Here is a 288,358-nt window from a genome sequence, read left to right as displayed (position 1 = left end):
TACATCTCGGCTCGCCCTCGTACACTTCCTTTATCGCGCACAGCTAACGGCGCAGGATAGGTTCTTATCGCACTTGACTTTATACGTAAGTTCACGCCAACACCGACAGATATATTTCGGCGGTTGTGTCCATATAATTACTATCGCAAAATTCGCAATGAATAGAATATTTTACTAACGACCAACCACGCTGCTTCTCCATGTCGTGATAGAGCGGTGAACGATAGTTCTAGAAAATGTGTTACTAAATCTCCGCCAAATGACTACGCTCGCATTTGGTGACAGCGGCACACAGTCGCAAGAACTTGTGGAGGAAATACTGGAGTTCTGGCAGCTTCAGGTGCACTAGATCATTGAGTAACATAGGCGGCTTTGTAGTTGTACCTTACATCAGAGCAAACTGCACTCGACAGAAATCAAGGGCAGCCGCACCGTTATAGCTAAGCAAATTAAGGACAATGAAGCCGCGTCTTCACACTTCGAGCACGCTCCGACAGCCCAGCGATAGATATTTCAAACACAACCACACTCGGACGAGCAAATTTTGCTTCTGCCAAGTGAACGTAGCGGGTATTTCAAGACGCGTGTTAAATTCATGGCTGTTTCATTCGTGAACATTACTTAAGTGACGTAAAATTATCAGTGAGCAAAACAGTTTTTCTTTCAACGCAAGGAAACAAAACCGAAACTAGCGCAACTGTTTTGCTCAGTTGTGCGGATACAAATGATTCAAAGCTGAAGCCGCGGCTGAAGCCGTCAATAGCATGACGCCATTTTGAAGTTGCGCTGCATCACGCGAGAGTACGTCGTCGTTGAGTAGTTCTGAAATCGCTGCGTTAAGGGCGACTGCAACCAGGCGTTGCGGCAAGTTATGGTGGGAGCTGCTGTCCGTGCTGTAGATTGCGACGAGGGGGACCGCCGCCAGGAGCAGCGTGTCGCCGATTTCGCTTTTGCCGACATCGAGCAAGTGCAGCTCGCCGGACCGTCACAAGCGCCCGAAGTGCTGCGGTTTGCACTGCATCTTTCATTGTGATATGGGAGATCGCAACGGACAGAGACGACCAGATGCATACGAACGACTACCAGCGGGGAGTGACCTGTGCCATATTTCTCTTAACGTCTCAGGTAAGCATATCAGCTTTTGTTCCGAGTTTACAAACGGCGCGTACTCGGCCCTTCCGGTATGGCTACATTTTGCGCCACGTTTCTCTTGGCAGTTCACAGACGTTTCTTAGGCATGCGTGCGAGTATGTATGCGAAAATACTGCTGACAGACGGAAGCCTCAGGAGAGCATCTGAAATTATTGCAAAGCTGTACTGCCAGGAGAAACACCGTTCATAACGACTCAAGTGACGAGTGGCCTGTCGCATCGAAAAATCCGTAGAATATCAAGTACTGCGTAACTTGAAGTGTAGATACAATACTAGCACCAGTGTGACTTTCGCATGGCGAAGACAGGTAGTCGAAAAGGCAGCTTGTGTATTCTGAAGATTTACTAGCGCTTTAGGTATATTACCGCGAATAATAAAAGCGCTACAACGCTGTATGGCAGTGTCAGGCGATGTGGCAGCACATATATTTTAAGAGCGGTAAAGCGGCTGCCTGCACAAGCGAACAGACACAGCGCTTTAAAAGGGCTGAAAGAGAACAAATTTTTTTTGCATTTGGCTGTAAGTAGAAAACACATTAGCTCACAATCTAAGTCTCTATATAATGTATTATTTTTACGTAATCTTTGTTTTCACGGTTGTAAATATTTAAAAGCATGAATATGCTGCAATATTTATATAGTAAATCCTACTAAGCTTACAAAACCTGGCTGTGTTATGTGGTGAAATTGTAATACTGCTACTGGATTTTTTTATATTGAGTCCGGTGGTTGTATGAAAAAAAAAGGTCCTTTTATGTGTAGATTATGTTAGTGCATATATTTGCCAAGCAGAAATGAGTTGATTGCAAAGTTGTACCTTCCAGTGAGCTGCATATGAACCCAAGTTTATCCTGTCTTGGCTATTGTAATGTGCATACAACAATTTTAAGTATATACAGCTGTAGTTGGCTTAGTTGCTGCAGCATATTTTGTAAAAGTAGAAGGCCATTTATTATTTTGCTGCTTCCATGCAGAAATACCTTTTTTCTTGTAGCAAGAAACGCTGACAGTATTGAATGAAATGAAGTGTGTTGTATTTTTGTACTAACTTAATAAACTTAATAAAGGAAATTTCGTCTGCCGTGTATCGGAGATTAGTTTACCTTCTTGTACTAAACAATGCCTTATGTCCTCGGCTACTGCTGTTGTCCTGTGTATTTTTATAATTTTGAAATGTATTTTATTTTAGGTATTCAAGAAATGGCAACAGCCAGAAGTCACCATCTTATCCTGCACGTTATGGGTGAGACAAATCGTAGCAGGCACTTTTGCATATCTTATTAGCATATGATGCTATTTTTTGTAATTTTTGTGTCCAGTTTCCTGTCTTTATGCATTTTACGAGCGGCGGAACTGAACATGCACCTGAGCCTGCATAAAGCGGAAGATCCCAGACTGAGATGAAGTGTTTCAGCCAACAGTCTGGGTACCCACATTCCCTTCCCTCCTAATCCCCATCAGCGGCCTAGAGCCGTCCCCTTCCTTAAAATAAAGGCTTTATTCATTCATTCATGCATTTTACTATTATTGTGCAAAGGGTAACAGTTTTACATTGAGACAGAGTAATCGCCCAAAGGGGAGACATGGCTGGAGGAGACAACACACACACGCCTCCTTTGTCCGTATCTCTATATTGCGCAGTTACTCTGTCGTTATCTACCAACAAGCCCAAGTTCCTCATCAGCTACATTTACTAATGATCCGTTATTACAGTTTCATTGACATAACATTGAAAGTACAGAGGTACACAGGAAGACAGAGACTTGAACTGATGAAGTGTCGTAGAACAAGGATCGCTGGAGCCAATATTTCGACAAAGAGAAGGAGATTTTTTCTTCTCAAAACGTTGGCTCCGATGAATTTTCTTGTTCCATCACTATTTACGGTTAAAAAAAAGCATTATTGCTCTTGCTGAAGTATTATGCATTATGGCATAAAAATTAGCAGGGTGTATTCTATATTCCAGTGCTAGAGCGAAAGCCAGGAAAACATGATGTAGAGAACCACATTGTTATTTTTCACTGCCCACTTTGGCCAGCTTCATTCCGAGCTTGCACTTTGTTGCATTAACGACCACTGGAATTCGTTAATTGAATTAGCTTGGTGATTTGCTTATATTAAGAGATTTTGAACTTGTATTAATGCAGCTTAACATAATGCATGTAAAAATAATTTACAATGACATATTAAGGTGGCAGGCTTGCAGTTGACTAGCAGATCACTTGATGGTATGAGCTCAGGTTTCAATCGAGCTTCCATGCTCAAAGCGGTTACACATTTTTTGTTTCATTGTTTGGATTTTCATAAACATAAGTACCGTTTGTTTTTTGTCGGGCTTCTAGTTGTGTCGTAGGACCTAACTGTTTACCTTTATTTGTATTGGTAGCCATGTTACACAGACAGCTCAATTTTTATTGTAAATTGTGACATGGTAGGACTAAGAACATTTGTGCAAATTTGTTGCAGGTACACTCTGGCGGCTCCTACCCCTGTGTCCTACCACCACACTGTCCTGACTACATCCACTAGGTAGTTGGGAGCCTTTGGCGGCTTCTTCCACTGCATCCTGCCGCCACCATGTCCCGACTACATCCACTAGGGAGTTGGCAGCCTTAGTGATGATGCCAGCAGGCTGACAGCCGACAGAAAGATTCAGGTAAATACCTGTAATTAAGCGGCGTCTTTGTGAGTGAAATGGCTTGTAGTCACTCAGCAATGAAAGAAGTAACTTCGAAGCAGGTTAGACTCCCTGCTATCTGTGCAGGGATGCTCATGTCCATGCATTTTGTCTTAGCCGCCAAGAGGCTATGTGTATTAGACGAAATGCGATGCAAATTTTGAAACTACAAGAGACCACTTGTACAATTTTTTTCTTGCTTAACACAAAAACTACTTTGATAAAGCTTTACCAATTTAAAAACAATACAATGTACTCTCATACATGGTATTTGGCATAAATTTACTAGGGCTGCCTCAATGGTAAGTAGGCCGATAACCGTACGCCAAAACTGACTTCTTTTCCAAGTTCATCCTCCTCTCTGCACTGCTGCATAATGTATCTTTCTGATACCATTCTTGCACACAGCACAAGTCCTAAACACATGGATTGCATAAATTTGCAGCTTTTGCTGTACCGTATTTACACGATTGTAAGTCAACCCCCCCATATCGCTTGACCGAAAAAAAAAAAAATGAGGGCGCATTCGATAACGAAAATTTATTAGTAGCTGACATGGTCACTGGACTGCTCGTCTTCACTAGTGCTGCCATGGTCATCGTTGCTGCGGTCCCACAGCGCGTCGTGGTCTAGTGAAATTTCAAATTTGGCAAACGACCGCACCAGGACATCTTGCAGAACAACAGCCCACGCCAAATGCACCCAACCACACGCAGCCGTCAGGGAGGCTCTTTTGACAGGTCCGGTTGGCGTAATTTCGCAGTCTTCTGCCGCCAGCCACTCGTACTCACGGCGCAGCAGAACCTTAAAATTAAGGAGAAGGGCCGCGCTTGTTTCATGACCACGTCGCACTTCAATGGCAGGGACCGATCACGCATTTCAGCGACGTACGCCGCAAGCTTAGCCTACAGCTCCGGAAAGCGTCCAGACTTCGGCACGTGGAAATTTCGCACTTGCCGCCACAGGGTGAAAATTTCGCTTCGCTGCAGTCGCCACTCTCGCACCACCCGGTTAGAAACATCGAAATTGCGGCCCGCTGCGCAGGGATTTGTTTCTTGGGCGTAAAGGATGGCAGCCCTCTTGAACGCTGCTGTGAACGAGTGCCGAACGATTAGTGGGCCTGCAGCACTCATGACGACTGGGGAAGCATAGAAGTACCACGTAGCCGGCAGTCAAGGGGAGCGCGTCAAAAAGTTGGTCAAACCAATACTAATGCCTTTAAACAGAGAAAGAGAAACCCGCGAGCGGTGTCTGCTCTTCCATAAACTACCGATACTCCCCGCAAGCGCCGCCATTCTGAGGGTGCCGCCGCAAATTGGAACAGCGGCGCTTCTATCAACTATCGACACCCCCCATGAGTGTTGCATGCACTGTAAGACTCTCAAAAATGTTGAAAAACCCTTCCGAAAAGCGAATAAACACGCGGGATAGCGAAAAGATATGGGTAGAGCCATAGAGCAAACATAAAATTGTAACTAGGTTGTAGCTCTCGTTGGTATCGCTTTTTTTGGCGGGGCCCTGTTTTGGTTTTGATTGTAAGTCGACCCCCCAACTTCAGACTTTCAAATTTTAAAGAAGGGGTCGACTTACAATCGTGTAAATACGGTAGGTCACTTCTGTGAAAATAAATTTAATAAGCCATTTTGTCCATTTTTAATCAGCCATAATAAACTGAGCAGTGGCTAATAAGCAGTTAAGTTTTTGGCGTAAGGCCTCTCTTCATTGTCGTTAAAAATTTGGCCCTCTTAATGAAGGAACCAAATGTTTGGCTATGCCATTTTATGATGCATACTTTGGTGCGTTACACAAAATTTGCCATAATGTTTATGCCAGTAAAAAATTTTTTTTGCTTTAAGTATTGCGTGAAATTGAGATTTGTTCTATATTGAAGGGCCCTCAGTTAAAGAAATTACAAGTGGTCGTGTGCCAGGTTGGAACAGCTTGCATGGAATAGCCTACTTACACAAATAGGGACGGTCATGTACACTTGACTTTATGTTAAGATACTATTATTGATCCACAAAAGACAAAATGAAGGATTCCATCCTATAAGCAGCTCTTCACATTCATTTCCACTTTTGCACATTTATATACCTTGAGTCTGGTGACTTGTGTCTGTTTTCATCATCTGCTATGTGCAGATGGTAAACTTCAGATTTGCCCTATGATACAGAATATTTTGGTGCTAAATATATTTATCTGTGTTTTCCAGGTTGCCTCGAAATTTTACCCAAGCCATGCCGCACACTCGGGCCAGGCCTCTTGCGAACGACGTATAACCAGGCTCATCGCATCAGGGTCGAGGGAGTCCGGAGATCAAGGCAACCAGCGTGCAACCTTTGGTGACCCCTCTACATGTGCTACCTATTTCACAGCTGTGCCTCACCTCCCATCTATCCAAACAGCATCACCGGCTGTGATCACTTATCGAACCATGGATGAATGTTGGGGTGGAGTGATTTTAACAGACATTCTATTTGTCTCTTCAAATTCTTTGCAAATATTTCTGTTATTATAATTCATATGTGTCTTTAGTATATAGTTCTTAATAGTTCCTTTCTCTTAGAATTCTCACCATCAGCTCCTGCTATTCTAATGTGTACCTGCCATTAAGCCCCGTTTCTCGTAGTTCTTTTGTACTTGTGGATGTAATTGATAGGTTCTTATTTCTTGTTGTACAGAAGGCTAAAATGCGAACTTACGGCATTTTTTCTTCCTTTGATAATCTACAGCACTGCAATGTGTTCAAGAAATGTAACATAACACGGGCTCCGGTGCAGGATAAATTTAAGAGCACTATAGAGTACTTATTTCAAGCACCCGTTATTTTTGAAAAACTCAAAGATATAGGAGCACAAGAAAGAATATATTGAACTAAACATGGGTTCCCCTCATAAGTCTGGTAATAATGTGACTTCCTTTCACTGCAAAGATACTGGTACTCGCATACAAGGTTTGAGACATGAAAGCTATGATACCCTTGGCATTTCTCGGTGCTTATTTGCCACACTGACGAATGTCAAAGGCAGCGTAGGTTTTATGCACACATTGGTTGTATTACACCTTTTGAGTATTGCATTTCTCAAACACATGGGTTTGCAGCAGTGCTTTAAATAGCAGATGTATTTCCTAATTTTCAGAATTTGTTAGTGCAAGAGTAACGTTACAGATCATGTAAAAATAATTTTACAGACTATATGTCCATGGATGCATGCTTCTTCTGATGATGTAGCAGTGCCATGTGGTCGGAGGATGAATGTCTATTTCAGATTTAAATATTGGCTTCCAGGCCTGGGTTAGTCTCCTACACTGAGTATTCTAGGTCAGAGCCCAGTTACTAGAGGAAAGTGAATTAAACTAGGAATTATAAACATCAAAAGATCTTGTTCGGGACACTAATGTAACAATCAGCAAGGTTCTTTGTGCATTCATTTCCAGATTTGCGAGATTATATTTTGACTGGTTTCATTAATGCGAGAACAAATATTTGTTTATTCTCATGCTAGAGTTGGCTGCCCCCATTCGCATACAACCCCTTTACAGGCTAAAAATTAAGTGTTTTTTGGTTTTGCACCCTCGGTGTTAAGGGATGCAAACCGTGACATACAACAGAATGCAGCAAAATGTCTAAGGAATGCAAGCAGGGCATGGGGCTTTTTAGGCAGATGCGTGCGTGTGCTATTTATAAAACTCCCTATGGTATGCCTCAAGGCATTTTTGTAATCCTTTGGTAGAAACACTGACACCCACTATTAAGGGGAAATGCTCCTCGAAACAACTTTTTTAAATTATTTGTACTAGAAATTTGGATGTACTGCCATTCATAGGGAGTTTTATGTAGATTTGAATTGTCATTGGTTTTTGTGTAGATGGTGTTCTTTAGTTATGTCCTACATAGTGGCAATATATTTTTATGGGCACTTGTGTATAAAAGCTTCGCAAATAGTTTCATGCTGTATCTTATTTAGCTAGTTGTATACCGCAAAGTGGCGATATCTATCCGAACAGCTTGTACAATTACTGGAACTACGCAAAAAAATATTAGGCCACTTTAAATAATTTTCTCCAGATTGCAATTTCAATTAGATATTGGTATTTTGCTTATCCTGAAGAGTATGTATGCCAAATTTAATTTGTATAGGACAATTATAAGTGCACAAGGTCATTCTCATGCTATTGTGAGAAAAAAATTATTGAAGTATTCTCAATAATTTTTTTTCAGGGTACATGAGAGGTATGCAAGATTAGTAGGCAGGCCTGCCTGCCTGCCTACTAATCTTGCATACTTCTAGTAACTTTACGTGCTGTTTGAATAGATATCGGCACCTTGCAGTCTACAGGGAGCTGAGTTAGGTGCAGCACACTGCTTTTTGTGAAAATTTAATACACAAAAAAGGGCCCGCAAATATCACTATGTATTTTGCCATTGTGTAGGACATAACTCAAGAAGCAGCTAAACAAAAAACTAATGGAACATATGAAATCTGCATGAAGAACTCTACAATTGGGTCTCTTTTCAAACCTCTAGTACAAATAATAAAAAATATTTCAAGTAATATTCAATCAGCAGAACGTTCCCCTTGCTACAGTGACCTACAACATAGCGACGCAAAGCTTAAGGCAAGTCCTCTTATCGAAGCGAATCTGGGCTGTCTTCCCAAGGGCTTCAGTTAAAGACGATGAATTTTCCTGCATTTGCCAGAAGTGCAATAGTAAAACGTTTGTGAATGTGCAATTGGTATTGTCACACTAACAGAAAAAAAGACAGCTCTGTGAAATGTAGACTTGAGACGTGACTTTGTTGGACATTTAAATTTTGACTCCATATATTTATTTTGTGTTTTGTACTGAGTGTTTCAGCGGTGACTGCCACTAATTATTGAACATAACTGCTTCATGACAGTGCGACAATTTTCACTAACAGAAATTTATAGCAGTGGCAGGCATTAGAATTACAGTACTCAATAACGTCTACTTTGTAAGGACTCAGACTAGCACCAGTTCTGAAATACATACCGGGTGTCCCAGCTAACTTGAACCAAGGGTTTAAAAATGAAATATTGGAGTCAGGAGAGTGAAACTAACTGCATATTGGTGATAGGCATTTGGCGCACCACGGGAAATTTTTTGTATCGCAATTACTTAACTAGTAATTAAGATAATTTTTTTAAATTTTTTAATATTGACTTTAGACACTAAATGTGATTCGCAAAGTTGGAGAGCACTTTCAGAAACCCGCATTCCATTATTCGCCATAAAGAAAACCTTACGTGTACCTCTTTTTCCGAGCTCGAAAGAAAGCCCGCGAAATACAAAAAAAATCACGTGACGAGCACATTTGCGCGTCGCGATCGTGCTGCTCTCAACCGTGCTTTCAGTGAACGAAATCGGCTCCGGCCTTTATTCGACGGCCCCGTTGCAGCGGCAGGCCGATATCTTGGCGGGGGTTTTTCGTCCGCGTCAGCTAGTTGGCACCCGGCGACGACGACTTAGTCCCAATCTGATAAGATACTGAGATGGCGAGTCTGCTTTGTCACTCAGAAGCAAAAGAGAAATACAGGGAATAATGTTTCGCCGCGAGGTGTTGGCGGCTGTGTGTTGCAGTTTCCTAATGAGGATTTTGAAAGCTGGAAGCAGCGGTGAAGCACAGTTTGTCGTGTGCTCTTCTTATGCCACTCTCATGCGAGACTGAATCTTTGGTGTAGTGATTACTAGCACTGCAGACATGCCGTTTACAAATGAAGAGAAAGCAGACATGGTTCTGGCTCTAGGTGCATGTCATGGGAACAGAAGGCGCGCTGCAGACCTTATGCAACAATGGCACCCAGGCAGGCGGCCAAGTTCAGTAACGATCCTGCGTGCCTTCGAGACGCTGCGACGGATGGGCAGTTTTACGTCCACACGACACAGAGCACCTGTTTTTGACGAGGACTTCGAGACGCATATTTTATCGCTGTTCGCTCTGGAACCCCAAGCAAGCGTGCGCAGCGTGAGCGAGGATACCGGAGTCTCCAGGTCATCAGTTTGGCGAATACTGCGCAAACACCGCCTGCATCCGTACCACGTACAGCTTCATCAAAATCTGTTGCCACGGGACTTCCAAAACAGGACCGATTTTGCTAATTGGATTCTGATAAAGATGCAGGACGACCCGGATTTTTTGAAGAAAGTGATATGGAGTGACGAAGCTAGTTTTTCGCGCAATTCACAGGTGAACCTGCACAATGCTCATTACTGGAGCGATTCAAATCCCTACTGGGTTTTACAGACGCAGCACCAGTACCAGTGGTCATTTAGTGTTTGGTGTGGACTTTTCGACTGTAGTTTGATCGGGCCTGTGTTTTTCGACCAGACGCTGACAGCAGATCGCTACACCAATGATATCCTCAGAGGACCCGTTGACGACTTCCTTTCGGATCTACCGCTCGCCAGGGCCACAAATGTGTGGTTTCAACACGATGGCGCCCCCGCGCACAGCAGCGCCAAGGCTCGGACCTGGCTCGACGCAGCGTTCCCGCAGAAATGGATAGGACGACTAGGTCCCGTGAACTGGCCAGCCAGGTCTCCTGATATGACACCTCTGGACTACTTTTTGTGGGGTCATATCAAGGACAAGGTGTACAGCACACCAACTTCCACACCGCAAGACCTTAAAGACAAAATAACGGAAGTCTGTTTAAACATGCCTGAGGCTGTCATACGAAATGCAACGGCTGATTTGGTTACAAGATGCCATAGCTGTATCGTCGCACAAGGTGACCTATTCGAGCACTTTTTATAATTGGTAAGAAACCGAAATGAAATGGAGTCAGGACAACCGCATGCCACGGCTGTCATCGCCGCACAGCCAAGCCATAAACCGCCACTTTTATTTTCTTTGCAACTGGCAAATAAAACTCCTCTCATTTGAAAACTTCGAGCTTGGCAGTCTTTATCGCGACTGCAACGCGCAGCGCACTCGCTGCAATTTACACCGTCACGCGCGAACTGGCTGACACGGCCGAAGAAACCACCACCAAGATATCGGCCTGCCTCTGAAACGGGGCCGCCGAATGAATACCGGAGCTGATTTCGTTCACTGAAAGCACGGTTGAGAGCAGCACGATCGCGGCGCGCGAATGCGCTCGTCACGTGGTTTTTTTTGTATTTCGCGGGCTTTCTTTCGAGCTCGAAAAAAGAGGTACACGTAAGGTTTTCTTTATGGCGAATAATGGAATGGGGGTTTCTGAAAGTGCTCTCCAACTTTGCGAATCACACTTAGTGTCTAAAGTCAATATTAAAAATTTTAAAAAAATTATTTTAATTACTAGTTAAGTAATTGCAATACAAAAAATTTCCTGTGGTGCGCCAAATGCCTGTCACCAATATGCAGGTAGTTTCACTCTCCTGACCCCAATATTTCATTTTTAAACCCTTGGTTCAAGTTAGCTGGGACACCCGGTATACCCACAAAGTAATGATCAAATAGATTTCTCTTCCACACAGAATTATCCCACAAGGCTTACAGAAGGCTTTTTGGCAAAGTAATATCTGAAAGAGCAAAGCATGTTCCACCAAGTATGGTGACAAATATTTCAGAGCTGCCACTCTGAGGACTCCTACAAACTAACAATACCTTCAGCACTGACTAGTTTCAATAATGGGATGTCAGCATTCTGCTGAAATTAATGAAACTTCAATTATTATGATCTTGTTTAAGAAGACATTTGAAATTCACATACAGTTCTAATGTCTCTCACTTTTGTAAACATTTCCCAATTATTTTTTCAGGCTACAATTTTGGTAATAATGGTATTCATTGCAGAAAGAGCTAGTACATGGCATTTAATAAAAAAAGGTACTGGTCATTGTAGATTTTCTGTCTTCAGCATTTGTTCTGTTCCACAGCTGTTTTTCGAAATCTGAAATGATGTACCCATCTCTTTGTTAGCGATAAACAGGGAAATCTGTCAGTATGTGTTGTTTAAAATGGAGCTGATCAACACAATAGTTAGGCTATTTGCTAATTATAAATTACAACGGTAATAGTACTGGACCATAAAAACAGACTGATGCTTAATAACAGCTGTGCCCAGCTACATCCACGCAGCTGTGCCACACAGTGTGCATGTGTTCAAAAGAGCCAAATGCCCCAGAGAGAAAGCAACAGTAACTCATAGTTCGTCATCTTGTACAAGCAGATTATGCGCTAGATGTAATTTATGCTCAGTAAATACATGTCAGTCATGTGAGGTGTCTCACTTTAGGTTGCAAGTTGGAACTTCTTGCAATCTTGCTTGTTTTTATTTTGTTTCCTTTGTGAGCATGAGTGACTTAGTTGCCTTGGCACATATTGTCAAAACTGTTTCATCACTGGGAATCACAAAATTTCAATTACACATAAAATTCCCAGTTACTGATATGGTAGACTTCGAGCTTAATTCTCTTATCTTTCATATGTTTATTTACCAAGTAGTTTTATCATTCATTGAAACATATCCATGCAATGCACAGTGGCAACCCAAAGTATAAATATCTGTTCTTGCTTTCTACCCAGCTCTACAACATTATGAAGATACAAAGCAAAACTATAAGTTTGCAATTGTCCCCCATAGCCAGAGTTTCGCTTAGAAATTGAAAAACAAAATTGACATACTGCTACGGTGTGAGAGTTGCTTTGGGCACCAAGTGAACTGCATAGCACCTGTGCTAGAGTACACAACTAAGCAGAAAATCGCACCAGATTGGAATGGCAGTGGTAAGTTAAGAACAGATGTTTTATTTCACGCACCATTAATGTGGCTTATTATCTGCTCCTGTTTTGTTTTGTGGGAACGCATACATTGGGAAGACAATTTTTTGCACCAATCTTGCCTTAGCGGGACACCAGAGAAAGGTAGAAATCAAGAATGGGTATTCACACTTCGTTGCCCACAGTGTATTATCTGGATGTGTTTCACTCTACAAAAGACTACTGTGGTAGATAATCATAAAGACAAAAACAAAAGAATTAAAAGAGGTATGTGTCGGTCATCCTTGCATGACCTCGAATGTTTATAGAAACACTTCTTTCTGAATATGTGCCAAGCTGTAGGGAGGCTTTACGTAACTCAGTCATGCTTTCCAAGTTAAAAATAGGAATAAGGACAATCACAAGAACATTGTATGAGTGATTTGTAAATGTGGCACCTAATGTAACTTATTTACGTATGTGCTGAGGGTAGATTACAGCCACTGCATAATCTGCTATTACAGGATAGCTTGTGATGAGTAAAAGAAGCCTTCCTCACATCTTCCTCTTTGTTTCTTTTGGACCTTGGTGCACCATGTGTATTGTTACAGCTGCATGCATGCAGCTGGGTATAGTTTGTTTATGTGTTCTGCTTCCTCCATTGTCCGCATTATTCATGTGCTATCGTTGCCGTAAGAAAATACAGCTATGTGTGCTACATATTTTGTCAGCGTGTTTGCATTATGGCAAGTTTTGTATTAGTGGTTATTGCAATCTGTGAAATTGTCTGTGTCAGCTATTATACTTCGTCTTGGAAAAGTATGTTTGTCAACATAAATAAACAATTAGTATAACTTTTGCTGTATTTATTTTTGTAATATCTGTTGTGAAGCTTTTACACACTGTTGCACGTTGTATGACAATAAAATTGATGCACAACTTTTTAATGTGGTATTTTTCAGATCAATTTTCAACTGACTCTAACACGCACAAGTTGTGGGGGAAAAAGTGACAACAAGAGTACCATAAGGTAAGACAGCTGTTCTTACTGTTAGATTGGATTATCGATCGCCAACCAGTTGTTTTCAGCAAGCATAGTATAACGCATAGATTATGTAATCTAAGTTAGAATATTGTTGTTATTGCACTTGATTATCTGGGTCTCCTTTTTACATAAGTGCGGCCTTTTTTATTTGTTATGTGTAGCTTACTTGCTTAAAATGTTAAGTCGTAAGTTCTAAATAAAAACACGTCTCGAAGAACAGTGAAATAGTTTTAACTTATAAATGTTTTGACATTAGAGACTTGTGCAGTGCTGACTTGAACTTCTACATGAGTTACATAATATTTTGGGGTCTCATTATGGTTCCGAGTTGCATTGCAGTGTCATGCATATGCACCTGCAGGCTACATATTGGATGTTTATTTAAGACTGTTTTGCTTGGTTGGCTATTGATTCCAGTTTAATAGTAATGAGAACTGTCTTGCTTTCATGGTGATTCTGTGCTGACTAATACATTTGAATTTTCCAGAAGACAACAAAGGGTGATGAAATGTTAACTTTTTGTTGCTAACCTGCCACGTCCTTTTTGGAAAGTTTGTTATGGGTTCTTTCTTATATGTTGTCTTTGCACAGTAGTCATCTTGAGAACTAGCCATAGTCGTGTGTACTTACAGCAAAAGTTGGTGACACATTTTGAACAGCGGCTCGACACTGCCATCTGAGAGTCAAACGACTTACATGGATTAGTTATTTTATCTATTTGCAAGAGTCCTGCACCACGCACTAAGGGTAACTTGACACACACTGCTGGAGTCATCAGACTCATCAAGAATAGTTACCCGAATCCTTCAGCAGTGGTCATGTGACCCTTTATCTTGAGTCTGACTCATGCAGAATAGTTAACGGACTCCCTCAGCAGTAGTCGTGTAACCCTTTTGAGAAGGTTAGGAGACTACTACAAGAGAGTGTGCATGACTACTGTGTGTGGAGTCACGTAACCACCTTGTATCGAGCACAGATAGTCTCGGGACTCTCTGCCGAAAGAGAGTTCGGGTGTCTCCCGCAAAGTGTGTCGTATACTTGGCGAGTCCAGACTCTCCGAAAAGAGTAAGAGATACTCTTTTTTTTCTTAGTGTGCATTTGTATTTTACAAGCCAAGATGCGCTTTCACTCCACCGCGTCAACTGCCGCATCTCTAGAAGAGCAAAAGTATTGTTACCATCGATAGGTATATCGTGGAGTGCTAGAACATTGATTTTGCCTGTACGATATCCATATTGAATAAGAAATTCAGAAATAGACAGCGGTGACCGGGGACATTGTTAGGGTCGTTACTGCTAATTTCGAGAGTTGTCTCTCACTCTTTACACTTTTGAGCGTGCATATAATTCATGTGTTCAATGCAAAATAGCTACGTAAACACTCGTGGATGAGTCTTCATTCTGACAACATACTGGCTTCTCACGGCAGCGCTGTACCAGATTAATGAGACCCGAGAGAAGCAGCTTTGTGTAATATTTCTGGGAAATTACTTGTGCCAGTGTAATCGCACATGTAAGTCCACAGGCCTGTGTGCCACATCTTACCAAATAAAACAAAACGGACACGCAGCCATTCCCGGAGATGGTATGATTTTGATCAGCGGCCGATTTTGAGGAGGCCAGTAGGGCGTTGTTGGTGCTGCGTCGTCGCGGCATAATTAAAGCAATTGGCCACGGCGACTTCAATGCCGGTGTCGGCGCTGTCAGCATTGCCGGCTACAGAGAAGCACGATTGAATACCGCGCAAGAGAAAAGTACAGTGTATACCACCGATGCGAAATAGAGATACAATATTAAAGGGCCGCGACGGAAAGCGCTTCTGTTGGGACTTCAGAACTCTTGGCCGTCGCGACCGAATGTTTCTGTTGTGACGTGAGAATTCATGTCGTAAACTCAGAGTCGCTGTAACGATGAAAAGCTGTTGTTCCGACTTCAGAACTGTTGTTGTCACGACAGAACGTTTCTGTTGCGACTTCAGAACTCTTGGTCTTCGTGACAGAATGCTTCTGTTGCGACATCAGAATTTCTGTCGTAACGTCAGAAATGTCTGTCGCAACTACAGAAACGTCGGGAACTTCGGTCGTACAACATAAATTTCTGTAGTTGCGACAGGAATTCCTGTTGTCTTTTTCAACTGGGCACTACAGAAGCTTGTCGCATCCCATAATTTCAGTGCACTTCTGTTGTCATCATAGGGTACACGTTGCGACGATAGCTTTCTGTCGTATAACAACCTTTTTTCTGCAGTACAACAGAAGTTGGTCGCATTACTTCAGGAACACTTCTGTTGTGACAATTGGGGGCCTGTTGCCACAATAGGTTTCCGTAGTATTTCAACAGCTTTCTCTAGCACTACTGAAGATTGTCGGGTTACTTCAGGAACATTTCTGTAGGTACAACAGAGTGCCTGTTGTGATGACAAAGTTTTCTTTAGTACTACGAAAATCTGTTGTAGAGCTGCGGCTTTCTGTTCTAAATACAGACATACGACAGAGTGTACTTCTGTAGTCACCACAAGAAATGTCTAATGTACATCAGAAAAGTCTGTTGCTCCATCCGGAATCTGTAGTTACTACAGAAAAATCGCGTTGTACAATAAATTTCTGTAGTACTGAGGGCAAGCTCTGTTGTCATTTTCAACTGGGGTTAGTTTGGGTTTAATGGCGCAAAGACTACTCAGGTAATGCTGCGCCAGTCACAACAATGTAGAAAACGCAACGATAAAACAGATAGACGAGCCTTACATTATTATTTTATGTATATAACGAGTTGTCTCTAAAAAGTAAAACAAGTTAGTAAATGGCAGTAGCGGCTCTTCTGCCAGTAATAAGACAGGGTGTAAAGGTATATGTAAATTATATAAGTTGAGTAAAAGCTTCCGTCTGTGTGTTTCAAACTATGGACATGTCATAAGGATGTGAATCACTGAAAAAGGTTCATGGCATTTTTTCGCAAGTCCACGGGCTTTCTTTTCGAAGGAAAAAATTGTGTGTAAGATGTGTGTGTCCAATCCAAAGTCGACACAAGATCACCTCATACAACCATTGTTGGTGACTGCACGACTTCCACTCGCCAATTAGTGGTTTAGTAAGACGTAGCTCGTTGCTTATACAATGGTCCCATTCGTGTTGCCATTTTGACCTCTGGGCCTTCCTAATCGCAGTGATACTATCTATACACGGAAACGTTGTGTTCGTTGTCTTTGTACGCTGCCATTGATGCGCATCTATCCGCTGCTCCATTCCCCTGTATGCCAACATGGCTTAGTACTCAGCAAAACCTAATTGATCTGCCGTATTTGTTTGTAGTCACTATGTTTAAAATATCCCCTAACAGGGGTTCACATACGGATTTCACATCTACAGTCTTCAGTGTGCTTAACGAATTAGTGTATATGACTGTGTTTTCGTGTTTGCCAGCGATGATCTTTTTAACTACAGAAGATATTACGTAGACTTCGGCTGTGTAGACAGAGGCATGCTGTGGTAATCGAATACTTTTTTCATAATGTTCCGTTACAGCATCCACACCAGCGTATTATTCTTTCGTTTTGGAGGCATCAGCGTATAATTCCATGTAATTTTGACATTTGTCCTGATGAGCGCGGAATTCTTATATGATATGTTCGAGCGGGGTGTCATTTTTCTTTGGAGGTACCGATGCCCCAGCCTTTATATGTATGAATTCGCACTACGGTGGTAGTCGTCGTGGCCTTTTAGCAACCTTAAGGAGCACATGAGGAATGTCATAGACTTGACAGTATTCATCCTATCGCAGAAGAAGAGTTCTGGTTTGTGTAGTGTAAGCGTTAGCTGCACTGTGCGAAGAGGTTGTAGCGTATATGTTTTGGTGAGTACTGCATTTTGAGAATGTAGGAAAAAGTAGCGCTCTGCGATGCTGTAAAGGAGGTTCATTAAATTAAACGGATAAGCTCTGGGCATATGATGTTCTGTAAGCACCACTTGCCAGTCGTATTCCTAGGTTATGAACTGGATCGAGTGGTCGGATGTAAGACCGTCAGGCGCGTCGCTATGCCGCTATGTCGCTATGCCGAACCTTAGGCTTAGCTGACCATGCAGCACATCGAACACTTCAAAGTCTAAGAACCGTGGGCAAACGAGGGCCCACCTTGGAAAAGTTGACATCCTCGGTGTCCGTTCGTCGAGTGCTGTTGATTCCCGCTAGAAGCCAAGACCGTCGAATCCAACTTGTGCTCGAGCGGCCGTAGTCGACGGAGCCCTTCGTCCGCACTTCTGCTCGCGCTTTCTCGCTCCTTTGGCGTATGCCGCTCTTCGTGACGCCAACATTTTGACAGCGAGTGTCCGCGGTCAACGAGTGAGATGTGTTCATGTTTCCCTGTGCGCGCATAAAAGCATCCTTGTGAATTAAGTCAATACGCGAATGTTTACAAGTTTACTGCCGATAAAAGTACTATCCTACCTCCGTATAGCGGCCTATAGTAATTTGCTATCGCAATCGATGCTTCGCCTCGTGCGTAACTGCCAGATTTCTTTTTACTCGGCAACTACACCAGTAATTTCGATGCGGTTTGTTGAATTTCAAAGAAAAAGGTAATATCAATTTTGTGAGATATTATCAAAATACAACAAAGCCAAGCGACATGTTTACAACTCTGGAATTCTGCAATGACAGACAATATTACCAATCACTAAACTACACCCAATAATACGGCTAGAGCACATAAACGTGATCTATGACACACCTTTCTGAACTGTACTACTATTTTTTACGATGACTTTCGCAACACACTTGTAAGCATTGTAACAATTTCACGTAGACTGTGATCTCACACATACCGTTTGCCCGCTTTATGTGCCTGAGAGATGCGCTTAATAGAAGTGTGTTGTCTGTTTTTGCTGGAGAATTAGCGGTTCTTATCAATCATTTCTAGAAATATGCACAGCCATAATTTGACAATTGCGCTTCCTGAACAAGATAGCCTGTAACTTTATCTACTAAATGCCACAAATTTTGCCCAAATCTGTACAGCGGTTGTCTCATAAAAGTATTTCAGCGTTTTACATGTCTTTCAATATGCAAATCCGAATATTCAACATGCGCGCCCATTGTATCGCCCCCCTACACTTTTTTTTTTCTGGCGGCCGGTTTTGACACACTCTTAATTCAGCTGATTTCAGTCACCGCTAGAGCTCGCGAGTAGGCCAAAATACAGCCTATTAGACTAAAAGTGCAATGACTCGCTAAAGGTTTAGGAATGGAAGAGAGGAAAAAGAAGAACGACACGGAGGCGACTCTCTCGCGCGCTGGCACGCGAGGCCCACGCGACAAAGGAAAATCTCTCGCGCGCTTTCGAACACGCAGTTAATCGTGGCGGACGCACTTAGAACCATCGCAGGAAGGAACGGCATCGTCCTACTACCTGTCATGGGGATCGGTGTACCTGGCGGCATCGAAATTCACCGTCTCCTCCGAGACTGCCTGTCAACCATGTGGGAAGAGACGCCATCCCGCAAAACACCTTCCTCGATTTCACTCGACGCTCTTGGAGATGGGGCCAAGGATGACGTGTCTTACGCGTTCAGTAACCTGGCCATCCAGGACGTCCTCCCAGACAATCGGAACCTTGTGGTCAAGCCGTGGTCCAAGGTCGATGAACGCACTTGCGGCAGCCACACAGGACATCCCAGCAGGCTGTTCCCGAGGGCCGAGTGGTACCCACCGAATGACATGGGCGTCAAGGACATCGTGGCTCAGTGTAACACCATGCAAGTACCATGGACCGCGCATGGAGCCTGGCAAAAGACGGTGGTACCCTCGACGTTCACCGTGCTCCAACTCATGCAGAGGTAACGATCAATTCGGTGTTATCTAAATCAAATATCAGGACCGCTGCGAATCTCTCAGTCGACAGACAAATTTTATTTCTGTACTGTCGTGAAAATCCCGCGGACGGCTTGTTGTGCCACCTAAAGAAAAGAAAGACAGTGTGTAACGTTTTGAGTAGTAGAGAGTAGTACAAATCAGGAATACCTGTCATATAGCAATTGGCCATGTAGCGCATTATTCAACTGGTATTGCGCAATAACACGATCGATGGGCGAGATTGTATACGTTGTAACACGTTAAACTAACAGACGGTTTTTATATGGTTGGAATGAATTCACTTTCATAGCAATACGCTTAATATTAGAACATTTACGATATTTAAAGAAATGAAATGCGTCGGCAGCCGCGAACATTGCACGCTTACGTTCATATTCCAGCGGAGCGCAATGTTTAGATGTCCTGATGATTATTAAGCGAATTCATTATATGCCACCTTAAGTTAGTCTCTCGCATGACTAGCCGACACATCTATGTGCGGTTATTCAGCATCTGCAACTATGCGTTTATCGTGCTCAATTACCGAGGAAGAGTATGCAACTTCCACGAATGTTGCTGCTTTGACACGTCTGTTGTTGATTAGCCGTAACGTTGACGTGCGTTCTATCCTCGGCGCTTTCACCAGCCGTGGTTGCTTATTGACTTTGGTGTTGTGCTTTAAGCACGAGGTAGTGGAATCAAATCCCGGACGCGGCAGCCGAATTTCAGTGGGGGCGAAATGAAGAAACACCCGTGTACTGTGCATTGGGCGCTCGGCGAAAATCTCCAGGTGGTTTAAGTTAATCTGTAGACTGTAGAATTCATCTGTAGATCTGTAGTTTTTTGCACTACGGCGTGCCTTATAATCAGATCGCAATTATGGCACGTGAAAGCGCAGAATTTCGTTTATCCTCGATGCATTGCCGCTGGCAAAACGTCATATGCCTCGCAAACTTAACGACGATGCGTAGCTGCTTCATGTCACCTTGCTTTATATAATTCGAGGTGTCTACGCTATTGTCCCTGCAGAAATCCTCCATTCCGTTAGAGTAAGTTTAACTAGAGGAGAACCAAGCGAAATTCAATGGAACGGAGAATATATTTTGCTTTGCATGCAATATACCGAATTTAATGTTTGTTGCGTTTTATTGAAAAACATTTGAATCTCCGGACTCTCTGAGGAGGATTCTTCCTTTAAGTAGTTAATGGTAAATTCAGAAAAATCAATTACAAGTCTAACTCCAAAAAAACAAAAGAACGACATCGCCGAACGTGAAAGTTACGTAAACGCTGATAAACATAAAGCGCATAAAAGATTATATTTTAATATAATAATAATATTTGGGGTTTTACATGCCAAAACCACTTTGATTATGAGGCACGCCGTAGTGCAGGACTCCGGAAATTTGGACCACCTGGGGTTCTTTAAGGTGCACCTAAATCTAAGCACACGGGTGTTTTCGCATTTCGCCCCCTTCGAAATGCCGCCGCCGTGGCCGGGATTCGATCCCGCGACCTCGTGCTCAGCAGCCCAACACCTTAGCAAGATTATATTTTATAAACCGCTCTGTAAAACACCGCTAATTTGTGAGTTGGACTAATGCAAACCAATCGTAAATACTGTAACAACTTAACATACGCTACAAATTCACAGGGCATATTTATCCGTTTCAGGTACCCGTGCTAACAGGAACAGCATACAAAAAAGCAAGAAATTTTTTGCTGCAGAGACAATTCGTAAACTTTGTGCTAAACATATTAATGAACGCATTTGAAATAGTTTTTAAACTCATTTATCCTTCAAATGAACATGTGGTCTAACTCAGTCGGTCGTATTCCGCTATATGCCGTAAATACAACGAATTTCATCGCTTAATCTTCAGGTCCCAAGCCAGAGCAAAGGCATCGAATGGATTTTTGCGAATTCGGCAATGTCTCGTATCGGCACTAGTCTGGCAGAAGGAAGATAAAGCCCGCCGAAAGGGCAATTATTGCTATTCTTTTACAAAAAACCTGGAGAAGGAGAGAAGAACACTAATGCGCCAACGAGAACCCGTCCGCAAATTGGGAAGCTCGTATAATGTACACCTGAATATAGCGTCTATCATTTTTACGTATCCATTCGTTCCTGCGTAGTTTAGGTTTACCAGCTGATTTAAACTCTCCTCACAGCTAGACATCACTTCGTTGGATAGTATTGATTCAGGAACGGTTCCAGCCTATGGGCCCAGAACTTAGCAAGGTTGCAAACAACAACAACAACAACAACAACAACAACAACAACAACAACAACAACAACAACAACAACAACAACAACAACAACAACAACAACAACAACAATAATAATAATAATAATAATAATAATAATAATAATAATAATAATAATAATTATAATTATAATTATAATAGCCACGAGAATAACATATACAACAACATTTTTGGGTACGTGCTAATTTAGAGCTCCTGTGTATATACGATGCCGCTGTCTGTTACAATACAAACTGCGTAAGAATGAAAAAAGCAAATAAACAAGTAATAAACGTGCATTGAGACATTTTTCGTCAAAAGGGGTAGCTTTTCCGACACCACACTGTGTCCCATAGACAAAGGCTGGGTATGAAAGGATGAAGTTCAGGCTTCTGCCCCTTTATGAAAAAATTCCAAAGTTTAACACACAACAACGACAGGAAAAACTGACAGTAAAGCCAGTGGTGCATGGAGGTAGTGATCTCAGTGCACCTGGGAAGTATTGTGTTAGGACACTTTTTTATTTTTTGTACATTTCTTTATTGATTGGAATGAAGTCGTGTCTCAAAAACTAAAATCGTATAGAAAAACGCTAACCTTGAGTACAGCTCCTTGAGCACTTTTCGGTCGCGCATTAAGAACAAGTTTTCAACACAAGGCAAAATAGCAATTGTTTGAACTCGCAGAATTATACTTTGGCAATCCATAAAACCTTTTCGGTAAGGTTGGGATGAGTCTGAATAAGTTTTGCTGTATCTTAATACATGGCAGTTGCATTTCCATAACCAACATTACTATGTGTATTGAGCACAATTTTTGCTGCTTCCCGGATGGGTGATGACATCGTTAGTGTTTCGATTCGGAAGGCGCTGGTTACTTAGAATAATGCAGGACACGTTTTGTGAGACGAGCTGCAGCGTTCCTCGGAGCCTTGCTTGACGAAAGTGTAGTTCAACATCAGTGTTCATTGTCGTCATGTGTTGCCCACGCAGTGCGCGAGATCCGAGTATGCCTGGAGCTGAAGCTCCCGCGACCATGAGTGGCCCGTTCATCGAGTGCGACCACGTGCCTTCTGTCGAGTACAGCCTCGACGTCTTCGGCTGCAGGCTACGCATCCACCCACGTGACACGCTGCCGTGCACGTCGACGATGCTGAACGCCTTCAAGACTGAGAGCATCGGCGACACGCACGACGTGGCTAGACCGAGCAGCTGCCTTTGGAGGCTACACGCGAGGTAAGCAAAACACCAGTCCAGCTAAAGCACCGCAGTCAATGTGCGGCCGCTTTTATTACTATTACATTTACGCCATCTTATCTCGTAAGAGTCACCGTGATTCTAGGTCACATATATGCTCCTCTAAGCCAACGTGTCAAGATGAAGTAGTGCCTCGGCTTGTTTGAGGTAATCATGTAGCGTAATTTTTCAACGTTAGATATACGTTCAGCGAAGGCATTGTTGCAGTTTCGTCAAAAACCGATGCCGGAGCTTGTTGAGGGGCATGCAACCTGTTCGTTAGCACCCAGATCTGGGCAATTTGGCCTTACAGTCAAAGCTTTGAGGAGATAGAGAGAGAATGCATAAATATACAGACTGTGAAGAGCAAAATTCTGGTTCACATAATCAGCCTTTTCTCCCAGTCACGTAAAACTTGAAAGCTTAGAAAGAAAAGATACAAAATAAAAAGCTGCACCAAGTCAAGAAGTTCGTAGCTGAGTAATATATGAACGATATATTTCTGAAATCTGCATGTATTGAGTCATAAAAATGACAGCACCACTGGTAATATTTGTAAATGCGAAGGCGAAAATGAAAGCAAGAGGCTGCGGACTTGTTTACGGTTTGACTTCTCTATTGACACCTGACCCATATACACCTACCATGAAAAAGACGCAATATCACAGGAGTAAAAGATGCGATAAAATTAGTACGAAACCACGTGTTACCGATAAAAGCGTGCAGGATGAGAAAAAGAATTAGGATACACTCGCCTTAATTGCTTAGTGGCTACGGTGTTGGGCTGCTAAGCATGAGGTTGCGGGTTCGAAACCCACCCACGGCGGACGCATTTCGACGGGGGCGGAATTCGAAAACACCCGTGTACTTAGATTTAGGTGCACGTTAAAGAAACCCACGCGGTCCAAATTTCCGGAGTGCTCCACTAGGGCGTGACTCATAATCAAATCGTTGTTTGGGCACGTAAAGCGTCATAGTTATTTTTTATTTTAGAAATACCATAATCATACAACTGATATGTAAATACTTCGAAAGGAAAACGAACGAGCACACCAACTTAAGAATGAAGCCACGGAGAAAGTGTTGCAGCGCGTTGTCGGTCTACCGTGGATATAATACGCGAAAACCCTAAGTCGCTGTAGCCACTTTTGCCTCGCAATCTGTAGTCTTCCGTGAGAGTAGTCGCTAGACGATATGGCGGTCAAGCATGGTCTTGCAGTAAAAGTACCGCCTTGTGGTAGCCACGAGCCACTGTCATTGTGTCCTCGAAGGAGCGAAAGAAAAGCAAAGTTGTTAGCCACCAGACTGTACAAGGAAGCGATAAAGGAAACCCGTACGTGTTTCTCAGCCTAGGCGACGTGCCTTGGCTCACATCGCCTTGTCAACAGCCTCATGCACAGCGTATCCTGTTGGCGCATTGGATACAGCAGAAAGTGGAAGAAAACGCGCCCCCGAGGAGAACGCCACTCAGAGTTATTTGGGTGTCATAGCAGGTATACTAAATATTGCGCAACTGATTTTCCCGTTCATTAGTCTTGAGAGAAATCAAGAAACTCAGCTGAGACACCAGTCCCTCGTGCAGATGTATACATCTGGATGCCGATGGAAAACGGAGCCCTGACTCCCACTCCGTATCGCCCGAAGCGTCGAGGTCGCTTCGTAACTAAAGTATTCAAAACCACGTGACACTCTATGTCCCGTTTACAGCCCAGCCGCAATCAAGTTTCAACTTGGCTAGGTTGATTCTAATTGAGTAGCATCAGGCTATGATAGCAGTGTTGGAAATGATTGACCGGTAATTGTCTGCGTTGTTTTTTTTCTATAAGAGCCCCCAAGTGGCATTTAAGGTGACGGCGTATGCCGCAAATCCAAAAGCACGGCCTGCGATACTTCAGTTGTTCCCGCGTGATGCCTAAACTCTCAGATTTTGCCAAAGGGTCAAGTGAGCTCATCTTCAGTGATTTGAGGTCTGCTTCATTTCAGTGAGTGAGAGTCGTTTTTGTCGGTTTCGGTGTATAAAACGCCTACTTGTATTTCAAATGTAATATTTTGCACGAAGGTTGCTCTTACCCGCGCTTTTTTTAAAAAAACACATTTTCACGACCAGAAGTGTCCATGCGGTTCTTTTTTAAATGAAATGGCATATTGTTTAGGCGGTAAGGCGCAAAAATGTAATGCCCACCTAAGAGAGAGCGATCTCTCTTACAAGTACGACGAGTCCTTTTTAGATAGGAATGCCTAGCACCCATTTGTCATTTTTTTCGCTTTGCTTGCCTTCGCTTCATTTGGCCCTGACCGGGCCAAACATGCGGGGGCGCAATAACGCCACACTTCCAAATTATTCTATTACATTCCTGCAATCAGGCCTCCACGATTGGTCAGATTTTTGGGGGGGCCACCACCCCCCCTTCGTTTGTCTGACACGTGACGTCAGGAAAACTTTTCAACTCATATGACGTATTATGATTGATTAAACCGAACAAAAGAAAAATGCCGATTTCAGATTCTGCGCTTCTTCATCATCAGCCGTCCGCTATGGCTTCAATGTGTTTGGGCTGTGCCCACTTTGCCTGCTAGTCACGGAATCTCACAAAACCACGATAATTCGCCACTGCGAAGTGACGTAACAAAATTAATTTTTCTTCGAAATACCTGGAGACTCCTCCGTTCCGAAATGAATAGATGATGGTTGCCCGCCGATACCTACGGCACTGGATCCTCGGAGCTGCAGTGGGGAATGGATAATAAGATATCTTGAGTGGCAGATGATGCTTTCGAGCTCTTTCGGCACCCACACCCGTGACTAAAATTATACGGAAAAGGGATTACCGATAAAACTCATTTCTTCCTGTGTCTGTGAATGCAGAATGAAGTTAAAGACTGCTGTCCAAAGTTGGCATTACGAGTTTTCTAGTGCACTCATTAGTTTCCGTTTACGCGTGTTAATTACGAAGAAATTCGGTTTTGTTGGCGACCCTGTGATCCGCATGCTTTTTTTCACGGGTGCGCGACATTGCTCTACCACCTTTGTTATCCTTAGTGTTCGTTTGAGCGGCATTTTTACCCTTCCGTAGCATGTTCCCACGCTCTTCTACCACAAAGCGAATGCTAAGCAAAACGAAGCGGGCCAATCGCCGACGACGGCTCTGCCACCTCGTCCGGTTGTATACTATCACGGCGCTAGCTCGGACCCACTGAAACGCTCTCCACTTCTACGTACTCCTCGCCTCCAGTCCGCTAATTAGACAAGAAAAATGTGTCATGGTAGGCAATGGTATTCGCTTCAGAAGCAAACCAATGTGACCGCCTATAACTACGAGAGCTTTCCATTGACCTCTGTAAACAACGCCATAGGTCACCGAACAGTGCTTACGTCGACGGTTACGTAAATATGACGTCAGGAGATTGGAGCAAGAACACATTGGAGTAGATTTACTTTATTGGGCCCCCGTTTGCTATTTCACTTCTCTGCAGCAATTATAGAGGCCTGCATAAGCAGCGTTCGAGCAACGTGTGTTGCTTGCTCCCAGTGGGTGGGCCACAGTGTTCGTTTTAGGTGCATTTCGCGCATGAAATGGCAACGTGGCTTTTCTTCGTCTTTATTTTTTTACATACGTAGCACAAAGACGCATGTATGTACCTAGGTATGTTGTCGAAGGAATACAGTCTTACTATGAACGCGAATAATTATTAAATGTGCAACAGATTGCTACGACTTTTTCAAAGCAATATACTAAACGATATTTCAACAGCAACTCTGTAAAAAAATAATCGAACTGAGGTTTGAGTTTTTGTTTCCGTCCTCTGGTGGGAGACTGTAGAACTAAGTCATGTCTGACTGTTTATTTTTTACAGAGTTCTACAATGAAGGAATAGCTTAAGTGTAGCAAGTAATGGGGGCGACGTCGCCCATTATACAACTGCTTTTCCGTAGTAACACGATTGATGGCCGAGTTTGTACATGTTGTAACGCATTAGGCTATAAGAAGGTATTTTTATGATTGGATTGAAATAACTGTTACAACAATACATTCATTATTTTCGCGATTTTGTTAAAATAAAGAAATCCGCCGAGAACTCGCATCGCACAGAAGTGTTGGGCTAGTTGGTCTACCTTTCCTCTTCTCCTACCAGGTTCGCCCAGCCCAGAGCAGACGGCAGTTCGGCGGCGCACGCGAGCAACGGCTCAAATGACGACCGAGGATTCACTCGTCGTCGGTTGCAGCCGCCACACTTCCATCTTCTGGGCAGCACCCTGTCCAGGCTGTCGCTGCAGAACAATTCAAGGATCTCTAGGCGGCCTTAATGAGACCTCAGCTGTGTTTGTCTTAAGCTGAAGAGGTCACCGGTACGGTCACTGCTTGCCCCGTGACAGGCGACTTACACGTGGACTCCCCTCTGCTGGTACAGTGGAAAGTCTGTTAACGTTGGGTTTGAAATATGGCTGTGACGGTTGGATAGTTGTGAATGTCCGTGTTCATGCAAAATCACGTTCAACTAGTAATTTTTTCATATTCTGTGTTATTGTGGACGCCACCAAGAAGACAGGCTGGATCGGATTGTGGTGTAAAAAGAACGAGTGGCCATCATTGTCCAAGAGCCGGTTCAGGCAGCCATATGGCATTGCCTGAATCACTATGCATTCTCGGATGCCATCTTTCTCGCAGAGCGGCTTTATGCAGAAGTGCACACGGAAGAAAGCCTGCATCTTTTAGCTACATGCCACTACCGGGCAGGGAACAAGGTCTCGGCATACATGCTGCTGCGGTCACGTGGCTGCCGCTCGCCCCAAAGCCGCTTCCTCCTGGCACGCTGCTGCGTCGACCTACGCAAGTTTGCCGAGGCAGAGTCGGCCCTCGATGCTGATGTCGGCTTGGCATCGCTCTGCTCAGCCAAGGGAGGCCTGGATGAGACGGTCACAACATTCGGGGATTCTGCGTCCTTTGCCCTAGCTCTGCTTGGACAACTGTGTTCGAAAACAGAGCGCGTCAGCCGTGCAACAGAAGCCTTCAAGAAAAGCCTGAAGCTCAACCCATTCCTCTGGTCCTCATATGAGTCTCTCATAAACCTAGGAGAATCGCCAAATCCTACAGATATATTTAATGTCTCATCTCTTGAAAACTTCAGTTTATGTCAAGGAAGCAATCCTCTTGTCAACTTTGTTAATAAAACCAACATTGACAGCATTACGGATGACATAAAGGTGTTGGGTGGCCAGGGTGGAGGTCCTGGCGGACAAGTTGCGGGCAAGGTGTCTGTGCTGCCGCTGTCAGCAGGTTCAACGCCACCATCACAGGCACCACTGCTGGTCATGCGGTCAACGGTGACGACAAGTACGCCCCAGCAGTCCTGCCCAGACACTACCCCTCTTGGCATTATGACCAGCACCCCGGAGCTGCTGGCTCCCGAGAGCATCACTAGCCTCTGCCTGGGCAGCAAAAGTAGCAAGCAGATGCAACCACTTTCGGCTGTCAAGGAAGCACGCAGCATTTTCGCGGGAGGACCTGGGGCCCTGAGTCCACTGTCAGCACCGTTTGGTGTGCTACCTTTGTCAAACTCCACGCCTGGCACCGTGCCCCCAACAGCCATTAGTGGCATGCTCGCCTATGTCACACCCACTTCACAGGGCATTTTGGACACCATCTCCAAGGAAGCCTGCCCTCCAGTCAAAAAGAACCTTGCAAGGAAGCCTCAGGGACTGAACACGCCAAAGATACAAATATTCAGCCAGTCGAGTAACAACAACTTGCTGCAGACGCCGCCTGTTCCAACCAGCTTTCCACCCAGTGGCCTGAGCAGCGTGCGGCGCAGCTCGCGCCTCTTCAGCAGCTCCAACTCGGTCAAGGAGAACAACAAGGGCAGCTCGTCACCCAAGACCATCCGGGGTCTGTGCTGGTAGAGTGGGTTCACTAGCCATGCAGAAGCGGATTGAGGGCCCCGCTACGTTTCAGTTTCCAGTCTGTTTGGGCAAGGCTCGCCGGGGAAATCCGCAGTAAACGCGGCGAGCTAGTCTCCGTGTCGCCATCTGCGGGACGATCGTGCAGCGAAACGGAAACGCCACTGACGACGAGCGCCGGCATTATTCTTCTATAAATTTCTTTACTCCTTCAATTTATTTCTGTGAATGTAGTAGTGTTAAATGGGTTTGAAATATAGTATGTTGTGATTGAAGTGTGTTGCCGAGTGTATTCAGTGAGCACCGTTTTATTGGGCGATGGTAATGCACAAAATTAGATGAGGCCTGTACTCCAATTTATTTCCCACTGGTATTCTCGTAACAGCAGCTGCGAGGGCCTCACCAATTTAAAGGCAGCAACGTGATGTTGACAATACTACGTCATGAGGTACCTGCCAAGTTAGACACGTAGCTTTGTTCGAGTGCTCGGCTACAATATACTAATATAGAAGCTAATTCACACTAGCATTGAGTCCGCTGGTATTTCACTAAAGCGTTGTTCGCAAAAACGTTTTCGGGGCAAGTGCAGCCTCGCATACTTTAACAAAAGAACAAACAAAAACATCCCAGGAGCACCAACCCTAACTTGACACATTTGTAAGCGATAACTTCGTAAGCGGCCCTCGGCCTACCGTATTATGCAGTAACGGAGGCATAGACACATATAGGTATATTATGTATTTACATATGCAAAGTTTATTGTCTTTCGGAACAGTTTCATTTAAATGTTAACACCTTATTTTCTTCCTATTCTGATTTTCTCGTAATCGATCTTCAATCCAACGTGAGGCGTGAGTACTCATCCCGCAATTTATTTTTATAAGATGCGTGCGCTTAATTTTGTCTGCGTTAATTGCTGCCATGCGACGCGCCCGACGCGCAGATTAAGCGCTATTTTTATTCAGCATTAACCTTTTCAGCCTAGAATTTTTTAACGAGCGGAAATTAGTATTCTTAATCTCGTATTGAGTTACTATCACCTGAAAAAAAACTATTCATTCTATTCGAGTACTCCGTCAGTATAAATAACGGCGTCATGTCTTAGCATAGGACCCCAGGGCTTAGTGGCTGTAGAGCACAATACGAAATATTTTGAAGTTGCAGATTATCATCGGGTGTTGAACATATTTATATGTTGGAAAACTTGCATCATAGCCATCAGATAGTGGCTATTGTGAGTGAGAGGTCATGAAACAATTCTGTGTGCTCCTTATACACAACACGTGATGACACCTGAATAGCCTCTATTTAATTGATGATCCGTTCGTCGGATTTATTTTGCTCATAGACAGGGAGGATACTTCATCTATAATGGGCAGCAATTACAGTTCCGCACACCACCGCTCTGCTCCGAACAGGCCGAAGTGCCTACAGGCACTCCGGCCTGTTCAGTTAACTTTGGATCAGCAACCACTACACTGGGCTTCAACTCTCCGTGTACTCGGTCTTGAAATGAATTCCTCCGGATCTGGGGGACCATGGGTCAAGAATGCAAAGTTCCAAGTTCATACGGTATGCTATCCGGTCCTGCAGGTGCCTTGCGTGGCTTCGACAGGTCTAGTGCCGCTAAAAATTCCGCCATAGTGAAGACAGCTTCTATACCTTCGATGTCGGAGAGCGTAGGCAGCGTGCCTGCGTTTGCGGGAAGGCAGTTTTGAAGAAGGAAAGGAGGCGGTGCTGTGTGCAAAGCCGGAAAAAAAGTGTGGGCGACAGTTCCTGCGAATTCTGCTGGTGTCTGGCCCGATGCAAACAGGGCGCAGGCTGCGGGTTCTGGAGGGCGCCGACCACGTTCCATTACTCGGAAGGTGTGCAAAATAGAAGCATTGGACGACGAATGTCTGAGAGAAGAGCACCAGTTCATCCAGCGGCCACGTTCAAAGCGGTGTCCATGGCACCGAGCTCTTGCAATAAGACGTTTGGCCGCTAACCGATGAGTATTTGTTGCAGGGTCACGTTCTGATGCAAGTTCTGCTGGGTGGCGCGACGCCAGAGTCGCAGAAGCTGTAAATCAGGAGCGGTTCGCGAATCATCAACCCACGACGTACATGTCGCCTGAACTAATGCCGCCTTAAGACATGTGACGGGTCCCGCATGGAGTTGGATACATTGCTTTCTCGTACCGCCCTGTATCGATCCCAGTCCACCACTCGACATAGTCGGCGGAAGCGGCCTGTTCCGCCCGAAGATAAGCCAAGGTGAATCGGATGAAGGTCGCTACCCCAGCAGTCGGCTTCACATGACCACGAGACGGTCGTCCTTCCTAGCCACCAAGAGAAGTCCGGTGAGTGTGGCGGCGCACGAGGGTGGTCACGCCGACGAGTAGGCACTGACACATTATTAAGGAGAGTGAATTGGGTGTCCATAAATGTGTCCAGCACACACGTACCACGCGCACTGGAAATGGCGCATCCCCATGTGATTTGGGGCGCGTTGAAATGTCCTGCAATCATAATGGGGCAACCAGGATGTTTCTGTCGTAGGTGCGCCAACCAGCCTTAGACACAACCGAGCCGCACGACCGCTGTAGGGGCGGGCATAGAACGAAACGATGATAACGTCCGTGCGTTCGAGACGAATCAAACGGCCACGACTTCTTGCCATAAATTACACCACCGTGATGGATCAACGCGGGTCTGATGAAGAGTGCATCTCACGTAAGCTGTAGCCTTTCCTGGGGGACATCGGGTGTAGCACCCCTACAATCCAAAATTGAAGGCGATGAGTATGCCACAAATGCTGAAATGGGTGGCAGGCCATAGTTTTCTTGAAGCAGTTCAGCCCAAACACGCAGTTTCCCATATCTGAGACGCTGACGCAGCTATCCGGCCTTCCCCGCGATGCCGCGACAGTTGCACTGTAAGATGCCTTCTGGCTCACTTGAAGACGTAGCAGATTAGTCACTTCAATGCGAAATAATCGCTGGAACCGCCAACAATAACTGGGCTATACTGGTGGGCATCGCTTGGTATTTTTCCGCTGCCGACTCACAGTGAACGATCGCAATGAGAAGTACAGACACCATTTAAAACGTATCAGCCGCTGCAACGTTATTTCGATATTTAATAAGGCGAAAGTTTTACACGGCTCATGGGCGGAAAATTCTTATGTCCGGCGTTAGGCGGTCCGTCGTTTGACACCAAAATTCATGGGGAGTCGAACTCACTACCTATGGTGGTAATTAAGACGAATTTGATTAAGACTCACTACTTTTCGTCTTAATTACGGCGAATTAAGCCATCAGTTTCTTTATAACAAAGCGTGAAGACTAGGCGGAAAAGAAGCGTCAGCAAAACCTGTGGTGTTAATTAAGGCAAAGTAAATTAGGTCCAACTTGAACTCACGGTGTTTCGTAGAAGTCAAACCCATGACCGTTTTTGTTAATTATGGTGAATTAGGCCGTCAGTTTCCTTTATAACAAAGAGCGAAGACTAGGCGGAGAGGAAGCGTCAGCACAACGTGTGGTGAATATATATACATATTTCTGGGGAAAGGAGTCGTCTTGATTACCTCTTTTGTGCTATCTTTTAGTTCTACTGTGCCTTCACCTGAAATTTTGAATTCGGTTGGGCACCATCCTACCTCTTCTAGTATTGCTCTACCTGGCCTTGTTCCAGAGAGCCTCTCTCTGTGGGCAATTTGCTGAGCTTCAATTATCTCGGCTATTGTGTTGTGGAGTCCCAGTGTCATTAATTTGTTATCCGGAGTGTTAATCGGTAACCCCACTCTTGTTTTGACTAGCCTTTTAATTATACTGTTCAACTTGTTTATCTCTGTCTGTGTCCAAGTGAGCATCCCAGCTACATATGAGAAGTGACACAAGGCGAAAGCGTGGACCAGTCTCATGGCGCTCACCTCTCCTAGCCCTCTGTGTCCGTTAGTGATTCTCCTTAGCAGTCTTATTACCTCCACAGTCTTGCTTGTGATGTGTCGTATTGTTCTTCCATTTGCCCTGTTTGCCTCCCGGAATAACCCTAAGACTCTAATGGATTCTACTTGCTTAATAGATTCGCCTGCCTTCGTGGTTACTACTAACCTGGGTTCTTCCTCGGGAACGTATCCCCTCGGTTTTCTACCCCTTCTTCTGTTCTTGAGTACAAGGAGTTCAGACTTACTAGCAGAGCATTTGAGTTCCATGCCTTCTAAAATAGACCCTACCTCATAAATGCTCTTCTGAAGTCTCCTTTCCGCATGTCCCATGCTTCCTTCAGCGGTCCATATAGTTACATCGTCTGCATAAATGGTAAAGTGAATGCCCTCTATCCCTTTTAGTCCCTTTGCCACTTTTGATATGGCCAGGTTGAAAAGCACAGGTGACAAGACCGACCCTTGAGGCGTCCCTCTGTCACCGAAGTCCATCTTCTTTGATTTAATATCCCCGAATCTAAGGTGAGCGGAACGATTGCCAAGAAAGGTTTTGACCACTTCATAGAGTTTTCTCCCCAATCCCAGTTCGGAAATCACTTCAAGTATTGCTCTATGCCTAATTCTGTCAAAAGCTTTTTCGACATCCAACCCCAAGAGACCTCGAGTGTTTTTTGATTTAGCTAATAGCAGTTCATACAGTTCATACAGATCATACAGTGCCGTGCGTACCTCACTTTCGGTGAATTCCTGTTCCATATATTTGCATTCTACCCCTAAGTAATCGGGATAACTCACATCCTGATCTTCTTTCCTGAGAGGCAAGTATTTAGTAGCCAATCGCTCCATTATGCTCTCTGCGCTTGCAGTCTGACTTTCCTGGTGTACCAGTTTTGCCACTGCCGTACGTCTATTCGATTTAGTGCCTCAGGTAACGCATGCATTAAGCGACATTGATTCCCTTCGTGGCTCTGTCACACACGATCACAGCTTTCCACTTCAACCAGGTTTGCCCCACCCCGAGTAGCCAAAATTATGGTGGTGTACTTGCGGAACGGCGCACAATGACGACAGGATGCGCCCGTCGTTTCCTGCAGCGCCGCACGTGTGCCACACTGTCTTCTCGGCTTCACCCTGCCTCGGCTGTTGCGGCCGAACCGTTCCAGGCTCAGCAGGCGCCCGTATATTGTCACCGCAGCCGCATTCATCTAAGCTGAGGAGCTGACGGTGCGGTCGTTGTTGACTACGTGACCGGCGACTTTCGTGTGATCTCACTTTACTGGTACCGTGGGTTCACTGGACGTATGCAGGCGAATTTAGGGCCTCGCTTCGGCGAAGTGCTGGTCTGTTGGTGAAGGCTCACATTGGAAGTCCCCGGCAGACGCTGCGAGTTGGACTCCGCGTTGCGATCGTGCAGCGAAAGAGTGGCAGAGCGCTTGCGGCAAGCGCCAACGTTTTTCTTCCGTAAATTTTTTGATTCGTTCATGTATTTTTCTGAACGTAGTAGTGTTATCCTTGTGTTAAATACAGTTTACCGTGATTAAAGCGTGTTGCGGCTTGAGTCATTTCAATGAGCGCGCTTTTAGCGGATGACGGTAATGGGTAAACTTAAATGAGCCATTTACTCAAATTTTTTCTCACTTTCATTATTTGTTTTGTTTCCCTTAAATTACAGATAGCCGCAGTTACGACAGCCTGTAGAGTATAAAGGCAAAATTGTGATCTTGACAATACTGCGCGATCACGTGCATGCCAGGCCAGACAAGTGGCTTTGTTCAAGTGCTCTGCTCTAATATACTCAAATGGAATTACTTCAAGCTAGCATATACGTTTCTCTGGAATTCCACAAAGGCTTTCCTTGGGAAGAAGTCATCCTGAAATTGCCAAGATTCAACCTTCTTGTTTAAGGACCCTCCGTGGCAAGTGCAGCTAAATACAAACACATTCTTGCATAAAAAAAAAAAAAATGTGTGCGCCTTTCATAACTATAAGAGAGTCCTGAGGACTTCTCTTTAAGTGCACACCAAAGCAATTGCAGCTGAGGTACAGAGTTCCGTTAAAAAAGTCGGTATTATGTCAATGAAAATTAGTTTGCAGGTATTCACTATATTGTTTCTATCGCTAAGGCTCTTTTCTATGAGACGTCATGATATTACGCATCGGAGCCAACAAATGTTCCTCAAAACTGGCATCAGAAGGTCTCGCACATGCCCATCATTACTCGAGAAACTCTTGTAGACCGATCAATTGCGAAATACTAACAGCAGTACTACCTCGTGATGCAGCCGTTGCTCTCTGGAATTTAATTAACGAGGGAGACAAACCATAAGTGACGGCAAGGAAATTAAGCCAAGCCGATGCTGCAACTGAAAAATATAAATAGTTGTAATGTATTATATTTTACTATTGTCCCAGTTGGGACCTAGATAGTACACAACCAAAACAATGACCTATTGATTTTGCCAAGGCATTTGATCGCGTTATACCACTGCAGGTTACTTACTAAACATATATCCATTGGTATTACCGACAAAATAGTTTCATGGCTAGTGAGCTAGTTGTCAAGTCGATGTCAATTCACAAGAGTGAATGAGGCAGACTCGGATCACCTGAGAGTATTTTTGGGAGTTTCACAAGAGTCAGTATTGAGATCTTTGCTTTCTTTTATATATGTATATGTAAATTATGTTTTCTTGTGCGTTGAACCTGGCATAACAGTTCGATTGTTCGCCGATGATTGTGTTACTTAAACGGGCGTGCGTGGAACAGATGACCAAGGTAAGCTGGATACATATTTACTTAATAATAACGTAAAACTATTCCAAACTTTTCTATTGCAATTCTGCAATCATCCATCCGCGATTGGTCAAAAACTTTCTTGAAGCACCCCCACTTCACCTGTCTATCACGCGACGTCACGAAAACCGCGATAGCTCCCCATCTGATATGACGTGTACAGACTGATTAGGCATAATTTGACCAAACAAAAGAAAAATAGTTATTTCTCATTCGACTCATTCTCAAAAATAGTTATTTCTAATACGACTAACCGCGGCGGGAAAGGCGGCGCGGGAAAATCCCGATCCCGATCCCGCTCTCGCAACCGGGCACAGACGCCGAGAAGCACGTCGATGACGCGCGGTGGCGCCGGTCCGGGCACCGCAGCTGTCGGCCACATCAATCAACAAAGTCAGCTGGAGCAGCCGTGGCAGCAGCGACAAGGTCACAGGAGCCCGGGCCAACAGGTGAGCTGGGCGGCTGTCGCCGCTTCTCCCGGCGGCGGAGGCGCTCCGGCGGGCCGCCCTGGCGGGCCCGCCGTCGGCGGCGGCGGTGGGAACGAGTTCGAGCGAACGATAGAGCGAGTACTACGACCACGCCTAGAACCATTAGAATCGATGATTGCCGAGCTTAAACGAGAAAATGTGCTCCTTAGAGAGGATAATTTCAAATTGAAAGGCGAGGCTCCACAGCCGCAGCAACCATAGCAACGTCAAACGACGATGCGGCCGTCCTCGGCGCCTTGATCACCGACTCCATCACGGATTGAGCCGGCCGGGATGGACACAGATGATGAGGGCAGCTCGGTGGAGACGGCGGATGAAGGCGATAATCGTCCAGTTACCGCGAAAAGGATCGCACTAGATCCCGCAAGACCCGACACCAAACAGCGATGCGGCCGTTACAAGAAGCTACAGAAACGAGTAGGCAGCATCGAGAAGAGCCTCGAGGAACGTTTTACAAAACAGACGGCACATTTGAACGAAATGTTCAATAATGCGGTAGCTAAGCTCTCTTAGCAAATAACACAAATGTTCGTGCTCACTTGGCGCGCATAGACGACATACAAGCGAGGCTGCCGCCAGCTGCAGGCACACCAATCAGAACGATGAGCAAGCCGTACACTATATAGACAGCAACAACACAATCTGAAGCAGCAAAGCACGCTCACAGACGTACAGGCGCAACCGCAGCTGCAACCGCAGCAGCAACCAATTCGCCTCGATGGTGACGGGTTAAACTAAACACAAGCATCACTATGGCTACACACGCAACGAACGACACTAACACTGGGAAACAACAATACGCAATCTGGCAGTGGAACTGCCGGGGCTACAGGAGGAAGCGAGGTAATCTCCAGCAATTCATAAGCAGCCGGAGACGAAACCGGACGTGATCCTTTAACCATCCGGTTAAACTAGCTGGCTACACAGCCATAGACGTGACCGCGACGGAGAACAGGCAAAGAAGGAGACGGGCTACACCCCGACTGGCGGGTGGCTCGGGGCTGGGGGCGATGGTGGCGCGCCGGCTATCGCCTCCGCCACGCCCGTCGCCAGTCGCCGCGGTGCTCATTCGACGTAACGTCACTGTGTCGCAGCGAGGACTTGCCTCCGTAAAGATACATCACGTGTTCGTAAAATTAATTCCTAAGAGCGGCCGAGGACTCTTCGTCCTTAACGTGTATAGTAAACCCACGCTGCAGCACCGATTCGAGGACCTGCTGCGGGGCGCGTCCGTGGCTTCCGGCGGCGAGCCTCTACTTCGGGCGACTTTAACGCGCCCCACGGAGCCTGGCGCTACACCCGAGAAGCACCCAAGGGCAAACACCTTCGGGAAGACTCGCAAGGCCAAAGGCTTGAACTGATCACGAATCCCGCCGATCCTACACGCAGAGGGAACATCGTGAGTGTCGATACGCTACCAGACCTTGCGTTCGTTTCGAATGTAACCACAGTGCACTGGCAAAATACGCAGGAAGATTTGGGGAGTGACCACGCGCTGATCGAGATCACGATAGGCACGGGTCCGAGCGGTCGTGGGACTAACCCTGAAGGCAAAGGCCGTAAGCTCAAACTCGCGAAGTAGGACACGTTCCGCAAGAAACGAGAAGAAGCAGGGCGAGGCGACGAGCCGATTGCGGGCATAGACGAGTGGACCGAGACTCTCAGAAGGGACGCAGCCACGAGCGACGTTCCGCCCGAGGCGAACCTCGAAATAATTGACAGCAGGCTCCTACACATGTGGGAAGCAAAGCGAGCCCTCTTACAGGGATGGAAATGCCAAAGACATAATAAGGCGTTGCGCAAAAGCATATCACAATTAGACAGAGACATCGAAGAACACGCACTCCAGGTATGCAGGGCACAATGGGAAGACACGTGCAACGGCTTCGAAAGGCAGATGACCGGAGCGAGCGCTTGGCGCCTCTTTCGACACCAATTAAATACGGAGGAGACTGGGGCCGCTCCAGACCACTAAGACTCGTGGACGATTAAGAGATTACAAAGGCGATAACTTCCTCCACGCAATACGGGACCGTTACTTGAAGAAGGCCGAAAGCATCCAGCACGCCAAAAACGACGGCGTCGCAAACGCGAAACTGGACGCGGAATTTAGCGAATCAGAAATTTGGATAGTCCTGTTCGAACTAAACACCCGATCGGCGAACGGCCCGGACCGTGTTACCAACGAGACTCTCCGCAACCTAGACGACGAGTCAATCTCCCGACTCGTGGCTTATGCCAACGAGTGCTGGCGAGGGGGTTCCCTTCCCGAAGCGTGGAAACAGGCCCGCGTTATCATTATTCCTAAACCTGGCAAGCAAGTTACGCTCGATAACCTAAGACCGATTTCGCTTACGTCTTGCGTCGGCAAAGTCATGGAACACGCAGTTCTCACCCGCGTGACCGACTTTCTCGAAGACCATGACGCGTTCCCGCACACCATGCTAGGATTCCGCCGGAACCTCTTCGCACAGGACGTATTGCTTCAGCTTAAACACCCAGATCGTAGACGACACTACCAGCTCCACTAAAGCAATTCTAGGCCTAGATATTAAAAAGGCATTTGACAGAGTTAAACACGAAGCCATCTTAAAAACAATTAGAAGATTAGGACTAGGCCAAAGAATATATAATTACGTTAGCGATTTCCTCGCGTCCAGGCGCGGATGCGTCGTCGTCGGCGATCAGGAATCGCCGGAATTTGAGACGGGTCCGTGCGGTATGCCGCAAGGATCCGTAATATCACCGTTACTCTTTAATTTAGTTCTACTCGGTCTACCCGAGAAATTAACAGAAGTAGAAGGATTGAATCATAGTCGCTACGCGAATGACATCACCCTCTGGGTTCCAGGGGGAGGATGTGACGGTCACGTCGAGCGAACGCTGCAGGCAGGAGTAGATGCGGTTCAAAATTACTTGCGTTGAACGGACCTCGAGTGCTCGGCTACCAAGTCCGAACTCTTACTCTACAAACCCACAAGGAGAGGTCGTAAAACGCTGCGCGACGAGGAACGGGAGTACTCCAAAATACGCATTATATTGGCAGATAGTACTCCCGTACCGCACATAGGCAAAATTAGAATCCTGGGGTTCCACCTGCATGCAAATGGCCATAACGGAGAGACGGTGCGAAGACTTCGTCGTTCGGTAGATGATACCATCAGACTCTTGCGTCGCATCACGAATAGACACAATGGTATGTGTGATGAGTGCGCGATCCGTCTCGTGCAGGCGTACGCGATAAGCCGCATAACGTATGTTGCCCCCTACCTGAAGTGGATCGTGTCAAAAAAACAAAAACAAATTCGAATGCATGATACGAAAGGTTTTCAAGAGAGCGGTCGGCGTTCCACTCAACGCGAGCACCGACAAGTTTCTAGAGCTCGGACTTCACAACTCCCTTGACGAGCTAATCGAGGCGTACGACGTCGCGCAATACGAACGATTATCGAAGTCAAAGACAGGTCGATGCATCCTCGAGTCGCTCGGCATCACGTACCACACTCAGCATGGAGAAAAGACGGCGGTTCCGGCCTCTGTCCGCGACCGCCTGATCATCCCGCCGCTTCCCAAGAACATGCACCCGACGCACCACGCCGGGAGACGCAACAAACGAGCAAGCGACCTTCATAAGAAGTTTGGTAACCGCAACGAGGCAGTGTACGTAGAAGCTGCGCGATATGGAGGAGGAAGAAGCGCACACGCTATCGCGGTTGTAGACCACACGGGTGATGCCTCGCGAGCGCCACCGTGATCACGGTACACACGGAGGCGGCCGAAGAAGCCGCGATAGCCCTAGCACTCGCCGCGGTGCCGAGCGCTGCGATCGTGATCAGCGACTCGCAGGGGCAGGCAATACGCGGCTTCACACGCGGTTGCGTCTCGCGGGAAGCGGCCCGCATACTCCGAATTTCTGACGACGTTGACTCATCATCGCCCTCGCAACCCCAAAATTCTACGGTCTTCCTTCTCTGGACCCCGGCACACACCGATGTTCCGCTAGCGGGCAACGAGGCGGCCCACGCCATGGCTCGAGGTCTCACACGCCGAGCCGCCGCTGATTATGTGGCCGCCGCCTCCGCCCCCGGATTGGGACACCACGACAGAAATGCAGCAACAAGAAACACAGTGGGCGTGGGGCGATCGCCTAACCACGTTCAGAGACCTCACCCAACACTACAGACTCGAAAGACGCACATGGCCGCCACCGCACGATAAATTGAACAGGAACGAGGCCATAACTTTACGCTTGCTCCCCAGACACACCTACCCTAGCCGCGCCATCTTACACCACTTCTACCCGCGTTTGTATCCAACAGACGCGTGCAAAACTTCCGGACAGAGAGCAACGCTACGACACATGCTCTGGGAAAGGGCCGGCAACAACGGTAATCAAACGAGCTCCGTTCGCGACGCGTCCATAATCGCGTCCGTTGCCAGAGTACGAGAAGGCTCGAGCTCGCTTCTTCCCGACGCCGCCCCGATGCGGGAGCCGCCAGGGACCTTCTCCGTCGGCGTCGCGACCGCTGGGAGGCGGCTCTCAAAACTTCAGAGCAGACCAGCTCTGGGCCGTCCGGCAAGCCGATGATGCCGCCTGAGTCCAAGGACTTCGAGCCGCCACCTGAGGCCACCACAACAAAAACTGCCGGACTAGTGTTTAATAAAGTTTCTTCTTCTTCTCATTGGACGCCTTTTCGCCATTACCCTCGGCTATTGGTCAAAAGCTTTGGGCTGCGCCCACTTCACATGCCTGTCACGCGACGTCACAAAACCGCAGAAACTCACGACGTCAAAGTGACGTGTACGCGTTAAAGATGCATTAATATGCCGAACAAAACCGAATTTTCTTCTGAATAGCCGCAGGCTGCCCCGTTCCGAAAGGAATAAAATATGGCTGCCTCAGATCGCTCAGGCACTGGCGACTCGAACCGGCCAGAGAGCATGGGTTTATTTGCGTGTAATAAAACATTTCGCATGGCCGTGTAACGTTTTCGAGACCTTTCGGCGCGTTTGCGAACTCGTTCTGCCAACTCTTCTTTGCTGAAGATCCGTTTTAGCGTCATTCTTAAGCTTCCGTTGCATGCTGCCCCGATTTTCGACCAGCCACCGCAAGCTAAGTAAGGCCAACCGGACCAACCGCAGAGGCTGGCACCACCCTCTTGATCCGGTTATGGATATTCAGCGCAGTGGCTCGACCCTGTCGAATCCTTCTCCACTTGAACGTGATCCTCGCGCCTTGTGAGTGACTTAGATAAGACAAGCCGCTCAGTGTAGGAAATGTTATTCGTTTTTCAAGCAAACAAAAGTGACCTGCTGTGAACGAAGGGAGCGTTTGATTGATTTGTTCAGACAACCCTGCTGGTGACCGCCCGATGCTTGCGTCGGCGGTTACGCAAATTTGACGTCAGAAGATTGAAATAAAAACATCGTGGAGTAGTTTTCCGTTACTGGTGTGACACTTGTGGTATGGCAATGAATAATAAAAATACAACTATGTGTATGACTGTGATTTGAAAAAAAGATGAACCATTTGTTGTGCAGTACAGACTCAATGAGGCTCTACTGAAAAACAGCACGGCGAGTGTAAAATATCTCGCGCTAACATTTTCTGCGGCGGAAGTTAGCTATCGCTTCTTGTCACGTTATGTTCGCAACATCAAATTGTTGGTCCAGCCTAGATTAGAACATAAAAGCATTTTTGGAGTCCCTATTAACATTATCTGATTGATAACATATCAAAAATAAAAGTGGTACTGCTCTTAGACTATAAGCCGAAATACCCTCCCTGTGTGCTAGCCCACATATTGATTTTATGAAGTTCTTCTATTTGTTCTGTGGTGAATTACAAAAATTAACAAATCCAAGCACCTCGAGGCACCGCTTACAACGCAACCAGAATCAATCATAAGTGCATACGACCCCGTTTTGTTCATTGCACTACTTCTAAATATTCAAATTTACGTTGCTAAATATTCAAAATAATAATTTAAAAAAATAAATGTTCATGAGGTCCGTGGAGAAATAGAATGGCTTGCAAGAAAATACTGTTGATTCTTAGGCTGTGATAACTGTTCATGAAAAATTATGAGAAATTCATGAGAAATGTAACTGCTCATGAAAAATTTGTCTGTTTGCCTCATGGCTGGAGAGAGAATATGCGACTCAGCCCGGCTCTCTAGTCGCACTCCCAGGTCAGTCTGCGTGAGTTTTAAAGGAGAAGAAATGGGGTTAACCGAGGAACCCGATGTTTGTTAGTCATATCATAAGAAGCCAACAAAAACTGACACCGAGGACAACATAGGGGAAATTACTTTTGCCTAATAAATGAAATAAAGAAAAGATAAATGATTGGAAATGAAAGTGGATGAAAAAAAACAACTTGCCGCAGGTGGGGAACAATCCCACAACTTTCGCATTTCGCCTGCGATGCTCCCCCAATTAAGCTATCGCGGCGCCGTTTCCCCATCCACTTTCTAGGGTATTTATGCTTCCTTGTAGAACTCTGGGAGTGTTATCCAGCGCCACCACTTTATTGCATTTATTAGGCACAACCAATTTCCTGTATGTCGTCCTCGGTGTCACTGTTGGCTTCTTCTGCTATATTTATAATTCTGTAATTCAGCAATCAAAAACAATATTACGAATCTCTAAACTACACCTACTAGTATGCCTAAGGCGGAGAAATGGGATATATGACACACCTTTCTGAAGTATACCACTATTTTTTATTATGACCTTTGCAAGACACTTGCAAACATTGTAACAGTTTCAGACTATGATCTCATATATAAGGTTTGCCCGCTTTTCGTGCTCTATCAGATGCACTTTGGAGAACTGCGTTATCCGTTTTTGGTGTAGAGTTACAGATTTGTAAAATTTGTGTATACGCGTACATATTTTTTGGACTTACCCGTTTTATAACCTTTTCTATAAAAATGCCCAGCCATATATTGATAATGTGCTTCCCGAACTAGATAACGTCTAACTTTATTTATAAAATGCAACACTTGTTGCCCAAATCTGTACAGTGGTTGTCTCATGAAAATATTTCAGCGTTTCACGTCTTTCAATAGGAAGGTCCGAATGGACCAAGTACGCGCTCTTGTAGACTTTTTTATTATTATTGACTGACGCTTTTACACGCTCCATAGTAGATTAATTCAACGACCGCTAGAGCTGGCGAGCACGCCAAAGTATGGCCTATTAACGAAGCGCCATAACTCGCTACACAAGGTTTAGAAATGGAAGAGAGGAAAAAGAAGAACGACACGGAGGCCATGCCCTCGCGCTCTGGCACGCGAAGCCCACGCGACAAACGAGAATCTGTCTCGCGCTTTCGAGCCTGCAGCTAATCGTGGCGGAAGCACTTAGAACCATGGCAGAAAGGAACGGCATCATCCTATTACCAGTCATGGGGATCGCTGTACCTGGCGGCATCGAAATTCACCGTCTCCTCCAAGGCAGCCTGTCAATCATCTCGGAAGAGACGCCATCCCGCAAGACGCCTTCCTTGATTGCACTCGCCGAAATTTCAGATGGGGCCAAGGATGACGTGTCCTACGCGTTCAGCAACTTGGCCATCGAGGACGTCCTCCCCGACAATCGGGACCTCGTGCTCAAGCCGTGGTACAAGGTCGATGAACGCGCTTGCGGCAGTCACACAGGACAACCCAGGAGGCTGTTCCCAAGGACCGAGTGGTACCCGCTCCTTCGCTTGGGCGTCAAGGACACCGTGGCTCAGTGTAACTCCCTGCTAGTACCATGGACCGTGCAAGGAGCCTGGCACCAGACGGTGGTAGCCTCGAGGTTCACCGTGCGCCTACTCATACAGAGGTAACGATCAATTCGGTATTTTCTGTTTCATTTATCAGGACCACTGCGAACATCCTCAGTGGGCAGCCCAATTTTATTTTATTTCTATACTGGGGAAAAAATCTCATTGACGGGTTGTTTATTCTCGCTAAGAAAAGAAAACCAACGTGTCTCTTGTTGAGTAGTACAGAGTAGTACAAATCAGGAATAACTGTGTTATATAGCAATCAGTGACCATGTAGCGGATTATTCTGGTGGTATTGCGGAATGGCACGATTGATGGGCAATATTGAACACGTTGTAACACGTTAAGCTAGCAGATGGTTTTTGTATGGTTGGAATGAATTCACGTTCATAACAGTACGCTGAATATTAGAACGTTTAAGATATTTAAAAGAAAGAAGTGCGTCGGCAGTCGCACGCATTGCTCACTTGCGTTCACATTCCAGCCGAGCGAAATATTTAAATGCCCAGATTATTGTTAAACGAATTCTTTAAATGCCACTTTAAATTATTCCCTCGCATGAGTAGCCGGCGCGTTGATGTGCGGTTATCCAGCTTCTGAAACTCTGCTTAAATTGTTATCAATTTCGGAGGAAAAGTATGCAACTTCTGCGCATGTTGCGGCTATACACGTCTATTGCTTATTAACAGTAACTTTGACGTTCGTCCCATGCTCTGCGCTTGCGCCTCCTGTCGTTGGTTAGTGGCTTTGGCGTTGTTCTTCTAAGCACGAGGTAGTGGAATCAAATCCCGGACGCAGCTCCCGCAATTCAGTGGGGGCGAAATACAAAAATGCCCGTGTACTTTGCATTGGGCGCTAGGTAAAGATCGCCAGGTGGTTGAAATTAATCCATACACGGTAGAATTAATATGTAGACCTGTAGTTTGTTGCACTGCGGTGTACCCTATAAGCAGATCGGAGTATTGGCACGTAAAACCGCAGAATTTCATTTTATCCTAGAAGCATTGCTGCTGGTAAAACGTCATATACCTCGCAAACTTCACGACAATGCGCAGCTGCTTCCGATTCCTTGCTTAATGTAATTCGAAGGGTCCACACTATGGTCCATGCTTAAATCCTCTATTTCGTATGAGTAAGGTTAAGATTGGTCTCTGATATTCATGTCAGACGTGCGTGGTTGGATTGCTAGCTACGCCAAGAAATGTCAGTGTTTTGCAGCCTTGTTATGAAATGATGTGCTGAACCTCAGAAGATCCTATCTAAATTCATTGAAACGGAGACATAGTTTTGCTTTGCATGGAATGGACCAAATGAGATGTTTGTTGCTTTTCAATGAGAAACGTTAGGATATCCGGACTCTCTGAGGAGGATTTTTCATTTAAGTAACTAATGTTAAATACAGGAAAATCGCAACTCCAAACCCAAAAAAGAAAGCGACATCAAAGTTCAAACAAACTACGTAAACGATTATAAACCTGAAGCGGGTAAAGATTATGTTTTCTAAACCACTCCGTAAAACACCACTAAGCTGTAAGTTAGACTACTACAAACCCATCTTAAATACTGGAACAACTTAACATAAGCTATAAATTGACAGAGCACATTTATCCGTTTCAGGTACGCGTCCTAACAAAAACAGCATGCAAAAACAGGGAGAAATCTTCTTGCTGCAGAGTCGAGAATTCGTAAACGTTGTGCTAAACATTTTATGAACGCATTTTAAATAGCTGTTAAACTCGTTTACGCCTCAAATGATCTTGTGGGCACACTCAGTCGGTCGCATTCCGCTATGTGCCGTAAATACAACGAAATTCATCGCTTAATCCTCACGTCCCAAGGCGAAGCAAGGAGTTACGATTAAGGGTATCGAATGCACTTGTGCGAATTCTACAATGTCTCATATCGGCACTAGTCTGGCAGAAGCAAGATAAAGCCTGCCGAAAGGGCAATTATTGCAATTCTTTTAGAAAAAGACTGGAGAAGGAGCGAAGAACACGATGTTTCAAAGAGAAACCGCCCGCAAATTGGGAGGTTTGTATCATGTACGCGTGTATATAGCGTCCATCATTTTTATTTATCCATTCGTTCCTTCATAGTTTTCGTTTCCCAGCAGATTTCGACTCTCCTTACAGCTAGGCAACATCACTTTATTCAATAGTATTGCTTCAGGAAGGGTTCCAGCCCATGATTCAGTGTTATTGTATTGATACATCCTCGTGTGCGAACACAGGTATAAAAAAATGGGTGCATCCGAAAATAATAATAATAATAATAATAATAATAATAATAATAATAATAATAATAATAATAATAATAATAATAATAATAATAATATTATTATTATTATTAAGAAGAATTACAACAACAAGAACAACATATTTGGGTACGTGCTAAATTTGCGCTCCTGCGGTGCATAAACGATGCCGCTGTCTGCTGCCATACAATACAAACAGGCAAATAAACAATCCAAAACACGTGCATTGAGACACTTTTTTGCCCCAAAGGGCACCTTTTCCGACACCACGCTAAGTCACATTGGAAGAAGCGGGGTATCAAAGGATGCACTTCAGGCTTTTGCCCCTTTACGAAAAAAAGAATGCCAATATAGCTTCAAAGTGCTTCAAACTGTGGCAGGAAAAACTCACAATAAAGTGAGTGGCACATGGTGTAGTGACACCAGTGCACGTGGCAAGTATTGTGTTAGGACACTTTTTTAGTTACGTTTCTTTATTGGTTCGAATGAAGTCGTGTCTGAATAAATAAAATCAAAGAGAAAAATTCTAACAGCAGTGTTCATTGTATTCACGTATTGTCAACGCAGTGCGCGAGATCGGAGTACGCGTGGAGTGGAAGCGGCCGGCACCATGAGTGGCCACTTCGTCGAGTGCGACCACGTGACTTCTGCCGAGTACAGCCTCAACGTCTTCGGCTGCAGGCTACGCATCCACCCACGTGACACGTTGCCGTGCGCGTTGACGGTGCTGAAATCCACCATGGCTGAGAACAACGGCGACACGGACGGCGTGGCTACTCTGAGCAGCTGCATTTGGAGGCTACACGCGAGGTAAGCCAAACACCAGTCCAGCTGAAACAATGCAGTCATTGTTCGGCCTCTTTTATTACTACTCCATTTTCGCCATGGTATCTCCTAAGAGACACTGTGGTTGTAGGCCAGCTATTTGCTCGTGTATGCCAACGTGTCACCCAGTAATAGGGAATTTGGCTTTACTGTCGGAGCTGTTAGGAGACAGAGAATGTATAAATGTATGGACTGTTAAGAGCATATTTCTGGTTCACATATTCCGTCTTTTCTTTCAGTCACATACAACTTGAAATCTTAGAAAAAGAAGATACAAGTAAAAAAGCTGCACCAAGTTTACAGCTTTGTAACTGAGTAATATGGAAACGATATGTAGGCTTATGTACAGAGTTAAAGAGCGGAGAGTACCATTGGCAACTTTTCGTAAATTTGAAGTCGAAAAGGAAAGCAAGAGGCTGCGGCTTTCTTTACTGTTTCACATTCCTATGGAGACCTGAACCATACATACAGCCACCATGTATAAAAGATACATTATACCTGGAGTAATTGATGGGAGAAGAATATTTGTACGAAAATACATGTTATCGATGTAAGAGTACAGAATGAGAAATAGAAATACGACAAGCATACAACTGGTATGCAAATGTTTAGAAAAAAAAAACAAGCGTGCCAACATAACAATGAAGCGATGGAGAAAATGTGTTGCTGCGCGTTGTCAGTCCTCCGTGGATATAATACGCGAAAGCCCAAAGTCGCTGTTGTCACTTTTGCCTCGCAATCTGTAGTCTTCCATTAGACCACTCGCTAGACCATATGGTGGTCAAGCATGTTCTTAGCGAAAATATACCGCCTTGTGCAAGCTACGAGTCACTGTCATTGTGTCCTCAAAGGAGCAAAAGAAAGGCAATGTTCTTAGCCACCCGACTGTAGAACGAAGCGATAAAGGAAAGCCATACGTGTTTCTCAGCCTAGGCGATGTGCCTTGGTTCATATCGCTTTCGCCATGTCAACAGCAACATGCGCAGCGTTTCCTGTGGCCGCACTGAAGATAGTAGAAAGTGGAAGAAAACTCGCCACCCAGGAGAATGCGACACAAAGTGTTATTTTGTTCTCTTAGGAGGCATGTTAAATATTGTGTAGCTGAGTTTCCCCTTCATTCGTCGTGAGAAAAATCCCAAAACGCAGCTGAGTGGTCAGTGCCCTCACGCATATATATACACCTGGATGCGTGTGGCAAACTTCAGGCGCATGCGCGAATTAGAAAGCCCTGACTCGCACTCCATACGGTCAGAAGGGTCGAGGTCGCGTCGAAACTAAAGTATTCATTACCTATGGCCATGTGTGTCCCGTTTAAAGTCCAGCCGCACCGAAGTTTCAACTTGAATAGGTTGATTCCAAATGTGTTTCCATCGTCATCATCAGACTGTCTTATGTCCATTGCAGGACGAAGGCCTCGGCCTGCGATCTGCAATTACCCCTCTCCTGCGCCAACCGATTCCAACTAGCGCCCGCAAATTTCCTGATTTCGTCGCTCCACCATAGTCTTCTGCCATCTGCGACTGCATTTCTCTTCTCTTGGTACCCATTCTGTAACCCTAACGGCCCAACGGTTGTCTAACCGGCGCATTACATGACCTACCCCACTGCATTTTTTTCTCTTGATGTCAATTACAATATCGTCCACGCCCGTTTGCTCACTGAACCAAACCGCTCTCTTTCTATCTCTTAACGTTATGTCTAGCAACCTTCGTTCCATCGCTCTTTGCGCGGTCCTCAACTTGTTCTCAAGCTTCTTTGTCAGTCTCCAAGTATCTGCCCCATATGTCAGCACTGGTAAAAAGCACTGATTGTACACCTTCCTTTTAATTGATAATGGCAAGCTTCCAGTCAGGATATGAGCAAGATTACTAAATCTTTTTCAAAGCAATATTTGATAACAATGCTTCAGCAGCAACACTGTAAAAATCATCGAAACTAAGGCTATAGTTGTTGTTTCCGTCCTCTGGTGGGAGACTGTAGAAAGTCGTGTGAGGCGGAAAAAAAATAAATACCTCGAAAGTCAAGCACTACCCATTTAACATGCAGCCATAGGAGCATGCGATTAAACCACTTGGTCACTGCTTGCTACGGTGAACAATGATACCATTTCGATTATCAAAGTGTCATGGGCATGTGCACGACTGTGTTTCGAAAATCGCTTTCGAGAACAGTACTACGCTGATTGCGGAAAGTCGAGACAGGCATCAATGGAAAGATGTTTTCGACTAACATATAATTTACCGGCTATATCAACAGCTGTGCTAGTTGTATTACAGTGACAGTTCTTGCCTCGAAAATCAAGACAAACGTTTCGTCATTTCCATAGGCTTCCAAAGCTGCATCTTTAACATCTGTGGGGACAAAATTCCAGCTTTCCACAGTGTAATCACATCTGTCTCGTGTGTCTTGTTTTGTAGAACATCTCTGTCACCTGCCTTTTCCAATATTCCCCCTGTACCTTCAGGTATTCGTGACAAATCCGCTCGTTCTAGTGAGAACGCGCAAGCTTCGCCCAGCGGCCGGTTGGGGCGCTAGCTGCTACGTGTCCAGATGAGCTGCCTATAAAAGGAAAGCTTCGGAATTCAAGAAAAATTCGTCCAGGTTCGCGGATCAAAGCCAGTACCAACGCCTTTCCGGGCTGGTCTTTCCACCATCAGAGATAACCAGGAGTCTAGTTTAAGTGCACACAGCACGAAGGCTAATCAATCGACAAATCAAAACACATGGATTAGAATTTTCCCTTTCATGAACCTTCCTCCACCTTGCGCGCTTCAGTAGAACTGATTTCCGATGTTCAGTCTCCACGTGCTTGGATATGTCGATTAATTCAACTTCTTGCTGCGATCTGCTAACCTCGTGGTCAAGTCAAATGGTACAAAGACCACCAATGAAAAGCGTTGGTTCCGAGATCCATCTCTACGGACAAGGACGAACCTTTCGTCAGCTGGGATGCTTTGTTTCTGAGAAACTGTGAACAGTTTCTTTTAAAGCTTCATACTACAGTCGGGTGGATGAAAATTTTCTCTTTCCAACCCGCCGTGGTTGCTCAGTGGCTATGATGTTGGGCTGCTGAGCACGAGGTCGCGGGATCGAATCCCGGCCACGGTGGCCTCATTTCGATGGGGGCGAAAGCACCCGTGTGCTTAGATTTAGGTGCACGTTAAAGAACCCCAGGTGGTCAAAATTTCCGGAGTCCTCCACTACGGCGTGCCTCATAATCAGATAGTGGTTTTGGCACGTAGTACCCCAAATATTATTATTAATTTTTTCTTTCATCAACCTTCCTTGCGTGTTCCGTACAGCTGATTTTCCGTGTCCGCGAAGCTCTACAAGACCTATTTCTTTTCCACTGCAAATGCGTATACATACCATAGAAAGCATTAGACATTGCGTTTTATTTCACCGCTTATGGTTAAATGAGAGAGTGCTTGAAGTAATTCCAATATTATACGTACTCATCCATGTTCGCGTATGCTGCTGTTGTGCACTGCAAGCCCCACCTCTTGTTTTACAGTTGTGCTCTCTAAAGCTTCTTCGGTACATAACTGTTCCTACGGCAGAACTCCTTCATATAGACAAACCTTCTTTCGTAGAAGAGTAAAGTAAAGTTAAAATTATCTTTCACTCATTCTAAAGACATTGAAATTATCATAGGTAGTTCGAAGTATATTTGATTAACTGCACAGAACGCATCATTAGCAGTTCAAACAAGCTCAAACCATCATAAGGTTGTTTACTGCGATTTAGTGCGTTCACCTGATCAAACATTTTTTTTTTTAATTTTCCCATTTGGGAAAGAGAGCATTGACTCTCCTCGTGGCTGAGTCACACACAATCGCATCTTTTTCCTTCTTCCATCAGGTTCTTCCCGCACAGCATAGACGGCAGGACGGCGGTGTGTGCGCCTGCAACGGCGCACAATGACGACAGGAGTCACGTGTCGTCTCGTGCATCGCCGCACGTGTGGCTGCCACCTGCTCAGCTGCACCTCGTCACAGCTGCAACGGCACAACGGCGCCAAGCCCTGCACGCGGCCTTACCGCCACCTCACCTGCGCTTATCCATGCTGAGTCGTTGACCGTACGTTCCCTGCTGACCACGTGACCGGCGACTTAAAAGTGCACTCGGATCGCAAGCACGACGGACACACCAGACGTATGGGAGCTAACTGGGGTCTCCCCTACGTTCAAGCGCTTGCGTACCTGCGCAGGGTTTGGCGAGGCCGTCCCCAGCAACCGCTGCGAGCTAGTCGCCGTGTCGCCGTCGCCTTGACGATAGTGCAGCTATCCTGTGGCACCGCATGCGGCGAGTGCGGCCGTTTTACTTTCGTAATTTTCTTTATTTTTTCAATGTATTGGTGTGAACGTAGTGTTGATATATGTGTTTAAAATAAAGTTTTTTGCGATCGAAATATGTTGCTATGCTAGATTCCTGGAGCATGGTATTTGTGGGCGATGGTAACGGGTGAAATCGAATGAGCCCTGCACTCTATTTCTTGCTGTAATTCTTTTTTTTTACATAACTATTCCGTTTCCAAGCGACGACGTGATCTCGGCAAACTTGCCTCGCGACTTGGGGGCCAGGCCAGAGAAATGGTTCTGTTCGTGTGCTCGGCTGTAATATCCTGCAATGTAGTGTAATCCACGGACGCACAGGGTTGGCTGGAATTTCACGCCGCGTTGTTCGAAACCAAGTCCCAATAAAGCTACCAGGATTCTGCCTTCCTTTTTAAGGATCGTTCAGAGGACAGTCGCAAATTCGAGCACATTGTTACATATGCATCCTTACATCCTTACGCATCCTTCATCCTTACATACGCAAGGATGAAGTAGAAGCACAAGAAAATGATTACCCGGATTATTATTATTATTATTATTATTATTATTATTATTATTATTATTATTATTATTATTATTATTATTATTATTATTATTATTATTGTTGTTGTTGTTGTTGTTGTTGTTATTATTATTATTATTATTATTATTATTATTATTATTATTAATGCAAGTTCGACCCCTCCTTAAGTGTTCCTTTAACTCTGGTAGCTCACAAACACAGTACCCGTTCCGGTAACAACACGAAGCGCAGCGTTAACTTTTCCCTCGGTGACTATACGTAGGCTAGTACCAGTATCTTGAAAACATTTACTGGTCGTTCGTAGATGGGGTAGCTGACGATTTAATTGGCTTACGAAGGTCATGAAAGTTGACTTGCGCATATTCCTACCTACATATAGCTCAATATTCCTCACTGGTTTTTTTAATGTACTAGAAACGACAATAAATCTGAAAGACCGCGCACACAGAAAAACGGATCAAGCAGGTCTAGATATCAAGAAACTTGAATTTAGCTGCTGTCATTACCTTTGCAATTGTAACATTGATCACTTAATCTGCATTGCGCATGTTGAAGCCCGCAAGGGATGTAAATAAATTTCTGCAGCTACGTGTGCTCTCACTGTTGTATAAAGAGCGCCAAAGATGTATGTATCGATGATGAAAATGGCGATTCCTCAAACACTGCTGATGCCTTTGCAAAACATGTCTGTTCTGTATTTGGTCTAAATATGCTTTTACCTCAAGTAAGTTTCATTCTCACACTGGTACCGTGCGTTTGTGTGTAAAGGATGTTACCTGCATGTAACATAGTTCTGCTCGACACAGGCTAATACTTTCGCTAGGCGTCATTCTTTGGTACCGGTTAAATACTCTGAGAACAACATATTATTCAAGACAGTTCGGGTCAATCCTGATGAAAAAAGATTTTGACAATACTCCTCCTGTACTGCAGAGAAGGAACACGATATGATCTTGTGGTATTTAGAGCGTATCCACTTAGAGCACAGACGATTATCCTAAATGAATGTGGAACACACGCACCTAGAATTTTGCGTGGTGCTTTGCCCGATTGTAGGGAACACAACACTTCTTAAGTATGCCGATGGTAATATAACGCCATTAAAAAAATGCCGATCTTTTTGAAATCGTATGGGGAGATGGGCCGTTACGCAATTTTGGAGAGCACGAGAAATTGCAGACAACTTCATTCAGTAAACGAATTGACTGAACTAACGCGGGAGGGCGACTACAGGCACATTTCAACGCGCACATCAATCAACAAGATTGACTGGGCGCACTGTTTACCGAGCCACAACAATATAGATCCGCGATAGCGATGGCAAGGAAACACAATGTTCCTCTTCCAGGGCGCACCGTTTGACAAGCCTGACGGCCAAGGCAAAGTGCGTTATTTGGATCGGCTCCATTCGACGACGTCAGGCAGTGCTTCGACGTTAACTTCTTCCACGTGGCGCGGCAAAGCCGAAATAAAGTACTGTGGCATCAAGGCGAAAGTACGGAAACGGTCGCATGTGAAATCGACACTGCTGTGCCGCCTCCGCAGCTGTTCACCGTGGCATTGCTGCAGGTCGGGGATTCCATCCCAGCCGTGGCATCCGCATTTGTACAGGGGTGATATACAAAAACGCTCGCGCATTCAGATTTAAGGGTACATTGAAGACTCTAGGGGGTGCTATACGGTACGCCACTGAGGATTGCCTCATAATCAGATTATGGTTTTCGCACGTACAGCCTCATAAATCAAATAAAATTTAACCCTTCTGCCACGATGCTATTTTCCGTGTGAGGCAATGTCCTTGCTAGACTTCTTGGAGGTTACGAACAATGGCGCATAACAACGCCTCAAGCAAACACCTCTCCATGCGTGTTTTGTGCACTACGCAGACAAACAGCACTGGGGCCCATAAGGTAACGTTTAACATCAACTCACCGCTCTCGTGTTAGACTAAACGTTGAAGAAATTACGCTTAACCGTAAAGATTACCGCTAATTATCGTCAATCCCAGCATCCAGCACGGAAAGGTTCGCTCACATCCACTCCCACAGTGCGTGCGATCTGGACAATTTTTTTAACTTGTGCTAAACTGTGCCTGCAGGTGTGCTCAATACCGTTTCTTCACTTTACGAAACCTTGTGCATAGCTCGGAGCATGCATCCACTGCAGCGACCTCTTTTCTGAAACACTGTTCGGATTCCGGCCCCACCTTTCTACCCACGACATCCTTCTTCAGCTGAAGGAACAAGTCCTTGAACACACCTCACCGCACAACACCGGAGCGATTTTAGCACTCTATCTCAAAGGCGCTTTCGACAATGTGGCTCACCATACCATCCTTACAAACCTAAGCCTCACGAACTGTGGTCGTAATACTTACAATTATATACGCGCCTTTCTAAGCAACCGCACTGCCACAATAGCCATTGGCTCACTCAGAACCCCGACGTTACCTACCCGCAACACAGGAACCCCACAAGGTGCTGTTCTATCACCCACCCTTTTCAATATTGCTATGATGAAATTACCTGACAAACTCAACGCAATACCAGGAATCAGGCATGTAATATACGCCGATGACATCACTATCTGGACCACCGCTGGTTCCGAAGGAAAGAAACAAGACGCCCTTCAACAAGCGACCGACGTCGTCCAGCAATATGCAAGAACAAGTGGTCTCCAGTGCTCCCCCGAGAAGTCAGAACTATTAGTCGTTCGACAGAAATCCCGAAGAAAACTTAATGAACTACTAAACATCACACTCACCCTCGACGACAAAGAAATACCCACAGTAAACCGCGTCCGTATTCTCGGACTCCACATGCAACAGGACGGCGGAGGCGCATACACCATCCAACGTCTCAAGCAGACCACCTTCCAGATCATGCGAATGGTCAGTCGTATCACCACCAAACAATACGGACTGAAGGAAGACGACATAATACAGCTCGTCCAGGCCCTGATAATCAGCCGCATTGCCTACGCTGCCCCGTACTTGCCCCTCACTCCCAAGGAGATAGATCAATTAGACGTACTTCTTCGGAAAGCCTACAAGCAAGCGCTCGGCCAACCCCCGGGAACAGCGACACTCAAGCTTGAAGCCCTAGGAGTCCATAATACTATAGGAGAAATTATAGACGCCCACCTCACAAGCCAACGAGAACGACTAGCCCTCAAACCAACAGGAGGAACAGTCCTAGCGCGCCTAGGCTACCCCAAACAGTGCTAAGGCCACGAACAAGCAATCCATCTGGCCCCCAACTTCCGGGAGCACATCAAGATAGCCCCTATCCCCAGAAGCATGCACCCGGAACATCATGCCGGTCGTCGCCTAGCTCGCGCAAGAACTCTACAGACAAAATATGGCAGTCTCCCCACCACACTATACACAGATGCCGCGCAGTACCCCCGAAAAGCAGCCATGACAGCCAGCGTTGTCGGCTATAACCTACAAGAGGTGGTCTCGATGACGGTCCGCACTGCCAGCGCCCTCGTTGCGGAGGAGACAGCCACCGCCTTGGCCATCACTTCTAGTCTGACCAACGAGTACATCACAATTATTACCGAATTCCATGCAGCTTGCCGTAGCTACGTCACACAACACCACAGATTGAACAGACGACAATACCCACCTCCACAGAAGACCCTCTCACGTGAAGACGCCGTAACATGGAGACAACTACAAACCAATACATACCCACATTTAAGCAGACTACACGCAATCCACCCTACACTATATTCATACAAATGTCACCTTTGTAATGATTACGCCTCCCTATATCACACCACATGGGCGTGCCCCAACGTGAAGGCGGCCCCGCAAATACCCAACCCCACACCCGAGAAGTGGGACGCCGTGCTGACTAGTTCGGACCCTCGTAACCAGCAGCAACTGGTGCGGCGGGCACGTTTCTACTTAAGGTCCCCATCGATAAAACAAAACTTGTTTGAAAATCGGAAAGTGTTGCCTCTCATTTGCGCGTAGCCCGAAAGCGCGCCGCGATGACTGTCCTAAATATAGGCCACCAGGCGCCTGTAGTTGCCATGGGCTCTGCCGGTGTTGAATGTTGGTTGAGGGCGCCATTCCTTGTGAAAGCTTCCGATTTCTCGTTTTACTTTTCTATAGACGAAAAATCAACCAGTATTGCTGTACTTAATGGTAAGGGGGCTTTTATAGCGAAATGTTCGTTCATCAAGGACACGGATATGTTTGCTGCACTACCAGAACGGTGCGTGTCGGAGGTAGAAGGCGATGGCGATGAAGTGCAAGATGGACAGCTAGCTTTGCTGCCTAGTATAGATGAAGTATCTTCCCCGTCTATGAGCAAAATAAATCCGACGAAGGGATCATCAATTAGATAGAGGCCATTCAGCTGTCATCACGAGTTGTGTATAACGAGCACACAGAATTGCTTTCACACCTCTCACTCAGAATAGCTACTGTCTGATTGCTACGATGCAAGTTTTCCAACATTTGAATGTGTGAAACACTCGATGATAGTCTGCAACTTCGAAATATTTTGTATTGGTCTTTACAACCACTAAGCCTTGAGTTCCTATACTAAGACATGACGCCATTATTTATACTGACGGAGTACTAGAATATAATCAATAGTTCTTTTTTCAGGCGATAGTAACTCAATACGAGATTAAGAATTCGAATTTCCGGTCGTTAAAAAAATTCTAGGCTGAAAAGGTTAATCCTGAGCAAAAATGCCCCTTACTCTGCGCGTCGGGCGCGTCGCAAAGCAGCAATTTACGCATAAAAATTGAGCGCACGCACCTTATCGCTGTCGACGAAGGAAAAATAAGTTGCGGGATGAGTACTCACGTCTCACGTTGGATTGAAGATCGATTACGAGAAAATCAGAATAGGAAGAAAAGAAGCTATGAACATTTGATTGAAACGGTTGCGAAAGACAATACACTTTGGATATGTAAATATATATAATATACGTATATGTGTCTATGTGTCTGTTGTACCGGTAAAATAACTGATTAATTACCCCTATTGACTTCATCATACCAGTTCCCAGCGGGTCTCATTGAGGAATTGCTTGTTTTATATTTCATTTGATATCCGTAACCTTGCAAGTGTGTAAAACCAAGAGAACTAAGCATAGTGCGTTAGCGGCCAGTAATCACCATAGTTACTATAGTTCTAAAAATTAGCTGTATTGTGTAATTGGATTGTTAATTGCTCATTAATTGAGTGTAACTACTGATTAGGTTTCATATGTTAGGCTAGTATGAAACGTTTATATTGATAAATACCAAAAAAAAAACATTTTACCATGCGCAAAAATTTGAGGAAAAATAGCGTGCGTAGCTGGGCTTAATGCTTGAATGCCATACCATAGAGCCATTCAGTCCGCTGTTTCTTCCAGTATCTGAGTGTCATCGTTCATTACACATCTGAGTACGAATGTGCCTACTACTTTACAGTCGAGTCTATGAATTTTACCATTATCGACGAACCCTTTCTCTTCAGTGCAACAACGGATGAATCTTCTGCCCCTGTGGTGCTGCTTCGCCAAGTACCATCCAAACAAAAGTGCCCAAGCAAACATAAAATACCGCAAGCGTAATAAAATCAAACTGGCTCTAAATATAGAGGGAGACCTAGAGTATTTGCCACTAGAGTGCAATTGGTCCAGGAGTTATCGCTGCGCTGCAATCAGCATTTAAAAAATTTCCGCATGCGCTTCAAACGAGTCTACAAAAGTGTCCCAGGGAAAAAACCCATCCAGTGAAATTAGACTAGACGCCAGAGATAGCGTGAGAACATTGTCAGAATGAAGTGCCTAAAGTGCAATTTGGCAAAAATTCCTCAGCAATCAAATTTTTAAAAAATGTGACCCATTGAGTTACGCATACCACTTAGCCCCAGGGCTGTTTTGCCGCAGTAGTCGATGTCCTGGATTCCTGGAGATGCGATGTAGCCTTGCCGACAATGGCAAGTCGCCCACGTCACTGCAGCCGTTCTTGAAAGTATTGCTGGCCTTGTGACAGCGCCGTGCCAACTAGCCCGGCGTAAAAATGTTAGTCCTCCCGCCTTTTTTCGTAAGTCGGCATGGAGGTGCATCTGGGATCTTGATGTCAAGCAGGATGTTGGCTGCAGGTGTACCTAGCCTTTCTGGAATTGTCTGCGATTGCTTCGTGCAAGCGCCATTTTCCAGCAGAGTTTAAGAGAATTAAAATCCTTCAGTACGTCGTTCAGTGCCTCGTGATTCAAAGCGAAACAAAATGCAAGTGGTGAGCCATCGCGAGCTCGATGCCGTCATCGCCCTCCCACCCCCACGACACAACGTCCCGAAGTGAGTCAGGTAAACGTTTTGCATGTTAGTTGCACTTGCATTTCCGCTCGCAAGTGCTGCAGGTCAGAGACCGTTGTAATGTCCATAAGGTTTATGTGAAACATTTTCCTCATTTTCGTACGAATAATTCATATGTCTTAGGACCACTTTTCTTGTTTGAAATACTGTATCCTAGTTTTTAAATGACGGCGCTGCTATTACGCTGCCGTCATATACGTATGCTTCTGGAGCGGCAGCCAACCAGCAACAATGCTCATATCAGAGCATTCTACACCTCTTCCCCGCGTTCCACTATTACTAAACAAAGATTGCCAGTAGACGGAACTCTGTTGAAGGCCTTTCCTTTGTTTCCCTCTCGTGAGTGTGTTGCAGCGGCTTTCCTTTCGGACCTTATAATTATTTTACTCTATCCTGGATAGATATTTATTTGACTTCTCTCTTCCAACAGCGTAGGGTAACAAGCTCGGCTCTTCAGTGGTTAACATAACTGCCTGGCTTTTATCTTTCCATCTATATCTGAAATAATTTTGTAACACCTGGGAACGTTTGGGTTTAGGTATTGTCATGGTCTCCAACGATGTCAATAGTGGCGAAATGCTCTGACAGTTGAACTGTCCCAGTCGTAGCCTCCATTTGGGTAAATACAGATGCCATATAATGCAATATGTGAAGAACCTGGTTTTTGGCTTTCTCCAAAACGGAAGGGCAAAGTAGAAGCTGCGTTTCACTGCCGGCCACCCACGATATTTTTAATTTATGCAAATTACCTGCAGCGCCTAATGAAAGACATTATTGCAGGGAGGGGTACAACGAATATTAACTCTCCAGAAGCCGTGTTGATGCATGCATAAACCGAAAACAATGATGAACAATACGAAATGCGGTCTAATCTTCAAAGTGAAGCTAATGAAGTAAAAAAAGAAGCAAAGTTTACGACAGGTTCAACAAGAATGAGTGGAACGCCTGCTCAGACACTAATTTTTCAGTACCTTTGGGCCGCTTGTTCCACTCCACCAGTGTGTGGGGAGAAGGAGTCCTGAAATGCACCCGTGCGGCTTATGACTTGCGTTATTTTCAATGCGTGGTCGTGACACTCGGATATACAAAAATCTTCGATACAAAACTCGTGCGCGCTCGAAGTTAGAATAAGCCGCTGCAATCTAGAACCGTCATCCCACAAATTAAATTAGGTCTCTAGAAATATTTCAGAATAACGGTGCGCGTTTCATTGTTTCTAATTACTATTGCGCAACAAGTGTAACAGCAATGAAACAAGCTATATCACTGGCATTTCTGTCACTGCGTCGTAAGCGATTCCGCCTTTGCCTCTTTCATAAGGTCTTGCATCATTCGTCCCTACGTACCGAGCTTATCACGCAACCCGCTTATTGCTCATCACGGATTCACCATAAACACAAAGTTAAAGGCATTTTTTGTAACACAAACGCATTTTTTTTCCTTCATACCGCACACGTCAAAGGATCGGAACCACCTACCTGACGATATTGTTTCCATTTCTGAATATTCTGCATTTTCCCATTCTTTATCTGCGCACCAGCATTGTGATAAGCCTGCTTAATCATTTCGTGTATCTCTCCTCCTCACTCCTTTCTTTTTCTTTCCACATGTGCCGCCATCTCTGCAACTTCATTTGCTTTTTCACGTTCTTTTTCTTTCTCCTGTTTTTTTTTACCTTTCCCAAATTTTTCTTACGCTCACATTTGCCACTAGTATTGCATAACATGGTGTGTTTATTTCTGTTCAGTTTAGTTATATTTATTTTAGTACCATCCTGTTATATTTTATTTCAGATTTACAATTTGTCGCTAATACTGTATAACGCTGCGCGTTTCATTCTCTTTTTTCTTTGTTTATATGTTGTCACGCACACCCCTCTGCAATGCCTCGGCGATTGAGGGTATAGAAAATAAATAAATAAATAAATAAATAGATAAATAAATAAATAAATAAAACATAAATGAATATTGTGTGCGGATCTAAAAATATTGCGTCTTAATTATCTTACACGTATTAAAGTAAATGCGGTAAAGAAACTCTAGACTTATATTTAACCTGCTTTGTGAAAAAAACTAACCAACTTATGCTTCGCTTCGTAGCTGTAAGACTGTTGCCGAATGCGTAGTTATTTGTTGCAACACGTACGGCTCGGCGTTGTACATGCTCTAGAGAAAGATGATGTACTTGAACGCGGATCCCATGCCGCACAAGCGTACTCAACGATTCGTCTAAAATTTTTCAAGTATAAGGCTTTCTTAACCTTAGTTAGCTGTTTGAGTGAAATTCTGGCAAGAAATAGATAACAAGGTATTTGTAATCGCATACTTACTTTGCAGGAGCGCTTTAAGTGACATTAGTGGGCATAACAAGAAAACCCTTACGTGTAAACGAAACAAACTGGCGCTGTTGAGGATTCAGATGGATTTTCCATTTTTTCGCACCAGCGCTGTGTACGGTCCAAGTAATGTTAGAGGAGAGAACAGATACATTGTTAACGTTGCTATAGACGACAAAGTCACCTGCGTACAATCGGACTGCTCTTTGAATTTCATGGACTATGTCATTGATATAAACTGAATATAATACATGTCCCAAAACTGACTGGGGTATCGCAGATGATGCATTCACGCCATAAGACAAAAAAAAAACTATTTATTAGTACACGTTGAGTTCGCCCAATAGGTAGTCATGGATCCAACATGCTCTTGAGGAGTGTATTCCAAGAAAGGCTAACTTGTGTAGTAAGGGTGTGTTTGCGACCAAGTCGATAGCTTTCCTTAAATTTCGAATATGCCGCAAATACGGCTCAGTGAATACGCTCACTGAGGTCAAAAGGATAAAACAGGTCATTGCTGAATTCAACTAAACAGTTGTGTCACGCAGGATATGCCGGCTTTGAAGTCGTGTTGGACGTTCTCAAAGTAATATTTTTGTTCTAGATAATTCATTACCACGCTGTGAACAATGCGTTCCAGTGATATGCACCATACAGGAGCGAGTGATATCGGACGACAGTTAGCGTGTGAGTTTTTGGGTCCATCTTTGTCAACCGGAATATTGTCAGCCTCTTTCCATTCTATAGGCAATGAACCAATCTCTAATCTTATGTTGGATAAAATAAATAAAGAACGGCTATTACGGCACAACATGGTTACAAAATAAACGTAGGTATGTGGTTAGGCGGGCACGCAGGCTTTATTATTAGCCTTCTAATTGATCTTACGGCAACATATAAGCCATGTGGACTTCAGAAATAAGTTCCAGAATTAATTCCGTGTATTCCTTTTAGCCGTCTGAGTGATTTTACGGCACCATTATACTCCATATGGACTTCATGCATATGTTCCAGAATCAATTCCGTGTAATCCTGTAGTTCGACATTGCAGGCGCGTGTGAAAATAGACTGAAAATAACGATTGAATCAGCAGGCCTTTTTATTGCAGACTGCTACTGTAGCAACATCTATCTCCAAACTCGCAATGTATACATGCTCCTGGCCACTAGATTTCAAAAATTTTCCCAACTCCTTCGAGCTGTGTTGTAGATTTGAGCCAAGTTAATCAAAAAAGCATCGTTGAAGGAACCTTAACTTTGTCTCAATCTCCTCACCAAGAGCTGTCCTTATTTCATACACCCGCGGGTTCTGACTGTTCCTGAAGGAAAGAACAAGGTGACGTTTTTTTTTTAATTAGCTTTCTAGGCTCGTTATTCATCCGGTGTTTGCCTTGACGCCTTCTCGAATCTTGACTTTAGAAGGCACAAAATCATTTATAAGCTTTATCAATTTAGTTTTAAAGACATCGACGTGTCATCGTTATCGTCGTAGTAGCTTGTATTTAAAAACTGAGGCAAATATGATGTGACTTCATGTGTTAATGACGCATATCCTCCTTTACCATAAAAATGAGCAACTTCACCACAGATGACCTTCAACATGTACGGACAGCTTTTTGTCCTGAGCTTTCAGCGCGTGACTGTTACCAGTTGTCAACTAAATTAATTTAGAATATATTGCTAAACCTGGAGACATTTAAGTATGGTGGTACATATGATGCTCCCAGCGCATTCCTGAAACGCTAGGCGTAGTCCACATTTCCAAGTAATTGTTTTTAATTTTGTGTTTCAGACATCTGTCTGTTCTGGTGCAGTTTCTCGCAATCGAACAATTAGCAAGGTAAATTGTTTTAAAGAATTGTGATGCTCAGCTACTGACCAAATGCATTACTGTATACATTTTGAATCGATTGAATATCGGTTGAAAATTGAACCGACTTCGGCTTTATCATAGTATCAATACACTTTTCGGCGTTGTTTTTCTACAGTTACATGGCTAGCCGAAATTCTACATGAAATATTCGTTGTGCCAGATCAAAAAGGGTAACTAGAGATTATGTTTTTAGGCCTCCAGAAATCATTCAATTGAGCTCATCACCAATACCTGACACGAAGTAATATGTTCGCTGGCTTGCGCTACATGGAGCTATAAGGAGGCAGACAGCAGCGCGTGTTGGTAGCGTCGTTGTTAGTGTGGCCGGACAGGGTAAACATACTTGAATATCTATAACCCAATAGAGAAAGTGGAAGTTTTGGTATTATTTATTTTTTTAACATGTACACAGCCACTTTCGTATACGCTTAACAGGGTGAAGGCGAAAGCTGTCCCGCTCACGACGCATTCATTACATTACCGTAAATTATATTATAATGCGTTGTCACTTCTAACCATTTGCTTTGTGCCACGAAAGGTCGCGAGTTCGACGCCAACCAAAGGTCGCGGGTTGAAGTTCCTCCATTAACTATACCTCAACACCAAAGAGAGTGTATTCGGCTCCCGAACTCCACGATGTGATGTGCAATCAAACTTAGAGATGTGGCCGGTTCGCCTATATCTCCGTGTTGGGTCGTGGGTTCAAGTGCCTTAATCAACATTGCCTTAATTAACACCGAAGTCGCGGGTTCGGCACCCGCCAGACGTCATGGGCTCGACTACCGTCCTTAACGGTGTGAATTGGAATCCAACTTGATGATACGGCCAGTTCGCCCATATTTTTTAGTGGATTCGACTCCTACTAGAGGTCGTAGGTTCTAGTGGCTTAATTAACTCTATCTTACTGGGTCTTAATTTGACCTTAATTTGCACTAACTAGCACCGCAGGTCATGTTGACGCTTACTTGTCCGGCTTTGCGCTTTCTTATAATGAAATTGATAGCCTAATTCACCTTAATTAACATCAAATGTCTTGGATTCAACTCCTACAAAGGCCGTGAGTTGGAGTGCTTGAATTACCTCTCTTTTACGGCGTTTTGATTTGAACTTTATTAACTATGCCCTAATTAACACTACAGGTTGTGCTGACGCTTCTTTTACGGCTAGTCTTCGCACATTCTTATATAGAAACTGAAGGCCTAATTCGCCCTAATTAACACCAAAGCTCGTGGGTCCTTCTTAAATTAGTCTTAATTACCACCACAAGTAGTTAGTTCGACTGCCTATTAATTTTGGTGCCACAACGACAGACCGCCCAACGCCGGACATTAGATTTTTTTCCCCATGAGCCGGATAAAGCCTTCGCCTTATTGTATATCCAAATAACGTTCCAGCGGCTCATACGTTTTAAAACGTGTCCGTACTTCTGATTGCGATCATTCACTGTGAGTCGGCAGAGCAAAAATACCGAGCGATGCCCATCAGTATAGCCCGGCTATTGTTGCCGGTTCCAGCTATTGTTTCGCATAGAAGTGACTAATCTTAAGACGGTGTCACTGCCCTGAACCATAGCACAGAAGCTCGATGCTTGACTATTAACCCACGTAAGCCGGTTTAATTTTTTTCGTTATTACGCTGGAGCAGAATTTTCAGAAAGACAACCACTGCAGAAATTAAGCGTGACGGAAACAGTCAAAGGTCATGCGAGCACGCGCAGGCGTCCAACAAAGACATCCAGTCCGACGGTGTTTCTTGCGCAGTGTACACACTACGCGCACATGCAGCAGATTTCCCCGAAAAGATAAACGGCCGAGTGCTTCACGGTGGTTCAGCGTACCCGTCGCTCCTTTTAGAGATGCCTTTGACCCACCATATGAAATGTTCATGTCACTTGCCCTGCATAGCCATTAAATCACGGACGAATTCCTGAAGTGGCGGAATAAAGTCGGGCACATCAGCGCCTGACGCGCTTGTCGCATTGTACCCTCGCACACCAACATTTTACTTACAAAAAGTGAGCGCGCGCATATCATGGCTCACCATGATATGCGCTATCGATAAAACAAAACTTGTTTGAAAATCGGAAAGTGTTGGCTCTCATTTGCGCGCAGCCCGAAAGCGCGCCACGATGACTGTCCTAAATATAGGCCACCAGGCCTCTATAGTTGCCACGTGCTCTGCCCGTGTTGAATGTTGGTTGAGGGCGCCGTTGCTTGTGTCAGCTTCCGATTTCTCGTTTCATTTTAGAGCGCAGCTCTTTGGCGTCCGTTCCTGGGTTTCGCGTCGTCGTCGGCGTTGTCGTCGGCCTCGTAACCAGCTCCGCCCCCCTTTCATCCCCCCAGCGCTAGCAGCGACCGACTGATACCGCTGGATGCCGGTGACGCCGCTAGAGAGTCAAGATAACGTGACTGCATAGAACACCGTCGCCGCCATGCAGAAAGAGTATCAGTCAAAGGCATCAGTCAGTCGCTGCTATCTCTTCCCTCCTCTCTTTATCGTGTTGTCCGCTTGCTGCGCGCGCTTCTGCCCCCATCGTTTCCCGCTGGGTGTACACGCCGCCCCCCTCCGCTTCCGCTTACTGCTGGTTGCTCTCGACGGCGGCGATGAGCCTCCGCTTCGGCGGCGCGAACTGCAGGGTCTTCTCGGCGGCGGCGATGAGCTTCTGCTTCAGCCTTGCTTACTGCTGGTTGCTCTCGACGGCGGCAATGAGCCTCCGCTTCGGCGGCGCGAACGGCAGGGTCTTCTCGGCGGCGGCGCTTAGCCTCTGCTTCCCCCACGGCTGTGACAACCTCGCGAGGCACTTGTATAGATCTCGTCTTTGAGAATCAAGCATTGGTGTACCAAGTCGAACATATATCAGTCTATTTCTCCGACCACAAAGCTTCCTTCATGACTGTCAAGAACTGTTAGTGGAGTCTTTGTTAAAGGAATACGTGTGAAAAATAAAAAAAAAATTCAGTGATAGCGCATACATGTGTTGCTCGATTTCTTTGCCTCAATCTATCCAAAAGGTGAAACAGCTTATTTGCTGCGCTCAAATTTCGCATTAGGAAGTAACGTAATCGTCGGTAATTTTTTTTTTCTATAGACGAAAAATCAACCAGTGTTGCTGTACTCAATGGCAAGGGGGCTTTTATAGCGAAATGTTCGTGCATCAAGGACTCGGATATGTTTGCTGCACTACCAGAACGGTGCGTGTCGGAGGTAGAAGGCGATGGCGATGAAGTGCAAGATCGACAGCCAGCTTTTTCAGGTGTCTCGAACGGTAATTGCTGCCTAGTTTAGATGAAGTATCGTCCCCGTCTATGAGCAAAATAAATCCGACGAAGGGATCATCAATTACATAGAGGACATTCGGGTGCCATCACCAGTTGTATATAACGAGCACACAGAATTGTTTTCATACCTCTCACTCAGAACTTCATCTCATGTATTCATAGTTTATTTTACATCTTGGATTATTTGTTTTCCTTTCTATTTGCGTGTTACTTATTAACCAATTTATTTTATTTTATTTATTGAGTCATATTACCACCCGATTCGTGGCCTATCCCCCTCAGTGGGTTTGTGCCATTACCTGAGGCTTCCTCATCATCATCATCATAGCCACTGCCTGATTGCTACGATGCAAGTTTTCCAACATTTAAATGTGTGATACACTCGATGATATACTGCAGCTTCGAAATATTTTGTATTGTTCTTTACAACCACTAAGCCGTGTTGTCCTATAGTAAGACATGACGCCATTATTTATACTGACGGAGTACTCGAATATAATCAAGTTTTTTTTTCAGGCAATAGTAACTGAATACGAGATTGAGAATACGAATTTCCGCTCGTTAAAAAAATACTAGGCAGAAAAAATTCCTGAGTAAAAATGCCGCTTACTCTGCGCGTCGGGCGCGTCGCATGGCAGCAATTTACGCATACAAAATTGAGCGCACGCATCTTAACGCTGTCGACGAAGGAAAAATAAGTTGCGGGACGAGTACCCAAGCCTAACGTTGAAGATCGATTACGAGAAGATCAGAATAGGAAGAAAAGAACCTGTGAGCATTTGATTGAAACTGTTGCGAAAGACTATGCACTTTTCATATGTAAATATATAATATACGTATATGTGTCTATGTCTGCGTTACTGCATAATACGGTAGGCCAATGGCCGCTTACGAAGTTATCGCTGGAAATGTTTTTGTTTGTTCTTTTCTTTAAGTATGCGAGGCTCCACTTGCCCCGGAAACGTTTTTCCGAAGAACGCTTTAGTGAAATATCAGTGGACCCAATCCTAGTGTGAATTAGCTTCCATATAAGTATATTAGCCGAGCACTCGAGCCAAGTTACGTTTCTGACTTGGCATGTACCTCATGACGTACTATTGCCAACATCACGTTGTTGCCTTTAAATTGGTTAGGCCCTCGCAGCTGCTGTTACGAGAGTGCCAGTGGGAAAGAAATTAGAGTAGAGGCCTCATTTAATTATGTCCATTACCATCGCCAACTAAATGGTGCTCATGGAATACACTCAGCAACACACTTCAATTACAATATACTATATTTGAAAGCCATTTAAGAATGCTACATACACACAAATAAATTGAAAAAGTCCAAAAGTCTGGGCCAAGGACACAGGCAGTGGCTCAGGATTGTTCATCTCGTTTAGCTCCCCTTCGGTGATGCCACCCGTGTTGTTTGAGCCAGAGGTGGGCGTGTTGGTGCGCAGGGCCCCCCGGGAGGGCTTGCTCTTTTTGGACGAGGGCAGCCGGGCGGCCAGGCCCCGGATGGTCTTGGGTGACGAGCTGCCCTTGTTGTTCTCCTTGACCGAGTTGGAGCTGCTGAAGAGGCGCGAGCTGCGCCGCACGCTGCTCAGGCCACCGGGTGGAAAGCTGGTTGGAACAGGCGGCGTCTGCAGCAAGTTGTTGTTACTCGACTGGCTGAATATTTGTATCTTTGGCGTGTTCAGTCCCTGAGGCTTCCTTGCAAGGTTCTTTTTGACTGGAGGGCAGGCTTACTTGGAGATGGTGTCCCAAATGCCCTGTGAAGTGGGTGTGACATAGGCGAGCATGCCACTAATGGCTGTTGGGGGCACGGTGCCAGGCGTGGAGTTTGACAAAGGTAGCACACCAAACGATGCTGACAGTGGACTCAGGGCCCCAGGTCCTCCCGCGAAAATGCTGCGTGCTCCCTTGACAGCCGAAAGTGGTTGCATCTGCTTGCTACTTTTGCTGCCCAGGCAGAGGCTAGTGATGCTCTCGGGAGCCAGCAGCTCCGGGGTGCTGGTCATAATGCCAAGAGGGGTAGTGTCTGGGCAGGACTGCTGGGGCGTACTTGTCGTCACCGTTGACCGCATGACCAGCAGTGGTGCCTGTGATGGTGGCGTTGAACCTGCTGACAGCGGCAGCACAGACACCTTGCCCGCAACTTGTCCGCCAGGACCTCCACCCTGGCCACCCAACACCTTTATGTCATCCGTAATGCTGTCAATGGTGGTTTTATTAACAAAGTTGACAAGAGGATTGCTTCCTTGACATAAACTGAAGTTTTCAAGAGATGAGACATTAAATATATCTGTAGGATTTGGCGATTCTTCTAGGTTTATGAGAGACTCATATGAGGACCAGAGGAATGGGTTGAGCTTCAGGCTTTTCTTGAAGGCTTCTGTTGCACGGCTGACGCGCTCTGTTTTCGAACACAGTTGTCCAAGCAGAGCTAGGGCAAAGGACGCAGAATCCCCGAATGTTGTGACCGTCTCATCCAGGCCTCCCTTGGCTGAGCAGCGCGATGCCAAGCCGACATCAGCATCGAGGGCCGACTCTGCCTCGGCAAACTTGCGTAGGTCGACGCAGCAGCCGTCTGCTCTGGGCTGGGCGAACCTGGTAGCAGAAGAGAAAAGTTGCGGTTGTATGTGACTGAGTCACGAAGAGAATCAGTCTCCCTATCTGCACCCGTTATCTCTGGCCGACACAGGAAATCGAGAATGGAAAAGTGAACACAGGAAAAGTGAATCTACGAAAGAAGGTTTTTTGAAGGAAGAAGTTTTGCCCTAGGAATAGTGAGGGTGATGAAGTAACATTAGATAACGTCATTCAATAGACGATGGCTCTTGTAATAGACAAGAGCAGCATATTTGAATCGCTGTCAGTGCGTGTACCCCTCTAATTACTTCGAACAAGCTCGTGTCAGAACGTGAGCGGTGAATTAACACGCTATAACTAATACTTTTAGCGTGCTGTTGCGCATATTAAGAGGAAGGCAATTAGGAGCTGCTGTGCGTTGGTGACATGGCAAATCAGTTCTTCGGAGGACCTTAAGGTGGAGAAAGGTTTTTGAGAGGGAAAAATGTCATCCACCAGACTGTAGAACCAAGTTACCAGGGTCCACGCTCTTCGGCTTGCCGATTAGTTCGCCCTCGTGCACCGATTTGATGGCCTTCTAGTTAGCTAATATGGTAGAGCGACCGCCACGGAAAAGAGTTGGTCTCTGTGTCGATCCTCGGACCAGGACGAACTTTTCTTCGATTTAGAAAATTTCTTTCTCAGAAGCTCATGTTGATTTCTTTTGCATAGCTTCGTGCTACAGTGCGGAGGAATTTGCCTTTCCTACTCAGCATTGTGGACAGACAGCGACTCGTAATTTTCACAAGATGGTAACATCTCCTTAGGGACATCGTTGTGTACCTATGCTGAAGCGACTGGGCTCGCGCAAAACTATTAGCCCCGAGGACGAACTAGAGGGGCGCTGTGAGCGCCGCTCGCGTGACGTCAGGGCACACACTCGCGGCTGTCGTCTGCTGAAGGTTGGGGCGGTGTCCGGGCACCTTCCGCAGCGGTTTCGTTTGTTCGCTCTCGTTCCCTCTGCTTGTATACTTATGACGGTCGTTTCCAATATATCATTAAGACATCTTCGTTCGCGAAAATTTATTCAAAGAGCTTATTTCTTAAGCGACAATAGAGTTCTCAAAGGCAACGTACAGCGCCTCCCGAAGGAGCGCACGCCAGCCCATTGCGGGTTTTTCATGTGCAGATGGATAACTGCAAGAACATAGCATATAATATAATGATGCCACACTATAATATAACATAATATAATATAATATAATATAATGATACCATACCGGCCGCGGTTCGAGAAGTATGTCGCACACGCTGCCTATATATGAATTTTACAAGAGGGACGTTGATTTTAAACTGCTAAAACAGGTTTCCTGACGACGAATAGTTCATGGCATAATATCAAATTTTTGCATTCCTTCCCAGAAACGCTCAGTAGTAACACGAGCTCTTAACACTGCAGTTTAGATTGTACCAGAAGTACTTGCTTCTTTAACTGCTTCTCAAAATTAGGCGGTTCCTCATGCGTTTATCATAAGTGGCGGTAATTTGAAGTAAAGCTAATTGAGGCTTGCAGCTCACTGCACAATACCAAAAGGAATGCGCCAATATATATTCCATTTTCCTTGCTACACGTTCAACTCACTTGAGCAATTTACTAGTGTTTGTTGCTCGAGTAATATGCATGATGAATCTGTTTGGCAACCTGGTAGAGGCTGCTCGGCTCAAATTTTTTTGTGATATATGCCTTATGGGCCGCATGGCTGCAGCCAGAAAGAAGCCCAAGCGTCATTCATTAGTAGAATTGTATTGTGGATATCAAAATTCACTGCTGGAGGGCAAAAAATCAAGTGAAATATGTAAGACTTGTAGTGTCTTCGTGATGAAGGTTCGCGAGGTTCTCCTTCATGTAGTGACAAAGCGAATGGTTCTCTGTTTGAATAATTAAACAATGCTGGATCGAGAAATGGTATTGCTGAAGGTGCTTGAGCTTTCCTTTTCGAGGAACCTTAAGCTGAGCTGTAGTACCTCGAGTATACTTTAGGCATTGCAATTAGCGCTGTAAAAAACTTTTCATTGTATGAATTCGAAGTTGTAGAGAACTGATGGGTTTCGCGAACAATGCGTGTCTCACCATACCGATAGTCGACTGCTACCGTTGCGTGAGGGGTGTGCCACATTTTCGATAAAGCCTACTGAGGGCCACCACGAGAAATTACACCGCTTGCAATTGATTGGCTCTCGAGCTTAACCGCAAAGGTTTTCTTTCAGCTCATTGCTACCACGGAATTTATCAATTCACTATATATGTAAGTACTCTATATATGATGCACCGTCGTGTTAGCAGCCATGAGATATTCGTTTTATGGGGGCCTGTTCCAGAAAAAGGCGAAAGTAGCAGCGAACTTTTTCACACGAAATGCGAGCCTAACTGGGTGTGATGGCGCATTCGCTCGCCTCGCGCACGCCGTCGTTTGGTTTGTTCTGCCGAAGAGCAGGCTGCGTTGCAGGAACGGTAGCGGGAGCGGCCGACCGGTCGTAGCGCGTCCGGCCGAATAGGCGGCGTTCGGTGAACGCCGCCGGGAACTCACTCGAGAAAGGGCTCCTCCTCGACGTGCCGACCTCGCCGAGACAAAGCGCGATGCCGAAGCGTTACGACTACGAAGAGCCGCGCATCCCGAGCTTCGCTTGGACCTCTCTTCACAGTAGTGAAAGGGCGGTCGATTTTTTTAGGCAGCCTCGCTGGTTTTATTTCCTTTTCAATATATCTGCAAAATAGTTGTATGCCTATTTTGTTCGCCTATTTGAAGTTGTATGGGACTGAATGAAAACCTGCCTGACCCCAATCGGAAGTTTGCTTCTTAATGTTGGTAGATGTACACATTCTCTTCCTTCTGTACATTATATTTTCACCCAGGGATTGGACGCTTATACACCAGCCTACAGCGGTCTCCACAGGTCAATATCTTGTGTTGAATTTGGGGAAGCATCCGGAGCCTCTATTCTGACGGAATAGCACACTCCGACTTACGCTGCTCATCCTGACGCGTTCGGAGTACACATAAATACCCGGACTCAGTTCACAGTGTCTCTTTCCACAGCAGTCGTACAAAATGAAATGTTATTTAATATGGCAACAGAAAGTCTTCCGTGTTTATGTTGCAAAGAAGTTAGTCTTACCTCGCGTGTAGCCTCCAAAGGCAGCTGCTTCGAGTTGCCACGCCGCTCGTGTCACTGTTGCCCTCAGCCTTGACGGAGTTCGGCATCCTCAACACACACGGCAGCGTGTCACACAGGTGGATGTGCGGGTTCCAGCCCAAGACGCCGACGCTGTGCTTGGGAGAGGCCACTCTGCCATGCTCGACAACCTCGCAAATCCTGCCCGCGCAGGCTTGCACGCCATGTGTAATCGCCTCCTCCGACCTGAATGGACGACACATGAAGATAATGAATACTCTTTTTGCAACGGACATTCGTCAAGCAAGGCTTCGCTGAACGCTGCAGCTATTTTGGTGAAAGTGTTCCTGCTTTAGTCCAATAAATAGTGTCTACTTAATCACAACACTGATGTCACAATCCTTTCGAGAAAGACGAAAAATAGATCCTAGAGTTCTCAGCTGCTGAGTTTTCGTTGCTCACCATACAAACATTTAAGAAATCACGAAGTGCAGAAATTAGTCATCGTTGTTCTTCAAGTGCAGCGGTCACATAGTAAGATCTGAATAAGAAAAGAAGATGTTGTGCTTTATAGATAGCTAAGAAATCTGTGCGAAAAATAACTATTTTCCATTCTGCTACGAGCTTCATGTTATGTTGCGACCGCAATGTGCTCAGGCAGCCACCATTATACTTCATGATTATTTTCTTCAATTCTCTTCATTCAAGCACGACTTTATTTAAGTCGATGAATAAAAGGCATAAACATACATAAAGGTACAATAAATGATACGTCCCTAGTGAACTGTGATCGTTACGTCGCACTCCACCTGCTTTTTTTTCGCTTCCTGGACACTTTCTTGTGCCACAGTATGCACGCCTTCAGTAATGTGTCCTAATTGGCATTCTTTCAAAAAAAAAGTTTTTATGCCTTGAAGGATCTGCTCCAGGCAATGGGGATATTCTAAAATATTCATTAAAATGACACAAGCCTCAAAGTCGGTCCATGGTATACAAATCAAAACACTTTCTTCGTTTACATGTATTTCAGTAGGACCTATTGAGATGAAACTGTACTAGAAGGAAACGGGTAATTTAAGCAGAGATAGAGCGCAGTCACCTCGAAAATAATGAAGCGAAAGAGCATCGAGAAACTAGACATCGTCGTAATATTCGAGAAGCAGATGACTCAACCAGTCGCAAAGCGTCAACGATAAAATGCACAACATTGTTAAGGTTAAAAAACAAGTAAACGTGGCAAAAGCCGCAACATGCGCATAAGTTGCGTACACATTCATGGAACACTATAACAATGAACGCAGAGTTTGATGCTTATTGTTAACCCCACCTGGATGCACTGGCGAAGGCTTAAATGGAAATGGCTTAAATGGAGAATATGGGACATTCGCTTAATCGGCGGTAGAATATGAACGCCACTGCGCAATATGGTAAATTCCAAATACAGCGCGAAAAACGCAAATACACACGAGTGAAGACACGAAAGGAGCCGACAAGTGCTTGTCCACGTATTTCGTGTCTTCTTCATGTGTATGTGTAATTTTGGCGCTTTATTTGCAATTTACAATGTTAGACTAACTAGCTCAACAGTTCTGCACAATGGTGGTTGTCAACGGAATTCCTTATTTAAAAAAAAACCACTGAGAAAATGTTGAATGTACTGCAGTAATGGGTAATTCAATCCAATCATGTAAATACTTTCTTATAGCCTAATGGGTTACAACATGTACAAACTCAGCCATCAATCGTGTTACCACGGCAAACCAGTTGTATAATGAGCTACATTGCTCCCTATTGCCTGCTACACTGAAGCTATTCCTTCATAGTAAAACTGCGTAAAAAATAAATAAAAAGCATTCTTTTTCTTCGTGAGACAAACAAGCCGTAACTGTGATTCGTCTTAAGTATAAAATAACACATTGAGCCTTTCCACTGAGTGTTCCCAACACAACAGCTGTATCATCACAAAACAACAAAATCAACTGTACCTATATATCTGCCGGTGCCCATTGCCCCTCGATGAGGCTACCGTCTGGTTTTTGGCTGGTTGCACGGTGCATAATGCTTGCTTGATGTTGCGTTCAGGCAAGGTGTCTTTCACGCGCTTCTCAGCGAGCAGGTCGAACTCGGCCCTCGGGAACTGTCTCCTAGGACGCCATACGCAGCTGCTGCCAGCCCGTTCGTTCCCCTTGGTCCACGGCTTGACCTCAAGGTCCCGGTGGTTTGGGAGGACGTCCTTCACGGTCAGGTTCCTGGACACGTAGAACTCGTCGTCCTCGGCCTCCTCTGGATGCGCGAGGAGCAAAATCGTCGAAGGCGTCTTGTGGGATGGCGACCCTTCCGAGGTGGTGGATGCGCAGCCAAGAAGGAGCCCTCGAACTTCGATGGATCTGGGTAAATCGATGAACATGGCTGGAACTGTGCTTATGCCGTTCTTTTCCGCGATGTTGCTAATTGGGTCCGCTGCGGTTAGCTACGTGTTCTAAAGCACGTGCAGGATGGTCAATGCCACGTGAGCCTCTTGCGGCAGCACGTGAGGGCATGGCATCTGTGTCATTTCTCTTCTTCTACTCCATTTTAAGCTTGCTTAAAGGGACACTAAAGGCAAATACTAAGTCGGCGTGGACTGTTTGAATACCATTTCAGAAACCTGGAAACGTTTGTTTAGTGCCAAGAAGAGACTTCGTTTACGAGGAAATTGTATCTGAAGGGTCCGAATACCTTTTTCGAAATTCACATCTCCCGCCACTCAACCGGGAGAGTTGTAACGTTGCATACGCCGTTGCCGCCCTTTGCTGCCGTCGGTGAGTAAAACGGCGCCCGACAGACGGCGGCACCGAGCCAAGACAGAGCGGGGGATTCGCAGCTGCAGCTGCTTTTTGGTCAAGTGGCGTAGACCGTTCGGGCATCCCGCGACATCACATCCAAGTTGAATTCTCGGATACTTGCAGTTCCTGGGAGTTTCGCGAGCCAGCAAAACCAGCGCAGCACTGCGTGTTCGGGAATGTACTGAAACGCGAAAGCGTGGGCGGCGCAGAGTCGAGGGAAAACGAAACCTTTCGACCGCCCACTGCGTTGTTAACGGCAATTTCAACGAGATCCTTTTTTTTTTAAGCATGAAATGGAACTGGACAAGTAGCGCATTATTTCATCTTTTAATACAAAACACGCATGTTTTTTGCAACTACCAGTTGAGTACTAGTGACAGAATTGAACTGAGAAGTGCTTTCGGCATTGGGCAAGTGCTTGAATGCCCTGGGGGAGTCTCTAATCATGTACTGTATTTACCTCGATTTCTCGATCATTAAAGCTCTGTTCGCTATAATATTCACGAATTAGAGATTCCCGAGCAGTAATCTATCACTTTATTTAGACTTTGTATTTTCCTTTAGTGCCCGTTAAGTGACGCCTTCCAATTTAATTAGGGGTCTTACGTTAAAAAACTTTGACGCTAAGTGAACGACGCGGCCTTGGCGTCACCTCCAGAAGTCCCACTCAGAAGCCCCCATTTATTTGCCGCGGTAATTAAATGTACCCAGCCTTGGTTCCTGAACATATTACGTATAGTTGCCGCGGTATTTCGTCGCTGTTTTCAATAAAGTGACATTTGTCAAATCAGAGACCTAGTTAACAATCGATTTGCAGTTATGGTGGTGGTATATGATAGGTATCCAACCTCACATGCGATAACCTCGCATTTCGGTCTCTCATATTGCATTTCTTTCTTCCATTCAGTTAATGAAACCTAAAAACATGCTTTACATTTTGAAGGTCGCGCACTCAGCGATGTGAATGCCACACTTCCAGCTGCATAAATTTAGAAATAATTTTGCATATTTCTGTTTATGCTGTATTATTACATAATAACACATGGTGAGGCCACATCTTACACTACCTACAATAATTTCTTGCTTAATAAAAAGTGCGCTTCTTTACGCGATAAATCTGCTTCGCGGTTCCAACGCTTTTCCTAGTTTTCTTTCTCTCTGGCTTTCTTTTGTGATAATAATGACTAAGAACTGAGACTACGGAGAACTTGCGATTGGTATCGATTGTGGTAGGAGAAGAAACCGCTGTGATCGGCTTAGTTGTGGCAGCAGCTTTATAGGAAAACAAGTTCGGGATTTCTGGTCGCCCCGGATTGAAATATGCACCAATTTCAGATAATGGCGTTCGTTCATGACCTCGCTGAAGCAGAGCTTTTAGAAAGACTGAGGAACAAGAACGTGATTAATATCCAACGGATAAAAATGAGGGACAAAATCAAAGATATTCCCACCAAACATCTCGTACTAACATTCGGACCCATGGAGTGTTCTGCGCGAAAGCATTCAGGCAGGATACATAAAGACACGCGTTAGGCCATACGCCCCGAGCCCTCGCAAGGGCCTCAGGTGTCAGCTTTATGGCCACGGTTGACGCAGAAAGCTGCCGAGAAACTTGTTCGAGGAGTGGTGACCATGATCACGCTTCATACAATTGTGATGGCACACTACATTACATACACTGCGGCGGCGACCACAGAGCTTACTGCCGAATGGGCAAGAAAAAAAGAAATCATAACTCTAAACGTAAAAGAAAGCATCTTCAATAAAGCGCCAAGAGGTTCCATATTCGCCCTAGTGCAGGGTACGCTGACGCCGCGCGTAGTAGTGCTGCCCTAGCAGACTCCGGCTTCAGCCCGGCTAACAAAGAGTGTGGGGCCACGGTTGTGGCACCAGCCCCCTCAACTGGAGCAGCCAGCGCTGCTCTACCATCGAAGGAGGGTCCAGCAACCTCTGGGTTGGTGGCTTGAAGGGTCTCGTCTGTCGAGGAGAGCCCTTCCAGGCGAACGCACCGCTCGCATGAGCGGGATTCCAGCCCCACGTCTGAGGCGATGGCCACAACTCCCAGTCAAACGGCGCTGACATTACCTAAAGAGTGGCGATAGTCTCTCGAGCGCTCAAAAAAAAAAAAAAAAAAACAGGAACCCCGCATAACAGTGTCTGAATATAACTCTGCATGTTAGGTTAGCTTTCCTATAAAAGACATACAGCACTAACGTCTTCTGCAGCATGGACATGCATATGTTGCACTGGAAGGTTACGGGACTTCTACGCAAACTATAGCTGATGTCAAATAACTGTGTCCATTAAATTTAAAGGCGCTATGTGTACAGGAAACATTCCTAAAATATACATCGGAATACTGTTATTGGACAATATGCCATCTTTCGGAAACACCTCGGAGGTGCGCTGGCCTTGTCGGTTGGTGTGTCCATATATAAATTGTAGATAAAGTTGTTGCCCGCCAGCAATTACCACTCTGAACGCCTCCAGGCCGTGCCGGCGCACGCGGTGGACGACGTCGGTGCGGCCGAGGCCAACCGCGTGAGTCGGAACTGAACGTAAACAGAACGCGCGTTTCTGACAATGACCTCCCATCACGCCCCTGGGATGATGTGGGTGCTCTCGGTATTGATGATGCAGTGGCAAACCTAACCATTTATAAACCGGTTATAATTGCTGCCGGCTCACTATGTATTGCACAAACTACAAGCTCGGCTTGGAAAAGACTGATTCCCGAGTGGGATGGGGAATGTAAGGAAGCACAAATACGTGGCAAAATAAGTGATGTCTCCTGCGTGACTCTCCAACGCCAGAGAACCTCACAAGCTTTAAGCATATAAAATCATAAGGAACGCCAACATGACGTACTTGCTAGATAGAGTACTTAGCGAAAGTACATCTCAGGCACTATTTCATTCAGGCAAGAAACAAATGTATGGACGAGGGCAACGAAATTGGTCTGTCGGCCTTGGGCGCTATAACGTAAAGCTATCCCAGGCTGTTCTATACTCCATGGGCGCTGTAACGTAAACCTATTTCAAACTTTTCTATTCAAATTCTGCAATCAGCCCTCGGCGATTGCTCAAAAAGTTTTTGGACCACCCCCACTTCGCCTGTCTGTCACGCGATGTCACAGAAACTGCGATAGCTCCCCATGTGATATGACATGACCACACTGAATATGCATGATTGCAAAGACCAAAAGAAAATAGTTATTTTTGATTCGACCCCTTTTCGCCATTAGCCCTCGTATATTGCTGAAAAGGTTTCGGTTGGCGCCCATTTCATCTACCTGTCACACGTCAAAGGTATGTGCACGCGTAAAAGTTGCATTAATATGCCGAACAAAACTGAATTTTATTTCGAATACGGGCAGGCTGCCCCGTTCCGAAAGGAATAAAAGATGACAGCTGCCGATCGCTCAGGTACTGGCAACTCGCACCTGCCAGACAGCATGGGTTTATTTGCATACAATAAAGCTTTTTGCGTGGCCGTGTAATGTTTTCGAGCACATTCGGCACGTTCACGACCTCGTTCTACCAACTGTTATTTACTGCGGATTCGTTTTAGCGCCATCAGCGACCTTCCGTTGCATGCCGTCGCGATTTTCTACCAGCTGCAGCAAGCTAAGTAAGGGAAAGCGGACCAATCAGAGACGCCGGCACCACCCTCTTCATCCGATTATCGATTTTTAGTGCACTGGCACGTCCCATTGAATCCCTCTCCACTTGAGCGAGCTCCTCGCCTCTTGTCAGGCAATTAGATGACAGGGCACTCGTTGTAGGCGATGTTATTCGTTTATCAAACTAACAAAGGTGACCGCCAATGAACGAGGAGAGCGTTTCATTTGTCTTTTGAGACAACACTGAGGTTGACCGCCAGATGCTTACGTCGGCGGTTACGCAAATTTGACGTATGGAGATTGGAATAAAAACATATTAAAACACTTTTACGTTATATGGCCCCAATTCTGCATAGAGCCCTGCATGATTGGTCAAATAATTTTCGGGCCACCCCCGCCTCACCTGTTTCTCACGCGACGTCAACGAAACCCGCGTGCACGTGAAATGTGCACACTGATTATCCATGATTACACCATACAAACGAAAAATAATTATTTATCATTCGACCTCTTTTTGAGGCCTAATCCATTGCCATTGATCAAACGTTTTCGGGCTACGCCCACTTCGCATGTCTTTCACGCGACTTAACAAAACTGCAAAAACTCATAGTGTCAAAATGACGTGGACGCCTTAAAGACGCATTAATATGCCGAACAAAACTGAACTTTATTTCAGAGCAGCCGGAGGGTGGGGGGGTGGGGGGGGAGGGCAATCATTGCTTTGGCACTAGCTACTGGGAGCGGCCGCGGAGCATGCATTTATTTGCGTATAATAAACATTTTTCCGTGGCACTATAACGTTATCGAACCGCTTCAGCACGTATGCGACAACACTTTGCCAAGTCTTCTTTGCTGAGAATCCGTGCTGGCGGCATTTATTAAGGTTGCCTCCCACGCCGCTGTGTTTTTCGACCAGCCACCGCCAGCTAAGTAAGGGGAAGTGGATCAATCCCAAACGTCGACACTTGGCCGGTTATCTACTCTCACTGAGCTGGCTCGACCCCATCGAATCCTCTCCACTTGAGCGTGCTCCTCGCCTCTTGTCAGCCAATTCGATAAGGAAAGCTGCTCAATGTAGGGAATGCTATACGACTTGAACGCAACATAAGTCACGTTCTATAATATAGGAGCGCGTTTAATTGGACTATTCAAACAACGCCACGGGTTATCGCCCAGTGCTTTCGTCAGTGGTTACGTAAATCTGACCTCAGCAGATTGAAATAAAAACATATTGGAATACGTTTACGGTATAGGGCCCCTTGTCACCATTAGCCGTTGGTTGATGATCCAAGCAATAGTCTTGAAGGCCAGGCCAATGCCCTTGGAGAGCATTTCAAGCGTTTTTCTAGTTCAGTACATTACTCCGAAGCTTATCTGAAGCAAAAGAATATTCCAGGAAGTAAGGCATCTAAGCACCAGTGCTGTGGAAGTGAACCCTACGACCATACTTTTGGCGTAGCCGAGCTCGAAGCTGCTTTGAATACCCGTGAGAAGTCTGCTCCGGGGCCTGATATAGTTATGTACGTCATGATAAAACACCTTCACCCTGATACACATCACTCGAGTTACTGTGTTGTCCTTCTTCAACACTATCTAGGTAACAGGATATATTCCATTAGCGTGGAAAGCTGCTCTTGTAATCCTTATTTTGAAACAGGGTAAGAATCCATCTTCTATGGCAAGTTACTGACCTATGGCGCTGACAAGCTGCCTCTGTGAGCTAATTGAAAAGACTTTTCTATTAAACTTCCTCCTACACTTCCTCGAATCAGACAAATTACTTGACCCTCATAAATATGGGCTTAGAGAAGGCCGATGCGCAACTGACCACCTCGAGCGAGCTTAAGCATGCATTTGTAAAGCTTTTGTTCATAAACAATTGTTGCTGTCAGTGTTTCTTGATATAGAAAAGGCCCATAACCCCAATGACGACGTCCACGTATCAAAACACCTGTTGTACCGGTAAAACAACTGATTAATTACCCCTATTGACTTCATCATACCAGTTCCCAGCGGGTCTCATTGAGGAATTGCTTGTTTTATATTTCATTTGATATCCGTAACCTTGCAAGTGTGTAAAACCAAGAGAACTAAGCATAGTGCGTTAGCGACCAGTAATCACCATAGTTACTATAGTTCTAAAAATTAACTGTATTGTGTAATTGAATTGTTAATTGCTCCTTAATTGAGTGTAACTACTGATTAGGTTTCATATGTTAGGCTAGTATGAAACGTTTATATTGATAAATACCAAAAAAAACATTTTACCATGCGCAAAAATTTGAGGAAAAATAGCGTACGTAGCAGGCCTTAATGCTTGAATGCCATACCATAGAGCCATTCAGTCCGCTGTTTCTTCCAGTATCTGAGTGTCATCGTTCATTACACATCTGAGTACGAATGTGCCTACTACTCTACAGTCGAGTCTATGAATTTTACCATTATCGACGAACCCTTTCTCTTCAGTGCAACAACGGATGAATCTTCTGCCCCTGTGGTGCTGCTTCGCCAAGTACCATCCAAACAAAAGTGCCCAAGCAAACATAAAATACCGCAAGCGTAATAAAATCAAACTGGCTCTAAATATAGAGGGAGACCTAGAGTATTTGCCACTAGAGTGCAATTGGTCCAGGAGTTATCGCTGCGCTGCAATCAGCATTTAAAAAATTTCCGCATGCACTTCAAACGAGTCTACAAAAGTGTCCCAGGGAAAAAACCCATCCAGAGAAATTAGACTAGACGCCAGAGATAGCGTGAGAACATTGTCAGAATCAAGTGCCTAAAGTGCAATTTGCCAAAAATTCCTCAGCAATCAAGTTTTTAAAAAATGTGTCCCATTGAGTTACGCATACCACTTAGCCCCAGGGCTGTTTTGCCGCAGTAGTCGATGTCCTGGATTCCTGGAGATGCGATGTAGCCTTGCCGACAATGGCAAGTCGCCCACGTCACTGCAGCCGTTCTTGAAAGTATTGCTGGCCTTGTGACAGCGCCGTGCCAACTAGCCCGGCGTAAAAATGTTAGTCCTCCCGCCTTTTTTCGTAAGTCGGCATGGAGGTGCATCTGGGATCTTGATGTCAAGCAGGATGTTGGCTGCAGGTGTACCTAGCCTTTCTGGAATTGTCTGCGATTGCTTCGTGCAAGCGCCATTTTCCAGCAGAGTTTAAGAGAATTAAAATCCTTCAGTACGTCGTTCAGTGCCTCGTGATTCAAAGCGAAACAAAATGCAAGTGGTGAGCCATCGCGAGCTCGATGCCGTCATCGCCCTCCCACCCCCACGACACAACGTCCCGAAGTGAGTCAGGTAAACGTTTTGCATGTTAGTTGCACTTGCATTTCCGCTCGCAAGTGCTGCAGGTCAGAGACCGTTGTAATGTCCATAAGGTTTATGTGAAACATTTTCCTCATTTTTGTACGAATAATTCATATGTCTTAGGACCAGTTTTCTTGTTTGAAATACTGTATCCTAGTTTTTAAATGACGGCGCTGCTATTATGCTGCCGTCATATACGTATGCTTCTGGAGCGGCAGCCAACCAGCAACAATGCTCATATCAGAGCATTCTACACCTCTTCCCCGCGTTCCAATATTACTAAACAAAGATTGCCAGTAGATGGAACCCTGTTGAAGGCCTTTCCTTTGTTTCCCTCTCGTGAGTGTGTTGCAGCGGCTTTCCTTTCGGACCTTATAATTATTTTACTCCATCCTGAATAGATATTTATTTGACTTCTCTCTTCCAACAGCGTAGGGTAACAAGCTCGGCTCTTCAGTGGTTAACATAACTGCCTGGCTTTTATCTTTCCATCTCTATCTGAAATAATTTTGTAACACCTGGGAACGTTTGGGTTTAGGTATTGTCATGGTCTCCAACGATGTCAATAGTGGCGAAATGCTCTGACAGTTGAACTGTCCCAGTCGTAGCCTCCATTTGGGTAAATACAGATGCCATATAATGCAATATGTGAAGAACCTGGTTTTTGGCTTTCTCCAAAACGGAAGGGCAAAGTAGAAGCTGCGTTTCACTGCCGGCCATCCACGATATTTTTAATTTATGCAAATTACCTGCAGCGCCTAATGAAAGACATTATTGCAGGGAGGGGTACAACGAATATTAACTCTCCAGAAGCCGTGTTGATGCATGCATAAACCGAAAACAATGATGAACAATACGAAATGCGGTCTAATCTTCAAAGTGAAGCTAATGAAGTAAAAAAAGAAGCAAAGTTTACGACAGGTTCAACAAGAATGAGTGGAACGCCTGCTCAGACACTAATTTTTCAGTACCTTTGGGCCGCTTGTTCCACTCCACCAGTGTGTGGGGAGAAGGAGTCCTGAAATGCACCCGTGCGGCTTATGACTTGCGTTATTTTCAATGCGTGGTCGTGACACTCGGATATACAAAAATCTTCGATACAAAACTCGTGCGCGCTCGAAGTTAGAATAAGCCGCTGCAATCTAGAACCGTCATCCCACAAATTAAATTAGGTCTCTAGAAATATTTCAGATTAACGCTGCGCGTTTCATTCTTTCTAATTACTATTGCGCAACAAGTGTAACAGCAATGAAACAAGCTATATTACTGGCATTTCTGTCACTACGTCGTAAGCGATTCCGCCTTTGCCTCTTTCATAAGGTCTGGCATCATTCGTCCCTACGTACCGAGCTTATCACGCAACCCGCTTATTGCTCATCACGGATTCACCATAAACACAAAGTTAAAGGCATTTTTTGTAACACAAACGCATTTTTTTTTCCTTCATACCGCACACGTCAAAGGATTGGAACCACCTACCTGACGATATTGTTTCCATTTCTGAATATTCTGCATTTTCCCATTCTTTATCTGCGCACCAGCATTGTGATAAGCCTGCTTAATCATGTCGTGTATCTCTCCTCCTCACTCCTTTCTTTTTCTTTCTACATGTGCCGCCATCTCTGCAACTTGATTTGCTTTTTCGCGTTCTTTTTCTTTCTCCTGTTTTTTTTTCTACCTTTCCCAAATTTTTCTTACGCTCACATTTGCCACTAGTATTGCATAACATGGTGTGTTTATTTCTGTTCAGTTTAGTTATATTTATTTTAGTACCATCCTGTTATATTTTATTTCAGATTTACAATTTGTCGCTAATACTGTATAACGCTGCGCGTTTCATTCTCTTTTTTCTTTGTTTATATGTTGTCACGCACACCCCTCTGCAATGCCTCGGCGATTGAGGGTATAGAAAATAAATAAATAAATAAATAGATAAATAAATAAATAAATAAAACATAAATGAATATTGTGTGCGGATCTAAAAATATTGCGTCCTAATTATCTTACACGTATTAAAGTAAATGCGGTAAAGAAACTCTAGACTTATATTTAACCTGCTTTGTGAAAAAAACTAACCAACTTATGCTTCGCTTCGTAGCTGTAAGACTGTTGCCGAATGCGTAGTTATTTGTTGCAACACGTACGGCTCGGCGTTGTACATGCTCTAGAGAAAGATGATGTACTTGAACGCGGATCCCATACCGCACAAGCGTACTCAACGATTCGTCTAAAATTTTTCAAGTATAAGACTTTCTTAACCTTAGTTAGCTGTTTGAGTGAAATTCTGGCAAGAAATAGATAACAAGGTATTTGTAATCGCATACTTTCTTTGCAGGAGCGCTTTAAGTGACATTAGTGGGCATAACAAGAAAACCCTTTTCCATTTCCATTTTTTCGCACCAGCGCTGTGTAAGGTCCAAGTAATGTTAGAGGAGAGAACAGATACATTGTTAACGTTGCTATAGACGACAAAGTCACCTGCGTACAATCGGACTGCGCTTTGAATTTCGTGTGCTATGTCATTGACATAAACTGAGAATAATACATGTCCTAAAACTGGCTGGGGTATCGCAGATGATGCACTGACGCCATAAGACAAAACACCATTTACTAGTATACGTTGAGTTCGCCCCAATAGGTAGTCATGGACCCAACATGCTCTTGAGGAGTGTATTCCAAGAAAGGCTAAGTTGTGTAGTAAGAGTGTGTTTGCGACCAAGTCGATAGCTTTCCTGAAATAATCGAATATGCCGCAAATACGGCTGAGTGAATATGCTCAACGAGGTCAAAAGAAAAAAAAAACAGGTCATTGCTGAATTCAACTAAGCAGTTGTGTCACGCAGGATATGTCGGCTTTGAAGTCGTGTTGGACGTTCTCAAAGTAAACTTTAGAAGGCACAAAATCATTTATAAGCTTTATCAATTTAGTTTTAAAGACATCGACGTGTCATCGTTATCGTCGTAGTAGCTTGTATTTAAAAACTGAGGCAAATATGATGTGACTTCATGTGTTAATGACGCATATCCTCCTTTACCATAAAAATGAGCAACTTCACCACAGATGACCTTCAACATGTACGGACACCTTTTTGTCCTGAGCTTTCAGCGCGTGACTGTTACCAGTTGTCAACTAAATTAATTTAGAATATATTGCTAAACCTGGAGACATTTAAGTATGGTGGTACATATGATGCTCCCAGCGCATTCCTGAAACGCTAGGCGTAGTCCACATTTCCAAGTAATTGTTTTTAATTTTGTGTTTCAGACATCTGTCTGTTCTGGTGCAGTTTCTCGCAATCGAACAATTAGCAAGGTAAATTGTTTTAAAGAATTGTGATGCTCAGCTACTGACCAAATGCATTACTGTATACATTTTGAATCGATTGAATATCGGTTGAAAATTGAACCGACTTCGGCTTTATCATAGTATCAATACACTTTTCGGCGTTGTTTTTCTACAGTTACATGGCTAGCCGAAATTCTACATGAAATATTCGTTGTGCCAGATCAAAAAGGGTAACTCGGGATTATGTTTTTAGGCCTCCAGAAATCATTCAATTGAGCTCATCACCAATACCTGACACGAAGTAATATGTTCGCTGGCTTGCGCTACATGGAGCTATAAGGAGGCAGACAGCAGCGCGTGTTGGTAGCGTCGTTGTTAGTGTGGCCGGACAGGGTAAACATACTTGAATATCTATAACCCAATAGAGAAAGTGGAAGTTTTGGTATTATTTATTTTTTTTAAATGTACACAGCCACTTTCGTATACGCTTAACAGGGTGAAGGCGAAAGCTGTCCCGCTCACGACGCATTCATTACATTACCTTAAATTATAATATAATGCGTTGTCACTTCTAACCATTTGCTTTGTCCCACGAAAGGTCGCGAGTTCGACGCCAACCAAAGGTCGCGGGTTGAAGTTCCTCCATTAACTATACCTCAACACCAAAGAGAGTGTATTCGGCTCCCGTCCTCCACGACGTGATGTGCAATCAAACTTAGAGATGTGGCCGGTTCGCCTGTATCTCCGTTTTGGGTCGTGGGTTCAAGTGCCTTAATCAACATTGCCTTAATTAACACCGAAGTCGCGGGTTCGGCACCCGCCAGACGTCATGGGCTCGACTACCGTCCTTAACGGTGTGAATTGGAATCCAACTTGATGATACGGCCAGTTCGCCCATATTTTTTAGTGGATTCGACTCCTACTAGAGGTCGTAGGTTCTAGTGGCTTAATTAACTCTATCTTACTGGGTCTTAATTTGACCTTAATTTGCACTAACTAGCACCGCAGGTCATGTTGACGCTTACTTGTCCGGCTTTGCGCTTTCTTATAATGAAATTGATAGCCTAATTCACCTTAATTAACATCAAATGTCTTGGATTCAACTCCTACAAAGGCCGTGAGTTGGAGTGCTTGAATTACCTCTCTTTTACGGCGTTTTGATTTGAACTTTATTAACTATGCCCTAATTAACACTGCAGGTTGTGCTGACGCTTCTTTTACGGCTAGTCTTCGCACATTCTTATATAGAAACTGAAGGCCTAATTCGCCCTAATTAACACCAAAGTTCGTGGGTCCTTATTAAATTAGTCTTAATTACCACCACAAGTCGTTAGTTCGACTGCCTATTAATTTTGGTGCCACAACGACAGACCGCCTAACGCCGGACATTAGATTTTTTTCCCCATGAGCCGGATAAAGCCTTCGCCTTATTGAATATCCAAATAACGTTCCAGCGGCTCATACGTTTTAAAACGTGTCCGTACTTCTGATTGCGATCATTCACTGTGAGTCGGCAGAGCAAAAATACCGAGCGATGCCCATCAGTATAGCCCGGCTATCGTTGCCGGTTCCAGCTATTGTTTCGCATAGAAGTGACTAATCTTAAGACGGTGTCACTGCCCTGAACCATAGCACAGAAGCTCGATGCTTGACTATTAACCCACGTAAGCCTGTTTAATTTTTTTGTTATTACGCTGGAGCAGAATTTTCAGAAAGACAACCACTGCAGAAATTAAGCGTGACGGAAACAGTCAAAGGTCATGCGAGCACGCGCAGGCGTCCAACAAAGACATCCAGTCCGACGGTGTTTCTTGCGCAGTGTACACACTACGCGCACATGCAGCAGATTTCCCCGAAAAGATAAACGGCCGAGTGCTTCACGGTGGTTCAGCGTACCCGTCGCTCCTTTTAGAGATGCCTTTGACCCCCCATATGAAATGTTCATGTCACTTGCCCTGCATAGCCATTAAATCACGGACGAATTCCTGAAGTGGCGGAATAAAGTCGGGCACATCAGCGCCTGACGCGCTTGTCGCATTGTACCCTCGCACACCAACATTTTACTTACAAAAAGTGAGCGCGCGCATATCATGGCTCACCATGATATGCGCTATCGATAAAACAAAACTTGTTTGAAAATCGGAAAGTGTTGGCTCTCATTTGCGCGCAGCCCGAAAGCGCGCCACGATGACTGTCCTAAATATAGGCCACCAGGCCTCTATAGTAGCCACGGGCTCTGCCGGTGTTGAATGTTGGTTGAGGGCGCCGTTGCTTGGGACAGCTTCCGATTTCTCGTTTTATTTTTCTATAGACGAAAAATCAACCAGTGTTGCTGTACTCAATGGCAAGGGGGCTTTTATAGCGAAATGTTCGTGCATCAAGGACACGGATATGTTTGCTGCACTACCAGAACGGTGCGTGTGGGAGGTAGAAGGCGATGGCGATGAAGTGCAAGATCGACAGCCAGCTTTTTCAGGTGTCTCGAACGGTAATTGCTGCCTAGTTTAGATGAAGTATCGTCCCCGTCTATGAGCAAAATAAATCCGACGAAGGGATCATCAATTAGATAGAGGACATTCAGGTGCCATCACGAGTTGTGTATAACGAGCACACAGAATTGTTTTCATACCTCCCACTCAGAACTTCATCTCATGTATTCATAGTTTATTTTACATCTTGGATTATTTGTTTTCCTTTCTTTTTGCGTGTTATTTATTAACCAATTTATTTTATTTTATTTATTGAGTCATATTACCACCCGATTCGTGGCCTATCCCCCTCAGTGGGTTTGTGCCATTACCTGAGGCTTCCTCATCATCATCATCATAGCCACTGCCTGATTGCTACGATGCAAGTTTTCCAACATTTAAATATGTGATACACTCGATGATATACTGCAGCTTCGAAATATTTTGTATTGTTCTTTACAACCACTAAGCCGTGTTGTCCTATAGTAAGACATGACGCCATTATTTATACTGACGGAGTACTCGAATATAATCAAGTTTTTTTTTCAGGCAATAGTAACTGAATACGAGATTAAGAATACGAATTTCCGCTCGTTAAAAAAATACTAGGCAGAAAAAGTTCCTGACTAAAAATGCCGCTTACTCTGCGCGTCGGGTGCGTCGCATGGCAGCAATTTACGCATACAAAATTGAGCGCACGCATCTTAACGCTGTCGACGAAGGAAAAATAAGTTGCGGGACGAGTACCCAAGCCTAACGTTGAAGATCGATTACGAGAAGATCAGAATAGGAAGAAAAGAACCTGTGAGCATTTGATTGAAACTGTTGCGAAAGACTATGCACTTTTCATGTGTAAATATATAATATACGTATATGTGTCTATGTCTGCGTTACTGCATAATACGGTAGGCCAATGGCCGCTTACGAAGTTATCGCTGGAAATGTTTTTGTTTGTTCTTTTCTTTAAGTATGCGAGGCTGCACTTGCCCCGGAAACGTTTTTCCGAAGAGCGCTTTAGCGAAATATCAGTGGACCCAATCCTAGTGTGAATTAGCTTCCATATAAGTATATTAGCCGAGCACTCGAGCCAAGTTACGTTTCTGACTTGGCATGTACCTCATGACGTACTATTGCCAACATCACGTTGTTGCCTTTAAATTGGTTAGGCCCTCGCAGCTGCTGTTACGAGAGTGCCAGTGGGAAAGAAATTAGAGTAGAGGCCTCATTTAATTATGTCCATTACCATCGCCAACTAAATGGTGCTCATGGAATACACTCAGCAACACACTTCAATTACAATATACTATATTTGAAAGCCATTTAAGAATGCTACATACACACAAATAAATTGAAAAAGTCCAAAAGTCTGGGCCAAGGACACAGGCAGTGGCTCAGGATTGTTCATCTCGTTTAGCTCCCCTTCGGTGATGCCACCCGTGTTGTTTGAGCCAGAGGTGGGCGTGTTGGTGCGCAGGGCCCCCCGGGAGGGCTTGCTCTTTTTGGACGAGGGCAGCCGGGCGGCCAGGCCCCGGATGGTCTTGGGTGACGAGCTGCCCTTGTTGTTCTCCTTGACCGAGTTGGAGCTGCTGAAGAGGCGCGAGCTGCGCCGCACGCTGCTCAGGCCACTGGGTGGAAAGCTGGTTGGAACAGGCGGCGTCTGCAGCAAGTTGTTGTTACTCGACTGGCTGAATATTTGTATCTTTGGCGTGTTCAGTCCCTGAGGCTTCCTTGCAAGGTTCTTTTTGACTGGATGGCAGGCTTCCTTGGAGATGGTGTCCAAAATGCCCTGTGAAGTGGGTGTGACATAGGCGAGCATGCCACTAATGGCTGTTGGGGGCACGGTGCCAGGCGTGGAGTTTGACAAAGGTAGCACACCAAACGATGCTGACAGTGGACTCAGGGTCCCAGGTCCTCCCGCGAAAATGCTGCGTGCTCCCTTGACAGCCGAAAGTGGTTGCATCTGCTTGCTACTTTTGCTGCCCAGGCAGAGGCTAGTGATGCTCTCGGGAGCCAGCAGCTCCGGGGTGCTGGTCATAATGCCAAGAGGGGTAGTGTCTGGGCAGGACTGCTGGGGCGTACTTGTCGTCACCGTTGACCGCATGACCAGCAGTGGTGCCTGTGATGGTGGCGTTGAACCTGCTGACAGCGGCAGCACAGACACCTTGCCCGCAGCTTGTCCGCCAGGACCTCCACACTGGCCACCCAACACCTTTATGTCATCCGTAATGCTGTCAATGTTGGTTTTATTAACAAAGTTGACAAGAGGATTGCTTCCTTGACATAAACTGAAGTTTTCAAGAGATGAGACATTAAATATATCTGTAGGATTTGGCGGTTCTCCTAGGTTTATGAGAGATTCATATGAGGACCAGAGGAATGGGTTGAGCTTCAGGCTTTACTTGAAGGCTTCTGTTGCACGGCTGACGCGCTCTGTTTTCGAACACAGTTGTCCAAGCAGAGCTAGGGCAAAGGACGCAGAATCCCCGAATGTTGTGACCGTCTCATCCAGGCCTCCCTTGGCTGAGCAGAGCGATGCCAAGCCGACATCAGCATCGAGGGCCGACTCTGCCTCGGCAAACTTGCGTAGGTCGACGCAGCAGCGTGCCAGGAGGAAGCGGCTTTGGGGCGAGCGGCAGCCACGTGACCGCAGCAGCATGTATGCCGAGACCTTGTTCCCTGCCCGGTAGTGGCATGTAGCTAAAAGATGCAGGCTTTCTTCCGTGTGCACTTCTGCATAAAGCCGCTCTGCGAGAAAGATGGCATCCGAGAATGCATAGTGATTCAGGCAATGCCATATCGCTGCCTGAACCGGCTCTTGGACTATCATGGCCACTCGTTCTTTTTACACCACAATCCGATCCAGCCTGTCTTCTTGGTCGCGTCCACAATCACACAGAATATGAAAAAATTACTAGTTGAACGTGATTTTGCATGAACACGGACATTCACCCGCCGAAATGCCGTCTGCTTTGGGCTGGACGAACCTGGTAGCAGAAGAGGAAAGATACGGTTGCGTGTTACTGAGTCACGACGAGATTCAGTGTCCCTAACTGCACGTGTTATCTCTGGCCGATACAGGAAATCGAGAAATTCTTACACCAGATCCAAAACATTCTATGGTAGTGAACTACTTATTGAGGGTTCCGGCTTTACTGAAGCTACTGACGACGTGTTCAGCACAGTTAATCGAATACAACTCAGAGTGCCCATAATGCTTTACATTACTTTAAAATCAGTAAAGTGAAAAAAGTGAAAGTGAATCTAGGAAAGAAAGTTTTTTAAGGAAGTAGTTTTGCCTTAGGAATAGTAAGCTGATGACGAAACATTAGGCGGTGTAATTCTAGAAGAGACGGGTCTTGTAATGCACAAGGGCAGCGTACTTGACACCGGTCCGTGCGTGTACTTCTAGTTACTTCGAACAATCTCGCATCAGAACCTGAACGGTGAATTGAAACGCTGTAACTAATGCTTTCAGCTAGCTGCAACGCATTTTATGAGGTAGGCAATTAGGAGTTGTTGAGCGTTGTGTATATGGCAAATCAGCTCTGCGGACCCCGGTAGGAAGCAGAAAGGTTTACGAGAGGAGAAAATGTCGTACACCAGACTGTAGGGCGAAGCTACAAGCTTTCCATGTTCTTCGACTTGCCGATTACTTCGTCCTCGTGCTGCGGTTTGATGGCCTTCTAGTATAAATAGCTCTTATGCTAGAGCGACCGCCACGGAAACGAGTTGGACTCGAGGTCGATCTTCGGACCAGGACGAATTTTTCTTCTATTTCGAGAATTTCTTTCTCAGAAGCTCATGTGCGTTTCTTTCGCATAGCTTCGTGCTAAAGTGCGGAGGATTTTCCCTTTCCTACTAAAGCTTTGCCGACAGAAGCGACTCTTTATTATCATAAGATCGTAATAGTTCTGTAAGAACATCATTGACTGCCTTATGGTCAAGGGACTGGGCTCGCGCAAGAATGCGGAAGCAAGGTCGCTATTGTGACTTTGGGTTGGCACACATCAGGATAATGTAGAGCTGAGCGTTCCCAACTTGCACCAGCAGGGTGTCTGTTACTTCTGCGTATTTCTTAAAGCGAAGCTTCAATTGCGTCACTGGTGTCAGCGTCTGTGTGGGTGTTATCGTACGAAAAGACCCAAGCGGCACGAAAATATAGATTGGTTGTGGTACTGCGGATTCGAACTACCCACCTCCGGGTTGCGAGAACACTACGCTAGCCGATTTAGTCACTGTCGGTTCATCATACGCGACATTTAAAGCGGGGTTTTATATGCGTGAAGAAATAGACGCAGTGCAAGGCGCGAGTCAATCATAGGCGCCCCCCTCCTTCCGGAGATGGGAAAGCGTGTGAGTCAGATGGGGAGGCCGCGTTTGATTCGTTCTGCCGAAGAGCAGGCTGGGTTGCAGGAACACCAGTGGGAGCGGGCCGCTTGTCGTGGGTTCGGCCGAAGAACAGGCGGCGTTCTATGAACGCCGCCGGGAACTTATTTGAGGAAGGGCACCTCGTTGACGTGCCGACCTCGCCGAGAAGGAGTGCGAAGCCGCAACGTTACGACAACGAAGAGCCGCGGATTCAGAGCTTCACTTGCACCCCTCTTCACAATAGTGATAGGTCGGTCAATCTTTTTTTTTTAGGTAGTCTGCCTTATTTTATTTCCTTTTCTGAATATTTGCAAAATAGTTGTACGCCTATTTTGTTCGCCTATCTGAAGTTGTATGGGACTTAAGGAAAACCTGCCGTACACGAACCAGAAGTTTGCTTCTTAATGTTGGTAGATTTACACGCTCTCTTTCTTTTGTGCATTATATTTTCAGCCAGGGATTGGACGCTTATACACCAGCCTACAGCGGTGATAAGTAACGTTGGATTCGCCGCTGCAACTGCCCTTGGCCAAGTTCCGCGGACCGTTCGTGCAACCCTACGACATCACATGGACGTGGCATTCTCGCAGCTTGTTCTAAATGCAAGTTTCGCGAGCCAGCAAAATCAGTGCAGCATGACGCGATAAAGAAACAACTGAAACTCCAAAGCGCGTGCGGCGCAAAGTCGAGCGCGCAGAGTCGAGCGAAATCAAAACCTTTCGATCACCCATACTATTCAAGGGTAACGTCAAAATGTTATTTTTTCTTAGAATCGAATAGAAGTTGACAAGTAGCATTTTCTTCCGTCTTATAATCTAATGACATTATCTTTTTAATACGAGTAGTTGAGTGCTGGTGACATAAATTATGATGAGGAGTGCTTTCGTCATCGGGCTAGTACCGGAATGTCGCTGGGGGGTCTCAAATTGTGTCATGCATTTACCTCAATTTCTCGGTTACTAAAGCTCTGTTTGCGATTATATTGACGCCTTTGACGTTCTAGAGCATTGGTTTATCACTTTAACTTGACTTTCTGGTAACCTTTAGTGTCCCTTTAAGCGAAAGAGCATGGAGAAGCTACACATTATCGTAAAGTTGGCGCGGCCGATGACTCAAAGAGGGGCAAATGGTCAACGTTAAAATGCACAACAATGTGAAGGTTAAAAAACCAGCACACGTGGCAAAAGCCGCAACATGCGCGTAAGTTGCAGACAAATTACCTTAGAACACTGTAACGATGAATGCAGAATATCACAAGCTTGTTAACCCCACCTGGATGCACCGGCAAACGCATGTGTCAGAATGGCTTAAATGGAGCATATGAGACATTCCCCTTGCCAGCGGTAGAATATGAATTCAACTCTGCAATGTGGTAAATTCCAAATACAGCGCAAAAGACGCACATACACATAAAGAAGATACGAAAGACGCCGACAAGCGCTTGTCCGCGGCTTTCGTGGCTTCTTCATGTGTATGTGTATTTTTTCGCTTTATTTGCAATTTACTATGTTATACCAACTGGTGCAACAGTTATGTGGGATGTGGGTTTAAAAATTATTACAGCACTAACACATGCATCCACAAAGAAACAAGGATGAGACGCAAGCGCTGCCCTTGTTCTTTGTGGATGCGTGTGTTAGCGCTGTTATAATTTTCAAATCAATTATGCACCAACTTGCCCGGAAAGAAGTTTTAATGAGCAATGTGGGTTGTTGACGGATTTGTTTATTTAAAGAAGAATCACTGAGAAAATAATGAATGTACTGCTATAACAGTTAATTCAATCCGATCATGTAAATACCTTCTCTTAGTCTAATGCGTTACAACATGTACAAACTCGGCCACCAATCGTGTTACATGGGAAAACTAGTTGTATAATGACCTACAGTGCCCCCCATTGCCTGCTACACTTAAGCTATTCCTTCATTGTAGAACTCTGTAAAAAAAAAATTAAAGAGCATTTTTTTTGTTCATGGGACAAAACAAGCCGTAAAGGTGATTTCTCTTTAGTATAAAATAACATATTCGGCCTTTCCACTGAGTGTTTCCAACGCAACAGCTGTATCATCACAAAACAACAAAAATCAACTGCACCTGTATATCTGGCGGTTTCCATTGCCCCTCCATCCGGCTACCGTCTGGTGCTTGACTCGTTGCACGGTGCATAATGCTTGCTTGGTGTTGCACTGAGGCACGGTGTCTTTGATTCGCATCTCAGCGAGCAGGTCCAACTCGGCCTTCGGGAACAGTCTCCCACAACGCCATGCGCAGCTGTTGCCAGCGCGTTCGTCGCCCTTGGTCCACGGCTTGACCTCAAGGTCCCGGTGGTTTGGGAGGACGTCCTCTATGGCCAGGTTGCTGGACATGTAGAACAGGTCGTCTTTGGCGACCTGTTCTTTTCCGCGATGTTCCTAAATGGCTCCGCTACGGTTAGCTACGTGTTCTAAAGCACGAGCAGGGTGGTCAATGCCACGTGAGCCTCTTGCGCTAGCACGTGAGGGCATGGCATCAGTGTCGTTTCTCTTCTTCCTCTACTCCATTTTAAGCTTTCTTTAGTGACGCTATCCGATGTCTTCCCGGGCCTTACGTTAAAACTCTTTGACGCTATGTGAATGACAGGGCGTTGGCGTCAGCTCCAGGATTCCCATTCTGAGGGGCCCAAATTAGTTGCCATGGTAATTAAAAGTACCCGGCCTCGGCCCCTGAACGTGTTACCTTTAGTTGCCGTGGTCTTTAGTCGCTATTTTCCATATCGTGACATTTGTTGAATCAGAGACGTGGTTAACGCTCGATTTGCAATTATGGTGGTGGTACATGATGGGTCTCTGACTTCACATGTGATGGTCTAGCGTATTGTATTTCATTCTTTTCATTCTGGTAATGAACCCCAAGAGCATGCATTACATATTGAAGGTGACCACCCAGCGATGTGACTGCTCAAGTTCCAGCTGCATAAATTTCGAAATAATTTTTGAATGTTTTCTTTATGTTGTAATGTTAAATAGCACATGGGTGAGGTCATATTTTACACTTCCTACAAGAATTTTTTGCTCAATATAAAGTGCGCTTCTTTACGCGGGAAATTTGCTTCGCAGTTCAAACAGCTTCTTGTTTTCTTTCTCTCTGGCTGTCTCTTATGATAATAATGACTAAGAACTGAGACGGCGGAGAACTTGCCATTGATATCGATTGTGGTAGGAGAAGAAACCACTGTGATCGGCTTAGTTGTGGCACCAGCTTTACAGGAAAACAAGTTGGGGATTTCTTGTCGCCCTGGATTGCAATATGCACTACCTTCAGATAGTAGCTTTCATGAACTGAGGCAGGACTTCTAGAAAGACGGAAAGACGAGAACGTGATTATTACCCAATAAATATAATGAGGACAAAATCAAAGATATTCCAACAAAACATATACTACTAACATTCGCACCCAGCTTTCTGTGCGAGAGTATTGGGGCAGCATGCATATAGATACGCGTCAGGTCATACTTCTGGACCCCTCGCCACGCTCTGAAATGCCAACTTTATGGCAAGGGTTCAGGCACAAAGCCATCCAGAAACTTGCCCGATGCGTGCTGACCATGATAACCCTTCAGACAATTGCAATGGCACATACTGCATAGCACGAACTGCGGCGGCGACCAGGCAGCTTACTCCCCAATGGGCAAGAGAAAAAAATCTCAGTGCCCTTCCACTCAGTGAAGAAGGATCACCAGCGAAGCTGTGCATGTGGGCCCCTAATGGCGAACTGCACCTCCGACGTGGGTCATTGCACAATCTTTGGGATCGGCCCACGCCTGGGGAGTGCTTAACGCCTGCTTCTCCTCCGCCTTGGGTCGGCCCGGCATTGCGCTATATTCGGGATCGGCCCACGTATGGGGAGCGCTTAATGCCTGATTCACCTCTGCCGCTCGGTCGGCCCGGCATTGCACTATATTCGGTATCGCCCACGTATAGGGAGGGCTTAATGCTTGCTCACCTCCGCCTTGGATCGGCCCACGTATGGGGAGTGCTTAAAGGGGCCCTGAACCACCCCTCGGGCTTGGTGAAATAACATAGTCCGCGTGTAGCCTACGCTGTTGTGAACATGTCAGCCTAGTTCTGCTGTCGTACGCGGTCCGTGGAGCTCGCAAGCGGAGCGTGAAGCCACCTTTCTCTCAAACGCTCTCGTTTCAAAAAAACCATAATCCTCGCTCTTTTCTGTGCGCTTTATTTCGTCATAAACCACACTCCAATACGTGGCTGTTATTGGTCGCTGCACTCGGCTACAACGCGGCCGCCGCGAGGTGCCGCCACGAGTCCAGTAGCTAAGCGCACTGCGGCCACCTGAGGACAGCCGCATTTGGCTTAAGTTTAGCGCGGCATAGGCACAAAATCGGAAATTTGAACTGCGAGCCCCACTGACGTCTCCGCCGTAGCTACAGCCTTCGCAGTGCAAGGCATTGGAGGAGGAAGGGGAGCAGAGCTTAGGCCGTGTTTGATTGCCGATAACTCAGTTTCTGTTGAACGCATCGAAGAATTTTTGCGGCAGAGTGGTTCTGGAATAGCCTATCTTCACTTCAAATGTGTTTCTTCACTTGGATTGAAAAGGGGTTCAGGGCCGCTTTAACGCCTGCTTCACCTCCACCGAAGGTCGGGCCGGTATTGAACTATCTTCGGGACCGGCCCACGTATGGGAAATGCTTAACGCCTGCTGCACCTCTGACGTAGGTCGAGTCGGCATTGAATTATATTCGGGATTGGCCCACGTATGGGGAGCGCTTAATGCCTGCTTCACCTCCCTCGCGGATCGGCCCGGCATTGCACTATATTCGGTATCGGCCCACGAATGGGGAGCGCTTAATGCCTGATTCGCCTCCGCCGCTGGGTCGGCCGGCATTGCACTATATTCGTTATCGGCCCACGTATAGAGAGCGCTTAACGCCTGCTCACCTCCGCCTTGGTTCGGCCCGGTATTGCACTTTCTTCGGGATCGGCCCGCGTATGGGGAGCGCTTAACGCCTTCTTCGACGCTGTTTCCCATACGAGTGGGTCAAGTTTGATCCGTGACAAGAGTAAGACCTAGATTCTGTCCATCAAGCCATAGTTGTCTTCCCTTTCGGTGGTCCACTGGGTATCCCCATGCCACCGCAGGGGCGTTTAGGTCCCCTATGATAAGCAGGGGGGCTCCCCTGGCTACTTGATCCGCTTTGGTGAAAAGTCGTAGAAACCTATGTTGTGGTTTGGGGCTGCTGTACACATTGAGCATGAAGAGGCTCTGTTGCGTGCGCCTTGCAGATGGGATGATCTCCAGGAGAATGTGGGCTGCTGTATCAATGCCTGTGTGATGCTGTATAACCAGAATGCTTCGCTTAACCAGTGTGGTTACTTGGGGCCTGCGGTTATCATCACAAACTGCGGTGTATGCCGCATATCCCGACAGCTTAGCCGGTTCTCCAGTCTCTTGTAATGCGATAACATCGGGGGAAGTTTGTGGTACGAGAGAGGTAATGTATTGCTCTAAGTTGTGGGGATGCGTGACTCTCACGCCTCCCCTGAGATCTAGTTTTCCCGCATGGCTCGTCTCCTGCAGGGCGGCTTCGCCCCCCGCGTGGCCTGGCGCCCGCGGCGGTCGGGTGGTACAAGCGCGGTGCGAGAGATGGCGCGAGCGTCGCGCCGCTGCGGGGTTACTCGGGCGTCGGGAGACAAGGCGCTCAGGTTGTTGGGTTCGAGACAGGAAGCGGGACGGTCGTGCCGCACGTGCAGCGACGCTCTTCCCCGGCGGGTCGGCGCGCGGCGGGGACGTATCCCGCGTGCTCGCCGACCCATGCTTCTGCGAGACCGCCTCGCGTGGCCGCCCTCGAACGCGCCACGATTCGCTTGACCATACACGCGAACGACCAGGCCTTGGGATCCAGCATGGGGCGAACATATTCGCTCGCTTCCGGTCGCGGTGAGTCGGACTTCTAGATTTGTCGCGCGCCCATCGGCATGTTTTGCGGATAGCAACTCGGCTAGCAGGCACTGAGCTATGAAAGGTGCAATAAATGCCCTTGTGATTGTTTGCACTACTGTGTTGTCGTTCCTTTGTCCCAAGAGAACGGGTGTGAGAGAACCCCAGCATCTGGCTGCCCAACGTGGACCTCTTGGGGCATCGGACGATAGTTTTAACAGTTTGCTTCGTTCGAGACCTTTGTTTGAACCGAAGCGTAGGCCTAGCGTGAATTTTGATCGCTAGCGTCGGCGGCGTGCTTTCTTGAGCGAGGTGATGGTGGCTGTAGTGTGTTTGAACATGTCAACATGCTAAGCCTTTTTGCAAGTGTTTTTTTAAATGGCATTCGTCGGTACGAGAGCCACGTGGTCTGCATCCTGGGAGAACGAGGCTGAGCGCCCGCAGAGCGGTGGCAAGCCTGAAGCGAGTGAGTACGGAAGCCTCGTGGGTGGTCCGAATTTCTCATGTAAATAGCTTCTCCTATCTCTTTGACTCTGATGAAGTCGCGGCTCTGGGAGCCGGGTGGCCGCGGGCCACGGGTGCCACTACGGGCTGACTGGTATTGCGGCCTGGCACCGGGCGCTCCGACACCGTCTGGGACGGTGGGCGCCGTCAACTCGGATGCTTTGTGCACCGAGCGGAGTAGGACCACCTCACAGAGCTAACGTCTCCTCGCGGCTGCCTGTTTTGCGCCCATTTTGGGTGTTGTTTTTGGATGCCGGTTGTTGTCAGGGTAGCGACGCTTTAGGCCTAAGGCTTTACGAAGCTGCCTGTCGCACGTGGAGGGACACAACCTGGTGGACCGTGGCGTTGAGGTGTTGCAATTCGCTTCCCTCATTCTATTTAGCCTCGCACGAACTGAAATTACTCGTTCGACTCAAGAAAGCGAGCTTCGTTCACGTGAACTTAGCATCTGAGTAGCTGCCCGATCTTTTTCTAGCCGAGTTGAACATCGTACCACGTGGGCGATGCGCATGCATAATTCCTCTCCCTTGCACTACTTTAGTGTTTGCCGAGTGTGTTGAGTTTACGCAGCGTGATTGGAGTCACCCCTGGTTTGCCGTCACCTGCACATCGTCTGCTGCTGCCCCGGACTACGATCGAGCCACCCCGGGCGATGGTGATGCTGTGGCCAGTTCGGCGCGGCGACTTCGGCGGCCTCCTGCATCCAGCTCACAACCCTCGGTGGCGGACAAAAGAGCCGGCGGTCACCGACAGCTACGGCGGCTCTTCCCAGCAGGGCGCGGCGGCGCGAGCGACGCTTGTTCGTACCGACTACTGCGTCGTCGTCTCCGGAGTCCTGGCCTGGCATCGTGCCGTCGAGTCTGCAAAGCTGCCGCTGTGACCGGCGGACGCCAGCGGTGCACCCAAGGACAATGTCGGCTCGCATGTTATGGACAGCGTGCGGACATTTCTTCGGCGCGACCACTGTTTAATGTTCTACCTTGTTTGCGAAGCACAGTTTGATGTTAGACCGTGTCACATGTCTCGCCGGAATATGTAGTGATTTAAGGTTGGGGGGATGTGGGGATGCGTGACTCTCACGCCTCCCCTGAGATCTAGTTTTCCCGCATGGCTCGTCTCCTGCAGGGCGGCTTCGCCCGCGGCGGTTGGAGTGGTACAAGCGCGGTGCGAGAGATGGCGCGAGCGTCGCGCCGCTGCGGGGTTACTCGGGCGTCGGGAGACAAGGCGCTCGGGGCGGTTGGGTTCGAGACACCAAGCGGGACGGTCGTGCCGCACGTGCAGCGACCCTCTTGCCCGGCGGTCGGCGCGCGGCGGGGGACGTCCCGCGCGCGCGCGCGGCGACCCATGCTTCTGCGAGACCGCCGCGCGTGGCCGCCCTCGAACGCGCCACGATTCGCGTGACCATACACGCGAACGACCAGGCCTTGGGATCCAGCATGGGGCGAACATATTCGCTCGCTTCCGGTCGCGGTGAGTCAGACTTCTAGATTTGTCGCGCGCCCATCGGCATGTTTTGTGGATAGCAACTCGGCTAGCAGGCATTGATTTATGAAAGGTGCAATAAATGCCCTTGTGATTGTTTGCACTACTGTGTTGTCGTTCCTTTGTCCCAAGAGCACGGGTGTGAGAGACCCCACAAAGTGCGCTTGTTTTTGCCGGAAGCCCCGGCTGTTCCACTGCCGAATGCAGTAGATAACTCGTTCGGGATCACTCGCAATCATCTTTGTCGTGAGGCGAGTACGGCTTCTTTAGGGGACCTGCTTTGGGACGGAGTAGGGTGCTTTCCAATTCTGTCAAACGGGTGTTGTGATTTTCAGCCAGAGGCGCGACCATGTCTTGAAGCATTTTGCGCATGTCGTCCAATTTTTCCGGTCGCTGTTATTCTCTTGCCGCAAAGGCTTGCTCAATTCTGGGCAGTAGTAGCGTTTCGAGTTTCCCAGTAAGGAGGGTGTCCATTGCGTGTTCGAGAGCCTTTGCAATGGAGGCGTCGAGCAATGTGGCAAGCTTACAGTCTAATGCTTCGCAGAGGTTGCGTTCTATCCGTTGTTGCAGCTGAGTGAGGGCCTCACAGCTTACATTTCCTTCTTAAGTGCATGCTGGTGTTGCTGTTTTTGAGATTGGTTCGAGGGCTTTGCGTTTGTGCGGAGTTGGTTGTTTGGTGCTTTGCGGGCAATCTATTGCAGGGACAGGAAGGATGTCTGCATTTGATGGTAAGTGTCTGGGTTGAGTGTCTGCACAAGTTGTGATTTCAGCTTAGCGTTTTCTGTCTTGAGGTCTTGTACCTCAGCACGTAAGGATCGGAGCTCCTGTATGAAGCTATGCATGGTAGCGTCACTAACCGTGTTGACTGGTGTTTCTATAGGTTGGGTGGTGTGACCTGTGTGGGAGACAATACTAGCCCAGCTTACCTTGGGAAGTGCGTCTTGCACTTTAACTGTGGTCGTTCTAAGGCTGGCATTCCCTTGCTGCTGCCTCGGTTTTGAATCCGGTCCGCTCCGGGAGTGGCTGCGTCCCCGTGACTGACTGCGACCCCGGGAGCGGCTGCGTCCACGAGACCGACTGCGTACTCGTGAGTTGCTGCGTTCGGGAGTTTGCGCTTGTGGCGTCGACTTCAGTGTTGGCAGAGCTGAGTCTTCATTTGCAGAAGTCGATGGCCCCGTCTCCTGGTCCGCTCCTTGCTGTCCCAGTCGTAGGCGTTCCCATCGTCGTTGGAGTAGGAGGTGTGGTGTCTGGAAGTGGCAATGGTAGGACTTATCACCAGTCGGGTGGTCTTTGCCGCAGAGCGCGCAGCAAGGATGACAGGGGTGATCATCCGGCGGATTTACAGTGTCACAGCTCTTGTATTTCTTCTGGGTTGGAGTGGGGCATACATGGGCCCTGTGGCCGACGGTCCCGCAGATGTCGCAGACCTCGATGCGCTTCTTATATAGATAGCATCTGTATTCTGCCCCGCGGTAGTAGACATGGTACGGTACTTGCTTTCCGTCGAATACGATGAGCACTGAATTAGTATTGCCCATGCGTCGGGCCTGCAGAATCGTAGAGTTCCTGTAAACGAGACTGTTGGTAATGTCTACTTCCGTGTCATCAGAAGGGATGTTATATATAACTCCTTTGGCTGTGTCCTCCGGCTGTGTGGCGTATGCCGTGGCCGCGTAGCGGACTGCTCCGATGGGGAGACTGCGGATGCGGCAGTATTTTTCGGCGTTAGACATGATTGGCGTGCTAACTCCAATGACGTTATTATCTGTGCATGATCGGTAAATGTCGTCCTCTGCCTCTTTGGTTGCAATACCCGTGATCTGTAGTAATGAGTCGCGTATCTGGGCATCTCGTAGTTTGGATACGTTGAAACCGTCCCTTGGACGAATTACAATCTCGATATCGTTCTTCGGAAGTCGTGGTTGCCGTCGTGCGCGTGGGCGTAGTGCGGACTGCTGGGTACTCTCGGTGCGTGCGCTTGCTGTTGCACGGAAGGATTCGTGTATGAGTAGGGATGATGCCTGCGTAGTCTGTCGTTGCTTACGCTGGCAGACAAGCTTGCTTGCGGTGGCTAACCTGCACGTGCTTCTTTTCATTGTACGGTGGTCACTATGCTTCCACGTTCCAACAACTACGTATATCACTGCCAGTTAGATATACACAGCTTCCGATGGGAGCAAAATGCTAGAACGCCCGTGCACCGCGGGTTGGGTGCACGTTGAAGAATACCCGGTGCTCAAAATTTAACCGCCTCTTACAGTCACTGTGGCGTGCCTCATAATGAGAACGTGCTTAAGGCTGATAGGACCCTGGAATTTATTTTAATTTCATATTCGAAAGCTTATCTTTTAACGAGGACAGAAAATGCCTGTGGCTAACAACGTGCCTAGTATTTCTACATATACATTATTCTTGAAACCGGTAGCCGTGTCCTAGAAGACGATGTGCGGTTCAATTTAACCCTTTATGGTGTGGTAGCCCATCCCACCGCTTAATTTTGCAGTGAAGCTATACAAAGGATTTCCACCAGCGTCTTCATGTGGCGATGGTGAAAGGTGAAGGCGTCAGGGGCCGTGCTGAATACCAAAGGTCAAATATCAAATGAAACAATTTATGATAACTCAAAGGGAAGCTCATTGCTTTTCGTGGCGAGGTCAGGATGCCTTAGAAGATGTACCTATAAAGCGAGATATAAGAAGGAAGAATAAGCATGCGCTTGGCCTCGGTAAAGCTAGGGAAACGATGGGGCATGTTTTATTAGATTGTGAAAACGTCTTCGCAGAGGTCGATTTAGGCGCCACTCGCCTCCTTGAAGCTCTTGCAGAGCAGGGGAAAATTAAATATGTCCGCAATAGAGATTAGTAAGAGGAGAGTGGAAGTTTGGTGGAAGAAAAGTAGGGAAACGACCAGAAACGGAGACGTACGAAAGCAAAGTTCGCAATACGGGGTCAGAAAATGGGGTTGTGAGAGTTCATAGTGTCTTTTTTTCTTTTTTTTTCTTTTTTAACTTGGGTAAGACATTAGGCAGTATAATGTACCCAACACCACCTTTAACATCGGTGTTGGGCTACAGCAATTGAAACGTTTTCCAATCCATCTCCGATTACTTCTGCGAAAGGGGATTTCTTTGTTATTGTGTTGCTATTTTATGCTCTCCCTACCATATTTCCTCGATTTATTTCTCTTGAACATAGATATGCAGATTGAAAGAGACAGATTTCAACAATTTTACGCAATTACAATATTTAGAATCTGCCTCTTTGAATATACCGGCAGAAATGATTCCCGTAGTTACATTAATATCGAGGTCCAAAGAATTTTCCAGCTCGCATAACCAATGACACCAGACATAATCATTGTATGGACCAGCGAACACGAATCTTGTCACGGTAACCATCGCGTACACGATGTAGCTAGAACACATGGTGCCGAGGACCGTAAAAGAAGAGCCCGCTGCAATAACAATGGAACCTACATTCCCCCAATAAAACACTACTATACGGGAATACCGCCTCTCAGGGCAAATTTATTTCCGCCTTCAGAATATCTCACACAAGAGGAGACCTACCCGCCGTGGTTGCTTAGTGGCTACGGTGTCGGGCTGCTAAGCACGAGGTCACGGGATCGAATCTAGGCCACGGCGGCCGATCTTATATGGGGCTGAAATGCGAAAACACCCGTGTACTTAGATTTAGGTGCACGTTAAAGAACCCCAAGTGGTCGAAATTTTTGGAATCCCCAACTATGGCGACCCTTATAATTAGAAAGTAGGTCTGCCAGGTAAAACCCCATAATTCAATTAATTTTTTCAAGAAGTGATCGTCCCTTGGCGACATTTATGAACCCTTTTCCCTGTGTAATCCTCTTTCAGACAATTCCTCCCACCCGGAACTCCTACAAATGTCCACATTACGACGCTTACTCAGTCCTTTAATGACACAACCGTGGATTTCTTAAGCACACACTCACTCGGCCCCCGGCTCCCCCGCTTTCTTCCCCTATCACAAACTCCCTACTCGTATAGTGGCACCCACGTGACCAAAGTGAGCTCGTGTGGCGGTTGCGGGAGAAGACAGAGCCGCGGGAGTCGTGGACTGAAGACCGCACACTCCTCAACACACGCTCTTCATTTCGGACCACGAGCTATCGGCGTTCGTTCCGGGCCAACTCCAAGGAGATGCGCTATTTTGGGTAGGGTGCGAAAAAACAAGCGGTAGCTGATATATTTCTTTTTTTCTTACGCCGAAGATATTAGCCTCTAGTTCTTCGGGATTTTTCGCGACAGTGTACTCACGCGAAAAAAATTTCACCGATGATTACGATACTCCCTAATGCAAAATTTGAGCGCAGCTGTATACATGAAATAAGTATGCTTGTGAATATTTTGTATTATAAATATATAGGTACAGCGATTATATTAGCAATATAACGCTGTGGGTAGCGTGGCTGGCGTGTAAAGTCGGTCTCAAGCGGCACATTGCAAACGGAGCGAAGTGTGGCGAGACTGCGACGCTAATCGGGAGATCACGAGAGGCAGCGCGTGGTTAACGGGTGGGCGCGAGTCACAGCAGTCGCCGCAGACGGACCTCCGCTCATGCAGTGCTTTGCTTCCATATATGGTATTTGTGGGCGCGCTCGCCTTATGCCTTCTCGATGACGTCGTAGGTGACCAGTCAACGGCGCGCTACTCCGGCGCGATAACCTAGCGGTCGTCGCAGATGAGCCCGTCGTGGGCGGCACTACGATTTTCTTCTCACGCTCTCGCCATACCCTCCTCCACCTCTTTCCGCTTCGTGGCTTAGCTGCACCTCCTCCTGCGCTTTCCTCCTCGCGCTCTATGCACTATTGCCGTCTTTCATCCCCCTGCTGCGGTTAGGACGAGCACGCCGACACTCAACGCAGGAACAGGCACCTTAAGCCCCAACCACACGTACGCGTTGGAACACGTCCGCACGCGCAGCGCTCACTTGACGTCGCGTCGCGCCCGGCGGAGGGAGGGCGCGCACCCAAACGATGCAAGTTGCCGCGCGCCCGTCGCCGCGTTTCGTCGCGGCGATTCAAGGCAGCCCAGCCTACGCTTAACGGTCACGTTAAGCAATGTGATAATGATGGCAATAACGCGTAATAAGTTTTAACTTAAAATTTGTTTTTATATTTTAAAAAATTACCGACGATTACGTTACTTCCTAATGCGAAATTTGAGCGCAGCAAATAAGCTGTTTCACCTTTTCGATAGATTGAGGCAAAGAAATCGAGCAACACATGTATGCGCTATCACAGAATTTTTTTTTATTTTTCACACGTATTCCTTTAACAAAGACTCCACTAGGTAAGCTTCTGCTTCGGCGGCACGCACCTCTGGATTCTGACGGCGACGCCGCTGGGCCTCTGCTCTGGCAGCTCGTTTAGCAGCAGCAGCAGCAGCAGACGGAGGACTTCCATCGGTCGTCTCGCTCATGGCTCAGAAAGAACTGGCAGATAATTTCGCAGTGGCGAACGGCAGCGGCAATTTCGGCTCGGGCGGTGCACATATACAGATCCGCCGCCACCGATCTGGCTCTCTGATTGCCACCGCACAGGGGTTGCATTGGAGGAGGAGCGAAGAAAGGAATTAAGTTCGAGCCGGCGCTTTGACAACCGGAGACTCGCAGGAAGAGGGGGGAGGGGGGCGGCGTGTACACCCAGCGGCAGAAGCGGCAGATGGGGGCAGAAGCGCGCGCAGCAAGCGGACAACACGATAAAGGGAGGAGGGAAGAGATAGCAGCGACTGACTGATGCCGCTGACGCCGATAGTGAGTCAACCCCAGCTGCGGAGTTGGTTTCAGGGACAACGCCGCCGATGCCGACACAAACAATATGATACCCTCGCTTCCGCAGCGCTAAGAACCAGGTCTAGCCGTGGGAAGGTGGTCACGTATTCGTCGACGTGCCGGGGCCTACGTGAAATAACCGGCGCGTCGGCAACTGAAGAGCACCTATCCGCCACACAAGAACAGGGGGGGGGGACCCTTTCCTCCTCTTTCTGCATGGCGGCGACGGTGTTCTATGCAGTCACGTTATCTTGACTCTCTAGCGGCGTCAGCGGCATCCAGCGGTATCAGTCGGTCGCTGCTAGCGCTGGGGGGATGAAAGGGGGGCGGAGCTGGTTACGAGGCCGACGACAACGCCGACGACGACGCGAAACCCAGGAACGGACGCCAAAGAGCTGCGCTCTAAAATGATATTGCAGGACTTCTAGTGGTTCAGTCGGCTCAACTGTCAGTATTGTGAACTCGGTGAAACCTGCAGTAGCGTCGGCATAGCATCAGTCGCGTGCTCTGTGCCTTACGTCTTCCGCACTCCGTGTCAGGTCCCGAACTTCGGCGGTGAACATTTCGTTAATAATGCACCTGTTACGGCTGAAGAGTTCAGCGGCTGCCATCCTAAAATACCAAAGCCCGCGCGGAACTCCGATCACAACGCACGTAGCTTGCCCGAGCTTGCCGGCACGCAGCGCGAAGAATCGTTCCGGCGGTCACGTTGGTTCGCCGTCGTCACATGAGGCGCGTCAGGCGGGTGACGCAAGCGGCAGCTTCCGGTGCGGGCGCAAGAAACCTAGCAGTGCAAGGTCTCCACGCCACCGCGCGGCAACATGCAATGCAGCCTCCGCGCCTGACGCCGTACGCGTTCAGACGCGGCGCTGCGCTTGCGGCCGCGTACCAGCTCGTACGTCTGGTTGGGGTTTTAGAGCTGCGCTCTAAAGAAACCTTCAGCGACTGAAGCGAGAAGTGCATACAAGCTTTAATATCACGCATACGACATGCAACGCAGCATTCGTTTCGGAAAAGAACTACCCCAAAAGAAGCATCTAAACGCCGTAATTGATGATAAGGCGCTCCTACTAACAATGCGAAGAACGTAGCGCTCCACGCATATTTTTCCCGGTAAAGGGTACTCTTGCGCAAGCTGCCGCAACGAGGGTAGCTTGCGACGGGGGGTGTGACATCACTATCCTTACATGTATAGAAGAACCAGACTTGCAACTGATTTCATTGTTGTCGCACAACCGCTATGGGTAGGCAATGGATAGTTAGGACTCACGATGAGCAGCGTGAATACGCGGAGCGCCGAAGGGAAAAGTAACAGCAATACGAGCAGCGGCGGCCTGCTGCCGCTCGTATTGCCCCTGTGGCTGAATAATGCGCCGGAGGATTAACTCAGAAACCAAGCAGTGCTCACCCTCCTCAGAATTTGCAGTTGTGCTGGTTTTTAATAGCTCCACTGGATTTCCATTTTCGCAGGGCCGGCATGGAGAGTGAATTCTTTTTGTTGTTGCGATAGGAATTATATGTGGTTGCTCCAGTCGCATTTCGTCTCCGCCTTGATCTTCTGCGTAAAGTCCAAGTGCGACAAGAATAAGTGGTCGCAGTGCCGCGACATATGCGGCGAGGGCATGGCTGCGGGTGCGAGGGCAAGTTCGCGAATGTGAGGTGAGATGGATGGTGGCTTGATGTTCGCAGCCTTCCTGCGCGCCATATTTCGAAGTCACATGGCAGAGCGCTGCCATAGGGGAGGAGAGCATCGTAGTCCGCGCGAGCTTCTCTATTTAGCACACACGCGTCCTGCGCGCCGTGTGTTACAAGTGATTACAGCGGGTAGTTCCAAAGGGCGAGCCGAAATTGTTCTAGCGTTGGAGGTCCCGTAATCTAGGCTTACGAGACGGGGTGGAGCCAGAGGCCGCAGGAAGCGTTCGCTCGCCACTACCGGCGCACCTTAGCACGCCGTCGTTGTGGCAGAGTGTGCTGCGACTACGCTCGCGTGTTCAGGAGCGTGACTATCATCGGCTTGTGTTTGTCTCTGTGCGCGTCCCACCGTGATTGTTTCGTTAGTTAGAAAATGATTCGTGTAGTTTATATTGTCTATAAAACTACGAACCTTAATTCGTAGAATTATTGTTTATATATCGCTAGCGATCCTTCGCCTAAGCTGCGGCTTCTCATGAGTAATATTTAAACTGAAAGGTATAACTAAATGGACATGACGCGCTTCACCTTCAAAACTGCTCAAGATATAACGCAGGGTCACAGATAAAAATTACCCATGCACTCAACAGGATTCGAACCTCTGCAGGGAGACCCCAATGGATTTCTAGTCCATCACCTTAACCGCTCGGGCACGACTGCATTTATTTATATTACGTGGAAGCAAAGATTATAGAAAACCAAATCGCTACAGATAGTTGAGGAATTCCACACACATTCAGCTGTCAGGCAAGCACGTCCAAGCGTCCAATAAAAACATCCAAGCACTCAGTCATTCATTCGGTATTATGCTGTTTACGTTCGTAGTGTGTGCGCTTCAAAAGGAACATCACCCATGACTGCCACTGTCAGTTATCAGCTACGCTGTTGTCAATGTTCAGTACGAAATCAGTTGCTGATTGACGTTGTTCTTTTGCTTTCGAGGGTTGACAGCGCAAGTTCGATCATGGCTTGGCATCACCTGATACTCCAAACCTTCTTTGTGGATAAAATTCGCAACAAAAATTCTTGGGTTCTACATGCTTATACGGCGATCTTATTATGAAGCACACCGCAGTACGTGAGTTCAGATTAATTTGCATCGCATGATATTATTTAACGTGCACCTAAATCTAAGGACACGAGCGACTTTGCGGTAAAAATGAACGGATCTCATCGAATGTGGTCTATATGCATGCGGTGGGTGAGTGAGACTTTGCTTGTTTAGTTATTGAGCAAATATTTACCGCAGTTTATATGGATCATTAGAGAAAGGGAGACACTTTAGGCACATCCAAGAGATGATAGCCTGGCCTATCATCTGGCATGCTTCTCCAGGTGCTGAATGATAATTACGATATACACAGTGATCACACATACAACCAAGCAGAGCATACAGTCCCAAGCACAAACTTAAATTCAATAAAGATGTGTACAGCGTTTTGTGAACACTTGTGCGGCTCCAGCAGACCAGCAGAGCTTTCATGGCGCGTAACGCGCATCTAGTGCGTTGCCAAGGACCGCGAATGTGCTGCAGTTCCAAACTCAAGTGCCATCGCAGGTGTCCAGTGCCGCCTTCAAAGACGGTCGCTCTGATAAGTCAAACCACTCCGGCAGCGAACAAAACTAACGTTTCCCTAAGTGCACCGGTTGCGCTTGTGCGCGACGAAGTATGATAAACATCCTCCTTGAGTATCTTAAGTATTCCTGCTTGAGCAGGCGGGTGCAGTACCGACGCCTGCAAAACGGTGCCAACGAGGCTGTCCTTCAGCTGCTTAGGCAAGTGCCGTGTCGGTGCGATGGAGAATAAAAAGCTGCCAAACCCCGCAGCCATCGGCCAGCGCTCACATACTACGACACTCAGGTCGCTTGTTGGTGATGACAACGCCACTACATGCAAATGATAGTCAATACGGGAGGCGATGTTACTCCCCGCGTTTGTATAGCCTTCTAGCAAGACGCACACCTTGCAGCAGTTGCGGCTCCGGTTCGCGTTCTGCTGAACGGCGACCTGCTGCCGAGCGGTCACGTCCACGCTGGCGAAGGCGAATGGCTGCTGGCACCAGTGGTCCGTCCCCCAAGGCACGGATAGAAAGTCTTGGATCCATACAGTCTCTCAGTCGTGGTGGAAGTGAGGCGTGATCAAGTTGACAACTTAAACGGCACCCGTGATCGAGTGCGTGCAGAGGAATGACGTCCGCGACAGCGCCGCTTCCGGACGTGGCGCAGTTCAATCAATGATGACCATCATGATGATCATTTCATTAATATCGCACATGCCCACCCCGGGGGATTGGTCAATTAGCGGCTCATACATTTAAAATAATATAAGAACATGTCAAGGCAATATAAGTGTTAAAGAATGGAAATAGCGGCGCCTTGGGACGTTCTTTTCGTCCTCATCGTTTAATTACGAATAGCGGATGCGAAGAGTTTGGCTACGTCTCAGCTATTGGCCATGAAACGGCTTGAATTATTTAAATGATGATTTCAAGATATATTTAAAGTAATTATGTGGGTTCCGTTGTTTAAGCACTGCTTTGCATGGTCTTCATTGAAATCTATTCTCTATTGAAATTCTCGCCGATAAGCCTATGTGTAATCTGTATACGAAGAAAACGAAATGTCCATACATTTCGGCGCCAAAAGACGAAAGGTACAGTGCTAGGTATTCCATGCTTTCTAGTACTTCTGGCAGAGTTATCTAATTTATCAAATACTAAATTTATTTGGGTTTCTTTGGGAGAGCTTGCAACATGAAAAGCTATTTGGGTTCCTTGTTTCTTTTTGTTGTCATTCTTTGAGTAACTTCGTTTTCAGTATTCCTGTTGCTCCTGTCCAATTACAGCTTCTCGTTGAAAAACAACTCGTTTGCTTTATTCTAAAAGACAATGACTTGTTGCTTGTTATCATCATTATAAAGGGATTAGAGCGTGTTCAGCGCCCATTTCTAGCTGGGGGGACGAAGAATTCCGAAAGAGGTTTCCTGCAAGGCTGGCACCACATCTAAGGCGATCACAGCGGTTCCGTTTTCGTTCGTCTACACGTTCTCTTCACTTTGATGTTGTCTTTGTATTCTTTTTATGACTCCTTCATGTATCAGGCACAAGACCAGCTGACTAATTTCATCCAAAACCAACGTGCTTCCTCACTTCGCTTGCCCCCGTTACATACCAAGTGTGAAATTAGTAAACAGAGATAACGTGATCTCTGGAGTTCATTGTCCTTACTAGTGCGAAAAAGCATATTCTCTGCTTGTACACCTATGTCAAGGAAAAGACGTGTTTGACGAACTTTCATGGAGCTACGATTGAACCAAAAGAAGAAAGGGCCTAAGCACTCCGTGTGCGTATTCACAAACAAACAAAACTGTGTTTATATTGACGTTAGCAGTTCACTGGCCGCTTTGCATTATTTCTAGCTGTTGTTCACCTGAGTGTATGTAGCACATGCCCTCCTTCCCTCGCTTGCCTCCCCACTTTCCTCCATAAATGGCGCGCGAGATTGAGCCGCGATCGTCAGTTGTGGTCTTGCGCGCGGTCGCGAAATGCTCACGCGCTGTCGGAGCACAACGCCGCCCGCCCCCCTCCCTCCCTCCCTCCCATCCCCTCACGGCCTTTACGCGACGGAAGACAGCGCGTTTGCTCTCCGCTTTCTGTCTTCGCGCGAACGTCGTCGAGCGACGACCGCCGGCTTCCGTCGCGTGCTTTCACTCACACATGTAGCACACGACGCGCGGCGACGGTGTTACCGCCCTTGCACTTCATACCGACCATCGCGGTAACGGCAACGGGGACGCCGACGGAAAAGGGTGCAACTGGAGTGTCCATATAATTCGCGTCGCAATAAAAGAATATCCTAGAAAAAGAGAAAAAGAATGACACAAGCGCCCACGACGATCTTTCCATAAACAGAGCAGTTTCGTCGTCTACGCTTTAAATAGCGCCAACAATTTCTCTTCATCCATACGAGCCTCGGTAGTTTTCGGTAGACATTGACTCCGGAGTTGAATTCAAACCCCATTCTAGCAAGATCATAGTTTGTTGGACGGTAATTATAGACGAGTGGTTCCAGGCTATCATTTAGCGTTAGTTAAAGCATGCGTCTTCCAATTTGCAGCATGCTCGTTCCAGTATGTACACAGGTGAGAAAAAATGTTTGGAAAACTTAGTACAATAATATAGAACAAGGAAAAAAGAAAGATTCCTAATGCGTGCGCAAATACTGCTCCTGTGCATACGATGCGGGTGAATCCTGCTGCCATGTGAATGGCGTAAGAATAACAGCGGTAAAAAATAAAATGAAGGAGTATTAAGAGCATTTTTTTCCAACACGGCGCTTTTTCCGACAGAGCAGTGAGTCTTAACAGTGGCGTATGAAAGGGTGAGTTTAAGACTATTGCCCCTTTGACAAAGAATGCCAAAATTGAACCCAAAACAGAAGTTCTGGAGACGGTGGTTGACGCAAGTGTCAAGAATGCGAAGAAAGCGCGTGGCATTCGATATACTTATCACATTGTACTTGAGATGTATTATGTTCGCAATTTTGTAAATGTATTTTGTACTTTCTTTCGTTGGTTAGAATAAAGTCGACCATGACTGAAGAAATTCGAAGAAAACAACCATAACATGCAATCGCTATAGAGCACTTTGCGGTCACGGCTTAACATCAAGTTTGTAACAGAACGTAACATATGTACTTTTGACACACACGAACTATCTTTTTCGAAAATTTCTTCATATTTCAGTGCATTTGCTTTATCATAATTTGTTACACGGCGGTTGCATTTGCAGAACTAAGATTACTACATTCTGCACGTCTTCATTTCTTAACATATTTGCACGTTAGAACACAACAATACAGCAGCGACAACTGCAGGATTTATTTTTCGTTTCACCGGCCAGAACGAATGATGATATCGCCAGTACTTTGACTCGGAAGGCGCTCTGAGGATAAAGCAGGGAACGTTTCACCTGAACAGCTGCAGCGTACCACGAATCCTCGCTTGACGAATGTGCGGTTCAAAGGCAGCGTTTATTATCGTCATGTGTTGTTAACGCACTTCATAGGTGCCGATTACACATGGCGTGGAAGCTAGCGCGAGCTTGAATCCCCCGATTGTGGAGTCAGGCGCTGGGTCTTCGTCCGAGTACAGCCTCCGCGTCTGGGGCTGCAACTCGCACATGAACCAGCGTGACACGCTCGCGCGTTCGTTGGCGATGCCAAACTCCATCAAGGCTGAGGACAACAGTGACACAGACTGCGTGGCCGGACCAAGCAGCTGGCTTTATAGGCTGCACGCGAGGTAAGAGGGACCCCTTTACAGCAAAAACAAGGAAGGCCAGCATTGCCTCATTCAATGACATTTCATTTTGTGGGATCGCTGTCGAAAGAGAGACTATGTAATGAATCCCGGTATTTATTCGCACTACATACACATCGGGATCAGGAGAGTAAGCCGGAGTGTCATATTCTTTCAGCAGAGAGGCTCTGGATGCTACCCCAAATTCACTAACAAAGTTCAGACTTGCGGAGAGCGTTGTAGGATGCGTTTTAGCGTCCAATCCGTGCGTACTTAGGCTTTACAGCAAAAGCTGCTAAGGGAATGTCAGTGTATGAATCTACCGCCACTAAACAGCGAATGTCTGTTCCATTATTCGGAATTTTCTTTCGCTCGCATACAGCTTGAATTTTAAAAGAGAAAAGAAAAAAATGCGCATCAAGCTTGAGACACTGTACTGAGTAATATACTACAAACGACAAATTTCTATAACCTACCTAAATATCGGGTGATAAGATAGGGACAGCAACATCGATAATTTATCGTAAATACAGAGTCGCAAAGTAAAAAAAAAAAGGCGCGGGCTTCTTAACTGTTCCCTTTTCTACGGGCACCTGAAGTATGCAGTCATGGAAAAGACACAAAATGAGTTATTAGTAAGTTAGTTAGTTAGTTAGTTAGTTGTTCAGTCATTCAGTCAGTTAGTCAGTCAGTTAGTTAGTTAGCTGGTTAGTTAATTAGTTAGTTGGTTAGGTCCACTTGAAGAACACAACAGGAAATTTTCAGTCTGTCGTATTTTAGGACGTTGTTTCTTTCGTTCTGTCGTCTGACGTTCTGCTGTCTTTATACTATAGTGTGACGTCCTGCAGTCGAAAGTTCTGTAGTTCCTGATCAATGTTTAATTAAAAATTTACATGGACCTTTTTAACGATATGTAAATTTATTAGTACAAAAAAAGAAAAATATAAAACTACCCGCCCTTGATTCGAACTTGGGCCCGGAGGATTCCGAGCCCAGCATCTTACCGCTGCACCACGCCAAGCTTTCTTTTGCTTTATTGCATAGAATTATCGGCACTGTCAAACCAATGCAGTTACTTTACATATGAACATACATGAGAAACAAATTCACAGATAGTATACAGTTCAATGGCAGTTCAAAATTCTGGCAAACACAAGCGTCCAGACGCGAAATACATTCAGGGATGGGATCATATGTAGCCACCACACTACGGACTTGAGCCATCTCTTCTGGGAAGATAGACCTTGTCGAGCGAGGTGGCTTGGCATGTCTGTCGATCATTCGACTTTTCCATAATGAATAAAGTCTTAATAACACAAACAAATCATATGGTGTATTACTGGCTGTCTTTTTGAAAGGAAGGAACCGGATACCATAATATGTGGAGGAAAGTCTTTTTTGATAGTTCTTTGTAAAATGTCCCAAAAATGAAATGCGTCACGACAAAGTATAAAGCAATGTTCTATTGCCTCGGGTTGATTGCAAAGTCTACAATTTGTATTCCAGGGTACGTACCGTCCTTTTTCCTGAAACCACGTTTTAACTGGCAGTGGGGAGGTTTGCAGCTTAAAGAAAAACGTTTTCGCTGCTGACGCAATGCACATTCTACGGACACGGCAAAGGACATCTTGAACAAATAGAGACAGATACGGCTTTCGGTACAGAGGTTCAGGGAAAAGGTTATCTATAAGTGCTACGTTTAGCGACGTGCGATTAACGGTAAACAAATATTCAAGTGTGAATCTGGCGTTTAAGAATGAAATAGGGTCGACAAGTTCCTTTAGGAAGCCCCATAACGGTAGTTCTTGAGCAAAGTTTGTCGTGACAAAAAGAAAAGGGAGGTGTAACGCAAGACGTACTCGATCACCTGCGAGAAGGAATAGATGACGGACATTTTTAAGGTAAAATAAGCGCATGACTGATTGTCGCGCAAACAAATGACCCATCGCACCCATCGGAAATTATCTCCAAGACAGAGTGAGAGTGCCGCCAGACCGGGCTAGAGCAACGGCCAGAGGAGAAGCGTGCTAAACCAGCGCCTCCTTTCCCCGGCTTGCGCTCGTTTTATCACGTGACCACCTATAGATACTTGGGGCACCCATCCAGTCACTATACATCTCGGCTCGCCCTCGTACACTTCCTTTATCGCGCACAGCTAACGGCGCAGGATAGGTTCTTATCGCACTTGACTTTATACGTAAGTTCACGCCAACACCGACAGATATATTTCGGCGGTTGTGTCCATATAATTACTATCGCAAAATTCGCAATGAATAGAATATTTTACTAACGACCAACCACGCTGCTTCTCCATGTCGTGATAGAGCGGTGAACGATAGTTCTAGAAAATGTGTTACTAAATCTCCGCCAAATGACTACGCTCGCATTTGGTGACAGCGGCACACAGTCGCAAGAACTTGTGGAGGAAATACTGGAGTTCTGGCAGCTTCAGGTGCACTAGATCATTGAGTAACATAGGCGGCTTTGTAGTTGTACCTTACATCAGAGCAAACTGCACTCGACAGAAATCAAGGGCAGCCGCACCGTTATAGCTAAGCAAATTAAGGACAATGAAGCCGCGTCTTCACACTTCGAGCACGCTCCGACAGCCCAGCGATAGATATTTCAAACACAACCACACTCGGACGAGCAAATTTTGCTTCTGCCAAGTGAACGTAGCGGGTATTTCAAGACGCGTGTTAAATTCATGGCTGTTTCATTCGTGAACATTACTTAAGTGACGTAAAATTATCAGTGAGCAAAACAGTTTTTCTTTCAACGCAAGGAAACAAAACCGAAACTAGCGCAACTGTTTTGCTCAGTTGTGCGGATACAAATGATTCAAAGCTGAAGCCGCGGCTGAAGCCGTCAATAGCATGACGCCATTTTGAAGTTGCGCTGCATCACGCGAGAGTACGTCGTCGTTGAGTAGTTCTGAAATCGCTGCGTTAAGGGCGACTGCAACCAGGCGTTGCGGCAAGTTATGGTGGGAGCTGCTGTCCGTGCTGTAGATTGCGACGAGGGGGACCGCCGCCAGGAGCAGCGTGTCGCCGATTTCGCTTTTGCCGACATCGAGCAAGTGCAGCTCGCCGGACCGTCACAAGCGCCCGAAGTGCTGCGGTTTGCACTGCATCTTTCATTGTGATATGGGAGATCGCAACGGACAGAGACGACCAGATGCATACGAACGACTACCAGCGGGGAGTGACCTGTGCCATATTTCTCTTAACGTCTCAGGTAAGCATATCAGCTTTTGTTCCGAGTTTACAAACGGCGCGTACTCGGCCCTTCCGGTATGGCTACATTTTGCGCCACGTTTCTCTTGGCAGTTCACAGACGTTTCTTAGGCATGCGTGCGAGTATGTATGCGAAAATACTGCTGACAGACGGAAGCCTCAGGAGAGCATCTGAAATTATTGCAAAGCTGTACTGCCAGGAGAAACACCGTTCATAACGACTCAAGTGACGAGTGGCCTGTCGCATCGAAAAATCCGTAGAATATCAAGTACTGCGTAACTTGAAGTGTAGATACAATACTAGCACCAGTGTGACTTTCGCATGGCGAAGACAGGTAGTCGAAAAGGCAGCTTGTGTATTCTGAAGATTTACTAGCGCTTTAGGTATATTACCGCGAATAATAAAAGCGCTACAACGCTGTATGGCAGTGTCAGGCGATGTGGCAGCACATATATTTTAAGAGCGGTAAAGCGGCTGCCTGCACAAGCGAACAGACACAGCGCTTTAAAAGGGCTGAAAGAGAACAAATTTTTTTTGCATTTGCCTGTAAGTAGAAAACACATTAGCTCACAATCTAAGTCTCTATATAATGTATTATTTTTACGTAATCTTTGTTTTCACGGTTGTAAATATTTAAAAGCATGAATATGCTGCAATATTTATATAGTAAATCCTACTAAGCTTACAAAACCTGGCTGTGTTATGTGGTGAAATTGTAATACTGCTACTGGATTTTTTTATATTGAGTCCGGTGGTTGTATGAAAAAAAAAGGTCCTTTTATGTGTAGATTATGTTAGTGCATATATTTGCCAAGCAGAAATGAGTTGATTGCAAAGTTGTACCTTCCAGTGAGCTGCATATGAACCCAAGTTTATCCTGTCTTGGCTATTGTAATGTGCATACAACAATTTTAAGTATATACAGCTGTAGTTGGCTTAGTTGCTGCAGCATATTTTGTAAAAGTAGAAGGCCATTTATTATTTTGCTGCTTCCATGCAGAAATACCTTTTTTCTTGTAGCAAGAAACGCAGACAGTATTGAATGAAATGAAGTGTGTTGTATTTTTGTACTAACTTAATAAACTTAATAAAGGAAATTTCGTCTGCCGTGTATCGGAGATTAGTTTACCTTCTTGTACTAAACAATGCATTATGTCCTCGGCTACTGCTGTTGTCCTGTGTATTTTTATAATTTTGAAATGTATTTTATTTTAGGTATTCAAGAAATGGCAACAGCCAGAAGTCACCATCTTATCCTGCACGTTATGGGTGAGACAAATCGTAGCAGGCACTTTTGCATATCTTATTAGCATATGATGTTATTTTTTGTAATTTTTGTGTCCAGTTTCCTGTCTTTATGCATTTTACGAGCGGCGGAACTGAACATGCACCTGAGCCTGCATAAAGCGGAAGATCCCAGACTGAGATGAAGTGTTTCAGCCAACAGTCTGGGTACCCACATTCCCTTCCCTCCTAATCCCCATCAGCGGCCTAGAGCCGTCCCCTTCCTTAAAATAAAGGCTTTATTCATTCATTCATGCATTTTACTATTATTGTGCAAAGGGTAACAGTTTTACATTGAGACAGAGTAATCGCCCAAAGGGGAGACATGGCTGGAGGAGACAACACACACACGCCTCCTTTGTCCGTATCTCTATTGCGCAGTTACTCTGTCGTTATCTACCAACAAGCCCAAGTTCCTCATCAGCTACATTTACTAATGATCCGTTATTACAGTTTCATTGACATAACATTGAAAGTACAGAGGTACACAGGAAGACAGAGACTTGAACTGATGAAGTGTCGTAGAACAAGGATCGCTGGAGCCAATATTTCGACAAAGAGAAGGAGATTTTTTCTTCTCAAAACGTTGGCTCCGATGAATTCTCTTGTTCCATCACTATTTACGGTTAAAAAAAAGCATTATTGCTCTTGCTGAAGTATTATGCATTATGGCATAAAAATTAGCAGGGTGTATTCTATATTCCAGTGCTAGAGCGAAAGCCAGGAAAACATGATGTAGAGAACCACATTGTTATTTTTCACTGCCCACTTTGGCCAGCTTCATTCCGAGCTTGCACTTTGTTGCATTAACGACCACTGGAATTCGTTAATTGAATTAGCTTGGTGATTTGCTTATATTAAGAGATTTTGAACTTGTATTAATGCAGCTTAACATAATGCATGTAAAAATAATTTACAATGACATATTAAGGTGGCAGGCTTGCAGTTGACTAGCAGATCACTTGATGGTATGAGCTCAGGTTTCAATCGAGCTTCCATGCTCAAAGCGGTTACACATTTTTTGTTTCATTGTTTGGATTTTCATAAACATAAGTACCGTTTGTTTTTTGTCGGGCTTCTAGTTGTGTCGTAGGACCTAACTGTTTACCTTTATTTGTATTGGTAGCCATGTTACACAGACAGCTCAATTTTTATTGTAAATTGTGACATGGTAGGACTAAGAACATTTGTGCAAATTTGTTGCAGGTACACTCTGGCGGCTCCTACCCCTGTGTCCTACCACCACACTGTCCTGACTACATCCACTAGGTAGTTGGGAGCCTTTGGCGGCTTCTTCCACTGCATCCTGCCGCCACCATGTCCCGACTACATCCACTAGGGAGTTGGCAGCCTTAGTGATGATGCCAGCAGGCTGACAGCCGACAGAAAGATTCAGGTAAATACCTGTAATTAAGCGGCGTCTTTGTGAGTGAAATGGCTTGTAGTCACTCAGCAATGAAAGAAGTAACTTCGAAGCAGGTTAGACTCCCTGCTATCTGTGCAGGGATGCTCATGTCCATGCATTTTGTCTTAGCCGCCAAGAGGCTATGTGTATTAGACGAAATGCGATGCAAATTTTGAAACTACAAGAGACCACTTGTACAATTTTTTTCTTGCTTAACACAAAAACTACTTTGATAAAGCTTTACCAATTTAAAAACAATACAATGTACTCTCATACATGGTATTTGGCATAAATTTACTAGGGCTGCCTCAATGGTAAGTAGGCCGATAACCGTACGCCAAAACTGACTTCTTTTCCAAGTTCATCCTCCTCTCTGCACTGCTGCATAATGTATCTTTCTGATACCATTCTTGCACACAGCACAAGTCCTAAACACATGGATTGCATAAATTTGCAGCTTTTGCTGTACCGTATTTACACGATTGTAAGTCAACCCCCCCATATCGCTTGACCGAAAAAAAAAAAAAATGAGGGCGCATTCGATAACGAAAATTTATTAGTAGCTGACATGGTCACTGGACTGCTCGTCTTCACTAGTGCTGCCATGGTCATCGTTGCTGCGGTCCCACAGCGCGTCGTGGTCTAGTGAAATTTCAAATTTGGCAAACGACCGCACCAGGACATCTTGCAGAACAACAGCCCACGCCAAATGCACCCAACCACACGCAGCCGTCAGGGAGGCTCTTTTGACAGGTCCGGTTGGCGTAATTTCGCAGTCTTCTGCCGCCAGCCACTCGTACTCACGGCGCAGCAGAACCTTAAAATTAAGGAGAAGGGCCGCGCTTGTTTCATGACCACGTCGCACTTCAATGGCAGGGACCGATCACGCATTTCAGCGACGTACGCCGCAAGCTTAGCCTACAGCTCCGGAAAGCGTCCAGACTTCGGCACGTGGAAATTTCGCACTTGCCGCCACAGGGTGAAAATTTCGCTTCGCTGCAGTCGCCACTCTCGCACCACCCGGTTAGAAACATCGAAATTGCGGCCCGCTGCGCAGTGATTTGTTTCTTGGGCGTAAAGGATGGCAGCCCTCTTGAACGCTGCTGTGAACGAGTGCCGAACGATTAGTGGGCCTGCAGCACTCATGACGACTGGGGAAGCATAGAAGTACCACGTAGCCGGCAGTCAAGGGGAGCGCGTCAAAAAGTTGGTCAAACCAATACTAATGCCTTTAAACAGAGAAAGAGAAACCCGCGAGCGGTGTCTGCTCTTCCATAAACTACCGATACTCCCCGCAAGCGCCGCCATTCTGAGGGTGCCGCCGCAAATTGGAACAGCGGCGCTTCTATCAACTATCGACACCCCCCATGAGTGTTGCATGCACTGTAAGACTCTCAAAAATGTTGAAAAACCCTTCCGAAAAGCGAATAAACACGCGGGATAGCGAAAAGATATGGGTAGAGCCATAGAGCAAACATAAAATTGTAACTAGGTTGTAGCTCTCGTTGGTATCGCTTTTTTTGGCGGGGCCCTGTTTTGGTTTTGATTGTAAGTCGACCCCCCAACTTCAGACTTTCAAATTTTAAAGAAGGGGTCGACTTACAATCGTGTAAATACGGTAGGTCACTTCTGTGAAAATAAATTTAATAAGCCATTTTGTCCATTTTTAATCAGCCATAATAAACTGAGCAGTGGCTAATAAGCAGTTAAGTTTTTGGCGTAAGGCCTCTCTTCATTGTCGTTAAAAATTTGGCCCTCTTAATGAAGGAACCAAATGTTTGGCTATGCCATTTTATGATGCATACTTTGGTGCGTTACACAAAATTTGCCATAATGTTTATGCCAGTAAAAAATTTTTTTTGCTTTAAGTATTGCGTGAAATTGAGATTTGTTCTATATTGAAGGGCCCTCAGTTAAAGAAATTACAAGTGGTCGTGTGCCAGGTTGGAACAGCTTGCATGGAATAGCCTACTTACACAAATAGGGACGGTCATGTACACTTGACTTTATGTTAAGATACTATTATTGATCCACAAAAGACAAAATGAAGGATTCCATCCTATAAGCAGCTCTTCACATTCATTTCCACTTTTGCACATTTATATACCTTGAGTCTGGTGACTTGTGTCTGTTTTCATCATCTGCTATGTGCAGATGGTAAACTTCAGATTTGCCCTATGATACAGAATATTTTGGTGCTAAATATATTTATCTGTGTTTTCCAGGTTGCCTCGAAATTTTACCCAAGCCATGCCGCACACTCGGGCCAGGCCTCTTGCGAACGACGTATAACCAGGCTCATCGCATCAGGGTCGAGGGAGTCCGGAGATCAAGGCAACCAGCGTGCAACCTTTCGTGACCCCTCTACATGTGCTACCTATTTCACAGCTGTGCCTCACCTCCCATCTATCCAAACAGCATCACCGGCTGTGATCACTTATCGAACCATGGATGAATGTTGGGGTGGAGTGATTTTAACAGACATTCTATTTGTCTCTTCAAATTCTTTGCAAATATTTCTGTTATTATAATTCATATGTGTCTTTAGTATATAGTTCTTAATAGTTCCTTTCTCTTAGAATTCTCACCATCAGCTCCTGCTATTCTAATGTGTACCTGCCATTAAGCCCCGTTTCTCGTAGTTCTTTTGTACTTGTGGATGTAATTGATAGGTTCTTATTTCTTGTTGTACAGAAGGCTAAAATGCGAACTTACGGCATTTTTTCTTCCTTTGATAATCTACAGCACTGCAATGTGTTCAAGAAATGTAACATAACACGGGCTCCGGTGCAGGATAAATTTAAGAGCACTATAGAGTACTTATTTCAAGCACCCGTTATTTTTGAAAAACTCAAAGATATAGGAGCACAAGAAAGAATATATTGAACTAAACATGGGTTCCCCTCATAAGTCTGGTAATAATGTGACTTCCTTTCACTGCAAAGATACTGGTACTCGCATACAAGGTTTGAGACATGAAAGCTATGATACCCTTGGCATTTCTCGGTGCTTATTTGCCACACTGACGAATGTCAAAGGCAGCGTAGGTTTTATGCACACATTGGTTGTATTACACCTTTTGAGTATTGCATTTCTCAAACACATGGGTTTGCAGCAGTGCTTTAAATAGCAGATGTATTTCCTAATTTTCAGAATTTGTTAGTGCAAGAGTAACGTTACAGATCATGTAAAAATAATTTTACAGACTATATGTCCATGGATGCATGCTTCTTCTGATGATGTAGCAGTGCCATGTGGTCGGAGGATGAATGTCTATTTCAGATTTAAATATTGGCTTCCAGGCCTGGGTTAGTCTCCTACACTGAGTATTCTAGGTCAGAGCCCAGTTACTAGAGGAAAGTGAATTAAACTAGGAATTATAAACATCAAAAGATCTTGTTCGGGACACTAATGTAACAATCAGCAAGGTTCTTTGTGCATTCATTTCCAGATTTGCGAGATTATATTTTGACTGGTTTCATTAATGCGAGAACAAATATTTGTTTATTCTCATGCTAGAGTTGGCTGCCCCCATTCGCATACAACCCCTTTACAGGCTAAAAATTAAGTGTTTTTTGGTTTTGCACCCTCGGTGTTAAGGGATGCAAACCGTGACATACAACAGAATGCAGCAAAATGTCTAAGGAATGCAAGCAGGGCATGGGGCTTTTTAGGCAGATGCGTGCGTGTGCTATTTATAAAACTCCCTATGGTATGCCTCAAGGCATTTTTGTAATCCTTTGGTAGAAACACTGACACCCACTATTAAGGGGAAATGCTCCTCGAAACAACTTTTTTAAATTATTTGTACTAGAAATTTGGATGTACTGCCATTCATAGGGAGTTTTATGTAGATTTGAATTGTCATTGGTTTTTGTGTAGATGGTGTTCTTTAGTTATGTCCTACATAGTGGCAATATATTTTTATGGGCACTTGTGTATAAAAGCTTCGCAAATAGTTTCATGCTGTATCTTATTTAGCTAGTTGTATACCGCAAAGTGGCGATATCTATCCGAACAGCTTGTACAATTACTGGAACTACGCAAAAAAATATTAGGCCACTTTAAATAATTTTCTCCAGATTGCAATTTCAATTAGATATTGGTATTTTGCTTATCCTGAAGAGTATGTATGCCAAATTTAATTTGTATAGGACAATTATAAGTGCACAAGGTCATTCTCATGCTATTGTGAGAAAAAAATTATGGAAGTATTCTCAATAATTTTTTTTCAGGGTACATGAGAGGTATGCAAGATTAGTAGGCAGGCCTGCCTGCCTGCCTACTAATCTTGCATACTTCTAGTAACTTTACGTGCTGTTTGAATAGATATCGGCACCTTGCAGTCTACAGGGAGCTGAGTTAGGTGCAGCACACTGCTTTTTGTGAAAATTTAATACACAAAAAAGGGCCCGCAAATATCACTATGTATTTTGCCATTGTGTAGGACATAACTCAAGAAGCAGCTAAACAAAAAACTAATGGAACATATGAAATCTGCATGAAGAACTCTACAATTGGGTCTCTTTTCAAACCTCTAGTACAAATAATAAAAAATATTTCAAGTAATATTCAATCAGCAGAACGTTCCCCTTGCTACAGTGACCTACAACATAGCGACGCAAAGCTTAAGGCAAGTCCTCTTATCGAAGCGAATCTGGGCTGTCTTCCCAAGGGCTTCAGTTAAAGACGATGAATTTTCCTGCATTTGCCAGAAGTGCAATAGTAAAACGTTTGTGAATGTGCAATTGGTATTGTCACACTAACAGAAAAAAAGACAGCTCTGTGAAATGTAGACTTGAGACGTGACTTTGTTGGACATTTAAATTTTGACTCCATATATTTATTTTGTGTTTTGTACTGAGTGTTTCAGCGGTGACTGCCACTAATTATTGAACATAACTGCTTCATGACAGTGCGACAATTTTCACTAACAGAAATTTATAGCAGTGGCAGGCATTAGAATTACAGTACTCAATAACGTCTACTTTGTAAGAACTCAGACTAGCACCAGTTCTGAAATACATATACCCACAAAGTAATGATCAAATAGATTTCTCTTCCACACAGAATTATCCCACAAGGCTTACAGAAGGCTTTTTGGCAAAGTAATATCTGAAAGAGCAAAGCATGTTCCACCAAGTATGGTGACAAATATTTCAGAGCTGCCACTCTGAGGACTCCTACAAACTAACAATACCTTCAGCACTGACTAGTTTCAATAATGGGATGTCAGCATTCTGCTGAAATTAATGAAACTTCAATTATTATGATCTTGTTTAAGAAGACATTTGAAATTCACATACAGTTCTAATGTCTCTCACTTTTGTAAACATTTCCCAATTATTTTTTCAGGCTACAATTTTGGTAATAATGGTATTCATTGCAGAAAGAGCTAGTACATGGCATTTAATAAAAAAAGGTACTGGTCATTGTAGATTTTCTGTCTTCAGCATTTGTTCTGTTCCACAGCTGTTTTTCGAAATCTGAAATGATGTACCCATCTCTTTGTTAGCGATAAACAGGGAAATCTGTCAGTATGTGTTGTTTAAAATGGAGCTGATCAACACAATAGTTAGGCTATTTGCTAATTATAAATTACAACGGTAATAGTACTGGACCATAAAAACAGACTGATGCTTAATAACAGCTGTGCCCAGCTACATCCACGCAGCTGTGCCACACAGTGTGCATGTGTTCAAAAGAGCCAAATGCCCCAGAGAGAAAGCAACAGTAACTCATAGTTCGTCATCTTGTACAAGCAGATTATGCGCTAGATGTAATTTATGCTCAGTAAATACATGTCAGTCATGTGAGGTGTCTCACTTTAGGTTGCAAGTTGGAACTTCTTGCAATCTTGCTTGTTTTTATTTTGTTTCCTTTGTGAGCATGAGTGACTTAGTTGCCTTGGCACATATTGTCAAAACTGTTTCATCACTGGGAATCACAAAATTTCAATTACACATAAAATTCCCAGTTACTGATATGGTAGACTTCGAGCTTAATTCTCTTATCTTTCATATGTTTATTTACCAAGTAGTTTTATCATTCATTGAAACATATCCATGCAATGCACAGTGGCAACCCAAAGTATAAATATCTGTTCTTGCTTTCTACCCAGCTCTACAACATTATGAAGATACAAAGCAAAACTATAAGTTTGCAATTGTCCCCCATAGCCAGAGTTTCGCTTAGAAATTGAAAAACAAAATTGACATACTGCTACGGTGTGAGAGTTGCTTTGGGCACCAAGTGAACTGCATAGCACCTGTGCTAGAGTACACAACTAAGCAGAAAATCGCACCAGATTGGAATGGCAGTGGTAAGTTAAGAACAGATGTTTTATTTCACGCACCATTAATGTGGCTTATTATCTGCTCCTGTTTTGTTTTGTGGGAACGCATACATTGGGAAGACAATTTTTTGCACCAATCTTGCCTTAGCGGGACACCAGAGAAAGGTAGAAATCAAGAATGGGTATTCACACTTCGTTGCCCACAGTGTATTATCTGGATGTGTTTCACTCTACAAAAGACTACTGTGGTAGATAATCATAAAGACAAAAACAAAAGAATTAAAAGAGGTATGTGTCGGTCATCCTTGCATGACCTCGAATGTTTATAGAAACACTTCTTTCTGAATATGTGCCAAGCTGTAGGGAGGCTTTACGTAACTCAGTCATGCTTTCCAAGTTAAAAATAGGAATAAGGACAATCACAAGAACATTGTATGAGTGATTTGTAAATGTGGCACCTAATGTAACTTATTTACGTATGTGCTGAGGGTAGATTACAGCCACTGCATAATCTGCTATTACAGGATAGCTTGTGATGAGTAAAAGAAGCCTTCCTCACATCTTCCTCTTTGTTTCTTTTGGACCTTGGTGCACCATGTGTATTGTTACAGCTGCATGCATGCAGCTGGGTATAGTTTGTTTATGTGTTCTGCTTCCTCCATTGTCCGCATTATTCATGTGCTATCGTTGCCGTAAGAAAATACAGCTATGTGTGCTACATATTTTGTCAGCGTGTTTGCATTATGGCAAGTTTTGTATTAGTGGTTATTGCAATCTGTGAAATTGTCTGTGTCAGCTATTATACTTCGTCTTGGAAAAGTATGTTTGTCAACATAAATAAACAATTAGTATAACTTTTGCTGTATTTATTTTTGTAATATCTGTTGTGAAGCTTTTACACACTGTTGCACGTTGTATGACAATAAAATTGATGCACAACTTTTTAATGTGGTATTTTTCAGATCAATTTTCAACTGACTCTAACATGCACAAGTTGTGGGGGAAAAAGTGACAACAAGAGTACCATAAGGTAAGACAGCTGTTCTTACTGTTAGATTGGATTATCGATCGCCAACCAGTTGTTTTCAGCAAGCATAGTATAACGCATAGATTATGTAATCTAAGTTAGAATATTGTTGTTATTGCACTTGATTATCTGGGTCTCCTTTTTACATAAGTGCGGCCTTTTTTATTTGTTATGTGTAGCTTACTTGCTTAAAATGTTAAGTCGTAAGTTCTAAATAAAAACACGTCTCGAAGAACAGTGAAATAGTTTTAACTTATAAATGTTTTGACATTAGAGACTTGTGCAGTGCTGACTTGAACTTCTACATGAGTTACATAATATTTTGGGGTCTCATTATGGTTCCGAGTTGCATTGCAGTGTCATGCATATGCACCTGCAGGCTACATATTGGATGTTTATTTAAGACTGTTTTGCTTGGTTGGCTATTGATTCCAGTTTAATAGTAATGAGAACTGTCTTGCTTTCATGGTGATTCTGTGCTGACTAATACATTTGAATTTTCCAGAAGACAACAAAGGGTGATGAAATGTTAACTTTTTGTTGCTAACCTGCCACGTCCTTTTTGGAAAGTTTGTTATGGGTTCTTTCTTATATGTTGTCTTTGCACAGTAGTCATCTTGAGAACTAGCCATAGTCGTGTGTACTTACAGCAAAAGTTGGTGACACATTTTGAACAGCGGCTCGACACTGCCATCTGAGAGTCAAACGACTTACATGGATTAGTTATTTTATCTATTTGCAAGAGTCCTGCACCACGCACTAAGGGTAACTTGACACACACTGCTGGAGTCATCAGACTCATCAAGAATAGTTACCCGAATCCTTCAGCAGTGGTCATGTGACCCTTTATCTTGAGTCTGACTCATGCAGAATAGTTAACGGACTCCCTCAGCAGTAGTCGTGTAACCCTTTTGAGAAGGTTAGGAGACTACTACAAGAGAGTGTGCATGACTACTGTGTGTGGAGTCACGTAACCACCTTGTATCGAGCACAGATAGTCTCGGGACTCTCTGCCGAAAGAGAGTTCGGATGTCTCCCGCAAAGTGTGTCGTATACTTGGCGAGTCCAGACTCTTCGAAAAGAGTAAGAGATACTCTTTTTTTTCTTAGTGTGCATTTGTATTTTACAAGCCAAGATGCGCTTTCACTCCACCGCGTCAACTGCCGCATCTCTAGAAGAGCAAAAGTATTGTTACCATCGATAGGTATATCGTGGAGTGCTAGAACATTGATTTTGCCTGTACGATATCCATATTGAATAAGAAATTCAGAAATAGACAGCGGTGACCGGGGACATTGTTAGGGTCGTTACTGCTAATTTCGAGAGTTGTCTCTCACTCTTTACACTTTTGAGCGTGCATATAATTCATGTGTTCAATGCAAAATAGCTACGTAAACACTCGTGGATGAGTCTTCATTCTGACAACATACTGGCTTCTCACGGCAGCGCTGTACCAGATTAATGAGACCCGAGAGAAGCAGCTTTGTGTAATATTTCTGGGAAATTACTTGTGCCAGTGTAATCGCACATGTAAGTCCACAGGCCTGTGTGCCACATCTTACCAAATAAAACAAAACGGACACGCAGCCATTCCCGGAGATGGTATGATTTTGATCAGCGGCCGATTTTGAGGAGGCCAGTAGGGCGTTGTTGGTGCTGCGTCGTCGCGGCATAATTAAAGCAATTGGCCACGGCGACTTCAATGCCGGTGTCGGCGCTGTCAGCATTGCCGGCTACAGAGAAGCACGATTGAATACCGCGCAAGAGAAAAGTACAGTGTATACCACCGATGCAAAATAGAGATACAATATTAAAGGGCCGCGACGGAAAGCGCTTCTGTTGGGACTTCAGAACTCTTGGCCGTCGCGACCGAATGTTTCTGTTGCGACGTGAGAATTCATGTCGTAAACTCAGAGTCGCTGTAACGATGAAAAGCTGTTGTTCCGACTTCAGAACTGTTGTTGTCACGACAGAACGTTTCTGTTGCGACTTCAGAACTCTTGGTCTTCGTGACAGAATGCTTCTGTTGCGACATCAGAATTTCTGTCGTAACGTCAGAAATGTCTGTCGCAACTACAGAAACGTCGGGAACTTCGGTCGTACAACATAAATTTCTGTAGTTGCGACAGGAATTCCTGTTGTCTTTTTCAACTGGGCACTACAGAAGCTTGTCGCATCCCATAATTTCAGTGCACTTCTGTTGTCATCATAGGGTACACGTTGCGACGATAGCTTTCTGTCGTATAACAACCTTTTTTCTGCAGTACAACAGAAGTTGGTCGCATTACTTCAGGAACACTTCTGTTGTGACAATTGGGGGCCTGTTGCCACAATAGGTTTCCGTAGTATTTCAACAGCTTTCTCTAGCACTACTGAAGATTGTCGGGTTACTTCAGGAACATTTCTGTAGGTACAACAGAGTGCCTGTTGTGATGACAAATTTTTCTTTAGTACTACGAAAATCTGTTGTAGAGCTGCGGCTTTCTGTTCTAAATACAGACATACGACAGAGTGTACTTCTGTAGTCACCACAAGAAATGTCTAATGTACATCAGAAAAGTCTGTTGCTCCATCCGGAATCTGTAGTTACTACAGAAAAATCGCGTTGTACAACAAATTTCTGTAGTACTGAGGGCAAGCTCTGTTGTCATTTTCAACTGGGGTTAGTTTGGGTTTAATGGCGCAAAGACTACTCAGGTAATGCTGCGCCAGTCACAACAATGTAGAAAACGCAACGATAAAACAGATAGACGAGCCTTACATTATTATTTTATGTATATAACGAGTTGTCTCTAAAAAGTAAAACAAGTTAGTAAATGGCAGTAGCGGCTCTTCTGCCAGTAATAAGACAGGGTGTAAAGGTATATGTAAATTATATAAGTTGAGTAAAAGCTTCCGTCTGTGTGTTTCAAACTATGGACATGTCATAAGGATGTGAATCACTGAAAAAGGTTCATGGCATTTTTTCGCAAGTCCACGGGCTTTCTTTTCGAAGGAAAAAATTGTGTGTAAGATGTGTGTGTCCAATCCAAAGTCGACACAAGATCACCTCATACAACCATTGTTGGTGACTGCACGACTTCCACTCGCCAATTAGTGGTTTAGTAAGACGTAGCTCGTTGCTTATACAATGGTCCCATTCGTGTTGCCATTTTGACCTCTGGGCCTTCCTAATCGCAGTGATACTATCTATACACGGAAGCGTTGTGTTCGTTGTCTTTGTACGCTGCCATTGATGCGCATCTATCCGCTGCTCCATTCCCCTGTATGCCAACATGGCTTAGTACTCAGCAAAACCTAATTGATCTGCCGTATTTGTTTGTAGTCACTATGTTTAAAATATCCCCTAACAGGGGTTCACATACGGATTTCACATCTACAGTCTTCAGTGTGCTTAACGAATTAGTGTATATGACTGTGTTTTCGTGTTTGCCAGCGATGATCTTTTTAACTACAGAAGATATTACGTAGACTTCGGCTGTGTAGACAGAGGCATGCTGTGGTAATCGAATACTTTTTTCATAATGTTCCGTTACAGCATCCACACCAGCGTATTATTCTTTCGTTTTGGAGGCATCAGCGTATAATTCCATGTAATTTTGACATTTGTCCTGATGAGCGCGGAATTCTTATATGATATGTTCGAGCGGGGTGTCATTTTTCTTTGGAGGTACCGATGCCCCAGCCTTTATATGTATGAATTCGCACTACGGTGGTAGTCGTCGTGGCCTTTTAGCAACCTTAAGGAGCACATGAGGAATGTCATAGACTTGACAGTATTCATCCTATCGCAGAAGAAGAGTTCTGGTTTGTGTAGTGTAAGCGTTAGCTGCACTGTGCGAAGAGGTTGTAGCGTATATGTTTTGGTGAGTACTGCATTTTGAGAATGTAGGAAAAAGTAGCGCTCTGCGATGCTGTAAAGGAGGTTCATTAAATTAAACGGATAAGCTCTGGGCATATGATGTTCTGTAAGCACCACTTGCCAGTCGTATTCCTAGGTTATGAACTGGATCGAGTGGTCGGATGTAAGACCGTCAGGCGCGTCGCTATGCCGCTATGTCGCTATGCCGAACCTTAGGCTTAGCTGACCATGCAGCACATCGAACACTTCAAAGTCTAAGAACCGTGGGCAAACGAGGGCCCACCTTGGAAAAGTTGACATCCTCGGTGTCCGTTCGTCGAGTGCTGTTGATTCCCGCTAGAAGCCAAGACCGTCGAATCCAACTTGTGCTCGAGCGGCCGTAGTCGACGGAGCCCTTCGTCCGCACTTCTGCTCGCGCTTTCTCGCTCCTTTGGCGTATGCCGCTCTTCGTGACGCCAACATTTTGACAGCGAGTGTCCGCGGTCAACGAGTGAGATGTGTTCATGTTTCCCTGTGCGCGCATAAAAGCATCCTTGTGAATTAAGTCAATACGCGAATGTTTACAAGTTTACTGCCGATAAAAGTACTATCCTACCTCCGTATAGCGGCCTATAGTAATTTGCTATCGCAATCGATGCTTCGCCTCGTGCGTAACTGCCAGATTTCTTTTTACTCGGCAACTACACCAGTAATTTCGATGCGGTTTGTTGAATTTCAAAGAAAAAGGTAATATCAATTTTGTGAGATATTATCAAAATACAACAAAGCCAAGCGACATGTTTACAACTCTGGAATTCTGCAATGACAGACAATATTACCAATCACTAAACTACACCCAATAATACGGCTAGAGCACATAAACGTGATCTATGACACACCTTTCTGAACTGTACTACTATTTTTTACGATGACTTTCGCAACACACTTGTAAGCATTGTAACAATTTCACGTAGACTGTGATCTCACACATACCGTTTGCCCGCTTTATGTGCCTGAGAGATGCGCTTAATAGAAGTGTGTTGTCTGTTTTTGCTGGAGAATTAGCGGTTCTTATCAATCATTTCTAGAAATATGCACAGCCATAATTTGACAATTGCGCTTCCTGAACAAGATAGCCTGTAACTTTATCTACTAAATGCCACAAATTTTGCCCAAATCTGTACAGCGGTTGTCTCATAAAAGTATTTCAGCGTTTTACATGTCTTTCAATATGCAAATCCGAATATTCAACATGCGCGCCCATTGTATCGCCCCCCTACACTTTTTTTTTTTTCTGGCGGCCGGTTTTGACACACTCTTAATTCAGCTGATTTCAGTCACCGCTAGAGCTCGCGAGTAGGCCAAAATACAGCCTATTAGACTAAAAGTGCAATGACTCGCTAAAGGTTTAGGAATGGAAGAGAGGAAAAAGAAGAACGACACGGAGGCGACTCTCTCGCGCGCTGGCACGCGAGGCCCACGCGACAAAGGAAAATCTCTCGCGCGCTTTCGAACACGCAGTTAATCGTGGCGGACGCACTTAGAACCATCGCAGGAAGGAACGGCATCGTCCTACTACCTGTCATGGGGATCGGTGTACCTGGCGGCATCGAAATTCACCGTCTCCTCCGAGACTGCCTGTCAACCATGTGGGAAGAGACGCCATCCCGCAAAACACCTTCCTCGATTTCACTCGACGCTCTTGGAGATGGGGCCAAGGATGACGTGTCTTACGCGTTCAGTAACCTGGCCATCCAGGACGTCCTCCCAGACAATCGGAACCTTGTGGTCAAGCCGTGGTCCAAGGTCGATGAACGCACTTGCGGCAGCCACACAGGACATCCCAGCAGGCTGTTCCCGAGGGCCGAGTGGTACCCACCGAATGACATGGGCGTCAAGGACATCGTGGCTCAGTGTAACACCATGCAAGTACCATGGACCGCGCATGGAGCCTGGCAAAAGACGGTGGTACCCTCGACGTTCACCGTGCTCCAACTCATGCAGAGGTAACGATCAATTCGGTGTTATCTAAATCAAATATCAGGACCGCTGCGAATCTCTCAGTCGACAGACAAATTTTATTTCTGTACTGTCGTGAAAATCCCGCGGACGGCTTGTTGTGCCACCTAAAGAAAAGAAAGACAGTGTGTAACGTTTTGAGTAGTAGAGAGTAGTACAAATCAGGAATACCTGTCATATAGCAATTGGCCATGTAGCGCATTATTCAACTGGTATTGCGCAATAACACGATCGATGGGCGAGATTGTATACGTTGTAACACGTTAAACTAACAGACGGTTTTTATATGGTTGGAATGAATTCACTTTCATAGCAATACGCTTAATATTAGAACATTTACGATATTTAAAGAAATGAAATGCGTCGGCAGCCGCGAACATTGCACGCTTACGTTCATATTCCAGCGGAGCGCAATGTTTAGATGTCCTGATGATTATTAAGCGAATTCATTATATGCCACCTTAAGTTAGTCTCTCGCATGACTAGCCGACACATCTATGTGCGGTTATTCAGCATCTGCAACTATGCGTTTATCGTGCTCAATTACCGAGGAAGAGTATGCAACTTCCACGAATGTTGCTGCTTTGACACGTCTGTTGTTGATTAGCCGTAACGTTGACGTGCGTTCTATCCTCGGCGCTTTCACCAGCCGTGGTTGCTTATTGACTTTGGTGTTGTGCTTTAAGCACGAGGTAGTGGAATCAAATCCCGGACGCGGCAGCCGAATTTCAGTGGGGGCGAAATGAAGAAACACCCGTGTACTGTGCATTGGGCGCTCGGCGAAAATCTCCAGGTGGTTTAAGTTAATCTGTAGACTGTAGAATTCATCTGTAGATCTGTAGTTTTTTGCACTACGGCGTGCCTTATAATCAGATCGCAATTATGGCACGTGAAAGCGCAGAATTTCGTTTATCCTCGATGCATTGCCGCTGGCAAAACGTCATATGCCTCGCAAACTTAACGACGATGCGTAGCTGCTTCATGTCACCTTGCTTTATATAATTCGAGGTGTCTACGCTATTGTCCCTGCAGAAATCCTCCATTCCGTTAGAGTAAGTTTAACTAGAGGAGAACCAAGCGAAATTCAATGGAACGGAGAATATATTTTGCTTTGCATGCAATATACCGAATTTAATGTTTGTTGCGTTTTATTGAAAAACATTTGAATCTCCGGACTCTCTGAGGAGGATTCTTCCTTTAAGTAGTTAATGGTAAATTCAGAAAAATCAATTACAAGTCTAACTCCAAAAAAAACAAAAGAACGACATCGCCGAACGTGAAAGTTACGTAAACGCTGATAAACATAAAGCGCATAAAAGATTATATTTTAATATAATAATAATATTTGGGGTTTTACATGCCAAAACCACTTTGATTATGAGGCACGCCGTAGTGCAGGACTCCGGAAATTTGGACCACCTGGGGTTCTTTAAGGTGCACCTAAATCTAAGCACACGGGTGTTTTCGCATTTCGCCCCCTTCGAAATGCCGCCGCCGTGGCCGGGATTCGATCCCGCGACCTCGTGCTCAGCAGCCCAACACCTTAGCAAGATTATATTTTATAAACCGCTCTGTAAAACACCGCTAATTTGTGAGTTGGACTAATGCAAACCAATCGTAAATACTGTAACAACTTAACATACGCTACAAATTCACAGGGCATATTTATCCGTTTCAGGTACCCGTGCTAACAGGAACAGCATACAAAAAAGCAAGAAATTTTTTGCTGCAGAGACAATTCGTAAACTTTGTGCTAAACATATTAATGAACGCATTTGAAATAGTTTTTAAACTCGTTTATCCTTCAAATGAACATGTGGTCTAACTCAGTCGGTCGTATTCCGCTATATGCCGTAAATACAACGAATTTCATCGCTTAATCTTCAGGTCCCAAGCCAGAGCAAAGGCATCGAATGGATTTTTGCGAATTCGGCAATGTCTCGTATCGGCACTAGTCTGGCAGAAGGAAGATAAAGCCCGCCGAAAGGGCAATTATTGCTATTCTTTTACAAAAAACCTGGAGAAGGAGAGAAGAACACTAATGCGCCAACGAGAACCCGTCCGCAAATTGGGAAGCTCGTATAATGTACACCTGAATATAGCGTCTATCATTTTTACGTATCCATTCGTTCCTGCGTAGTTTAGGTTTACCAGCTGATTTAAACTCTCCTCACAGCTAGACATCACTTCGTTGGATAGTATTGATTCAGGAACGGTTCCAGCCTATGGGCCCAGAACTTAGCAAGGTTGCAAACAACAACAACAACAACAACAACAACAACAACAACAACAACAACAACAACAACAACAACAACAATAATAATAATAATTATTATAATTATAATTATAATAGCCACGAGAATAACATATACAACAACATTTTTGGGTACGTGCTAATTTAGAGCTCCTGTGTATATACGATGCCGCTGTCTGTTACAATACAAACTGCGTAAGAATGAAAAAAGCAAATAAACAAGTAATAAACGTGCATTGAGACATTTTTCGTCAAAAGGGGTAGCTTTTCCGACACCACACTGTGTCCCATAGACAAAGGCTGGGTATGAAAGGATGAAGTTCAGGCTTCTGCCCCTTTATGAAAAAATTCCAAAGTTTAACACACAACAACGACAGGAAAAACTGACAGTAAAGCCAGTGGTGCATGGAGGTAGTGATCTCAGTGCACCTGGGAAGTATTGTGTTAGGACACTTTTTTATTTTTTGTACATTTCTTTATTGATTGGAATGAAGTCGTGTCTCAAAAACTAAAATCGTATAGAAAAACGCTAACCTTGAGTACAGCTCCTTGAGCACTTTTCGGTCGCGCATTAAGAACAAGTTTTCAACACAAGGCAAAATAGCAATTGTTTAAACTCGCAGAATAATACTTTGGCAATCCATAAAACCTTTTCGGTAAGGTTGGGATGAGTCTGAATAAGTTTTGCTGTATCTTAATACATGGCAGTTGCATTTCCATAACCAACATTACTATGTGTATTGAGCACAATTTTTGCTGCTTCCCGGATGGGTGATGACATCGTTAGTGTTTCGATTCGGAAGGCGCTGGTTACTTAGAATAATGCAGGACACGTTTTGTGAGACGAGCTGCAGCGTTCCTCGGAGCCTTGCTTGACGAAAGTGTAGTTCAACATCAGTGTTCATTGTCGTCATGTGTTGCCCACGCAGTGCGCGAGATCCGAGTATGCCTGGAGCTGAAGCTCCCGCGACCATGAGTGGCCCGTTCATCGAGTGCGACCACGTGCCTTCTGTCGAGTACAGCCTCGACGTCTTCGGCTGCAGGCTACGCATCCACCCACGTGACACGCTGCCGTGCACGTCGACGATGCTGAACGCCTTCAAGACTGAGAGCATCGGCGACACGCACGACGTGGCTAGACCGAGCAGCTGCCTTTGGAGGCTACACGCGAGGTAAGCAAAACACCAGTCCAGCTAAAGCACCGCAGTCAATGTGCGGCCGCTTTTATTACTATTACATTTACGCCATCTTATCTCGTAAGAGTCACCGTGATTCTAGGTCACATATATGCTCCTCTAAGCCAACGTGTCAAGATGAAGTAGTGCCTCGGCTTGTTTGAGGTAATCATGTAGCGTAATTTTTCAACGTTAGATATACGTTCAGCGAAGGCATTGTTGCAGTTTCGTCAAAAACCGATGCCGGAGCTTGTTGAGGGGCATGCAACCTGTTCGTTAGCACCCAGATCTGGGCAATTTGGCCTTACAGTCAAAGCTTTGAGGAGATAGAGAGAGAATGCATAAATATACAGACTGTGAAGAGCAAAATTCTGGTTCACATAATCAGCCTTTTCTCCCAGTCACGTAAAACTTGAAAGCTTAGAAAGAAAAGATACAAAATAAAAAGCTGCACCAAGTCAAGAAGTTCGTAGCTGAGTAATATATGAACGATATATTTCTGAAATCTGCATGTATTGAGTCATAAAAATGACAGCACCACTGGTAATATTTGTAAATGCGAAGGCGAAAATGAAAGCAAGAGGCTGCGGACTTGTTTACGGTTTGACTTCTCTATTGACACCTGACCCATATACACCTACCATGAAAAAGACGCAATATCACAGGAGTAAAAGATGCGATAAAATTAGTACGAAACCACGTGTTACCGATAAAAGCGTGCAGGATGAGAAAAAGAATTAGGATACACTCGCCTTAATTGCTTAGTGGCTACGGTGTTGGGCTGCTAAGCATGAGGTTGCGGGTTCGAAACCCACCCACGGCGGACGCATTTCGACGGGGGCGGAATTCGAAAACACCCGTGTACTTAGATTTAGGTGCACGTTAAAGAAACCCACGCGGTCCAAATTTCCGGAGTGCTCCACTAGGGCGTGACTCATAATCAAATCGTTGTTTGGGCACGTAAAGCGTCATAGTTATTTTTTATTTTAGAAATACCATAATCATACAACTGATATGTAAATACTTCGAAAGGAAAACGAACGAGCACACCAACTTAAGAATGAAGCCACGGAGAAAGTGTTGCAGCGCGTTGTCGGTCTACCGTGGATATAATACGCGAAAACCCTAAGTCGCTGTAGCCACTTTTGCCTCGCAATCTGTAGTCTTCCGTGAGAGTAGTCGCTAGACGATATGGCGGTCAAGCATGGTCTTGCAGTAAAAGTACCGCCTTGTGGTAGCCACGAGCCACTGTCATGGTGTCCTCAAAGGAGCGAAAGAAAAGCAAAGTTGTTAGCCAACAGACTGTAGAACGAAGCGATAAAGGAAACCCGTACTTGTTTCTCAGCCTAGGCGACGTGCCTTGGCTCACATCGCCTTGTCAACAGCCTCATGCACAGCGTATCCTGTTGGCGCATTGGATACAGCAGAAAGTGGAAGAAAACGCGCCCCCGAGGAGAACGCCACTCAGAGTTATTTGGGTGTCATAGCAGGTATACTAAATATTGCGCAACTGATTTTCCCGTTCATTAGTCTTGAGAGAAATCAAGAAACTCAGCTGAGACACCAGTCCCTCGTGCAGATGTATACATCTGGATGCCGATGGAAAACGGAGCCCTGACTCCCACTCCGTATCGCCCGAAGCGTCGAGGTCGCTTCGTAACTAAAGTATTCAAAACCACGTGACACTCTATGTCCCGTTTACAGCCCAGCCGCAATCAAGTTTCAACTTGGCTAGGTTGATTCTAATTGAGTAGCATCAGGCTATGATAGCAGTGTTGGAAATGATTGACCGGTAATTGTCTGCGTTGTTTTTTTTCTATAAGAGCCCCCAAGTGGCATTTAAGGTGACGGCGTATGCCGCAAATCCCAAAGCACGGCCTGCGATACTTCAGTTGTTCCCGCGTGATGCCTAAACTCTCAGATTTTGCCAAAGGGTCAAGTGAGCTCATCTTCAGTGATTTGAGGTCTGCTTCATTTCAGTGAGTGAGAGTCGTTTTTGTCGGTTTCGGTGTATAAAACGCCTACTTGTATTTCAAATGTAATATTTTGCACGAAGGTTGCTCTTACCCGCGCTTTTTTTAAAAAAACACATTTTCACGACCAGAAGTGTCCATGCGGTTCTTTTTTAAATGAAATGGCATATTGTTTAGGCGGTAAGGCGCAAAAATGTAATGCCCACCTAAGAGAGAGCGATCTCTCTTACAAGTACGACGAGTCCTTTTTAGATAGGAATGCCTAGCACCCATTTGTCATTTTTTTCGCTTTGCTTGCCTTCGCTTCATTTGGCCCTGACCGGGCCAAACATGCGGGGGCGCAATAACGCCACACTTCCAAATTATTCTATTACATTCCTGCAATCAGGCCTCCACGATTGGTCAGATTTTTGGGGGGGCCACCACCCCCCCTTCGTTTGTCTGACACGTGACGTCAGGAAAACTTTTCAACTCATATGACGTATTATGATTGATTAAACCGAACAAAAGAAAAATGCCGATTTCAGATTCTGCGCTTCTTCATCATCAGCCGTCCGCTATGGCTTCAATGTGTTTGGGCTGTGCCCACTTTGCCTGCTAGTCACGGAATCTCACAAAACCACGATAATTCGCCACTGCGAAGTGACGTAACAAAATTAATTTTTCTTCGAAATACCTGGAGACTCCTCCGTTCCGAAATGAATAGATGATGGTTGCCCGCCGATACCTACGGCACTGGATCCTCGGAGCTGCAGTGGGGAATGGATAATAAGATATCTTGAGTGGCAGATGATGCTTTCGAGCTCTTTCGGCACCCACACCCGTGACTAAAATTATACGGAAAAGGGATTACCGATAAAACTCATTTCTTCCTGTGTCTGTGAATGCAGAATGAAGTTAAAGACTGCTGTCCAAACTTGGCATTACGAGTTTTCTAGTGCACTCATTAGTTTCCGTTTACGCGTGTTAATTACGAAGAAATTCGGTTTTGTTGGCGACCCTGTGATCCGCATGCTTTTTTTCACGGGTGCGCGACATTGCTCTACCACCTTTGTTATCCTTAGTGTTCGTTTGAGCGGCATTTTTACCCTTCCGTAGCATGTTCCCACGCTCTTCTACCACAAAGCGAATGCTAAGCAAAACGAAGCGGGCCAATCGCCGACGACGGCTCTGCCACCTCGTCCGGTTGTATACTATCACGGCGCTAGCTCGGACCCACTGAAACGCTCTCCACTTCTACGTACTCCTCGCCTCCAGTCCGCTAATTAGACAAGAAAAATGTGTCATGGTAGGCAATGGTATTCGCTTCAGAAGCAAACCAATGTGACCGCCTATAACTACGAGAGCTTTCCATTGACCTCTGTAAACAACGCCATAGGTCACCGAACAGTGCTTACGTCGACGGTTACGTAAATATGACGTCAGGAGATTGGAGCAAGAACACATTGGAGTAGATTTACTTTATTGGGCCCCCGTTTGCTATTTCACTTCTCTGCAGCAATTATAGAGGCCTGCATAAGCAGCGTTCGAGCAACGTGTGTTGCTTGCTCCCAGTGGGTGGGCCACAGTGTTCGTTTTAGGTGCATTTCGCGCATGAAATGGCAACGTGGCTTTTCTTCGTCTTTATTTTTTTACATACGTAGCACAAAGACGCATGTATGTACCTAGGTATGTTGTCGAAGGAATACAGTCTTACTATGAACGCGAATAATTATTAAATGTGCAACAGATTGCTACGACTTTTTCAAAGCAATATACTAAACGATATTTCAACAGCAACTCTGTAAAAAAATAATCGAACTGAGGTTTGAGTTTTTGTTTCCGTCCTCTGGTGGGAGACTGTAGAACTAAGTCATGTCTGACTGTTTATTTTTTACAGAGTTCTACAATGAAGGAATAGCTTAAGTGTAGCAAGTAATGGGGGCGACGTCGCCCATTATACAACTGCTTTTCCGTAGTAACACGATTGATGGCCGAGTTTGTACATGTTGTAACGCATTAGGCTATAAGAAGGTATTTTTATGATTGGATTGAAATAACTGTTACAACAATACATTCATTATTTTCGCGATTTTGTTAAAATAAAGAAATCCGCCGAGAACTCGCATCGCACAGAAGTGTTGGGCTAGTTGGTCTACCTTTCCTCTTCTCCTACCAGGTTCGCCCAGCCCAGAGCAGACGGCAGTTCGGCGGCGCACGCGAGCAACGGCTCAAATGACGACCGAGGATTCACTCGTCGTCGGTTGCAGCCGCCACACTTCCATCTTCTGGGCAGCACCCTGTCCAGGCTGTCGCTGCAGAACAATTCAAGGATCTCTAGGCGGCCTTACTGAGACCTCAGCTGTGTTTGTCTTAAGCTGAAGAGGTCACCGGTACGGTCACTGCTTGCCCCGTGACAGGCGACTTACACGTGGACTCCCCTCTGCTGGTACAGTGGAAAGTCTGTTAACGTTGGGTTTGAAATATGGCTGTGACGGTTGGATAGTTGTGAATGTCCGTGTTCATGCAAAATCACGTTCAACTAGTAATTTTTTCATATTCTGTGTTATTGTGGACGCCACCAAGAAGACAGGCTGGATCGGATTGTGGTGTAAAAAGAACGAGTGGCCATCATAGTCCAAGAGCCGGTTCAGGCAGCCATATGGCATTGCCTGAATCACTATGCATTCTCGGATGCCATCTTTCTCGCAGAGCGGCTTTATGCAGAAGTGCACACGGAAGAAAGCCTGCATCTTTTAGCTACATGCCACTACCGGGCAGGGAACAAGGTCTCGGCATACATGCTGCTGCGGTCACGTGGCTGCCGCTCGCCCCAAAGCCGCTTCCTCCTGGCACGCTGCTGCGTCGACCTACGCAAGTTTGCCGAGGCAGAGTCGGCCCTCGATGCTGATGTCGGCTTGGCATCGCTCTGCTCAGCCAAGGGAGGCCTGGATGAGACGGTCACAACATTCGGGGATTCTGCGTCCTTTGCCCTAGCTCTGCTTGGACAACTGTGTTCGAAAACAGAGCGCGTCAGCCGTGCAACAGAAGCCTTCAAGAAAAGCCTGAAGCTCAACCCATTCCTCTGGTCCTCATATGAGTCTCTCATAAACCTAGGAGAATCGCCAAATCCTACAGATATATTTAATGTCTCATCTCTTGAAAACTTCAGTTTATGTCAAGGAAGCAATCCTCTTGTCAACTTTGTTAATAAAACCAACATTGACAGCATTACGGATGACATAAAGGTGTTGGGTGGCCAGGGTGGAGGTCCTGGCGGACAAGTTGCGGGCAAGGTGTCTGTGCTGCCGCTGTCAGCAGGTTCAACGCCACCATCACAGGCACCACTGCTGGTCATGCGGTCAACGGTGACGACAAGTACGCCCCAGCAGTCCTGCCCAGACACTACCCCTCTTGGCATTATGACCAGCACCCCGGAGCTGCTGGCTCCCGAGAGCATCACTAGCCTCTGCCTGGGCAGCAAAAGTAGCAAGCAGATGCAACCACTTTCGGCTGTCAAGGAAGCACGCAGCATTTTCGCGGGAGGACCTGGGGCCCTGAGTCCACTGTCAGCACCGTTTGGTGTGCTACCTTTGTCAAACTCCACGCCTGGCACCGTGCCCCCAACAGCCATTAGTGGCATGCTCGCCTATGTCACACCCACTTCACAGGGCATTTTGGACACCATCTCCAAGGAAGCCTGCCCTCCAGTCAAAAAGAACCTTGCAAGGAAGCCTCAGGGACTGAACACGCCAAAGATACAAATATTCAGCCAGTCGAGTAACAACAACTTGCTGCAGACGCCGCCTGTTCCAACCAGCTTTCCACCCAGTGGCCTGAGCAGCGTGCGGCGCAGCTCGCGCCTCTTCAGCAGCTCCAACTCGGTCAAGGAGAACAACAAGGGCAGCTCGTCACCCAAGACCATCCGGGGTCTGTGCTGGTAGAGTGGGTTCACTAGCCATGCAGAAGCGGATTGAGGGCCCCGCTACGTTTCAGTTTCCAGTCTGTTTGGGCAAGGCTCGCCGGGGAAATCCGCAGTAAACGCGGCGAGCTAGTCTCCGTGTCGCCATCTGCGGGACGATCGTGCAGCGAAACGGAAACGCCACTGACGACGAGCGCCGGCATTATTCTTCTATAAATTTCTTTACTCCTTCAATTTATTTCTGTGAATGTAGTAGTGTTAAATGGGTTTGAAATATAGTATGTTGTGATTGAAGTGTGTTGCCGAGTGTATTCAGTGAGCACCGTTTTATTGGGCGATGGTAATGCACAAAATTAGATGAGGCCTGTACTCCAATTTATTTCCCACTGGTATTCTCGTAACAGCAGCTGCGAGGGCCTCACCAATTTAAAGGCAGCAACGTGATGTTGACAATACTACGTCATGAGGTACCTGCCAAGTTAGACACGTAGCTTTGTTCGAGTGCTCGGCTACAATATACTAATATAGAAGCTAATTCACACTAGCATTGAGTCCGCTGGTATTTCACTAAAGCGTTGTTCGCAAAAACGTTTTCGGGGCAAGTGCAGCCTCGCATACTTTAACAAAAGAACAAACAAAAACATCCCAGGAGCACCAACCCTAACTTGACACATTTGTAAGCGATAACTTCGTAAGCGGCCCTCGGCCTACCGTATTATGCAGTAACGGAGGCATAGACACATATAGGTATATTATGTATTTACATATGCAAAGTTTATTGTCTTTCGGAACAGTTTCATTTAAATGTTAACACCTTATTTTCTTCCTATTCTGATTTTCTCGTAATCGATCTTCAATCCAACGTGAGGCGTGAGTACTCATCCCGCAATTTATTTTTATAAGATGCGTGCGCTTAATTTTGTCTGCGTTAATTGCTGCCATGCGACGCGCCCGACGCGCAGATTAAGCGCTATTTTTATTCAGCATTAACCTTTTCAGCCTAGAATTTTTTAACGAGCGGAAATTAGTATTCTTAATCTCGTATTGAGTTACTATCACCTGAAAAAAAACTATTCATTCTATTCGAGTACTCCGTCAGTATAAATAACGGCGTCATGTCTTAGCATAGGACCCCAGGGCTTAGTGGCTGTAGAGCACAATACGAAATATTTTGAAGTTGCAGATTATCATCGGGTGTTGAACATATTTATATGTTGGAAAACTTGCATCATAGCCATCAGATAGTGGCTATTGTGAGTGAGAGGTCATGAAACAATTCTGTGTGCTCCTTATACACAACACGTGATGACACCTGAATAGCCTCTATTTAATTGATGATCCGTTCGTCGGATTTATTTTGCTCATAGACAGGGAGGATACTTCATCTATAATGGGCAGCAATTACAGTTCCGCACACCACCGCTCTGCTCCGAACAGGCCGAAGTGCCTACAGGCACTCCGGCCTGTTCAGTTAACTTTGGATCAGCAACCACTACACTGGGCTTCAACTCTCCGTGTACTCGGTCTTGAAATGAATTCCTCCGGATCTGGGGGACCATGGGTCAAGAATGCAAAGTTCCAAGTTCATACGGTATGCTATCCGGTCCTGCAGGTGCCTTGCGTGGCTTCGACAGGTCTAGTGCCGCTAAAAATTCCGCCATAGTGAAGACAGCTTCTATACCTTCGATGTCGGAGAGCGTAGGCAGCGTGCCTGCGTTTGCGGGAAGGCAGTTTTGAAGAAGGAAAGGAGGCGGTGCTGTGTGCAAAGCCGGAAAAAAAGTGTGGGCGACAGTTCCTGCGAATTCTGCTGGTGTCTGGCCCGATGCAAACAGGGCGCAGGCTGCGGGTTCTGGAGGGCGCCGACCACGTTCCATTACTCGGAAGGTGTGCAAAATAGAAGCATTGGACGACGAATGTCTGAGAGAAGAGCACCAGTTCATCCAGCGGCCACGTTCAAAGCGGTGTCCATGGCACCGAGCTCTTGCAATAAGACGTTTGGCCGCTAACCGATGAGTATTTGTTGCAGGGTCACGTTCTGATGCAAGTTCTGCTGGGTGGCGCGACGCCAGAGTCGCAGAAGCTGTAAATCAGGAGCGGTTCGCGAATCATCAACCCACGACGTACATGTCGCCTGAACTAATGCCGCCTTAAGACATGTGACGGGTCCCGCATGGAGTTGGATACATTGCTTTCTCGTACCGCCCTGTATCGATCCCAGTCCACCACTCGACATAGTCGGCGGAAGCGGCCTGTTCCGCCCGAAGATAAGCCAAGGTGAATCGGATGAAGGTCGCTACCCCAGCAGTCGGCTTCACATGACCACGAGACGGTCGTCCTTCCTAGCCACCAAGAGAAGTCCGGTGAGTGTGGCGGCGCACGAGGGTGGTCACGCCGACGAGTAGGCACTGACACATTATTAAGGAGAGTGAATTGGGTGTCCATAAATGTGTCCAGCACACACGTACCACGCGCACTGGAAATGGCGCATCCCCATGTGATTTGGGGCGCGTTGAAATGTCCTGCAATCATAATGGGGCAACCAGGATGTTTCTGTCGTAGGTGCGCCAACCAGCCTTAGACACAACCGAGCCGCACGACCGCTGTAGGGGCGGGCATAGAACGAAACGATGATAACGTCCGTGCGTTCGAGACGAATCAAACGGCCACGACTTCTTGCCATAAATTACACCACCGTGATGGATCAACGCGGGTCTGATGAAGAGTGCATCTCACGTAAGCTGTAGCCTTTCCTGGGGGACATCGGGTGTAGCACCCCTACAATCCAAAATTGAAGGCGATGAGTATGCCACAAATGCTGAAATGGGTGGCAGGCCATAGTTTTCTTGAAGCAGTTCAGCCCAAACACGCAGTTTCCCATATCTGAGACGCTGACGCAGCTATCCGGCCTTCCCCGCGATGCCGCGACAGTTGCACTGTAAGATGCCTTCTGGCTCACTTGAAGACGTAGCAGATTAGTCACTTCAATGCGAAATAATCGCTGGAACCGCCAACAATAACTGGGCTATACTGGTGGGCATCCCTTGGTATTTTTCCGCTGCCGACTCACAGTGAACGATCGCAATGAGAAGTACAGACACCATTTAAAACGTATCAGCCGCTGCAACGTTATTTCGATATTTAATAAGGCGAAAGTTTTACACGGCTCATGGGCGGAAAATTCTTATGTCCGGCGTTAGGCGGTCCGTCGTTTGACACCAAAATTCATGGGGAGTCGAACTCACTACCTATGGTGGTAATTAAGACGAATTTGATTAAGACTCACTACTTTTCGTCTTAATTACGGCGAATTAAGCCATCAGTTTCTTTATAACAAAGCGTGAAGACTAGGCGGAAAAGAAGCGTCAGCAAAACCTGTGGTGTTAATTAAGGCAAAGTAAATTAGGTCCAACTTGAACTCACGGTGTTTCGTAGAAGTCAAACCCATGACCGTTTTTGTTAATTATGGTGAATTAGGCCGTCAGTTTCCTTTATAACAAAGAGCGAAGACTAGGCGGAGAGGAAGCGTCAGCACAACGTGTGGTGAATATATATACATATTTCTGGGGAAAGGAGTCGTCTTGATTACCTCTTTTGTGCTATCTTTTAGTTCTACTGTGCCTTCACCTGAAATTTTGAATTCGGTTGGGCACCATCCTACCTCTTCTAGTATTGCTCTACCTGGCCTTGTTCCAGAGAGCCTCTCTCTGTGGGCAATTTGCTGAGCTTCAATTATCTCGGCTATTGTGTTGTGGAGTCCCAGTGTCATTAATTTGTTATCCGGAGTGTTAATCGGTAACCCCACTCTTGTTTTGACTAGCCTTTTAATTATACTGTTCAACTTGTTTATCTCTGTCTGTGTCCAAGTGAGCATCCCAGCTACATATGAGAAGTGACACAAGGCGAAAGCGTGGACCAGTCTCATGGCGCTCACCTCTCCTAGCCCTCTGTGTCCGTTAGTGATTCTCCTTAGCAGTCTTATTACCTCCACAGTCTTGCTTGTGATGTGTCGTATTGTTCTTCCATTTGCCCTGTTTGCCTCCCGGAATAACCCTAAGACTCTAATGGATTCTACTTGCTTAATAGATTCGCCTGCCTTCGTGGTTACTACTAACCTGGGTTCTTCCTCGGGAACGTATCCCCTCGGTTTTCTACCCCTTCTTCTGTTCTTGAGTACAAGGAGTTCAGACTTACTAGCAGAGCATTTGAGTTCCATGCCTTCTAAAATAGACCCTACCTCATAAATGCTCTTCTGAAGTCTCCTTTCCGCATGTCCCATGCTTCCTTCAGCGGTCCATATAGTTACATCGTCTGCATAAATGGTAAAGTGAATGCCCTCTATCCCTTTTAGTCCCTTTGCCACTTTTGATATTGCCAGGTTGAAAAGCACAGGTGACAAGACCGACCCTTGAGGCGTCCCTCTGTCACCGAAGTCCATCTTCTTTGATTTAATATCCCCGAATCTAAGGTGAGCGGAACGATTGCCAAGAAAGGTTTTGACCACTTCATAGAGTTTTCTCCCCAATCCCAGTTCGGAAATCACTTCAAGTATTGCTCTATGCCTAATTCTGTCAAAAGCTTTTTCGACATCCAACCCCAAGAGACCTCGAGTGTTTTTTGATTTAGCTAATAGCAGTTCATACAGTTCATACAGATCATACAGTGCCGTGCGTACCTCACTTTCGGTGAATTCCTGTTCCATATATTTGCATTCTACCCCTAAGTAATCGGGATAACTCACATCCTGATCTTCTTTCCTGAGAGGCAAGTATTTAGTAGCCAATCGCTCCATTATGCTCTCTGCGCTTGCACTCTGACTTTCCTGGTGTACCAGTTTTGCCACTGCCGTACGTCTATTCGATTTAGTGCCTCAGGTAACGCATGCATTAAGCGACATTGATTCCCTTCGTGGCTCTGTCACACACGATCACAGCTTTCCACTTCAACCAGGTTTGCCCCACCCCGAGTAGCCAAAATTATGGTGGTGTACTTGCGGAACGGCGCACAATGACGACAGGATGCGCCCGTCGTTTCCTGCAGCGCCGCACGTGTGCCACACTGTCTTCTCGGCTTCACCCTGCCTCGGCTGTTGCGGCCGAACCGTTCCAGGCTCAGCAGGCGCCCGTATATTGTCACCGCAGCCGCATTCATCTAAGCTGAGGAGCTGACGGTGCGGTCGTTGTTGACTACGTGACCGGCGACTTTCGTGTGATCTCACTTTACTGGTACCGTGGGTTCACTGGACGTATGCAGGCGAATTTAGGGCCTCGCTTCGGCGAAGTGCTGGTCTGTTGGTGAAGGCTCACATTGGAAGTCCCCGGCAGACGCTGCGAGTTGGACTCCGCGTTGCGATCGTGCAGCGAAAGAGTGGCAGAGCGCTTGCGGCAAGCGCCAACGTTTTTCTTCCGTAAATTTTTTGATTCGTTCATGTATTTTTCTGAACGTAGTAGTGTTATCCTTGTGTTAAATACAGTTTACCGTGATTAAAGCGTGTTGCGGCTTGAGTCATTTCAATGAGCGCGCTTTTAGCGGATGACGGTAATGGGTAAACTTAAATGAGCCATTTACTCAAATTTTTTCTCACTTTCATTATTTGTTTTGTTTCCCTTAAATTACAGATAGCCGCAGTTACGACAGCCTGTAGAGTATAAAGGCAAAATTGTGATCTTGACAATACTGCGCGATCACGTGCATGCCAGGCCAGACAAGTGGCTTTGTTCAAGTGCTCTGCTCTAATATACTCAAATGGAATTACTTCAAGCTAGCATATACGTTTCTCTGGAATTCCACAAAGGCTTTCCTTGGGAAGAAGTCATCCTGAAATTGCCAAGATTCAACCTTCTTGTTTAAGGACCCTCCGTGGCAAGTGCAGCTAAATACAAACACATTCTTGCATAAAAAAAAAAATGTGTGCGCCTTTCATAACTATAAGAGAGTCCTGAGGACTTCTCTTTAAGTGCACACCAAAGCAATTGCAGCTGAGGTACAGAGTTCCGTTAAAAAAGTCGGTATTATGTCAATGAAAATTAGTTTGCAGGTATTCACTATATTGTTTCTATCGCTAAGGCTCTTTTCTATGAGACGTCATGATATTACGCATCGGAGCCAACAAATGTTCCTCAAAACTGGCATCAGAAGGTCTCGCACATGCCCATCATTACTCGAGAAACTCTTGTAGACCGATCAATTGCGAAATACTAACAGCAGTACTACCTCGTGATGCAGCCGTTGCTCTCTGGAATTTAATTAACGAGGGAGACAAACCATAAGTGACGGCAAGGAAATTAAGCCAAGCCGATGCTGCAACTGAAAAATATAAATAGTTGTAATGTATTATATTTTACTATTGTCCCAGTTGGGACCTAGATAGTACACAACCAAAACAATGACCTATTGATTTTGCCAAGGCATTTGATCGCGTTATACCACTGCAGGTTACTTACTAAACATATATCCATTGGTATTACCGACAAAATAGTTTCATGGCTAGTGAGCTAGTTGTCAAGTCGATGTCAATTCACAAGAGTGAATGAGGCAGACTCCGATCACCTGAGAGTATTTTTGGGAGTTTCACAAGAGTCAGTATTGAGATCTTTGCTTTCTTTTATATATGTATATGTAAATTATGTTTTCTTGTGCGTTGAACCTGGCATAACAGTTCGATTGTTCGCCGATGATTGTGTTACTTAAACGGGCGTGCGTGGAACAGATGACCAAGGTAAGCTGGATACATATTTACTTAATAATAACGTAAAACTATTCCAAACTTTTCTATTGCAATTCTGCAATCAGCCATCCGCGATTGGTCAAAAACTTTCTTGAAGCACCCCCACTTCACCTGTCTATCACGCGACGTCACGAAAACCGCGATAGCTCCCCATCTGATATGACGTGTACAGACTGATTAGGCATAATTTGACCAAACAAAAGAAAAATAGTTATTTCTCATTCGACTCATTCTCAAAAATAGTTATTTCTAATACGACTAACCGCGGCGGGAAAGGCGGCGCGGGAAAATCCCGATCCCGATCCCGCTCTCGCAACCGGGCACAGACGCCGAGAAGCACGTCGATGACGCGCGGTGGCGCCGGTCCGGGCACCGCAGCTGTCGGCCACATCAATCAACAAAGTCAGCTGGAGCAGCCGTAGCAGCAGCGACAAGGTCACAGGAGCCCGGGCCAACAGGTGAGCTGGGCGGCTGTCGCCGCTTCTCCCGGCGGCGGAGGCGCTCCGGCGGGCCGCCCTGGCGGGCCCGCCGTCGGCGGCGGCGGTGGGAACGAGTTCGAGCGAACGATAGAGCGAGTACTACGACCACGCCTAGAACCATTAGAATCGATGATTGCCGAGCTTAAACGAGAAAATGTGCTCCTTAGAGAGGATAATTTCAAATTGAAAGGCGAGGCTCCACAGCCGCAGCAACCATAGCAACGTCAAACGACGATGCGGCCGTCCTCGGCGCCTTGATCACCGACTCCATCACGGATTGAGCCGGCCGGGATGGACACAGATGATGAGGGCAGCTCGGTGGAGACGGCGGATGAAGGCGATAATCGTCCAGTTACCGCGAAAAGGATCGCACTAGATCCCGCAAGACCCGACACCAAACAGCGATGCGGCCGTTACAAGAAGCTACAGAAACGAGTAGGCAGCATCGAGAAGAGCCTCGAGGAACGTTTTACAAAACAGACGGCACATTTGAACGAAATGTTCAATAATGCGGTAGCTAAGCTCTCTTAGCAAATAACACAAATGTTCGTGCTCACTTGGCGCGCATAGACGACATACAAGCGAGGCTGCCGCCAGCTGCAGGCACACCAATCAGAACGATGAGCAAGCCGTACACTATATAGACAGCAACAACACAATCTGAAGCAGCAAAGCACGCTCACAGACGTACAGGCGCAACCGCAGCTGCAACCGCAGCAGCAACCAAGTCGCCTCGATGGTGACGGGTTAAACTAAACACAAGCATCACTATGGCTACACACGCAACGAACGACACTAACACTGGGAAACAACAATACGCAATCTGGCAGTGGAACTGCCGGGGCTACAGGAGGAAGCGAGGTAATCTCCAGCAATTCATAAGCAGCCGGAGACGAAACCGGACGTGATCCTTTAACCATCCGGTTAAACTAGCTGGCTACAAAGCCATAGACGTGACCGCGACGGAGAACAGGCAAAGAAGGAGACGGGCTACACCCCGATTGGCGGGTGGCTCGGGGCTGGGGGCGATGGTGGCGCGCCGGCTATCGCCTCCGCCACGCCCGTCGCCAGTCGCCGCGGTGCTCATTCGACGTAACGTCACTGTGTCGCAGCGAGGACTTGCCTCCGTAAAGATACATCACGTGTTCGTAAAATTAATTCCTAAGAGCGGCCGAGGACTCTTCGTCCTTAACGTGTATAGTAAACCCACGCTGCAGCACCGATTCGAGGACCTGCTGCGGGGCGCGTCCGTGGCTTCCGGCGGCGAGCCTCTACTTCGGGCGACTTTAACGCGCCCCACGGAGCCTGGCGCTACACCCGAGAAGCACCCAAGGGCAAACACCTTCGGGAAGACTCGCAAGGCCAAAGGCTTGAACTGATCACGAATCCCGCCGATCCTACACGCAGAGGGAACATCGTGAGTGTCGATACGCTACCAGACCTTGCGTTCGTTTCGAATGTAACCACAGTTCACTGGCAAAATACGCAGGAAGATTTGGGGAGTGACCACGCGCTGATCGAGATCACGATAGGCACGGGTCCGAGCGGTCGTGGGACTAACCCTGAAGGCAAAGGCCGTAAGCTCAAACTCGCGAAGTAGGACACGTTCCGCAAGAAACGAGAAGAAGCAGGGCGAGGCGACGAGCCGATTGCGGGCATAGACGAGTGGACCGAGACTCTCAGAAGGGACGCAGCCACGAGCGACGTTCCGCCCGAGGCGAACCTCGAAATAATTGACAGCAGGCTCCTACACATGTGGGAAGCAAAGCGAGCCCTCTTACAGGGATGGAAATGCCAAAGACATAATAAGGCGTTGCGCAAAAGCATATCACAATTAGACAGAGACATCGAAGAACACGCACTCCAGGTATGCAGGGCACAATGGGAAGACACGTGCAACGGCTTCGAAAGGCAGATGACCGGAGCGAGCGCTTGGCGCCTCTTTCGACACCAATTAAATACGGAGGAGACTGGGGCCGCTCCAGACCACTAAGACTCGTGGACTATTAAGAGATTACAAAGGCGATAACTTCCTCCACGCAATACGGGACCGTTACTTGAAGAAGGCCGAAAGCATCCAGCACGCCAAAAACGACGGCGTCGCAAACGCGAAACTGGACGCGGAATTTAGCGAATCAGAAATTTGGATAGTCCTGTTCGAACTAAACACCCGATCGGCGAACGGCCCGGACCGTGTTACCAACGAGACTCTCCGCAACCTAGACGACGAGCCAATCTCCCGACTCGTGGCTTATGCCAACGAGTGCTGGCGAGGGGGTTCCCTTCCCGAAGCGTGCAAACAGGCCCGCGTTATCATTATTCCTAAACCTGGCAAGCAAGTTACGCTCGATAACCTAAGACCGATTTCGCTTACGTCTTGCGTCGGCAAAGTCATGGAACACGCAGTTCTCACCCGCGTGACCGACTTTCTCGAAGACCATGACGCGTTCCCGCACACCATGCTAGGATTCCGCCGGAACCTCTTCGCACAGGACGTATTGCTTCAGCTTAAACACCCAGATCGTAGACGACACTACCAGCTCCACTAAGGCAATTCTAGGCCTAGATATTAAAAAGGCATTTGACAAAGTTAAACACGAAGCCATCTTAAAAACAATTAGAAGATTAGGACTAGGCCAAAGAATATATAATTACGTTAGCGATTTCCTCGCGTCCAGGCGCGGATGCGTCGTCGTCGGCGATCAGGAATCGCCGGAATTTGAGACGGGTCCGTGCGGTATGCCGCAAGGATCCGTAATATCACCGTTACTCTTTAATTTAGTTCTACTCGGTCTACCCGAGAAATTAACAGAAGTAGAAGGATTGAATCATAGTCGCTACGCGAATGACATCACCCTCTGGGTTCCAGGGGGAGGATGTGACGGTCACGTCGAGCGAACGCTGCAGGCAGGAGTAGATGCGGTTCAAAATTACTTGCGTTGAACGGACCTCGAGTGCTCGGCTACCAAGTCCGAACTCTTACTCTACAAACCCACAAGGAGAGGTCGTAAAACGCTGCGCGACGAGGAACGGGAGTACTCCAAAATACGCATTATATTGGCAGATAGTACTCCCGTACCGCACATAGGCAAAATTAGAATCCTGGGGTTCCACCTGCATGCAAATGGCCATAACGGAGAGACGGTGCGAAGACTTCGTCGTTCGGTAGATGATACCATCAGACTCTTGCGTCGCATCACGAATAGACACAATGGTATGTGTGATGAGTGCGCGATCCGTCTCGTGCAGGCGTACGCGATAAGCCGCATAACGTATGTTGCCCCCTACCTGAAGTGGATCGTGTCAAAAAAACAAAAACAAATTCGAATGCATGATACGAAAGGTTTTCAAGAGAGCGGTCGGCGTTCCACTCAACGCGAGCACCGACAAGTTTCTAGAGCTCGGACTTCACAACTCCCTTGACGAGCTAATCGAGGCGTACGACGTCGCGCAATACGAACGATTATCGAAGTCAAAGACAGGTCGATGCATCCTCGAGTCGCTCGGCATCACGTACCACACTCAGCATGGAGAAAAGACGGCGGTTCCGGCCTCTGTCCGCGACCGCCTGATCATCCCGCCGCTTCCCAAGAACATGCACCCGACGCACCACGCCGGGAGACGCAACAAACGAGCAAGCGACCTTCATAAGAAGTTTGGTAACCGCAACGAGGCAGTGTACGTAGAAGCTGCGCGATATGGAGGAGGAAGAAGCGCACACGCGATCGCGGTTGTAGACCACACGGGTGATGCCTCGCGAGCGCCACCGTGATCACGGTACACACGGAGGCGGCCGAAGAAGCCGCGATAGCCCTAGCACTCGCCGCGGTGCCGAGCGCTGCGATCGTGATCAGCGACTCGCAGGGGCAGGCAATCCGCGGCTTCACACGCGGTTGCGTCTCGCGGGAAGCGGCCCGCATACTCCGAATTTCTGACGACGTTGACTCATCATCGCCCTCGCAACCCCAAAATTCTACGGTCTTCCTTCTCTGGACCCCGGCACACACCGATGTTCCGCTAGCGGGCAACGAGGCGGCCCACGCCATGGCTCGAGGTCTCACACGCCGAGCCGCCGCTGATTATGTGGCCGCCGCCTCCGCCCCCGGATTGGGACACCACGACAGAAATGCAGCAACAAGAAACACAGTGGGCGTGGGGCGATCGCCTAACCACGTTCAGAGACCTCACCCAACACTACAGACTCGAAAGACGCACATGGCCGCCACCGCACGATAAATTGAACAGGAACGAGGCCATAACTTTACGCTTGCTCCCCAGACACACCTACCCTAGCCGCGCCATCTTACACCACTTCTACCCGCGTTTGTATCCAACAGACGCGTGCAAAACTTCCGGACAGAGAGCAACGCTACGACACATGCTCTGGGAAAGGGCCGGCAACAACGGTAATCAAACGAGCTCCGTTCGCGACGCGTCCATAATCGCGTCCGTTGCCAGAGTACGAGAAGGCTCGAGCTCGCTTCTTCCCGACGCCGCCCCGATGCGGGAGCCGCCAGGGACCTTCTCCGTCGGCGTCGCGACCGCTGGGAGGCGGCTCTCAAAACTTCAGAGCAGACCAGCTCTGGGCCGTCCGGCAAGCCGATGATGCCGCCTGAGTCCAAGGACTTCGAGCCGCCACCTGAGGCCACCACAACAAAAACTGCCGGACTAGTCTTTAATAAAGTTTCTTCTTCTTCTCATTGGACGCCTTTTCGCCATTACCCTCGGCTATTGGTCAAAAGCTTTGGGCTGCGCCCACTTCACATGCCTGTCACGCGACGTCACAAAACCGCAGAAACTCACGACGTCAAAGTGACGTGTACGCGTTAAAGATGCATTAATATGCCGAACAAAACCGAATTTTCTTCTGAATAGCCGCAGGCTGCCCCGTTCCGAAAGGAATAAAATATGGCTGCCTCAGATCGCTCAGGCACTGGCGACTCGAACCTGCCAGAGAGCATGGGTTTATTTGCGTGTAATAAAACATTTCGCATGGCCGTGTAACGTTTTGGAGACCTTTCGGCGCGTTTGCGAACTCGTTCTGCCAACTCTTCTTTGCTGAAGATCCGTTTTAGCGTCATTCTTAAGCTTCCGTTGCATGCTGCCCCGATTTTCGACCAGCCACCGCAAGCTAAGTAAGGCCAACCGGACCAACCGCAGAGGCTGGCACCACCCTCTTGATCCGGTTATGGATATTCAGCGCAGTGGCTCGACCCTGTCGAATCCTTCTCCACTTGAACGTGATCCTCGCGCCTTGTCAGTGACTTAGATAAGACAAGCCGCTCAGTGTAGGAAATGTTATTCGTTTTTCAAGCAAACAAAAGTGACCTGCTGTGAACGAAGGGAGCGTTTGATTGATTTGTTCAGACAACCCTGCTGGTGACCGCCCGATGCTTGCGTCGGCGGTTACGCAAATTTGACGTCAGAAGATTGAAATAAAAACATCGTGGAGTAGTTTTCCGTTACTGGTGTGACACTTGTGGTATGGCAATGAATAATAAAAATACAACTATGTGTATGACTGTGATTTGAAAAAAAGATGAACCATTTGTTGTGCAGTACAGACTCAATGAGGCTCTACTGAAAAACAGCACGGCGAGTGTAAAATATCTCGCGCTAACATTTTCTGCGGCGGAAGTTAGCTATCGCTTCTTGTCACGTTATGTTCGCAACATCAAATTGTTGTTCCAGCCTAGATTAGAACATAAAAGCATTTTTGGAGTCCCTATTAACATTATCTGATTGATAACATATCAAAAATAAAAGTGGTACTGCTCTTAGACTATAAGCCGAAATACCCTCCCTGTGTGCTAGCCCACATATTGATTTTATGAAGTTCTTCTATTTGTTCTGTGGTGAATTACAAAAATTAACAAATCCAAGCACCTCGAGGCACCGCTTACAACGCAACCAGAATCAATCATAAGTGCATACGACCCCGTTTTGTTCATTGCACTACTTCTAAATATTCAAATTTACGTTGCTAAATATTCAAAATAATAATTTAAAAAAATAAATGTTCATGAGGTCCGTGGAGAAATAGAATGGCTTGCAAGAAAATACTGTTGATTCTTAGGCTGTGATAACTGTTCATGAAAAATTATGAGAAATTCATGAGAAATGTAACTGCTCATGAAAAATTTGTCAGTTTGCCTCATGGCTGGAGAGAGAATATGCGACTCAGCCCGGCTCTCTAGTCGCACTCCCAGGTCAGTCTGCGTGAGTTTTAAAGGAGAAGAAATGGGGTTAACCGAGGAACCCGATGTTTGTTAGTCATATCATAAGAAGCCAACAAAAACTGACACCGAGGACAACATAGGGGAAATTACTTTTGCCTAATAAATGAAATAAAGAAAAGATAAATAATTGGAAATGAAAGTGGATGAAAAAAAACAACTTGCCGCAGGTGGGGAACAATCCCACAACTTTCGCATTTCGCCTGCGATGCTCCCCCAATTAAGCTATCGCGGCGCCGTTTCCCCATCCACTTTCTTGGGTATTTATGCTTCCTTGTAGAACTCTGGGAGTGTTATCCAGCGCCACCACTTTATTGCATTTATTAGGCACAACCAATTTCCTGTATGTCGTCCTCGGTGTCACTGTTGGCTTCTTCTGCTATATTTATAATTCTGTAATTCAGCAATCAAAAACAATATTACGAATCTCTAAACTACACCTACTAGTATGCCTAAGGCGGAGAAATGGGATATATGACACACCTTTCTGAAGTATACCACTATTTTTTATTATGACCTTTGCAAGACACTTGCAAACATTGTAACAGTTTCAGACTATGATCTCATATATAAGGTTTGCCCGCTTTTCGTGCTCTATCAGATGCACTTTGGAGAACTGCGTTATCCGTTTTTGGTGTAGAGTTACAGATTTGTAAAATTTGTGTATACGCGTACATATTTTTTGGACTTACCCGTTTTATAACCTTTTCTATAAAAATGCCCAGCCATATATTGATAATGTGCTTCCCGAACTAGATAACGTCTAACTTTATTTATAAGATGCAACACTTGTTGCCCAAATCTGTACAGTGGTTGTCTCATGAAAATATTTCAGCGTTTCACGTCTTTCAATAGGAAGGTCCGAATGGACCAAGTACGCGCTCTTGTAGACGTTTTTATTATTATTGACTGACGCTTTTACACGCTCCATAGTAGATTAATTCAACGACCGCTAGAGCTGGCGAGCACGCCAAAGTATGGCCTATTAACGAAGCGCCATAACTCGCTACACAAGGTTTAGAAATGGAAGAGAGGAAAAAGAAGAACGACACGGAGGCCATGCCCTCGCGCTCTGGCACGCGAAGCCCACGCGACAAACGAGAATCTGTCTCGCGCTTTCGAGCCTGCAGCTAATCGTGGCGGACGCACTTGGCAACCATGGCAGAAAGGAACGGCATCATCCTACTACCAGTCATGGGGATCGCTGTACCTGGCGGCATCGAAATTCACCGTCTCTTCCAAGGCAGCCTGTCAATCATCTCGGAAGAGACGCCATCCCGCAAGACGCCTTCCTCGATTGCACTCGCCGCACTTCCAGATGGGGCCAAGGATGACGTGTCCTACGCGTTCAGCAATTTGGCCATCGAGGACGTCCTCCCCGATAATCGGGACCTCGTGCTCAAGCCATGGTACAAGGTCGATGAACGCGCTTGCGGCAGTCACACAGGACAACCCAGGAGGCTGTTCCCAAGGACCGAGTGGTACCCGCTCCTTCGCTTGGGCGTCAAGGACACCGTGGCTCAGTGTAACTCCCTGCTAGTACCATGGACCGTGCAAGGAGCCTGGCACCAGACGGTGGTAGCCTCGAGGTTCACCGTGCGCCTACTCATACAGAGGTAACGATCAATTCGGTATTTTCTGTTTCATTTATCAGGACCACTGCGAACATCCTCAGTGGGCAGCCCAATTTTATTTTATTTCTATACTGGGGAAAAAATCTCATTGACGGGTTGTTTTGTCTCGCTAAGAAAAGAAAACCAACGTGTCTCTTGTTGAGTAGTACAGAGTAGTACAAATCAGGAATAACTGTGTTATATAGCAATCAGTGACCATGTAGCGGATTATTCTGGTGGTATTGCGGAATGGCACGATTGATGGGCAATATTGAACACGTTGTAACACGTTAAGCTAGCAGATGGTTTTTGTATGGTTGGAATGAATTCACGTTCATAACAGTACGCTGAATATTAGAACGTTTAAGATATTTAAAAGAAAGAAGTGCGTCGGCAGTCGCACGCATTGCTCACTTGCGTTCACATTCCAGCCGAGCGAAATATTTAAATGCCCAGATTATTGTTAAACGAATTCTTTAAATGCCACTTTAAATTATTCCCTCGCATGAGTAGCCGGCGCGTTGATGTGCGGTTATCCAGCTTCTGAAACTCTGCGTAAATTGTTATCAATTTCGGAGGAAAAGTATGCAACTTCTGCGCATGTTGCGGCTATACACGTCTATTGCTTATTAACAGTAACTTTGACGTTCGTCCTATGCTCTGCGCTTGCGCCTCCTGTCGTTGGTTAGTGGCTTTGGCGTTGTTCTTCTAAGCACGAGGTAGTGGAATCAAATCCCGGACGCAGCTCCCGCAATTCAGTGGGGGCGAAATACAAAAATGCCCGTGTACTTTGCATTGGGCGCTAGGTAAAGATCGCCAGGTGGTTGAAATTAATCCATACACGGTAGAATTAATATGTAGACCTGTAGTTTGTTGCACTGCGGTGTACCCTATAAGCAGATCGGAGTATTGGCACGTAAAACCGCAGAATTTCATTTTATCCTAGAAGCATTGCTGCTGGTAAAACGTCATATACCTCGCAAACTTCACGACAATGCGCAGCTGCTTCCGATTCCTTGCTTAATGTAATTCGAAGGGTCCACACTATGGTCCATGCTTAAATCCTCTATTTCGTATGAGTAAGGTTAAGATTGGTCTCTGATATTCATGTCAGACGTGCGTGGTTGGATTGCTAGCTACGCCAAGAAATGTCAGTGTTTTGCAGCCTTGTTATGAAATGATGTGCTGAACCTCAGAAGATCCTATCTAAATTCATTGAAACGGAGACATAGTTTTGCTTTGCATGGAATGGACCAAATGAGATGTTTGTTGCTTTTCAATGAGAAACGTTAGGATATCCGGACTCTCTGAGGAGGATTTTTCATTTAAGTAACTAATGTTAAATACAGGAAAATCGCAACTCCAAACCCAAAAAAGAAAGCGACATCAAAGTTCAAACAAACTACGTAAACGATTATAAACCTGAAGCGGGTAAAGATTATGTTTTCTAAACCACTCCGTAAAACACCACTAAGCTGTAAGTTAGACTACTACAAACCCATCTTAAATACTGGAACAACTTAACATAAGCTATAAATTGACAGAGCACATTTATCCGTTTCAGGTACGCGTCCTAACAAAAACAGCATGCAAAAACAGGGAGAAATCTTCTTGCTGCAGAGTCGAGAATTCGTAAACGTTGTGCTAAACATTTTATGAACGCATTTTAAATAGCTGTTAAACTCGTTTACGCCTCAAATGATCTTGTGGGCACACTCAGTCGGTCGCATTCCGCTATGTGCCGTAAATACAACGAATTTCATCGCTTAATCCTCACGTCCCAAGGTCAAGCAAGAAGTTACGATTAAGGCCATCGAATGTACTTGTGCGAATTCTACAATGTCTCATATCGGCACTAGTCTGGCAGAAGCAAGATAAAGCCTGCCGAAAGGGCAATTATTGCAATTCTTTTAGAAAAAGACTGGAGAAGGAGCGAAGAACACGATGTTTCAAAGAGAAACCGCCCGCAAATTGGGAGGTTTGTATCATGTACGCGTGTATATAGCGTCCATCATTTTTATTTATCCATTCGTTCCTTCATAGTTTTCGTTTCCCAGCAGATTTCGACTCTCCTTACAGCTAGGCAACATCACTTTATTCAATAGTATTGCTTCAGGAAGGGTTCCAGCCCATGATTCAGTGTTATTGTATTGATACATCCTCGTGTGCGAACACAGGTATAAAAAAATGGGTGCATCCGAAAATAATAATAATAATAATAATAATAATAATAATAATAATATTAAGAAGAATTACAACAACAAGAACAACATATTTGGGTACGTGCTAAATTTGCGCTCCTGCGGTGCATAAACGATGCCGCTGTCTGCTGCCATACAATACAAACAGGCAAATAAACAATCCAAAACACGTGCATTGAGACACTTTTTTGCCCCAAAGGGCACCTTTTCCGACAGCACGCTAAGTCACATTGGAAGAAGCGGGGTATCAAAGGATGCACTTCAGGCTTTTGCCCCTTTACGAAAAAAAGAATGCCAATATAGCTTCAAAGTGCTTCAAACTGTGGCAGGAAAAACTCACAATAAAGTGAGTGGCACATGGTGTAGTGACACCAGTGCACGTGGCAAGTATTGTGTTAGGACACTTTTTTAGTTACGTTTCTTTATTGGTTCGAATGAAGTCGTGTCTGAATAAATAAAATCAAAGAGAAAAATTCTAACAGCAGTGTTCATTGTATTCACGTATTGTCAACGCAGTGCGCGAGATCGGAGTACGCGTGGAGTGGAAGCGGCCGGCACCATGAGTGGCCACTTCGTCGAGTGCGACCACGTGACTTCTGCCGAGTACAGCCTCGACGTCTTCGGCTGCAGGCTACGCATCCACCCACGTGACACGTTGCCGTGCGCGTTGACGGTGCTGAAATCCACCATGGCTGAGAACAACGGCGACACGGACGGCGTGGCTACTCTGAGCAGCTGTATTTGGAGGCTGCACGCGAGGTAAGCCAGACACCAGTCCAGCTGAAACAATGCAGTCATTGTTCGGCCTCTTTTATTACTACTCCATTTTCGCCATGGTATCTCCTAAGAGACACTGTGGTTGTAGGCCAGCTATTTGCTCGTGTATGCCAACGTGTCACCCAGTAATAGGGAATTTGGCTTTACTGTCGGAGCTGTTAGGAGACAGAGAATGTATAAATGTATGGACTGTTAAGAGCATATTTCTGGTTCACATATTCCGTCTTTTCTTTCAGTCACATACAACTTGAAATCTTAGAAAAAGAAGATACAAGTAAAAAAGCTGCACAAAGTTTACAGCTTTGTAACTGAGTAATATGGAAACGATATGTAGGCTGATGTACAGAGTTAAAGAGCGGAGAGTACCATTGGCAACTTTTCGTAAATTTGAAGTCGAAAAGGAAAGCAAGAGGCTGCGGCTTTCTTTACTGTTTCACATTCCTATGGAGACCTGAACCATACATACAGCCACCATGTATAAAAGATACATTATACCTGGAGTAATTGATGGGAGAAGAATATTTGTACGAAAATACATGTTATCGATGTAAGAGTACAGAATGAGAAATAGAAATACGACAAGCATACAACTGGTATGCAAATGTTTAGAAAAAAAAAACAAGCGTGCCAACATAACAATGAAGCGATGGAGAAAATGTGTTGCTGCGCGTTGTCAGTCCTCCGTGGATATAATACGCGAAAGCCCAAAGTCGCTGTTGTCACTTTTGCCTCGCAATCTGTAGTCTTCCATTAGACCACTCGCTAGACCATATGGTGGTCAAGCATGTTCTTAGCGAAAATATACCGCCTTGTGCAAGCTACGAGTCACTGTCATTGTGTCCTCAAAGGAGCAAAAGAAAGGCAATGTTCTTAGCCACCCGACTGTAGAACGAAGCGATAAAGGAAAGCCATACGTGTTTCTCAGCCTAGGCGATGTGCCTTGGTTCATATCGCTTTCGCCATGTCAACAGCAACATGCGCAGCGTTTCCTGTGGCCGCACTGAAGATAGTAGAAAGTGGAAGAAAACTCGCCACCCAGGAGAATGCGACACAAAGTGTTATTTTGTTCTCTTAGGAGGCATGTTAAATATTGTGTAGCTGAGTTTCCCCTTCATTCGTCGTGAGAAAAATCCCAAAACGCAGCTGAGTGGTCAGTGCCCTCACGCATATATATACACCTGGATGCGTGTGGCAAACTTCAGGCGCATGCGCGAATTAGAAAGCCCTGACTCGCACTCCATACGGTCAGAAGGGTCGAGGTCGCGTCGAAACTAAAGTATTCATTACCTATGGCCATGTGTGTCCCGTTTAAAGTCCAGCCGCACCGAAGTTTCAACTTGAATAGGTTGATTCCAAATGTGTTTCCATCGTCATCATCAGACTGTCTTATGTCCATTGCAGGACGAAGGCCTCGGCCTGCGATCTGCAATTACCCCTCTCCTGCGCCAACCGATTCCAACTAGCGCCCGCAAATTTCCTGATTTCGTCGCTCCACCATAGTCTTCTGCCATCTGCGACTGCATTTCTCTTCTCTTGGTACCCATTCTGTAACCCTAATGGCCCAACGGTTGTCTAACCGGCGCATTACATGACCTACCCCACTGCATTTTTTTCTCTTGATGTCAATTACAATATCGTCCACGCCCGTTTGCTCACTGATCCAAACCGCTCTCTTTCTATCTCTTAACGTTATGTCTAGCAACCTTCGTTCCATCGCTCTTTGCGCGGTCCTCAACTTGTTCTCAAGCTTCTTTGTCAGTCTCCAAGTATCTGCCCCATATGTCAGCACTGGTAAAAAGCACTGATTGTACACCTTCCTTTTAATTGATAATGGTAAGCTTCCAGTCAGGATATGAGCATGATTACTAAATCTTTTTCAAAGCAATATTTGATAACTATGCTTCAGCAGCAACACTGTAAAAATAATCGAAACTAGGCTATAGTTGTTGTTTCCGTCGTCTGGTGGGAGACTGTAGAAAGTCGTGTGAGGCGGAAAAAAAAATGAATACCTCGGAAGTCAAGCACTACCCATTTAACATGCAGCCATAGGAGCATGCGATTAAACCACTTGGTCACTGCTTGCTACGATGAACAATGATACCATTTCGATTATCAAAGTGTCTTGGGCATGTGCACGACTGTGTTTCGAAAATCGCTTTCGAGAACAGTACTACGCTGATTGCGGAAAGTCGAGACAGGCATCAATGGAAAGATGTTTTCGAACTACATATAATTTACCGGCTGTATCAACAGCTGTGCTAGTTTTATTACAGTGACAGTTCTTGCCTCGAAAATCAAGACAAACGTTTCCTCATTTCCATAGGCTTCCAAAGCTGCATTTTAACCTCTGTGGGGACAAAATTCCAGCTTTCCACAGTGTAATCACAACATCTGTCTCGTGTGTCTTGTTTTCTAGAACATCTCTGTCACCTGCCTTTTCCAATATTCCCCCTGTACCTTCAGGTATTCGTGACAAATCCGCTCGTTCTAGTGAGAACGCGCAAGCTTCGCCCAGCGGCCGGTTGGGGCGCTACCTTCTACGTGTCCAGATGAGCTGCCTATAAAAGGAAAGCTTCGGAATTCAAGAGAAATTCGTCCAGGTTCGCGGATCAAAGCCAGTACCAACGCCTTTCCGGGCTGGTCTTTCCGCCATCTGAGATAACCAGGAGTCTAGCTTAAGTGCAGACAGCACGAAGGCTAATCAATCGACAAATCTAAACACATGGATTAGGGTGGATGACAATCTTCCCTTTCATGACCCTTCCGAGACCTTGTGCGCTTCAGTAGAAATGATTTCCGATGTTCAGTGTCCATGTGCTTGGAGATTTGATTAATCGACCTTCTTGCTGCGATCTGCTAACCTCCTTGTTAAGTCAAATGGTACAAAGACCACCAATGAAAGGCGCTGGTTCCGAAATCCATCGCTACGGACAAGGACGAATCTTTCGCCAGCTGGGAAGCTTTGATTCTGAGAAACCGTGAACAGTTTCTTTTAAAGCTTCATACTACTGTCGGGTGGATGACAATTTTCTCTTACATCAACCTTCTTTGTATGTTCCCTACAGCTGATTTTCCATGTCGGCGAAGCTCGACAACACCTATTTCTTTCCCACTGCAAATGCGTATACATATCGCAGAAAGCATTAGACAGTGCGATTTATTTCTTCGTTTACGGTTAGGCGAGAGAGTGGTTGAAGTAACTCGAAAAGTATACGTGCTCATCCATGTTCGCTTTCTGCTGTTGCGCATTGAAAGCGCCGCTCTTCTTCTACAGTTATGCTCTCTAAAGTTTCTTCAGTACATAACTGTTCCTACGGCAGAACTCCTTCATATAGACAAACTTTCTTTCCTAGAAGTGTAAAAGATAAAATTATCTTTCACTTATTCTAAAGACATTGAAAGGATGATAGGTAGTTCGAAGTATGTTCGATTAACTGCGCAGAACGCATCATTAGCAGTTCAGACAAGCTCAAACCATGATAAGGTTGTTTACTGCGATTTAGTGCGTTCACCTGCTGTAACATTTTTTTTTAATTTCCCGTTTGGGAAAGAGGACATTGACTCTCCTCGTGGGTGAGTAACACACAATCACATCTTCTTCCTCCTTCCATCAGGTTCTCCCCGACCAGAGTAGACGGCAGGACGGCGGTGTGTGCGCCTGGAACGGCGCACAATGACGACAGCGGTCAGCCGTCGTCTCCTGCATCGCCGCACGTGTGGCTGCCACCTGCTCAGCTGCACCTCGTCACAGCTGCAGCGGCACAACGGCGCCAAGCCCTGCACGCGGCCTTACCGCCACCTCACCTGCGCTTATCCATGCTGAGTCGTTGACCGTACGTTCCCTGCTGACCACGTGACCGGCGACTTAAAAGTGCACTCGGATCGCAAGCACGACGGACACACCAGACGTATGGGAGCTAACTGGGGTCTCCCCTACGTTCAAGCGCTTGCGTACCTGCGCAGGGTTTGGCGAGGCCGTCCCCAGCAACCGCTGCGAGCTAGTCGCCGTGTCGCCGTCGCCTTGACGATAGTGCAGCTATCCTGTGGCACCGCATGCGGCGAGTGCGGCCGTTTTACTTTCGTAATTTTCTTTATTTTTTCAATGTATTGGTGTGAACGTAGTGTTGATATATGTGTTTAAAATAAAGTTTTTTGCGATCGAAATATGTTGCTATGCTAGATTCCTGGAGCATGGTATTTGTGGGCGATGGTAACGGGCGAAATCGAATGAGCCCTGCACTCTATTGCTTGCTGTAATTCTTTTTTTTTACATAACTATTCCGTTTCCAAGCGACGACGTGATCTCGGCAAACTTGCCTCGCGACTTGGGGGCCAGGCCAGAGAAATGGTTCTGTTCGTGTGCTCGGCTGTAATATCCTGCAATGTAGTGTAATCCACGGACGCACAGGGTTGGCTGGAATTTCACGCCGCGTTGTTCGAAACCAAGTCCCAATAAAGCTACCAGGATTCTGCCTTCCTTTTTAAGGATCGTTCAGAGGACAGTCGCAAATTCGAGCACATTGTTACATATGCATCCTTACATCCTTACGCATCCTTCATCCTTACATACGCAAGGATGAAGTAGAAGCACAAGAAAATGATTACCCGGATTATTATTATTATTATTATTATTATTATTATTATTATTATTATTGTTATTATTATTATTATTATTATTATTATTATTATTATTATTATTATTATTATTATTATTATTATTATTATTATTATTATTATTATTATTATTATTATTATTAATGCAAGTTCGACCCCTCCTTAAGTGTTCCTTTAACTCTGGTAGCTCACAAACACAGTACCCGTTCCGGTAACAACACGAAGCGCAGCGTTAACTTTTCCCTCGGTGATTATACGTAGGCTAGTACCAGTATCTTGAAAACATTTACTGGTCGTTCGTAGATGGGGTAGCTGACGATTTAATTGGCTTACGAAGGTCATGAAAGTTGACTTGCGCATATTCCTACCTACAAAATGGCTCAATATTCCTCACTGGTTTTTTAATGTACTAGAAACGACAATAAATCTGAAAGACCGCGCACACAGAAAAACGGATCAAGCAGGTCTAGATATCAAGAAACTTGAATTTAGCTGCTGTCATTACCTTTGCAATTGTAACATTGATCACTTAATCTGCATTGCGCATGTTGAAGCCCGCAAGGGATGTAAATAAATTTCTGCAGCTACGTGTGCTCTCACTGTTGTATAAAGAGCGCCAAAGATGTATGTATCGATGATGAAAATGGCGATTCCTCAAACACTGCTGATGCCTTTGCAAAACATGTCTGTTCTGTATTTGGTCTAAATATGCTTTTACCTCAAGTAAGTTTCATTCTCACACTGGTACCGTGCGTTTGTGTGTAAAGGATGTTACCTGTATGTAACATAGTTGTGCTCGAGACAGGCTAATACTTTCGCTAGGCGTCATTCTTTGGTACCGGTTAAATACTCTGAGAACAACATATTATTCAAGACAGTTCGGGTCAATCCTGATGAAAAAAGATTTTGACACTACTCCTCCTGTACTGCAGAGAAGGAATACGATATGATCTTGAGGTATTTAGAGCGTATCCACTTAGAGCACAGACGATTATCCTAAATGAATGTGGAACACACGCACCTAGAATTTTGCGTGGTGCTTTGCCCGATTGTAGGGAACACAACACTTCTTAAGTATGCCGATGGTAATATAACGCCATTAAAAAAATGCCGATCTTTTTGAAATCGTATCATATAACAATATGATACGATTTAACAATATAGATCCGCGATAGCGATGGCAAGGAAACACAATGTCCCTCTTCCAGGGCGCACCGTTTGACAATCCTGACGGCCAAGGCGAAGTGCGTTGTTTGGATCGGCTCCATTCGACGACGCCAGGCAGTGCTTCGACGTTAACTTCTTCCACGTGGCGCGGCAAAGCCGAAATAAAGTACTGTGGCATCAAGGCGAAAGTACGGAAACGGTCGCGTGTGAAATCGACACTGCTGTGCCGCCTCCGCAGCTGTTCACCGTGGCATTGCTGCAGGTCGGGGATTCCATCCCAGCCGTGGCATCCGCATTTGTACAGGGGTGATATACAAAAACGCTCGCGCATTCAGATTTAAGGGTACATTGAAGACTCTAGGGGGTGCCTAGGGTACGCCACTGAGGATTGCCTCATAATCAGATTATGGTTTTCGCACGTACAGCCTCATAAATCAAATAAAATTTAACCCTTCTGCCACGATGCTATTTTCCGTGTGAGGCAATGTCCATGCTAGACTTCTCGGAGGTTACGAACAATGGCGCATAACAACGCCTCAAGCAAACACCTCTCCATGCGTGTTTTGTCCACTACGCAGACAAACAGCACTGGGGCCCATAAGGTAACGTTTAACATCAACTCACCGCTCTCGTGTTAGACTAAACGTTGAAGAAATTACGCTTAACCGTAAAGATTACCGCTAATTATCGTCAATCCCAGCATCCAGCACGGAAAGGTTCGCTCACATCCACTCCCACAGTGCGTGCGATCCGGACAATTTTTTTAACTTGTGCTAAACTGTGCCTGCAGGTGTGCTCTATACCGTTTCTTCACTTTACGAAACCTTGTGCGTAGCTCGGAGCATGCATCCACTGCAGCGACCTCTTTTCTGAAACACTGTTTGGATTCCGGCCCCACCTTTCTACCCACGACATCCTTCTTCAGCTGAAGGAACAAGCCCTTGAACACATCTCACCGCACAACACCGGAGCGATTTTAGCACTCTATCTCAAAGGCGCTTTCGACAATGTGGCTCACCATACCATCCTTACGAACCTAAGCCTCACGAACTGTGGTCGTAATACTTACAATTATATACGCGCCTTTCTAAGCAACCGCACGGCCACAATAGCCATTGGCTCACTCAGAACCCCGACGTTACCTACCCGCAACACAGGAACCCCACAAGGTGCTGTTCTATCACCCACCCTTTTCAATATTGCTATGATGAAATTACCTGACAAACTCAACGCAATACCAGGAATCAGGCATGTAATATACGCCGATGACATCACTATCTGGACCACCGCTGGTTCCGAAGGAAAGAAACAAGACGCCCTTCAACAAGCGACCGACGTCGTCCAGCAATATGCAAGAACAAGTGGTCTCCGGTGCTCCCCCGAGAAGTCAGAACTATTAGTCGTTCGACAGAAATCCCGAAGAAAACTTAATGAACTACTAAACATCACACTCACCCTCGACGACAAAGAAATACCCACAGTAAACCGCGTCCGTATTCTCGGACTCCACATGCAACAGGACGGCGGAGGCGCATACACCATCCAACGTCTCAAGCAGACCACCTTCCAGATCATGCGAATGGTCACTCGTATCACCACCAAACAATACGGACTGAGGGAAGACGACATAATACAGCTCGTCCAGGCCCTGATAATCAGCCGCAATGCCTACGCTGCCCCGTACTTGCCCCTCACTCCCAAGGAGGTAGATCAATTAGACGTACTTCTTCGGAAAGCCTACAAGCAAGCGCTCGGCCAACCCCCGGGAACAGCGACACTCAAGCTTGAAGCCCTAGGAGTCCATAATACTATAGGAGAAATTATAGACGCCCACCTCACAAGCCAACGAGAACGACTACCCTCACACCAACAGGAGGAACAGTCCTAGCGCGCCTAGGCTACCCCAAACAGTGCTAAGGCCACGAACAAGCAATCCATCTGGCCCCCAACTTCCGGGAGCACATCAAGATAGCCCCTATCCCCAGAAGCATGCACCCGGAACATCATGCCGGTCGTCGCCAAGCTCGCGCAAAAACTCTACAGACAAAATATGGCAGTCTCCCCACCACACTATACACAGATGCCGTGCAGTACCCCCGAAAAGCAGCCATGACAGCCAGCGTTGTCGGCTATAACCTACAAGAGGTGGTCTCGATGACGGTCCGCACTGCCAGCGCCCTCGTTGCGGAGGAGACAGCCACCGCCTTGGCCATCACTTCTAGTCTGACCAACGAGTACATCACAATTATTACCGACTTCCATGCAGCTTGCCGTAGCTACGTCTTAAATCGCCCACCGACTCCTCAAACAAGCCTCCGAATTCCCGGACGTTCAAATAGTGTGCACTCCAGGACACGAGTTCATCCGTGGAAATCAGCGTGCGCACGCTGTAGCCCGAGCTCATGCCTCCCGGGCGCCACAAGAGAGGGATACGGACGCATCCATGGAGCCCGTACCTTTACAATACATCGCCATACTACAACACCACAGATTGAACAGACGAGAATACCCACCTCCACAGAAGACCCTCTCACGTGAAGACACCGTAACATGGAGACAACTACAAACCAATACATACCCACATTTAAGCAGACTACACGCAATCCACCCTACACTATATTCATACAAATGTCACCTTTGTAATGATTACGCCTCCCTATATCACACCACATGGGCGTGCCCCAACGTGAAGGCGGCCCCGCAAATACCCAACCCCACACCCGAGAAGTGGGACGCCGTGCTGACTAGTTCGGACCCTCGTAACCAGCAGCAACTGGTGCGGCGGGCACGTTTCTACTTAAGGTCCCCATCGATAAAACAAAACTTGTTTGAAAATCGGAAAGTGTTGCCTCTCATTTGCGCGTAGCCCGAAAGCGCGCCGCGATGACTGTCCTAAATATAGGCCACCAGGCGCCTGTAGTTGCCATGGGCTCTGCCGGTGTTGAATGTTGGTTGAGGGCGCCATTCCTTGTGAAAGCTTCCGATTTCTCGTTTTACTTTTCTATAGACGAAAAATCAACCAGTATTGCTGTACTTAATGGTAAGGGGGCTTTTATAGCGAAATGTTCGTTCATCAAGGAGACGGATATGTTTGCTGCACTACCAGAACGGTGCGTGTCGGAGGTAGAAGGCGATGGCGATGAAGTGCAAGATGGACAGCTAGCTTTGCTGCCTAGTATAGATGAAGTATCTTCCCCGTCTATGAGCAAAATAAATCCGACGAAGGGATCATCAATTAGATAGAGGCCATTCAGCTGTCATCACGAGTTGTGTATAACGAGCACACAGAATTGCTTTCACACCTCTCACTCAGAATAGCCACTGTCTGATTGCTACGATGCAAGTTTTCCAACATTTGAATGTGTGAAACACTCGATGATAGTCTGCAACTTCGAAATATTTTGTATTGGTCTTTACAACCACTAAGCCTTGAGTTCCTATACTAAGACATGACGCCATTATTTATACTCACGGAGTACTAGAATATAATCAATAGTTCTTTTTTCAGGCGATAGTAACTCAATACGAGATTAAGAATTCGAATTTCCGGTCGTTAAAAAAATTCTAGGCTGAAAAGGTTAATCCTGAGCAAAAATGCCCCTTACTCTGCGCGTCGGGCGCGTTGCAAAGCAGCAATTTACGCATAAAAATTGAGCGCACGCACCTTATCGCTGTCGACGAAGGAAAAATAAGTTGCGGGATGAGTACTCACGTCTCACGTTGGATTGAAGATCGATTACGAGAAAATCAGAATAGGAAGAAAAGAAGCTATGAACATTTGATTGAAACGGTTGCGAAAGACAATACACTTTGCATATGTAAATATATAATATACGTATATGTGTCTATGTGTCTGTTGTACCGGTAAAATAACTGATTAATTACCCCTATTGACTTCATCATACCAGTTCCTAGCGGGTCTCATTGAGGAATTGCTTGTTTTATATTTCATTTGATATCCGTAACCTTGCAAGTGTGTAAAACCAAGAGAACTAAGCATAGTGCGTTAGCGACCAGTAATCACCATAGTTACTATAGTTCTAAAAATTAGCTGTATTGTGTAATTGAATTGTTAATTGCTCATTAATTGAGTGTAACTACTGATTAGGTTTCATATGTTAGGCTAGTATGAAACGTTTATATTGATAAATACCAAAAAAACATTTTACCATGCGCAAAAATTTGAGGAAAAATAGCGTGCGTAGCTGGGCTTAATGCTTGAATGCCATACCATAGAGCCATTCAGTCCGCTGTTTCTTCCAGTATCTGAGTGTCATCGTTCATTACACATCTGAGTACGAATGTGCCTACTACTTTACAGTCGAGTCTATGAATTTTACCATTATCGACGAACCCTTTCTCTTCAGTGCAACAACGGATGAATCTTCTGCCCCTGTGGTGCTGCTTCGCCAAGTACCATCCAAACAAAAGTGCCCAAGCAAACATAAAATACCACAAGCGTAATAAAATCAAACTGGCTCTAAATATAGAGGGAGACCTAGAGTATTTGCCACTAGAGTGCAATTGGTCCAGGAGTTATCGCTGCGCTGCAATCAGCATTTAAAAAATTTCCGCATGCGCTTCAAACGAGTCTACAAAAGTGTCCCAGGGAAAAAACCCATCCAGTGAAATTAGACTAGACGCCAGAGATAGCGTGAGAACATTGTCAGAATCAAGTGCCTAAAGTGCAATTTGCCAAAAATTCCTCAGCAATCAAGTTTTTAAAAAATGTGTCCCATTGAGTTACGCATACCACTTAGCCCCAGGGCTGTTTTGCCGCAGTAGTCGATGTCCTGGATTCCTGGAGATGCGATGTAGCCTTGCCGACAATGGCAAGTCGCCCACGTCACTGCAGCCGTTCTTGAAAGTATTACTGGCCTTGTGACAGCGCCGTGCCAACTAGCCCGGCGTAAAAATGTTAGTCCTCCCGCCTTTTTTCGTAAGTCGGCATGGAGGTGCATCTGGGATCTTGATGTCAAGCAGGATGTTGGCTGCAGGTGTACCTAGCCTTTCTGGAATTGTCTGCGATTGCTTCGTGCAAGCGCCATTTTCCAGCAGAGTTTAAGAGAATTGAAATCCTTCAGTACGTCGTTCAGTGCCTCGTGATTCAAAGCGAAACAAAATGCAAGTGGTGAGCCATCGCGAGCTCAATGCCGTCATCGCCCTCCCACCCCCACGACACAACGTCCCGAAGTGAGTCAGGTAAACGTTTTGCATGTTAGTTGCACTTGCATTTCCGCTCGCAAGTGCTGCAGGTCAGAGACCGTTCTAATGTCCATAAGGTTTATGTGAAACATTTTCCTCATTTTCGTACGAATAATTCATATGTCTTAGGACCACTTTTCTTGTTTGAAATACTGTATCCTAGTTTTTAAATGACGGCGCTGCTATTATGCTGCCGTCATATACGTATGCTTCTGGAGCGGCAGCCAACCAGCAACAATGCTCATATCAGAGCATTCTACACCTCTTCCCCGCGTTCCACTATTACTAAACAAAGATTGCCAGTGTGTTGCAGCGGCTTTCCTTTCGGACCTTATAATTATTTTACTCTATCCTGGATAGATATTTATTTGACTTCTCTCTTCCAACAGCGTAGGGTAACAAGCTCGGCTCTTCAGTGGTTAACATAACTGCCTGGCTTTTATCTTTCCATCTCTATCTGAAATAATTTTGTAACACCTGGGAACGTTTGGGTTTAGGTATTGTCATGGTCTCCAACGATGTCAATAGTGGCGAAATGCTCTGACAGTTGAACTGTCCCAGTCGTAGCCTCCATTTGGGTAAATACAGATGCCATATAATGCAATATGTGAGGAACCTGGTTTTTGGCTTTCTCCAAAACGGAAGGGCAAAGTAGAAGCTGCGTTTCACTGCCGGCCATCCACGATATTTTTAATTTATGCAAATGACCTGCAGCGCCTAATGAAAGACATTGTTGCAGGGAGGGGTACAACGAATATTAACTCTCCAGAAGCCGTGTTGATGCATGCATAAACCGAAAACAATGATGAACAATACGAAATGCGGTCTAATCTTCAAAGTGAAGCTAATGAAGTAAAAAAAGAAGCAAAGTTTACGACAGGTTCAACAAGAATGAGTGGAACGCCTGCTCAGACACTAATTTTTCAGTACCTTTGGGCCGCTTGTTCCACTCCACCAGTGTGTGGGGAGAAGGAGTCCTGAAATGCACCCGTGCGGCTTATGACTTGCGTTATTTTCAATGCGTGGTCGTGACACTCGGATATACAAAAATCTTCGATACAAAACTCGTGCGCGCTCGAAGTTAGAATAAGCCGCTGCAATCTAGAACCGTCATCCCACAAATTAAATTAGGTCTGTAGAAATATTTCAGAATAACGCTGCGCGTTTCATTCTTTCTAATTACTATTGCGCAACAAGTGTAACAGCAATGAAACAAGCTATATCACTGGCATTTCTGTCACTGCGTCGTAAGCGATTCCGCCTTTGCCTCTTTCATAAGGTCTTGCATCATTCGTCCCTACGTACCGAGCTTATCACGCAACCCACTAAGAAGTGATCGTAGCGAGCAGCTTCAGCTTCGAGCTCTCTGCATTTTCTATTTTATTTTCTGTGATCTCTGCAATCAGTGACAAGAAAACTGGGGGACGTCGTCCTCTGCAATGGGGGACCCAAACCCCGCCCAGCAGTTTCGTCCTGAACGGCCAGTTTATTATGCCGGTGACGTGAGTGACCGCTTCGACCCCAGCATGGTCCCGATTGAGTCATCTGATGGCTCCTCTACTGATGAGATGGGCTCGGACAGCGATTTTACCGTGGTGTCAAGCCGACGTCTGAAGAGAAAGATACGAAGAACATCACCGACCAGTCGCCAGGCGACGAAAAAGGCAAGTGGCAAGCAATCATACACCATTGCATATGTACCAACAACGACAACAGACAACCTCAACTCACTGAACAGGCAGAGCCTGTCGGAATATTTTGAACGAACTGCCCATGGTCAAGTAGAAGAAATACGTATAAACGCTCGAAAGAACATCCTCTCGGTGGAAGTCAATACGCCGACCATACTGGAGACACTGAAAAACATCACTCAGTTGGGAAGCATCCCTGTTCGCGCATTCCCCACATACGGCAAGGAAGCGACGACAGGCGTCATCTACGATGTGGACATTGACATTACAGACACTGACCTGGCCAAACTACTATCATCGTCAGCTCCTGTGCTCAGCTTTCACCGTTTTGGACGTTCCCGATGTGTGAAATTAGTGTTCCAATCGGAAACTTTGCCAACACACGTCAAGGTTGGATATGTGAGGCATCCGGTACGTCCTTACGTGCCGAGGCTTTTACAGTGTCACAGGTGCATGAAACTTGGGCATGTCAGTGCAGTTTGCAAGGGTGCAATAACATGCAAACGATGTGGTGGACCTCACGGAGACAGCAATTGCAACGTTGCTGCGAAATGTCCAAATTGTTCTGGTGCTCATGACGCAACGTCAAAAGAGTGCCCAAAGATCAGGAAGGAAATGGGTATTCTGAAGAAGATGGGTAGAGATCGTTCCACGCACAGGGAAGCGGCAAGGGCTATCCGCCACCGCAGACGTCGTTCACGAAACCGACATCAACGGGATCGCAGCGCTCCTCGCGTTGGAGGGACGACAGCTCAAGTGCAACATCCACCCCCTCTTCGTCTCAGGAATGAAGAAGCACGTGCCTCAAAGCCTTTGTATGCCGCGAAAGTACAAGGCGACCCATCATCGGCACTAGCCACATCGGAGACTCAGTGGCCCTCGTTACCATCAAGGCCTGTGGGAAATCCCTTATGCACCGCTCCTACACATACTCGAAGAAAATGAAAAGATGGATGACATTGACGTCACGAGTATGGTGAAAAATTTGATGGGCTCCATGCGCAGGATTCTTTCCGGCCTAAATACCCCTGCTGCCAAGGCTGCCGTGCAGCTACTTGAAGTCTTGGAACCACTGCTAGTGGTTCTTCACTAAGCAAGTATGGCGATAATGTTTGAAGAACGGATGCGTCAATCGTTTGTTATGCAATGGAATGCTCGCGGTCTGCGTGGTCGTTTGTCGGATTTCCGACAGCGGGTATTTAAATACCAATTTCCAGTTATTGTTATCTGTGAACCTAATATGGATTCTTCTTTCCGTATTTCTGGTTATGTCCAGATGTGGTCTCGTAACGACCAACCCTCGAGCAAAGTATTAGTTTGTATACGTCACGACCTGGTGTATTTCAGACATGACGTCCCATCGCATACTACTAATGATTACGTATGCCTCACCATAAAATACAGATGTCGCACGGTTACAGTGATTGGAGGATATATCCACCCAAGAGCGAGGATCGATTGCTCGCACCTGATGTCTCTGCTGGAAGCATCGCAAGGCCCTCATATTGTGATTGGTGACTTTAACGCGCACCATCCCCTGTGGGGTAGCACTTCGATGAATTCTCGTGGCAAATACTTGGCTGACTTTATGTGTAGTCGGGGACTAAATGTGCTCAATGACGGGTCTCCTACATTTATTCGTGGCACGTCCTACAGCAGTTGTCTTGACCTAACGTTTGTATCAAGGAGCCTTCTGTCTTCAGCATCCTGGTCGACGGATCTAGAGACTCATGGTAGCGACCACCTCCCCACTTACGTTCACTTTAGCTGGTTTCGCCGTTCAGCCTCACGTTGCATTCGTCAAACAGACTGGATTGCATTTAAGACCTCTGTCGACACCACCTGTCAGAGTATGACATCTCCATCCGAAATAGAGGACATCATTGCCTCTACCCTGCGGGACAAAACTAGAGAAGTCAGCATACCGAGGCACAGGTCATCGGTCGACATACAATATGAGGCCCTTCGTGCGATCCGTCGCCGCGCGGAACGGCGATACAGAAGAACAAAGTCACCGTCCGATCTTTCGAGCAGTCGCCGAGCTCAACGACATGTTCTTCGACATCTGGAGAAGCTTGACAGACAGCGTTGGAGGGCTTTCTGTGGATCCCTAGATCCAAGACAGCCTCTATCTAAGATATGGCGGGTCATACGAAGTCTCCAGGCAACTCCACAACAAAGACACCCATTCCATGCGGTGGCCCTACATCAACGCCGGACCGAATTAGAGGTAGCAGAGGACTACTGTAAACTGATTGTGGACGCATCTAATGCAGTGACTTCATCCCTTGTCACCATCGCACCCCCGTCACCTGATGAGCGGCTCGAAGTACCGTTTACGATGCAAGAGCTTGACGCTGCGCTTTCAGTTTCTCGACGCTCCTCGGCACCAGGACCAGACGGAATCACGTACGCTGCACTCTGCCATCTTGGCACCGAATCACGACGTCTTCTCCTATCTTTTTATAATGCGACGTGGGAGAAAGGAAATGTTCCAGATGGTTGGAAATGCAGTCGCGTTGTAGCGCTGCTTAAACCGGGAAAGTGCCCCAACGAGCTTTCCTCCTACAGACCGATCGCCTTAGCCAGTTGCGTCGGCAAAGTAATGGAAAGAATGGTTTTGTCAAGACTGGAATGGTATCTAGAGAGAAATAATTGCTTTCCTGATTTTATGCACGGATTTAGAAGAGGCCGTTCTTCGATTGACGGAGTTATCGACTTGGTCTCCACTGTTGAACAGGAAAGAAGTCGACGTCGGTTAGTTGGAGCTGTCTTTCTGGATATTAAGGGTGCATACGACAATGTACTCCATTATGCAATCCTTGATGCACTGGAAGATTTAGACATCGGTGGCCGACTATATACATGGGTTGTTAGCTACCTCAGTGGCCGCACGGTGTATATGTCGACAAGTGATGGCGACACCGGACAGTACCATATACATCGAGGTGTTCCACAAGGGGGAGTTCTCAGTCCAACTCTTTTCAATGTTGCATTGATTGGCCTTGCATCCGAACTTCCTAGCACGGTAAAGATTAGCACATATGCCGACGACGTATGCATATGGGCATCTGGAGCCACCCGTCCCCAACTGCGTGCTAGGCTTCAACGTGCAGTGACAATCGCAGCTAAGTATCTTCGGCGTCAAGGCCTCCGACTCTCAACTGAAAAATGTTCTGTGATTACGTTCACGCGAAAACGAATGAGCATGCATCCGATCATTGTTGACGGCGTAGCGATACCTACGGTTACACACCACAGATTCCTTGGCTTAGTCATAGACCGGGGATTATCTTGGTCAAGACACGTCGCCGCACTGAAGTCAAAGCTGAAGAGTTTTGTTCACGTCCTTCGCGTCGTGGCAGCAACAAGATGGGGCCCTTCGGAGTCGTCATTACTCCAATTGTACCGAGCACTATTCGTAGGGTATATACGGTACAGCATGCCGGCGCTCTCAAGCATGGGACTTAGTTGTGTGCGCGCGCTGCAGAGCATTCAAGCTCAAGCATTGCGCACATGTTTGGGCCTCCCACGATGCACGTCAACCAATGGAACTATAGCGGAAGCTCGTGCTTGTCCTATTCGGGTGTACTTGCTCTGCGAGCCTCTTCGAATGTACCTCCGCGTGTTGACCCGACACAGGCACCATCCTCTGTCATCGCTCCCTACCACACACCCAGATTCCAGCTTTTCAACGACTATAACGCGGCATCAGAGTGTTTTGCCGACAAGATTCTCTCCCGACTGTATTCCGAGATCACCCCCGTGGGTTCTGCCTAAACCTGTCGTTACATTGCAGATCCCTGGAATTACTAAAAAGTCTTTCGTTCCATCTATTGGCCTCAGGCAACTCACCCTGTTGCACATTTCTACAGAGTACGGAGATACTGTACATGTGTATACCGATGGCTCTGTCACACCATATGCCTCCACTGCGGCCTTCGTCATTCCACATATGATCATCGCTCGCCGGTTTAAACTAGACCATAGCTCAACATCAACTGCCGCAGAACTTGTTGCTATCCGGGAAGCACTTCGATTTCTCTCCGAGGAGCGTCCTCGCGCATGGACGATATTCTGCGATTGCAAGCCAGCTCTGCAAACGATTGACTGTGTCCTCAGACGGGGCCCGTATTATTCTATGGCTATAGAAATTACAGAGTATCTCGACCACGCAACAAGAAATGGCCACAATGTCACCTTTCAGTGGATACCATCACACTGTGGCGTGATAGGGAACGAACAGGCAGACGCTGAAGCAAAAACTGCTTTAGATAATGCTTGTGAAGTACGCATTCCGTTCTCACGAACAGACACAAACGCCCTACTTCGTCGCGTAAACCGCAACTCTACGTTGGAACACTGGGCCCAACCAGATCGACGACACAAGCGATTACACAAATGGGACCAAGAAATGAGATTTCGTATGCCTCACAAGTTCAATAGAAACCACACGAGCATGGTGCACCGGATTCGCCTTGGTGTCGCATTCACCAACCGTTATAGAAATATGATAGGTGCCAGTGATACTAGCCCAAACTGTGAATGCTGTGAGGTGCCAGAAACACTTGAACATATATTTTGCGTGTGTCCCGCGTACGCGCAAGAACGACAGCAACTTGTCTCTTCCATAGCAAACATCCATGAGAGACCGCTATCGGACGAGTTTCTTTTAGGTCCTTGGCCTAATGCAACCAGCGCAGCCCTGGTCACAAGAGCCGCTGTAGCTTTTCTCCAAGCCACTGGGTTGGACGCACGCCTTTAGAGATACCACAACTCTGTGAATTTGTATATACGCATCTCTTCCTTATACCATCATCATTCATCAGCCCTTTCCCTCCCCGTCCCTTTTCCCCAGAGTAGAGTAGCAGGCCAGAGCAAGTTATAGCTCAGGCCGACCTCTCTGCCTTTCTGTAAATAAATTTCTCTCTCTCTCTCACGGATTCACCATAAACACAAAGTTAAAGGCATTTTTTGTAACACAAACACATTTTTTTTCCTTCATACCGCACACGTCAAAGGATTGGAACCACCTACCTGACGATATTGTTTCCATTTCTGAATATTCTGCATTTTCCCATTCTTTATCTGCGAACCAGCATTGTGATAAGCCTGCTTAATCATGTCGTGCATCTCTCCTCCTCACTCCTTTCTTTTTCTTTCCACATGTGCCGCCATCTCTGCAACTTGATTTGCTTTTTCACGTTTTTTTTTCTTTCTCCTGTTTTTTTTACCTTTCCCAAATTTTTCTTACGCTCACATTTGCCACTAGTATTGCATAACATGGTGTGTTTATTTCTGTTCAGTTTAGTTATATTTATTTTAGTACCATCCTGTTATATTTTATTTCAGATTTACAATTTGTCGCTAATACTGTATAACGCTGCGCGTTTAATTCTCTCTTTTCTTTGTTTATATGTTGTCACGCACACCCCTCTGCAATGCCTCGGCGATTGAGGGTATAGAAAATAAATAAATAAATAAATAAATAAAACATAAATGAATATTGTGTGCGGATCTAAAAATATTGCGTCTTAATTATCTTACACGTATTAAAGTAAATGCGGTAAAGAAACTCTAGACTTATATTTAACCTGCTTTGTGAAAAAAACTAACCAACTTATGCTTCGCTTCGTAGCTGTAAGACTGTTGCCGAATGCGTAGTTATTTGTTGCAACACGTACGGCTCGGCGTTGTACATGCTCTAGAGAAAGATGATGTACTTGAACGCGGATCCCATACCGCACAAGCGTACTCAACGATTCGTCTAAAATTTTTCAAGTATAAGACTTTCTTAACCTTAGTTAGCTGTTTGAGTGAAATTCTGGCAAGAAATAGATAACAAGGTATTTGTAATCGCATACTTTCTTTGCAGGAGCGCTTTAAGTGACATTAGTGGGCATAACAAGAAAACCCTTACGTGTAAACGAAACAAACTGGCGCTGTTGAGGATTCAGATGGATTTTCCATTTTTTCGCACCAGCGCTGTGTACGGTCCAAGTAATGTTAGAGGAGAGAACAGATACATTGTTAACGTTGCTATAGACGACAAAGTCACCTGCGTACAATCGGACTGCTCTTTGAATTTCATGGACTATGTCATTGATATAAACTGAATATAATACATGTCCCAAAACTGACTGGGGTATCGCAGATGATGCATTCACGCCATAAGACAACAAAAACTATTTATTAGTACACGTTGAGTTCGCCCCAATAGGTAGTCATGGATCCAACATGCTCTTGAGGAGTGTATTCCAAGAAAGGCTAACTTGTGTAGTAAGGGTGTGTTTGCGACCAAGTCGATAGCTTTCCTTAAATTTCGAATATGCCGCAAATACGGCTCAGTGAATACGCTCACTGAGGTCAAAAGGATAAAACAGGTCATTGCTGAATTCAACTAAACCGTTGTGTCACGCAGGATATGCCGGCTTTGAAGTCGTGTTGGACGTTCTCAAAGTAATAATTTTGTTCTAGATAATTCATTACCACGCTGTGAACAATGCGTTCCAGTGATATGCACCATACAGGAGCGAGTGATATCGGACGACAGTTAGCGTGTGAGTTTTTGGGTCCATCTTTGTCAACCGGAATATTGTCAGCCTCTTTCCATTCTATAGGCAATGAACCAGTCTCTAATCTTATGTTGGATAAAATAAATAAAGAACGGCTATTACGGCACAGCATGGTTACAAAATAAGCGTAGGTATGCGGTTAGGCGGGCACGCAGACTTTACTATTAGCCTTCTAATTGATCTTACGGCAACATATAAGCCATGTGGACTTCAGAAATAAGTTCCAGAATTAATTCCGTGTATTCCTTTTAGCCGTCTGAGTGATTTTACGGCACCATTATACTCCATATGGACTTCATGCATATGTTCCAGAATCAATTCCGTGTAATCCTGTAGTTCGACATTGCAGGCGCGTGTGAAAATAGACTGAAAATAACGATTGAATCAGCAGGCCTTTTTATTGCAGACTGCTACTGTAGCAACATCTATCTCCAAACTCGCAATATATACATGCTCCTGGCCACAAGATTTCAAAAATTTTCCCAACTCCTTCGAGCTGTGTTGTAGATTTGAGCCAAGTTAATCAAAAAAGCATCGTTGAAGGAACCTTAACTTTGTCTCAATCTCCTCACCAAGAGCTGTCCTTATTTCATACACCCGAGGGTTCTGACTGTTCCTGAAGGAAAGAACAAGGTGACGTTTTTTTTTTAATTAGCTTTCTAGCCTCGTTATTCATCCGGTGTTTGCCTTGACGCCTTCTCGAATCTTGACTTTAGAAGGCACAAAATCATTTATAAGCTTTATCAATTTAGGTTTAAAGACATCGACGTGTCATCGTTATCGTCGTAGTAGCTTGTATTTAAAAACTGAGGCAAATATGATGTGACTTCATGTGTTAATGACGCATATCCTCCTTTACCATAAAAATGAACAACTTCACCACAGATGACCTTCAACATGTACGGACACCTTTTTGTCCTGAGCTTTCAGCGCGTGACTGTTACCAGTTGTCAACTAAATTAATTTAGAATATATTGCTAAACCTGGAGACATTTAAGTATGGTGGTACATATGATGCTCCCAGCGCATTCCTGAAACGGTAGGCGTAGTCCACATTTCCAAGTAATTGTTTTTAATTTTGTGTTTCAGACATCTGTCTGTTCTGGTGCAGTTTCTCGCAATCGAACAATTAGCAAGGTAAATTGTTTTAAAGAATTGTGATGCTCAGCTACTGACCAAATGCATTACTGTATACATTTTGAATCGATTGAATATCGGTTGCAAATTGAACCGACTTCGGCTTTATCATAGTATCAATACATTTTTCAGCGGTGTTTTTCTGCAGTTACATTGCTAGTCGAAATTCTACATGAAATATTCGTAGTACCAGATCAAAAAGGGTAACTCGAGATTATGTTTTTAGGCTTCTAGAAATAATTCAATTGAGCTCATCACCAATACCTGACAATTGGAATCCAACTTGATGATACGGCCAGTTCGCCCATATTTTTTAGTGGATTCGACTCCTACTAGAGGTCGTAGGTTCTAGTGGCTTAATTAACTCTATCTTACTGGGTCTTAATTTGACCTTAATTTGCACTAACTAGCACCGCAGGTCATGTTGACGCTTACTTGCCCGGCTTCGCGCTTTCTTATAATGAAATTGATAGCCTAATTCACCTTAATTAACATCAAATGTCTTGGATTCGACTCCTACAAAGGCCGTGAGGTCGAGTGCTTCAATGAACTCTATATTACGGCGTTTTGATTTGAACTTTATTAACTATGCCCTAATTAACACTACAGGTTGTGCTGACGCTTCTATTACGGCTAGTCTTCGCACATTCTTATATAGAAACTGAAGGCCTAATTCGCCCTAATTAACACCAAAGTTCGTGGGTCCTTATTAAATTAGTCTTAATTACCACCACAAGTAGTTAGTTCGACTGCCTATTAATTTTGGTGCCACAACGACAGACCGCCCAACGCCGGACATTAGATTTTTTTCCCCATGAGCCGGATAAAGCCTTCGCCTTATTGAATATCCAAATAACGTTCCAGCGGCTCATACGTCTTAAAACGTGTCCGTACTTCTGATTGCGATCATTCACTGTGAGTCGGCAGCGCAAAAATACCGAGCGATGCCCATCACTATAGCCCGGCTATTGTTGCCGGTTCCAGCGATTGTTTCGCACAGAAGTGACTAATCTTAAGACGATGTCACTGCCCTGAACCATAGCACAGAAGCTCGATGCTTGACGATTAAACTACGTAAGCCTGTCTAATTTTTTGCGTTATTACGCTGGAGCAGAATTTTCAGAAAAGCAAACCACTGCAGAAATTAAACGTGACGGAAGCAGTCAAAGGTCATGCGAGCACGCGCAGGCGTCCAACAAAGACATCCAGTCCGACGGTGTTTCTTGCGCAGTGTAGACACTACGCGCACATGCAGCAGATTTCCCCGAAAAGATAAACGGCCGAGTGCTTCACGGTGGTTCAGCGTACCCGTCGCTCCTTTTAGAGATGCCTTTGACCCCCCATATGAAATGTTCATGTCACTTGCCCTGCATAGCCATTAAATCACGGACGAATTCCTGAAGTGGCGGAATAAAGTCGGGCACATCAGCGCCTGACGCGCTTGTCGCATTGTACCCTCGCACACCAACATTTTACTTACAAAAAGTGAGCGCGCGCATATCATGGCTCACCATGATATGCGCTATCGATAAAACAAAACTTGTTTGAAAATCGGAAAGTGTTGGCTCTCATTTGCGCGCAGCCCGAAAGCGCGCCACGATGACTGTCCTAAATATAGGCCACCAGGCCTCTATAGTTGCCACGTGCTCTGCCGGTGTTGAATGTTGGTTGAGGGCGCTGTTGCTTGGGACAGCTTCCGATTTCTCGTTTTATTTTTCTATAGACGAAAAATCAACCAGTGTTGCTGTACTCAATGGCAAGGGGGCTTTTATAGCGAAATATTCGTGCATCAAGGACTCGGATATGTTTGCTGCACTACCAGAACGGTGCGTGTCGGAGGTAGAAGGCGATGGCGATGAAGTGCAAGATCGACAGCCAGCTTTTTCAGGTGTCTCGAACGGTAATTGCTGCCTAGTTTAGATGAAGTATCGTCCCCGTCTATGAGCAAAATAAATCCGACGAAGGGATCATCAATTACATAGAGGACATTCACGTGCCATCATGCACGAGTTGTGTATAACGAGCACACAGAATTGTTTTCATACCTCTCACTCAGAACTTCATCTCATGTATTCATAGTTTATTTTACATCTTGGATTATTTGTTTTCCTTTCTTTTTGCGTGTTATTTATTAACCAATTTATTTTATTTTATTTATTGAGTCATATTACCACCCGATTCGTGGCCTATCCCCCTCAGTGGGTTTGTGCCATTACCTGAGGCTTCCTCATCATCATCATCATAGCCACTGCCTGATTGCTACGATGCAAGTTTTCCAACATTTAAATGTGTGATACACTCGATGATATACTGCAGCTTCGAAATATTTTGTATTGTTCTTTACAACCACTAAGCCGTGTTGTCCTATAGTAAGACATGACCCCATTATTTATAGTGACGGAGTACTCGAATATAATCAAGTTTTTTTTTTTCAGGCGATAGTTACTCAATACGAGATTAAGAATACGAATTTCCGCTCGTTAAAAAAATACTAGGCAGAAAAAGTTCCTGAGTAAAAATGCCGCTTACTCTGCGCGTCGGGCGCGTCGCATGGCAGCAATTTACGCATACAAAATTGAGCGCACGCATCTTAACGCTGTCGACGAAGGAAAAATAAGTTGCGGGACGAGTACCCAGGCCTAACGTTGAAGATCGATTACGAGAAGATCAGAATAGGAAGAAAAGAACCTGTGAGCATTTGATTGAAACTGTTGCGAAAGACTATGCACTTTTCATGTGTAAATATATAATATACGTATATGTGTCTATGTCTGCGTTACTGCATAATACGGTAGGCCAATGGCCGCTTACGAAGTTATTGCTGGAAATGTTTTTGTTTGTTCTTTTCTTTAAGTATGCGAGGCTGCACTTGCCCCGGAAACGTTTTTCCGAAGAACGCTTTAGTGAAATATCAGTGGACCCAATCCTAGTGTGAATTAGCTTCCATATAAGTATATTAGCCGAGCACACGAGCCAAGTTACGTTTCTGACTTGGCATGTACCTCATGACGTACTATTGCCAACATCACGTTGTTGCCTTTAAATTGGTTAGGCCCTCGCAGCTGCTGTTACGAGAGTGCCAGTGGGAAAGAAATTAGAGTAGAGGCCTCATTTAATTATGTCCATTACCATCGCCAACTAAATGGTGCTCATGGAATACACTCAGCAACACACTTCAATTACAATATACTATATTTGAAAGCCATTTAAGAATGCTACATACACACAAATAAATTGAAAAAGTCCAAAAGTCTGGGCCAAGGACACAGGCAGTGGCTCAGGATTGTTCATCTCGTTTAGCTCCCCTTCGGTGATGCCACCCGTGTTGTTTGAGCCAGAGGTGGGCGTGTTGGTGCGCAGGGCCCCCCGGGAGGGCTTGCTCTTTTTGGACGAGGGCAGCCGGGCGGCCAGGCCCCGGATGGTCGTGGGTGACGAGCTGCCCTTGTTGTTCTCCTTGACCGAGTTGGAGCTGCTGAAGAGGCGCGAGCTGCGCCGCACGCTGCTCAGGCCACTGGGTGGAAAGCTGGTTGGAACAGGCGGCGTCTGCAGCAAGTTGTTGTTACTCGACTGGCTGAATATTTGTATCTTTGGCGTGTTCAGTCCCTGAGGCTTCCTTGCAAGGTTCTTTTTGTCTGGAGGGCAGGCTTCCTTGGAGATGGTGTCCAAAATGCCCTGTGAAGTGGGTGTGACATAGGCGAGCATGCCACTAATGGCTGTTGGGAGCACGGTGCCAGGCGTGGAGTTTGACAAAGGTAGCACACCAAACGATGCTGACAGTGGACACAGGGCCCCAGGTCCTTCCGCGAAAATGATGCGTTCTCCCTTGACAGCCGAAAGTGGTTGCATCTGCTTGCTACTTTTGCTGCCCAGGCAGAGGCTAGTGATGCTCTCGGGAGCCAGCAGCTCCGGGGTGCTGGTCATAATGCCAAGAGGGGTAGTGTCTGGGCAGGACTGCTGGGGCGTACTTGTCGTCACCGTTGACCGCATGACCAGTAGTGGTGCCTGTGATGGTGGCGTTGAACCTGCTGACAGCGGCAGCACAGACACCTTGCCCGCAGCTTGTCCGCCAGGACCTCCACCCTGGCCACCCAACACCTTTATGTCATCCGTAATGCTGTCAGTGTTGGTTTTATTAACAAAGTTGACAAGAGGATTGCTTCCTTGACATAAACTGAAGTTTTCAAGAGATGAGACATTAAATATATCTGTAGGATTTGGCGATTCTCCTAGGTTTATGAGAGACTCATATGAGGACCAGAGGAATGGGTTGAGCTTCAGGCTTTACTTGAAAGCTTCTGTTGCACGGCTGACGCGCTCTGTTTTCGACCACAGTTGTCCAAGCAGAGCTAGGGCAAAGGACGCACAATCCCCGAATGTTGTGACCGTCTCATCCAGGCCTCCCTTGGCTGAGCAGCGCGATGCCAAGCCGACATCAGCATCGAGGGCCGACTCTGCCTCGGCAAACTTGCGTAGGTCGACGCAGCAGCGTGCCAGGAGGAAGCGGCTTTGGGGCGAGCGGCAGCCACGTGACCGCAGCAGCATGTATGCCGAGACCTTGTTCCCTGCCCGGTAGTGGCATGTAGCTAAAAGATGCAGGCTTTCTTCCGTGTGCACTTCTGCATAAAGCCGCTCTGCGAGAAAGATGGCATCCGAGAATGCATAGTGATTCAGGCAATGCCATATGGCTGCCTGAACCGGCTCTTGGACTATGATGGCCACTCGTTCTTTTTACACCACAATCCGATCCAGCCTGTCTTCTTGGTCGCGTCCACAATCACACAGAATATGAAAAAATTACTAGTTGAACGTGATTTTGCATGAACACGGACATTCACCCGCCGAAATGCCGTCTGCTTTGGGCTGGACGAACCTGGTAGCAGAAGAGGAAAGATACGGTTGCGTGTTACTGAGTCACGACGAGATTCAGTGTCCCTAACTGCACGTGTTATCTCTGGCCGATACAGGAAATCGAGAAATTCTTACACCAGATCCAAAACATTCTATGGTAGTGAACTACTTTTTGAGGGTTCCGGCTTTACTGAAGCTACTGACGACGTGTTCAGCACAGTTAATCGAATACAACTCAGAGTGCCCATAATGCTTTACATTACTTTAAAATCAGTAAAGTGAAAAAAGTGAAAGTGAATCTAGGAAAGAAAGTTTTTTAAGGAAGTAGTTTCGCCTTAGGAATAGTAAGCTGATGACGAAACATTAGGCGGTGTAATTCTAGAAGAGACGGGTCTTGTAATGCACAAGGGCAGCGTACTTGACACCGGTCCGTGCGTGTACTTCTAGTTACTTCGAACAATCTCGTATCAGAACCTGAACGGTGAATTGAAACGCTGTAACTAATGCTTTCCGCTAGCTGCAACGCATTTTATGAGGTAGGCAATTAGGAGTTGTTGAGCGTTGTGTATATGGCAAATCAGCTCTGCGGACCCCGGTAGGAAGCAGAAAGGTTTACGAGAGGAGAAAATGTCGTACACCAGACTGTAGGGCGAAGCTACAAGCTTTCCATGTTCTTCGACTTGCCGATTACTTCGTCCTCGTGCTGCGGTTTGATGGCCTTCTAGTATAACTAGCTCTTATGGTAGAGCGACCGCCACGGAAACGAGTTGGACTCGAGGTCGATCTTCGGACCAGGACGAATTTTTCTTCTATTTCGAGAATTTCTTTCTCAGAAGCTCATGTGCGTTTCTTTTGCATAGCTTCGTGCTAAAGTGCGGAGGATTTTCCCTTTCCTACTAAAGCTTTGCCGACAGAAGCGACTCTTTATTATCATAAGATCGTAATATTTCTGTAAGAACATCATTGACTGCCTTATGGTCAAGGGACTGGGCTCGCGCAAGAATGCGGAAGCAAGGTCGCTATTGTGACTTTGGGTTGGCACACATCAGGATAATGTAGAGCTGAGCGTTCCCAACTTGCACCAGCAGGGTGTCTGTTACTTCTGCGTATTTCTTAAAGCGAAGCTTCAATTGCGTCACTGGTGTCAGCGTCTGTGTGGGTGTTATCGTACGAAAAGACCCAAGCGGCACGAAAATATAGATTGGTTGTGGTACTGCGGATTCGAACTAACCACCTCCGGGTTGCGAGAACACTACGCTAGCCGATTTAGTCACTGTCGGTTCATCATACGCGACATTTAAAGCGGGGTTTTATATGCGAGAAGAAATAGACGCAGTGCAAGGCGCGAGTCAATCATAGGCGCCCCCCTCCTTCCGGAGATGGGAAAGCGTGTGAGTCAGATGGGGAGGCCGCGTTTGATTCGTTCTGCCGAAGAGCAGGCTGGGCTGCAGGAACACCAGTGGGAGCGGGCCGCTCGTCGTGGGTTCGGCCGAAGAACAGGCGGCGTTCTATGAACGCCGCCGGGAACTTATTCGAGGAAGGGCACCTCGTTGACGTGCCGACCTCGCCGAGAAGGAGTGCGAAGCCGCAACGTTACGACAACGAAGAGCCGCGGATTCAGAGCTTCACTTGCACCCCTCTTCACAATAGTGATAGGTCGGTCAATCTTTTTTTTAGGTAGTCTGCCTTATTTTATTTCCTTTTCTGAATATTTGCAAAATAGTTGTACGCCTATTTTGTTCGCCTATCTGAAGTTGTATGGGACTTAAGGAAAACCTGCCGTACACGAACCAGAAGTTTGCTTCTTAATGTTGGTAGATTTACACGTTCTCTTTCTTTTGTGCATTATATTTTCAGCCAGGGATTGGACGCGTATACACCAGCCTACAGCGCTCTCCACGGGTCAACATCTTGTGTTGAACTTGGGGAAGCATCGGGAGCCTCTATTTTGAAGGAATAGCACACTCCGGCTAACACTGTTCATGCTGACGCATTCAGAGTACACAAATACCTGGACTCAGTTCCCAGTGTCTCTTTCGAGAGCAGTCGGACAAAATGAAATGTTATTTATTAAGGCAGCAGAAGTTCTTCCGTGTGTTTGTTGTAAAGAAGTTAGTCTTACCTCCCGTGTAGCCTCCAAAGGCAGCTGCTTCGAGTAGCCACGCCGCTCGCGTCACTGTTGCCCTCAGCCTTGATGTAGTTCGGCATCCTCAACACACACGGCAGCGTGTCACGCAGGTGGATGCGCGGGTTCCAGCCCAAGACGCCGACGCTGTGCTTCGGAGAGGCCACTCTGCCACGCTCGGCAACCTGGTGAATCTTGCTCGCGCCATCTTCCACGCCGTGTGTAATCGGCTCCTCCGACCTGCGTTGACGATACATGACGATAATGAACACGTCAAGCAAGACTTCGCTTAACGGTGTAGCTATTCCGGTGAGGCGTTTCCTGGTTTAATCTAAGTAAATAGCGTCTACCTAATCAGAACACTGATGTCGTAATCTATCCGGGAAAGATGAAAATAGATCCTGCAGTTCTCGCTGCTGAGTTGTCGTTGCTTACCGTGCCAATATTTAAGAAATCGCGATGTGCAGAATTTCGTAATCTTAGTTCTTCAAGTGCAGCGGAGACGTAGTAAGATCTGAATGAGAAAAGAAATTGAAGAGGTTTACAGATAGCCGAACAATGTGTGCCAAAAGTAACTATGTATTTTCCATTGTGTTACGAGCTTCATGTCCAGTTGCGACCGCAAAGTGCTCTGGCAGCCGCATTATACTTCGTGATTATTTTCTTTAATTGTCTTCGTTCAGGCACAACTTTATTCAAACCAATGAAAAAAGAAAGGTACATACAAATATAAAATATTTAATAATACGTCCCCAGTTAAAGGGGATTATTACATGACATTCCACGTGTTTTTTTTCGTAACAACGTAACAATTTCACGTAAGATGTAAAATGACATATCGAATTTGTCCGCTTTCAATGATCTAATGGATGCCGTTCACAGAACCGCGATATCTGTTTTTATACAGAGCTATCAATTTTTAAAAATTGTGCTTCTATTTTTTTCAAACGGTCAAATATTTGAAAATCGTTTTAAGAAAATTCAAGCCCTAAATGGAAATTCCGCTTCCAACAGTCACTATAATTCAACTTTCTCTTTCAAATGCAACAAATTTCATTAAAATCGGTCCAGGGGTTATTTCATAAAAACGTTTTTGCGTTTTACATGTATTTGAATAGGCCGCGTCGGAGTTGGGCACGAGCCAAAGCTTCCTCTTAAAGGGGCCCTGAACCACCCTTGGTGAAATAACATAGTCCGCGCGTAGCATACGCTGTTTTGAACATCTCAGCCAACTTCTGCTGTCTTACGCGGTCCGTGGAGCTCGCAAGCGGAGCGTGAAGTCACCTTTCTCTCAAACGCTCTCGTTTCAAGAAACCCATGATCCTCGCTCTTTTCTGTGCGCTTTATTTTGTCATAAACCACACTCCAATACGTGGCTGTTATACGCGCCGTGCACGTCGACGGACGCGCCACTGGTGGCGGCCTTGCGCAGAATACGCGGGAGAGGAGCCTGGCGCGCGCCGTAGTTTGTTGTGTCTTTGATCGTGCTTCTCTGTCTTATTCACGTTTTCAGAGCAAGATAGGCAACACCATTCGCACGTGTGGGGTGGCCAAAGCTTTAGGGAATGTCGAAGAATTGTTGCAGGGTGAGGGGCTCAAATACCGGTGAAAACGTGCCGGCGATACGGTTCTAATCATTCCCGGCAAAGCCTCATCAGCGAGAGCAACGGTAGCAAAAATGGATCGTCGCTTCGTAGGGAAATTTCTTGTTCTCGTCCTTTCCTTTGGCTCGTCGGTGTTTTTTTCCACTCGACCATAGTTAGACGCGTCAGCAACGAAGTTCGTATGCAGTGCAGCATGAGGTTTAAAGGCATTTCGCTAAAGTTCGGAGTGCTGTTTGCCGCTTATATTGCTTTCCGCTTCATTACCGCGTTGCGCTAGTTAGGCAGCAAGACTGCACGAACACATTGCGTTGTATGTTAAAGCTACTGAAGTTTGCAAGAACTGAAATTGTTGGTTTCATGTGGCGCGATAAATCCTCGCACCAGCTGTCGCGCACTTCATGTTTTTACATCTATTTTATGCGTGGCTTCGCGCATGTTTAACTGTTGCTAGTTGCTCCATGCATAACTCTTGTCGATTATTTTGAGCTGCGAAGTTTTCACCCTGCCTTGTCTGTAAAGGGTATAAATCACACTGTGTCTTATCGGAATGATAGCAATGAAGTGCTTCTTTAACAGCTTTATTCTTTTCGCCCGAGGGCATCTTAGATATCGTTGCGCTGCTCTGCCTTTAAATATATCATGCGGCACCCCTCTCTAGCAATACAAAAAAGTACTGAAAAGTTAGTCTTCAGCTTTGTACGTTTCCAAGCAGCTCCCTTGGGGAATTTAAAATTGCACAAACTGCAGCGGGAACGGTAGTTCATCGGCGTATGCAGCAGAATTGCATCGGCGGTACAGCGCTAACAGGCGCTTTTATTAACCCGTGCGTTTGGTGACTGCGTTGGTTAGTGTACGCGTTTCCATCAATAAATTTGCAATTACTCTTCTTGAGGCGACTTAGGCTGCACTTATTCGGCGATGCCACATGTATTCATCGGCAGAAAAATCACAACGGCATATGCAGAGATTGCACCGTGCGGATTTGTTTGATATAAGTCTGCACTAACGACGAGTGCGTATTATTCAGGTACAGAAGCAGCATTGCGGCGAGGGTAGAATAAAACAAAAACCATCGAGAGATCGCATCGCTCAACAAAATTTATCGGCTAGTGAACATGGGCTCCACGTCATGTAAATGGGGTTCATGGCGTTTGTCTGCGGAACACCTTGCACGTATGTAGACCATGTTGTCCCAAACACCGGTAACACCGTGTTAATACCCGCTCGCACAGAGGTCAGCATCTTCCCTACAGCCGTCACCGCAGAAGAAGCAGCCTGGCACCCGAACAAAGGAGAAATATCGCAGCCGCGAACTTCAGCCATCCTTGCTGCAAAGGGTTGTCGTCTGCTACTGCTCCCGCGTGTACTGTTGGAAGCGTCCGCTAGGTGGCTTTCAGTGGCGCATCTATAGACCGTTTCATCGGGCGAGGAGAATAGGGCGCCCGGAGAGCCTTTCCTCCTCTCTGGCTTGGGCGATCCGGCGCGGCGCTGCTTGAAAGTAATGCTGTCGCGTGCTGCGGAACGATTTCGATATGTTTTAGATCTTACTTTGTGAAATTTACGCCATGTTCCTTCATATAAGGTCGTCAGGGAAGCCTTTCGGTGCATCGGTAACTACTGTAGGCAGAAATATGTCTTGGGGGGTGCAAAAATGTGACGCGCAAAACCAGCCGCGGTGTGCGCGCATTAACAGTCGCGGTGCGTGTATGTGTTGTTTACTATTTTGCTTATATCGATTTTAATTCAACAATGAAAACCGGCGTCTCTGTGTTACCAGCAATTAATGGTAAATCAGCTCACTGTCTGATCGATTGGCGTAGGGAGTAAAACATTAGAGCACATGCTTGTGCACGGCCAACCTAAGGCAACCACGAAACATCAGAGCGGCAGGCGCTATCAAATATTTGTGATACACTGGCATCGTTCTCACGCATTTCAAGTCTAGTATGCTTGAAATTACCATATGGCTACGCTATAGCCTTGCTGCATGAGGCCCATGGCGCTGCTCAACACAGCGATTACTGCAGTTGGTGAGCCAGCACGATACATATATAAGCTGTGTGCTTCGGCATTGCCTTTTTGGCCTGTATACAGCCATAAAATATGAGAGGGTTCACATAAAAAGAACGCGATGGCTATTTCTGAGCGCAAAATTTCCGTAATACGTGTGAGTGCGTCGTGAACTGAACGAACACAACCGAAAAAATAAATTCGGTTATCATCTTCTTTCACTAAAAAGCAAGAGAAAACGCGCTAACGCCGCACAACGTTTATAAATACATAACCGCTGATGCCCTATGCTTGAACCATGCGCAATATAGAACAAGTATATATGTAATCCAGCACCTACCACTGCTTAGGACGCTCGCGCAGTTCGTAAACAGTCTCTTTGCTGGACAAGCTTAATTCGGACTGTAAGGTATGCAGCTATTACTCGCCAAATCTATTTTATTCATGGGTGGAAACCTCATCCATCCAACCAAGCAGTCAGACAATGTAACTTGCAGCGAACAGTTTGAACGCTTGTCAAAGTATAACAGTACAGCTCCTATCGTAGCAGAACGGTACCCACGCTGTTACGATCGTCGCGTATGTTTCATGGCTCCTAAACCGCAGCTTAGAAATAGAGGATAATTCTGAAATAAGCTCACATTAGTGATTGGAACATTCAGAAATACACAGTTGATCTCCGAGGCTGATTGTAGGCTCAAATATGAGCGCACACATTGCGCTGCGTGTTCCGTCCACCTCAACGCCAGCTGAAATTCTTGCCATGACGCCTTAACCACTTCAACACGTCTCACATAACCGTTTACAACGTAGAAAATGCACGTCATACTAAATAGACCGCACGACCGCGAAAACAAACGCCAGAACCTACCGCCGAGCGTATACCTGCCATGCAAAAGGCCGCTTTCACCCAAGCCAGTATGGCGCTGCTCATAGGCGGCGCCACTGCGTTCACAATATGGCGGCGCCTACGAAAAAACGGTCTATAGGCGGTGCACGAGGCGTATTGGTCGCTGCACTCGGTTACACCGCGGCCGCCGCGAGGTGCCGCCACGAGTCCAGTGGCTAAGCGCACTGCGGCTCTCTGAGAACAGGCGCATTTGGCTTAAGTTTAGCGCGGCATAGGAACAAAATCGGAAATTTGAACTGCGCGCCCCAGTGACGTCTCCGGCGTAGCTACAGCCTTCGCAGTGCACGGCAATGGAGGAGGAAGGGGAGCACAGCTGAGGCCGTGTTTGATTGCCGATAACTCAGTTTCTGCTGAACGCATCGAAGTATTTTTGCGGCAAAGTGGTTCTGAAATAGTCTATCTTCACTTCAAATGTTTTTCTTCACTTCGATTGAAAAGTGGTTCAGGGCACCTTTAACGCCTGCTTCACCTTCACCGAAGGTCGGGCCGGTATTGCACTATCATCGCGATCGGCCCACGTATGGGAAATGCTTAACGCCTGCTTCACCTTCGACGTAGGTCGAGTCGGCATTGCACTATATTCGGGATCGGCCCACATATAGGGAGCGCTTAACGCCTGGTCACCTCCGCCGCTGGGTCGGCCCGGCATTGCACTATATTCGGGATCGGCCCACGCATGGGGAGCGCTTAATACCTGCTTCACCTCCGCCGCGGGTCGGGCTGGTATTGCACTATCTTCGGGATCGGCCCACGTAGAGAGAGAAGTGGTTCTCTTGGGGAAGGAGGAAAGGCTGGCACTATTTTCTGCAACCGATGCGGGAGCACGGCTCAGCGCCAGCAGGGTGGACAAGATGGGATTAAAAGAGAGAGAGGGTAGGAGGGAGAAAGGTAGAGGGTCGTAGAGATGGAAGCGAAGTAGTGGTGGATCAGGAAGCTCGAGGTGGTGGGATGGCCATCAGGCCATCCCACGGGAGTGCTTAACGCCTGCTTCACCTCCCTCGCGGGTCGGCCCGGCATTGCACTATATTCGGGATCGGCCCACGTATAGAGAGCGCTTAACGCCTGCTCACGTCCCCCTTGGATCGGCCCGGTATTGCGCTTTCTTCGGGATCGGCCCACGTATGGGGAGCGCTTAACGCCTGTTTCGACGCTGTTTCCCATACGAGTGGGTCAAGTTGGATCCGTGACAAGAGTAAGACCTAGATTCTCCCCGTCAAGCCATAGTTGTCTTCCCTTTCGGCGGTCCACTGGGTATCCTCATGCCACCGCAGGGGCGTTTAGGTCCCTTATGATGAGCAGGGGGACTCCCCTGGCTACTTGATCCGCTTTGGTGAAAAATTGTAGAAACCTATGTTGTGGTTTGGGGCTGCTGTACACATTGAGGAAGAAGAGGCTCTGTTGCGTGCGCCTTGCAGATGGGATGATCTCCAGGGGAATGTGGGCTGCTGTGTCAATGCCAGTGTGATGCTGTATAACCAGAATGATTCGCTTAACCAGTGTGGTTACTTGGGGCCTGCGGTTATCATCGCAAACTGCGGTGTATGCCACGTATCCCGACAGCTTAGCCGGTTCTCCGGTCTCTTGTAATGCGATAACATCGGGGGAAGTATGTGGTGGGAGAGAGGTAATGTATTGCTCTAAGTGTGCTCGTTTTTGCCGGAAGCCCCGGCAGTTCCACTGCCAAATGCAGTAGGTAACTCGTTCGGGATTACTCGCAACCATCTTTGTCGGGACGCGAGTACGGCTTCTTTAGGGGACCTGCTTTGGGACGGAGTAGGGTGCTTTCCAATTCTGTCAAACGGGTGTTGTGATTTTCAGCCAGAGGCGCGAGAATGTCTTGAAGCATTTTGCGCATATCGTCCATTTTTTCCTGTCGATGTTGTTCTTTTGCCGCAAAGGCTTGCTCAATTCTGGGCAGTAGTTGCGTTTCGAGTTTCCCAGTAAGGAGGGTGTCCATTGCGCGTTCGAGAGCCTTTGCAATGGAGGCGTCGAGCAATGTGGCAAGCTTACAGTCTAATGCTTCGCTGAGGTTGCGTTCTATCCGCTGTTGCAGCTGAGTGAGGGCCTCACAGCTGACATTTCCTTCTTAAGAGTATGCTGGTGTTGCTGTTTTTGAGATTGGTTTGAGGGCTTTGCGTTTGTGCGGGGTTGGTTGTTGAGTGGTTTGCGGGCAATCTATTGCAGGGACAGGAAGGCTGTCTGCATTTGATGGTAAGTGTTTGGGTTGAGTGTCTGCAAGTTGTGATTTCAGCTTAGCGTTTTCTGTCTTGAGGTCTTGTACCTCAGAACGTAAGGGTCGGAGCTCCTGCATGAAGCTGTGCATGGTAGCGTCACTAACTGTGTTGACTGGGGTTTCTATAGGTTGGGTGGGGTGACCTGTGCGGGAGACAATGCTAGCTCAGCTTACCTTGGGTGGTGCGTCTTGCACTTTAACTGTAATCGTTCTAAGGCTGGCGTTCCCTTGCTGCTGCCTCGGTGTTGGATCCGGTCCGCTCCGGGAGCGGCTGCGTCCCCGTGACTGACTGCGACCCCGGGAGCGGCTGCGTCCACGAGACCGACTGCGTCCTCGTGAGTTGCTGCGTTCGGGAGTCTGCGGTTGTGGCGTCGACTTCAGTGTTAGTAGAGCTGAGTCTCCATTTGCAGAAGTCGATGGCCCCGTCTCCTGGTCCGCCCCTGCTGTTCCAGTCGTATGCGTTCCCATCGTCGTTGGAGTAGGAGCTGTGTAGTCTGGAAGCGGCGATGCCAGAGCTCATCACCAGTCGGCTGGTCTTCGCCGCAGAGCGCGCAGCAAGGGTGACAGGGGTGATCAGCCGGTGGATTTACAGTGTCACAGCTCTTGCATTTCTTCGGGGTTGGAGTGGGGTATACATGGGCCCTGTGTCCGACGGTCCCGCAGATGTCGCAGACCTCGATGCGCTTCTTATATAGACAGCATTTGTATTCTGCTCCGCGGTAGTAGACATGGTACGGTACTTGCTTTCCGTCGAATGCGATGAGCACTGAATTAGTACTGTCGGAGGACCTCTTGCTAGGCGCGTGGCCACAGAGTTGGCAGACGACAGAGACAATGCGTGCACTTTCACGTTTCCTAGGTGACACGGGCCTGGACTCACGCCTGTGATACCAGTTGTGTAATGTGTCATTCACCTCGTTCCTCCCATTATCATCCCCCATTGTGACCCTTTTTCTTCCCCTCTTCCCCTTCCCTTACGTAGAGTAGCAGGCCAGATGCTCCATTATCCGGCCGACCTCTCTACATTTTCCAATCATTAAAATACTTCTTCTTCTTCTAGTATTGCCCATGCGTCGGGCCTGCAGAATCGTAGGGTTCTTGTAAACTAGACTGTTGGTAATGTCTACTTCCGTGTCATATGAAGGGATGTTATATATAACTCCTTTGGCTGTGTCCTCCGGCGGTGTGGCGTATGCTGTGGCCGCGTAGCGGACTGCTCCGATGGGGAGACTGCGCATGCGGCAGTATTTTTCGGCGTTCGACATGATTGCCGTGCTAACTACAATGACGCTATTATCTGTGCATGAGCGGTAAAAGTCGTCCTCTGCCTCTTTGGTTGTAATGCCCGTGATCTGTAGTAATGAGTCGCGTATCTGGGCATCTCGTAGTTTGGATACGTTGAAACCATCCCTTGGGCGAATTACAATCTCGATATCGCTCTTCGGAAGTCGTGGTTGCCGTCGTGCGCGTGGGCGTAGTGCGGACTGCTGGGTACTCTCGGTGCGTGCGCTTGCTGTTGCACTGAAGGATTCGTGTATGAGTAGAGATGATGCCTGCGTAGTCTGTCGTTGCTTACGCTGGCAGACAAGCTTGCTTGCGGTGGCTGACCTGCACGTGCTCCTTTTCATTGTACGGTGGTCACTATGCTTCCACGTTCCAACTACTACGTCTATCACTGCCAGTTAGAGATATACACCGCTTCCGATGGGAGCAAAATGCTAGAACGCCCGTGCACCGCGCGTTGGGTGCACGTTGAAGAATACCCGGTGCTCAAAATTTAACCGCCTCTTACAGTCACTGTGGCGTGCCTCATAATCAGAACGTGCTTAAGGCCGATAGGACCCTGGAATTTCTTTTAATTTCATATTCAAAAGCTTATTTTTTTAACGAGGACAGAAAATGCCTGTCACTCAAAACGTGCATAGTATTTCTACATATACATTATTCTTGAAACTGGTAGCCGTGTCCTAGAAGACGATGTGCGGTTCAATTTATTAACCCTTCCATGGTGTGGTAGCCCATCCCACCGCTTAATTTTGCAGTGAAGCTATTAAAAGGATTTCCGCCATCGTTTTCATGTGGCAATGGTGAAAGGTGACGGCGTCAGGGGGCGTGCTGGGTACCAAAGGTCAAATATCAAATGAAACAATTTATGATAACTCAAAGGGAAGCTCATTGCTTTTCGTGGCGAGGTCAGGATGCCTTAGAAGATGCACCTATTAGGCGAGATATAAGAAGGAAGAATAAGCATGTGCTTGACTGCAGTAAAGCTAGGGAAACGATGGGGCATGTTTTTATTAGAATGTGAAAACGTCTGCAGACAGGTCGAATTAGGCGCCACTCGCCTCCTTGAAGCTCTTGTGTTCATCGAGAGCAGGGAAAAAGTAAACATGTCCGCACTAGAGATTAGTAAGATGAGAGTGGAAGATTGGTGGAAGAAAAGTAGGGAAACGACCAGAAACGGAGACGTACAAAAGCAAAGTTCGCGAAACGGGGTCGGGAGATGGGGTTGTGAGAGTTCATAGTGTTTTTTTTTTCTCTTTTCTTTTTTTTTAACGTGGGTAGGACATTAGGCAGTATAATGTAGTCCAACACCCGCCTTTAACATCGGTGTTGGGCTACAGCAATTGAAACATTTTCCAATCCATCTCCGATTACTTCTGCAAAAGGGGATTTCTTTGTTATTGTGTTGCTATTTTATGCTCTTCCTACCATATTTCCTCGATTTGTGTCTCATGAATATAGATATGCAAATTCAAAGAGACAGATTACAACAATTTTACCCGATTACAATATTTAGAATCTGCCTCTTCGAATCTACCGACAGAAATGATTCCCGTAGTCGCATTAATATCGAGGTCCAAAGAATTTTCAAGCACGCATTACCAACGAAACCTGACATAATCATTGTATGGACCAGCGAACACGAATCTTGTCACGGTAACTAGCGCGTACACGCTGTAGCTAGAACACACGGCGCCGAGGACCGTAAAAAAGAGTCCGCTGCAATAACAATGGAGCCTATATTCCCCCAGTAAAACACTAGTCTACCGTAATACCGCCTCTCCGGCCAAATTTATTCCCGCCTTCAGAATCTCTCACACAAGAGGAGACCTACCCGCCATGGTTGCTTAGTGGCTACGGTGTTAGGCTGCTAAGCACGAGGTCACGGGATCGAATCTAGGCCACGGCGGCCGATCTTAAATGGGGCTGAAATGCGAAAACACCCGTGTACTTAGATTTAGGTGCACGTTAAAGAACCCCAAGTGGTCGAAATTTTTGGCATCCCCCACTATGGCAAGCCTTATAATTAGAAAGTAGGTCTGCCACGTAAAACCCCATAATTTAATTAATTTTTTCAAGAAGTGATCTTCCGTTGGCGACATTTATAAACTCCTTTCCCTGTGTAATCCTCTTTCCGACAATTCCTCCCACCCGGCACTCCTACAAATGTCCACATTACGACGCTTACTCAGTCCTTTAATGACACAACCATGGATTTCGTACGCACACACTCACTCGGCCCCCTCCCCCGCTTTCTTCCCCCATCACAAACTCCATACTCGAATAGTGGCACCCACGCGACCAAAGTGAGCTCGTGTGGCGGGTGCGGAAGACAGAGCCGCGGGAGTCGTGGACTGAAGACCGCACACACCTCAACACACGCTCTTCATTTCGGACTACGAGCTATCGGCGTCCGTTCCGGGCCAACTCCAAGGAGATGCGCTATTTTGGGTAGGGTGCGAAAAAAAAGCGGTAGCTGATATATTTCTTTTTTCTTACGCCGAAGATATTAGCCCCTAGTTCTTCGGGATTTTTCGCGACAGTGTCCTCACGCGAAAAAAAGTTCACCGATGATTACAATACTCCCTAATGCAAAATTTGAGCGCAGCTGTATACATGAAATAAGTATGCTTGTGAATGTTTTGTATTATAATTATATAGGTACAGCAATTATATTAGTAATATAATGCTGTGGGTAGCGTGGCTGGCGTGTACAGTCGGTCTCAAGCGGCACATTGCAAACGGAGCGAAGTGTGGCGAGACTGCGACGCTAATCGGGAGATCACGAGAGGCAGCGCGTGGGTAACGCGTGAGTGCGAGTCACAGCAGTCGCCGCAGACGGACCTCCGCTTATGCAGTGCTTTGCTTCCATATATATGGTATTTGCGGACGCGCTCACCTTATGCCTTCTCGATGACGTCATAGGTGAACAGTCAACGGCGCGCTACTCTGGCGCGATAACGTAGCGGTCGTCGCAGATGAGCCCGCCGTGGGCGGCACTACGATTTTCTTCTCACACTTTCGCCATACCGTCCTCCACCTCTTTCCACTTCATGGCTTAGCTGCACCTCCTCCTGCGCTTTCCTCCTCGCGCTCTATGCACTATTGCCGTTTTTGATCCCCCTGATGCGGTTACGACGAGCACGCCGACACTCAACGCAGGAACAGGCACCTTAAGCCCCAACCACACGTACGCGTTGGAACATGTCCGCACGCGCAGCGCTCACTTGACGTCGCGTCGCGCCCGGCGGAGGAAGAAGGCGCGCAACCAAACGATGCAGGAGTTGCCGCGCGACCGTCGCCTCGCGTTTCGTCGCGGCGATTCAAGGCAGCCCAGCCTACGCTTAACGGTCACGTTAAGCAATGTGATAATGATGGCAATAGCACGTAATAATTTTTTACTTAAAATTTGTTTTTATATTATAAAAATGATATTGCAGGACTCCTAGTGGTTCAGTCGGCTCAACTGTCAGTATTGTGAACTCGGTGACACCTGCAGTAGCGTCGGTATAGCATCAGTCGCGTGCTCTGTGCTTTACGTGTTCCGCACTCCGTGTCAGGTCCCGAACTTCGGCGATGAACATTTCGTTAATAATGCACCTGTTACGGCTGAAGACTTCAGCGGCTGCCATCCTAAAGTACCAAAGCCCGCGCGGAACTCCGATCACAACGCACGCAGCTTGCCCGGGCTTGCCTGCACGCAGCGCGAAGAATCGTTCCGGCGGTCACGTTGGTTCGCCGTCGTCACATGAGGCGCGTCGGGCGGGTGACGCGAGCGGCAGCTTCCGGTGCGGGCGCAAGAAACCTAGCAGTGCTAGAGTTACTGTATATGCTACCACAGGTAGCAGAGTTGCGCGTAGGTCCGCCATCTTGCCTGGGAAGCAACCAAAACTATGCGGCGAAGCCGCACTCCGTTTTTGCAGGCGGCATGCCTACCGTATCGTCGATCGACCGGTGGTGGTTTTGCATCGCTTTTGGACTGCTTGTCCGCCTAATCGCAAACAAAGCGCATCGAAACAGCTGACTGCATAAGATCGTCAAGAAAGAGGCGCCGAGATCGGTCGCCACCGAAGCTTCGGCCTAGCGTATCCGCCGAGTTCGTCTGCACGCTCTCGGCGCGCCTAGGCTCAGTAACTAAGAAGTCTAACACGGATAAATCACTCTGTATTTCAGCTTTCGCATCGGTGTTCTTAAATAAACCATTCTTTCATGTTTACAGTGCCAGCACAAGTGGCGATGAGCGCCGATGTGACGCGTCATAAACACAGGTATATATGTGCTGTCGCGGAAGGCTCCCGGCACTAGCTTGCGCTTCTCTGACGAAGATATATGACTAGACAGACGTGTCGACTGAAAGGCATCATTTAATTAAGAAAACGTTGCATATCCTTCGCGTGAAGAACTAGAAACAGCTATCCAAATCAGTAGTAACAGCCCATACAGCGTCTCGGGTCGGCGGTTCATTTAGGATTTTTTTCAAAGGTAAAATGCCAGTCGCAAGTGAAAATAGATGTTGTGGCACTTCCGAGCTTGCTACTGAATACGGACAGCAAAATTTTCTTTGTGGTACAGGCGTGAGTTTTATATGCAGGGCGATAGCGCATCTACCATGACTGAGCGAGACATCTCTGAAACTAAAACTGCTTCTCGATCCTTGACATGCCATATTATCCACTCATGTTCTCCTCCCGGCGTGCGTGGCGCAGTGGTAAAGTACCGGGCTTGGGATGTGTAGGCCCGACGATCGAATCCTGGTCGGAGCTCTTTTTTTTTTCTTTTTTTTTGCACCAAATCGCTCTCTGTTGCTTTTTGTATTCCAGCAAAATATATACAGTGTCCAGGCACCGCGTATTTAACGCGCTAGAGTTATTTTTCGCACCAGTACTCAGTGCCTCTGAGTACGCCGTGCCTGCCCAGCATCCAGCGCGCGGCACTGGGCCCATAATCCGGCGCTGCACTGAACACTGGATAATGGGTACTCGGTATTGCATTAGAGATACCTGCTTATGCGCCAAAGCTCTCAACGTGTAGGCAGTCTAAAACATTACTGGTGAATCAACGACCAACCATTAGTATTTCGACACTGGTACCCCATTAGACTTGCTGTAGAAACGTACCCACCTACTAGCAGGCACTGGATATCAGCCACACTGGATATCAGCCACACCTGCAAGTACCACTTCATTATGTGCCTTTTCACTGCAGGGATTCCAAAAGTAACCTTCTGTGGGAGTGTAGTGAAGGTTTTTCTCTCACAGGATTGACATAGCTACATTGACATAGCTATATAGCTAGCTCTCCGCAGGTAGCCCGCACGCGAACAGCGAACGCCAAGGTCGGTAAGGTCGGCCGGATTCGCTTTCAATTTGACTGGCGATAACTTGTGTCAATCCAGTTCGCTGCAGCGGCGGCGTCGGGAAATACATAAATTGGCCCGAGCATCTGCTTCTCCGCAATGCACGGTTGCTTGACTACCACGTGATGACGCTCTGCCAATAGAAGCGCTAGCGGCGTGATAAAACAGCCGCGCAACTCTGCTACCTGCGGTAGCATATACAGTAACTCTAAGCCCGGACGTCTCTCATTGGTTCGAGGCACGCGGCAAGGCAGCCGAAAATGGCTCCTCGACCCATCCTCTGCGGGGCAGACCAAACCGCTTCCGCGGCAGGTTTCGCGGCACGCGGCGCGCCGCCAGCGCCGTGCCGCGCGCGTTTTGACGCCAGTGTGTCCGTACCTTAATGTTTTCTGCGATATGTAGAGCGTATTTGCAATGGAAGAGAAATAAGCGTTGTAGAGCTTTGCGGACATGGAAACTCAGTTGTCGGAAGCACGCATGGTGGAGAAAGGCTCATGAACAAGAAAATTGTCATCCATCCGAAATTTTGAATTTTTTTTTCAGAATTCAAGAAAAGGGGAAGCTAAATAAAGATTTGCTTTCTGAAATCTCGTTTTCACTGTGTTTTTTTTTTTAAGTTCAACTGCAATATGACGCTTTAAAGCAGACAATTCTTCGTTTTTCAGAAACCAAACTTCAGAGCTGATGAAAAATTCGTCCTAGTCCGGAGAGATCGACCTCCTGACGAACGCCTTTCATTGGCGGTCTTTCTACCGTCTAAGTTAACGAGGAAGTTAGCAGATCGCAGCAGGAAGGTGAATTAAACGACATCTCCAAGCACATGAACACTGAACATCGGAAATCAGTTCTACTGAAGCGCGCAAGGTGGAGGAAGGTCCATGAAGGGGAAAATTGTAATCCACCCTAATCCATGTGTTTTGATTTGTCGATTGATTAGCCTACATGCAGCTTGCACTTATGCTGGACTCCTGGTTATCTCAGATGGTGGAAAGACCACCCCGAAAAGGCGTTCGTACTGGCTTTGATCCGCGAACCGGGACGAATTTTTCTTGTATTGCTAAGGTTTCTTTTATAGGCAACACTTCTGGATATGTAGCAGCTAGCGTCCCAAGCGGCTGCCTGGCGAAGCTTGCCCGTTTTCTGTAGCACGAGCGGGTTTCTCACGATTAACTGAAGGTACAGGGCAAATATTGGCAAAGGCAGCTGACAGAGACATTCCAGAAAACAAGCCACACGAGAGAAATGCAGTGATTAGGCTTTGGAAAGCTGGAATTTTGTTCCCATAGGGGTTAAAGATCCAGCTTTGGAAGCCTATGCAAATGACGAAACGTTTGACTGGATTTTTAAGGCAAAAACCGTCACCACAATAAAACTAGGGCAGCTGTCAATATAGTCGGTAAATTGTCGTCGTCGTCGTCATCATCATCATCCTTTTTGTGTCCAACTGACCAGGACAAAGACCTCTCCCTGCGATCTCCAATTAGCCCTGTCCTGCGCCACCCGATTCCATCTAGCGCCCGCGAATTTCCTAATTTCAATACTTGCCCTATTCTTCTGCCGTCCTCGACTACGTTCCCCTTCTTTTGCTACCCATTCTGTAAATCTTATGGTCCAATGGTTATCTAAACTGCGCACAACATGACCTGCCACGCTGCATTCTTTACTCGTGATGTCAATTAGAATATCGTAAATACCCGTTTTCTCTCTGTTCCAAATCGCTCTCTTTTTGTCTCTTAACGTTATGCCTAGCAATCTTCGTTCCATGGCTCTTTGCGTGGTCCTCAACTTGTTCTCAAGCTTCTTTGTCAGTCTCCATGTCTCTGCCCCATATTTCTGCTCTGGTAAAATGCACCGATGCACACCTTCCTTTTCAATGAAGTATAAATTGTAAGTAGTCCGAAAAGACCTTTTGATTAATGCCTGGCTGAACTCTCCGCACTCACCGTAGCGCTGTTCTCGAAAGCAATTTTGGAAACATAGTTGCGCAAATTCCCATGGCACCTTCTTAACCCAAAGCTTATCATTGTTGCACCGTCGGAAGCAGAGGTCCAGCGGTTTAATCGCAAGCTCTTATCGCTGTATGCGATGCGAGTAGCGTTTCACTTCCACCGTCTTTATTTTTTTCAGTCAGGCATGACGTAGTTCTACAGTCTCCCACCAGACGACGGAAACAAAAACTCAAACCTCAGTTCGATTATTTTTTTACAGTGTTGCTGTTGAAATATTGTTTAGTATATTGCTTTGAAAAAGTCGTAGCAATCTGTTGCACATTTAATAATTATTCGCGTTCATAGTAAGAGTGTATTCCTTCGACAACATATCTAGGTACATACATGCGTCTTTGTGCTACGTATGTAAAAACATAAAGACAAAGAAAAGCCACTTTGCCATTTCATGCGCGAAATGCACCTAAAACGAAGACTGTGGCCCACCCACTGAGAGCAAGCAACACACGTTGCTCGAACGCTGCTTATGCAGGCCTCTATAATTGCTGCAGCGAAGTGAAATAGGAAACGGGGGCCTAATAAAGTAAATCTATTCCAATGTGTTTTTATTCCAATCTCCTGACGTCATATTTACGTAACCGTCGACGTAAGCATTGTTCGGTGACCTATGGCGTTGTTTACAGAGGTCAATGGAAAGCCCTCGTAGTTATAGGAGGTCACGTTGGTTTGCTTCTGAAGCGAATACCATTGCCTACCATGACACATTTCTCTTGTCTAATTAGCAGACTAGAGGCGAGGTGTACGTAGAACTGCAGAGCGTTTCAGTGGGTCCGAGCTAGCGCCGTGATAGTATACAACCGGACGAGGTGGCAGAGCCGGCGTCGCCGATTGGCCCGCTTCGTTTTGCTTAGCTTTCGCTTTGTTGTAGAAGAGCGTGGGAACATGCTACGGAAGGGTAAAAATGCCGCTCAAACGAACCATAAAGATAACAAAGGTGGTAGAGCAATGTCGCGCACCCGTAAAAAAAAAAGCATGCGGATCACAGGGCCGCCAAGAAAACGGAATTTCTTCGTAATTAACACGCGTAAACGGAAACTAATGAGTACACTAGAAAACTCGTAATGCCAAGTTTGGACTGCAGTGTTTAACTTCATTCTGCATTCACAGACACAGCAAGAAATGAGTTTTATCGGTAATCCCTTTTCCGTATAATTTTAGTCACGGGTGTGGGTGCCAAATGGGCTCGAAAGCATCATCTGCCACTCAAGATATCTTATTATCCATTCTCCACTGCAGCTCCGAGCATCCAGTGCCGTAGGTATCGGCGGGCAACCATCATCCATTCATTTCGGAACGGGGGAGTCTCCAGGTATTTCGAAGAAAAATTAATTTTGTTACGTCACTCTCCAGTGGCGAATTATCGTGCTTTTGTGAGATTCCGTGACCCAGCAGGCAAGGTGGGCACAGCCTAAACACATTGAAGCCATAGCGGACGGCTGATGAAGAAGAAGCGCAGAATCTGAAATCGGCATTTTTCTATTGTTCGGTTTAATCAATCATAATACGTCATATGAGTTGAAAAGTTTTCCTGACGTCACGTGTCAGACAAACGAAGGGGGGGGGGTTGGCCCCCCCAAAAATTCTGACCAATCGTGGAGGCCTGATTGCAGGAATGTAATAGAATAATTTGGAAGTGTTGCGTTATTGCGCCCCCGCATGTTTGGCCAGGTCAGGGCCAAATGAAGCGAAGGCAAGCAAAGCGAAAAAAATAACAAATGAGTGCTAGGCATTCCTATCTCAAAAGGACTCGTCGTACTTGTAAGAGAGATCGCTCTCTCTTAGGTGAGCATTACATTTTTGCGCCTTACCGCCTAAACAATATGCCATTTCATTTAAAAAAGAACCGCATGGAAACTTCTGGTCTTAAAAATGTCGTTTTTTTAAAAAAAGCGCGGGTAAGAGCAACCTTCGTGCAAAATATTACATTTGAAATGCAAGTAGGCGTTTTAGACACCGAAACCGACAAAAACGCCTCTCACTCACTGAAATGAAGCAGACCTCAAATCACTGAGGATGAGCTCACTTGACCCTTTGGCAAAATCTGAGAGTTTAGGCATCACGCGGGAACAATTGAAATATCGCAGGCCGTGATCTGGGATTTGCGGCATACGCCGTCACCTTAAATGCCACTTGGGGGCTCTTATAGAAAAAAAAAACGCAGACAATTACCGGTCAATCATTTCCAACACTGCTATCATAGCCTGATCTACTCAATTAGAGTCAACCTAGCCAAGTTGTAACTTCATTGCGGCTGGGCTGTAAACGGGACACAGAGTGTCATGTGGTTTTGAATACTTTAGTTTCGAAACGACCTCGACGCTTCGGGCGATACGGAGTGGGAGTCAGGGCTCCGTTTTCCATCGGCATCCAGATGTATATATCTGCACGAGGGACTGGCCACTCAGCTGAGTTTGTGGATTTTTCTCAAGACTAATGAACGGGAAAATCAGTTGCGCAATATTTAGTATGCCTGCTATGAGACCCAAATAACTCTGAGTGGCGTTCTCCTCGGGGGCGCGTTTTCTTCCACTTTCTGCTGTATCCAATGCGCCAACAGGATACGCTGTGCATGAGGCTGTTGACAAGGCGATGTGAGCCAAGGCACGTCGCCTAGGCTGAGAAACACGTACGGGTTTCCTTTATCGCTTCGTTGTACAGTCTGGTGGCTAACAACTTTGCTTTTCTTTCGCTCCTTCGAGGACACAATGACAGTGGCTCGTGGCTACCACAAGGCGGTACTTTTACTGCAAGAACATGCTTGACCGCCATATTGTCTAGCGGCTACTTTCACGGAACACTACAGATTGCGAGGCAAAAGTGGCTACAGTGATTTGGGGTTTCTGCTTATTATATCCACGGCGGACCGACAAAGCGCTGCAACACTTTCTCCGTGGCTTCATTCTTAAGTTGGTGTGCTCGTTCGTTTTCCTTTCGAAGTATTTACATATCAGTTGTATGATTATGGTATTTCTAAAATAAAAAATAACTATGACGCTTTACGTGCCCAAACAACGATTTGATTATGAGTCACGCCCTAGTGGAGCACTCCGGAAATTTGGACCGCGTGGGTTTCTTTAACGTGCACCTAAATCTAAGTACACGGGTGTTTTCGAATTCCGCCCCCGTCGAAATGCGTCCGCCGTGGGTGGGTTTCGAACCCGCAACCTCATGCTTAGCAGCCCAACACCGTAGCCACTAAGCAATTAAGGCGAGTGTATCCTAATTCTTTTTCTCATCCTGCACGCTTTTATCGGTAACACGTGGTTTCGTACTAATTTTATCGCATCTTTTACTCCTGTGATATTGCGTCTTTTTCATGGTAGGTGTATATGGGTCAGGTGTCGATAGAGAAGTCAAACCGTAAACAAGTCCGCAGCCTCTTGCTTTCATTTTCGCCTTCGCATTTGCAAATATTACCAGTGGTGCTGTCATTTTTATGACTCAATACATGCAGATTTCAGAAATATATCGTTCATATATTACTCAGCTACGAACTTCTTGACTTGGTGCAGCTTTTTATTTTGTATCTTTTTTTTCTAAGCTTTCAAGTTTTATGTGACTGGGAGAAAAGGCTGATTATGGGAACCAGAATTTTGCTCTTCACAGTGTGTATATTTATGCATTCTCTCTCTATCTCCTCAAAGCTTTGACTGTAAGGCCAAATTGCCCAGAACTGGGGGCTAACGAACAGGTTGCATGCCCCTCTACAAGCTCCGGCATCGGTTTTCGACGAAACTGCAACAATCCCTTCTCTGAACGTATATTTAACGTTCGAAGATTACGCATTATGATTACCTCAAACAAGCCGATGCACTAGTTCATCGTGACACGTTGGCTTACAGGAGCATATATGTGACCTATAATCACGGTGACTCTTACGAGATAAGATGGCGTAAATGTAATAGTAATAAAAAAATCCACACATTGACTGCGGTGTTTTAGCTGGACTGTTGTTTTGCTTACCTTGCGTGCAGCCTCCAAAGGCAGCTGCTCGGTCTAGCCACGTCGTGCGTGTCGCCGATGCTCTCAGTCTTGAAGGCGTTCAGCATCGTCGACGTGCACGGCAGCGTGTCACGTGGGTGGATGAGTAGCCTGCAGCCGAAGACGTCGAGGCGGTACTCGGCAGAAGGCACGTGGTCGCACTCGATGAACGGGCCACTCATGGTCGCGGGAGCTTCAGCTCCAGGCATACTCGGATCTCGCGCACTGCGTTGACAACACATGACGACAATGAACACTGATGTTGAACTACACTTTCGTCAAGCAAGGCTCCGAGGAACGCTGCAGCTCGTCTCACAAAACGTGTCCTGCATTATTCTAAGTAACCAGCGCCTTCCGAATCGAAACACTAACGATGTCATCACCCATCCGGGAAGCAGCAAAAATTGTGCTCAATACACATAGTAATGTTGGTTATGGAAATGCAACTGCCATGTATTAAGATACAGCAAAATTTATTCTGACTCATCCTAACCTTACCGAAAAGGTTTTATGGATTGCCAAAGTATTATTCTCCGAGTTCAAACAATTGCTATTTTCCCTTGTGTTTAAAACTTGTTCTTAACGGGCGACCGAAAAGTGCTCAAGGAGCTGTACTCAAGGTTAGCGTTTTTCTATACCATTTTAGTTGTTATACTTTTAGTAGTTATACACAATACTTCCCAGGTGCACTGAGATCACTACCTCCATGCACCATTCGGTTTACTGTCAGTTTTTCCTGCCGCTGTTGTGTGTTAAACATTGAAATTTTTTTCATAGAGGGGCAAAAGCCTGAACTTCATCCTTTCGTACCCCGCCTTTGTCTATGGGACACAGTGTGGTGTCGGAAAAGCTACCCCTTGTGACGAAAAATGTCTCAATGCACGTTTATTAATTATTTATCTGCCTTTTTCATTCTTACGCAATTTGTATGGTAGCAGGCAGCGGCATCGTATATACACAGGAGCTCTAAATTAGCACGTACCCAAAAATGTTGTTGTAGATGTTATTCTCGTGGCTATTATTATTATTATTGTTGTTGTTGTTGTTGTTGTTGTTGTTGTATGCAACCTTGCTAAGTTCGGGGCCCATAGGCTGGAACCGTTCCTGAAGCAATATTATCCAACGAAGTGATGTCTAGCTGTGAGGAGAGTTTAAATCAGCTGGTAAACCAAAACTACGCAGGAACGAATGGATAGATAAAAATGATAGACGCTATATTCAGGTGCAGATGATACAAACTTCCCAATTTGCGGACGGGTTCTCTTCGGCGAATATCGTGTTCTTCACTCCTTCTACAGGCTTTTTGTAAAAGAATAGCAATAATTGCCCTTTCGGCGGGCTTCATCTTCCTTCTGCCAGACTAGTGCCGATACGAGACATTGCCGAATTCGCACAAATCCATTCGATGCCTTTGCTCTGGCTTGGGACCTGAGGATTAAGCGATGAAATTCGTTGTATTTACAGCATATAGCGGAATACGACCGACTGAGTTAGACCACATGTTCATTTGAAGCATAAACGAGTTTAAGAACTATTTCAAATGCGTTCATTAAAATGTTTAGCACAAAGTTTACGAATTCTTGTCTCTGCAGCAAAAAATTTCTTGCTTTTTTGTATGCTGTTCCTGTTAGCACGGGTACCTGAAACGGATAAATATGCCCTGTGAATTTGTAGCGTATGTTAAGTTGTTACAGTATTTACGATTGGTTTGCATTAGTCCAACTCACAAATTAGCGGTGTTTTACAGAGCGGTTTATAAAATATAATCTTGCTATGGTGTTGGGCTGCTGAGCACGAGGTCGCGGGATCGAATCCCGGCCACGGCGGCCGCATTTCGAAGGCGGCGAAATGCGAAAACACCCGTGTGCTTAGATTTAGGTGCACCTTAAAGAACCCCAGGTGGTCAAAATTTCCGGAGTCCTCCACTACGGCGTGCCTCATAATCAAAGTGGTTTTGGCAGGTAAAACCCCAAATACTATTATTATTATTAAAATATAATCTTTTATCCGCTTTATGTTTATCAGCGTTTACGTAACTTTCACGTTCGGCGATGTCGTTCTTTTGTTTGTTTTTTTTTGGAGTTTGACTTGTAATTGATTTTTCTGAATTTAACATTAACTACTTAAAGGAAGAATCCTCCTCGGAGAGTCCGGAGATTCAAACGTTTTTCAATAAAACGCAACAAACATTAAATTCGGTATATTGCATGCAAAGCAAAATATATTCTCCGTTCCATTGAATTTCGATTGGTTCTCCTCTAGTTAAACTTACTCTAACGGAATGGAGGATTTCTGCAGGGACAATAGCGTAGACACCTCGAATTATATAAAGCAAGGTAACATGAAGCAGCTACGCATCGTCGTTAAGTTTGCGAGGCATATGACGTTTTGCCAGCGGCAATGCATCGAGGATAAATGAAATTCTGCGGTTTCACGTGCCATAATTCCGGTCTGATTATAAGGCACGCCGCAGTGCAAAAAACTACAGATCTACAGATTATTTCTACAGTCTACAGATTAATTTGAACCACCTGGAGATTTTCAGCGAGCGCCCAATGCACAGTACACGGGTGTTTTTGCATTTCGCCCCCAGTGAAATGCGGCTGCCGCGTCCGGGATTTGATTCCACTACCTCGTGCTTAAAGCACAACACCAAAGTCAATAAGCAACCACGGCTGGTGAAAGCGCAGAGGATAGAACGCACGTCAACGTTACGGCTAATCAGCAACAGACGTGTCAAAGCAGCAACATTCGTGGAAGTTGCATACTCTTCCTCGGAAATTGACCACGATAAACGCATAGTTGCAGATGCTGAATAACCGCACATAGATGTGTCGGCTAAATATGCGAGAGGCTAACTTAAGGTGGCATATAATGAATTGGCTTAATAATCTGGGCATTTCAACATTGCGCTTCTCTGGAATATGAACGCAAGTGTGCAATGTTCGCGGCTGCCGATGCATTTCATTTCGTTATATATCGTAAATGTTCTAATATTAAGCGTATTGCTATGAAAGTTAATTCATTCCAACCATATAAAGACCGTCTGTTAGCTTAACGTGTTACAACGTATACAATCTCGCCCATCGATCGTGTTATTGCGCAATACCAGCTGAATAATGCGCTACATGGCCAATTGCTATATGACAGGTATTCGTATTCCTGATTTGTACTACTCTCTACTACCCAACACGTTACACACTGTCTTTCTTTTCTTTAGGTGGCACAAAAAGCCGTCCGCGGGATTTTCACGACAGTATAGAAATAAAATTTGTCTGTCGACTGAGGATGTTCGCAGCGGTCTTGATATTTGATTTAGAAAGCACCGAATTGATCGTTACCTCTGTATGAGTTGAAGCACGGTGAACGTCGAGGGTACCACCGTCTTGTACCAGGCTCCATGCGCGGTCCATGGTACTTGCATGGTGTTACACTGAGCCACGATGTCCTTGACGCCCATGTCAACCGGTGGGTACCACTCGGCCCTCGGGAACAGCCTGCTGGATTGTCCTGGGTGGCTGCCCCAAGTGCGTTCATCGACCTTGGACCACGGCTTGACCACAAGGTTCCGATTGTCTGGGAGGACGTCCTTGATGGCCAGGTTACTGAACGCGTAAGACACGTCATCCTTGGCCCCATCTCCAAGAGCGGCGAGTGAAATCGAGGAAGGTGTTTTGCGGGATGGCGTCTCTTCCCACATGGTTGACAGGCAGCCTCGGAGGAGACGGTGAATTTCGATGCCGCCAGGTACACCGATCCCCATGACAGGTAGTAGGACGATGTCGTTCCTTTCCTGCGATGGTTCTAAGTGCGTCCGCCACGATTAGCTGCGTGTTCGAAAGCGCGCGAGAGATTTTCCTTTGTCGCGTGGGCCTCGCGTGCCAGCGCGCGAGAGAGTCGCCTCCGTGTCGTTCTTCTTTTTCCTCTCTTCCATTCCTAAACCTTTAGCGAGTCATTACACTTTTAGTCTAATAGGCTGTATTTTGGCCTACTCGCGAGCTCTAGCGGTGACTGAAATCAGCTGAATTAAGAGTGTGTCAAAACCGGCCGCCAGAAAAAAAAAAAAAATGTGGAGGGGGGCGACACAATGGGCGCGCATGTTGAATATTCAGATTTCCATATTGAAAGACATGTAAAACGCTGAAATACTTTTATGAGACAACCACTGTACAGATTTGGGCAAAATTTGTGGCATTTAGTAGATAAAGTTACAGGCTATCTTGTTCAGGAAGCGCAATATCAAATTATGGCTGTGCATATTTCTAGAAATGATTGATAAGAACCGCTAATTCTCCAGCAAAAACAGACAACACACTTCTATTAAGCGCATCTCTCAGGCACATAAAGCGGGCGAACGGTATGTATGAAATCACAGTCTACGTGAAATTGTTACAATGTTTACAAGTGTGTTGCGAAAGTCATCATAAAAAATAGTGGTACAGTTCAGAAAGGTGTATCATAGATCACGTTTATGTGCTCTAGCCGTATTATTGGGTGTAGTTTAGTTATTGGTAATATTGTCTGTCATTGCAGAATTCCAGAGTTGTAAACATGTCGCTTGGCTTTGTTGTATTTTGATAATATCTCACAAAATTGATATTACCTTTTTCTTTGCAACTCAACAAACCGCATCGAAATTACTGGTGTAGTTGCCGAGTAAAAAGAAATCTGGCAGTTACGCACGAGGCGAAGCATGGATTGCCATAGAAAATTACTAGGCCGCTATACGGAGGTAGTATAGTACTTTTATCGGCAGTAAACTTGTAAACATTCGCGTATTGACTTATTTCACAAGGATGCTTTTATGCGCGCACAGGGAAACATGAACACATCTCACTCGATGACCGCGGACACTCGCTGTCAAAATGTTGGCGTCACGAAGAGCGGCAGAAGCAAGAAAGCGCCAGCAGACGTGCGGGCGAAGCGCTGCGTCGACTACGGCCGCTCGAGCACAAGTTGGATTCGACGGTCTTGGTTTCGAGCTGGAATCAACAGCACTCGACGAACGGACACTGAGGATGTCAATTTTTCCAAGGTGGGCCCTCGTTTTCCCACGGTTCTGAGACTTTGAAGTGTTCGATGCGCTGCATGGCGAGCTAAGCCTAAGGTTCGGCATAGCGACGCGCCCGACAGTCTTACATCCGACCACTTGATCCAGTTCATAACCTAGGAATACCACTGACAAGTGGTGCTTACAGAACGTCACATGCCTAGAGCTTATCCGTTTAATTTAATGAACCTCCTTTACAGCATCGCAGAGCGCTACTTTTTCCTACATTCTCAAAATGCAGTACTCACCACAACACATATGCTACAACCTCTTCGCACAGTGCAGCTAACGCTTACACTACACAAACCAGAACTCTTCTTCTGCGATAGGATGAATACTGTTGGGTCTATGACATTCCTCATGTGCTCCTTAAGGTTGCTAAAAGGCCACGACGACTACCACCGTAGTGCGAATTCATACATATAAAGGCTGGGGCATCGGTACCTCCAAAGAAAAATGACACCCCGCTCGAACATATCATATAAGAATTCCGCGCTCATCAGGACAAATGTCAAAATTACATGGAATTATAAGCTGATGCCTCGAAAACGAAAGAATAATACGCTGGTGTGGATGCCGTAACGGAACATTATGAAAAAAGTATTCGATTACCACAGCGTGCCTCTGTCTACACAGCCGAAGTCTACGTAATATCTTCTGTAGTTAAAAAGATCATCGCTGGCAAACACGAAAACACAGTCATATATACTAATTCGTTAAGCACACTGAAGACTGTAGATGTGAAATCCGTATGTGAACCCCTGTTAGGGGATATTTTAAACATAGTGACTACAAACAAATACGGCAGATCAATTAGGTTTTGCTGAGTACTAAGCCATGTTGGCATACAGGGGAATGGAGCAGCGGATAGATGCGCATCAATGGCAGCGTACAAAGACAACGAACACAACGCTTCCGTGTATAGATAGTATCACTGTTATTAGGAAGGCCCAGAGGTCAAAATGGCAACACGAATGGGACCATTGTATAAGCAACGAGCTACGTCTTACTAAAGCACTAATTGGCGAGTGGAAGTCGTGCAGTCACCAACAATGGTTGTATGAGGTGATCTTGTGTCGACTTTGGATTGGACACACACATCTTACACACAATTTTTTCCTTCGAAAAGAAAGCCCGTGGACTTGCGAAAAAATGCCATGAACCTTTTTCAGTGATTCACATCCTTATGACATGTCCATAGTTTGAAACACACAGACGGAAACTTTTACACAACTTATATAATTTACATATACCTTTACACCCTGTCTTATTACTGGCAGAAGAGCCGCTACTGCCATTTACTAACTTGTTTTACTTTTTAGAGACAACTCGTTATATACATAAAATAATAATGTAAGGCTCGTCTATTTGCTTTATCGTTGCATTTTCTATTTTGTTGTGACTGGCGCAGCATTACCTAAGTAGTCTTTGCGCCATTGAACCCAAACTAACCCCAGTTGAAGATGACAACAGAGCTTGCCCTCAGTACTACAGAAATTTCTGTTGTAAAACACGATTTTTCTGTAGTAACTACAGATTCCTGATGGAGCGACAGACTTTTCTGATGTACATTAGACATTTCTTGTGGTGACTACAGAAGTACACTCTGTCGTATGTCTGTATTTAGAACAGAAAGCCGCAGCTCTACAACAGATTTTCGTAGTACTACAGAAAAATTTGTCATCACAACAGGCACTCTGTTGTACCTACAGAAATGTTCCTGAAGTAACCCGACAAACTTCTCTAGTGCTAGGGAGAGCTGTTGAAATACTACGGAAACCTATTGTGGCAACAGACCCCCAATTGTCACAACAGAAGTGTTCCTGAAGTAATGCGCCCAACTTCTGTTGTACTGCAGAAAAAAGGTTGTTATACGACAGAAACCTATCGTTGCAACGTGTACCCTATGATGACAACAGAAGTGCACTGAAATTATGGGATGCGACAAGCTTCTGTAGTGCCCAGTTGAAAAAGACAACAGGAATTCCTGTCGCAACTACAGAAATTTACGTTGTACGACCGAAGTTCCTGACGTTTCTGTAGTTGCGACAGACATTTCTGACGTTACGACAGAAATTCTGATGTCGCAATAGAAGCATTCTGTCACGAAGACCAAGAGTTCTGAAGTCGCAACAGAAACATTCTGTCGTGACAACAACAGTTCTGAAGTCGGAACAACAGCTTTTCATCGTTACAGCGACTCTGAGGTTACGACAGGAATTCTCACGTCGCAACAGAAACATTCGGTCGCGACGGTCAAGAGTCCTGAAGACCAAACAGAAGCGCTTTCCGTCGCGGCCCTTTAATATTGTATCTCTATTTCGCATCGGTGGTATACACTGTACTTTTCTCTTGCACGGTATTCAATCGTGCTTCTCTGTAGCCGGCAATGCTGATAGCAGCGACACCGGTATTGAAGTCGACGTGGCCAATTGTTATAATTATGCCGCGACGACGCAGCACCAACAACGCCCTACTGGCCTCCTCAAAATCGGCCGCTGATCAAAATCATACCATCTCCGAGAATGGCTGCGTATCCGTTTTGTTTTATTTGGTAAGATGTGGCACACAGGCCTGTTGACTTACATGTGCGGTTACACTGACACAAGTAATTTCCCAGAAATATTACACAAAGCTGCTTCTCTCGGGTCTCATTAATTTGGTACAGCGCTGCCGTGAGAAGCCAGTATGTTGTCAGAATGAACTCATCCACGAGTGTTTATGTAGCTATTTTGCATTGAACACACGAATTATATGCGCGCTCAAAAGTGTAAAGAGCGAGAGAAAACTCTCGAAATTAGCAGTAACGACCCTAACAATGTCCCCGGTCACCACTGTCTATTTCTGAATTTATTATTCAATATGGATATTGTACAGGCAAAATCAATGTTCTAGCACTCCACGATATACCTATCGATGGTAACAATACTTTTGCTCTTCTAGAGATGCGGCAGTTGACGCGGTGGAGTGAGAGCGCATCTTGGCTTGTAAAATACAAATGCACACTAAGAAAAAAAAGAGTATCTCTTACTCTTTTCGGAGAGTCTGGACTCGCCAAGTATACGACACACTTTGCGGGAGACACCCGAACTCTTTCGGCAGAGAGTCCCGAGACTATCTGTGCTCGATACAAGGTGGTTACGAGACTCCACACACAGTAGTCATGCACACTCTCTTGTAGTAGTCTCCTAACCTTCTCAAAAGGGTTACACGACTACTGCTGAGGGAGTCCGTTAACTATTCTGCATGAGTCAGACTCAAGATAAAGGGTCACATGACCACTGCTGAAGGATTCGGGTAACTATTCTTGATGAGTCTGATGACTCCAGCAGTGTGTGTGTCAAGTTACCCTTAGTGCGTGGTGCAGGACTCTTGCAAATAGATAAAACAACTAATCCATGTAAGTCGTTTGACTCTCAGATGGCAGTGTCGAGCCGCTGTTCAAAATGTGTCACCAAATTTTGCTGTAAGTACACACGACTACGGCTAGTTCTCAAGATGACTACTGTGAAAAGACAACATATAAGAAAGAACCCATAACAAACTTGCCGAAAAGGACGTGGCAGGTTAGCAACAAAAAGTTAACATTTCATCACCCTTTGTTGTCCTCTGGAAAATTCAAATGTATTAGTCAGCACAGAATCACCATGAAAGCAAGACAGTTCTCATTACTATTAAACTGGAATCAATAGCCAACCAAGCAAAACAGTCCTAAATAAACATCCAATATGTAGCCTGCAGGTGCATATGCATGACACTGCAATGCAACTCGGAACCATAATGAGACCCCAAAATATTATGTAACTCAAGTAGAAGTTCAATTCAGCACTGCACAAGTCTCTAATGTCAAAACATTTATAAGTTAAAACTATTTACTGTTCTTCGAGACGTGTTTTTTATTTAGAACTTACGACTTAACATTTTAAGCAAGCTACACATAACAAATAAAAAAGGCCGCACTTATGTACAAAGGAGACCCAGATAATCAAGTGGAATAAAAACAATATTCCAACTTAGATTACATAATCTATGCGTTATACTATGCTTGCTGAAAACAACTGGTTGGCGATTGATAATCCAATCTAACAGTAAGAACAGCTGTCTTACCTTATGGTACTCTTGTTGGCACTTTTCCCCCACAACTTGTGCGTGTTAGCGTCAGTTGAAAATTGATCTGAAAAATACCACATTAAAAAGTTGTGCATCAATTTTATTGTCATACAACATGCAACAGTGTGTAAAAGCTTCACAACAGATATATTACAAAAATAAATACAGCAAAATTTATACTAATTGTTTATTTATGTTGACAAACATACTTTTCCAAGACGAAGTATAATAGCTGACACAGACAATTTCACAGATTGCAATAACCGCTAATACAAAACTTGCCATAATGCAAACACGCTGACAAAATATGTAGCACACATAGCTGTATTTTCTTACGGCAACGATAGCACATGAATAATGCGGACAAGGGAGGAAGCAGAACACATAAACAAACTATACCCAGCTGCATGCATGCAGCTGTAACAATACACATGGTGCACCAAGGTCCAAAAGAAACAAAGAGGAAGATGTGAGGAAGGCTTCTTTTACTCATCACAAGCTATCCTGTAATAGCAGATTATGCAGTGGCTGTAATCTACCCTCAGCACATACGTAAATAAGTTACATTAGGTGCCACATTTACAAATCACTCATACAATGTTCTTGTGATTGTCCTTATTCCTATTTTTAACTTGGAAAGCATGACTGAGTTACGTAAAGCCTCCCTACGGCTTGGCACATATTCAGAAAGAAGTGTTTCTATAAACATTCGAGGTCATGCAAGGATGACCGACACATACCTCTTTTAATTCTTTTGTTTTTGTCTTTATGATTATCTACCACAGTAGTCTTTTGTAGAGTGAAACACATCCAGATAATACACTGTGGGCAACGAAGTGTGAATACCCATTCTTGATTTCTACCTTTCTCTGGTGTCCCGCTAAGGCAAGATTGGTGCAAAAAATTGTCTTCCCAATGTATGCGTCCCCACAAAACAAAACAGGAGCAGATAATAAGCCACATTAATGGTGCGTGAAATTAAACATCTGTTCTTAACTTACCACTGCCATTCCAATCTGGTGCGATTTTCTGCTTTGTTGTGTACTCCAGCACAGGTGCTATGCAGTTCACTTGGTGCCCAAAGCAACTCTCATACCATAGCAGTATGTCAATTTTGTTTTTCAATTTCTAAGCGAAACTCTGGCTATGGGGGACAATTGCAAACTTATAGTTTTGCTTTGTATCTTCATAATGTTGTAGAGCTGGGTAGAAAGCAAGAACAGATATTTATACTTTGGGTTACTACTGTGCATTGCATGGATATGTTTCAATGAATGATAAAACTACTTGGTAAATAAACATATGAAAGATAAGAGAATTAAGCTCGAAGTCTACCATATCAGTAACTGGGAATTTTATGTGTAATTGAAATTTTGTGATTCCCAGTGATGAAACAGTTTTGACAATATGTGCCAAGGCAACTAAGTGACTCATGCTCACAAAGGAAACAAACTAAAAACAAGCAAGATTGCAAGAAGTTCCAACTTGCAACCTAAAGTGAGACACCTCACATGACTGACTTATGTATTTACTGAGCATAAATTACATCTAGCGCATAATCTGCTTGTACAAGATGACGAACAATGAGTTACAGTTGCTTTCTCTCTGGGGCATTTGGCTCTTTTGAACACATGCACACTGTGTAGCACAGCTGCGTGGATGTAGCTGGGCACAGCTGTTATTAAGCATCAGTCTGTTTTTATGGTCCAGTACTATTACCGTTGTAATTTATAATTAGCAAATAGCCTAACTATTGGGTTGATCAGCTCCATTTTAAACAACACATACTGACAGACTTCCCTGTTTATCGCTAACAAAGAGATGGGTACATCATTTCAGATTTCAAGAAACAGCTGTGGAACAGAACAAATGCTGAAGACAGAAAATCTACAATGACCAGTACCTTTTTTTATTAAATGCCATGTACTAGCTCTTTCTGCAATGAATACCATTATTACCAAAATTGTAGCCTGAAAAAATAATTGGGCAATGTTTACAAAAGTGACAGAGATTATAACTGTATGTTAATTTCAAATGTCTTCTTAAACAAGATCACAATAATTGAAGTTTCATTAATTTCAGCAGAATGCTGACATCCCATTATTGAAACTAGTCAGTGCTGAAGGTATTGTTAGTTTGTAGGAGTCCTCAGGCTGGCAGCTCTGAAATATTTGTCACCATACTTGGTGGAACATGCTTTGCTCTTTCAGATATTACTTTGCCAAAAAGCCTTCTGTAAGCCTTGTGGGATAATTCTGTGTGGAAGAGAAATCTATCTGACCATTACTTTTTGGGTATATGTATCTCAGAACTGGTGCTAGTCAGAGTTCTTACAAAGTAGACATTATTGGGTACTGTAATTATAATGCCTGCCACTGCTACAAATTTCTGTTAGTGAAAATTGCCGCACTGTCATGAAGCAGTTATGTTCAATAATTAGTGGCAGTCACCGCTGAAACACTCAGTACAAAACACAAAATAAATATATGGAGTCAAAATTTAAATGACCAACAAAGTCACGTCTCAAGTCTACATTTCACAGAACTGTCTTTTTTTCTGTTAGTGTGACAATACCAATTGCACATTCACAAACGTTTCAGTATTGCACTTCTGGCAAATGCAGGAAAATTCACCGTCTTTAACTGAAGCCCTTGGGAAGACAGCCCAGATTCGCTTCGATAAGAGGACTTGCCTTAAGCTTTGCGTCACTATGTTGTAGGTCACTGTAGCAAGGCGAACGTTCTGCCGATTGAATATTACTTGAAATATTTTTATTATTTGTACTAGAGGTTTGAAAAGAGACCCAATTGTAGAGTTCTTCATGCAGATTTTATATGTTCCATTAGTTTTTGTTTAGCTGCTTCTTGAGTTATGTCCTACACAATGGCAAAATACATAGTGATATTTGCGGGCCCTTTTTTGTGTATTAAATTTTCACAAAAAGCAGTGTGCTGCACCTAACTCAGCTCCCTGTAGACTGCAAGGTGCCGATATCTATTCAAACAGCACGTAAAGTTACTAGAAGTATGCAAGATTAGTAGGCAGGCAGGCAGGCCTGCCTACTAATCTTGCATACCTCTCATGTAACCCTGAAAAAAAATTATTGAGAATACTTCAATAATTTTTTATCACAATAGCATGAGAATGACCTTGTGCACTTATAATTGTCCTATACAAATTAAATTTGGCATACATACTCTTCAAGATAAGCAAAATACCAATATCTAATTTAAATTGCAATCTGTAAAAATTATTTAAAGTGGCCTAATATTTTTTGCGTAGTTCCAGTAATTGTACAAGCTGTTCGGATAGGTATCACCACTTTGCGGTATACAACTAGCTAAATAAGATACAGCATGAAACTATTTGCGAAGCTTTTATACACAAGTGCCCATAAAAATATATTGCCACTATGTAGGACATAACTAAAGAACACCAGCTACACAAAAACCAATGACAATTCAAATCTACATAAAACTCCCTATGAATGGCAGTACATCCAAATTTCTAGTACAAATAATTAAAAAAGTTGTTTCGAGGAGCATTTTCCCTTAATAGTGGGTGTCAGTGTTTCTACCAAAGGATTACAAAATGCCTTGAGGCATACCATCGGGAGTTTTATAAATAGCACACGCACGCATCTGCCTAAAAAGCCCCATGCCCTGCTTGCATTCCTTAGACATTTTGCTGCATTCTGTTGTATGTCACGGTTTGCATCCCTTAACACTGAGGGCGCAAAACCAAAAAACAATTAATTTTTAGCCTGTAAAGGGGTTGTATGCGAATGGGGGCAGCCAACTCTAGCATGAGAATAAACAAATATTTGTTCTCGCATTAATGAAACCAGTCAAAATATAATCTCGCAAATCTGGAAATGAATGCACAAAGAACCTTGCTGATTGTTACATTACTGTCCCGAACAAGATCTTTTGATGTTTATAATTCCTAGTTTAATTCACTTTCCTCTAGTAACAGGGCTCTGACCTAGAATACTCAGTGTAGGAGACTAACTCAGGCCTGGAAGTCAATATTTAAATCTGAAATAGACATTCATCCCCCGACCACATGGCAATGCTACATCATCAGAAGAAGCATGTATCCATGGACATATAGTCTGTAAAATTATTTTAACATGATCTGTAGCGTTACTCTTGCACTAACAAATTCTGAAAATTAGGAAATACATCTGCTATTTAAAGCACTGCTGCAAACCCATGTGTTTGAGAAATGCAATACTCAAAAGGTGTAATACAACCAATGTGTGCATGAAACCTATGCTGCCTTTGAAATTCGTCAGTGTGGCAAATAAGCACCGAGAAATGCCAAGGGTATCATAGCTTTCATGTCTCAAACCTTGTATGCGAGTACCAGTATCTTTGCAGTGAAAGGAAGTCACATTATTACCAGACTTATGAGGGGAACCCATGTTTAGTTCAATATATTCTTTCTTGTGCTCCTATATCTTTGAGTTTTTCAAAAATAACGGGTGCTTCAAATAAGTACTCTATATTGCTCTTAAATTTATCCTGCACCGGAGCCCGTGTTATGTTACATTTCTTGAACACATTGCAGTGCTGTAGATTATCAAAGGAAGAAAAAATGCCGTAAGTTCGCATTTTAGCCTTCTGTACAACAAGAAATAAGAACCTATCAATTACATCCACAAGTACAAAAGAACTACAAGAAACGGGGCTTAATGGCAGGTATACATTAGAATAGCAGGAGCTGATGGTGAGAATTCTAAGAGAAAGGAACTATTAAAAACTATATACTAAAGACACATATGAGTTATAATAAGAGAAATATTTGCAAAGAATTTGAAGAGACAAATAGAATGTCTGTTAAAATCACTCCACCCCAACATTCATCCATGGTTTGATAAGTGATCACAGCCGGTGATGCTGTTTGGATAGATGGGAGGTGAGGCACAGCTGTGAAATAGGTAGCACATGTAGACGGGTCACCAAAGGTTGCACGCTGGTTGCACAGCAGGTTGCCTTGATCTCCGGACTCCCTCGACCCTGATGCGTTGAGCCTGGTTATACGTCGTTCGCAAGAGGCCTGGCCCGAGTGTGCGGCATGGCTTGGGTAAAATTTCGAGGCAACCTGGTAAACACAGATAAATATATTTAGCACCAAAATATTCTGTACCATAGGGCAAATCTGAAGTTTACCATCTGCACATAGCAGATGATGAAAACAGACACAAGTCACCAGACTCAAGGTATATAAATGTGCAAAAGTGGAAATGAATGTGAAGAGCTGCTTATAGGATGGAATCCTTCATTTTGTCTTTTGTGGATCAATAATAGTATCTTAACATAAAGTCAAGTGTACATGACCATCCCTATTTGTGTAAGTAGGCTATTCCATGCAAGCTGTTCCAACCTGGCACACGACCACCTGTAATTTCTTTAACTGAGGGCCCTTCAATATAGAACAAATCTCAATTTCACGCAATACTTAAAGCAAAAGAAATTTTTTACTGGCATAAACATTATGTCAAATTTTGTGTAACGCACCAAAGTATGCATCATAAAATGGCATAGCCAAACATTTGGTTCCTTCATTAAGAGGGCCAAATTTTTAACGAAAATGAAGAGAGGCCTTACACCAAAAACTTAACTGCTTATTAGCCACTGCTCAGTTTATTATGGCTGATTAAAAATGGACAAAATGGCTTATTAAATTTATTTTCACAGAAGTGACCTACAGCAAAAGCTGCAAATTTATGCAATCCATGTGTTTAGGACTTGTGCTGTGTGCAAGAATGGTATCAGAAAGATACATTATGCAGCAGTGCAGAGAGAGGAGGATGAACTTGGGAAAGAAGTCAGTTTTGGCGTACGGTTATCGGCCTACTTACCATTGAGGCAGCCCTAGTAAATTTATGCCAAATACCATGTATGAGAGTACATTGTATTGTTTTTAAATTGGTAAAGCTTTATCAAAGTAGTTTTTGTGTTAAGCAAGAAAAAAATTGTACAAGTGGTCTCTTGTTTCAAAATTTGCATCGCATTTCGTCTAATACACATAGCCTCTTGGCGGCTAAGACAAAATGCATGGACATGAGCATCCCTGCACAGATAGCAGGAAGTCTAACCTGCTTCGAAGTTACTTCTTTCATTGCTGAGTGACTACAAGCCATTTCACTCAAAAAGACGCCGCTTAATTACAGGTATTTACCTGAATCTTTCTGTCGGCTGTCAGCCTGCTGGCATCATCACTAAGGCTGCCAACTCCCTAGTGGACGTAGTCGGGACATGGTGGCGGCAGGATGCAGTGGCAGAAGCCGCCAAAGGCTCCCAACTACCTAGTGGATGTAGTCAGGACAGGGTGGTGGTAGGACACAGGGGTAGGAGCCGCCAGAGTGTACCTGCAACAAATTTGCACAAATGTTCTTAGTCCTACCATGTCACAATTTGCAATAAAAATTGAGCTGTCTGTGTAACATGGCTACCAATACAAATAAAGGTAAACAGTTAGGTCCTACGACACAACTAGAAGCCCGACAAAAAACAAACGGTACTTATGTTTATGAAAATCCAAACAATGAAACAAAAAATGTGTAACCGCTTTGTGCATGGAAGCTCGGTTGAAACCTGAGCTCATACCATCAAGTGATCTGCTAGTCAACTACAAGCCTGCCACCTTAATATGTCATTGTAAATTATTTTTACATGCATTATGTTAAGCTGCATTAATACAAGTTCAAAATCTCTTAATATAAGCAAATCACCAAGCTAATTCAATTAACGAATTCCAGTGGTCGTTAATGCAACAAAGTGCAAGCTCGGAATGAAGCTGGCCAAAGTGGGCAGTGAGAAATAACAATGTGGTTCTCTACATCATGTTTTCCTGGCTTTCGCTCTAGCACTGGAATATAGAATACACCCTGCTAATTTTTATGCCATAATGCATAATACTTCAGCAAGAGCAATAATGCTTTCTTTTAACCGTAAATAGTGATGGAACAAGAAAATTCATTGGAGCCAACGTTTTGAGAAGAAAAAATTTCCTTCTCTTTGTCGAAATATTGGCTCCAGCGATCCTTGTTCTACGGCTCTTCATCAGTTCAAGTCTGTCTTCCTGTGTACCTCTGTACTTTCAATGTTATGTCAATGAAACTGTAATAACGGATCATTAGTAAATGTAGCTGATGAGGAACTTGGGCTTGTTGGTAGATAACGACAGAGTAACTGCGCAATATAGAGATACGGACAAAGGAGGCGTGTGTGTGTTGTCTCCTCCAGCCATGTCTCCCCTTTGGGCGATTACTCTGTCTCAATGTAAAACTGTTACCCTTTGCGCAATAATAGTAAAATGCATGAATGAATGAATAAAGCCTTTATTTTAAGGAAGGGGACGGCTCTAGGCCGCTGATGGGGATTAGGAGGGAAGGGAATGTGGGTACCCAGACTGTTGGCTGAAACACTTCTTCATCTCAGTCTGGGATCTTCCGCTTTATGCAGGCTCAGGTGCATGTTCAGTTCCGCCGCTCGTAAAATGCATAAAGACAGGAAACTGGACACAAAAATTACAACAAATAGCATCATATGCTAATAAGATATGCAAAAGCGCCTGCTACGATTTGTCTCACCCATAACGTGCAGGATAAGATGGTGACTTCTGGCTGTTGCCATTTCTTGAATACCTAAAATAAAATACATTTCAAAATTATAAAAATACACAGGACAACAGCAGTAGCCGAGGACATAACGCATTGTTTAGTACAAGAAGGTAAACTAATCTCCAATACACGGCAGACGAAATTTCCTTTATTAAGTTTATTAAGTTAGTACAAAAATACAACACACTTCATTTCATTCAATACTGTCAGCGTTTCTTGCTACAAGAAAAAAGGTATTTCTGCATGGAAGCAGCAAAATAATAAATGGCCTTCTACTTTTACAAAATATGCTGCAGCAACTAAGCCAACTACAGCTGTATATACTTAAAATTGTTGTATGCACATTACAATAGCCAAGACAGGATAAACTTGGGTTCATATGCAGCTCACTGGAAGGTACAACTTTGCAATCAACTCATTTCTGCTTGGCAAATATACGCACTAACATAATCTACACATAAAAGGACCTTTTTTTTCATAAAACCACCGGACTCAATATAAAAAAATCCAGTAGCAGTATTACAATTTCACCACATAACACAGCCAGGTTTTGTAAGCTTAGTAGGATTTACTATATAAATGTTGCAGCATATTCATGCTTTTAAATATTTACAACCGTGAAAACAAAGATTACGTAAAAATAATACATTAGAGACTTAGATTGTGAGATAATGTGTTTTCTACTTACAGCCAAATGCAAAAAAATTTGTTCTCTTTCAGCCATTTTAAAGCGCTGTGTCTGTTCGCTTGTGCAGGCAGCCGCTTTACCGCTCTTAAAATATATGTGCTGCCACATCGCCTGACACTGCCATACAGCGTTGTAGCGCTTTTATTATTCGCGGTAATATACCTAAAGCGCTAGTAAATCTTCAGAATACACAAGCTGCCTTTTCGACTACCTGTCTTCGCCATGCGAAAGTCACACTGGTGCTAGTATTGTATCTACACTTCAAGTTACGCAGTACTTGATATTCTACGGATTTTTCGATGCGACAGGCCACTCGTCACTAGAGTCGTTAAGAACGGTGTTTCTCCTGGCAGTACAGCTTTGCAATAATTTCAGATGCTCTCCTGAGGCTTCCGTCTGTGAGTAGTATTTTCGCATACATACTCGCACGCATGCCTAAGAAACGTCTGTGAACTGCCAAGAGAAACGTGGCGCAAAATGTAGCCATACCGGAAGGGCCGAGTACACGCCGTTTGTAAACTCGGAACAAAAGCTGATATGCTTACCTGAGACGTTAAGAGAAATATGGCACAGGTCGTTCGTATGCATCTGGTCGTCTCTGTCCGTTGCGATCTCCCATATCAGAATGAAAGATGCAGTGCAAACCGCAGCACTTCGGGCGCTTGTGACGGTCCGGCGAGCTGCACTTGCTCGATGTCGGCAAAAGCGAAATCGGCGACACGCTGCTGCTGGCGGCGGTCCCCCTCGTCGCAATCTACAGCACGGACAGCAGCTCCCACCGTAACTTGCTGCAACGCCTGGTTGCAGTCGCCCCTAACGCAGCGATGCCAGAACTACTCAACGACGACGTACTCTCGCGTGATGCAGCGCAACTTCAAAATGGCGTCATGCTATTGACGGCTTCAGCCGCGGCTTCAGCTTTGAATCATTTGTATCCGCACAACTGAGCAAAACAGTTGCGCTAGTTTCGGTTTTGTTTCCTTGCGTTGAAAGAAAAACTGTTTTGCTCACTGATAATTTTACGTCACTTAAGTAATGTTCACGAATGAAACAGCCATGAATTTAACACGCGTCTTGAAACACCCGCTACGTTCACTTGGCAGAAGCAAAATTTGCTCGTCCGAGTGTGGTTGTGTTTGAAATATCTATCGCTGGGCTGTCGGAGCGTGCTCGAAGTGTGAAGACGCGGCTTCATTGTCCTTAATTTGCTTAGCTATAACGGTGCGGCTGCCCTTGATTTCTGTCGAGTGCAGTTTGCTCTGATGTAAGGTACAACTACAAAGCCGCCTATGTTACTCAATGATCTAGTGCACCTGAAGCTGCCAGAACTCCGGTATTTCCTCCACAAGTTCTTGCGACTGTGTGCCGCTGTCACCAAATGCGAGCGTAGTCATTTGGCGGAGATTTAGCAACACATTTTCTAGAACTATCGTTCACCGCTCTATCACGACATGGAGAAGCAGCGTGGTTGGTCCTTAGTAAAATATTCTATTTATTGCGAATTTTGCGATAGTAATTATATGGACACAACCGCCGAAATATATCTGTCGGTGTTGGCGTGAACTTACGTATAAAGTCAAGTGCGATAAGAACCTATCCTGCGCCGTTAGCTGTGCGCGATAAAGGAAGTGTACGAGGGCGAGCCGAGATGTATAGTGACTGGATGGGTGCCCCAAGTATATATAGGTGGTCACGTGATAAAACGCGCGCAAGCCGGGGGAAAGGAGGCGCTGGTTTAGCACGCTTCTCCTTTGGCCGTTGCTCTAGCCCGGTCTGGCGGCACTCTCACTCTGTCTTGGAGATAATTTCCGATGGGTGCGATGGGTCATTTGTTTGCGCGACAATTAGTCTTGCGCTTATTTTACCTTAAAAATGTCCGTCATCTATTCCTTCTCGCAGTTAATCGAGTACGTCTTGCGTTACACCTCCCTTTTCTTTTTGTCACGACAAACTTTGCTCAAGAACTACCGTTATGGGGCTTCCTAAAGGAACTTGTCGACCCTATTTCATTCTTAAACGCCAGATTCACACTTGAATATTTGTTTACCGTTAATCGCACGTCGCTAAACGTAGCACTTATAGATAACCTTTTCCCTGAACATCTGTACCGAAAGCCGCATCTGTCTCTATTTGTTCAAGATGTCCTTTGCCGTGTCCGTAGAATGTGCATTGCGCCAGCAGCGAAAACGTTTTTCTTTAAGCTGCACACCTCCCCACTGCCAGTTAAAACATGGTTTCAGGAAAAAGGACGGTACGTACCCTGGAATACAAATTGTAGACTTTGCAATCAACCCGAGACAATAGAACATTGCTTTATACTTTGTCGTGACGAATTTCATTTTTGGGACATTTTACAAAGAACTATCAAAAAAGACTTTCCTCCACATATTATGGTATCCGGTTCCTTCCTTTCAAAAAGACAGCCAGTAATACACCATATGATTTGTTTGTGTTATTAAGACTTTATTCATTATGGAAAAGTTGAATGATCGACAGACATGCCAAGCCACCTCGCTCGACAAGGTCTATCTTCCCAGAAGAGACTGCTCAAGTCCGTCGTGTGGTGGCTACATATGATCCCATCCCTGAATGGATTTCGCGTCTGGACGCTTGTGTTTGCCAGAATTTTGAACTGCCATTTGACTGTATACTATCTGTGAATTTGTTTCTCATGTATGTTCATATGTAAAGTAACTGCATTGGTTTGACAGTGCCGATAATTCTATGCAATAAAGCAAAAAAAATAAAAGTTTGTAGTGGTGCAGTGGTAAGATGCTGGGCTCGGGATCCTCAGGGCCCAAGTTCGAATCAAGGGCGGGTAGTTTTATATTTTTCTTTTTTTGTACAAATAAATTTACATATCCTTAAAAAGGTCCATGTAAATTTTTAATTAAACATTGATCAGGAACTACAGAACTTTCGACTGCAGGACGTCACACTATAGTATAAAGACAGCAGAACGTCAGACGACAGAACGAAAGAAACAACGTCCTAAAATACGACAGACTGAAAATTTCCTGTTGTGTTCTTCAAGTGGACCTAACCAACTAACTAATTAACTAACCAGCTAACTAACTAACTGACTGACTAACTGACTGAATGACTGAACAACTAACTAACTTACTAATAACTCATTTTGTGTCTTTTCCATGACTGCATACTTCAGGTGCCCGTAGAAAAGGGAACAGTTAAGAAGCCCGCGTCTTCTTTTTTACTTTGCGCCTCCGTATTTACGATAAATTATCGATGTTGCTGTCCCTATCTTATCACCCGATATTTAGGTAGGTTATAGAAATTTGTCGTTTGTAGTATATTACTCAGTACAGTGTCTCAAGCTTGATGCGCATTTTTTTCTTTTCTCTTTTAAAATTCAAGCTGTATGCGAGCGAAAGAAAATTCCGAATAATGGAACAGACATTCGCTGTTTAGTGGCGGTAGATTCATACACTGACATTCCCTTAGCAGCTTTTGCTGTAAAGCCTAAGTACGCACGGATTGGACGCTAAAACGCATCCTACAACGCTCTCCGCAAGTCTGAACTTTGTTAGTGAATTTGGGGTAGCATCCAGAGCCTCTCTGCTGAAAGAATATGACACTCCGGCTTACTCTCCTGATCCCGATGTGTATGTAGTGCGAATAAATACCGGGATTCATTACATAGTCTCTCTTTCGACAGCGATCCCACAAAATGAAATGTCATTGAATGAGGCAATGCTGGCCTTCCTTGTTTTTGCTGTAAAGGGGTCACTCTTACCTCGCGTGCAGCCTATAAAGCCAGCTGCTTGGTCTGGCCACGCAGTCTGTGTCACTGTTGTCCTCAGCCTTGATGGAGTTTAGCATCGCCAACGAACGCGCGAGCGTGTCACGCTGGTTCATGTGCGAGTTGCAGCTCCAGACGCGGAGGCTGTACTCGGACGAAGACCCAGCGCCTCACTCCACAATCGGGGGATTCAAGCTCGCGCTAGCTTCCACGCCATGTGTAATCGGCACCTATGAAGTGCGTTAACAACACATGACGATAATAAACGCTGCCTTTGAACCGCACATTCGTCAAGCGAGGATTCGTGGTACGCTGCAGCTGTTCAGGTGAAACGTTCCCTGCTTTATCCTCTGAGCGCCTTCCGAGTCAAAGTACTGGCGATATCATCATTCGTTCTGGCCGGTGAAACGAAAAATAAATCCTGCAGTTGTCGCTGCTGTATTGTTGTGTTTTAACGTGCAAATATGTCAAGAAATGAAGATGTGCAGAATGTAGTAATCTTAGTTCTGCAAATGCAACCGCCGTGTAACAAATTATGATAAAGCAAATGCACTGAAATATGAAGAAATTTTCGAAAAAGATAGTTCGTGTGTGTCAAAAGTACATATCTTACGTTCTGTTACAAACTTGATGTTAAGCCGCGACCGCAAAGTGCTCTATAGTGATTGCATGTTATGGTTGTTTTCTTCGAATTTCTTCAGTCATGGTCGACTTTATTCTAACCAACGAAAGAAAGTACAAAATACATTTACAAAATTGCGAACATAATACATCTCAAGTACAATGTGATAAGTATATCGAATGCCACGCGCTTTCTTCGCATTCTTGACACTTGCGTCAACCACCGTCTCCAGAACTTCTGTTTTGGGTTCAATTTTGGCATTCTTTGTCAAAGGGGCAATAGTCTTAATCTCACCCTTTCATACGCCACTGTTAAGACTCACTGCTCTGTCGGAAAAAGCGCCGTGTTGGAAAAAAATGCTCTTAATACTCCTTCATTTTATTATTTACCGTTGTTATTCTTACGCCATTCACATGGCAGCAGGATTCACCCGCATCGTATGCACAGAAGCAGTATTTGCGCACGCATTAGCATTCTTTCTTTTTTCCTTGTTCTATATTATTGTACTAAGTTTTCCAAACATTTTTTCTCACCTGTGTACATACTGGAACGAGCATGCTGCAAATTGGAAGACGCATGCTTTAACTAACGCTAAATGATAGCCTGGAACCATTCGTCTATAATTACCGTCCAACAAACTATGATCTTGCTAGAATGGGGTTTGAATTCAACTCCGGAGTCAATGTCTACCGAAAACTACCGAGGCTCGTATGGATGAAGAGAAATTGTTGGCGCTATACAAAGCGTAGACGACGAAACTGCTCTGTTTATGCAAAGATCGTCGTGGGCGCTTGTGTCATTCTTTTTCTCTTTTTCTAGGATATTCTTTTATTGCGACGCGAATTATATGGACACTCCAGTTGCACCCTTTTCCGTCGGCGTCCCCGTTGCCGTTACCGCGATGGTCGGTATGAAGTGCAAGGGCGGTAACACCGTCGCCGCGCGTCGTGTGCTACATGTGTGAGTGAAAGCACGCGACGGAAGCCGGCGGTCGCCGCTCGACGAGCTTCGCGCGAAGGCAGAAAGCGGAGAGCAAACGCGCTGTCTTCCGTCGCGTGAAAGGCCGTGAGGGGGTGGGAGGGAGGGAGGGAGGCGTGCGGGCGGCGTTGTGCTCCGACAGCGCGTGAGCATTTCGCGACCCCGCGCAAGACCACAACTGACGATCGCGGCTCAATCTCGCGCGCCATTTATGGAGGAAAGTGGGGAGGCAAGCGAGGGAGGGAGGGCATGTGCTACATACACTCAGGGGAACAACAGCTAGAAATAATGCAAAGTGGCCAGTGAACTGCTAACGTCAATGTAAACACAGTTTTGTTTGTTTGTGAATACGCACACGGAGTGCCTTGGCTCTTTTTTCTTTTGGTTCAATCGTGGCTCCATGAAAGTTCCTCAAACACGTCTTTTCCTTGACATAGGTGTACAAGCGGAGAATATGCTTTTTCGCGCTAGTAAAGACAATGAACTCCAGAGATCTCTATTTACTAATTTCACACTTGGTATGTAACGGGGGGAAGTGAAGTGTGGAAGCACGTTGGTTTTGGATGAAATTAGTCAGCTGTTCTTGTGCCAGAGAAATAAAGGAGTCATAAAAGGAATAAAAAGACAACACCAAAGTGAAGAGAACGAGTAGACGTCAACGAAAACGGAACCGCCGTGATCGCCTTAGATGTGGTGCAAGCCTTGCAGGAAGCCCCTTTCGGAATTCTTCGTCCGCCCAGCTAGAAATGGGCGCTGAACATGCTCTGATCCCTTCATAATGATGATAACAAGCAACATGTCATTGTCTTTTAGAATAAAGCAAACGAGTTGTTTTTCAACGAGAAGCTGTAATTGGACAGGAGCAACAGGAATACTGAAAACGAAGTTACTCAAACAATGTCAACAAAAAGAAACAATGAACCCAAATAGCTTTTCATATTGCTAGCTCTCTCAACGAAACCCAAATAAATTTAGTATTTCATAAATTAGATCACTCTGCCAGAAGTACTAGAAAGCATGGAATACCCAGCACTGTACCTTTCGTCTTTTGGCGCCGAAATCTACGGACATTTCGTTTTCTTCGTGTACAGATTACACATAGGCTTATCGGCGAGAAGTTCAATAGAGAATAGATTTCAATGAAGACCATGCAAAGCAGTGCTTAAACACGGAACCCACATGATTACTTTAAAGATATTTTCAAATCCTCATTTAAATAATTCAAGCCGTTTCATGGCCAATAGCTGAGACGTAGCCAAACTCTTCGCACCCGCTATTCGTAATTAAACGATGAGGACGAAAAGAACGTCCCAAGGCGCTGCTATTTCTATTCCTTAACACTTATATTGCCTTGACATGATCTTATTTTATTTTAAATGTATCAGCCGCTCATTGACCAATCCCCTGGGGTGGGCATGTGCGATATTAATGAAATGATCATCATGATGGTCATCATTGATTGAACTGCGCCACGTCCGTAAAAGGCGCTGTCGCGGACGTCATTCCTCTGCCCGCACTCGATCACGGGTGCCGTTTAAGTTGTCAACTTGTTCACGCCTCGCTGCCACCACGACCGAGAAGCTGTATGGATCCAAGACTTTCTATCCGTGCCTTGGGAGACGGACCACTGGTGCCAGCAGCCATTCGCCTTCCCCAGCGTGGAATTGGCCGCTCGGCAGCAGGTCGCCGTTCAGCAGAACGCGAACGGGAGCCACAACTGCTGCTAGGTGCGCGTCTTGCGAGAAGGCTATACAAACGTGAGGAGTAACATCGCCTCCCGTATTGACTATCATTTGCATGTAGTGACGTTGTCATGGCAAACAGGCGACCTGAGTGTAGCCGTATGTTAGCACTGGCCCATGGCTGTGGGGTTTGGCAGCTTTTTGTTCTCCTTCGCACCGACACGTCACTTGCCTAAGCAACTGAAGGACAGCCTCGTTAGCACCATGGTCCAGGCGTCAGTACTGCACCTGCCTGCTCAAGAAGGAACACTTAAGATACTCAAGGAGGATGGTTAACATACTTCGTCGCGCACAAGCGTAACCAGTGCAATTAGCGAAACGTTAGTTTTGTTCGCTGCTGGAGTGGTTTAGCTTATCAGAGCGACCGTCTTCGAAGGCGGCACTGCACACCTGCGATGGCACTTGAGTTTGGAACTGCAGCACGTTCGCGGTCCTTGGCAACGTACTAGATGCGCGTTACGCGCCATGAAAGCTCTTCTGGTCTGCTGGCGGCGCACAAGTCTTCACAAAACGCTGTACACATTTTTATTGAATTTGAATTTGTGTTTGGGACTGTATGTTCTCCTTGGTTGTATGTGTGATCACTGTGTATATCGTAATTATCATTCAGTACCTGGAGAAGCATGCCAGATGATAGACCAGGCTGTCATCTCCTGGATGTGGCTAAAGTTTCTTCCTTTCTCTAATAACCCATATAAACTGCGGTAAATATTTGCTCAATAACTAAACAAGCAAGGTCTCACTCACCCACCGCATACATATAGATCACATTCGATGAGATGCGTTCATTTTTACCGCAAAGTCGCTCGTGTCCTTAGATTTAGGTGCACGTTAAATAATTTCATGCGATGAAAACTAATCTTAACTCACCTACTGCGATGTGCTTCATGATAAGATCGCCGTATAAGCATGGAGAACCCAAGAATTTTTGTTGCGAATTTTATCCACAAGGAAGGTTTGGAGTATAAGGTGATGCCAAGCCATGATCGCACTTGCGCTGTCAACCCTCGAAAGCAAAAGAACAACGTCAATCAGCAACTGATTTCGTACTGAATATTGACAACAGCGTAGCTGATAACTGACAGTAGCAGTCACGGGCGATGTTCATTTTGCAGCACACACACTACGAACGTAAACAGCATAATACCGAATGAATGACTGAGTGCTTGGATGTTTTTATTGGACGCTTGGTCGTGCTTGCCTGACAGCTGAATGTGTGTGGAATTCCTCAACTATCTGTAGCGATTTGGTTTTCTATAATCTTTGATTCCACGTTGTATAAATATATGCAGTCGTGCCAGAGCGGTTAATGCGATTGACTAGAAATCCATTGGGGTCTCCCTGCAGAGGTTCGAATCCTGTTGAGTGGGTAATTTTTATCTTTGACCCTGCGTTCTATCTTGAGCAGTTTTGAAGGTGAAGCGGGTCATGTCCATTTAGTTATACCTTTCACTTTAAATATTACTCATGAGAAGCCGTAGCTTAGGCGAAGGATCGCTAGCGATATAAAAACAATAATCCCACGAATTAAGGTTCGTAGTTTTATAGACAATATAAACTAAACGAATCATTTTCTAACTAACCAAACAATCACGGTGGGACGCGCACAGAGACAAACACAAGCCGATGATAGTCACGCTCCTGAACACGCGAGCGTAGTCGCAGCACACTCTGCCACAACGACGGCGTGCTAAGGTGCGCCGGTAGTGGCGAGCGAACGCTTCCTTCGGCCTCTGGCTCCCCGCCGTCTCGTAAGCCTAGATTACGCGACCTCCAACGCTAGAACAATTTCGGCTCGCCCTTTGGAACTACCCGCTGTAATCACTTGTAACATACGGCGCGCAGGACCCGTGTGTGCTAAATAGAGAAGCCCGCGCGCACTGCAAAATAATTTACACCTTAAAAAGTGAAAAAGGGTGTAAATGTGTCTATAACTCGCACCCATACGGTGTCTGTTATAGAGATAACACCCTAAGGGTGTGAGTTATAGACACATTTATACCCTTTTTCACTTTTAGGGTGTAAATTATCTTACAGTGCGGACTGCGATGCTCTCCTCCCCTATGGCGCGCCCTGGAATGTGACTTCAAAATATGGCGCGCAGGAAGACTGCGAACGTCAAGACACCATCCTTCCCACCTCTCATTCGCGAACTTGCTTTCACACCCGCCGCCATGCCCTCGCAGCATACGTCGCGGCACTGCGACCACTTATACTTGTCGCACTTGGACTTTATACAGAAGATCAAGGCGGAGACGAAATGCGACTGGAGCAACCATATGTAATTCCTATCGCAGCAACAAAAAGAATTCACTCTCCATGCCGGCCCTGGGAAAGTGGAAATCCAGCGGAGCTGTTAAAAACCAGCACAACTGCAAATACTGAGGAGGGTGAGCAATGCTTGGTTGCTGAGTTCATCCTTCGGCGCATTATTCAGCCACAGGGGCAATACGACTAGCGGCAGCAGGCCGCCGCTGGTCGTATTTCATTTCATTTCATTTATTGAACCCTCAGGGCCAAAGACATTAAAGAGGGGAGTGGTTACAAAACAGGAATACATAAATAAATACGATGCATATTACAGAACAAGTATTATCATCTTCCTGTTATGCGATGTTAGCTAGTGCAGAACGAAAATGCTGGTTATCAATTATGTCGACTATATCTGCGGTAAGGCGGTTCCATTCGCGTGATGTGCGAGGCAAGAGAGACTGAAATGCATTTTTAGTGTTACATGTTTTAATGCCAACTTTGTGACGATGGTCAATGCGATTTGACACGTACCTGGGGGACGAAATGAGGGAATCGCGTAGCATGGGGTGATGGTATAGTTTATGAAAAAGGCTCAAACGAATTGTCTGCCGGCGGGATGCTAGAAGAGGTAAAGAAAGATTAGCTTTCATGCTTGTTACACTTGCGCGGTACGGTTAAAGTTGGACAGGTTAAACGAGCACCGTTATTTTGAACCAGCTCAAGTAAAGTTATCCGTTTTTCATGATGCGGATCCCATATCGCGGCGGCATATTCCAAATTAGAACGTATTAGTGTTTTATAAAGCAGTAATTTCAAAGAAGATGGAGTTTTGGAAAAGTTACGGCGCACGTAGCCCAACATGCGGTTAGCTTTGTTAGTAATGTATTCAATATGGCCCGTCCAGTTAAGGTCAGTAGAAATATGAACACCCAGGTATTTATATGAAGTAACCGCTTCTAACGCAACGTTATTTAGGTAGTATACAGGCGGAGAGATGGCACTTCTTGATATTCGCATAATTTTGCACTTATTAGTATTAAGTTCCATAAGCCATTCATTACTCCAAAGAGAAATGTTAGAGAGGTCACGCTGAAGACTGTTAGCATCGTCGGGGGATTTTATTTCGCGGAAAACGACACAGTCATCAGCAAACAAAAGAATGTTAGATGATACAGTGGAAGGGAGATCCATTGATGTAAATAAGAAATAAAAGGGGTCCAAGCACTGACCCTTGTGGCACGCCCGAGTAAACTTCACTGAAACACGAATTAAAATTATTAGCCTAAACGACCTGCGATCGGTTAAGAAGAAAGTATTCAATCCATTTCAGAACATTGTAGTCGATATTCAGTTGGGTTAGCTTTAAAAATAATAAGCGGTGACATACCTTGTCGAATGCTTTCGAGTAATCTAGGAAAATGCAGTCAGCTTCTGATGCGCGATCTAAAATAAGGTGAAGTTTGACAGTGAAAGTGGCAAGTTTTGTTTCGCAAGAAAATGACCTACGAAAACCATGCTGTGCGGGTGTAAAAAATGAATTAGACTCGAGAAAGTTCACAAGGTTAGTGAAGATTACATGTTCTAATAGTTTGCAACAAGTACTCGTGAGCGAGATGGGGGCGATAATTTATAAGGGATGTTCTATTTCCTGACTTGAATAATGGAACCACCTTCCCGACTTTCCATTGTGTTGGCAGAGTGGAAGTGGAACTATCGACAGTCTGCTGAAATAACTTTGTTAGTATTAAGGAACTGTAGACAATTGTATTTTTTTAAAATTTAGCATGAATGCAGTCAAAACCGGGCGATGAACGAAATTTTAGGGCATCAATAAGTTTAGTAACGCCAGATGAATCGATGAAAATTTGAGGCATAGTTGGGAAATTATACCGGAGTGGAACGGGATGTTTGGTGTTTGATGTGCGCGAGAAGTTGAGAACTAAGGTTTCGTTAAGTTCTGATGCGCATAAATGAGCCGGAATAGGGTCACCTGACGCGTCAGTTAAGTTAATAGATTCTTCGGTATGCGGGTTGATGACGCGCCAAAATTTTTTAATGTTGGTAGGGTAGCATCGATGGTAAAGTGTTAGAGAGGAAGTTATCTTTTGCTTGCTTAAGCGCAGTTACATACGCATCAGCGGCAGTCTTGTATGCATCCCAGTGTGCGTTACATTGTGATAGCCTGGCTGTACGATAACAGCGCTTTTTTCTGTTAGATAGGCGTCTTATATGGGCGGTATACCATGGGGCTTGAGGATTAGAAGTGATGGTGCGTCTTGGAACATATTTTTTTTTCGAACAATTTAGAACAATTTAAAAAATTATGGGGTTTTACGTGCCAAAACCACTTTCTGATTATGAGGCACGCCGTAGTGGAGGGCTCCGGAAATTTCGACCACCTGGGGTTCTTTAACGTGCACCTAAATCTAAGCACACGGGTGTTTTCGCATTTCGCCAATTTAGAACAATTTCGGCTCGCCCTTTGGAACTACCCGCTGTAATCACTTGTAACATACGGTGCGCAGGACGCGTGTGTTAAATAGAGAAGCCCGCGCGCACTGTAAAATAATTTACATCCTATAAAGTGATTTGCTGTTTCCTTTCCCTCTGGCGCTCCGCATATTCACGCTGCTCATCAGGAGTCCTAACTATTCATTGCCTACCCATAGCTGTTGTGCGACGACAATGAAATAATAATAATATTTGGGGTTTTACGTGCCAAAACCACTTTCTGATTATGAGGCACGCCGTAGTGGAGGACTCCGGAAATTTTGACCACCTGGGGTTCTTTAACGTGCGCCTAAATCTAAGCACACGGGTGTTTTCGCATTTCGCCCCCATCGAAATGCGGCCGCCGTGGCCGGGATTCGATCTGGCGACCTCGTGCTCAGCAGCCCAACACCATAGCCACTGAGCAACCACGGCGGGTGACAATGAAATCACTTGCAAGTCTGGTTCTTCTATACATGTAAGGATAGTGATGTCGCACCCCACGTCGCAAGCTACCCTCGTTGCGGCAGCTTGCGCAAGAGTACGCTTTACCGGGAAAAATATGCGTGGAGCGCTACGTTCTTCGCATTGTTAGCAGGAGCGCCTTATCATCAATTGCGGCGTTTGGATGCTTCTTTTGGGGTAGTTCTTTTCCGAAACGAATGCTGTGTTGCATGTCGTATGCGTGATATTAAAGCTTGTATGCACTTCTCGCTTCAGTCGCTGAAGGTTTCTTTAGAGCGCAGCTCTAAAACCCCAACCAGACGTACGAGCTGGTACGCGGCCGCAAGCGCAGCGCCGCGTCTCAACGCGTGCGGCGTCAGGCGCGGAGGCTGCATTGCATGTTGCCGCGCGGTGGCGTGGAGACCTTGCACTGCTTAGAATTACTGTATGTGCTACCGCAGGTAGCAGAGTTGCGCGTCTGTTTTATCACGCCGCTAGCGCCTCCATTGGCAGAACGTCATCACGTGGTAGCCAAGCAACCGTGTATTGCGGAGAAGCAGATGTTCGGGCCAATTTTTGTATTTCCCGACGCCGCCGCTGCAGCGAACTGGATTCACACAAGTTATCGCCAGTCAAATTCAAATCCAATCCGGCCGATCTTGCCGTTCGCTGTTCACGTGCGTGCTAGCTGCGTAGCAACAACGCAACGTGCGCAGCGCATCTCACGTTTGTTTCGTCGGCCTGCCTCGTTACACCTTACTGCAGTAATTGTTTTTCTTCCTTTGTAAAACTATTGTGAAGGGTGTTCAGGTAAAGACACCTGAACAAACAAATTTTCAGTCAGCTGCCTATTGCGTCAACTGTGTATGAGATGAAATTGCTTAACTAACAGCTACGTGCTTTCTTGGGCTGTGCTAAAAAATTCACAGCTCGAATATTAAAAGCTACTGCAAGTCTGGATTTTTTTAAAAATTGATGGAAGCACGTAGAGTTATACAGGAGATTTAGCTGGAATTACCAGTTTTCTGCATGTGATCCACCACACTGCTTTCACCGAAGTGTCGTAAAAAAGCCAGCTCACATTTTCATGATTATGCACTGCTTGGGTTGTTTCTGAATATGAAAGAGGTTACTACTAAGTAAATATATTTAATCTACTACAGCTTATGTGAAGCAGGATGCAAGAGGAATGAACGTCGTCATTTAACATACGGTAAGGGCTTAACTGTGTTTTGAATTATTCCCTATAATGTAGCTATGTCAATCCTGTGAGAAAAACTTTCGCTACACTCCCACAGAAGGCTACTTTTGGAATCCCTGCAGTGAAAAGGCACATAATGAAATCACACTTGCAGATGTAGCTGATATCCATTGCTTGCTGGTAGATGGATATGTTCCTACACAAGATCTAATGGGGTACCAGAGTCGAAATATCAATGGTTGGTCATTGATTGACCTGTAATATTTTAGACTGGCTACATGTTGAGAGCTATGGCACATAAGCAAGTATGGGCCTCATTATATTTAGTACAGTTCCCTTTGTGAAAGAGCACCACTTGATAAAGCTCACTACATCAAAATATTTTCAGGCACATACACTAGTGTTTTTGTTTTTTTCTCTGAAATTCCGCATTGTGATTTTATTGCCAAAAAAAAAGAGGCAGTTGCGGCTCGGTGCTTTTTGTTACTGTTTACATGCTAAAAGAGCACTGCACTGCTCTTAGTAGCGTATTTATCTCTGTTGAAACAAAACCTGAGTGCCAAGCAGTATTCAAGCGAATGAACGTTATTAACCTATCTGATTGTTCACCTCAATTACTAACGTTTGTCCAGTTTTTAATACGCTATGTTATTTCGAACCTTATACTACTTTGTGAAGTAGCTTTTTCTCACAAAACTTTTTGTAGCATTTCCGCAATCTATAAAACAACATCACCATATTCCCTAAGTTTATTCGGTGCGATCTAATCGTTACCGTCGCGGTTCACGAATGCTGCATCTGATCGGCGTATATAGAATACAGAATCTATTCTAGATACGCGAGTGCCCATGCGTTATTAGGGCGGAGAAAGTGCACAGGGGAATGCAAGTCCAAAAAACAACTAATATACGCGCTGCATCTTACGCCGCGCGCTAAAAAAGGGCAGCGCCTTTTTCTTCACAATCTAATCCAGTCAGCTGTTTCGATGCGCTATGTTTGCGATTAGGCGGAAAAGCGGTGCACAGCGATGCAAAAGCGCCCACGGTCGATCGACGATACGCTAGGCATGTCGCCTGCAAAAACGGAGTGCGGCTTCGCCGCATAGACTTGGTTGCTTCTCAGGCAAGATGGCGGACCTACGCGCAACTCTGCTACCTACGGTAGCATATACAGTAACTCTATCCGGGCTTAGTGCTCCTGTATATGCTCCCGCAGGGAGCAGAGTTGCGCATAACTTTTCCGGCGCCGCTCGCACCACTATTCGCTGAGCGTGATCACGTGATGCAAAATGACGTCAAATGATCAAATGCGCGCTCCGAAGCCACCTTTACAGAAACGGCGCCGACTCGTTTCTGTCAGTGCCATCGAAATTGCAATCAGCGGACCATCGAGCGCGCGTAGCAACGATCGGCTCCGGGTTGCAGGCACGGTATTCGAGGATATTAAGTTAATGACTTCGGTGAAGTTCTACGAAGCAGATCATTTTGACACTTGTATTCCAGTATGACTGGTTGCAGCACACCAAACTGCGCAAATCACACGGAAGGTGGCAAAGCTTTTTAAGCAGTGCCGTGCGGACGGACGAGACCGGCCGGCTCCGAAAGGGACCAGGATATGCGAGGTCCGTTCGCCTTGTTTACAGAGGTGACTTCGGCTTGTTTACACTAAAGAGGCATTCATCTCGAGTAACACTCCTGTTCACGCTGAAATGCGTACGCCTGGCATGAGAGGTTGCTCACTTGTGCAATTTTTGGTGTATATGTGCAGCGCGACACAGACGTGGTACAAAGAAAGGAACGACACGTCTGTGTCGCGCTGCACATATACGCCAAGAATGTTAACTTACCAACTCGCTCAATTCGTTTTGTTGGTTGTAAGATTGTTGTAACTATGCGGCTCCTGAAAAGTGTGTTCAGTACAGAGTAAATACTAGCAGGTACAAGTTGCCCGTTGCACCCTGGCTTTTCTCTGCTCCGTTTTTCTTTTAATTTTTTTTTGTCGGCGTTCTGATTTTTCATGTAAAGTCGGTTGATGTGCTGGTGTTCATTGTTTTGTTGTAAGCGAAAACACCGTGCGCTCCCGCTTATGAGACAGCTGCGATAGCTTCAGCATTTATCGCCCGCAATATGTTGCTTGTTCGGTTAGCCTTAGTCGACTTGAGAAACGTGAAATTATTTTTGTACGTTTAATAAGCGCTGTGTTATAGTAAATTAACCTTACTATGAAGAGATAAAGAAAAATGGGCTGTCATATTACAGTCTGCAATGTGTGAATAATTACTTTGCCAGTTTGTCATCTTACGTGATTAGTCCAATAAAACAAGCTGTTAGTGCTCTTAATAACTTGTTGTCTTCCCAATGGCTTTGAATTCTGTCCCCCAAGGCTCCAAGAACCAGCACTCATCCCCTGCTGCCACCAGCCATTGCTCATCCATTCCCTTATGCGAAATAAATTTGATCTAGAAGCTCGTGCATCTTGCATCTTTTTCCACTTGCAGATTTGCTGCTACGAAGCAGCTGTTAAGTTTGCGGTTTGAATCATAAAAATAAGCTTTGCATAAGATGTTCGCATGTGAACATTTGAAATGCGTTTAAATTTACGTGTCTGCACCGCATATATCGAAAACGTGCAACTGCTGTGAACGAAGTTTAGTCATGAATGACGGTCAACGGTTACTGACATAATTGCAGGCACGATAGTTCTGTTGGCGACATTCATTATTAGTCTAGTTTCGGCAGCCAAAACGTGCTCACATAATTGTTTACCACACGTGTGTGAAGTTTTCTTTAAACACCCTCTAAAACATTTCTTGCCTTCCGCCTCGGCGAGAAAACTTCATATGCCTGCTGAAAAAACATTGCACCGCTTTTTGTTGCAAGGCAATGCGCGTTTGCGCGCGAAGTTTTGAGCTGCTCAAGCCACGGGCGTAGTCAAGATTTTATTTCGAGGGATCGAGGGGGGTCCTATTCTTTATATGTACATTCGTGCGTTGTTTGTATATGTGCGTGTATATATGTAGACACAAGCTAAAAATTTCGGGGAGTTGGCGCCTCCCCGGCTACGGCAATCGTTCGAGCTTAGCCTGCATTAAAAAGTGTGATCTTGCTCAGCGCTTGCGTACAGTTGCCGCGCGTAGATCGTGACCAGCAGACAAAAAGCAAATCGAACACCGCGCGGCATTTGCCTCCTGCGCGCGCGAGGAATGGCTCCACTGCAGAACTGGATCATAAACCAGATCTATGCGCAACTCTGCTCCCTGCGGGAGCATATACAGGGACACTATCCGGGTTTTCTCCTAAGCGCCACCTCTTGGCTACTGTCGAAGTTAACTTCCAGCGGCGGCGGCGGAACCACGATCGACGACCGAGCGCTCCGAGCCAGCCGCGACAAACGGCGCGTCTTCAGAACATCGTCGTCTGCATCTGCCATTGCAGGAATCAACGCGATCAGCGCGGTAGATGACGAGGGACGAGGAGCTGGTATCTGCTAACCGAGCAAGGAAAAAGCGCGCGACAACCGCGATATCGCGCCTATGCTGCCGTAGTTCGAGACAAGGCGAGATCAGCGCTGTCACGTGACTCCGCGGCGGCCGTCGCGCGCACAACAGATGTGGCCTCTCTGCCGCGCGGCGTTCTTGCCCGCGGCGGCGTGCCGCGCGCGTTTTGACGCTGGTGTGTCAGCACCTTTAGACATAGCGTTTTATTTCACCGTTTACGGTTAGGTGAGACACTGGTTTCTTCAGCTTCTATTCTTTTGGCAGACCTCCTTCATATAGACAAACCTTCTTTCCTAAATGTGTAAAAGATAAATATTCTGAAGAGATTAAAAGGATCATAGCTACTTTGAAGTATATTCGGTTACTTGCGCAGAACTCATCATTAGCAGCTTCACACGAGCTCAAACCAGGAAAATGTTGCTCACCTCGATAGAGTATATGTTCACGTGCTGCAACAATTCTTTACATTTTTCGTTTGGGAAAGAGGACATTGACTCCCCTCGTGGCAGAGTCACAAACAATCGCATCTTTTTTCTTCTTCCATCAGGTTCGCCGCGAACAGAGTAGACGGCAGTGCGACAATCACGACAGGAGTCGCCTATCGTCTCCTGCGTCGCCGCACGTGTGGCTGCCGTCTGCTCGGCTGCACCTCTTCACAGCTGCAGCGGCACAACAGCCCCAAGCTCTGCATGCGGCCTTACTGCCACGTCAGCTGCGCTTATCCAAGCTGAGTCGCTGGCCGTGCGTTCTCTGCTGACCACGTGACCAGCGACATCAACGTGCACTCGGTTCGCTGGCGCGATGGCCACACTGGGCGTATGGCAGCGCACCGCCGGCTGCACCGCGTTCACGGGATGGCCACCTTGCGCAAGGCTTGGCGAGGACGCCCTCAGCAACCGCTGCGAGCTAGTCGCCATGTCGCTATCCCGCGACGATGGTGCAACAAAACTGTGGCGCCGCTTGCCAGGAGTGGGTGCACTATTCTTTTGTAACGTTTTATATTTTTTTCCGTGTATTCGTCCGAAAGTAGTATTATCATGTGTATTTAAAATATAGTTTTTTGCGATCGAAATATGTTTCTATGTTGATTCCTTGAGCGTGGTATTTGTGGGCGATGGTAATAGTCGAAATTGAATGAGCCATGGCACTCCTTTTCTCACTGTCATTCTGCTGTTGTTTTTTTCATAGCTATTCCGTTCAAAAGCAACGACGTTATCTCGACAAGCCTGCTTTGTTACATGTTGGCCAGAGCAGACAAGTTCTGTTCGTGTGCGCGGTTGTAATATCAGGCAATGTAATCTAATCCACGGAAGCACGGGGCTCGCTGAAATTGCACGCCGCTTTGCTCGAAACGTAGTCGTTCTAAAGGCGCCAGGATTCAGCCTTCCATTTTTAAGGATTGCTTGGGGGATACCCGTAAAATGCGAACACATACTCTCATGCATACAGAGAAATATGTGCTAATCACTCATACCTAAGAGGGACTTGCGGACGGCAAGTTCTGACGAGGTAATGGTTGCGAAGATGAAGTAGAAGCACGAGAACATGATTACCCATGTTATTATTATTATTATTATTATTATTATTATTATTATTATTATTATTACAAGTTTCACCCCTGATTAAGTTTTCCTTTAGCTCTGGTAGCTCACAAACGCATTATCCGTTCTGATAAGAACACAAAGCGCAGAGGGAACTTTTCCCTCGGCTTGCACCACTACCTTCCAAACTAGCACTGGTCGTTCGTAGATGTGACAACTAATGTTGGTCTAATTGGTTTACGAAGGTCATGAAAGTTGGCTTGCGCATATTCGTACCGAAAAAACAGCTCAAAATTCTTCACTGGTTTTGTAAAGTACTATAAACGACAATAAATTTGGAAGACCGCGCACACAGAAAAGGGAGGCATATAAGGCCTAGATATGTAGAAGCTTGCATTTAGGCGCTTTCATTACCTTTGCAATTGTAGAATAAATTCATCCTCATTGAACGTGCTGAAGCCAGCAACAGAGGTAAATCGATATTTCTGGAGCAACGTGTGCTCTCACTGTTGACAAAAGAGAGCCCAAGACGTATGTAGTGATGATGAAAATGCCGATGTCTCGAACACTGCTGATACTTTTGCGAGACATTTATGTTCTGTATTTGGTCCAAATATGCTCCTACATCAAGTAACCTTCATTCTCACTCTGGTACCGTGTGTTCCTGTGTAAAGTGTGTTACCTGAATGGAAGTAACATATGTCTGCTCGATACGCGATAATACTTTCGCTAGAAGTCAATGTTTCGTAGCGATTAGATAGTCTACAAACAATTTTTAAGAACCGTTTGGGTGAAGCCTTATTAAAAAAGATTTGGCAATACTCTCCCTGTAGTGCTGAGAAGGAATGAGATCTTGTTGTTTATACAGCGTACCCACTTACAGTAAAGACGATTATCCTAAGCAAAGCTGAACGCACGCACCTAGCATATTCCGTCGTGTTTTCCCCGATTCTTGCTAACACAACACTTCTTAGGCATGTCGATGGTAATGTAACGCCAATAATAACATGCGGACCTTTTTCAAATCATATGGGCAGATGGGCAGTGACGCGATTTTGGAGAGCAGGAGAAATTGTATACAATTTAATCCAACAAGCGAATTGGCTCATCTTACGCACAAAAGCTACTGCGTGCACTATTGGACGTTTCACAAGCCTGACGGGCAAGGCGAGGTGCGTTATCTGGATCGGCTCCATTCGATGACGTAGGGTCGCAGACATCAGGTGGTGCTTCGACGTTGTCTTCTTCCAGGTGGAACGCTCTGGCGCTCTTCGCTCGCGATATCCATATATATATATATATATATATATATATATATATATATATATATATATATATATATATATATATAATTTTGGTGGGAGCACGGGAGAGGGACAGGCGAAGTTAGAAGGCGAGGAAGCGCTGCTACACTCGACAGCAATTGCGGGCAAACTGGTGAGTTTAGGTTCAAGGGCCGGTACGGTTTCTCCTATTTCTGAAAACTAAACACCATGCAAATATGTCAAACGGACAAATGACACACAGCGTACTGACGCAAAGCCGGCATAAAGTACTGCGGCATAAAGGCGAAAGTACGGAAAGGGTCGCAAGTGAAATAAACACTTCTGTGCCCGCCACTGCAGCTGTGCGTCTGTGGCATTGCGCAAGTTCGCGGATTCCATCCCGACCGTGGCAGCCGCAATTCAACTGGGGTGATATACAAATATGCTCCGGCACTAAGGTTAAAGGGCTCTTTAAAGATTCTAGGGGGTCAGAATTACTTCAGAGTTTGCCACTGAGTCGTGCCTCATAATCCGATTATGGTTTTGGCAAGTAAAGCCCATAATTCAAATACAATTTAAAATTTCTGCCACGATGCTATTTTCCGTGTGAGGCAATGACAATGCTAACCTTCTCGGAGGTTACGAAAAATGGCGCACAACAACTCCTCAAGCAAGCACCTCTCCGTGCATGTTCTGTGCAGTCAGCAGACAAACAGCACTGGTCCCGCAAGGTAACGTTTAACAACGTCACCCATCTCGTGTTAGATTGAACGCCCAAGAAATTACGCTTAAGCGTAAAGATTACCGCTAATTACTGTCAATCAAAGCATCTAGCACAGAAAGCTTCGCTTACATCGATTTTCACAGTGCGTGCGACCTGCAGAATTTTTTAAACTTGTGTTTAAACTGTGCCAGCAGGTCAGCTCGATATCGTTTCGTCACTTTACGTAACCCTGTGCATAGCTCGGAGCATGCATCCATGATTTCTTTCAGTTGTAATTCATGACATGCAAGGGAACACAAGAACTCGCTATAGTTCCATGCACACACTTTTGGGTATGCTCGTCATTTCGATAAGGAGGGCTCTTAATCCGCCTATAGATATCTTGCACTTGCGCTAATTGCTCTCGCGTAAGTGCGGCTTATACTGCATTCACGTCGTCGTGGCGGTGGTGGGAGGGGAGGGGGTGCTGAAATCTTCTTTGTTTCTTTTTTGAAGGAAAGGCGCAGAGTGATAGAAGGGGGAGGCTGCTACACATGATAGTCTCTCGCAACCTTCTCAACGAGCCCACGATGTCGCGCCTGGAGCATCGCAAGGCAGCTACCCCCGCCTCTTCGCTGCCTATTAATTTACGGAGGAACAAGGGTGGGGGGTGCTTAGGGTACCCCGACATGATGTGATTAAAAGTGGCTTTGGTTGTGCAGCAAAATATACACCTAGATGAAGGGTAGAGAGAGGAAGCGATGAGGTGAAGGTGAGGGCAAGGTGTGAGTGGCAAGGTCGCCACACCACCTCACACCTGCGCGAGCATTTGTTTATTAGCTGCGGGAACATTAAACGCTCTATGCGGTAGCGGCTACAGATGTCGTGAAAAGTTGGAAGGCGATACCGCGCAGTTAACCTAGCCTCTGTCACAAGGGAGTCTGGCTCATCTAATGCCTGCGCCTGGACCGTAAATTCTCAGGCGCTGGCGTGAGCCGCTTCGTTTCTGGCTAGACCAGCGTGCGCGGCTGTCCATATTGTTATATTCGCAATTCAATGAAACGAAGTGCGCCATTGCAGTCCTATACACTTCAATATGTGTCATCGGATTGGTGGGAGTGGCGATAAAGAATTGGAAAGTTTGTCACTTCAAGCGAACTCGTCATTTTGCTCACTGCAGCGAAGGGAACTAAGCCAAATTCCTCACAGTAGTTTAACGAAAGGTTCAGCATAAATTATTTGTCAACAAAGTGGTCATTGTACTTTTCATAGTATGAACTGACTGTCTTTTATCAACGAAGCGTGCTGCCTTTCTCGCGCATTGGAATCACCTATAGGACTTTTTTGCAACAGGTGAAAATTTTCAGTATTGTAGCTTTTTTGAGAAACTTAGGAACTTCAAGTATCTCTCCATAAGACAACTTGGGATCAACCTTGTTTGCAGAAAATCGAAGGAAATGAACGCGTGGGTAGCTTTGAGCATCGGGTCATATAAGCCGTGTGGGATATTTTGGTATGGAATATTTTTCTACCTCATGCAAATTTCTTCAAGTGTCCAAAACAAAGCGAATTGTGGCGTAGTGATAGGGGGGCACAGCATGATTTTTTTTTATGCCCATCATTTACACCTTGAGGTCATTTTCTGTCCCCCAGCTCGTGCATTCTGCCATCCTGCCAGCTTGGACCTCGCCACTATTAAAACTGAAGCGTCAAATGCGTTTTTATTTCGACATCGCTCCCAGCAAACGTGTTTTGTGCAATAAACCCGTTACATTCTACCTTCGCATTTATTTACCATCGTAGTTTAAGTAAGCAAAATTTCTACTGATGGGAACGTAACTCGTCTGGTTTTCAGAATGAGGTGCTTCTGCCTGCTTTCATTGGAATTAGTATGTAGCGCCTACGTAGCTTGCTGTAGTATGTAGCCTACGTACCTTGCTGTCCGCTTTTACTGCTGTGTAGTTTGTAGGACCGCAAAGATGTAAAATTATTGCCAAGAATGAGGAAAAAACTATGATATTTTGGTACTACATGCTTCCAGCTTATCACTAAACAAGTTAAACATTAAAACGCTAAAACATTTAGGGCCCTGTAGCGTGATGTCCACATACAGATAAAGTGCATTGGCTCTTCATTTAATGCGAGGTTATTTATGAAATAAAAGCTAGCTATTCTCGACTGAAGCATTATCTTCTGCTGAGTGACGATGCAAGAACCCCAATAAAATTTTTCACGAGAGTCAGACTTCATCGTGAAACCAGTAATGGAGATATGCACGTTGACCTCTATCTGCATTGGAAAATAAACATATTAAACTCTTATAGGGACTGTGAGGAAAGCGATTTGTTTTCTTCGTTATAAGCCAATGTTTCACCGTCTCCTACTAAGGCGGCGTTGGCCCAACTTGAGTTTTGCGACATAACTTCCACGACAGCATGTAACAAAAAAAAAACACCCTTGACTGCGACCATAAACGTCAGTTGCTGTTGCAACGTCATAGTGCGCTGACGTGTCGCTATTCGCTCTCAACACACGGAGTCTGAACCGCTTCGACGAGTGACATGGAGTCGGAAGCGGATGAAGGCAAGATTACATTTTCTCTCGTCTCCAAAAAGCGCAGAAAAATAACCAGCGAACTCTCCTCACCTCGGGATCCCGTCAGCAGATTCGAGTTTTGGCTTCCTTGGTTTCCTGACCATATATCATCAAACACGGGGTTTGGATAGAAATTTCGGGCCTGACGCAAAGATGAGTCCTATATCAACGTGAAAAATTCTCCCGATATCTCAAGCATCCCTGACTGGAAGATTGGATTGATTTAAGTTCACGCCAGCGCCATCAAATCTTATGAAAGTGCTTTCGATAGCGGCTCAAAGCGCATGAGAAAGCGACCGAAGCTTCCTCATGTGAAGACCAGGTGAGTCGCCGCAATGTACTCAGCTTATCTAGACAAGCCTCTCATATAAGCTTCGTCTTCCTGACTACACGTGCACTTATCTAGGCAAAACACTTGGTTGTATGGTTTTAGCGTTTGAAAATTCCCAATCAAAGCTACGGGAATAATTATTGTCACAGATTCTGTTTTTTTATGCAGTTCAATCGACAAGAACAAAATTCGGCCCCTTTCAACACGTGTTATTCATAAGCTTGACATGATTTCTGCTTAGTTCACTAACTATGGCTACCAGGCCACCGAGCCATTCATCTTAAAGGAATTTCACCTGCACGTGCTTCTTTTCAATGTACGGTGGTCACTATGCTTCCACGTTTCAACTACTACTTACATCACTGCCAGTTTGATGTGCACAGCTTTCGATGGGAGCAAAATGCTATAGCGCCCGGGTACCTCACATTCGGATCATGTATAAGAACCCCCGGTACTCAAAATCTATCCACCTCGTAGAGTCACTAGGGCGTGCCTCGTAATGAGAATATGGTTAGGGCACATAGGACCCCGAAATTTATTTTTATTTCATATTCGAAATTTTGTTTTAACGAGGACAGAAAATGCCTGTCACTAACAACATGCATTGGGCTTCTACATATACATTATTCTTGGAACCGGTAGTCAAGTCCCAGAAGACGATGTGAAGTTGCGAATAAACTTTACCTTGGTGCTGTAGCCCATGCCGCCACTTAATTTTGCAGTGAAGCTATTACAAGAATTTGCACCAGCGTTTTCATGTGCCGATGGGGAAAGGTGACGGCGTGAGGGGGCGTGCTGGGTACCAAATGTCAAATACCAAATGAAACAATTTATGATAACTCAAAGGGAAGCTCATTATTTTCTAGGCAAGGTCAGGATACCATACAAGCAGCACCTATAAAGCGAGATATAAGAATGAAGAAGAAACATGTGCTTGGGCTTCGATAAAGCTAGGGAAATGATGGAGCATGTTTTATTACAATGAGAAGATGTCTGCATAGAGCTGGATTTAGACACCACGGGCCTCCTTGAAGCTCTTGGGTTAAGCGAGAGCACGGGTAAAGTAAACATGTCCGGAATAGAGATGAGTTAGTGGAGATTGGAAGATTGGTGGAAGGAAGCTAGGGAAACGACCAGAAACGGAGACGTACAAAAGCAAAGTTCGCATTGGGGGGTCAGAAAATCTATTTGTTGCAGTTTATAGTGCTTTTTTTTTACTTGGGTAGGACATTAGGCAGCATAATATTGTTACGTGTGGAAAGACACAGACAAAAGATGCTATTTACACGCTATTTACACTAGAGCCAGGCAGCAAGGGTGACACTCGCTCGTGCCAAGGGCACCGACCAACTTCTTCGTCGTTCTCGCGGCGGCTCGTCTCTTGAGCATCGCTCGATGATATCGTAATAATATCAAGAGCTTGGCGGCGTAACCCACCACTCCGTTCTAAAGGGGGCGCTCCGTAACATCCATCCACATTCATCCATACATTCATCATCCATCAAAGAACCGTCAGCAGCGCCACATGCGTCGTATTCAAGTCTTTTTTTATTTGGAACGTTACTATCAGTGATTATGAAATAGGATTTAGCTTTCCTCTCTCAAGTAATAAACTACTTCGCTGAGCGGTGTTTTTGGCCAGTAATCCGTGATTTCGCTTCTTAGGTGGCGTATATAGACCTCACGTTGGAAGTACGTTCGAAGTTTTGGCGGCTGCGGCAGAGAAAGCCGGCAGCGTGGTGCAGCAACAAATCTTGCTTGAGAGCCGACACGCGGTCGTGTGACCAACGCGTCGCTATGAAATCATGACTAAAAAACCACCAAAACAACCCCTGCAACTACGAGAGGCGAGAAAGCTCGCTGAAGCACGTTCGCCGTTTGTATGCCTGAGTTGCTTACACTAGCATGCACATGGGAAGGATTTCCTTTTTTTTTCATCCGCAGACCAGGTGTTACAGCAACAGCATTACACTACTTTAGTAATGAACTGTAGTCCTTTGATCACTTTGATTTTCCCAATGGTTTCCCATTCAACGAAAACGACTTCTGACGAAAGCTTCGCAATCTTGCGTTGATATTGTGTTGTGCTCCTGCATTTAACATCGGTGTTGGGCTACAGCAATTGAAACGTTTTCCAATCTATCTCCGATTACTTCTGCGAAAGTTGAAGGTTTTCTTGTAATAGTGTTGATATATTATGTGGTCCCTACCATATTTCCTTGATTTATTTCTCATGAATATAGATATGCAGATTCAAAGAGACAGATACTACAATTTTACCCAGTTACAATATTTAGAATCTGCCTTTTTGAATCTACCGGCAGAAATTATTCCCGTAGCCGCATTTCTATCGAGGTCTAAAGAATTTCCCAGCACGCATTACCACCGAAACCTGACGTAATCACTGTATGGAACAGCGAACACGAATCTTGTCAGGCTAACTAGCGTGTACATACTATAGCTAGAACACGCAGAACACGAATATTCCCCCAATAAAACACTCGTCTACAGGAGTATCGCCTCTCAGGCCAAATTTATTCCCGGCTTCCTTAGAGTTGCTCCATCTCCTTGGAGCAACTCCAAGGAGATTCGCTGTCTTGGGTAGGGTGCGAAAAAAAGCGGTAGCTGATATATATATATATATATATATATTGACGCCGAAGATATTAGCCTCTAGTTCTTCGCGATATTTCGCGACAGTGTCCTCACGAAAAAAAAACACTTTCACCGATGATTACAATACTCCCTAATGCGAAATTTGAGCGCAGCTCTATGCATGAAAGAAGTATGCTTGTGAATATTTTGTATTATAGTTATATAGGTACAGCGATTATATTAGCAAGATAACGCTGTGGGCAGCGTGGCTGCCATGGACCATCTGTCTCAAGCGGCACATTGCAAATGGTGCGAAGTGTGGCGAGACTGCCACGCTAATCGGGAGATCACGAGAGGCAGCGCGTGGGTAATGCATGGGCGCGAGACACAGCAGTCACCGCTGACGAACCTCCACTCATGCAGCGCTTTGCTTCCATATATGGTATCTGTGGACGCGCTCGCCGTATGCCTTCTCGATGACGTCATAGGGGAACAGTCAACGGTGCGCTCCTCTGGCGTGATAGCGTTGCGGTCGTCTCAGCAGAGCCGGTCGTGTGCGGACTCCTCGACCTCTTTCCGCTTTATGGTTCGGCTGCACCTCCTCATCCGCGTTCCTCCTCGTGCTCTATGCGCTATCGCCGTCTTTCATCCCCTTGCTGCGGTTACTCCGAGCACGCCGACACTCAACGCAGGAACAGGCACCTTAGAGCTGCGCTCTAAAGAAACCTTCAGCAATTGAAGCTAGAAGCGCATACAAGCTTTAATATCCCGCATACGACATACAACACAGCATTGATGATAAACAACGTATTGATGTTAAGGCGCTCCTACTAACAATACGAAACACGTAGCGCTCCCCGCATTCGTTTCCCTTAAAGCGTTCTCTTACGCAAGCTGCCACAGAGAAGGTAGCTTGCGACGTGGTGTGTGACGTCACCATCCTTTCATATATAAAAGAACCGGCCTTGCAACTTATCTCATTGTTGTCGCACTATCGCTATGGGTAGGGAATGGATAGTTTGGACTCCCGATGAGCAGCGCGAATACGCGGACTGCCAAACGGAAAGAAACGGCAATACGACCTACGGCAGCCTGCTAACGCTGCTCGTACTGGCGCTATGGCTGAATAATGCGCCGCAGGATGAACCGCGCAATGAAGAATTCCATACTCTCCTGAGGCTTTGCAGTGGTGGTGGTTTTGAACAGCTCTGTTGAATTTACACTTTCGCAGGGCTGGAATGGAGAGGCATTTCTTTTATTGTTGCGATAGGAATTATATATGGACGATCCAGTCACATTTCTTCTCGGCCTGGATGTTCTGTATGCACGCCAAGTGCGACAAGAAAGAGCGGACACAGTGCGGCGAGATATGCTGCGAGTATGGCTTTGGGTGCGACGGCAAGTTCGCGAATGTGAGGTGAGAAGGATGGTGTCTGGATGTTCGCCGTCTTCCTGCGCGCCATATTAACGCGACACGGTTAAGGAGCTCCAGTCGTAGAAAAGGCGGTGTCGGCGGCGGCGGTCGTGACCAAAAATCACGAAGGAAATTCATAAATAAGAACAACTTGCAAGATGGGCTGGGTGGGAATCGAACCAGGGTCTCCGGAGTGTGAAACGGAGACGCTACAACTCGGCCATGAGTTCGATGGTTCAAAGCGTGACAAAAGCGCCTCAAGTGAATACGGTGTTGCCTTAGAAACGCGCCGTAGAAGGTATACTTTGGTGTATATCGGTAATTATGAACATGTAAATTACAGAAGTCGCAGTTAAATGAGTAGCGAAGTACGTTTCCGCTACATTTCTTCGGCGCTTGGCGCACACTCAGAGCCATCTTGCGGCAAACACAGAAGACCCCCTCCTCGCAATGTGCGGCGCTGCCCCGACATATGGCGCGCCACTCGCCCGCTTCTCCGCTTCGTCTCGTTTGAGCGCGTTGGGGCCGTGCGAGAACAGGTGTGAGGATGTCTCAATACCCTCTCTTCCCTTCCAACTTCCAGCGTGCGTCACTCGAACCCTCGTGTTTAGGCGACGCGGCTCCTCTTTCCGCTCACAGCGTGATTCCTAGGTGCAGCGTCCGATGCGGGACGCCTCTGACGTGAACGCTGCGCCGTAGCGCGTCTGGTGGGAAAGCGTCCCCTGCGAAGTGTGCCGTGCTGCTGGCGAGGAGTCATGCGTCTGCGTGGTGCTCCCAAGCGAGATAGAGGACGATCCCACTGAGGCGTCAGCCCCATGATCGCGTCCGCCTTCATGGCGCGTCGCGGCCCGGCTGTCCGTGCCGATCACGACGTTTGGCTCGCGTTGATCGTTTCTCGCTCCGAGACAACGAGTTCTTTGGTTCGTTCCGCTTGCTCAGGCGCACGTTTCGTCTTGGTGTGACTCAAGAGCATGTCAAGCGAATGAGTGGGCAGTCCGAACGGGGTGCGATAACGCTGTCGCTTTCCACTTTTGAAGGCGAAGCTTAAGCCTCCTCCAATCTTTTTTTAAGTCACATGATAGGTCGCGCAAAAGGGGAAGAGAACATCGCAGTGCGCGCGGTCTTCTGTGTTTAGGGCATACGCGTCCTGCGCGCCATATGTTAAAATTCATTACAGCGGGAAGTTCCAAAGTGAAGGGTGAGCCGAAATTGTTCTAGCGTCGGAGGTCGCGTAATCCAGGTTTCCCAGACGGGGTGAAACCAGAGGCCGCAGGTAGCGCTCGCTCGGCACTACCGGCGCGCCTAAGCACGCCGCGTTGCGGCAGAGCGTGCTGCGGCTACACTGGCGTGTTCAGGAGCGTGACTATCATCAGCTTGTCTTTGTCTTTGTGCGCGTGCCACCATGACTCTTTGGCAAGTTAGAAAATGATTCATGTAGGTTATATTGTCTATAAAACTACAAACCTTTATTGGTGTGATTTATGTTTGTATATCAATAGCGATGGTTCGCCTAAAATGCGGCTTTTGATGAGTGATATTTAAAGTGAAAGGTATAACTAAATAGAGAAGACCCGCTTCACCTTCAAAACTGCTCAAGATAGAACGCAGGGTCGAAAATAAAATCACGCAGTCAACCGGATTCGAACCTCTGCGGTGAGACCACAACGTAATTCTAGTCCATCGCCTTAACCGCTCGGGCAGGACTCCCTTTATATATATTACGTGGGAGCAAAGATTATAGAAAACGAAATCGCTACAGAAATTTAAGGAATGGTAGGTACATTCAGATGTCAGGCAAGCACGTCCAAGCGTCCAATAAAAATATGCAAGCACTCGGTCATTCATTCGGTAATATGCGGTTTGCGTTTGTAGTGTGTGCGCTGCAAAATGAACATCGGCCATGACTGCCACTGGCAGTCATCAGCCACGCTTTTGTTAATTTTCAGTCCAAAATCAGTTGCAGCATGACGTTGTTCTTTTGCTTTCGAGCGTTGACATGCATGAAAAGTGCGATCATGGGTTGACATCACGTTATACTCCAAACATTCTTTGTGGACAAATATTCTTGGGATGTACATGCTTATACTGCGATCCTATGATGAAGCACACCGCACCGGGTGGGTTGAGATTAATTTTCATCTCCCGAAGTTCTTTAACGTGCACCTAAATCTGAGGACTCCAGCGTCTTTGCGGCAAATGTGAACGCATCTCATCAAATGGGATTTCCATGTTTCCGGTGGGTGACATCTTGCTTGTTTCGTTATTAAGCGAATATTTGCTGCAGTTTATACGGATTATTAGAGAAAGGAGATGAACAAATTTTAACAACATGCAGGAGATGATAGCCTGGGCTATCATCTCAGAGGATTGTACATGTGCTGGATGATAATTATTATGTACACAGGGATCACATGTACAAACAAGCAGAACACACAGTCCCAAACACAAACGCATATTCAATAAAGATTTGTACAGCATGTTGTGAAGGCTTGTGCGCCGCCAGCAGACCTGCAGCGCTATCATGGCGCGTAACGCGCATCTAGTGCGTAGCCACGGACCGCGAATGTGCTGCAGTTCCAAACTCAAGTGGCATCGCAGGTAGGCAGCGCCGCCTGCAAAGACGGTCGCTCTGATCAGTCAAACCACTTCGGCAGCGAACAAAACTAACGCTTCGCTAAGTGCGCTGGTTACGCTTGTGCGCGGACGAAGTATGTTAAACACCCAGCTTGAGTATATTTAATGTTACTCCTTGAGCACGCGGGTGCGATACCGGTGCCTGCACCATGGTGCCAACGAGGCTGTCCTTCAGTGGCTTTGGCAAGTGACATGTCGGTGCGATGGAGAACAAAAAGCTGCCAAACCCCACAGCCATCGGCCAGCGCTCACATACGACGACACTCAGGTCGCTCGTTGGCGATGAAAACGTTACTACATGCATACGATAGTCAATACAGGAGGCGATGTTACTCCCCACGTTTGTATAGCCTTCTAGCAAGACGCACACCTTGCAGCAGTTGGGGCTCCCGTTCGCGTTCTGCTGAACGGCGATCTGCTGGCGAGCGGCAGCGTCCACGCTGGCGAAGGCGAATGGCTGCTGGCACCAGTGGTCCGTCTCCCAAGGCACGGATAGAAAGTCTTGTATCCATACAGCTTCTAAGTCGTGGTGGCAGCGAGGCGTGATCAATTTGACAACTTAAACGGGACCGGTGATTCGAGTGCGGGCAGAGGAATGACGTCCGCGACAGCGCCTTTTCCGGTAGTGGCGCAGTTCAATCAACGATGAGCATCATTGTTCAGGACAACATTCATTTGGGCTAGGTGGTGCACACTTCAATTAGGAAGGAACATCGCCAACTAAGACGATCGCAAGTGGGGAGAACGACACAGGACAAGCGCCAACTTCATCTATCTTTATTCACCGAAAAATCAGCAAATATAAGGAAAATCACAGACATGCGCACAATGACCATGATGCATCATCTGCCAAACCGTTCTAGATAGGAAATTTCGCTTTTGAAGAGGGTCACGGAAGTATCACTAACACAATTTTTTCCTCTTTTCTTTATATGGAAGGCTTCCAAAACCTCACGTGCCTTTGTTTCCCTGCTTCTGCCAAGAATCTTTATCTCTCAGAACCGTGGTTCACACTTCTTGCAGTACTGGCATTGTTTTTGTGGCGAATGTACTGCCGCTCGGTCACACGCAGTGCAAGTTGTTTATTTCAAGAAAACACTTATTTCAAGAAAAGACGTGTTTGAGGAGCTCTTATGCAGCTTCGAATGAACCAAAAAGAAAGGACCTAGGCACTCCGTGCGCGTAGTCACAAACTAAGAAAACTGTGTTTACATTGACGTTAGCAGTTCACTGGCCGCTTTGCATTGTTTCCAGCTGTTCTTCACCTGAGGGTATGTAGCACATGCCCTCCCTCCATCGCTTGCCTCTCCACTTTCCTCCATAAATGGCTCGCGAGATTGAGCCGCGATCGTCAGTTGTGGTCTTGCGCGCGGTCGCGAAATGCGTATACGTGCTGTCGGAGCTCAACGCCGCCCGCCCCCCTCCCTCCCTCCCATCCCCTCACGGCCTTTCACGCGACGGAAGACAGCGCGTTTGCTCTCCGCTTTCTGCCTTCGCGCGAACTTCGTCGAGCGGCGACCGCCGGCTTCCGTCGCGTGCTTTCACTCACACATACAGCACACGACGCGCGGCGACGGGGTCATCGCCCTTGGACTTCATACCGAACATCGCGGTAACGGCAACGGGGACGCCGGCGGAAGAAGATGCGCCTAGAGAGTCCATGTAATTCGTATCTCCATAAAATAAAATCCTAGAGATAGAGAAAAAGAATGACATAAGCGCCCACGACTATCTTTCCAGAAACAGAGCAGTTTCTTCGCCTACGCTTTAAATAGCGCCAACAAGTTCTCTTCATCCATACGAGCCTCGGTAGTTTTGGGTAGACATTGACTTCGCAGTTAAGTTCAAGCCCCATGCTATCAAGATCATATCTGTTTGTTGGACGGTTAACTACCGATGAATGGTTCCAGGCTATCATTTAGTGTTATTTACAGCATGCGTCTTCGAATTTCCAGCATCCTCGTTCCACTGTGTACGCAGGTGACAAAATATGTTTGGAGCACTTAGTACAATAATATAGAACAAGGAAACAAGAAAGACTCCTAAAGCGTGTGCAAATACTGTACCTGTGCATAAGATGCGGGTGAATCCGGCTGCCAAGGGAAAAAAAGGGAAAACACAAAATAAAAGGTCATTGAGAGCATTCTTTTCCAACACGGCATCTATTCCGACACGGCAGCGAGTGAAAACAGCGGCGTATGAAAGGGTGAATTTATGGCTCTTCCCCTTTGACAAAGAATTCCAAAATTGAACACAAAACCGAATTTCTGGAAACAGTGGTATAAGAAAGTGCCAAGAGCGCGAACAAAGCGCGTGGCTTTAGATATTCTTATCCCATTGTACAGGAGATGTATTATGTTCGGATACCTTTATTTGTAATTTGTACTTTCTTTCATTGGTTCGAATAATTTCGTCCATGACAGAAGAAAATCTAAGAACACAATAATAACATAGAATCGCTCTTGAGCACTTTTCGGTCGCGGCTTAACATCAAGTTTGTAATAGAACGCAACATATGTACTTTTGACACACACGAAATATTTTTTTCGAAAATTTCTTAATATTCAGTGTATTTGCTTTGTCATATTTTGCTACACGGCGGTTGCACTTGCAAAACTAAGATTACAACATTCTGCTTAACATCATTTCTTAACATATTGGCATGGTAAAATACAACATTTCAGCAGCGAGAACTGCAGGTTCTATTTTTTGTTTTACCTTCCAGAATGGATGATGACCTCGTCAGTACTTTGACTCGGAAGGCGCTCTGAGAATAAAGCAGGGAACGTTTCACCAGAACAGCTGCAGTTTACCACGAATCCTTGCTTGACGAATGTGCGCTTCAAAGGCAGCGTTTATTATCGCTTTATAGGATGCACGCAAAGTAAGAGTGACCCCTTTATAGCAAAAACAAAGACGGCCAGCCCAAAATGTATCAGATCACACGGGAATGCCAACATATAACAGTCCCCAAAATCATAAATCCAAGTGGGGAGCAATGGTAGGCACTGCTGGCCGGCGACCGCTGCTATAGGACCAAATTGGTCTCGTGCAGCGAGCACGCAGGGCAGCTGAAACAACTGGAGCCCTGGACAAAGGGTCCCGCCCCTGCTAAACCCAGTAAAGAGTGTCAAAAAAGACCCTGTAAATACAAACCAATAAATGTTTTCGATGATGATGATGATGATAAACAGACGGTGCGCTCTCCTGCACAACGATGTGTGCGTAGTGCCTGCATGGGCACTTCTTGCCTTCTGGACGGGGAATGATACAAGTAAACAATACGCGAACGATGCAACAATACAAGTCACTAGAAAGAGGTGATACGCCTACGAAGGCGTAGGCTGCGGGCGCTTAGCGGAGTCTGCAGATAGACAGGGAGGCATTCACGTTGACATCTTGCATTGCTTGACTGCCCTGATGATTTCGCACCTTTGAACGCGCTCTACCTGTAATGTATGTATGTATGTGTGGCATGCCTACGCTTTAGCTCGGGAGCATTGAGAAAGCAAATGTACACTCTATGAAAAAAAGGGAGTAAAAGGGGTAGGCAGGTTAGACCTTTTGGGGACTGACTGATTTGCCACAACCATTAGTCATTTTTAGGACTAACTAACATGGGATGAACTGTTACTCCCCATGCGCTTACTCCTTCGAGGACTAACAGTAGCCCTCTTCCGATGCTCCTCAAGGGAGTAACGGTAATTCTTTCCGATGCTCCGCAAAGGTGGAATTAATGAAATTAGGCATTTATAGCCTAATAAAAAGTTAATGAGCTAAAAAAAACAAGAAGAAGAACATGCCCGAAAGTAGGACTCGAACTCACGTCTTCTAGCTCACAAGTCAGTCACTCTAACCACTCAATAAAGAATAAAAGAAACTTCACCACGATGCCCGGTTGACATGAATGGTTATGTGACGAAGTTTAGAATCTGAACGCAAGTGCAGCAACATAAAAGCGACTTGGCATTTTGTGCATGCTATGCAGTGAGAGTCTAACTAACGTTAAGTGTACTTGCAACCGTAAGCGACTGCGGAAGGAAATCAGCCTGAGTATTCCTCGGGTGATCTAAACTGAGGCATTACGCGATGTATACGTGTAGCGAGCTCAAACGGCGCACTCCAAGACGACAGAGAAGGCCAATTTCTCTGTCGCTTAGCGTGTCCCGTATGAGCTATACATCGCTTGAGTTCGCAACCTCCTTGGAACGGAAGGAACTTAGGTACTATTGAGCAAGAAAATCTAGCTGTCTATCAATGACTTCCGCGTTTAATATGCATGCGCATGTTTAATGCGCACAAAGGACATGGATCTTCACATTGCAGCTTTTAAGTTTCACGCAATTTTCTCACGAAGGGGCAAGATGCTGCTATGCATGTAGTTCAACAGACAGTGCACGAACTTCGAACTATTAACAATTTATAGACAATACCGTTTTCGCCGCATCGCTCCATAACACGGACGAAAACAGCGAAGCGCATGGGGAGTAACTGTTGACGTTCGTCCTCCCGTTGCTCTCTTTCCGACCAGGGACTAAACACTTACTCTCTGAAATTTCCACACGGCACGCATATCCATGCAGTTAGTCTTTTGAGGGACGAACGCGCCCTTTTTAGGAATAACGGCCCCGTTAATCCCGTTTTCTACCGGATTTTTCTTAGGGTGTATAAACACTTCCAGGCACATTTCTGCCGCCATCGTCGCCATGATATTCCGTATAGAGTCAAGGTGCGATAACAGCGTGGCCGCGAGCTGCATGCTATAGGTGCAAGTGAGAGCGTGCGAGGATTAGCCGAAGATGGTGGCTGGATCTAGCTCGTTCAAGGGTGGCAGGCGAAGAGCAAGCGCACTGTCTTCCATCGTGTGCGAGGCACCCGGAGAGAGGTGAATGGAGGAGAACGCACGTTCTCTACTTTTTCTTTTATTGCGATAAAGACTTGCCCTTAAGGCATAATTCTTGATGCGTATATGTGTATTATATGTGTGCTGAGAGGCCTGTGTTGTGTATGAATTGAAGCAGTGTTTTGTGGAATCTGTTGTCACGTATCCAGCGGTCATAGCTGGTTGCCACACTGTAGCGGAGGCCGGCTTGCAATAGGAGACGCGAGCGTTCCGATTTTAAACCAGTACATGTCCATATTAGGTGATATGCATCTGCTTCCATCACAGGAACGGGGCAGTATGGACACGTAGCTCCGAGTGGTAAATGCGACCAGTTCCACCTTAAGATAACAGCCGGTGTAAGGGCCACCCCGGCCCGAAGCCTCCTAAGCACAACTTCCTCCGCCCTAGTAAGGTGAAGGGGGAGGGAGCAGACACACGGTGGGATAAGAGCGCGTGTGTCCTGCCGGAGAAAGTTTTTACGGGCTCGGAGCGGAGGGGAATAGGCGGAAGAACATGATTAGGAGGGCAGTGTGCCTGCTGGTCAGCAGCAATGTTGTGAGGGTTCGCTGAATGGCCTTGAATCCAGTGTACCTTGACGCAAGTAGCTGTCCTACTATTCATAGTGTGTGCGTTCTCCTCTGGCGGCGTCTTCGTATGGCACGGCTTAGCGCGGTCGCGCCGGCCCTATCGTGAAGGCGACAGGCGGTCGGTACGTAGTCGTAGGTTAGCCGTTGGCTGATAGTTTTGTGTACGCGGTGCTTGCTCTGCTTAGTACGCGTTGAAGTGAGAGACAGCGCGAAAGTCAATTCGCTCGCTGCATATGTCGCTATTCGTGACGCCAACATTTTGACAGCGAGTGTCCGTGGTCATCGAGTGACGTGTGTTCATGTTTACCTGAGCGCGCATCAAACCATCCTTGTTAATTTAGTTTATATGCGAATGTTTACAAGTTTACGGTCGACAAAATACTACCTTCCCTCCGTATAGCAGCCTAATAATTTGCTATCGATATCGATGCTTCGCCTCGTGTGAAACTACCAGATTTCCTTTTACTCGGCAACCGCAAGAGTAATTTCGATGCGGTTTGTTGCATTTCAAATAAAAAGTCACTATCAAGTGCAGCAAATACATTTCTTACTTACTCCGCCAGTGTTCTTAAAATGTCCTTATAACCTTTACTTGAATATGCCTCAGTCATGTGGAGCCCTCATCAGAAAGAAATGACTACAAGGTTAGAAAAAGTTCAACGTCATGCCGCGCGCTTCATTTGCTCAAAGTTCCGCCGTTTAGAATCCGTCACACTCATGATGCAGTCTTGTGAACGTGAAACGCTAGAAGTGCGAAGACAAAACAAATCGTCTCAAAGTGTTTTTAGTATACTTCATGGACATTTAAAATCAACAAATACGAGTATGTACAACTATCAGCAAAACGTAGCAGTTGTGTTAATCACCAATATGTTTTACGCCCATACTACGCCCACTTCCCTTCTTTTCCTACAGTGATTGAACTTTGAGACGCGACACTAAGCTTTGTGGCTAAAGCCAGTGACGTTTGTCAATTTGAAAAATTGTGAAACATGTATTTTTGTGATTCCGCTGCCGCTTGATGCACCTGTATACATGGTCTGCCTGTATTGAAGACCCTCCCTGTAAGAATCCTCAGCAGAGGGTTGACAGTATGAATAAATAAATAAATAGATCAATTTTAATGTTCAATATATTCAAAATACAAGAAAGCCAACTGCCATAATTACAACTCTGTAATTCAGTATTGAAAAACAATATTACCAATCACTAAACTACACGTAATAATACGCATAGAGCAGATAAACGTGATATATGACAAACCTTTCTGTACTATACCACTATTTTTTATTATGAATTTCGCAAGACACTTGTAAACATTCTAGTAATTTCGCGTAGACTCTGGTTTCATGTGTCACGTTTTCCCGCTTTACGTGCTCTAAGAAATGCACTTGATAGAAGGGCGTTGTCTGTTCTTGCTGGAGAATTATAGAGGTGTAAAATTTGCGTGTGTATATTTTTTGGACACACCCGTTCTTATCAGTCATTTTTAGAGATATGCACAGCCATAATCTGATATTGTGCTTCCCGAACTAGATAGCCTGTAGCTTCATCTATTAAATACAACAACTTTTGCCCAAATCTGTACAGCGGTTGTCTCATAAATGTATTTCAGCGTTTTACATGCCTTTAAGTAAGGAAATCCGAATAGCCAGCAAACGCGCCATTGTGTCGTCCCTCCACCCCTACATTTCTTTTTTTTTTTTACTGGCTGACGGTTTCACACACTCTTATTTCAGCTAATTTCACTCACCGCTAGAGCTCACGAGTGGGCCAAAATAGAGCCTATTAGCAAAGCGCCATGACTCTCTAAACAAGATTTACAAATGGAAGTGAGGAAAAAGAAGAACGGCACGGAGACCGCGCCCTCGCGCGCTGGCACGCGAGGCTCACGCGACGAAGAAGAATGTCTCTCGCGCATTCGAACACGCAGCTAATCGTGGCGGACGGACTTAGAACGATCGCAGGAAGCAACGGCATCGTCCTACCACCTGTCATGGGGATCGGTATACCTGGCTGCATCGAAATTCACCGTCTCCTCGAAGGCTGCCTGTCAACCATCTCGGAAGAGACGCCATCCCGCAAGACGCCTTCCTCGATTGCACTCGCTGCAATTCCAGATGGGGCCAAGGATGACGCGTCCTACGCGTTCAGAAACTTGCCCATCGAGGACGTCCTCCCCGACAATCGGGACCTTGTGCTCAAGCCGTGGTCCAAGGTCGATGAACGCACTTGTGGCAGCAACCCAGGACAACTCAGGAAGCTGTTCCCAGGGGCCGAGTGGTACCCGCTCGTTCACGTGGGCGTCAAGGACACCGTGGCTCAGTGTAAGACCATGCAAGTATCAGGGACCACGCAAGGAGCCTGGCACCAGACGGTGGTAGCCTCGAGGTTCACCGTGCGCCTACTAATACACAGGTAACGATCAATTCGGTGTTTTCTATATCATATATCAGGACCACCGCGAACATCCTCAGTGGACAGACAAATTTTATTTTATTTCTATACTGTTGTCAAAATCCCATTGACGGGTTGTTTTGCCTCGCAAAAAAAAAAAAAAAAACAGACAGCCTGTAACTTGTTGAGTAGTAGAGAGTAGTACAAATCAGGAATACCTGTCATATAGCAATTGGCCATGAAGCCCATTATTCAGCTGGTATTGCGTAATAACACGATCGATTGGCGAGGTTGTACACGTTGTAACACGTTAAGCTAACAGGCGGTCTTTGAATGGTTGGAACGAATTCACTTTCATGACATTACGCTTAATATTAGAACATTTACGATATTTAAAGGAATGAAATGCGTCGGCAGCCGGCCACATTGCACACTTGCGTTCATATTCTAGCGGAACGCAATGTTTAAATACCCAGAGGATTATTAGGCAAATTCATTATTTGCCAGTTTAAATTATTCTCTAGCATGATTAACCGGAAGAACTATGTGCGGTTATTCAGCATGTGCAACTATGCGTTGATCGCTATCAGTTTCCGAGGAAGGGTACGCAACTTCTACGAATTGTGTAGATTTGACACGTGTATTGCTTATTAACGGTAACTTTTACGTGCGTCCTATCCTCAGCGCTTGCGCCAGCCATGGTATCTTAGCGGATTTGGCAGTGCGCTTCTAAGCAAGAGCTGGTAGAATCAAATCTCGGACGCGGTGGGTGAATGCAAAAACGCCCATGTACCATGCATTGGGCCATCGGTAAAGATCTTCAGGTGGTTCAAATTATTCCTTAGACTGTAGAATTAATCTGTATATCTGCAGTTTCTTGCACTACGCCGTGCCTTTTAATCAGATCGGAATTATGGCACGTAAAACCGCAGGATTTCATTTATCCTCGATGCATTGCCGCTGGCAAAACGTCATATGCCTCGCAAACTTCACGACGATACTTCATGTTGCCTTGCTTTATATAGTTCGAGGTGTTTACGCTATTGTCCCTGCAGAAATTCTCCATTCCATAAGTGTAAGTTTAACTAGAGGCGATCCTGTCGAAATTCATTGGAATGGAGAGTATTTGTTGCTTTGCATGCAATATATCGGGAATTTGATTTTTGTTGCATTTTAATGAAAAACGTTAGAATCTCCGGACTCTCTGAGGAGGATTCATCAATTAAGTAGTCAATGTTAAATTCAGGAAAAACAATTACAACTCTAGCTCCACCCCAAAAAAAAAAAAAGAAAAACAATATAGCAGTTCGTTAAAGTGACATAAACGCTGATAAACATAAAGCGGATAAAGATTATCTTTTATAAACTGCTCTCTAAAACACCCCTAATTTGTGAGCTGGACTAATGAAACATAATCGTAAATACTGGAACAACTTAAGCTATAAATTGACAGGGCACATTTATCCGATTCAGGTACCCGTGCTAACAGGAACAGCACACAAAAAAGGGAGAAATCTTTTTGCTGCAGTCAAGAAATGGTAAATTTTGTTCTAAACACTTTTATGAACGCATTTGAAATAGTTTTGAAACTCGTTTACGCTTCAAATGAACATGTGGGCACACTCAGTCGGTCGTATTCCGCTATATGCCGTAAATACAGTGAATTTCATCGGGGAACCCTCACGTCCCAAGGCCAAGCAAGGAGTTACGATTCAGGGCATCGAATGGACTCGTGCGGATTCGGCAATGTTGCGCATCGGCACTAGTCTGGCAGAAGGAAGACAAAACCTGTCGAAAGGCCAATTAATGCTATTCCTTTACAAAAAGCCTGGAGAAGGAGAGAACACGATATGGTGCCAAAGAGAACCCGTCCGCAAATTGGGAGGTTTGTTTCATCTACGCGTGAATATATCGTCTATCATTTTTATTTATCCATTCGTTCATTCGTAGGTTTGCTTTCCCAGCTGATTTCAACTCTCCTCACAGCTAGATGACATCACTTCGTCGGATAGTATTGCTTCAGGAAGGGTTCCAGCCTATGGGCCAAGAAATTAGGGCGGTTGCATACAATAACAATAACAACAATAATAACAACAACAACAACAACAACAACAATAATAATAATAATAATAATAATAATAATAATAATAATAATAATAATAATAATAATAATAATAATAATAATAATAATAATAATAATAATAATAATAATAATAATAGCCACGAGAACAACATATGCAACAACATTTTTGGGTACGTGCTAAATTGGAGCTCCTGTTTATATTCTAAGAATGAAAAGGCAAATAAATAATCAAGAAACTTGCATTGAGACATTTTTTGTCACCAGAGGCGGCTCTTCCGACACCACACTAAGTCACATAGAGGAAAGCGGTGTGTCAAAGTACGAAGTTGAGGTTTTTGCCCGTTTATGAAAAGAATGCCAAAATTGAACACAACAAAAGTGCTTGAAACTACGGCAGGAAAAACTTGACACTAAAGCGAGTGGTGCATGAACTAGTGATCACAGTGCACCTGGGAATATAGTGTTAGGGCACTTTTTTATTTTTTGTACATTTCTTTATTGCTTGGAATGAAGTCGTGGCTAAATAAATAAAGTCGAATAGAAAAACGCTAACCTATAGAGTAGCGCTCCTTGAGCACTTTTCGGTCGTGCCTTAAAACAAGTTTTAAACACAAGGGAAAATAACAATCGCTGGAACTCACAGAATAACGTTTTCGCAATCCACAAAACCTTTTCAGTATGGTTAGGATGAGTTATAATAAATTATGGTGCATCTTAATACATGACAGTAGGATTTTCATAACCAACATTACTATGTGTATTCAGCACAATGTTTCTTGCTTCCCGGATGGGTGATGACGTCGTTAGTGTTTCGATTCGGAAGGCACTGTTTACTTAGTATAAAGCAGGACACGTTTCGTGAGACTAGCTGCAGCGTTCCTCGAGGACTTGCTTGACGAACGTGCAGTTCAACAGCAGTGTTCATTGTTGTCATGTATTGTCAACGCAGTGCGCGAGATGGGAGCACGCGTGGAGCTGAAGCCGCCGCGACCATGAGTGGCCAGTTCGTCGAGTTCGACCACGTGCCTTCTGTCGAGTACCGCCTCGACGTCTGGGGCTGCAGCCTACGCATCCACCCACGTGACACGCTGCCGCGGGCGTCGACGATGCTGAACGTCTCCAAGGATGAGCGCAACGGCGACACGTACGGCGGGGCTAGACCGAGCAGCTGCCTTTGGAGGCTGCACGCGAGGTAAGCAAAACACCAGTCCAGCTGAAACACCCCAGTCAATGTGCGGCCTCTTTTATTACTATTCCGGTTGCGCCATCTTACCTCGTAAGATACACCGTGATTGTAAGTCACCTATTCGGTCGTGCAAGCCAACGTGTCACGATTAACTACTGCCTAGGCCGGTTTGAGGTAATCATGTAGCGTAATCTTTCAACGTTAAATATACGTGCAGCGAAGGTATTGTAGAAGTTTCGTCAAATACCGATGTCGGAGCTTGTAGAGGGTCATGTAGGCGGTTCGCTAGCACCCAGTTCTGGGCAATTTGGCCTTACAGTCAAAGCTGTTAGGAGATATAGAGGTAGTGTATAAATACGCGGACTGTGAGGAGCAAATTTCTGGTTCGCATAATCGGTCTTTGTTTTAAGTCACAGAAAACTTGAAATCTTAGAAAAATAATATACAAAAAAAAGCTGCACCAAGTCTACAACTTAAACGATATATAGTCGATATATTACTAAAGGCTGCATGTAATCAGTAATAAAGCGGACAGCACCATAGCTAACTTTTCGTGAATTCTTGTGTGGCTTCTTTATGGACACCTGACCCATATACACCTACCATGAAAAAAGGCACAATATAACAGAAGTAATAGATGCGAGAAAGTTCGTACGAAATTAGATGTTATAGATAAAAGCGTGCAGGATGAGAAGTAGCAGTACGACACACTCGCCGTAATTGCTTACTGGCTATGGTGTTGGGCTGCTAAGCATGAGGTTGCGGGATCGAATCCCGCCCACGGCGGACGCATTTCGACGGGGGCGGAATGCGAAAACACCCGTGTACTTGGATTTTTAGGCGCACGTGAAAAAAACCCACGCGGTCCAAATTTCCGGTGTGCTCCACTAGGGCGTTCCTCATAATCAGATTGTTGTTTTGGCACATTAAACCCCATAATTTATTTTTATTTTAGAAATACTATAAACATACAACTGATATGTAAATATTTCGAAAAGAAAAGAAACAAGCGAGCCAACTTAAGAATCCAGCGATGGAGAAAATGTGTTGCTGCGTGTTGTCTGTCCGCCGTGGATATAATACGCGAAAGCCCAAAGTCGCTGTAGCTTTGCTTCGCAATCTGTAGTCTGCCGTGAGAGCAGTCGCTAGACCATATGGTGGTCAAGTATGGTCTTACAGAAAAAGTATCGCCTGGTGGAAGCTACGAGTCACTGTCATTGTGTCCTCAAAGGAGCGAAGAAAGGCAAAGTTGTTATCCACCCGACTGCAGAACGAAGCGATAAAGGAAACCCATAAGGGTTTCTCAGCCTAGGCGATGTGCCTTTGCGATGTCAGCAGCCACATGCACAGCGTATACTGTGGGCGCATTGAAGACCGTATAAAGTGGAAGAAAACGCGTCACCCAGGAGAACGCGACACAGAGTAATTTGGTTGTGTTAGCAGGCTTACTAAATGTTGCGCAACTGATTTTCCCGTTCATTAGTCTTGAGAAAAATACAGAAACTCAGCTGAGTGGCCAGTCCCTCGTGCAGATATATACATCTGGATGCCGATGGGAAACTGAGCCCTGACACACACCGTACCGCCCGAAGCGTCGAGGTCGCTTCGAGACTGAAGTATTCAAAACCACATGACACGCTATGTCCCGTTTAAAGCCCAGCCGCAACGAAGTTTGAACTTGGTTACTTTGATTATAAATGAGTAACACCAGGCTATCATAGCAGTGTTGGCAGAAATTGGCTGGTAATTGTCCACGTTTCTTTTTTCTTTTTTTCTTTTTTGTATTAGAGCCCGCAAGTAGCCGCCAATCCCAAACGACGGCCTGCGATATTTCAATTGTGCCCGGATGATGTCTAAACTCTGAGGTTTTGCCATACAGTCAAGCAAGCTCGTTCTCAGTGATTTGAGGTCTGCGTCATTTCAGTGAGTGAGAGGCGTTCTTGTCGGTTTGTATTTGTATTTGTAGGCCTAATTGTATTTCAAGTATACTATTTTGAACGAACAATGGTCTTAACCGCGCTTTTTTAAACAATGCTATTTGTACAGTCCGAAGTTTTGATGCGGTTGTTCTTCAAATGAAATGACAATTTTTTTAGTCCTTAAGGTAAAATAATGTATTGTTCGTCTAAGAGGCAGTCAAGTCGGATGAATCATTTTGCGAGAGGAATGCCTAGCACTAAATTGTTATTTCTTACATTTTGCTTGCCTTCGCTTCAGTTGGTCCTGACCTACCAAAAGATCAGGGGGCGCAATAACGCGAAAATATTCCAAATCATTATATTCCATTTCTGCAATCAGGCCTCTACGATTGGTCAAAATTTTTTCGGGCCACCCCCACTTCGTTTGTCTGTCACGTGATGTCAGGAAAATTCTTCAACCCATATAACGTATTATGATTGATTAGACCGAACAAAAGAAAAATACTCATTTCGGATTCTGCGCCTTTTTCACCATCAGCCCTCCGCTATTAGTCAAATGTGTTTGGACTGTGCCCACTTTGTCTGCTGGTCCCGAAATGTCACAAAACCAAAAAAAAAAAAAAAATCGCCACTGCAAAGGGACGTATCAAAATTAAATTTTTTTCAGAATAGCTGGAGACTCCCCCATTCCGAACTGAACAGATGATGGCTGCCCGCCGATCGATCCGGCACTGGTTGGCCGGAGCTGCAGTGGGGAATGGATTTACAAGTGTATGATAAGATATCTTGAGTGGCAGATAATGCTTTGGAGCCCTTTCGGCACCCCCAACCGTGACTAAAATTATACGAAAAAGGGATTAACGTTAAAACTAATTTGTTCCTGTGTTTGTGAATGCAGAATGAAGTTAAAGACTGCAGTCCTAACTTGGCATTACGAGTATTCTAGTGTACTCATTAGTTTCCGTTTACGCGTGTTAATTACGAAGAAATTCCGTTTTGTTGGCGACGCTGTGATCCGCATGCTTTTTTTTTACGGGTGCGCGACATTGCTCTACAACCTTTGTTATCTTTGGGGTTCGTTTGAGCGGCATTTTTACCCTTCCGTAGCACGTTCCCACGCTCTTCTACCACAAAGCGAATGCTAAGCAAAACGAAGCGGGCCAATCGCCGACGCCGGCACTTTCATCCTAGTCCGGTTGTATACTATCACGGCGCTAGCTCGGACCCACTGAAACGCTCTCCACTTGTACGTAGTCCTCGCCTCTAGTCCGCTAATTAGACATGAAAATGTGTCATGGTAGGCAATGGTATTCGCTTCAGAAGCAAACCAATGTGACCTCCTATAACTACGAGAGCTTTCCATTGACCTCTGTTAACAACGCCATAGGTCACCGAACAGTGCTTAGGTCGACGGTTACGTAAATATGACGTCAGGAGAGTGGAATGAAAACACATTGGAATAGATTTACTTTATTGGGCCCCCGTTTGCTATTTCAGTTCTCTGCAGCAATTATAGAGGCCTGCATAAGCAGCGTTCGAGCAACGTGTGTTGCTTGCTCCCAGTGTGTGGGCCACGTGCAGTCTTCGTTTTAGGTGCATTTCGCGCATGAAATGGCAAAGTGGCTTTTCTTTGTCTTTCATTTTTTACATACGTAGCACAAAGAGGCATGTATGTACCTAGGTGTTGTTGTCGAAGGAATACACTCTTACTATGAACGCGAATAATTATTAAATGTGCAACAGATTGCTACGACTTCTTCAAAGCAATATACTAAACAATATTTCAAAAGCAACACTGTAAAAAAATAATCGTACTGAGGTTTGAGTTTTTGTTTCCGTCATCTGGTGGGAGACTGGAGAACTAAGTCGTGTCTGACTGAAAAAAATAAAGACCATGGAAGTGAAACGCTACTCGCATCACATACAGCGATAAGAGCGTGCGATTAAACCGCTGGACCTCTGCTTCCGACGGTGCAACAATGATACGCTTTGGATTAAGAAGGTGCCATGGGAATTTGCGCAACTGTGTTTCCAAAATTGCTTTCGAGAACAGCGCAACGGTGAGAGCGGAGAGTTCAGCCAGCCATTAATCAAAAGGTCTTTTCGGACTACATACAATTTATACTACATTGAAAAGGAAAGTGTGCGATCGGTGCATTTTACCAGTGCTGAAATATGGGGCAGAGACATGGAGACTGACAAACAAGCTTGAGAACAAGTTGAGGACCACGCAAAGAGCCATGGAACGAAGATTGCTAGGCATAAAGTTAAGAGACAAAAAGAGAGGGGTTTGGATCAGAGAGAAAACGGGTATTTACGATATTCTAATTGACATCAAGAGTAAAGAATGGAGCGGGGCAGGTCATGTTGTGCGCAGTTTAGATAACCATTGGACCATTAGATTTACAGAATGGGTAGCAAAAGAAGGGGAACGCAGTCGAGGACGGCAGAAGAATAGGGCAAGTATTGAAATGAGGAAATTCGCGGGCGCTAGATGGAATCGGATGGCGCAGGAGAGGGCTAATTGGAGATCGCTGGGAGAGGTCTTTGTCCTGGTCAGTTGGACACAAAAAGATGATGATGATGATGATGATGATGATGATGATGATGATGATGATGATGATGATGACGACGACGACGACGACGACGACGACGACAATTTACCGACCATATTGACAGCTGCCCTAGTTTTATTATGGTGACGGTTTTTGCCTCGAAAATCGAGCGAAACGTTTCGTCATTTGCATAGGCTTCCAAAGCTGGATCTTTAACCCCTATGGTAACAAAATGCTAGCTTTCCAAAGCCTAATCACTGCATTTGTCTCGTGTGGCTTGTTTTCTGGAATGTCTCTGTCTCCTGCCTTTGCCAATATTTGCCCTGTACCTTCAGGTAATCGTGAGAAACCCGCTCGTGCTACAGAAAACGCGCAAGCTTCGCCAGGCAGCCGCTTGGGACGCTAGCTGCTACATATCCAGATGTGTTGCCTACAAAGGAAACCTGCGCAATGCAAGAAAAATTCGTCCAGGTTCGCGGATCAAAGCCAGTACGAACGCCTTTTCGGCGTGGTCTTTCCACCATCTGAGATAACCAGGAGTCCAGCTTAAGTGCACGCAGCATGTAGGCTAATCAATCGACAAATCGAAACAAATGGACTAGGGTGGATTACAATTTTCCCTTTCATAAACCTTCCTCCACCTTGTGCGCTTCAGTAGAACTGATTTCCGATGTTCAGTGTCCATGTGCTTGGAGATGTCGATTAATTCACCTTCCTGTTGCGATCTGCTAACTTCCTCGTTAACTTAGACGGTAGAAAGACAGCCAATGACAGGCGTTCGTCAGGAGGTCGATCTCTCCGGACTAGGACGAATTATTCATAAGCTCAGAAGTTTGGTTTCTGAAAAACGGTGAATTGTCTGCTTTAAAGCGTCATATTACAGTTGAACTTAAAAAAAAAAAACAGTGAAAATGAGATTTCAGAAAGCAAATCTTTATTTAGCTTCCCCTTTTCTTGAATTCTGAAAAAAAATTCAAAATTTCGGGTGGATGACAATTTTCTTGTTCATGAGCCTTTCTCCACCTTGCGTGCTTCCGACAACTGAGTTTCCATATCCGCAAAGCTCTACAACGCCTATTTGTCTTCGATTGCAAATACGCTGTGCATATCGCAGAAAGCATTAGACATAGCGTTTTATTTCACTGTTTACGGTTAGGGGACAGAGTGGTTGAAGTAATTCGAATAGTATACGACCCCATCCATGTTTGGCGTATGCTGCTGTTGTGCTTTGCAAACCCTGTCGCGTCTTCTACAGTTACGCTCTAGAAAGCTTCTTCAGCACATAACTATTCCTTTGGCAGAGCTCCGTCATATAGACAAACCTTCTTTCCTAAATGTGTAAAAGATAATTGTTCTGAAGAGATTGAAAGGATCATAGCTACTTTGCAGTATATTCGATTAATTGCGCAGAACTCATCATTAGCAGCTTCACACGAGCTCAAACCAGGAAAATGCTGTTTACCTCGATAGAGTCTACGTTCACGTGCTGCAACAATTCTTTACATTTTCGCTTGCTAAGAGCACATTGACTCTCCTCGCGGCAAAGTCACAAACAATTCGTATCTTTTCCCTTCTTCCATCAGGTTCGCCGCGAACAGAGTAGACGGCAGTGCGACAATCACGACAGGAGTCGCCCATCGTCTCCTGCGTCGCCGCACGTGTGGCTGCCGTCTGCTCGGCTGCACCTCGTCACAGCTGCAGCGGCACAACAGCCCCAAGCTCTGCAGGCGGCGTTACAGCCTCCTCAGCTGCGGTTATCCAAGCTTAGTCGCTGGCCGTGCGTTCTCTGCTGACCACGTGACCAGCGACATCAAAGTGCACTCGGTTCGCTGGCGCGATGGCCACACTGGGCGTATGGCAGCGCACCGCCGGCTGCACCGCGTTCACGGGATGGCCACTTTGCGCAAGGCTTGGCGAGGACGCCCTCAGCAACCGCTGCGAGCTAGTCGCCATGTGGCTATCCCGCGACGATGGTGCAACAATACTGTGGCGCCGCTTGCCAGGAGTGGGTGCACTTCTTTTTCGTAACATTTTACATTTTTTTCCGTGTATTTGTCCGAAAGTAGTATTGTCATATGTATTTAAAATACAGTTTTTTGCGATCGAAATGTGTTTCTATGTTGATTCCTTGAGCGTGGTATTTGTGGGCGATGGTAATAGGCGAAATTGAATGAGCCATGGCACTCCTTTTCTCACTGTCATTCTGCTGTTTTTTTTTTTTCGTGGCTGTACCGTTCAAAAGCAACGACGTGATCTCGACAAGGCTGCTTTGTTACATGGTGGCCAGAGCAGACAATTGGTTATGTTCGTGTGCTCAGCTGTAATATCCTGCAGTGTAATCGCATCCACGGAAGCACAGGGCTCTCTGGAATTGCATGCCGCTTTGCTCGAAACGTAGTCCTTCTAAAGGCGCCAGGATTGAGCCTTCCTTTTTTAAGGATTGCTTGGGATATACCTGTAAACCACGAACACACACTCTCATGCATACAGAGAAATATGTTCGAATCGCTCATAGCTAAGAGGCACTTGCGGACGGCAACTTCTGACAAGGTAATGATTGCGAAGATGAAGTAAAGCACGAGAACATGATTACCCATGTTATTTATAATAATAATAATAATAATAATAATAATAATAATAATAATAATAATAATAATAATAATAATAATAATAATAATAATTATTATTATTATTATTATTATTATTATTATTATTATTATTATTATTATTATTATTATTATTATTATTATTATTATTATTATTATTATTATTATTATTACAAGTTTCACCCCTGATTAAGTTTTCCTTTAGCTCTGGTAGCTCACAAACGCATTATCCGTTCTGATAAGAACACAAAGCGCAGAGGGAACTTTTCCCTCGGCTTGCACCACTACCTTCCAAACTAGCACAGGTAGTTCGTAGATGTGACAACTAATGTTGGTCTAATTGGTTTACGAAGGTCATGAAAGTTGGCTAGCGCCTATTCGTACCGAAAAAAAAGCTCAAAATTCTTCACTGGTTTTGTAATGTACTATAAACGACAATAAATTTGGAAGACCGCGCACACAGAAAAGCGAGGCATATAAGGCCTAGGTATGTAGAAGCTTGCATTTAGGCGCTTTCATTACCTTAGCAATTGTAGAATAAATTCATCCTCATTGAACGCGCTGAAGCCAGCAACAGCGGTAAATCAAGATATTTCTGGAGCAACGTGTGCTCTCACTGTTGACAAAAGAGAGCCCAAGGCGTATGTAGTGATGATGAAAATGCCGATGTCTCGAACACTGCTGATACCTTTGCGAGACCTTTATGTTCTGTATTTGGTCCAAATATGCTCCTACATCAAGTAACCTTCATTCTCACTCTGGTACCGTATGTTCGTGTGTAAAGTATGATACCCGAATGGAAGTAACATATGTCTGCTCGATACGCGATAATACTTTCGCTAGAAGTCATTGTTTCGTAGCCACTAGATTAGATTAGATTAGCGAACCGTTTGGGTGAAGCCTTATTAAGAAAGATTTGGCAATACTCTCCCTGTAGTGCTGAGAAGGAATGAGATCTTGTTGTATATACAGCGTATCCATTTACAGTAAAGATGATTATCGTAAGCAAAGCTGAACGCACGCACCTAGCATTTTCCGTCGTGTTTTCCCCGATTCTTGCTAACACAACACTTCTTAGGCATGTCGATGGTAATGTAACGCCAATAATAACATGCGGACCTCTTTCAAATCATATGGGCAGATGGGCAGTGACGCGATTTTGGAGAGCAGGAGAAATTGTAGACAATTTGATCCAACAAGCGAATTGGCTCATCTTACGCACAAAAGCTACTGCGTGCACTATTGGACGTTCCACAAGCCTGACGGCCAAGGCGAGGTGCGTTATTTGGATCGGCGCCATACGATGACGTAGGGTCGCAGACGTCAGGCAGTGCTTCGACGTTGTCTTCTTCCAGGTGGTATTGATAGAACCGACGTAGTCGCGAAATTGGTGAATGAACGCTCTGGCGCTCTTCGCACGCGGTACCCATATATATATATATATATATATATATATATATATATATATATATATATATATATATATATATATATATATATATATATAACTTTGGGGGGAGAACGGGAGAGGCACAGGCGAAGTTACAAGGCGAGAAAGCGTATACTACACACGACAGCAGTTGCGGGCAAACTGGTGAGTTTAGCTTCAAGGGCCGGTACGGTTTCTCCTATTTCTGAAAACTAAACACCATGCAAATATGTCAAGCGGACAAATGACACATGGCGTACTGACGCAAAGCCGGCAGAAAGTACTGTGGCATAAAGGCGAAAGTACGGAAAGGGTCGCACGTGAAATAAACACTTCTGTGCCCGCCTCTGCAGCTGTGCGTCTGTGGCATTGTGCAAGATCGCGGATTCCATCCCGACCGTGGCAGCCGCATTTCAACTGGGGTGATATAGAAATACGCTCAGGCATTAGGGTAAAAGGGCACTTTAAAGATTCTAGGGGGTCAGAATTACTTCAGAGTTCGCCACTGAGTCGTGCCTCACAATCCGATTATGTTTTTGGCAAGTAAAGCCCATAATTCAAATACAATTTAAAATTTCTCCCACGATGCTATTTTCTGTGTGAGACAATGACAATGCTAACCTTCTCGGAGGTTACGAACAATGGCGCACAACAACTCCTCAAGCAAACACCTCTCCGTGCATGTTCTGTGCAGTACGCAGACGAACAGCGCTGGTCCCACAAGGTAACATTTAACATCAACTCACCCATCTCGCGTTAGACTAAACGTCGAAGAAATTACGCTTAACCGTAAAGATTACCGCTAATTATCGTCAATCAAAGCATCTATCACAGAAACCTTCGCTTACATCGATTTTCAGAGTGCATGCGACCTGCACAATTTTTTAAACTTGTGTTTAAACTGTGCCAGCAGGTCAGCTCGATATCGTTTCTTCACTTTACGTAACCCTGTGCATGGCTCGGAGCATGCATCCATGATTTCTTTCATTTGTAATTCATGACATGCAAGGGAACACAAGAACTCGCTAGTTTCCGGCACACACTTTTGGGCATGCTCCTCATTTCGATAAGGAGGGCTCTTAATCCGCCTATAGATATCTTGCACTTGCGCTAATTGCTCTCGCGTAAGTGCGGCTTATTCTGCATTCACGTCGTCGTGGCGGTGGTGGGAGGGGAGGGGGGGGCTCAAATATACTTTGTTTCTTTTTTGAAGGAAAGGCGCAGAGTGATAGAAGGGGTAGGCTGCTACGCATGATAGTCTCTCGCAACCTTCTCAACGAGCCCACGATGTCGCGCCTGGAGCATCGCAAGGCTGCTGCCCCCTGCTCTTCCCTGCCTATTAATTTACGGAGGAACAAGAGTGGGGGGTGCTTAGGGCACCCCGACATGATGTGATTAAAATTGGCTTTGGTTGTGCAGCAAAATATACACCTAGATGAAGGGTACAGAGAGGAATCGATGAGGTGAAGGAGAGGGCAAGGTGTGAGTGGCGCGGTCGCCACACCACCTCGCACCTGCGCGAGCATTTGTTTATTAGCTGCGGGAACATTAAACGCTCTAGGCGGTAGCGGCTACAGTTGTCGTGAATAGTTGGAAGGCGATACCGCCCAGTTAACGTAGCCTCTGTCACAGCGGAGTCTGGCTCATCTAATGCCTGCGCCTGGACCGTGAATTCTCGGGCGCTGGCGTGAGCCGCTTCGTTTCTGGCAAGACCAGTGTTTTGATCGCACCGCTGGTACGATCTGTTGGGAACTCGGCGCTGACGCCCGTGGTTGTACCTGGGTCGCAAGCCCCAAGGGTAGCGTTGGCCTGGCGGCCTGGGGTACAACTGGAAGCATCCGAAGGTCCCGGCAAAGCATGAGTCGACTGGTAACAACAAAACAACTTGTTTATTTTAACATCGCAAAGAGTTGGCGGTCAGGTTGACCGAAGTAGAGAGACGGGAGAGCACTTTACTCAACAGAAGAAATCGGAGCCCTCCTTTTGGCGTCCGGGGGCAGCTGTTTTTATACTCTCGCAGTAGAGGGCAAGAAGGAACCCCTCAATAGACGAGCACGTGAATGTACAATGGGCTAATGGTGACGCACACTGTCGTAGCGCTGCCGTAGCACAATGTCGTAGCACAATGTCGTAGCACAATGTCGTAGCACACTGTCGTAGCGCTGCCGGTCGGGCACAATGACTGTAATGAGAGGATGATCCCTGCTTTCGCATCGCCTGGTTCGGGCACAATGACTGGAAGGAGAGGGTGATCCTTTGCGGTCGCATCGCCGCAGTCGCGCCTGGAAACACCTGGCGGGGAGCGTTGCGGCGACGACGATCGGGCCAAAATGTCTGCCGCCCCGCCGCAGTCGCGCCGGCAAAACCACGTGTCGCAGGCGAAACGCAACACCAGCGTGCGTGGCTGTCCATATTGTTATACAGTGAACTCTCACTTGAGTGAACTTCAAGGGACCGAAAGAAATAGTTCACTAACTGAAAGTTCACTAAACTGAATATTCACTAGACCAAATAAGACATGGCAAGAGAGTCAAAAGTTTGAAGTGCAATTCATGGAGCAAAAGACATGGCATCCATTGTGTTAGAAATGTGTGAAATGGAATTTGTACATATCAATGAAAGACACACCACGTAGGTCGTCTGTGTGCACACGCAGAACCGACGAGACTGGAAAGAAAGAGACGACGACCATTCCACGGACTAGCCGGTCGGAAAAAAAAAACACACACACACACCACGTGGTTTGTGGTATGACAGATCACCGCTTTGCTCTGGCGGCGTTGTAAGCACCAGTGATGTTACTTTGTTCATGGCCTGCGATATTACACGGTTGCTCGTTTTGTGCGGGTGATCTCGGAGGCCATGCCTCGTTGCCGTTCGTTTTCCGCGCCGTCGCTTTCCCCCGGGGGCGCTGTAGCGCCAGCGATGCTACATTGCCAGCGGTTTCGTGAGGGCGGGTATCGGTGTCGCCTGCAGTGCAAGGCTTGGTCCTCTGAACGAGTTCGTTAAACTGAGATATTGACTGTTCCGAAATTCGTTTAAGTGAAACATTTTTGCATAGAATCTATAAGAAAACTGCAGGCGATTTTTAAAAAGTTCGTTATTCTGAAGTACTCGATAAACCGGCGTTCGTACAACTGAGAGTTTACTGTATTCGCATTCAATGAAACGAAGTGCGCCATTGCAGTCGTATACACTTCAATATGTGTCATCGGATTGGTGGGAGTGGCGATAAACAATTGGAAAGTTTGTCACTTCAAGCGAACTTGTCATTTTGCTCGTCCTGTCAGATATCACAAGTTCACTGCAGCGAAGGGAACTAAACCAAATTCCTCACAGTAGTTTAACGAAGGGTTCAGCATAAATTATTTACCAACAAAGTGGTCATTGTACTTTTCATAGTATGAACTGACTGTCTTTTATCAACGAAACGTGCTGCCTTTCTCGCGCATTGGAATCACCTATAGGATGTTTTTGCAACAGGTGAAAATTTTAAGTATTGTAGCTTTTTTGAGAAACTTCAGAACTTCAAGTATCTCTTCCATAAGACAACTTGGGATCAACCCAGGTAGCAGAAAATCGACGGCAAATAAACGCGTGGGTAGCTTTGAGCATCGGGTCATATAAGCCGTGTGGGATATTTTGGTATGGAATATTGTTCCACCTCAAGCAAATTTCTTCAGGTGTCCAAAAGAAAGAGAATTGTGGCGTAGTGAAAGGGGGGGCACAGTACGATTTTTTTTATGCCCAGCATTTATACCTTGAAGTCATTTTCTGTCCCCCAGCTCGTGCATTCTGCCATTCTGCAGCTTGGACCTCGCCATTATTAAAACTGAAGCGTCAAATGCGTTTTTATTTCTACATCGCTCCCAGCAAACGCGTTTTGTGCAATAAACCCGTTACATTCTACCTTCGCATTTATTTACCATCGTAGTTTAAGTAAGCAAAATTTCTACTGATGCGAACGTAACTCGTCTGGTTTTCAGAATGAGGTGCTTCTGCCTGCTTTCATTGGAATTAGTATGTAGCGCCTACGTAGAAAAACGTTGCTGTCCGTTTTTTTTGCTGTGTAGTTTGTAGGACCGCAAAGATGTAAAATTATTGCCAAGAATGAGGAAAAAACTATGATATTTTGGTACTACATGCTTCCAGCTTATCGCTAAACAAGTTAAACATTAAAACGTTAAAACATTTAGGGCCCTGTAGCGTGATGTCCACATACAGATAAAGTGCATTGGCTCTTCATTTAATGCGAGGTTATTTATGAAATAAAAGCTAGCTATTCTCGACTGAAGCATTATCTTCTGCTGAGTGACGATGCAAGAAGCCCAATAAAATTTTTCACGAGAGTCAGACTTCATCGTGAAACCAGTAATGGAGATATGCACGTTGACCTCTATCTGCATTGGAAAATAAACATATTAAACTCTTATAGGGACTGTGAGGAAAGCGATTTGTTTTCTTCGTTATAAGCCAATGTTTCACCGTCTCCTACTAAGGCGGCGTTGGCCCAACTTGAGTTTTGCGACATAACTTCCACGACAGCATGTAACAAAAAAAAAACACCCTTGACTGCGACCATAAACGTCAGTTGCTGTTGCAACGTCATAGTGCGCTGACGTGTCGCTATTCGCTCTCAACACACGGAGTCTGAACCGCTTCGACGAGTGACATGGAGTCGGAAGCGGATGAAGGCAAGATTACATTTTCTCTCGTCTCCAAAAAGCGCAGAAAAATAACCAGCGAACTCTCCTCACCTGGTGATCCCGTCAGCAGATTCGAGTTTTGGCTTCCTTGGTTTCCTGACCATATATCATCAAACACGGGGTTTGGATAGAAATTTCGGGCCTGACGCAAAGATGAGTCCTATATCAACGTGAACAATTCTCCCGATATCTCAAGCATCCCTGACTGGAAGATTGAATTGATTTAAGTTCACGCCAGCGCCATCAACTCTTATGAAAGTGCTTTCGATAGCGGCTCAAAGCGCATGAAAAAGCGACCGAAGCTCCCTCATTTAAAGATCAGGTGAGTCGCCGCAATGTACTCAGCTTCTCTAGACAAGCCTCTTATATAAGCTTCGTCTTCCTGACTACACGCGTAATTATCTAGGCAGAACACTTGGTTGTATGGTTTTAACGTTTGAAAATTCCCCATAAAAGCTACGAGAATATTTATTGTCACAGATTCTGTTTTTTTATGCAGTTCAATCGACAAGACCAAAATTCGGCCCCTTTCAACACATGTTATTCATAAGCTTCACATGATTTCCGCTTAGTTCACTAACTATGGCTACCAGGCCACCGAGCCATTCATGTTAAAGGAATTTCACCTGCTCGTGCTTCTTTTCAATGTACGGTGGTCACTATGCTTCCAAGTTCCAACTATTACTTGCATCACTGCCAGTTTGATGTGCACAGCTTTCGATGGGAGCAAAATGCTATAGCGCCCGGGTACCTCACATTCGGATCATGTATAAGAACCCCCGGTACTCAAAATTTATCCACCTCTTAGAGTCACTATGGCGTGCCTCGTAATGAGAACGTGGTTAGGGCACATAGGACCCCGGAATTTATTTTAATTTCATATTCGAAATTTTGTTTTAACGAGGACAGAAAATGCCTCTCACTAACAACATGCATTGGGCTTCTACATATACATTATTCTTGGAACCGGTAGTCAAGTCCCAGAAGACGATGTGCAGTTGCATATAAACCTTACCTTGGTGTGGTAGCCCATCCCGCAACCTAATTTTGCAGTGAAGCTATTAAAAGAATTTGCACCAGCGTTTTCATGTGCCGATGTGGAAAGGTGACGGCGTGAGGGGGCGTGCTGGGTACCAAATGTAAAATACCAAATGAAACAATTTATGATAACTCAAAGGGAAGCTCATTAATTTTCTAGGCAAGGTCAGGATACCATAGAAGCAGCACCTATAAAGCGAGATATAAGAATGAAGAAGAAACATGTGCTTGGGCTTCGATAAAGCTAGGGAAATGATGGAGCATGTTTTATTACAATGAGAAGACGTCTGCATAGAGGTGGATTTCGACACCACTGGCCTCCTTGAAGCTCTTGGGTTAAGCGAGAGGACGGGTAAAGTAAACATGTCCGGAATAGACATGAGTTAGTGGAGATTGGAAGATTGGTGGAAGAAAGCTAGGGAAACGACCAGAAACGGAGACGTACAAAAGCAAAGTTCGCATTAGGGGGTCAGAAAATGTACTTGTTGGAGTTTATAGTGCTTTTTTTACTTGGGTAGGACATTAGGCAGCATAATATTGTTACGTGTGGAAAGACACAGACAAAGATGCTATTTACACGCTATTTACACTGGAGCCAGGCAGCCAGGCTGACACTCGCTCGTGCCAAGGGCACCGACCAACTTCTTCGTCGTTCTCGCGGCGGCTCGTCTCTTGAGCATCGCTCGATGATATCGTAATAATATCAAGAGCTTGGCGGCGTAACCCACCACTCCGTTCTAAAGGGGGCGCTCCGTAACATCCATCCACATTCATCCATACATTCATCATCCATCAAAGAACCGTCAGCAGCGCCACATGCGTCGTATTCAAGTATTTTTTTATTTGGAACGTTACTATCAGTGATTATGAAATAGGATTTAGCTTTCCTCTCTCAAGTAATAAACTACTTCGCTGAGCGGTGTTTTTGGCCAGTAATCCGTGATTTCGCTTCTTAGGTGGCGTATATAGACCTCACGTTGGAAGTACGTTCGAAGTTTTGGCGGCTGCGGCAGAGAAAGCCGGCAGCGTGGTGCAGCAACAAATCTTGCTTGAGAGCCGACACGCGGTCGTATGATCAACGCGCCGCTATGAAATCATGACTAAAAAACCAGCAAACAAACCACTGCAACTCCGAGAGGCGACAAAGCTCGCTGATGCACGTACGCCGCCTGTATGCCTCAGTTGCTAAGAATAGCATGCATATGGGAAGCATTTCCTTTTTTTTTTTACTTCCGCAGACCAGGTCTTATAGCGACAGCATTACACTACTTTAGTAATGAACTGTATCCCTTTGATCACTTTGATTTTCCCAATGGTTTCCAATTCAACGAAAACGACTTGTGACGAAAGCTTCGCAATTTTGCGTTGATCTTGTATTGTGCTCCTGCATTTAACATCGGTGTTGGGCTACAGCAATTGAAACGTTTTCTAATCTATCTCCGATTACTTCTGCGAAAGTTGAAGATTTTCTTGTAATAGTGTTGATATATTATGCTGTCCCTACCATATTTCCTTGATTTATTTCTCATGAATATAGATGTGCAGATTCAAAGAGACAGATACAACAATTTTACCCAGTTACAATATTTAGAATCTGCCTCTTTGAATCTACCGGCAGAAATTATTCCCGTAGCCGCATTTCTATCGAGGTCTAAAGAATCTTCCAGCACGCATTACCAACAAAACCTGACGTAATCACTGTATGGAACAGCGAACACGAATCTTGTCAGGCTAACTAGCGCGTACATACTATAGCTAGAACACGCAGAACACGAATATTCCCCCAATAAAACACTCGTCTACAGGAGTATCGCCTCTCAGGCGAAATTTATTCCCGGCTTCCTTATAGTTGCTCCATCTCCTTGGAGCAACTCCAAGGAGATTCGCTGTCTTCGGTAGGGTGCGAAAAAAAGCGGTAGCTGATATATATATATATATATATATTTTTACGCCGAAGATATTAGCCTCTAGTTCTTCGCGATTTTTCGTGACAGTATCCTCACGGAAAAAAAAAGACTTTCACCGATGATTACAATACTCCCTAATGCGAAATTTGAGCGCAGCTCTATGCATGAAAGAAGTATGCTTGCGAATATTTTGTATTATAGTTATATAGGTACAGCGATTATATTAGCAAGATAACGCTGTGGGCAGCGTGGCTGCCGTGGACCATCTGTCTCAACCGGCACATTGCAAATGGTGCGAAGTGTGGCGAGACTGCCACGCTAATCGGGAGATCACGAGAGGCAGCGCGTGGGTAATGCGTGGGCGCGAGACACAGCAGTCACCGCTCACGGACGTCCACTCATGCAGCGCTTGGCTTCCATATATGGTATCTGTGGACGCGCTCGCCGTGTGCCTTCTCGATGACGTCATAGGGGAACAGTCAACGGTGCGCTCCTCTGGCGTGATAGCGTTGCGGTCGTCTCAGCAGAGCCGGTCGTGTGCGGACTCCTCGACCTCTTTCCGCTTGATGGTTCGGCTGCACCTCCTCATCCGCGTTTCTCCTCGCGCTCCATGCGCTATCGCCGTCTTTCATCCCCCTGCTGCGGTTACTCCGAGCACGCCGACACTCAACACAGGAACAGGCACCTTAGAGCTGCGCTCTAAAGAAACCTTCAGCAATTGAAGCTAGAAGCCCATACAAGCTTTAATATCCCGCATACGACATACAACACAGCATTGATGATAAACAATGTATTGATGTTAAGGCGCTCCTACTAACAATACGAAACACGTAGCGCTCCCCGCATTCGTTGCCCTTAAAGCGTTCTCTTACGCAAGCTGCCACAGAGAAGGTAGCTTGCGACGTGGTGTGTGACGTCACTATCCTTTCATATATAAAAGAACCGGCTTTGCAACTTATCTCATTGTTGTCGCACTATCGCTATGGGTAGGGAATGGATAGTTTGGACTCCCGATGAGCAGCGCGAATACGTGGACTGCCAAACGGAAAGAAACGGCAATACGACCTACGGCAGCCTGCTGCCGCTGCTCGTACTGACGCTATGGCTGAATAATGCGCCGCAGGATGAACCGAGCAATGAAGAATTCCATACTCTCCTGAGGCCTTGCAGTGGTGGTGGTTTTGAACAGCTCTGTTGAATTTACACTTTCGCAGGGCTGGAATGGAGAGGCATTTCTTTTATTGTTGCGATAGGAATTATATATGGACGATCCAGTCACATTTCTTCTCGGCCTGGATGTTCTGTATGCACGCCAAGTGCGACAAGAAAGAGCGGACACAGTGCGGCGAGATATGCTGCGAGTATGGCTTTGGGTGCGACGGCAAGTTCGCGAATGTGAGGTGAGAAGGATGGTGTCTGGATGTTCGCCGTCTTCCTGCGCGCCATATTAACGCGACAGGGTCAAGGAGCTCGAGTCGTAGAAAAGGCGGTGTCGGCGGCGGCGGTCGTGAGCAAAAATCACGAAGGAAATTCATAAATAAGAACAACTTGCAAGATGGGCTGGGTGGGAATCGAACCAGGGTCTCCGGAGTGTGAGACGGAGACGCTACAGCTCAGCCATGAGTTCGATGGTTCAAAGCGTGACAAAAGCGCCTCAAGTGAATGCGGTGTTGCCTTAGAAACGCGCCGCAGAAGGTATACTGTGGTGTATATCGGTAATTATGAACATGTAAATTACAGAAGTCGCAGTTAAATGAGTAGCGGAGTACGTTTCCGCTACATTTCTTCGGCGCTTGGCGCACACTCAGAGCCATCTTGCGGCAAACACAGAAGATCCCCTCCTCGCAATGTGCGGCGCTGCCCCGACATATGGCGCGCCACTCGCCCGCTTCTCCGCTTCGTCTCGTTTGAGCGCATTGGGGCCGTGCGGGAACAGGTGTGAGGATGTCTCAATACCCTCTATTCCCTTCCAACTTCCAGCGTGCGTCACTCGAACCCTCGTGTTTAGGCGACGCGGCACCTCTTTCCGCTCACAGCGTGATTCCTAGGTGCAGCGTCCGATGCGGGATGCCTCTGACGTGAACGCTGCGCCGTAGCGCGTCTGGTGGGAAAGCGTCCCCTGCGATGTGTGCCGTGCTGCTGGAGAGGAGTCATGCGTCGGCGTGGTGCTCCCAAGCGAGATAGAGGACGATCCCACTGAGGCGTCAGCCCCATGATCGCGTCCGCCTTCATGGCGCGTCGCGGCCCGGCTGTCCGTGCCGATCACGACGTTTGGCTCTCGTTGATCGTTTCTCGCTCCAAGACAACGAGTTCTTTGGTTCGTTCCGCTTGCTCAGGCGCACGTTTTGTCTTTGTTTGACTCAAGAGCATGTCAAGCGAATGAGTGGGCAGTCCTTACGGGGTGCGATAACGCTATCGCGTTCCACTCTCCAAGGCGAAGCTTAAGCCTCCTCCAATTTCTTTTTAAGTCACATGATAGGTCGCGCAAAAGGGGAAGAGAACATCGCAGTCCGCGCGGTCTTCTGTATTTAGGGCATGCGCGTCCTGCGAGCCATGTGTTAAAATTCATTACAGCGGGAAGTTCCAAAGCGAAGGGTGAGCCGAAATTGTTCTAGCGTCGGAGGTCGCGTAATCCAGGTTTCCCAGATGGGGTGAAACCAGAGGCCGCAGGTAGCGCTCGCTCGCCACTACCGACGCACCTAAGCACGCCGCCGTGTTGGCAGAGCGTGCTGCGACTACGCTGGCGTGTTCAGGAGCGTGACTATCATCAGCTTGTCTTTGTCTTTGTGCGCTTCCCACCATGACTCTTTGGCAAGTTAGAAAATGATTCATGTAGATTCATGTCTATAAAACTACAAACCTTTATTGTTGTGATTTTTGTTTGTATATCAATAGCGATGCTTCGCCTAAACTGCGGCTTTTGATGAGTGATATTTAAAGTGAAAGGTATAACTAAATAGAGAAGACCCGCTTCCCCTTCAAAACTGCTCAAGATAGAACGCAGGGTCGAAAATAAGATCACATAGTCAACCGGATTCGAACCTCCTCGGTGAGACCACAACGTAATTCTAGTCCATCGCCTTAACCGCTCGGGCAGGACTCCCTTCATATATATTACGTGGGAGCAAAGATTATAGAAAACGAAATCGCTACAGAAATTTAAGGAATGGTAGGTACATTCAGATGTCAGGCAAGCACGTCCAAGCGTCCAATAAAAATATGTAAGCACTCGGTCATTCATTCGGTAATATGCGGTTTGCGTTTGTAGTGTGTGCGCTGCAAAATGAACATCGGCCATGACTGCCACTGGCAGTCATCAGCCACGCTTTTGTTAATTTTCAGTCCAAAATCAGTTGCAGGATGACGTTGTTCTTTTGCTTTCGAGCGTTGACATGCATGAAAAGTGCGATCATGGGTTGACATCACGTTATACTCCAAACATTCTTTGTGGATAAAATTAGCAACAAATATTCTTGGGATGTACATGCTTATACTGCGATCCTATGATGAAGCACACCGCACCGGGTGGGTTGAGATTAATTTTCATCTCCCGAAGTTCTTTAACGTGCACCTACATCTGAGGACACCAGCGTCTTTGCGGCAAATGTGAACGCATCTCATCAAATAAGATTTCCATGTTTCCGGTGGGTGACATGTAGCTTGTTTCGTTATTAAGCGAATATTTGCTGCAGTCTATACGGATTATTAGAGAAAGGAGATGAACAAATTTTAACAACATGCAGGAGATGATAGACTGGGCTATCATCTCAGAGGATTGTACAGGTGCTGGATGATAATTATTATGTACACAGGGATCACATGTACAAACAAGCAGAACACACAGTCCCAAACACAAACGCATATTCAATAAAGATATGTACAGCATGTTGTGAAGGCTTGTGCGCCGCCAGCAGACCTGCAGCGCTTTCATGGCGCGTAACGCGCATCTAGTGCGTTGCCACGGACCGCGAATGTGCTGCAGTTCCAAACTCAAGTGGCATCGCAGGTAGGCAGCGCCGCCTGCAAAGACGGTCGCTCTGATCAGTCAAACCACTTCGGCAGCGAACAAAACTAACGCTTCGCTAAGTGCGCTGGTTACGCTTGTGCGCGGACGAAGTATGTTAAACACCCAGCTTGAGTATATTTAATGTTACTCCTTGAGCACGCGGGTGCGATACCGGTGCCTGCACCATGGTGCCAACGAGGCTGTCCTTCAGTGGCTTTGGCAAGTGACATGTCGGTGCGATGGAGAACAAAAAGCTGCCAAACCCCACAGCCATCGGCCAGCGCTCACATACGACGACACTCAGGTCGCTCGTTGGCGATGACAACGTCACTACATGCATACGATAGTCAATACGGGAGGCGATGTTACTCCCCACGTTTGTATAGCCTTCTAGCAAGACGCACACCTTGCAGCAGTTGTGGCTCCCGTTCGCGTTCTGCTGAACGGCGATCTGCTGGCGAGCGGCAGCGTCCACGCTGGCGAAGGCGAATGGCTGCTGGCACCAGTGGTCCGTCTCCCAAGGCACGGATCGAAAGTCTTGGATCCATACAGCTTCTAAGTCGTGGTGGCAGCGAGTCGTGATCAAGTTGACAACTTCAGCGGGACCGGTGAATCGAGTGCGGGCAGAGGAATGACGTCCGCGACAGCGGCTTTTCCGGTAGTGGCGCAGTTCAATCAACGATGACCATCATTGTTCAGGACAACATTCATTTGGGCTAGGGGGTGCATACTTCAATTAGGAAGTAACAGCGCCAACTAAGGCGATCACAAGTAGGGAGAACGACACAGGACAAACGCCAACTTCATCTATCTTTATTCACCGAAAAATCAGCAATATAAGGAAAGTCTCAGACATGCGCACAATGACCATAATGCATCATCTGCCAAACCGTTCTAGATAGGAAATTTCGCTTTTGAAGAGGGGTCACGGAAGTATCACTAACACAGTTTTTTCCTCTTTTCTTTATATCGAAGGCTTCCAAAACATCACGTGCCTTTGTTTCCCTGCTTCTGCCAAGAATCTTAATCTCTCGGAACCGTGGTTCACACTTCTGGCAGTATTGGCATTGTTCTTGTGGCGAATGTACTGCCGCTCGGTCACACGCAGTGCAAGTTGCGCAAAAGAAGGAAAGAAGGAGGTGCGCATCTTTCGCAACATTGCGCAACTTGTACTGCGTGATCAAGTTGACAACTTGTAGATCAACCTGTAGGCGTGATCAAGTTGACAACTTAAACGGCACCCGTGATCGAGTGCGGGCAGAGGAATGACGTCCGCGACAGCGCCGTTTCCGGACGTGGCGCAGTTCAGTCAATGATGACCATGATGACGATCATTTCATTAATATCGCACATGCCCACCACCGGGGATTGGTCAATAAATGGCTGATACATTTAAAATAAAATAAGGTCATGTCAAGGTATTATAAGTGTTAAGGAATAGAAATAGCAGCGCCTTGAAACGTTCTTTTCGTCCTCATCGTTTAATTACGAATAGCGGGTGTGAGGTGTCTCAGCTATTGGCCACGAAACGGCTTGAATTATTCAAATGATAACTTCAAAATGTTTTTAATGTAATTATGTGGGTTCCGTTGTTTAAGCACTGCTTTCCATGGTCTTCATTCAAATCTATTCTCTATTAAACTTCTCACGGAAAAGCGTATGTGTAATCTCTAGACGAAGAAAACGAAATGTCCGTGGATTTCGGCACCAAAAATGAAAGCGAACAGTGCTGGGTATTTCATGCTATTTCATGCAGCACAAAAACATATGAATATATTACCAAGACACATTCTATGCTTCTACACTTATTTCAAGAAAAGACGTGTTTGAGGAGCTCTTATGCAGCTTGGAATGAACCAAAAAGAAAGGACCTAGGCACTCCGTGCGCGTAGTCACAAACAAAGAAAACTGTGTTTACATTGACGTTAGCAGTTCACTGGCCGCTTTGCATTGTTTCCAGCTGTTGTTCACCTGAGGGTTTGTAGCACATGCTCTGCCTCCCTCGCTTGCCTACCCACTGTCCGCCATAAATGGCGCGCGAGATTGAGCCGCGATCGTCACTACTGGTCTTGCGCGCGGTCGCGAAATGCGCACGCGCTGTCGGAGCACAACGCCCCCCTCCCTTCCTCCCTCCCTCCCACCCCCTCACGGCCTTTCACGCGACGGAAGACAGCGCGTTTGCTCTCCGCTTTCTGCCTTCGCGCGAGCCTTGTTGAGAAGCTACCGGCGTCTTCCGTCGCGTGCTTTCACTCACACATACAGCACACGACGCGCGGCGACGGGGTCATCGCCCTTGCACTTCATACCGAACATCGCGGTAACAGCAACGGGGACGCCGGCGCAAAAAGATGCGCCTGGAGTGTCCATATAATTCGTATCTCAATAAAATAAAATCCTAGAGAAAGAAAAAAAGAATGACATAAGCGCCCACGACTATCTTTGCAGAAACAGAGCAGTTTCTTCGCCTATGCTTTAAATAGCGCCAACAATTTCTCTTCATCCATACGAGCCTCGGTAGTTTTGGGTAGACATTGACTCCGCAGTTGAGTTCAAGCCCAATGCTATCAAGATCATATCTGTTTGTTGAACGGTTAACTACCGACGAATGGTTCCAGGCTATCATTTAGTGTTATTTACAGCATGCGTCTTCGAATTTCCAGCATCCTTGTTCCACTGTGTACGCAGGTGACACAAAATGTTTGGAGCGCTTAGTACAATAATATAGAACAAGGAAACAAGAAAGACTCCTAAAGCGTGTGCAAATACTGTACCTGTGCATAAGATGCGGGTGAATCCGGCTGCCAAGGGAAAAAAAGGGAAAAAACAAAATAAAAGGTCATTGAGAGCATTTTTTTACAACACGGCATCTATTCCGACATGGCAGCGAGTCAAAATAGCGGCGTATGAAAGGGTGAATTTATGGCTATTCCCCTTTGACAAAGAATTCCAAAATTGAACACAAAACCGAATTTCTGGAAACAGTGGTATAAGAAAGTGCCAAGAGCGCGAACAAAGCGCGTGGCATTAGATATACTTATCACATTGTACAGGAGATGTATTATGTTCGGATATCTTTATTTGTAATTTGTACTTTCTTTCATTGGTTCGAATAATTTCGTCCATGACAGAAGAAAATCTAAGAACACAATAATAACATACAATCGCTCTTGAGCACTTTTCGGTCGCGGCTTAACATCAAGTTTGTAATAGAACGCAACATATGTACTTTTGACACACACGAAATATTTTTTTCGAAAATTTCTTAATATTCAGTGTATTTGCTTTGTCATATTTTGCTACACGGCAGTTGCACTTGAAAAACTAAGATTACTACATTCTGCACATCGTCATTTCTTAACTTATTGGCATGGTAAAATACAATTGTTCAGCAGCGACAACTGCAGGATCTATTTTTGGTTTTACCTTCCAGAATGGATGATGACATCGTCAGCACTTTGACCCGGAAGGCTCTCTGAGGATAAAGCAGGGAACGTTTCACCTGAACAGCTGCAGCGTACCACGAAGCCTTGCTTGACGAATGTGCGCTTCAAAGGCAGCGTTTATTATCGCCATGTGTTGTTAACGCATTTCATATATAGGTGCCGATTACAAAGGGCGTGGAAGCTAGCGCAAGCTTGAATCCCCCGATTGTGGAGTCAGGCGCTGGGTCTTCGCCCGAGTACAGCCTCCGCGTCTTGGGCGGCAACTCGCACATGAACCAGCGTGACACGCTCGCGTGTTCGTTGCCGATGCTGAACTCCATCAAGGCTGAAGGCAACAGTGACACAGACTGCATGGCCACACCAAGCAGCTGGCTTTGTAGGCTGCACGCGAGGTAAGAGTGACCCCTTTACAGAAAAAACAAGGAAGGCCAGCATTGCCTCATTCAATGACATTTCATTTTGTGGCATCGCTGAGGAAAGAAAGACTATGTAATGAGTTCCGGTATTCATTAGCACTACAAACATATGGATGAGCAGTGCAAGCGGGAGTGTGCTATTCTTTGAGCAGAGAGGCTCTGGATGCTACCCCAAATTCACTAACAAAGTTCAGACTTGCGGAGAGCGTTGTAGGATGCGTTTTAGCGTCCAATGCGTGGGTACTTAGGCTTTACAGCAAGAGCTGCTTAGGGAATGTCAGTGTATGAATCTACCGCGACTAAAGAGCGAATGTCTGGTTCCATTATTCCGGATTTTCTTTCACTTGCATACAAATTGAAATTTAACAGAGAAAAGAAAAAAAAAATACCGCATCAAGCTTACAACACTGTACTGAGTAATATACTACAAACGACACATTTCTATAACCTACCTATATATGGGGTAATAAAATTGGGACAGCAACATCGATAATTTTTCGTAAATACGGAGGCGCAATGGAAAGGAAAAAGGCGCGGGCTTCTTCACTGTTCCTCCCTTTTCTACGGGCACCTTAAGTATGCAGTCAAGGAAAAGCCA

The 288,358-nt window shown here is 45.7% G+C and overlaps 6 protein-coding genes, 1 long non-coding RNA gene and 1 pseudogene across 8 annotated transcripts; 6 read left to right on the top strand and 2 right to left on the bottom strand.

Annotated features, from left to right (window-relative positions):
- Positions 1 to 18,722: 18,722 nt before the first annotated feature.
- LOC142568048 (uncharacterized) lies at positions 18,723 to 27,214 on the top strand. The gene is made up of 3 exons (XM_075678331.1): positions 18,723 to 19,410; positions 22,666 to 22,908; positions 27,043 to 27,214. Exons 1-3 carry the CDS (start codon positions 18,989 to 18,991, stop codon positions 27,212 to 27,214), a joined length of 837 nt encoding a protein of 278 aa, XP_075534446.1. The 5' UTR covers positions 18,723 to 18,988.
- A 450-nt stretch (positions 27,215 to 27,664) lies between these two features.
- Positions 27,665 to 28,807, top strand: LOC142566837 (cell division cycle protein 27 homolog). Its single transcript, XM_075677828.1, has one exon. The coding sequence runs from the start codon at positions 27,665 to 27,667 to the stop codon at positions 28,805 to 28,807; it is 1,143 nt and encodes a 380-aa protein (XP_075533943.1).
- A 14,498-nt stretch (positions 28,808 to 43,305) lies between these two features.
- Positions 43,306 to 51,304, top strand: LOC142575830 (uncharacterized). Its single transcript, XM_075685530.1, has 3 exons — positions 43,306 to 43,842; positions 46,608 to 46,850; positions 50,727 to 51,304. Exons 1-3 carry the CDS (start codon positions 43,385 to 43,387, stop codon positions 50,941 to 50,943), a joined length of 918 nt encoding a protein of 305 aa, XP_075541645.1. The 5' UTR covers positions 43,306 to 43,384; the 3' UTR covers positions 50,944 to 51,304.
- A 15,493-nt stretch (positions 51,305 to 66,797) lies between these two features.
- Positions 66,798 to 208,986, bottom strand: LOC142575878 (uncharacterized; annotated as a pseudogene).
- Positions 130,447 to 138,721, top strand: LOC142575840 (uncharacterized). Its single transcript, XM_075685542.1, has 3 exons — positions 130,447 to 130,963; positions 134,160 to 134,402; positions 138,537 to 138,721. The coding sequence occupies exons 1-3, from the start codon at positions 130,542 to 130,544 to the stop codon at positions 138,709 to 138,711; spliced, it is 840 nt and encodes a 279-aa protein (XP_075541657.1). The 5' UTR covers positions 130,447 to 130,541; the 3' UTR covers positions 138,712 to 138,721.
- LOC142570394 (uncharacterized) lies at positions 154,858 to 162,685 on the top strand. The gene is made up of 3 exons (XM_075678784.1): positions 154,858 to 155,334; positions 158,049 to 158,291; positions 161,924 to 162,685. The coding sequence occupies exons 1-3, from the start codon at positions 154,877 to 154,879 to the stop codon at positions 162,138 to 162,140; spliced, it is 918 nt and encodes a 305-aa protein (XP_075534899.1). The 5' UTR covers positions 154,858 to 154,876; the 3' UTR covers positions 162,141 to 162,685.
- Positions 208,987 to 214,294: 5,308 nt separating the features above from the next.
- LOC142575812 (uncharacterized) lies at positions 214,295 to 223,400 on the bottom strand. Of its 2 annotated transcripts, none has more exons than XR_012826718.1 (4): positions 223,079 to 223,400; positions 221,630 to 221,869; positions 220,402 to 220,591; positions 214,295 to 219,321 (listed from the first exon to the last, which is right to left on the bottom strand). It is a non-coding gene; the product is annotated as an uncharacterized LOC142575812 (long non-coding RNA). The 2 variants fall into 2 exon arrangements; XR_012826717.1 differs by having other exon boundaries at positions 221,816 to 221,869.
- A 36,595-nt stretch (positions 223,401 to 259,995) lies between these two features.
- Positions 259,996 to 270,002, top strand: LOC142566087 (uncharacterized). Its single transcript, XM_075677196.1, has 4 exons — positions 259,996 to 260,487; positions 263,499 to 263,741; positions 267,708 to 267,714; positions 269,793 to 270,002. The coding sequence occupies exons 1-4, from the start codon at positions 260,066 to 260,068 to the stop codon at positions 270,000 to 270,002; spliced, it is 882 nt and encodes a 293-aa protein (XP_075533311.1). The 5' UTR covers positions 259,996 to 260,065.
- The last annotated feature ends 18,356 nt before the right edge of the window (positions 270,003 to 288,358 follow it).

Source organism: Dermacentor variabilis, chromosome 1, assembly GCF_050947875.1.
Source record: "Dermacentor variabilis isolate Ectoservices chromosome 1, ASM5094787v1, whole genome shotgun sequence".
NCBI classification, from domain to species: Eukaryota; Metazoa; Arthropoda; class Arachnida; order Ixodida; family Ixodidae; genus Dermacentor; species Dermacentor variabilis.
Note: the sequence above shows the minus strand (reverse complement) of the source record. Positions and strands in the feature narration are given on the sequence as shown.

Coding starts and splice junctions, on each gene's coding strand:
- LOC142568048 (XM_075678331.1), top strand. CDS start 18,989: ATGGGGATCGGTGTACCTGGCGGCATCGAAATTCACCGTCTCCTCCGA. Junction 19,411..22,665: donor GTGCTCCAACTCATGCAGAG/GTAACGATCAAT, acceptor TTGCCCACGCAG/TGCGCGAGATCCGAGTATGC. Junction 22,909..27,042: donor CTTTGGAGGCTACACGCGAG/GTAAGCAAAACA, acceptor TTCTCCTACCAG/GTTCGCCCAGCCCAGAGCAG.
- LOC142566837 (XM_075677828.1), top strand. CDS start 27,665: ATGCTGCTGCGGTCACGTGGCTGCCGCTCGCCCCAAAGCCGCTTCCTC.
- LOC142575830 (XM_075685530.1), top strand. CDS start 43,385: ATGGCAGAAAGGAACGGCATCATCCTATTACCAGTCATGGGGATCGCT. Junction 43,843..46,607: donor GTGCGCCTACTCATACAGAG/GTAACGATCAAT, acceptor TTGTCAACGCAG/TGCGCGAGATCGGAGTACGC. Junction 46,851..50,726: donor ATTTGGAGGCTACACGCGAG/GTAAGCCAAACA, acceptor TTCTTCCATCAG/GTTCTTCCCGCACAGCATAG.
- LOC142575840 (XM_075685542.1), top strand. CDS start 130,542: ATGGGGATCGGTGTACCTGGCGGCATCGAAATTCACCGTCTCCTCCGA. Junction 130,964..134,159: donor GTGCTCCAACTCATGCAGAG/GTAACGATCAAT, acceptor TTGCCCACGCAG/TGCGCGAGATCCGAGTATGC. Junction 134,403..138,536: donor CTTTGGAGGCTACACGCGAG/GTAAGCAAAACA, acceptor TTCTCCTACCAG/GTTCGCCCAGCCCAGAGCAG.
- LOC142570394 (XM_075678784.1), top strand. CDS start 154,877: ATGGCAGAAAGGAACGGCATCATCCTACTACCAGTCATGGGGATCGCT. Junction 155,335..158,048: donor GTGCGCCTACTCATACAGAG/GTAACGATCAAT, acceptor TTGTCAACGCAG/TGCGCGAGATCGGAGTACGC. Junction 158,292..161,923: donor ATTTGGAGGCTGCACGCGAG/GTAAGCCAGACA, acceptor TCCTTCCATCAG/GTTCTCCCCGACCAGAGTAG.
- LOC142566087 (XM_075677196.1), top strand. CDS start 260,066: ATGGGGATCGGTATACCTGGCTGCATCGAAATTCACCGTCTCCTCGAA. Junction 260,488..263,498: donor GTGCGCCTACTAATACACAG/GTAACGATCAAT, acceptor TTGTCAACGCAG/TGCGCGAGATGGGAGCACGC.